The sequence below is a fragment of the Anolis carolinensis genome, unplaced genomic scaffold, assembly GCF_035594765.1.
Source record: "Anolis carolinensis isolate JA03-04 unplaced genomic scaffold, rAnoCar3.1.pri scaffold_10, whole genome shotgun sequence".
NCBI classification, from domain to species: Eukaryota; Metazoa; Chordata; class Lepidosauria; order Squamata; family Dactyloidae; genus Anolis; species Anolis carolinensis.
In genome coordinates, this window is record NW_026943821.1 from 24,280,086 (window position 1) to 24,520,493 (window position 240,408).

The 240,408-nt window shown below is 42.2% G+C and overlaps 2 protein-coding genes across 6 annotated transcripts; one reads left to right on the plus strand and one right to left on the minus strand.

Annotated features, from left to right (window-relative positions):
• Window positions 1-2,166: 2,166 nt before the first annotated feature.
• Window positions 2,167-25,197, minus strand: smim12 (small integral membrane protein 12). 4 transcript variants are annotated; one of them, XM_062962078.1, is made up of 3 exons: window positions 24,924-25,197; window positions 18,748-19,002; window positions 2,167-3,120 (listed from the first exon to the last, which is right to left on the minus strand). In XM_062962078.1, exons 1-3 carry the CDS (start codon window positions 24,973-24,975, stop codon window positions 2,825-2,827), a joined length of 603 nt encoding a protein of 200 aa, XP_062818148.1. In that variant the 5' UTR covers window positions 24,976-25,197; the 3' UTR covers window positions 2,167-2,824. The 4 variants fall into 4 exon arrangements, with proteins under 4 accessions (XP_062818148.1, XP_062818149.1, XP_062818150.1 ...); XM_062962079.1 differs by having other exon boundaries at window positions 25,053-25,193; XM_062962080.1 differs by having other exon boundaries at window positions 25,158-25,173.
• Window positions 25,198-28,870: 3,673 nt separating this feature from the next.
• Window positions 28,871-237,110, plus strand: dlgap3 (DLG associated protein 3). Of its 2 annotated transcripts, none has more exons than XM_062962085.1 (12): window positions 28,871-29,458; window positions 107,177-107,364; window positions 184,609-185,710; window positions 198,808-199,013; window positions 201,365-201,479; window positions 206,045-206,312; window positions 207,877-208,220; window positions 217,448-217,533; window positions 223,765-224,189; window positions 225,649-225,740; window positions 226,133-226,276; window positions 231,273-237,110. In XM_062962085.1, exons 3-12 carry the CDS (start codon window positions 184,679-184,681, stop codon window positions 231,489-231,491), a joined length of 2,931 nt encoding a protein of 976 aa, XP_062818155.1. In that variant the 5' UTR covers window positions 28,871-29,458; window positions 107,177-107,364; window positions 184,609-184,678; the 3' UTR covers window positions 231,492-237,110. The 2 variants fall into 2 exon arrangements, with proteins under 2 accessions (XP_062818155.1, XP_062818156.1); XM_062962086.1 differs by having other exon boundaries at window positions 201,413-201,479.
• The last annotated feature ends 3,298 nt before the right edge of the window (window positions 237,111-240,408 follow it).

Genomic DNA, 240,408 nt, shown 5'->3' on the forward strand with positions numbered 1-240,408 from the left:
TATTATTATTATTAACATTGAGGCTGGGAGGTCATCTGTCAGGGGTGCTTTGTTTGTGCTTTTGGTCCATAAAGGCAGAAATGAGTTGGGCTAATTATTATTATTATTATTATTATTATTATTATTATTATTATTATTATTATTATTATTATTGCTCAGTGGCCACCTGGCCAACTATAGTCCAGCCCTCCAATGGTCTGAGGGATCGTGAACTGGCCCCCAGTTTTAAAAGTTTGGGGACCCCTGGGATAAAGGCTTGAAACTTGTGGTGTGCATTTGTATGGAATCGCTGTTCGTTTTGTTCAGTTTCATTCATTCTGTATCCGTTTTGTATTTGTCCTCATTTCCGAAAACGGGGTGCCTATATGGATAGAATTTTCATCTCGCTTACAAAAAAAATGAATATTTGCAGACCATTGGCAGCAATGGGATGGCTTCTGAGGCTCATTCCCCCCCTCCCGCCACTCAGTTTTTAGACTAGAGAGGTGAAAATCACCACATACGGAGGGCATTTCGTCCCCTTTTAGCCAACCTACTTTTAAAACATCCAGGTCTTCCCCAGAGTACTATTGTTATTAATATTATTATTAGCACCCATTTGCACACATCTGTTGTCATAGGGAAGCAGACCTCTCTCAGACTCATCTTAGGGTCCCAGAATAACTATTGTTATTAATATTAATATTATTATTAAGACCCATTGGTACACATCAGATGTAATAGGGAGGCACTCCTCTCTCAGACTCAGCTTAGGATCCCACAATAACTATTGTTATTAATATTATTATTAAGACCCATTGGTACACATCAGATGTAATGGGGAGGTACTCATCTCTCAGACTCAACTTAGGGTCCCAGAGTAACTATTGTTATTAATATTAAGAGCCATTGGTACACATCAGATGTCATGGGGAGGCACTCCTCTCTCAGACTCGGCTTAGGATCCCAAATCACTATTGTTATTAATATTAATATTATTATTAACGCCCATTGGTACATATCAAATGTAATGGGGAGGCACTCCCCTCTCAGAATCAGCTTAGGATCCGAGAATAACTATTGTTATTAATATTAATATTATTATTAAGACCCATTGATACATATCAGATGTAATGGGGAGGCACTCCTCTCTCACACTCAGCTTAGGATCCAAGAATAACTATTTTTATTAATATGAATATTAAGACCCATTGGCACACATCAGATGTCATGGGGAAGCAGACCTCTCTCAGACTCAGCTTAGGATCCCAGAATAACTATTGTTATTAATATTATTATTAAGACCCATTGGTACACATCAGATGTCATGGGGAGGCACTCCTCTCTCAGACTCAGCTTAGGATCCCAGAATAACTATTGTTATTAATATTATTATTAAGACCCATTGGTACACATCAGATGTAATGGGGAGGCACTCCTCTCTCAGATTCAGCTTAGGATCCCAGAATAACTATTGTTATTAATATTATTATTAAGACCCATTGGTACACATCAGATGTAATGGGGAGGCACTCCTCTCTCAGATTCAGCTTAGGATCCCAGAATAACTATTGTTATTAATATTATTATTAAGACCCATTGGTACACATCAGATGTAATGGGGAGGCACTCCTCTCTCAGACTCAGCTTAGGATCCCAGAGTAACTATTGTTATTAATATTATTATGAAGACCCATTGGTACACATCAGATGTAATGGGGAGGCACTCCTCTCTCAGACTCAGCTTAGGATCCCAGAATGTTATTAATATTAATATTATTATGAAGACCCATTGGTACACATCAGATGTCATGGGGAGGCACTCCTCTCTCAGACTCAGCTTAGGATCCCAGAATAACTATTGTTATTAATATTAATATTATTATTAACACCCATTGGTATACATCAGCTGTAATGGGAAGTCAGTACCTGCTTATTGTTTCGCGGCCGAAACGAAAAGAAAATGTAAGCAAGCACGATGACTGTGCTGCTTTCATTTTCGTGTCACCTCTCGTTTCCTACGAAAATATCGTCATTCGTTTTGTGTTGACCAACAATCAACACGAAATGAATGCACGAAGGAAACATACCTACTGGAAACCCTCAGATTTACTATAGGTAACAGGAGGATATAAGCTAAGATTTCTTGTGCGCACACATACCTCACCAAAAAAAATACGAAGTACCTACATTTCCAAACTGTGTTTTAATATTGAATTTTACTGGTAGGTAAATCCACATGCAAAAAGGTCAGCCTTCCCACCTCTCCCACATATAAAATCCTGGGGGAAATGCATCCAGTTTTCCTGAGTAGCAGCAACACTGCACAAAAGCAGCAACCACCTGTTGTGTGGGTAGTGGTTTCGACCTCTCCTGGCACCCAGAAGTCCTCTAGAAGAAGCCAATCTTCAACGGCATGCGAATAAGAAATCTGGGATGTTTTAAAAGTCAAATTTGGCCAAGGTCAAGGAGAAAAGATGGAAAGGAAAGCAACCACGTTGCTCAGCTATAACTGGATCTTGAATGAAACTATTGGAGGAAATACACAATGAAGAAACAGTTTCAGTGTGTGTTGAATGAGTCTGGCGGAGGATAAATAGTTCCGTGGGATCCCATAGGTGCTGGGTCCTTTGCATCCCAATTTCCATGGATTATTTGGATTCTAGTTGTCTGCCATGGGTGCGAAATGAGGGTGAAGGCAACAGGAATCGCAGACTGTCATTGGTCAACCCCAGCAAGACAGAAGCACCAATAGGATTAGAAACACAAATGGAATCCAACCAGAATCCTTCTGCCAACCACGGGGCAAAACGTGGTTGGCCTCGAAGGCACACGAGCGGATCCTTCAGTTCTTCTCAGGCCGGTTCCGGTTGAGCACCGCTCGGGGGGCGAATTCCATCTTCTCTTTGAGGCTGACCACCTGGGTGAGGTCCTTCCCCGCACTTTCTTGAAGTGTGCGGTCCTCGCGCCGCTCCGAAATGCTCTTCTCGTCCTCGAGGGCTGGCGGAGGAGGCTGGCCACGGATAAACCACTCCAGGTGGTAGCCCACGGCCCCGACCACAAAGGCCACGGGGAAGGTGACATACGGGGCATAGGCCCGCACCGTCGCCCACAGGAGAGGCCACATGGCTCCGGCAAGCTCTACAGCAACACACAAAAAGACCAAATAAATCACAATTCAACTGCTCAAACCCAAGACTGACTCGAGCCTGGAGCTAAGCAAATATTGCAATGCCCTTTTCTTCTAGAATCTATTTTTTAATAGCGCAAGCTAAGCAGGCAAGAGAGATTATATTTGCTCGGTTTTATTGGATTCCAGAGGGGCAACCACTGTAGCACTTTAAAGGACTCACAATAACTCTGTGAGTCTTATAAGATGTCACAAGGTTTTTCATAGCTGTGGCTGGATTACAGCTTGAACTGCCATTACCCATCATGGGCTCGCTGACTGCAGAGAGCTGGAAGTCAACATTTCTTTATGTATTTAAGCAGCAAAATCTTCAGCACGGCAAGCTCTGGAGTCTAATGTGCTAATGCACACATGCTGCTTATACAACTTATTTAAGGAATCTTCATACCTTGCTTGCGGGCTGACTTGTTACTGGCCAACACCAATATAAATATAAATATACCATACTAGCTGTGCCCGGCCACGCATTACTGTGGCGAAGTATGGTGGTATGGGAAATAAAGTATTGAAGTATTGGTGGTAGTTACAGTAAAGGGTAAAGGTTTTCCCCTGACACAGCTTAGCCTTCTAACTAGCAGCAATTGAATAAAAACAATATTCCTCTCCCTCTAATTAGTACTTTATTTTTTTTCTTTTTGTTGTATGAACGTAGAGGCATGGATGAGGGGTTGTGCTGCCAAGTTTAGTGTTTCTGGGATGTGTAGTTTTGTTGTTTTGACCTAGGCCGAAATTTCATTACCCTTTTATATATATAGACTAGCTGTGCCCGGCCACGCGTTGCTGTGGTGAAGTATGGTGGTATGGGAAATAAAGTATTGAGGAATTGGTGGTAGTTAAGGTAAAGGGTAAAGGTTTTCTCCTGACATTAAGTCCAGTTGTGTCCGACTGCACACTGAAGTGGATTATATGGTAGCGTGGAGTCAAGATAATCCAGTTCAAAGCAGATAATATAAGATTCTAAATGGGTTATATAGCTGTGTGGAAGGGCCTTGAGTCTACACTGCCATATAATCCAGTTCAAATCTGATAATCTGTATTTTATAGGCAGTAGGGAAGAGGCCTAAGTGAGGCCTAACTCTGCCTGTCCCCTGGGTTGAGTGGGTTGCTAGGAGACCAAGTGGGCGAAGCTTCGCCTTTTAACTGGCAGCAATTGAATAAAAACAATTATTCCTCCCCCTCTAATTAGGACTTTTTTTCTTTTTGTTGTATGAACGTAGAGGCATGGATGAGGGGTTGTGCTGCCAAGTTTAGTGTTTCTGGGATGTGTAGTTTTGTTGTTTTGTCCTAGGCCGAAATTTCATAACCCTTTTATATATATAGATATACTCGAGTATAGGTTGACCCGAATATAAGCCGAGGCACCTAATTTTACCACAAAAAAACTGGGAAAACATTGACTCCAGTATAAGTCGAGATAACAATAAAATTACATTAATTGAGGCATCAGTAGTTTAAATGTTTTTGAATCTTTACATCAAACTGTAATTTAAGATATGATTGTTCAACTCTGATTAAATCATTATTTTCATCTTCTTCAATGTAAATGTGCTTTTGTATTTTTAATACTGTAATAATAGAGTGAAATAATAAATGTAATAATAATAAATGCAGTAAAATAATAAATGTATTATTAATAATAAAAATAGAGTAAAATAAATGTGAAAGTAACAACAGAGTAAAATAATAAATGTAATAATAAATACAGTAAAATAATAAATGTATTAACAATAATAAAAATAGAGTAAAATAAATCTAAAAGTAACAACAATAATAGAGTAAAATAATAAATGTAATAATAATAATAGAGTAAAATAATACATGTAACAATACTAATAGAGAAAAATAATAAATATACCATATATACTTGAGTATAAGCCGACCTGAATATAAGCCCACCAGGACCCTCACCCGAGTATAAGCCGAGGAGGTTTTTTGTCAGTACTAAAAAAGGACTGAAAAACTAGGCTTATACTCGAGTATATACAGTAGTTTCTTCCAAGAAAAAGATTCATGTATTAGCTTGTGAACAACGACATGATGATGAAAGCAAATGCAACATTTTATAAAACATATCAGACGTTTGACAGCACTCAGATTGAACTCAGCTAGAGGAATGTTTAAGGAAAAATTCAGGATTATCTAGTCAAATGAGAGACCAACCTGATCCGATCTACAGAGTAAAAGATCAGCTAGCAATGTTGTACCATTTGGGCCACAAAAAACTAAATGCATACTTTTGCAGTAAATAGATGGCTTAATAGCAGTATGTATAAAAAGGACCTTGGAATTAACATGGATCATAAACTGAACATAACCCAGCAGTGTGTTGCTGCGGCAGAGGAGGGAAATAATAGCAGAGCCTGCAATAAAGGAAATGTAATTTCCAAGACAAAGAAAAGAACAATTACACTCATACATTGATTCTGTTTCTGTAGTGTATGTCTGTCTAGAAATTATACCCCTCAAAACACCATTAACTTACTCACCAGGTCAACTTATACATTAGTATATATGGAAATTGAATATGTTTTGACACGAAATTAAGCACCAGAATTGTATTTTATTTTATTGCAAAATTTAATGCTGAACAGTTTCTGCATAACTGTGTATTATAAAAGTTTTTCTGCAGAACACTTTGCACCTCAAATTTCATGCTGGTGCTAAATAGCACAAGAAACAAAGCAATAGACTAAAGGATCAGGCAACATAACCAACGAAAAGTTGAGCCACAGTCCTTCAGCACCACCTTCTGGAATCACCCCACGGGCAGGAACAGAATCAAGGCAACACAGAATCAAGGCAATATGTCTTTACTAGGAATTCTCAAGGTCCTCCAGATAATTCTATCATATGCTTCTGCCAGAAGTTACTCAAGAGTTGCCCTGGAAGACAATACCTCGAGGATACCTCTCGAGGTATCCTCGATTTAATGTCAGGGGGAAAACCTTTACCGTTACACTACCAGCTGTTAGAAGTTGAAGGCCAAAGCATCAGGGGACCCACAGGCTGAGAACCACTGTAAAACTGTGTTGTTGGAAGGCTTTCGTGGCCGGAATCACAGGGTTGTTGTGTGTTTTCCAGGCTGTATGGCCATGTTCCAGAAGTATTCTCTCCTGACCTTTCGCCCACATCTATGGTGTCTATGATATCTCACAACCTCTGATGATGCCTGCCAAAGATGTGGGCGAAACGTCAGGAGAGAATACTTTGGGAACATGGCCATAGTAAAGGTAAAGGTTTTCCCCTGACGTTAAGTCCAGTCGTGTCCAACTCTGGGGGTTGGTGCTCATCTCCATTTCTAAGCCAAAGAGCCGGCGTTGTCCACAGACACCTCCAAGGTTATGTGGCTACTGGCATGACTGCATGGAGCGCCATTACCTTCCCGTCGGAGCAGTACTTATTGATCTACTCACATTTGCATGTTTTTGAACTGCTACCGTGTTTCCCCGAAAATAAGACAGTGTCTTATATTAATTTTTGCTCCCAAAGATGCTCTAGGTCTTATTTTCAGGGGATGTCTTATTTTTCCATGAAGAAGAATTCACATTTATTGTTGAACAAAAAAAGAACATTTATTGCATTGAATTGCATTGGTGGTTGTTTGATATTATTACTGTTGTATAAACATTTGTTTTAACTTCTGTTTTATCATCTTCTTGTGTTTTAAACTGTGTATATTGTTAATGTATTTGCGCTGTTACTTTTGTAACGTTGTGAGCCGCCCCGAGTCCCCACGGGGAGATGGTGGCGGGGTATAAATAAAGTATTATTATTATTATTATTATTATACTGTACAGTAGTTATGATAAACCAGCATAACCAGACAAACTGTGAATCCTATCAAGAATATCTTGTTACTACCAATATTTCCATGTACAACACTATGGTACGGACATTTACCGATCCTGCATGCTCTGGTGTTCTGTTCGGCGGGCATGCTTCCAAACAAAAACTTTGCTAGGTCTTACTTTCAGGGGAGGCCTTATATTTAGCAATTCAGCAAAACCTCTACTAGGTCTTATTTTCTGGGGATGTCTTATTTTAGGGGAAACAGGGTAGGTTCAAAAATAAAGTTTATTATTATTATTATTATTAGGTTGGCAGGAGCTGGGGCTAACAGCGGGTGCTAATTCTGCTCCCGGGATTTGAACCTGGCACCTTTTGGTCCGCAAGTTCAGCAGCTCAGCGCTTTAATGCTCTGTGCCACCAGACACCCTTGAACATGGCCATACAACCCGGAAAACACACAACAACCCTTTGTAAAACTACTGCTCCCAGGAGTCACTGTAACACTGTAATGTTGTCAAAGATTTCTCCTTTAACAACAGCCAATGTGCCTGTCTCTAGCAGCTGGCTGGATCCATAATCCTTCTGTAGAATGAATGCAATGTTGAGACCACTTTACCTGGCATGGCTCAATGCTACTGACTCCTGGAAGCTGTAGTTGGGGTAGGCCTCAGCAGGCTTGGGCAGAAAAGACCTTGTAATACTACAACTCCCAACATCCCACCGCATGGCAGTGGGAATGAAGTCTAGTTGGGTTGTTGTCGAAGGCTTTCATGGCCGGGATCACAGGGTTGTTGTATGTCTTTCGGGCTGTGTGGCCATGTTCCAGAAGCATTCTCTCCTGACGTTTCGCCCACATCTATGGCAGGCATCCTCAGAGGTTGTGAGGTATGGAGAAAACTAAGCAAGGAGGTTAATATATATCTGTGGAAAGTCTAGGGTGAGACTGACCTCTCTGACCTCTTCACACTGACCTCTCTCACCCTAGACTTTCCACAGATTAACCTCCTTGCTTAGTTTTCTTCATACCTCACAACCTCTGAGGATGCCTGCCATAGATGTGGGCGAAACGTCAGGAGAGAATGCTTCTGGAACATGGCCACACAGCCCGAAAGACATACAACAACCCTCTAGTTGGGTTCCTTCGCCAAAGCGAATGCGCCCTTGGCGAGGGGCGAGACTCTTAGGGCGCACGAGCGCGCCTTTGACGCATGAGGAAAAGGGGGCCGAGGAGGGGTCCCGGGGGGCTTCACTGCCCCATAACAGGGACCAGGGCCTTCCTCAGACTCCGGGCCCCCCATCCCGGGAGATCCCTGCACCCCTCTCACCTTCTCCCCCTCTTTCTCCGTCCTCCAAGCCGGGCCCCCTCCGGCCTCTCCAAACTCGGGCGCCTCCGCCTGGCCCTGCGCTCCTTCCTGCTCCTCGCCTCGGCCTCGCCCCTTCCTCCGCCTCCCGGGCCAATGAGCGTCCCTGCTCCTCGGCCACGAGGCTGGGAAAGAGGCCAGGCTTGCCGAGGAGGAAGGGCCACGGGAGGAAGCCCAGAAGCCAGACACTACGCAGCCGCAGCCGCACAACCCCGGCAGCGCAGTTGTGTCTCCATTGCAGAAGGAATGCGACTTGGCACCACTACACGGGCTGGCCTCGAACTCATGACCTTTTGGTCAGAGTGATTTATTGCAGCTGGCTGCTAACCAGCCTGCGCCACAGCCCAGCGTGTGGTGTTGTCAATTAGTTAAATTATCTTCCCTGCATAAAGCGGTACCTAAATTTACTACTTGATAGATGCAACTACAGTAGAGTCTCACTTATCCAAGCTAAACGGGCTGGCAGAACCTTGGATAAGCGAATAACTTGGATAATAAGGAGGGATTAAGGAAAAGCCTATTAAACATCAAATTAGGTTATGATTTTACAAATTAAGCACCAAAACATCATGTTATACAACAGATTGGACAGAAAAAGTAATTCAGTACGCAGTAATGTTATGTTGTAATTACTGTATTTACGAATTTAGCACCAAAATATCACAATATATTGAAAACATTGACTACAAAAATAATAATCCAGAACATTGGATAAGCGAGTGTTGGATAAGTGAGACTCTACTGTACATCAATTACAGTAGAGTCTCACTTATCCAAGCTAAACGGGCTGGCAGAACCTTGGATAAGCGAATAACTTGGATCATAAGGAGGGATTAAGGAAAAGCCTATTAAACATCAAATTAGGTTATGATTTTACAAATTAAGCACCAAAACATCATGTTATACAATAAATTTCACAGAAAAAGTAGTTCAATATACAGTAATGAAACATTACATTGAAAACATTTGACTACCAAAATGACTTGGATAATCCAGAAGCTTGGATAAGCGAGGCTTGGATAAGTGAGACTCTATTGTAGTTAAATTATCTTCCCTGTATAAAGCGGTACCTAAATTTCCTACTTGATAGATGCAACTATCTTCGGGTTGCTTAGGTTAACAATGAGCTAGGCCATTTATTGGTCAGGCGCTCAATCCAACCCAGGCTGGTGCAAATGACCTCTTGGTCAGTGGTGATTTATAGCAGCTGGCTGCTAACCAGCTGTGCCACAGCCCAGCCCTGGTTCAGGTTTTAGGCTGCCACTTTTGGACTCTTACTTGCTGAGGTGTTCCGGTATCTGCTTTGACTGGATTATATGAGCCCACACTGCCATATAATCCAGTTCAAAGCAGATAATGTGGATTTTATATGGCAGTACAGTATCTTTGGGTTGCTTAGGTTAACAATGAACTAGGCCATTTAATGGCCAGGTGCTCAATCCAACCCAGGCTGGCGCAAACTCATAAATCAGTGGTGATTTATTGCAGCTGGCTACTAACCAGCCGTGCCACAGCCCAGCCCTGGTTCCAGGTTTTAGCCTGCCACTCTTGGACTCTTACTTGCTGAGGTGTTCCAGTATCTGCTTTGACTGGATTATATGAGCCCACACTGCCATACAATCCAGTTCAAAGCAGATAATGTGGATTTTATATGGCAGTACAGTAGAGTCTCACTTATCCAAACTAAACAGGCCGGCAGAAGCTTGGATAAGCGAATATCTTGGATAATAAGGAGGGATTAAGGAAAAGCCTATTAAACATCAAATTAGGTTATGATTTTACAAGTTAAGCACCAAAACATCATGTTATACAACAAATTTGACAGAAAAAGTAGTTCAGTATGCAGTAATGTTATGTTGTAATTACTGTATTTATGAATTTAGCACCAAAATGACATGATATATTGAAAACATTGGCTACAAAAATGGCTTGGATAATCCAGAGGCTTGGATAAGTGAGGCTTGGATAAGTGAGACTCTACTGTATCTTTGGTTTGCTTAGGTTAACAATGAGCTAGGCCATTTAATGGTCAGGCGCTCAATCCAACTCAGGCTGGTGCAAACTCATGACCTCTTGCTCAGTGGTGATTTATTGCAGCTGGCTACTAACCAGCCGTGCCACTGCCCAGCCCTGGTTCCAGGTTTTAGCCTTCCACTTTTGGACTCTTACTTGCTGAGGTGTTCCAGTATCTGCTTTGACTGGATTATATGAGCCCACACTGCCATACAATCCAGTTCAAAGCAGATAATATGGCAGTATATCAGACAATTCTTATGGTAAAGGCATTCTTTCCATATGTTAAGTGGTTTCTCTTTTCATGCGGTTTGAACCCATTGCTTGATGTTCTTGGGTCCAGAGCATATTTATATATTTACTAGCTGTGCCCAGCCATGCATTGCTGTGGCGAAGTCTGGTGGTATGGGAAATAAAGTATTGAGGAGTTGGTGGTAGTTAAGGTAAAAGGTAAAGGTTTTTCCTGACATTAAGTTCAGTCGTGTCTGACTTTGGGGGTCTCCATTTCTAAGCCGAAGACCTGGTGTTGTCCGTAGACTCCTCCAAGGTCATGTGGCCGGCATGACTGCATGGAGAGCCGTTACCTTCCTGCCAGAGCAGTACCTATTCATGTACTCTCATTTGCATGTTTTTGAACTTTAGGGTTGGCAGAAGCTGCCTAAGTGAGGCCTAACTCTGCCTGTCCCCTGGGCTGAGTGGGTTGCTAGGAGACCAAGTGGGCAGAGCTTAGCCTTCTAACTGGCAGCAATTGGATAAAATCAATTATTCCTCCCCTTCTAATTAGAACTTTATTTTTCTTTTCATTTTGTTGTATCAATCTAGAGGCATGGATGATGGGTTGTGTTGTCAAATTTCGAGGTTGGGGGGCCTGTAGTTTTGTTGTTTTGTCGGTCGCTGGGATTCCTTCACTCTTATATATATATAGATATATATATATTTATATATTCCTATATTTAAAGATGGCTATCATGTCACCTTTCAGTTTCCTTGTCTCCAAGCAAAACCTTTACTTTTGCTGCCTCTTCTCTAGACATGTTCCCATTTGTTGATATCCTTCTTGAATTGTGATGCCCAGAGCACAATACTCATTTTCGCTCTATGCTTTTGAAACCTCAGAGACATTTGGCTTGTTGGACAAGACGGGCTTCGGTGTGGTTGGAGCAACACTGCTTCTGAGCACGTGCAGAATGCCTTTCCCTGATCTGAGAAATCGGAGTGCCTATGTGTTGTTTCCTTGTCTCTTGTAGTAACAAACGATCTCTAAACTTAGAGTTTCTTCTTCCCCCACAAAGAAGAACAGCCGTGGTAACTAAGGAGGATTTGGCGGTTACTAAGAAGGGGACCGACTGGGAAGACGTTGAGAGCTAACTAGATCATCCTTCTCTGCCATCTCAGCCCTCCGTTATCAGAGCTACATAAATTAGAATAAAAATTTAATTTGGCCTTTGAAAAATTCATAGGCCGTCCAAGTGGCAACGCCAGCCTGCTCCAGGTTTGAATGTTTCCTTTGCATCACGACAGGGTGAGCGGAGCCGATGTTATCGCTTGAAAACCCCATACAAACATACTCAGAAAGGGCTTTAAATATTAACCTTTTAATTTTTAATCTTGGCAAAAAGGTTAACCTCTTGGAAAAGCAGGAGAGATTAAGCAACTCCCATGGCTGGTTCTCTGCAATGCTCCATGGTGACTGAGGCCAACTCGCCCATTTGACATTAAATATATGGAGTCTGTAATCTGCCAAGGCAAAGGTAGCCCATCATCTACTTATGTTGTCCAGCTGGATGAGTAAATTACTGTATATACTCGAGTATAAGCCTAGTTTTTCAGCCCCTTTTTTTAAGACTGAAAAAGCCCCCCTCGGCTTATACTCGGGTGAGGGTCCTGGTTGGCTTATACTTGGGTCAGCTTATACTCGAGAATATATGGTACATGTATTATTTTTCTCTATTATTATTGATATTATTACATTTATTATTTTCTCTATTATTATTGGTATTATTACATTTATTATTTTTCTCTCATTATTTTTCTCATTATTTTTTAAGGGCAGGATATAAATGTGAGAAATAAATAAAATAAATAAATAGTTGTACCGACTCTGAGGGTTGGTGCTCATCTCCATTTCTAAGCTGAAGAGCCGGCGTTATCCACAGACACCTCCAAGGACATGTGGCCATTGGCATGACGGCATAGAGTACTGTTTCCTTCCCGCTAGAGCTGTACCTATTGATCTACTCACATTGGCATGTTTTTGAACTGCTGGGTTGGCAGAAGCTGGGGCTAACACCCCGCTCCCCGGATTCGAACTGCCAATGTTTCAGTCAGCAGCTCAGCGGTGTAACCCACTGCGCCACCATGGGCACCTTTAAATTCAAGTTAAACTGGGGACTGGGTTTCCTGTAGGTAAGTGAAACTACATAATAGTTTCAGCTTGTATAGATTCTGTGTTGGGTTTTGAGAGCCAGTGCTTGTGCCATTTTCTGTCTCAGGAGTCAAAGAAACTTGGCTGATCTTAGATGCATTGTGCCTGGTTATAAATCGTGCTGCAAATTGTCTTTGGCCAGCCTTGGCAGTAAGGATTATAAGTGGTCAATGCTTCCAGTAGTGCTCTGATATGCGACAACTTCTTAAGGAGCATGTCACAGGTAGGCTTTGCTTACTGCAAGCCAAGGCAAGTTCTATTTTGGCTTCCCCAATGGCCAAATAAGACATTATTTTGCACATAGAGTCCAGGAGATGAGGGACAAAATTAATGCAGTTTGGCAGCTCGAGCTTCAGGGACTTTGTTTCAGAGGCAGGCATGATCTAAGCTACACTTCCTCAGAGCTCAGAATCATTACATTAAAGAAACAACACACTGTAGGCCACTAATTCTTGCAAGAAACAGGCAACTCGTAATGTGAGAATATGAACATCACAATCACTTCCGACAAATGGCTACTGTTTTCTGAGGCTGAGAGTATTTGACTTTCCAGAGTCATAGCCAAGTGAGGATTGGTCTCTAGAATCATAGTCCAACGCTCCATCACTACACTATGTTGGTGTCAGGCATGTGTGTTAAGTACACTTCGACTACGCTAACTATGGTCACTATGTGGAAGGCAGAATTTATTTTTTGACGAGATAATGTTTAGAAGTCTCAATATTAGGTAAAGGTAAAGGTTTCCCCTGACGTTAAGTCTAGTCGTGTCCGACTCTGAGGGTTGGTGCTCATCTCCATTTCTAAGCCAAAGAGCCGGCGTTGTCCGTAGACACCTCCAAGGTCATGTGGCCACTGGCATGACTGCATGGAGCGCCGTTACCTTCCCGCCAGAGCGGTACCTATTGATCTACTCACATTGGCATGTTTTCGAATTTCTAGGTTGGCAGAAGCTGGAGCTAACAGCAGGTGCTCATTCCACTCCGGGGATTTGAACCTGGGACCTTTCGGTCTGCAAGTTCAGCAGCTCGGTGCTTTAACACACTTCGCCACCTGGGCTCCAGTGTCAATATTCGCCCTTACTATTTAGTCTGAATAAAAGTAAAGCACAGCATCATTATTTGCAATGTTTTACTTCAAAACTGGGGCCCCGGGTGGAGAAGTGTGTTAAAGCGCTGAGCTGCTGAACTTGCGGAGCAAAAGGTCCCAGGTTCAAATCCTGGGAGCGGAATGAGCGCCTGCTGTTAGCTCCAGCTCCTGCCAACCTAGCAGTTCGAAAACATGCAAATGTGAGTAGATCAATAGGTACTGCTCCGGCGGGAAGGTAACAGCACTCCATGCAGTCATGCTGGCCACATGACCTTGGAGGTGTCTATGGACAACGCCGGCTCTTCGGCTTGGAAATGGAGATGAGCACCAACCTCCAGAGTCGGTCACGACTGGAATTAATGTCGGGAAACTTTTACTTTTACCTACTTCCAAACTCTTACTGAAGATCATGGAACCCTAGGCTTGGAAGAGACCCAAATAGCCATCCAGTCCAACCCCCTACTCCCAGGCAGGAAGACACAACCAAAGCACTCCCAACAGATGGACATCCAGCCTCTATTTCAAAACCAGCAGAGAAGAAAACTCCCAGGTGGTAGCATATTTCACTGTCAAACAACTATTATCAGGAAGTTCTTCCTAATGTTTTGGTGGAATCTCTTCTCGTACAGTTTGAACCCATGGCTCATGTTCAAATATTTGAACATGGTTATCACATCCCTCCTAACCTTCCTTTCTCCAGACTAAACATACTTAGTCACTCCTGACTAAGTCTGATCAAAGCAGAATAGCATGCCTTTATGTAGAAATTTAAACCACACCAAACATTACAGTGGATGGCTCCAATGTCAGTGAACCCAGTCCATGTTTCAACCTGAATTTCAAGGCGCTCTCCAAGGTGCTAAACCTTATCCACCAAACACAGCTCAGCACTTAGTGTAGCTGTTTTAAAGTACACACTACAATCCAGAGAGGTTTCACCTTCCGACTGATACGGAAGCTACTAATCAGCCCTGTATTCCAGAAGGAGGTGTAAGAACAAGAACATCCTTCTTTTGTATCCAAACAAATAATCTGCAGAGCTCAAGACTTAGATGCCCCAAAGCTGGCTGGAAAATGTTGCACCAAGTAATCGTATGAAAGCCAGAAACAGGGATGCCAAGGGAACTAGGGAGGCTCAGCCCAGAAATGGTTTTGCAGCATTGGACTAAAATCATTAGATTAAAATACCCCGATGAAAGGAACCTAATAACATTCAGAATAGAATTATAATGAGGCTGGTCATCCAATAGCTATCTCTCCAAAGGCTGGTCATCCAATAGCTGTCTCTATTTATTATTACTTCTATTATTTTCCTGTATATATTATTATTATTATTACATGTATAATTTTACTCTATTATTATTAAAAGGATACATAAGCACATTTACATTGAAGAAGATGAGAATAATGATTTGATCAGAGTTGGACAGTCTTCCCTTAAATTAGAGCTTTTTGTAAATATTCAAAAAAAATTAACCTACTGATGCCTCAATGAATGTAATTTTATTGGTATCTATTTTTATTTCTGAAATTTACCACTCTCGGCTTATACTGGAGTCAATGTTTTCCCATTTTTTGGTGGTAAAATTAGGTGCCTCGGCTTATATTCGGGTCGGCTTATACTCAAGTATATACGGTAATTTTATTGGTATCTCGGCTTATACTGGAGTCAATGTTTTCCTGGGGTTTTTTTTGTGGTAAAATTAGGTGCCTCGGCTTATATTTGGGTCGGCTTATACTCAAGTATATACGGTAATTTTATTGGTATCTCGGCTTATACTGAAGTCAATGTTTTCCTGGGGGTTTTTTTGTGGTAAAATTAGGTGCCTCGGCTTATATTTGGGTCGGCTTATACTCAAGTATATACGGTAATTTTATTGGTATCTCGGCTTATACTGAAGTCAATGTTTTCCTGGGGGTTTTTTTGTGGTAAAATTAGGTGCCTCGGCTTATATTTGGGTCAGCTTATACTCGAGTATATATGGTAGTTTTATTGGTATCTCGGCTTATACTGAAGTCAATGTTTTCCCGGGGTTTTTTTTGTGGTAAAATTAGGTGCCTCGGCTTATATTTGGGTCAGCTTATACTCGAGTATATACGGTAGTTTTATTGGTATCTCGGCTTATACTGGAGTCAATGTTTTCCTGGGTTTTTTTTTTTGTGTGTGTGGTAAAATTAGGTGCCTCGGCTTATATTTGGGTCAGCTTATACTCAAGTATATATGGTAATTTTATTGGTATCTCGGCTTATACTGGAGTCAATGTTTTCCCAGGGTTTTTTTTTGTGTGGTAAAATTAGGTGCCTCGGCTTATATTTGGGTCAGCTTATACTCGAGTATATACGGTAGTTTTATTGGTATCTCGGCTTATACTGGAGTCAATGTTTTCCCAGGGGTTTTTTTTGTGTGGTAAAATTAGGTGCCTCGGCTTATATTCGGGTCGGCTTATATCCGAGTATATACAGTATATCCCAGCATCCTTCCACTATGGAATTCAAAATAGCACACCGGCCAAAATATTTCCCATCTAATCTCTGGCCTGGTCCAAGTCCTGCTTAGTTCCTGCAAGCCTCTTCTTTGGAAATTCTCGCCCTGTGCTTACAAGCAAATGTCTGCAAACAACACAAGATGGGCCGGTCCAAAATAATGATTAGCGGAGCGTGGGCAAAACACGCATGCCTGTGTTTTGCATTCCTTTCCTTTAATGCACAGTTAGGGTTTAAGGAGCTGATTGCCTCTTTGCACTTGGAGCCAGCGATCACCGTAATTATGATTATTAGCAAATTACACAGCCTATCAAGAGGGGAGGCTGGCGCTGTCGAAAGAAGAAAGCGGGACGGATGCAACGGGGAGTTTCGCACATGCTTTGGAGGCATGTTTCCCCTTCTTGTCACCCGGAGTGGCAACTAAAGGCAGAACAATACAGGATGCTGTGTCTTATTCCTCTTTTAAAATCTCTACCTCTTCCTTCCCTTCTTTTTCGCTCTTTCTCTCCCTATCCTACACAGATCACAACTTTGTGGCAAAGTATACAATTTTAGGGTGCCGGTGACACAGCGGGTTGAACCACTGAGCTGCTGAACTTGCAGACAGAAAGGTTGGCAGTTCGGATATGGAAAGCGGGGTGAGCTCCCGCTGTTAGGGGTGAGTAGATCAATAGGTACTGCTCCGGCAGGAAGGTAACAGTGCCCCATGCAGTCATGCCGGCCACATGAACCGAGACAGAGACAGACACAGAGGCAATTTAACCTTCTCCTGAGGGGATGTTTGATTCTGGCCACAGGGAGGAGCAGCTGCTTCATCATCCACTGTGACGGCACTTCCTCATTCCAACGTCGTAAATTAGTTAAATTTGCCTCCCCACTTTATAAGTGGTACCTTAATTTCCTACTTGATAGATTCAACTATCTTTCGAGTTGCTAGGTCAGCAACGAGCAGGGGCTATTTTTTATTTTTTAATTGACAGGTGCTCACCCCGCCATGGGCTGGCCTCAAACTCATGACCTCATGGTCAGAGTGATTTATTGCAGCAGGCTGCTCACCAGCCTGCGCCACAACCCGAAGAGCTGGCATTGTCCGTTGACACCTCCAAGGTCATGTGGCCGACATGACTGCATGGAACACCATTACCTTCCCGCCTGAGCGGTACCTATTGATCTACTCACCTTTGCATGTTTTCGAACTGCTAGGTTGGCAGAAGCTGGGGCTAACTGCGGGAGCTCACTCCGCTCCCCGGATTCGAACCTGCAACTCTTTGGTCCACAAGTTCAGCAGCTTAGAGCTTTAACACACTGCAATGATGGACCAAATCTCAACATTACAGAGTTCTTCCATTGTTTTTTTTTAAAGGCACAGCTGCAGGAAAGGGCAAGTATATATAGGAAGATGTGGTCAGTGAATTGATGCAGTAAGCTGATAGTGCAACCTTCCATCAATGTTCATAAGGCACTATTATGGGAACCATCAAAAGAAAGGACAATGCTGGTATGTAATAAATAATATTAATTATATATTATATTTTACATGTAATATTACTAATAATATTACAATATATTGATATACAGTAGAGTTTCACTTATCCAACATAAACGGGCTGGCAGAACGTTGTATAAGTGAATATGTTGGATAATAAGGAGGGATTAAGGAAAAGCCTATTAAACATCAAATTAGGTTATGATTTTACAAATTAAGCACCAAAACATCATGTTATACAACACATTTGACAGAAAAAGTAGTTCAATACGCAGTAATGCTATGTAGTAATTACTGTATTTACGAATTTAGCACCAAAATATCACGATGTTTTGAAAACATTGACTACAAAAATGCATTGGATAATCCAGAACGTTGGATAAGTGAGACTCTACTGTAGTACAATATAGTAATTTATTGCCAGTATTGTACTATGCTAATAATATAATATTGTATGTAAATTTAATTTGTAAGCTGCTCTGAGTCTCGTTCGGGGTGAGAAGGGCGGCATATAAATGTAGCAAATAAATAAAGAAATGTTCTTATTTTCATAGAAAATGAGATTGCGGTACTAATTCACCATGGCGCGATAAAGTCCCAACCATAAAGACAGAAACACAAACCATGCTATGCTGCCTTTCAATCTCATCCTACATAGTTTTGTTCGATGATAATGTTATGAGGAGTTGAGACATGTCCACTGCTTTGAGTCCATTCAAAGGAAGGGAAAAAAAAAAACAAATGTGACAAATCAGTATCTCCGAACTATTGTGCTATTGCCACAATCCAGACTTGGCTCTGCATTTCAGGTCACGGAGTCAGAGAACGAGGGATCTGAACTCTAGTCTCCCAACACTCAAACCGCCTCGCATTACTGATTTCTTTCTGTAGTTGAAAGACTCATGTTCCAATGTTGGAAAAACAAAATACTCACCCAATATTCTCCAATGGTCAGAAAATCTGACTGCTTGAGTCACACACAAACATGAAGCCTGCCGAAGCCAACCCTGCGCTAGTGCCAAATGCTGCAGATGCCAAATCCGGGCTTGAGATGCTGTTCGTTGGCTGCGTGGCATGAAAATGAGACTGGGATCACTTGGGTCAAGGCATTTTAAAGGAAAGACTGTGAGGTGTCCATTCTCCCATCGCAAAGGTCCAGGAGCAAAAGCATCTCCATTACACGATGATCCTGGCATTCAGTTTGGGTTGAAAGTGATTTGAAAGAAAGAAAGAAAGAAAGAAAGAAAGAAAGAAAGAAAGAAAGAAAGAAAGAAAGAAAGAGTCAATCTAGAACTATAGTAATAATCTATATCTATATATATAAAAGAGTGATGGCATCACGGTAGTGGACAAAACAACAAAAGTAAACACTCCACAACCTTGATAATTGACAGCACAACCCCTTATCCATGCCTCTAGGTTGATACAACAAAAAGAAAAGAAAAATAAAGTCCTAATTAGAGGGAGAGGAATAATTGTTTTTATCCAATTGCTGCCAGTTAGAAGGCTAAGCTCTGTTCACTTGGTCTCCTAGAAACCCACTCAGCCCAGGGGACCCTTTACCTTAACTACCAGCAATTCCTCAATATTTTATTTCCCATACCACCATACTTCGCCACAGCAACGCGTGGCCGGGCACAGCTAGTATATATATAAAAGGGTAATGAAATTTTGGCCTAGGACAAAACAACAAAACTACACATCCCAGAAACACTAAACTTGGCAACACAACCCCTCATCCATGCCTCTATGTTCATACAACAAAAAGCTCCAGCTACTCCAGAAAACGGCCAGGCTTTGAGACTGCAAGGCTATTCACTGCTATTCCACCTGGCTAACAAAGGATTCCCATAAGCCACAGCAACGCGTGGCCGGGCAAAGCTATTCTATATATATAAAAGGATTTAAAAAATTGGCCTAGGACAAAACAACAACACTACACATCCCAGAAACACTAAATTTGGCAACACAACCCCTCATCCATGCCTCTACGTTCATACAACAAAAAGAAAAGAAAAATAAAGTCCTAATTAGACGGAGAGGAATAATTGTTTTTATCCAATTGCTGCCAGTTAGAAGGCTAAGCTCTGCCCACTTGGTCTCCTAGCAACCTACTCAGCCCAGGGGACAGGCAGAGTTAGGCCTCAGGCCTCTTCCACACTGCCTATAAGATACAGATTATCAGATTTTAACTGGATTATATGGCAGTGTAGACTCAAGGCCCTTCCACACAACATATAAATACTGTACAATACTACACAGGGACTAGACCCCCTCTACCCTCACCACTTTCACAATACACAAACAACCAAATGCATACTAAACATAAAGACAACCATACAACAGACATTCAATACCACCACTACCTCAACAAGTTCTCACCAACACCACCAGACAACGCCACAGCAACACGTGGCCGGGCACAGCTAATAATAATAATAATAATAATAATAATAATAATAATAATAATAACAACAATTTATACCCCGCCTCCATCTCACCCTCGGGACTCAGAGCAGCTAACATGGGGCCAAGCCCAAATTTTGTCAAATAAACAAATTAAAAATACATTTACAATAAAAACATTAACATTTAACATTACGCAGGTCAAACCAACAATTTACAGCAATATAATGGTAAGCAGAACCGCCGAATAAGAACAAGATAATAAAAAGGCCGGGCAGTGGTGCAAAGTGCATGATTAAAATCTAATGAGGTAGATAAAGGTACTCTAAAATACATTTTTATAATTTTATAAATAAATTATAAAATACAAATACATTTACATACCTCAATATCATAACGATTTTTATAATTTGAAGCAACCAGGCTGCAAGGGTATTTAATGGTATTATAGTTGGATAACAATGGAGTCCCTTAGGTATGAAGGGGAGATTTCTTGCACATGCGCAGTGTTTTTTATTTTTGGGGATTTTTCTGGCCTTGTCTCTGTTTTCTTTCTGGATTTTTTTTTTGATGGTCACTCCTTGGAAAGTGATGAGTATTGTGGCCAAATTTGGTGTGATTTGGCCCAGTGGTTTTGTTGTTAACTCGGTCCTAATTACGCACATTACATTTATAGATAGACTATCTGTGCCCAGCCACGTGTTGCTGTGGCAAAGTGGTGGTGGTATTGGTTAAAAATTGTTGTGTAATTTTTATTTGACTTTATTCGCATTTTTTAAATTAATTTTATTGTAAGTTATATTTTTATTTATTATATTTTATTATTTTCTTGTATTATTTTTAGTTATTTTCTGTTATTATAGTATTTTATTGTATTAATTTTTAGTGTTTTTATTATTTTTATTGGGTTGCTAGGAGACCAAGATGGAGAAGCTTAGCCTTCTAACTGGCAGCAATTGGATAAAAGCAATTATTCCTCTCTCTCTAATTAGGACTTTATTTTTCTTTTCTTTTTGTTGTATCAACCTAGAGGCGTGGATGATGGGCTGTGTTCTTAAATTTCGAGGTTGGGGGGCCTGTAGTTTTCTTGTTTTGTGGGTTGCCGTGATGCCATCACTCTTTTATATATATAGATAGATAGAGGCATAATTTATAGTTCTCCTTCACTTTGCTTATAGCAGTGGCTAAGAAAGAACAAGCATAGCTTACTGAGTGAGTTCAATGTGGAACTTGAACCCAGACCTCCCAAATACCAGAATAATATTCCAAGCAGATCAGCTACCTTTTCATCAGAGGCACCACTGTCATCTTATTAATCTGGGTTGCTGAGAATTTTCCGGGCTGTTTGGCCATGTTCCAGAAGCATTCTCTCCTAGGAGAATGCTAAGGAAAGATGTTCCATATGTGGTATTTAACACCAAATAAGCTAGCCAGATACAGTAAAGGGAATATTAATGGAAATTGCTGGAAGTGTGGGAAACACTCAGGCACTTTCCTCCACATGTGGTGGGAGTGCAAGAAGATCAAGAAATTCTGATATGAAATTTATAAAAAAAAATAATAAAATTGTACAAAAAAAGTTTGAATTCAAGCCAGAATGTTTTTTACTAGGGATTACTGACCCAAAGATAGATAGAAATACAGATAGACTAATATTTTTTCTAACCACAGCGGCAAGAATAACTCTAGCACAGGTCTGGAAAACAAAGGAAGTGCCTAGTATGGAGAAATGGATTAATAAAGTAACGGACATGATGAATATGGATCTATTGACACAGAGGTTAGCACAAAACAGAAATCCCCAAAACAGCATGGATTGGAGACCCATGAAAGAGTACTTAGTAAAAGAAAAAAATAAATATTCACATAGAATTGATCTAAGGAAACTTCCTGGGGAAATATTAGGAATAAAAACAACATTAATAACAAATGTTGTTAAACCATTTCTTTAAAATATAAAAGTAAACTATATGATTATGGCGGAAAATAAAGAAGACCAATTCCAGAGCTCTGGAAGTCACAGAGACTTATAGCAACTGATAAATGATATGTATATATCTACTATTAATTTTTCCTTTTCTTTTTTTTCTTTTTTTTCTTTTTTTTCTTTTTTTTTTCTTTTTCTTTTCTTCTCCCCTCATCTTCTCTTCTTTTTCTTTGGTTTTTCATACACGTTATGTTGGTATTTGGGTTGTGGTATCTAAAAGATATTCTTTTTATTCTAAAGGGGAAAAAAGACTCCTGTTTACTGGTTGTATTAAGAAAGACACAAGTTGCTTGTAAAATGCACAATAAAAACAATGTTTTTTTAAAAAAAAAGAATCCTTCTGGAACATGGCCAAACAGCCCTGAAAACTCACAGCAACCCAGTGATTCTGGCCATGAAAACCTTCGACAACACACATCTTATTAATCACTTGCTCCAGGGATGAACCGAGCACTGATAAGAACTTCTGGAATGTAGCTGAAGGTTTAAAATGTGGTGTTTTGATTCAAAACGTATAAGAATGCATCAACTGTCCTGTCCTGTAAGTTAAAAGAGTGTTTATATTTTTATATTATTGCATTTGGCACCATCGATTTTATGGAATCCTGGAGTTTGTAGTCTGATGACCCACCAGCACATTTTGGCACAGAAAGCGAAATAGCTAGCAAAACTGCAATTCTCAAGATTCCATTATATTGAGGCACGGCAGCTCAAGTGGTGTCCAACTGTGTTAATTCTACAGTGTAGATGCACTTGAGGTCAGGTCCATTTATTGACAAGGAAAGTGTTATATCCGCCGCTAGAGGGTGTGTTCCAACCAGCTCATTCAGCAATTTGGGAAGAAAAGAGGCCACAATTGACTCCCATTGACAAAATACTTCAAATCGCAAGCTTTGGCATCGGAAATGAAATTAGGCCACTTGGAAACGTTCCTTTTGGGGGATTAAAAACGAGAACTTGAAAAAATCCACAACCAACCTGGTCAATGGTGATGCTAGTTGGGCAACTTGCGGAGTTGTCACCCCTAACAAAAAATAGCTTTGTCAAGTTTTGCCTATTGTTGATAACATGTCCTTTTGCATATTATTATTATTACAGTAGAGTCTCACTTATCCAAGCTAAACGGGCTGGCAGAAGCCTGGATAAGCGAATATCTTGGATAATAAGGAGGGATTAAGGAAAAGCCTATTAAACATCAAATTAGGTTATGATTTTACAAATTAAGCACCAAAACATCATGTTCCACAACAAATTTGACAGAAAAAGTCATTCAATATGCAGTAATGTTATGTTGTAATTACTGTATTTATGAATTTAGCAGCAAAATTTCATGATATATTGAAAACATTGACTACAAAAATGGCTTAGATTATCCATAGGCTTGGATAAGTGAGGCTTGGATAAGTGAGACTCTACTGTATATATTATTACATATTATTATATATTATTATAATTATTATATATTATTATTATATATTATTTTTGCATGAAATAATATACAGATTATTTCAGTAATTAACTAATAAAAATGCTATTTTTGTTCCAATGAAAGGTTTTTAAAAGAAGGGCTTTTAGCAGTGTGCCACGTCATTTTGTGTTGTTTATTTTAGCTGCTTCTGGAAATGTTAATAGTATGCTTCACATTGGTTTGTTTTGTGCAGTATTGTTTGAATGCTGGCATTTTGTATTTTTAAGCTATGTTGCCTTTGTTTTATTTTAGAGAACTAGGTGAGGCGTTAAAAAAGATACCAACAAAACAAGCACTGGCCTTACACGTGTCTATATGGCAATCTCTCATGTGGATTTAGTGTTGGCTCAATGATGCTTTTACTATGTTATTTGTGTGTTGTCTATCTGTTATCATGATGTTATTTTATGAATTTTATGCTTTATTTTAACTGTGTTGGTTGGGCTTGTCCTCATGAGAGCCGCCCTGAGTCCCTTAGGAGAGATGGAGGTGGAATACAAAAATAAAGTAGTAGTAGTAGTAGTAGTAGTAGTAGTAGTAGTAGCAGTTGTTGTTGTTGTTGATGTTGTTGTTGTTGTTGTTGTTGTTGTTGTTGTTATGACACAGCAAACAAGATAGATATGCTGGATTTTGTATCACAAAATCACAAGTCAAACACTTCCCAAGCGTTTAGGACTGTGATGTATTTTCGGATGATGCGCGCAGATCCCATTATTATTATTATTATTATTATTATTATTATTATTATTATTATTATTATTATTATTATTATTTGAACAGCAACTTCAAGAAAAAGACTTGGAGAAAGGAGATTCTGATTCTTCTCCCATTGAGCATCTGCTGTTTGGACACTTTTCAATCTATATAGAGATATCTAATACTACTAAAAGTGCATCTACATTGTAGAAATAATGCTATTTTAACACCACTTGGACTGTCATGGCTCAGTGCTATAGAATCCTTGGAGATGGAGGTGGGGTACACATAAACTTATTATTATTATTATTATTATTATTATTATTATTATTATTATTATTATTAAAGCTAGTAATGTGTTTGCAAAAAGCCCTTTGGTAGACTTTTCCTACACAATGGCACCTTTATTTTTCACATAACGTCCAGGTGAGGAGCACTCTGGGGATGCATCTACACTGCAGAATAAATGCAGTTTGACACCGCTTTCGCTGTTGTGGCTAAATGCTCTGAGGTTCTGAAATGGGAAAATTGCTGAAGCACCACCGTTCTTTACCAGAGAAGACTGAAAGCTTTGCAAAACGACAACTCCCACGAGTCCATAGCATTGAGCTGTGACCGTTAAAACTGATGTCAAACTGTATTAATCCGACGGTGTGGGTCCACCCTCGAAATGATGCTTGACCTCATTTCCCACGGTTCGAAATGCCCAGCGATCCCAATACGGCCTCATTGGAGGTCCAAGATGGAAGTCCCTAAGGAAGACGGATCACCACTTTGTCCTGTCCACCTTGATGATGCGGACGGGTCCCATGACCACGCTTTTCCAGCTCCCTGCTGCTACGGATGACTGTTGCTCGGCAACCACGGGCTACCTTGTTTGGGAAGCAGTTGCTAAGCAACCACCATGTCTTCTATTTTATCTGTGGATGCAAAAGGGATTTTTATCCTACTTTTCTTCTGCAAGAGGGCTCAAAGCGGCTAATAGTACCGAAAAGTATAAAACCAAGTACACCAATGTGGCCAACAGCAGACAGCCAACCATAGCGGCAGTCGGGAAATATTTCCACCGGTGCCAATGGATTTCCTTCTGTTGGCAAGCATCTATGGGCCTATACCAGTCTCCATAGAAGACACTGCCATACCTGAAAAGTCATTTATCTTAATGCTCGGTGGAGGCAAAAAAAATCAAAACTTTCCCTATCACTCACAAATCTAATTCGTGGCCCCTGTTTTTCAACAGATGGCTTTTTCTGAGCAATCCATGTTTTGGAATCACTTGCTCGGCCAATATAAATGTATAAAAACAAGCAAGTGATAATTTCACGAACATCACTGGCAAACTATGATAGATGTGTGTTTGTGTGTTTTTGTATTTGATATTATTGTATGTTGGTTTTATATCTGTAAGCCGCCCCGAGTCCCTCTGGGGAGATGGTGGCGGGTACAAAATTAAAATAATAATAATAATAATAATAATAATAATAATAATAATAATAATAATAATAATTATTATTATTATTATTATTATTATTATTATTATTATATTATGGGTTGCCTCCCATCTCCATAAATAGCCATGAACATATTCCCTGGTTCCAGGAATGTGGTGCTTCCTCCCAAGACCTTCCTCACCTGTTGATGAAACCATCTCCCTTTGGATCTGGATGGCACAGAGATCAAAGGGTTGGATGACAACACTGGAGAACAAGGTTCCCATCTCCACTTGGCCGTGAAATACATTGGGTGGCCTTGGGCAAGGCGCCTCAGAAAAGCTAAGGTTCACCTTAGGCTCAGAAATAAGGATTTGAAGGCACACAACAATGCCATAGTCCATACAAACATGGTCCTACTGGGTGAGAACCTCCAGCAGAAGATATTGGAGGACCTCTTGGGTCCCCTAAATTGGCTGCCACCTTGACTATGGTGGGAGACACCCTTGTATCTACAATTACTGGATGATGGCTCAGCAATAAGAAGGATTTAAAGGCACACAACAATGCCATGGTCCATGCAAACATGGTCCTACTGGGTGAGAACATCCAGTAGAAGATCTTGGAGGACCTCTTGGCTGCCACCTTGACTATGGTGGGAGACACTCCTATATCTACAATTACTGGATGATGGCTCAGCAATAAGAAGGATTTGAAGGCACACAACAATGCCATGGTCCATGCAAACATGGTCCTACTGGGTAAGCACCTCCAGCAGAAGATATTGGAGGACCTCTTGGCTGCCACCTTGACTATGGTGGGAGACACTCCTATATCTACAATTACTGGATGATGGCTCAGCAATAAGAAGGATTTGAAGGCACACAACAATGCCATAGCCCATACAAACATGGTCCTACTGGATGAGCACCTCCAGCAGAAGATATTGGAGGACCTCTTGGCTGCCACCTTGACTATGGTGGGAGACAACCCTGTATCATCAATTACTGGATGATGATGATGATGATGGTGGTGGTGGTGGTGGTGATGCCCATCTTTTCCCACCACGATTGAGTCTCTTGCCAATCCAATCAACTTGGCTGTGTTGACTGTGAAGACCACTTTGTCCTTTGCTTTGAGTTACGAAATGGGAAAAGAGGGGTGACGTCGTCGTCATCATCATCATCATCATCAACATCATCATCATACAGAAATTGATGATACAGGAATGTCTCCCACCACAGTCAAGGCGGCAAGCTAGTTTAGGGGACCCAAGAGGTCCTCCAATATCTTCTGCTGGAGGTGCTCACCCAGTAGGGCCATGTTTGCATGGACTATGGCATTGTTGTTCACCTTTTGTTTTGTATTTCCCAGTAAACAACTCCTTGTGCTTGAAAAGTTCAGTCATATAAACTTCATTGTCAACTGCCTCAAAGTTGGCAGCTCCATGAATGAGAGACAAAGTCTTCAGCCTCTTTTCACAAAAGTGATGCTTCAAACGCCAGAATTCCACAGCATTGCCTTATGGTAGCAAAAAGTGGTGTCAGACTGCATTGATTCTAAAGTGTAGAGCCGGCCTGGGAAACAGGCAACACCTGCTGAATTTCTCTCAGCTACATAACCCCTAAAGATGGGGGGGGGGGGGGGAAACCATCTCCATTCTGGGTTGTTGTATGTTTTCCGGGCTGTATGGCCATGTTCTAGAAGTATTCTCTCCTGATGTTTTGCCCACATCTATGGCAGGCATCTTCAGAGGTTGTGAGGTATGGAGAAACTCAGTAAGGAAGGTTTATATATATATATATATATATATATATATATATATATATATATATATATATCTCTGTGGGAATGTTGCAGTTAATCACCCTAATTTGCATTGAATGGCTTCATCTACTGGCTACTTTCTGCCTGGGGGCATCCTTTGTTAGCTGCCCCTAGTTCCCATGTCTCAGAGTGTTGCTTCTTATTTATTGTTTTGATTTTTGAGTTTTTTTAAATACTGGTAGCCAGATTTTGTTCCTTTTCATGGTTTCCTCCTTTCTGTTGAAGTTGTCCACATGCTTGTGGATTTCACTCTCCACTCTCTTCTCTTTAGCTCTGGAACCAAGTCAGATCCAGTGTCAGCGTCAACACCTTCGGCACCCTTTGCGAGCTGCCGTTTTGCATTTCCCACCACGATCTGAGTTGGCTGGAGGCCTTGTGGGGAAATGGAAGGTGGCATCTCACCAGCCACTCACATCCCCAGGGACGTTGTCAGAGTTAACGGTGCCCCAAAAGGTGCCATGAAGTGGAGAGAAGCTTTCCAGACTCCTTCGGCCTCCGGTCCCAAACTGGCTCCACTTTCCACTTGCCCAGAGGAAGCTGTGCCTTGGAGCAATTGAAGAAGGAGTAGGACAGGAAGACACGGCTCTCAATTGCAAGTGCCAGCCCCTCCGCCACAGAGAGCTTTGCCACCCAAAGGCCTTGCTGGCTCCTTGGAGTGCCTGCTTGGAGCATCATCCTTGCGCTCCCACCGCCTGTCCTTTCTCCTCTCATTCTTGCTCGCCTAGCCGAGCTGTCATGTTGTCCCCGACGCTTTGATCTTCATCTTGGCTCTTCCTTCAGAACACCACCCACCCATCTCCACCTCCCAAAAGGGCCTTGCTCCCTCCCTTCTCCCCCTTCCCCATTTCAACCCGCTGCTTTTGTAGCTGTGCAACAAAGCAGAAAAAAGCAGGCAATTTGTTCGAGTGCCTAAAAATAAGCAGCTGCTTCTCCCTTGAATGCAAATCTCTCGGCTTCTTCTCCTCCTCCTCCTCTCAATCCCTGTCTCTCTCTCCATTCATCCTCCTCACATCCCATCCCCTGAGCCATGCGCTTGAGATTTGCTCTCGGCATCTGTCCTTTGGACAGGAGGATTTGGACTCCCAAGGGTCTGCTCTGGAGCTGGGTTCCCATTGCAGAGAAGAGAAGACAGAGACCAGAACTAAAGCAGGGAGGGAGAGAAGTTCCTTTGGATGTGCAAGACAGACATAGTAGGGAGGAAAGGAGAAGCATTGGAGCAAAAGGAGGGATTTTTCCAGAGGCGCCAAGGGTCAAGCTTGTCACCTTCTCCAGCAAGTGAAAAGTAGTGCACCTGTCAATCAGAGGGAGAAATCCCCCCTTCCCCACTCTGCCCAATTCCTGGGAAATCCACCTCCGCATCTTCTCACTGTTCCCTCCCCCTTCCACCAGCCCTTCTCCCCTCCCTCCATCTCTCATTTTTTCTCTGTGGTTAGTAAGTAAAGGGACCTCAAGCCTCATCTTCTTCCAATTAACCCCTAAAATCTGCAGTGCAGGGCTGAGCAGAGGAAGAGGAGGGTCAAGAGGAAGGGGGGAGGAAGAGAAGAAGAACAGGGGAGCATCTTGGCAAGCGAGCCTCCACTCCTCCTCTCCCCCTTCTTCTTCTCATCCTCCCTGCCACATACCTCAGTCCAACTTGGAGCCCTGAAAATCCATTTCCCAGCTGGTGTGTCCCTGTGAGTGTGTCTCTCTGTGTGTGTGTGCCTTCCACGGTCTCCAAAGGACAGCAGAGAGAGAGAGAAAATCTTTCCAGAGGAAGAAGGGGATTTAAAAGGACAGTAGGATGTAGCCAGCTGCCAAGCGGAATCAGCAAGCCCAATTGCCGGCAAACAAGGTAAGTGGCATTTTCTTCTTCTTCTTTTTCCCAGTGAGGTCAGGAGATGTGGCTTTCTGGAGAGGATGCTCAAAGGGGTGGGGAGCATGGCTTTGTTTCAAGGCATCCAAACCACTCTCTGGTGGAAAGCGTTGGCTTGAATCAACAGTTAGCCACTCATGCCCATGCCGGTGGGCCATATAGGGTGGGTCGTGTTGGGGCAGGCCGTTTGTGGCCCCTCTGAGGGGCGTGTGTGTCTTCATGCATGCGTGTGCATGCCGAATTCTCCACACGTTGCACTACGGATCGCGGGCTCCACGCCTGTCGCTATAAATATGCCATGTGGCAAAGCGAAACATGACTTGCCAGCAGCGATTTGGTCTTAGTGCCGGAGAGCTTGCGCTTCCTCTCACCTACCCGTCTCTGCCAAAATATGAGCAGAACCTCCAAGGATAGGAGATGTGGATCAAACCTTTGGCCAGGTCCCACTGCGTTAGTGGTTTCCAGATTTTCTCTCTTACACATGTACTCAAGACAGAGACCAGAGCTTTACATGATCCACATATCTTGCTTTCCTTCTCTCAGTTTCAGCCTCTCTCCCTGGTATGGATGCTTCTGTCACACATATCCTGAGAAGCCGTTGTCAGTGAGATTCAGGTTGTGTGACTTTCTTTTTTTTATTAAGGAATCCTTGCTAGGGATGTCTCACATTGTCAAAACAGCATGAGAAGCTGTCACAGCTAAGAGATGGGGAGAAAGATGAACTCAAATGATTTATCCAATTGCTGTTATGCTTGCAGTCCGGGGTTCTTGTGGGTGCAATGAATGATCCTTCTTGTGTTTCTTAACAGTCTGTGGATATGTTTTATTTCGGAGGCATCTTTCTGCCAGGCATCTTTGCATGTGCCGGGTTAAAACTGTGCATGGAAATGGAAGGAAAGCGAAAGTTGCCCAGAGTGGTGACTACAGCTGGGCGGCAGCCGTTGCCTTTGCCACGAATGCTGCCAGCCAATGTGCCGCACACAGCCGGTGGGTGTGCATGGATGTGGGTGGATGGATGGGTTTATTTCCAGAAGCTTTATAGCTCTACCTTTGATCTTTGGAGGAGGGATGTGCTCTTTTCAAGATGTGTCTTCACATTGATTCCTTTCTGTGACATGTGATCATACATTCTGTGATCATACATTCTTCAGGGAAGAATGTATGATACTGTGTTGGGCCAAGTTGTGGTTGGTAGTTCCTTTGATACCAAGGCAATGAATTTTCTCCAGGTTTTAGTGTAGTTTTTGATGGAGCTGCCCAAGGTGCTGAATTCCAGTCTCAGAATTGGTTCAGCACTTTGGATAGCTCCTTGGATGTTGGCAGAAGAATGGGTTTATTTCCAAAATACTTATAGCTCTACCTTTGATCTTTGGAGAAGGGATGTGCTCTTTTCAAGATGTGTCTTCACATTGATTCCTTTCTGTGACATGCATCCGGCCCTTTTCCCAACACTAGGAATCCCGACATGATTAATGTACACACATTACAGAGAACAGGCAATCATATTAGAATGACAGCTGGATTTAAAACAATTATAGAACACATCAGGGATAGAAAAGGTATGATTTCCTCCATGTGGGCAATTCCTCCCTGTCTTGGGTTCAGCCCATGTAGACTTGGGTGCTCAAGAGAGCGTGTATCATACTGTGTTGGGCCAAGTAGTGGTTGGTAGTTCCTTTGATACCCAGGCAATGAATTTTCTCCAAGTTTTGGTGTAATTTTTGATGGAGCTGCCCAAGGTGCTGAATTCCAGTCTCAGAATTGGTTCAGCACTTTGGATAGCTCCTTGGATGTTGGCAGAAGAATGGGTTTATTTCCAGAATACTTATAGCTCTACCTTTGATCTTTGGAGAAGGGATGTGCTCTTTTCAAGATGTGTCTTCACATTGATTCCTTTCTGTGACATGCATCCGGCCCTTTTCCCAACGCTAGGCATCCTGACATGATTAATGTACACATGTTACAGAGAACATTAAAAGGCAGTGGAGCAGGCAATCGTATTAGAATGACAGCTGGATTTAAAATAATTATAGAACACATCAGGGATAGAAAAGGTATGATGTCCTCCATGCGGGCAATTCCTCCCTGTCTTGGGTTCAGCCCATGTAGATTTGGGTGCTCAGGGAAGCGTGTATCATATTGTGTTGGGCCAAGTAGTGGTTGGTAGTTCCTTTGATACCAAGGCAATGAATTTTCTCCAGGTTTTGGTGTAGTTTTTGATGGAGCTGCCCAAGGTGATGAATTCCAGTCTCAGAATTGGTTCAGCACTTTGGATAGCTCCTTGGATGTGGGCGGAAGAATGGGTTTATTTCCAGAATACTTAATAGCTCTACCTATGATCTTTGGAGGAGGGATGTGCTCTTTCAAGATGTGTCTTCATGTTGATTCCTTTCTGTGACATGCATCCAGCCTTTTTCCCCAATGCTAGGAATCCCAACATGATTAATGTACACACGTTACAGAGAACAGGAAATCGTACTAGAATGACAGCTAGATTTAAAACAATTATAGAACACGTCAGGGATAGAAAAGGTATCATTTCCTCCATGCGGACAATTCCTCTCTATTTTGGGTTCAGCCCATGTAGACTTGGGTGCTCAGGAAAGCGTGTATCATACTGTGTTGGGCCAAGTAGTGGTTGGTAGTTCCTTTGATGCCGAGGCAATGAATTTTCTCCAGGTTTTGGTGTAGTTTTTGAAGGAGCTGCCCAAGGTGCTGAATTCCAGTCTCACAATTGGTTCAGCACTTTGGATAGCTCCTTGGATGTTGGTGGGAGAATGGGTTTATTTCCAGAATACTTATAGCTCTACCTTTGATCTTTGGAGGAGGGATGTGCTCTTTTCAAGACGTGTCTTCACATTTATTCCTTTCTGTGACATGCAGCCGGCCCTTTTCCCAACACTAGGAATCCTGACATGATTAATGTACACACGTTACAGAGAACAGGCAATCGTATTAGAATGACAGCTGGATTTAAAACAATTATAGAACACGTCAGGGATAGAAAAGGTATGATGTCCTCCATGCGGGCAATTCTTCTCTGTCTTGGGTTCAGCCCATGTAGACTTGGGTGCTCAGGGAAGCGTGTATCATACTGTGTTGGGCCAAATAGTGGTTGGTAGTTCCTTTGATGCCGAGGCAATGAATTTTCTCCAGGTTTTGGTGTAGTTTTTGATGGAGCTGCCCAAGGTGCTGAATTCCAGTCTCAGAATTGGTTCAGCACTTTGGATAGCTCCTTGGATGTTGGCAGAAGAATGGGTTTATTTCCAGAATACTTATAGCTCTACCTTTGATCTTTGGAGAAGGGATGTGCTCTTTTCAAGATGTGTCTTCACATTGATTCGTTTCTGTGACATGCATCCGGCCCTTTTCCCAACGCTAGGCATCCTGACATGATTAATGTACACATGTTACAGAGAACATTAAAAGGCAGTGGAGCAGGCAATCGTATTAGAATGACAGCTGGATTTAAAATAATTATAGAACACATCAGGGATAGAAAAGGTATGATGTCCTCCATGCGGGCAATTCCTCCCTGTCTTGGGTTCAGCCCATGTAGATTTGGGTGCTCAGGGAAGCATGTATCATATTGTGTTGGGCCAAGTAGTGGTTGGTAGTTCCTTTGATACCAAGGCAATGAATTTTCTCCAGGTTTTGGTGTAGTTTTTGAAGAAGCTGCCCAAGGTGCTGAATTCCAGTCTCACAATTGGTTCAGCACTTTGGATAGCTCCTTGGATGTGGGCGGAAGAATGGGTTTATTTCCAGAATACTTATAGCTCTACCTATGATCTTTAAAGGAGGGATGTGCTCTTTCAAGATGTGTCTTCATGTTGATTCCTTTCTGTGACATGCATCCAGCCTTTTTCCCAATGCTAGGAATCCCAACATGATTAATGTACACACGTTACAGAGAACAGGAAATCGTATTAGAATGACAGCTAGATTTAAAACAATTATAGAACACGTCAGGGATAGAAAAGGTATGATTTCCTCCATGCGGACAATTCCTCTCTATTTTGGGTTCAGCCCATGTAGACTTGGGTGCTCAGGAAAGCGTGTAACATACTGTGTTGGGCCAAGTAGTGGTTGGTAGTTCCTTTGATGCCGAGGCAATGAATTTTCTCCAGGTTTTGGTGTAGTTTTTGAAGAAGCTGCCCAAGGTGCTGAATTCCAGTCTCACAATTGGTTCAGCACTTTGGATAGCTCCTTGGATGTTGGCAGAAGAATGGGTTTATTTCCAAAATACGTATAGCTCTACCTTTGATCTTTGGAGAAGGGATGTGCTCTTTCAAGATGTGTCCTCACATTGATTCCTTTCTGTGACATGCATCCGGCCCTTTTCTCAATGCTAGGAATCCTGACATGATTAATGTACACACGTTCCAGAGAACAGGCAATCGTATTAGAATGACAGCTTGATTTAAAACAATTATAAAACACATCAGAAATAGAAAAGGTATGATGTCCTCCATGTGGGCAATTATTCTCTGTCTTGGGTTTAGCCCATGTAGACTTGGGTGCACAGGAAAGCATGTATCATACTGTCTTGGGCCATGTAGTGATTGGTAGTTCCTTTGATGCTGAGGCAATGAATTTTCTCCAGGTTTTAGTGTAGTTTTTGATGGAGTTGCCCAAGGTGCTGAATCCCAGCCTCTGAATTGGTTCAGCACTCTGGATAGCTCCTTTGCAGCAATCCAATACCCAGAATGGATTCACCCAAGAAATGTACACCCAAGAAAGAATGTGATGGGGATGATGGATAGAGAGAGGAAGGTTGTGCTTCTATGTTGTCCATGGATGTCTTTGTTGGCTTTCCAACAAGACAATCCACCTGAGTCCTCAGATGTTCACACTGATAGAGAGAGCAATGGAGAGGCATGAAATCTCCAGTCCTAGATAGACTGCCTCCATTCATGGAAGTTGCATACATCGGACCTCATAATTAATTCCAAATGACAGACTTGTCCTCCTTGATTTCATCCTATTCCTCCTTTCTACGGCCCTTGAGCCAATAGGCATCGTTTCTACATCCTTTAATGATGCCTACTGGCTTAAGGGCCCTAGAAGGCAGAAATAAGATGAAACTGATGCTGTTTTCTGCTCGGAGATATGGCAGAGTTGTTGTCATTGCATGCCTTCCAGTCTCTCCTGACCTAAGGCGATGCTAAGGAGACCCTATCCCAAAGTTTTATTGGCAGGATTAGTACAGAAGAGGTTTCCTCTGAGGCTGAGAAAGTGTGATTTGCCCAAGGTCACCCAATGGGTTTCATGGCCAATTGATGATTTGGTCTCCAGAGGCATCATCCAGGGCTCTGTTCAACTTTATAAATGGTGTAGAGGAAAGTTGGCAATAGTTGTTTGTTTGATGGAAATGCCCGGATAAGATATTTTTATTTTATGGAATTCATTGACATAGGAGAAGAGTGTGGTGAAGTTCATTTGTCCAGCGACAAACCCCCACCGTATGGTGATAATGGCGGCATCTATACCATAGAACGAATGCAATTTGACATTTCATTGACTGCCAAAGATCAATGCTACAGCATCATAGGAGTTGTAGTTTTACAAGGTCTTTAGCCTTCTCTGCCCAAATTATGGATCTCAGGATTCCATAGCATTGAGCCATGGCTGCTAAAGGAATATCAAGCTGTGTCAATTATACAGTGTAGATCAGGCATGGGCAAACTTGGGTCGTCCGGGTGTTTTGGACTTCAACTCCCACAATTCCTAACAGCCAGGCAATTGGCCAGCTAGAGTATTTATTTATTTACAGGGTACTCACGGCGGATCACATTGTATACATATAAGGCAAACATTCAATGCCATATACACATAGAACAAAGACAGAGACAGATGCAGAGGCAATTTAACCTTCTCCTGAGGGGATGTTCGATTCCCGCCACAGGGGGAGCAACTGCTTCATCATCCACTGTGACGGCACTTCCTCATTCCAACAGCAGGTGGATGATTTTTATGGAGTCATAAATTAATTAAATTAGCCTCCCCACTTTATAAGTGGTACCTTAATTTCCTACTTGATAGATGCAACTATCTCTCGGGTTGCTAGGTCAGCAACAAGCAGGGGCTATTTTTTATTTTTAATTGTCAAGTACTCACCCCGCCACTGGCTGGCCTCGAACTCATGACCTCTTGGTCAGAGTGATTTATTGCAGCTGGCTGCTCACCAGCCTGTGCCACAGTAGCATTGAATGGCCTTGCAGCTCCAAAGCCTGGCTGCTTCCTGCCCGGGGAAATCCTTTGCTGGGATGTGTTAGCTGGTCCTGATTGTTTCCTGTTTGGAAACAATGCTCCCAGGCAGGAAACAGTCAGGCTTCGAAGCTGCAAAGCCATTCAGTGCTAATCCAGCTAGCCCATTGCAACATGCACACTTGCCTCAAGCAGACAAGAGTTCTTTCTTTCTCCCGTTGTGGACATCATTCCACAGATATATAAACCCCACTTGCCTAGTTTTCCAACAGACCCCACAACCTCTGAGGATGCCTGCCATAGATGTGGGTGAAACGTCAGGAGAGAATGCTTCTGGAACATGGCCAGACAGCCTGAAAAACTCACATCCATGAAAACCTTCGACAGCACAGTTCTCTAATTACTAGGGTAGTCTTTCCCAGAATGCCATTGGACCACAAATCCTATCACTTCCAACCATCATGGGAAGTCAGCTGTGTTGCTGGGAATTGTAGTCTATCCTTATCTTATGAAGCCAAGATTTTAAAGGTTTGCTAGTATTGAAGAAGCTGAAATGCTGCTTCCGAAGCTGGTTTCAACAGCAACAGGGCTGCAGTGAAGGCATGCTAACCATGGGGAATAATTTATATTCGTGTGTGTTACTGTGAGTTTGATAATTAAATTACTATTTTGATTAAGTTTTCCCCACCCCCTTCTGTCTATGAATTTTATAATTAAAAATAGGATTTTGATTAAGGTTCCTTCCACCCGCAGCCTCTCGATGTAAAGGGAAGGCGCTCTGGTTACAAGGCATGTCGACACTGGAGGAGCATGAAGCGGTTTCTGTTTGGCACTACAATTCCCAGAATCCCCAGGAGCCTTTTCAGTTGGGAAGGTCTGGGAATGGAATCCCCAAAAGTCACATTGCCTAATAATAATAATAATAATAATAATAATAATAATAATAATAATATACATCACACAGTCCTAGACACTTGGGAAGTGTTCAACTTGTGATTTTGTGATATGAAATCCAGCATGTCTATCTTGTTTGCTGTGTCATAATAAAATAATAATAATACTGTATATGCTCGAGTATAAGCCTAGTTTTTCAGCCCTTTTTTAAAGACTGAAAAAGCCCCCCTCAGCTTATACTCGGGTGAGGGTCCTGGTTGGCTTATATTTGGGTCAGCTTATACTTGAGAATATATGGTACATTTATTATTTTTCTCTATTGTTATTGGTATTATTACATTTATTATTTTTCTATATTATTTTATTATTATTAATACATTTATTATTTCACTCTGATCTTATTATTACAGTAGAGTCTCACTTATCCTAAATGGGCCAGCAGAAGCTTGGATAAGCGAATATGTTGGATAATAAGGAGAGATTAAGGAAAAGCCTATTAAACATCAAATTAGGTTATGATTTTACAAATTAAGCACCAAAACATCATGTTGTACAACACATTTGACAAAAAAGTAGTTCAATACGCAGTAATGTTATGTTGTAATTACTGTATTTATGAATTTAGCACCAAAATATCACAATATATTGAAACCATTGACTACAAAAATGGCTTGGATAATCCAGAAACTTGGATAGGTGAGGCTTGGATAAGTGAGACTCTACTGTATTATTATTATTGCATTTATTATTTTACTCTATTTATTATTACATGCATTATTTTCCTGTATTTATTACTATTATTATTATTACATGTATTATTTTACTCTATTATTAAAAGGATACATAAGCACATTTACATTTAAGAAGATGAGAATAATGATTTGATCAGAGTTGGGCAGTCTGATCCTAAATTTGAGCTTTATGTAAATATTCAAAAACATTTAACCTACTGATGCCTCAATTAATGTAATTTTATTGGTATCTATTTTAATTTCTGAAATTTACCACCCTCGGCTTATACTGGAGTCAATGTTTTCCCAGGTTTTTTGTGGTAAAATTAGGTGCCTCGGCTTATATTCAGGTCGGCTTATACTCGAGTATATACAGTAATAATTCTCCATCCATGCTTTCCTACTGGTAGAGAAAAGTATTTGTGATGTCAGGCTAGCCAAGTGCTGCAATACACCCATTTCTTTAAGGGTGCATCTGCACTATAGAATTAATGCACTTTGAAACCACTTTAACTGCCATGGCTCAATGCTATGGAATCATAGGAGTTGCAGTTTTACAAGGTCTTTATCCTTCTCTGCCAGATTGTTGGTGCCTCACCAAACTATAGACACTTTCAGAAGTGTGGACATACCAGTATATCTTTTCCTCCTTGGGGTGCATCTACTCTGTAGAATTAATGCAGTTTGACACCAATTTAACTGCCATTGCTCAAGATGATGGAATCCTGGGATTTGTAGTTTTGTGAGGCACTACCGTGTTCCCCTGAAAATAAGACAGTGTCTTATATTATTTTTTGCTCCCAAAGATGTGCTAGGTCTTATTTTCAGGGGATGTCTTATTTTTCCATGAAGAAGAATTCACATTTATTGTTGAACAAAAAAATAAACATTATATACTGTACAGTAGTTTTCATCACAAAGCAACATAACCAAACCAGACAAACTGTGACTCCTGTCAAGAATTTCTTTTTATTACCATCATTTCCATGTACAATTTGTATGTACATTTACCAATCCTGCATGCTCTGGTGTTTTGTTTGGCGGGCGCCGAGCATGCTTCCAAACAAAATCTTTGCTAGGTCTTACTTTCAGGGGAGGCCTTATATTTAGCAATTCAGCAAAACCTCTGCTAGGTCTTATTTTTTGGGGATGTCTTATTTTTGGGGAAACAGGGTAGCACTCTTTGGCAGAGAAGGCTAAACACCTTGTAAAACGACAACTCCCAGGATTCCATAGCTTTCACCCACAGCAGTTCAAGTTGCAGACCAAAAAGTTGCAGATTATTATATATAGTAATTTATTATTATTATTATTCTATTAATTAATATTATTGTTATTATTTATTAATTAATAGTATACTATTATTATTATTAATAATAATAATAATATTCATCAATTAATAATACCATTAGAACAGTGGTTCTCAACCTTCCTAATGCTGCGACTCTTTAAGACAGTTCCGCATGCTGTGCTGACCCCCAACTATAACATTACTTTTGAATGTAAAATGGTCTATTAATCTGTACAATCTGCGAAGGGTGCTTCCATGGGTTAGAATCCTTTTAAGCCATCTTATGGAGAACCTCAATGTTGCAAAACCACTAAATTATAAGCAAGCAAGTTCAGCAGGTCAGTGGTTTAACCCGCTGCACTATCGGGGGCTCCATACAGACGTCTAAAGGAATGATCTATTCTGATAAGAAAGCGAGTTCAGATGTGATGTTTCCCTTTTCCACTGATAAGGAAGGAAAGCTCCCTCTCAGAGGTTTCCCGTAATGCCCTATGGAAAACCCCACGGCAGACGCAGACCAAGCCACATCCAGAACTTCTAGGGAATGAAACAGATTTTGACCAAATTTTAAAATGGAAATTAGAAAAGGAAAAAGGCCTGATGGGTTTTATTTATAAGATATTAATTGAAAAACAATATAAATTGAAACAAACATTGGCCGAGATATGGAAAGAAGACATGAATATTAACGACTCTGATATCGAATACTGGATCAACTCAATTAAAAAAATCAAGCAGATAAGGATAAGAGAAACCCAAAGGAAAATACTGACTAAATGGTATAGAACCCCAATCCAATTGGCTTATATAACTAAAACAACCACAAAATTGTGTTGGCACGGATGTGGGATAACTGGCTCATATATTCATATGTGGTGGGAATGTGATAAAGTGCAAAAATTTTATAACAAGGTAAAGAAGGAAATGGAAGATTTAACAGGACATAAATTGATTTTGAAAAATAAAGAATTCTTCATCCAGAAATTAGATAAGAATAAAATTACTAAGGACTGGGGGGAAATCATAAAATACATGTTAGTTGCCGCTCAAGCAACAGTTGCCTTGGGTTGGAAAGAACAAACAAAATGGGAAGTTAAAAAATGGTATGAATACCTAGCTGATTTTATGCTTCAAGATTATATCCTTGAAAGGAGAACTAAATATATATCAGGCCGAATCAAAAAGAATTGGGATCTGAAATGGGGAAGATTGATAGATAGAGTCAAAGGACAAAGAAAATATAAAGAATTGAATCATTCTCTACTTACAATTGATCAATTAAAATAATATCTGAATGGAAGAAAGTACTGTTCCCAGAGGGAGGGGGAGGGGGGAGGGGTGAAAAACTACTGGACATAAGTGGGAGATAAAAGTGGAACTAACAAGTGTAATGTTACCGAGAATATGTAATTGGTGTGTATGTTGATGGATTTTGTTGTTGTTTCGCTGATATCTACAATAAAAACATATTTTTTAAAAAAAACTTTAAAAAAAAAGAAGGCGAGTTCAGATGTGATGTTTCCCTTTTCCACTGATAAGGAAGGAAAGCTCCCTCTCAGAGGTTTCCCGTAATGCCCTATGGAAAACCCCACGGCAGACGCAGACCAAGCCACATCCAGAACTTATAGGGAATGACAAGTCGACAACTGTGCTAGCTCTGGATATGGCATGTCTCATTTGTATATTTACCCACTTTACTGTTCCATTAGACCGCCCTATAACCTTCTCTGGGAGACGCAAGATACATTTTCAAAAATATAAAGCATGAACGGGAAAACAATGAAGCAATGACAAAGAGAGGCGGCAGGTCATAAAACCGAGATAAAGCTAGCAGCAAAGAGTAAGAGCCTTACAGCACATAAACCCCAAGTAAAACCAGCAGTTGTGAAGAACTAAAAGGTTTTTAAATATGGTTCTGAGCTGTTTCTCACCACATGATTGGGACTGGGTTTTTCGGAGGGATTATCCAGAAATAATAGGCAGGAAAGAAGAGTACTATTCTCATTACTGGCCATGCTGAGCTGGTAGGACATGTCGATGTGGGTTCTTCTGGTGTAGATGTTCCTCCCTGTTTGCGACAGTGCAATCATACATTATCTAAGTCAGGAGTCCCCAAACTAAGGCCCAGGGGCCGGATGCGGCCCTCCAAGACCATTTATCTGGCCCCTGTCCTAAACTTTAGACTTAGGGTTGCCCTAAGTCTACCTGGTCTTTGGAGATCTTTTTGCTTACCTATGTTCTTATCAGATTATCTAGGTAGCCTTTGAAAGTCTCTTTGCATAGCTATGGCCTTATGAGACCATCTAGATGGCCTTTGAAGGTCCCTTTCCTTACCTATGGTTTCATGAGACCGTCTAGATGGCCTTTGAGGGTCCCTTTCCTTATCTATGGTCTTCTGGTGGCCTGATGAGATCATCTAGATGGTCTTTGAGGGTCCCTTTCCTTATCGATGGTCTTCTGATGGCCTGATGAGATCATCTAGATGGCCTTTGAGGGTCCCTTTCCTTACCTATGGTCTTATAAGACCATCTAGATGGTCTTTGGAGGCCTTTTTGCTTACCTATGGTCTTATGAGATCGTCTAGATCAGGGGTCACCAAACTGAGGCCCATGGGCCGGATGCAGCCCTCTAGGATCATTGACCTGGCCTCTGTCCTAAACTTTAGACTTAGGGTTGACCTAAGTCTGAAATGACTTGAAGGCACACAACAACAACAATCCTAATTTTGGACTATTTCATCATAGCCTGGCTCCCTAACAGTCTGAGGGACTTAAAAAGTTTGAGGACCCCTGATCTAATGGGTATGAACCAAGCTATGAAGGGGTTAATTCAATACTTGTCATGTGAGTTGGATCAAAAGGGATTGTTAACTACCATTGAATAGAGTTTGGCTTCTGGTGACCCCATGAATGAGACATCTTCAAGTCATACCTATCCTTTATACTCAGCCCTGCTCAGGTCTTGCAGGGTCAAGACTGAAGTTTCTTTGATTGAGTCTATCCATCTGTATTGAGGTTTTCCTCTTGGTTTCTGCCTTACCAAATCCTACTGTCTTTTCTAGGGAGTCATATCTTCTCATGATATGTCCAAAGTATGATAGCCTCCACGGAGTCATCTTGGCTTCTAGGGAGAGCTCAGGCTTGATTTGCTCTTGTTGTGTGCCTTCAAATCCTTTCTAGTTTATCTTGACCTTAAGGCAATCTTTTCACAGGGATCTGTGGGGCTGAGAGTAGGGTCATCCAGTAGCTTTTCATGGTCAAGCAAGGATTGAAATTCTGGTCTCCAGAGATGCTCCAACCACTAATGCCAAATTGCTCTAAGGGTCCTTTATCTGTCACTGCAAATCAACCTTCCTGTGGGCAGAGAGGTACTAAAACTTCTGTAACCTTTGAAGGTCATGAATATAAAAGTTTTACTGTTTTTTGTTCCCAAGGGGCTGGCAGTTAAGACCTTGATATCCAAAGAAACAAGGACTATATATATGGTCGTATTTTGCTGAATGGTGAATCCAGCTCTGAGAAGGATGCTGCAGGTTTTACACTCAGAAACCTGATTTAATTCTTATTACGTAGAATGAAACTTTCTTAAACTCTCTGTTCAGCCCAAGAGTGCTTTTGGCTACTCAACACATACAAGTCATTTTGTGAATCCACGAAAACAATCCCATGGTAACTCTTGGTTCATCTCAATGGGGTTTGCTATTCTCCACAAGGAAAAGTTTGGAAGACTGTGCTTTCCTCTCATTCTTGCAGCCGCTTTTGGTCGCTTCCATATCAGGACCTCAACAAATCTAGTCCAGATTTTCATATAGTTTCAGCACTTTGGACAGCCCTGAAATTTGGATTCATAAACAAACTGAACACAGGACCCACTAGCTGCAACAGACAGTGGTTCAGTTTTGCCTCCATTGAGTACTCACCCTCTAAGGCAGGTAGATATGGGTTAGACGTCCTAGGCCAATGATGGGCAACCTCCTGCGCTTGGGGTGTCAAAATTCACCAAAAAAACCTAGCATGATTTGGGTGGTGTGTCACTTTGAGGAAAAAAACCCATAATTTTCAATATGTACAGTTTAAATAACCAAAATGTATAATTGTAATATATAACTGTATTTAATAAATCAAAAACTATTTACTACAATTATTTCCATGTACAACCATCTATGGTACCTCTTGCAGTTTCCATGCTGATTTCTCTCTATTGTAGTTTCAATGTAGTCATGAGCAATGAATAATATAATAATAATAATATAATAGTAATCTATATATCTATATATATAAAAGAGTGATGGCATCACGGCAGCGGACAAAACAACAAAAGTAAACACCCCACAACCTCGAAAATTGACAGCACAAGCCCTCATCAATGCCTCTAGGTTGATACAACAAAAAGAAAAGAAAAATAAAGTCCTAATTAGAGGGAGAGCAATAATTGTTTTTATCCAATTGCTGCCAGTTAGAAGGCTAAGCTCCGCTCACTTGGTCTCCTAGCAACCCACTCAGCCCAGGGGACCCTTTACCTTAACTACCACCAATTCATCAGTACTTTATTTCCCATACCACCATACTTCGCCACAGCAACGCGTGGCCGGGCACAGCTAGTATATATATAAAAGAGTGATGGCATCACGGCGACCCACAAAACAAGAAAACTACAGGCCCCCCAACCTCGAAATTTGACAACACAACCCCTCATCCACGCCTCTAGGTTGATACAACAAAAAGAAAAGAAAAATAAAGTCCTAATTAGAGAGAGAGGAATAATTGCTTTTATCCATTTGCTGCCAGTTAGAAGGCTAAGCTCCTCCAACTTGGTCTCCTAGCAACCCAATAAAAAAATAAAAAACACAAAAAAAATTTAAAACACTAAAAAAATAATACAATAACATACTATAATAACAGAAAATAACTAAAAATTATACAAGAAAATAATAAAATATAATAAATAAAAAGATAACTTACAATAAAATAATTAAAAAATACAAATAATGTCAAATAAAAATTACACAACAATTTTTAACCAATACCACCACCACTTTGCCACAGCAACGAGTGGCCGGGCACAGCTAGTAATAGAATAATATACTACAATAATAATAGAATAATAATAGAATGATATATATATATATATATATAAAAGAGTGATGGCATCAGGGCATCAGACAAAACAACAAAACTATAGGCCCCCCAACCTCGAAATTTGACAACACAACCCATCATTCAAGGCTCTAGGTTGATACAACAAAAAGAAAAGAAAAATAAAGTCCTAATTACAGGGAGAGGAATAATAGTTTTTATCCAATTGCTGCCAGTTTGAAGGCTAGGCTCCGCCCACTTGGTCTCCTAGCAACTTACTCAGCCCAGGGGACAGGCACAGTTAGGCCTCACTTAGGCCTCTTCCACAAATTATCAGATTTGAACTGGATTATATGGTAGTGTAGACTCAAGGCCCTTCCACACAGCTATATAACCCATTTAGAATCTTATATTATCTGCTTTGAACTGAATTATCTTGACTCTACACTGCCATATAATCCACTTCAGTGTGCATACTAAACATACAGACAACCATACAACAGAGATTCAATACCACCACTACCTCAACAATTTCTCACCAACACCACCAGAAAACGCCACAGCAGCGCGTGGCCGGGCACAGCTAGTATATATATGTGTGTGTGTGTGTGTGTGTGTGTGTGTGTGTAATGTGCATAATTCCCATGGAGTAAACAACAAAACCACTGGACCAAATTTGGCCACAAAAGACATAGTCATCCAATGAATCTGCATGCAGCAGCGTGTCAGCAAAAATGGCTAGGCGTGTCAGTGCTGACACGCGTGTCATAGGTTGGCCATCACAATCCTAGGCCTACCTCACCTCCAGCCTGACTAAGTCTTCTGCCTTTCTGTCGCTAACTCTACTTCTGACCAGTTCCACGCGTTCTCTGCTCGCTTCATGGCACATGTTTGCACAACCACCCAAGTCCCAAACGTCTCCATCGCAATGACCTCTCCATCGGAATTCTTTTGCTGATGAGGTCGTCTCCATTTCCCCGACTCAGCTGTTCGAGGCGGCTTCCATTGTTTTCTCCCGAGCGTGCGAGGATGTTATTAATTTCCCAGCACATTCAGAAAAGCATTTGCATGAGCCACAAGGAGCATTTCAAAGGGATAATGAGATCGGCTGGCTCCGAAGCTCGGGCAGCCATGAAACAAAGCACCTCTCCAGCCATCCCGGCTAAACGGGATGGAAAGATATGAATTGGAGGCTGATTAAAAATCACATCAGGAGCCGTTCTTCAGCTCAGCATTAGCCATTGCTTATGTGCATCCAGAAGGCTGGAAGGACGAGGAAAGTGGGGGAATGGGGAAGAGCAGAACGGAAATTGTGTGACTGATTTCATTAGGCACCATACAAGATTTGATAAGGGGGCAGTTTGCTAAAGAAGGGCGGAAGGAGGCCAGCAAATAGAGATCTTCCCACCCGTAACCTTCTCAGAGTCAGACTCATTATGGCTAAATCTGTAACTGGTCCAAATCGGTGCCTTTTGTTTCCACATTGCCATTCTCTGCCAGTTTTAGCACTCCTGGAAGTCTGAACCAACTTGCTTGGGCAAATAGTATGACCCAAAGATGGACCTCAGCCATGAATGTAACTATTGAGGGGGACAAAGTGTGGCCATTACTCTCCCAAATAATAATAAAATAATTATAAAAACTTTATTTATATAGGGTTGTTGTATGTCTTTCGGGCTGTATTTATTTATATAAATGGTTTACTCCCTAAAGTAAATGTACCCTTACTCCCCAGATCTCTAATATTAAAATAACTCAAACATTTCATTAAGTATCTTGAAACTTACCGCATATACTCGAGTATATGTAATAATACCAATAATAATAGAGAAAAATAATAAATGTACCATATATTCTCGAGTATAAGCTGTCCCAAATATAAGCCAACCAAAATCCTCACCCGAGTATAAGCCATGGGAAGCTTTTTTAGTCCTAAAAAATGGGCTGAAAAACTAGGCTTATACTCGAGCATATACAGTATGTAATATGGTGGTATCTACCATTCTCAAACAGTTTGCAGCGACTGCATTATGCTGAGGACTGGGAGGAGGACGGAGAAACCAGGACATTTTAAGAAGCAGTTCAAAAGTAGGAAGACAGAGAATTAATCAGACTTGTATCTTGCAAATTGAGACTGTTGGCAAGTCTATGAATACTCAAACAGTTTGCAGCGACTGAATTATGCTGAGGACTGGGAGGACTGAGAAACCAGGACATTTTAAGAAGCAGTTCAAAAGTAGGAAGACAGAGAATTAATCGGACCTGTATCTGGCAAACAGAGACTGTTAGCAAGTCTATGAATACTCACAGTTTAAAGCTGAGGACTGGGAGGACAGAGAAACCAGGACATTCTAAGAAGTAGTTCGAAAGTAGGAAGACAGAGAATTAATCAGACTTGTATCTAGCAAACTGAGACTGTTGGCAAGTCTATGAATACTCAAACAGTTTGCAGCGACTGAATTATGCTGAGGACTGGGAGGACTGAGAAACCAGGACATTTTAAGAAGCAGTTCAAAAGTAGGAAGACAGAGAATTAATCGGACCTGTATCTGGCAAATAGAGACGGTTGGCAAGTCTATGGATTTCCAAGCAATGGTTTTGCCCACACAAGCACTGCTTTTGGGAGACGTTAAAGGAAGGAGGCCCTCGTTTCTCCTCCCTGCCGCACTTACCATTCCAGTTTTCCCTTTAACCAAAGGGATGCTCAAGGGAGGCTTTAAACCCAGCAACTAAGGAGTTTTAAATTGATTCATCATCTTCCTTCTAACCGATTCGTGGGTCAATTCAGTTTTAATCAATGACCACATTAGCAAAACTACAAGATAAGCCTCCTTTTTTGGAGAGCCTGGGAAGAGTGGAGGGCAGGGAAGAGACTCTGAGATAACTTACAATCAAATAAACCGAGGCTGCGACTCTTTATTAGGAGGAAAGGACATCTTGCATGTTTCCTTTTCAATTCCCAATTACAGCAACACACACTGGAACCAAAATAGCCTCCAAACCGAATGCGTGCACAACTGCGCCCTGTTCATTTGCAGCCGCCCTGATTACAATTTGCTTTACCACTGATGAAAATTGGCTGTCGCTGATTAATCAACAAAGAATGTGGTCGAATGATCACACAAGGAGTGTCTATGGAGCGAGTCTGGCTCCAAACAATTTGCAGCCTGAAGCAAAGTGCAAACAAGTTCTCTTCACTCTCTCGTCTCTCCTCCAATCAGGATTGTTTGATGTCACAGCCTAACTCTCGGGGAGAGAGGAGGAATCTGAGGGTGAGAGCGCTGCCTTGAAAAAAGAATATTCTGTATATCTATATATATAAAGGAGTAATGGTGTCCGTTCCTCCCACTAAACAACAAAAGTACAAGCCCCAGAACCTCGAAATTTGGCAACACAACACACCATCCTTGCCCCTAGGTTCCGACAACAAAAAGAAAAGAAAAATAAAGTCCTAATTATATATTGTATATACATATAATATTGATAATAATAATATAATGGAATACAATATACTACTAATAATACAATATAATATTATTAATTATATATTATATATTAAATGTAATATTACTAATAATATTACCATATAATGATATAGTACAATATAGTAATTTAATGCTTATATTGTGCTATGCTAATACAGTAGAGTCTCACTTATCCAACACTCGCTTATCCAACGTTCGGGATTATCCAACACATTTTTGTAGTCAATGTTTTTAATACATCGTGATATTTTGGTGCTAAATTCGTAAATACAGTAATTACTACATAGCATTACTGCGTATTGAACTACTATTTCTATCAAATTTGTTGTCTAACATGATGTTTTGATGCTTCATTTGTAAAATCATAATCTAATTTGATGTTTAATAGGTTTTTCCTTAATCTCTCCTTATTATCCAACATATTCGCTTATCCAACATTCTGCTGGCCCGTTTATGTTGGATAAGCGAGACTCTACTGTACCTGTATATACTCGAGTATAAGCCTAGTTTTTCAGCCCTTTTTTAAGACTGAAAAAGCCACCCTCAGCTTATACTCGGTTGGCTTATATTTGGGTCAGCTTATACTCGAGAGTATATGGTACATTTATTATTTTTCTCTATTATTATTGGTATTATTACATTTATTATTTTTCTCTATTCTTATTGGTATTATTACATTTATTATTTTTCTCTATTCTTATTGGTATTATTACATTTATTATTTTTCTCTATTATTATTGGTATTATTACATTTATTATTTTTCTCTATTCTTATTGGTATTATTACATTTATTATTTTTCTCTATTATTGTTGCTACTACAGTAGAGTAGTTCATTTTGATACCGCTTTGACTATGATAGCTTCGTCTGATGAAATCCATCAAATGACATGCTTATTTTATTTATTTATTTATTTATTTATTTATTTATTTATTTGCAACATTTTTATCCTGCCTTTCTCACCCGAGGGGACTCAAGGCGGCTGGCAACAACTGGCAAAATTCAATGCCCAAATACAATCAATAAAAATCAACAACACATCTAAAACAATTAACCGTAATTACTAAAAACACATTATACATGCTTAAAATATATAGCTACTCAGTTCCATTCTTCCAAGAGCCTTTTACATAGACCTTAGTGGAGATCATGTCAAATGTAATGCAGGATAATAATTAAAAAAACTATCTAGTAATGTAATTGAATTATGTATTCCACATTTATCCCAATATGAGATTGAAGCTTACAGTAAAGGTTAAAACAAAACAAAGTTTAAACCCATATAGAGTTTTCTTAAAGTTTTCTCCTCAGTCTTGGACCAAGTCAAAGACAAAGCTTTGGAAATTTTGCCCAAAAGAAAACCTATGAGAAGGTCACCATATGTCAGAATCAACCACAAAGCACTTTATGACACATGTACTACTCCTTTCCCACCCACTTTCCATCTTAGTGCTTTATAAATAAGATACAAAATAGGAACAGTTGATTGAACTGCCAAAAACTCCAAAGCCATGCATTCATACAATTGTGTTTGTGTGTTTCAAAAAAACAGTTGGAACCAACATGGAGTTTTCCTACACTAACAATCAATATTGGCTCATCCGGCATGTGTTCAGCCAGTCTTGTGACTGTGTCAACATATGTCAAGATTGCAACACACCAGCTCTTCTCACATCACAAAATGCTTTCCCATTTGGTGAGCGATCGGAGTCGCACCAAGAGCCGCCAAGCTGTCAGTAGGATAGTTAAAGGGTGTGAAGTGGCCCCACCGTCAACTGGGAAACAGCTGGATTCTTTTTGCTCCGTCTCCTCCATCTGGGATGGAGACTGGCTCATGCTTTGACTAAAAAATATCCTGGATGGATTACACACTATAAACTACCCCAATCCATTGGAAGAGGACAGAGAAATGTGACTTCCCAACTTTGGGTCTCCAGGTGTCTTCTGCTTCTATTTCTATGAGGGTTGAATGAAAAGTAATGCCTCCACCTTCGTAACTCCTCAACAGATGGCAAACCTGGTCTGCAGCAGGTCCTGGCTTGTTCAGTAGACTCTCCTCTACACTTCCATTTGGCGGGAAGCCTTAGCATTGAATGGTTGTGTTGTTAAAGTGTGAAGTATGGAACCCTTCACAGACGGGGAAGCCTTAGCATTGAACGGTTGTGTTGTTAAAGTGTGAAGTATGGAACCCTGCGCAGACGGGGAAGCCTTAGCATTGGACGGTTGTGTTGTTAAAGTGCGAAGTATGGAACTCTGTAAACAGGGAAGCCTGAGTATTGAACGGTTGTGTTGTTAAAGTGCGAAGTATGGAACTCTGTGTAAACAGGGAAGCCTTATTATTGAACGGTTGTGTTGTTAAATTGTGAAGTACGGAACCCTGCGCAGATGGGGAAGCCTTAGTATTGAACTGTTGTGTTGTTAAAGTGCGAAGTATGGAACTCTGTGTAAACAGGGAAGCCTTAGTATTGAACGGTTGTGTTGTTAAAGTGCGAAGTATTGAACTCTGTAAATGGGGAAGCCTTGGCATTGAACGGTTGTGTTGTTAAAGTGCGAAGTATGTAACTCTGTGTAAAGGGGGAAGTCTTAGCATTGAACGGTTGTGTTGTTAAAGTGCGAAGTATGAAACCCTGCGCAAACGGGGATGTCATACTATGTCTTTGTCTCAATAATAATAATAATAATAATAATAATAATAATAATAATACATCACACAGTCCTAAACACTTGGGAAGTTGTTCGACTTGTGATTTTGTGATACGAAATCCAGCATATAGATCTCGTTTGCTGTGTCATACTATGTCTTTGTGTCAATAATAATAATAATAATAAAACACAGCCGCTATCAGAACCTCAAGATTGAACTTCAAAGACTCTGGCAGACACCAGTGCAGGTGGTCCCGGTGGTGATGGGTACACTGGGTGCTGTGCCAAAAGATCTCAGCCGGCATTTGGAAACAATAGACATTGACAAAATTACGATCTGCCAACTGCAAAAGGCCACCCTACTGGTACCTGCATGCATCATCCGAAAATACATCACACAGTCCTCGACACTTGGGAAGTGTTCGACTTGTGATTTTGTGAAATGAAATCCAGCATATCTATCTTGTTTGCTGTGTCATAATAAAATAATAATAATAAATAAATAAAACTTTATGTATATCCCACCATCATTTCCCAGAGGGACTCGGGGTGGCTCACAAAGCAAAGAGGCCAACAGGTAAACTTCAGGGCTGTGTTTGGTGAGGAAATATTCCGAAGAGCTGTCTTCCGTTCATTTTATATTTTTCCTGCCCCCAAAAGAGACATTGTAAAAAGAGGGCAAAGTGGTATGATTGGTTCACTGCTCAAGAAAAAAAAAAAAAAGGCCACCATCCATTGGATCCGCTACCTTTTGCAAGGAGCTGTCCTCCGGGAGCTTTCCTGGCGCCGTCATGGCAGATGAGAACCCCTGGATTTCTCCCCTAATAGCCCAGCATCTCCTCTCTAAAGGCCTGTTCCCTTCCAAAAGCAGAGCTTGAATTAGTGAAATGCCAGGAAGGTTCTCATTGGCGGAGGGACAGCCACACTAATCTTCTGGAACCGTAGCTGAATTGCTGAAGCTGGCACTTGTTTGGTGATTAAAGTACACAGGAGCCCACTTAGCTGGCTGGCGAAAAGGAACACAACGACACATACACACACACACACACATCAAGGCAGTTAAGAGAATAGCTCTTACGAAACCAGCCAGAGGAACTGAGCCAATGAATCCCATTCTGACAATGACTTTATTTTCTCCCGAGCTGCAATTCTTTGTCATATAAGAGACTGACCTTGTTCGTCAGTGAATTTGGAGAGGAAGTAAAAGAGAGAATTCCAAGAGAGACATAAAACAAGCCTTTTATTGTTAGCACAGGTATGATAAGGCAGAACCCACTTGAATGGGTCCATACTATGCAAATGGCCATCACAAAAGCATGTCGCAGCAAACAAAGAATATATACCTTGGCTTATCTAAAACTGACCAATGGCTGAGGGTCTTCCTCACCTTCCACACCCACTTGACATAAGGGATACCTGTGACCTGTAATGGGCCCATGCTATGCAAATGGCCATCACAAAAGCATGTCGCAGCAAACAAAGAATATATACCTTGGCTTATCTAAAACTGACCAATGGCTGAGGGTCTTCCTCACCTTCCACACCCACTTGACATAAGGGATACCTGTGACCTGTAATGGGCCCATGCTATGCAAATGGCCATCACAAAAGCATGTCGCAGCAAACAAAGAATATATACCTTTGGCTTATCTAAAATTGACCAATGGTTGAGGGTCTTCATCACCTTCCACACCCACTTGACATAAGGGATACCTGTGACCTGTAATGGGCCCATACTATGCAAATGGCTATCACAAAAGCATGTCGCAGCAAACAAAGAATATATACCTTTGGCTTATCTAAAATTGACCAATGGTTGAGGGTCTTCGTCACCTTCCACACCCACTTGACATAAGGGATACCTGTGACCTGTAATGGGCCCATACTATGCAAATGGCCATCACAAAAGCATGTTGCAGCAAACAAAGAACATATACCTTTGGCTTATCTAAAATTGACCAATGGCTGAGGGTCTTCCTCACCTTCCACACCCACTTGGCATAAGGGATACCTGTGACCTCACTGATTTCTAGCTAACTTTTGGCCTTGGAACTTTCTGGAGAAAGGCACCAGCTCACAGAAAGGGAGGGGCATATGCAGAGGCAAAGACACATAGGCAAAAGTTTACTATTTTCTGGCTTATGGTAAGTACCGTATATACTCAAGTATAAGCCAACCCGAATATAAGCCAAAGCACCTAATTTTACCACAAAAAACTGGGGAAACATTGACTCAAGTATAAGCCGAGGGTGGTAAATTTCAGAAATAAAAACAGATACCAATAAAATTAAATTACTTGAGGCATCAGTAGGTTAAATGTTTTTGAATATTTACATAAAGCTCTAATTTAAGATAAGATTGTCCAACTCTGATCAAATCATTATTCTCATCTTCTTCAATGTAAATGTGCTTATGTATCCTTTTAATAATAGAGTAAAATAATACTTATTATTATTATTATTATTATTATTATTATTATTATTATTATTATTACAGGAAAATAATAGATGTAGTAATAAATAGAGTAAAATAATAACTATAAGAAGAAGAAGAAGATCAGGGTGAAATAATATACCTCACAACCTCTGAGGATGCCTGCCATAGATGTGGGCGAAACGTCAGGAGAGAATGTTTTAAGTTTTTGTCAAATATATTGTGTTGTTGTTTCGGGCTTGTCCCTGTTGTGAGCCGACCCGAGTCCCTTCGGGGAGATGGGACTGGATATAAAAATAAAGTTTATTTATTATTATTATTACTTCTGGAACATGGCCATACAGCCCGGAAAACATACAACAACCCTGTGATCCCGGCCATGAAAGCCTTCGACAACATAATAAATGTATTAATAATAATAATAATAAATAGAGTAAAATAAATGTAATAGTAGCAACAATAATAGAGAAAAATAATAAATGTAATAATACCAATAATAATAGAGAAAAATAATAAATGTACCATATATTCTTGAGTATAAGCTGACCCAAATATAAGCCAACCAGGACCCTCACCTGAGTATAAGCCGAGGGAGGCTTTTTCAGTCTTAAAAAAAGGGCTGAAAAACTAGGCTTATGCTTGAGTATATACAGTAATAGTTCCATTTAACAGGTATAACTGTTAAATGGAAAATGCCAACCTCACAATGGCCTCAGAGGAAAAGCAAGTTGCACCCTGAAGACTTATCAATCAACACTTGCCTCCTTGCTGATTGAAATGCCCCTTTGCCATTGCACACTCTACCTGGAAATGTGTGAATTAATTGCCACGAAAGCCATTAAAATCCCCCAAGAGCAGCTGCAGTAAAACAACCATCAACAGCCATCGCAAAATCTGTTGATGGCTTTCGGCATCACTCCGTTCCGGTGATCGAGTATTATTCAAATCTGGTGGAGGGAGAGTAGAGGACTGTGCCATTTGTTTGTCTGGCCGGAAAATACTCAACTCTCGACTATTAGCAACAATGTGTATCCAGGGTTTCAGGTAAGATTCCTTACTAACCAATGAGAGAAAGAATAGTTGTAAATATTAGCAGACTTGGCTGCTTATAATAAAGCATAGACTGCATGAGATGGACGGGTGTGAAATTGTGTAACCGTGGTCTGACTCTTGTTTGTTTAAGGCAAGTATCAATGTTGTAATTCGCCACCTTGATTAGCTTTGAATAGCCTTGCAGCTTTGAAGCCTGGCTGCTTCCTGGCTGGGGGAATCCTTAGCTGGCCCTGATTCATTTCCTGTCTGGGATTCCCCTGTTTTCTGGGTGTTGATCTTTATTTACTGTCCTGATTTTAGAGTCGTCCGCCTGCTTATGGATTTTAATGGCTCAAAGCTAACACCTCCCGACAAAGGATTCCCCCAGGCAGGAAGCAGCCAGGCTTTGAAGCTTCAATGATAATCGAGGTGGCCAATTGCAACATTCACATTGGCCTCAAACAGACAAGAGTCCTTTCTCCCACCCTGGACATTCCACAGATACCGTACATACTCGAGTATAAGCCGACCCGAATATAAGCCGAGGAACCTAATTTTACCACAAAAACTGGGAAAACTTATTGACTCGAGTATAAGACGAGGGTGGGAAATGCAGCAGCTATGGGTCAAATTCAAAAATAAAAATAGATATTAATAAAATTGCATTATTTGAGGCATCAGTAGGTTAATTGTTTTTGAATATTTATATAAAACTATAATTTAAGATAATAATAAGACTTTAATAAGACTGTCCAAGTCTGAATACCTATATACTCAAGTATAAGCCGACCTGAATAGAAGCCGGCCAGGACCCTCACTCGAGTATAAGCCGAGGGAAGCTTTTTCAGCCCTAAAAAAGGGCTGAAAAACTATGCTTATACTCAAGTATATACAGTATATAAAACTCGCATGCTTAGTTTCCAACAGACCTCAAAACCTCTGAGGATGCCTGCCATAGATGTGGGCAAAATGTCAGGAGAGAATGCTTCTGGGACATTACCATACAGCCCGGAAAACTCACAGCAACCTAGTCATTCCGGTCTTGAAAGCTTTATAGTTTTGGGTCTTATTCTGCACAAGATTTCCACCCCAAAAAACCCCATCCAGTATTTCCATATCATATTTTTACACAAATACAGTAGAGTCTCACTTATCCAACATTTGCTTAACCAACATTCTGGATTATCCAACGCATTTTTGTAGTCAATGTTTTCAATACATCGTGATATTCTGGTGCTAAATTCATAAATACAGTAATTACTACGTAGCATTACTGCGTATTGAACTACTTTTTCTGTCAAATTTGTTGAATAACATGATGTTTTGGTGCTTAATTTGTAAAATCATAAACTAATTTGATGTTTAATAGACTTCTCCTTAATCTCTCCTTATTATCCAACATATTCGCTTATCCAACATTCTGCCGGCCCATTTATGTTGGATAAGTGAGACTCTACTGTATTTATGAAAGTATTCGCATGCCTTCTCTTAATCCTGGCACAATATTTGAAGCTGTGTATAACCAATAAAGTAAAGGTTTTCCCCTGACGTTAAGTCCAGTCATGTCTGACTCTGGGGGTTGGTGCTCATCTCCATTTCTAAGCTGAAGAACCGGTGTTGTCCATAGACATCTCCAAGGTCACGTGGCTGGCATGACTGCATGGAGCGCCATTACCTTCCTGCCAGATCAGTACCTATTTATCTACTCGCATTTGCATGTTTTCAAAGTGTTAGGTTGGCAGAAGCTGCTAGAAATGCTAGATTTTGGGATTCACCATGCTGAAAAAGAAGTACGATGCACCTTTGGTTTTAAGGCCAGGCTGTGGCACAGGCTGGTTAGCAGCCAGCTGCAACAAATCACTCTGAGGTCAGACCCATGCCTGCGTCTGTCTCTGTCTCTGTTCTATGTTATATGGCATTGAATGTTTGCCTTCATTATGTGTGCAATGTGAGTCCCTTTCGGGGTGAGAAAGAAGGGCGGAATATAAATACTGTAAATAAATAAATAAATAAAATAAACACCGGGCACTCACTCCGGCATGACTGCATGGAGCGCCGTTAACCAATACAGTAGAGTCTCACTTATCCAAGCTAAACGGGCCGGCAGAAGCTTGGATAAGCGAATATCTTGGATAATAAGGAGGGATTATGGAAAAGCCTATTAAACATCAAATTAGGTTATGATTTTACAAATTAAGCACCAAAACATCATGTTATACAACAAATTGGACAGAAAAAGTAGTTCAATACACAGTAATGTTATGTTGTAATTACTGTATTTACAAATTTAGCACCAAAATATCACGATATATTGAAAATATTGACTACAAAAATGGCTTGGATTATCCAGAGGCTTGGATAAGCGAGGCTTGGATAAGTGAGACTCTACTATATAACCAATAGTGGTGTGCATTTGTATGGAATCACTAACCGTTTCTATTAGGTCAAGCTGAGAAGAAGAGTGGCCCAAAGTGAGTTTCGTGGCCAAATGGGGATTCAAACCTGGATTTCCCAAGTTGTGATCTATCCCTGACTCTCTCGCCTTTTATTTGTAAGCACTGCTTACAAATAGGTGTACTGGGTAGACTAGCTTGTAGGAAAGGAAGAAGAGAAAACGAGATCATATATTTTCGGTATTGCTCTCCATCCCAGTGTGCATTCGGAGACAGCATTTTCCTTGTGCGGGGACGTGTGTGCCGGAGAAAGAAATTGGGATTATGGGTGTATCTATCACCGAGGTAGTATCTCTTTTTGCGTGGGTAGGCAGATCTGGCTGATAACTATCTCTCCGCAGGCGTAGGTCTCCTTATGTGTGTGAGAGAGAAAGAGAGTTGTCCTCGTTCGGAGGGTGGCCAGCCAGTCGGGTTGTGTGGGTGGAAATCTGCGGAGGAGTTGTTTGAGTGGAAGGGCTTGCGTCTGCTTCTCGCAGCATGTGTAGCTGGATGAGCCATTGTTTGTGGCTCTCTGGATGCTTGTAAAAAGGTTACTCGATGGGGAAGACCATCAAATCTGTAACTCTATGTGTCTATGTGTATTAGAAAGATAAGAAGGTGGGGTGAAGAAGGAAGAAAGGAAGGAAGGATTTTGTCCTTGTATGTTTCCAAGTGTGGTCAGCCCTCACCATTTGCACATTTGGGTTATGGGCACAGTATTGTGGATTCTTGATGATAAATGGAAGCTCTTACGTGTGCTGTCCTGGTTCTTCTCCTTCTCTTCTTGGCAGCAAACAGGCCTCAAAAATAGCAAGGCCTCTCTGTGTACACATAGGAGGATACAGTCCTGGTTCTTCTCCCTCTCTTCTTGGCAGCAAACAGGCCTCAAAAATAGCAAGGCCTCTCGAGTACACAGAGGAGGATACAGTCCTGGTTTTGCACCTTCTCTTCTAAGCAGCAATCAGGCCTCAAAAATATCAAGGCCTCTCTGAGTATGCAGAGAAGGATACAGTCCTGGTTCTTCTCCCTCTCTTCTCAGCAGCAAACAGGCCTCAAAAATAGCAAGGCCTCTCTGCGTACACAGAGGAGGATACAGTCCTGGTTCTTCTCCCTCTCTTCTCAGCAGCAAACAGGCCTCAAAAATAGCAAGGCCTCTCTGCGTACACAGAGGAGGATACAGTCCTGGTTCTTCTCCCTCTCTTCTCAGCAGCAAACAGGCCTCAGAAATAGCAAGACCTCTCTGAGTACACAGAGGATGATACAGTCCTGGTTCTTCTCCCTCTTTTCTCGGCAGCAAACAGGCCACAAAAATAGCAGGGCCTCTTTGAGTACACAGAGGAGGATACAGTCCTTGTTCTTCTCCCTCTCTTCTCGGCAGCAAACAGGCCTCAGAAATAGCAAGGCCTCTCGAGTACACAGAGGAGGATACAGTCCTGGTTCTGCACCTTCTCTTCTAAGCAGCAATCAGGCCTCAAAAATATCAAGGCCTCTCTGAGTATGCAGAGAAGGATACAGTCCTGGTTCTTCTCCCTCTCTTCTCAGCAGCAATCAGGCCTCAAAAATAGCAAGGCCTCTCTGAGTACACAGCCAGTCCCTTCAATGATACCATCCATCCATCTCACCCTTGGTCGACCCCTCTTCCTTTTTCCTTCCCTTTTCCCCAGCATCATTCTCTTCTCTGAGCTTTCCTGTCTTCTCATGATGTGTCCAAAGTCCTTCATCTTTGCCTCTAATATCCCTCCCTCCAGTGAGTAGCCGGGCATTATTTCCTGGCGTGTGGACTGGTTGGATCTCCTCAAGTCGGCAACTAACAATAGGATTGAGGCCAGTAGAAACAGTTTAATACCCTTCCCGATTGAAAGTGATAAAGGAAGGGTTGGAAGAGGCCAAAAACACATTAAGCAAATTAACAAGTTAGAACAGCTTAAAAGGTTCAAACAGTCAAAACCAAGGACATGGACATTTGAGAAGAAAATTAGGCCCCAACAGGCTTTAATAAAAAGCCGTGTTTTGACTTGGATCCAGAAGGAAACCGACATTGGCATCAAGTGGAACTCCAATTTAACCGTCAGCCCAAGTTGCTCCTGTATGTGTGTGCGGTAGAGGGTAGAAATACTGTTTTGACAGCCAACTTTCTTGGGCTGATGCTACTACTGTGGCTAATAGCCCTCATTCACCCTGAACTGTTTTGTCCTCCAGCCATATTCAGATGTGTTTTTGGTAGGGGGACGTTTTTTGTATTATTATTATTATTATTATTATTATTATTATTATTATTATTATTATTATTATTATGACACAGCAAACAAGATAGATATGCTGGATTTCGTATCACAAAATCACAAGTCGAACACTTCCCAAGTGTCTAGGACTGTGTGATGTATTTTCGGATGATGCGTGCATATCCCAGTAAGGTGGCCTTTTGCAGTTGGCAGATCGTGATTTTGTCAATGTCTATTGTTTCCAAATGCCGGCTGAGATCTTTTGGCATGGCGCCCAGTGTACCGATCACCACCGGGACCACCTGTACTGGTTTCTGCCAGAGTCTTTGAAGTTCAGTCTTGAGGTCCTGAGAGCGGCTGAGTTTTTCCTGTTGTTTTTCATCAATGCGTCTGTCACCTGGGATGGCGACATCAATGATCCAAACCTTGTTCTTTTCCACAACTGTGATGTCTGGTGTGTTGTGTTCCAGAACTTTGTCAGTCTGGATTCGGAAGTCCCACAGTATCTTTGTGTGCTCATTTTCCAATACTTTTGCAGGTTTGTGATCCCACCAGTTCTTTGCTGCTGGGAGGTGGTACTTGAGGCATAAGTTCCAATGAATCATTTGGGCCACATAGTTGTGCCTCTGTTTGTAGTCTGTCTGTGCGATTTTCTTACAGCAGCTGAGGATATGATCAATGGTTTCGTCAGCTTCCTTGCACAGCCTGAATTTTATTTATTTATTTATTTATTTATTTATTTATTTATTTATTTATTTTTGTATCCCACCACCATCGCCCCAAAGGGACTCGGGGCGGCTAACATGTGGCCAAGCCCAAAAGAAAACAAGATATAGACATAAATATAAATATAAACATATAAATATAAACATATAAATATAAATATAAATATAAACATATAAATATAAAACAAAACAAGAAAATAATAACAATATAGCAATCAAATACAACCGATTCAACTGATTATGTAGTTGTCTTTTTCTATTTTGTTCGCCGCTTTGAGTCCCATCCATGGGGCAAAAGCAGGAGAAAAGTAAATAAATAAATAGAACAATAAATAATAACAGATCTCTGTCTATGTACTGTTTGTCTTTGCTGTTTGTTGTATGATGGCATTGAATCTTTGACATGTATGTTTTTGTAATCCGCACTGAGTCAACTCGGGGATATAGAGTGGAATATAAATAAAGTATATTATTGTTGTTGTTGTTGTTGTTGTTGTTGTTGTTATATGGAACGCCCGGTGGCACAGTGGGTAAAACCACTGAGCTGCTGAATATGCTGACCAAAAGGTCAGCAGTTCGAATCCAGAGAGCGGGGTAATCTCCTGCTGAATCTGGGGAGTGGGGTGAGCTCCTGCCGTGAGCCCCAGCTTCTGCCAAGCTAGCAGTCCAAAAACATGCAAATGTGAGTTGATCAATAGGTTCCGCTCCAGACTCTTCCTCAGATTAATTCCCAAGATTATAGAAACCATTATTCAAACTAAGATTATAAGGAAGTTTATACTGGTTTATACAAGGAGTGGGGTGCGTTAACAGGGCATTTCTTCAGCCGAAGCCGTTGTGCTTTTAACATTCCATTTTGCGTCATTATCTTTGGTTATTATTTTCTTAAATCCAGATCACAAGAACGGCAGTATGTTGGACAGAGGCATTCAGAAGGAACATCCGTGCCCCTTGGATAATGAGGGTGTTGGGGGAGAAAATGATTCCCTTTGTTCTGTTTAATAGGAGCCCTTTAGACAATTATTCACAAGGAATAAAACAGAAAAGGAGGCTTGCTGTCAAGTTAAAATGTATAAAACCCACGCAGATGGAGCCGCCCACCTGTGGCATGACCACCCTGTGACGTGTCCGTGGCCCTTGAAATTCACCTTCGGTGCGGCCGTCTTGTGTTGTCTTTTATCTTTCACAGTCCGACGATGAAGGGCTGAAAATAATGGGCAAGGCTTCTCCTGATATTGTTGTTTATTTCCCTTCATGTTTTCTGCCCTTGCCACTTTTCTGCACTAATGATTTCAGCTCCAAATGCATATGCGCACATGCGGGCGCTGGTTGGTTCATCTCTCCTCCCATCTCTGGATCTAGCTCCACTTTCCTAACACTTTGATTTTCGTAAAGCCATCCAATCAAAATCAAACATTTCTAATCCTTTGATCAAGAGCTTTAGTGCTCCACTGTCAGCCTTCCTCATTTATGGGTTTGACCTGCACACCACTGGAGAAATTATACAGTTTAGCAGCCTGTAATGAAAGGACCAAGGCAGTGACATCTCCGGCCCATCCTCTGTTCGGATATCAGCCAACATACCAATGCCTTAAATCAAGAAATAGTTTTCTGAGATCTACAGAGATACTTGCAGGAACACCTCAGCAAGCAAGAGTCCAAAAGTGGCAGGCTAAAACCCGGAACCTCAATCAGTGGCAGACGCCAGATGAGAAACTCCCTCCTGGGGACAGAGAAGACTGAGTGACTTGGAAGGTGCTGAACAGACTGTGCTCAAGGCACCATGAGATGCAGACCCAACCTTAGGAAATTGGGCCACAAAGTGGACTCTGCTACATGTGAGTGTGGAGAAGAGCAAACCACAGACCACTTACTACAATGCAGCCTGAGCCCTGCCACATGCACAATGGAGAACCTTCTTATAGCATCACCAGAGGCACTCCAAGTGGCCAGCTACTGGTTAAAGGACATTTAGTATAATACCAAGTTTTTTAAAACTTTGCTTGTGTTTTCAAATACACTGCAACTTGTACCCTCGGTTCGCTTCTGAATCTCTAAATCCTCCAATGTAATTCTGTGTTCAATTTCCACTGAAAAATTGTCATAGGCTTGATTTACACTGCCATATAATGCCGGAATCTAATAAGTAGCCAAAGAAAAATGAGAGTGTCCTAATAGCACGATATGACTCTGTATCCATGAGGGATATGTTCCCAGATTTGGTGTAAATCAGGCACGGGCAAACTTGGGCCCTCCAGGTGTTTTGGACATGTCCAAAACACCTGGAAGGCCCAAATTTGCCCATGCATGGTGTAGATGCACAAAACCATGGATAATAGTGAACCCTATTGAAATGAAGAGTGTCTGACCCAAGAATACTAGAAAAACACACTGGGGGATCTAGAAAAGGCATAGAGAGGACATACTTTATCAGATATTGATGAACGAAATCATGGACACGAGTCCTGTAGATACTGGACCGTACTGTACTTTGTCATGGGTCTATCCAATGAAACATAAGCATTATAGCATTGAGATGTCAAGTGCTAAAGTTCAGAGGCATGTACCAAAGTGGAGTTTTTGTATATGTTTGGTTATATGGACTTCAGTTGCCATTAGTGCCTGAAGTTTGTGGATGTTGACATTAAAAAGAAGGAGAACCCTGCACTCAAGTTCTCTGTGTCCAAGGAAATAAGTAGGAGGAACCAGGTCTAGTTTTGGATGGACTCTCCATGGATGATGAGTATTTTCTTAGTATTTCATAATGTGTTACCTCTGAATCTTAACTTCTACCCATCTGTCTTTGGTGTTTCTCCTCTTCCATCTTGTCTCCCATGCGGCGACATTTCCACGTGCGATCCTCTTTTGCTTTCCTTATTTTTCCATCTTTTAAAAAGAAGAAGAACGTTGGGACGGCGTTAGGTAATTATCTAAGCCCGGCCACCGAAATAATCAGCTCAATTAGGAGTCTCAGGTGATGTCTTCTTCTATCTGATACCGAGTCAGGAAATTAATTAACCCGTCAGCCTGACATTTGTAGGTCACCGCTGCCTCCCCGAATGTAAAGGGCAGAATTGAGATGTCTTTAGCCGGAGTCGCTTCAGCCGAGGGAACCTTCTGGGGGGCATGTTCGCCGCTGGGCACGGAGCCAGGGTGAGGGAGTCACTTGACATTTTGTTTGTTACAGATGACGGAGAATGAGCTTCAGATGCACTGCCTTTAAATAGCGGGGGAGATGTCGATTGTAACGCTGCACTGAATGGGGAGTCTCTTCGGGAGGTTAGACCACCAGACATACTCAGGGCCGGCCCAAGGTAATTTTCAAGTGTAGGCGAACAGAATTTTGGCACTCCCCCCCCCCCCCAACCAATCGGGCATCAAATCATTGCCAGTTGTGAGGCCACCCTGAGTCCTCTTCGGGGTGAGAAGGGCAGGACACAATTATGGGAAATAAATAAATAAAATCAGGACAGTAAAAAAAAGAACACTCAAAAACTGGGGAATTCCAGACATGAAACAATCAGGGCCAGCTAACACCTCCCAACAAAGGATCACCCCAGGCAGGAAGCAGCCAGGCTTTGAAGCTGCAAGGCCATTCAAGGCTAATCAAGGTGGCCAACTGCGACATCCACACTTGCCTCAGACAGACAAAAGTTCTTTGAGTTCTTTCTCCCAACCTTTACATTCCATAGATATACAAACCCCACTTACTTAGTTTCCAACAGACTTCGTGCCTAGTTTCCAATGGTCCTCAATGATGGCGGCAGCGGAAGGAAGAGTGGAGCCGCCAGAACAAAACGGTGCTGGTGGGAGCATGGGTCCGGCCTAGGTAGGCCGCTCCACACCATTGCCGTGGAGACGGAAGGCCCGCCATTCCAGCACCACCCCGGCCACCAGCGCCAGCACCGTTTTTGCCGGAACAAAACGGTGCTGGCACTGGCAGCCGGGTAGTGCAGGAATGGTAGGCCTATGTGACTGGGCCCAGGCCGAAGTCAAGCCCAGGTCAAAGGCCCGAAGGAGGAGAGACGGGGGGGGGGGGGCTCAACTGCGCCCCCAAGGTTATGGCGCCACAGGCAAGTGCCTAAATGGCCTCACGGTTGAACCGCCCCTGGACATACTCCGTAGAGACTCCCATAGAAGTGGGACTGCGAAACCGCTCAAGAGTTCATCTACACTGTGGAATTGATGTTGTTTGATACTACTTTAATTGCCATGACTCAGTGCTATGGAGTTGTTGGAGCTGTCATTTCCAACCTTTCTCTGCCAACGTTTGGTGGTGCCACACCAAACTATGAATCCCAGGAGTCCATAGAATTGAGCTGTAACAATTCAGCGTGGTATCCAGCTACATTGATTCCACAGTGTCCTGGCACCCACAGACTGAGATGGTTGCCACTAGTTGCCATTGGACATACCCTCTGTGAATTTATATAATCCCCAGGGAAAAAAAATCTGTGTGTTTTTCACATCTTGCGGCAATTAATTCCACAAGCTGTAAAGCATTGTGTGAAAGCGCACTTCCTTTTAATGAGTGGGATGTTTTAGCATGTGTTCCTGGTCTGGTCTAGTTGTGTTAGTTGCTTTCAAATAGTTTGTGACAGATATTATATAACGAAGCCATGTTTCTACAGCAATCTGTCCTGAATTAAAGGAGGAGATTGGTTTGCCATCCTAGATTTCATCCCCACCTGGTAGACAGTAAGACCTCTGTTTCAGTGGGGCTATGTGGTCTCTGTCAGAGTAATAGCAGCGCAGCAGTAGTTGGATGGAATTAGTGGAAAGGAGAACGAAGAGACATCAGAGACATTGGTAAAACTATATACAAAGTTTTACTGTACAAGACAAACAGACTTGCAGACAATAGACGAACACAGGACTTGACTCAAATCAGTGTAGAACAGAACTGATGCAATCAGTAATGCATACACACTTGTGTCTGGACACTCCCCAGTTCCAGCCACACATCAAGGTCAACACAGCTTCTCAGCAATTAACTCTTTCCAGACTATAGTACACTCTGGATGATGCAATCAGTATGCAATACTGGCAAGACACAAATTTCATTTAAACACTATCTATACACAAATCCCACATTAACAATTTCCCCTCTTTAAATGTAATTTGGTCTTCTTAAATATATACATCACCTAAGCACATATGAATCAACTTATTGTACATTCATTACATCTCATGGTTTTTCATACTGAATGTCTTATAACACTTTTCTTTAAACTAGGCAATCACATACAATCTTTATACAATTGTCTCTTACACACCATATACACAGGGAACATCTCATGACTTTTAAACCTTGTTTCTCCGCCTTGCCTGGCATGCACATTGGTGTCTGCTTTTCCAAAATTCTGCTTGGATAAAATTGTGGGGGCATAAATTCTGCAGGGTGACCGAGTTTCGGCTTTGATGATTGCTTTGAAAGTGTGACATTGAGATGCAAAAGGAATGCAATTTTGCCCCGTCTCCGGCATATGTGTGTGCGTGTGGCCTAGATTTAACTTGGAAGCTGTGATCAATGGGTTGCATTCTATGAGCACCTGTCAAGTTAGCGCAATGCACGACGCACCAGCTCCCTAAAAGACTGCGCTCGTAACACTTTCTATCGCTCGTCTTTGCATCCAAAGGAAAACTTCCTCTTCTGAGACGCAGCCCAGATTTTCCAGATGGGCCAGAATTGGCCAAGACTGAAAATCATTGCAAGATGATGAGGTTTATTACTTAGTAGCTCAATCTGTTTGTCTCTACTGTTTCAAAATTAAGAGATACATGTATTTGACAACAGTCTATCCTATATGACAGGCATTTGTGTATAATTTGCGGTGTTGTCCTCTCCGTTGTAAGCATACTTGTGTTTGATTAACTCCAAATGTGCCATTTCCCTATTAATCTATTTTAATTGATTAAAATATCTATTAATATAGCATGGCTGTGGGAATATAATGATTCTCTCTCAAATGTATGCTTTTAATGTGCAGTGATTCTGGCACATTCTTCCATGACAAGGAGCCTGTCAATCGAACCGCTGGCATGTTTTTCAGGACGCCTGTTTTTCAAAGCGGTACCTATTTATCTACTCACATTTGCATGTTTTCGAACTGCTAGGTTGGCAGGGAAGCTAGGGCTGAACAGATAGGAGCTCACCCCATCTTGCGGATTCGAACTGCCGACCTTCAAGTCAGCAGTCCAGCCAGCACAAGGGTTTAACCCATTGCATCATGGCAAGGAAATGTGTGTGGGGTATCTGCAGTTTTATTATCAGTAAATATTTGATATACAGTATGTAAATCTAGAAGGATTGCCTCAAACAGGATTAATATGTAAAAGAAAATAATCCTCGTGGTGGTGATGGGAATTGTAAATGTTGTGTATGTCTATGTATGTCCTAAAATTATATGTACAGTAGAGTCTCACTTATCCAACACTCGCTTATCCAACGTTCTGGATTATCCAACACATTTTTGTAGTCAATGTTTTCAACACATCGTGATATTTTGGTGCTAAATTTGTAAATACAGTAATTGCAACATAACATTACTGCATATTGAACTGCTTTTCCTGCCAAATTTGTTGTAAAACATGATGTTTTGGTGCTTAATTTGTAAAATCATAACATAATTTGATGTTTAATAGGCTTTTCCTTAATGCCTCCTTATTATCCAACATATTTGCTTATCCAACATTCTGCCGGCCCGTTTATGTTGGATAAGTGAGACTCTACTGTATGTGTGTGTGTGTGTGTGTGTGTGTAAATATTTGATTTATATGCCTGTTATAGCCCCCGATGGCACAGCGGATTAAACCACTGAGCCGCTGAACTTGCTGACCAAAAGGTCGGTAGTTCGAATGTGGTGTGCAGGGTGAGCTCTCACTGGTAGCCCCAGCTTCTGCCAACCTAGCAGTTCAAAAACATGCAAATGTGAGTAGATCAATAGATACTGCTCCGGCAGGAAAGTAACAGCACTCCATACCAGCCATATGACCTAGGAGATGTCTAAGGACAACGCCGGCTCTTTGGGTTAGAAATGGAGACGAGCACCAACACCCAGAGTTGGACACAACTAGATTTAATGTCAGGGTAAAATCTTTACTTTTACTATACCGGTTTTATATACTTATATATATATATGGAGCCAAATAAAAATTTCTCAGACAGAAAGTGGTTGCAAGCCTTGATCTAACTAAAATAATTTGATACTCTGGCTATAAAAAAATCCATGTTCCTTGATAGTCTCGATAAGACAACTTGCACAAACAACCTACCACTTCTCTTCTCTCTTTACCTCTCTCTCACACACACAGAGAATATATTAAGAAGAAGAAAAAGAATGATTTGTAGTATCTTTGGACTGGATATTCAGCTAAGAGGTGAAAATCCAGAAACTCCCGGAGAGCTTTCATAAGCCTTCTTAGTTCTCATCAGTGAAATGTTGTGTGAAAGAAGGTAAAAATGCACTCCCCGAGAGTCGATAAGATCATCTGCATGAGAAACCATCCACTTCTCTCTCTTTCCCTTATCCGTCCAATCTTTCAATCTTTCTATCTCACGCATACAGACACAGCGAATGTGTCTGGATGCAATATGCGCACAAAAGATGCTCTATGAATACCCATGGCCCCTTCTGGATATGCGCCTTGTAGGAATTCTGGGGGGGGGGGGGAGGAGACGGCGGGGATATATCAAGCGACGGTGTTTATATGACATCTATTACCATAGAAACTGAGTGCCTCACGTCCCAAGACTTATTTATCCTCGCATCACCCCAAGGGCTGCCAATTGCACATTACAGGAACAGTAAGTCTAATCGCTCTCTGCTTTACACAGATGTTGGGGATGAATAAGGCTCACTGCAAAAACATGGTCGAGAGGCTACAATGAGGAGATGGTGCACAATGTCACAAATGAACGGTGGTGTTGTGCATCTGAATGAGGAACCCCAGTTCCATGGGCATTGAGGGGCGCAATGCAATTTCATCTCTGCCAGATGTTCTGCATTGGACAAAATGTCCAACCACTTCCATAGGGGAATTTATTGATGTGTACGATTCCATAGGTATATCTCTTTTGCTGCATCTCTCCATACTATGGATGAGAGTGGAGCACTTGCTTTGAATGCAAACAGGGCCAAGTTCAGTCCTGAGCATCTGCAGCTCAGAGAACTGGGCAGCAAGTAACAAGGAATAATAATAATAATAATAATAATAATAATAATAATAATAATAATAATAGGAAAATGAGCACGCAAAGATACTGTGAGACTTCCGAATCCAGACTGACAAAGTTCTGGAACACAACACACCAGACATCACAGTTGTGGAAAAGAAAAAGGTTTGGATCATTGATGTTGCCATCCCAGGTGAACAGACGCATTGACGAAAAACAACAGGAAAAACTCAGCCGCTCTCAGGACCTCAAGATTGAACTTCAGAGACTCTGGCAGAAACCAGTGCAGGTGGTCCCGGTGGTGATGGGCACATTGGGTGCCGTGCCAAAAGATCTCAGCCGGCATTTGGAAACAATAGACATTGACAAAATTACGATCTGCCAACTGCAAAAGGCCATCCTGCTGGGATCTGCCGCATCATCCGAAAATGCATCACACAGTCCTAGACACTTGGGAAGTGTTCGACTTGTGATTTTGTGATATGAAATTCAGCATGTCTATCTTGCTTGCTGTGTCATAATAAAATAATAATAATAATAATAATAATAATAATAATAATAATAATAATAATAATAGGCTGGTGAGCAGCCTGCTGCAATAAATCACTCTGACCATGAGGTCATGAGTTCGAGGCCAGTCCATGTCAGGGTGAGCACCCGTCAATTAAAAATAAAATAAAAAATAGCCCCTGCTTGTTGCTGACCTAGCAACCTGAAAGACAGTTCTGAGCTGCTGAATGATCCAAAGCCGGGGGGGCAGGGTGAGCTCCCACTGTTAGCCCCAGCTTCTGCCAACCTAATGATTCAAAAACATGCAAATATGAGTAGATCAATAGGTACCGCTCTGGCGATTGAAATATTCCCATCATGAAATGTAAAATAAGGATATCTTCTGCCTAGTGTCCTCTGAAGGTCTAACTCAGTAATGTCATTGGTCTGAGGGTACATCTACACTGCAGAATTAATACAGTTTGACACCGTTTTAATTACTATGGCTCAATACTATGCAATCATGAGTCGCGGTGGCACAATGGGTTAGAATCTTGTGCCAGCTGGACTGCTGACCTGAAGGTTGGGTTGCTGACAAAGGGAGGAGGGAGCAAGCTTGTTTTCTGCTGCCCTGCAGACTAGGACACGGAACAATGGCTTCAAACTACAGGAAAGGAGATTCCACTTGAACATCAGGAAGAACTTCCTCACTGTGAGAAGGGCTGTTCGACAGTGGAACTCTCTCCCCGGGGCCGTGGTGGAGGCTCCTTCTTTGGAGGCTTTTAAGCAGAGGCTGGATGGCCATCTGTCGGGGTGCTTTGAATGCGATTTCCTGCTTCTTAGCAGGGGGTTGGACTAGATGGCTCATGTGGTCTCTTCCAACTCTACTATTCTATGATTCTATGATTCTATGACCTGAAGGTTACCAGTTCAAATCAGCGAGATGGGGTGAGCTCCCATCTGTCAGCTCTAGCTTGCAGGGACATGAGAGAAGCCTCCCAGCAACACATCCAGGCGTCCACTGGGAAACGTCTCTGTAGACAGCCAATTCTTTCACACAGTATGTTCTCAAGTCGCTTCCGACAAGATTAAAAAAAATGGCAAATGTGCAAATGATCAAATCTGCAAACGTTAAATCTGCGAAAGTCAGGGGCCAACTGTACTAGGTGCAAGGATAGTGCAAAAAGTTTTGCTCTAGGATGGAGCAACTTCTAGGTTTTCCACGCAGACAGACCCCTGGTTGAGCGTTGCGTTCCCATCTTCGTGCCAGAGCCGAGCTCCCTTGTTGAAGCCAGCGCACAGGTGGGAAACCTAATCAGGAGAAGCCGGGCTGAGAAAAGGAATTGGGTGACTCAATGTGTGTTTTGACTGCAGGGAGGCTGACTCCCATACAAGCCGCCAGAGACATCGGAGCGGAATAAAGCTCAGGATGGGCCCGTGCCAGCTGGAGAGTGTGTCTGTGTGTAAGCAGGCAAGGGAAATAGAAAATCCCATCGCTTCCCTTTCCCTCTGTTATAGGGAGGATGCATTCCCATTCACTCTGCAGGAGAAATTGAGACTCCATGCAACACAGTGTTCTGACATAGGCCTGTGTATTCACCCATCCTTAGGTGCTCCATCATAGTGTCCACTATGTTGCCAAAGACCAGTATTTTCTGTTGGTCATGGACATTCTGTGTGGGAAGTGTAACCCAATTCTATCATTGGTGGGGTTCAAGGGGCTCTTTGATTGTAGGTGAACTATAGATTCCGGGCATGGCCCCATGTAAGCCGCCCCGAGTCCCCATTGGGGAGATGGTGGCGGGGTATAAATGAAGTTATTATTATTATTATTATTATTATTATTATTATTATTATTATTGACACAACGACGTTGTATGACACAGCAAACAAGATAGATATGTTGGATTTGATAACACAAAATCACAAGTCAAACACTTCCCAAGCGTCTAGGACTCTGTGATGTATTTTCAGATGATGCGTGCAGATCCAAGTAGGGTGGCCTTTTGCAGTTGACAGATCATGATTTTGTCAAATGTCTATTGTTTCCAAATGCCGGCTGAGATCTTTTGGCACGGCACCCAGTGTGCCCATCACCACCGGGACCACCTGCACTGGTTTCTGCCAGAGTCTTTGAAGTTCAATCTTGAGGTCCTGATAGCGGCTGAGTTTTTCCTGTAGTTTTTCATCAATGCGACTGTCACCTGGGATGGCAACATCAATTATCCAAACCTTGTTCTTTTCTACAACTGTGATGTCTGGTGTGTTGTGTTCCAGAACTTTGTCAGAACTAAGAGCGCCGAACCCATTAGCATTATGGAGAATCAAACCCAAACGAAGTCTATACTGGCTCGGTCGTCGCCCAGGATAAAAAGGACCGCGGTGGATGCTGCTGATTCTGGACATCCATCGACAAGTGGGCTACGGAATCATCAAAACCCAAATGAACAGTCACAGAAGCGGCAGAAATATACAATGCCAGAAAACCGCACAATTATTATTATTATTATTATTATTATTATTATTATTATTATTATTATTATTATTATAGATCCCAAATGTCAAGGCCTATTTTTTCCAAACTCCACCAGTGTTCACATTTGGCCATATTGAGTATTCGTGCCAAGTTTGGTCCAGATCCATCATTGTTTGAGTCCACAATGCTCTCTGGATGTAGGTTACCTACAACTCCCAAACTCAAGATCAATGCCCACCAAACCCTTCCAGTATTTTCCATTGGACATGGGAGTTCTGTGCACCAAGTTTGGTTCAATTACATCGTTGGTGGAGTTCTGAATGCTCTTTGATTGTAGGTGAACTGTAAATCCCAGGACCCTCTGGTGGCTCAGTGTGTTAAAGCGCTGAGCTGCTGAACTTGCAGACCGAAAGGTCCCAGGTTCAAACCCGGGGAGAGGAGTGAGTGCCCGCTGTTAGCCCCAGCTTCTGCCAACCTAGCAATGTGAAAACATGCCAATGTGAGTAGATCAATAGGTACCGCTCCGGCAGGAAGGTAACGGCATTCCATGCAGTCATGCTGGCCACATGACCTTGGAGGTGTCTACGGACAACGCTGGCTCTTTGGCTTAGAAATGGAGATGAGCACCAACCCCCAGAGTCAGACACGACTGGACTTAATGTCAGGGAAAACCTTTACCTTTTACCTATAAATCCCAGCAGCTACAACTCCCAAATGTCAAGGTCTATTTTTCTCAAACTCCACCAGTGTTCACATTTGGGCATATTGAGTATTCGTGCCAAATTTGGTCCTTATCCATCATTGTTTGAGTCCACAATGCTCTCTGGATGTAGGTGAACTACAACTCCAGAACTCAGGGTCAATGTCCATGTTGGTGATGGGAGTTCTGTCAGCCAAGTTTGGTTCAGTTCCATCGTTGGTGGAATTCAGAATGTTCTTTGATTGTAGGTGAATGATAAATCCTGCGCCAGGGGCCGGGCTGTGGCGCAGGCTGGTGAGCAGCCTGCTGCAATAAATCACTCTGACCAAGAAGTCATGAGTTCGAGGCCAGCCCGTGGCAGGGTGAGCACCCGTTGATTAAAAAATAAAAAATAGCCCCTACTCGTTGCTGACCTAGCAACCCGAAAGATAGTTGCATCTATCAAGTAGGAAATTAAGGTACCACTTATAAAAAGTGGGGAGGCAAACTTAACTAATTTATGACGTTGGAATGAGGAAGTGCCATCACAGTGGATGATGAAGCAGCTGCTCCCCGCTCTGGCCAGAATCAAACATCCCGGGCTGTGGCGCAGGCGGGAGAGCAAGCCAGCTGCAACCAGCTGCAATGAATCACTCTGACCAGGAGGTCATGAGTTCGAGGCCCTCTCAGAACCTATGTTTGTCTTGTCTTTGTTCTATGTTAAAAGGCATTGAATGTTTGCCTATATGTGTAATGTGATCCGCCCTGAGTCCCCTTCAGGGTGAGAAGGGCGGAATATAAATGCTGTAAATAAATAAATAATAATAAATAAATCCCCTCAGGAGAAGGTTAAATTGCCTCTGTGTCTGTCTCTGTCTCGGTTCTATGTGTATATGGGCATTGAATTTTTGCCCTATATGTATATAATGTGATCCGCCCTGAGTCCCCTTCGGGGTGAGAAAGAAGGGCGGAATATAAATACCGTAAATGAATAAATAAATAACTACAACTCCCAAATGACAAAATCATTCCCACCCAACCCCACCAGTATTCAAATTTGGGTGTATTGAGTATTTGTGCCAAATTTGGTCCAATGGATCGAAATACATCCTGCAGTTTACGATTCATAACAGTAGCAAAACGATAGTTATGAAGTAGCAACGAAAATAATGTTATGGTTGGGGGGTCACCACAACAAGAGGAACTGTATTAAGGTGTCGCGGCATTGGGAAGGTTGAGAATCACTGCTCTACCATGAATGCAACCCTCACTGAAGCAGGCCACATGTCTCCAAATCTGGCATCATGCCGCCCTCCTTCTCCCTCCCTGGGCTTGGGCATGTGCTCTCCCATGATGCCAGGCACGTGCCAACCAAGGCTGACTTTGCCTCCTTCTTTCCTTGGAAGACGGGCGGGAGAGAAGGGGAGGAAAGAGGCGAGGGAACCCTTTTATCTGCGGCGGTGCAAGTCGGCCAGGCTCCCTTTCTTTCTTTCTCTCGGCTGTGCTGAGCCTGTTGAGTTTTAATGAGGCAAAGCAGAGATAAAACTGCCTTTGCCCTATATGCCTATCACAGCATGAAATATGCCGCAGACAAAAAAAAAATAATGCGATTATGTGTGTTTTTAAGTGAACGGAAAAGCAACTAAAGAGTTAACGGGTGTGTCCATCGGCTGATGCAAAATGCCAAGAAAGGTGCATGAATAGGGATGCTATCTGATATCATTGGGTAAAAGGTAAAGGTAAAGACGTTAAGTCCAGTCGTGTCCGACTCTGGGGGTTGGTGCTCATCTCCATTTCTAAGCCGGAGAGCCGGCATTGTTCGTAGACACCTCCAAGGTCATATAGCAGGCATGACCATGGAGCGTCGTTATTTATTTATTTATTTATTTATTTACAGTATTTATATTTCACCCTTCTTTCTCACCCCGAAGGGGCCTCAGGGCGGATTACAATGAACACATATATGGCAAACATTCAATGCCAACAGACAAACAACATACATTAGACAGACTCAGAGGCATTTTTAACATTTTTCCAGCTTCACAATTCCGGCCACAGGGGGAGCTGTTGCTTCACCATCCAGTCGTGGCTGTACTTCCTCATTCCTTTCCTCGTGTCCATCGGCTGATGCAAAATGCCAAGAAAGGTGCATGAATAGGGATGCTATCTGATATCATTGGGTAAAAGGTAAAGGTAAAGATTTTCCGCTGACGTTAAGTCCAGTCGTGTCCGACTCTGGGGGTTGGTGCTCATCTCCATTTCTAAGCCGGAGAGCCGGCATTGTTCGTAGACACCTCCAAGGTCATATAGCAGGCATGACCATGGAGCGTCGTTATTTATTTATTTATTTATTTATTTACAGTATTTATATCCCGCCCTTCTTTCTCACCCCGAAGGGGCCTCAGGGCGGATTACAATGAACACATATATGGCAAACATTCAATGCCAACAGACAAACAACATACACTAGACAGACTCAGAGGCATTTTTAACATTTTTCCAGCTTCACGATTCCGGCCACAGGGGGAGCTGTTGCTTCACCGTCCAGTCGTGGCTGTACTTCCTCATTCCTTTCCTCATGTTTTGCTGGCAGTTTTATGGTGTTGTAAATTAGCCTCCCGCATAAAGCGTCCCTAAATTTCCCTAAATGACAGGTGCAACTGTCTTTCGGGGCTGCATAAGTCAACATCAAGCCGGGGCTATTAATGGTCGGAGGCTTAACCCGACCCGGGCTTCGAACTCATGACCTCTCGGTCAGTAGTGATTTATAGCAGCTGGTTACTAGCCAGCTGCGCCACAGCCCGGCCCTCCAGAGCGGTACCTATTGATCTACTCACATTGGCATGTTTTCGAACTACTAAGTTGGCAGAAGCTGGGGCTAACAGCTGGTGCTCATTCTACTCCCCGGCTTCAAACCTACAAGTTCAGCAGCTCAGCACTTTAACATGCTGCATCACCGGGGTATGGTTGGGTACCAACTCACAGTTGTGACTCCAAAACACACAATTATACAACCATTGCCTCTTGAAGATGGCTGTTCCGTTATTAGTGGTTGACAAGAATCTGCCTATATTCCCATCACCAAATGTAAAATAAGGATATCTTCTGCCTAGTGTCCTCTGAAGGTCTAAGTCACTGATACCGTTGGTCTACACTGCATAATTAATACAGTTTGACACCATTTTAATTGCTATGGCTCAATACTATGCAATCATGAGCCATGGTGGTGCAATAGGTTGAACCCTTGTGCCGGCTAGACTGTTGACCTAAAGGTTGGGTTGCTGACCTGAAAGCTGCTGGTTCGAATCAGCGAGATGGGGTGAGCTTCCATCTGTCAGCTCTAGCTTGCTGAGACATGAGAGAAGCCTCCCAAAAACACATCCACGCATCCCCTGGGTAACGTCTCTATAGAAGGCCAACATGTTTATAACATTTTTTTATATATTATAAATTAAATGTACCTATGTTGATGTATTTTATTGTATATTAAATACATCAACATAGCCCGCCCTTGGTTTTGTTGTTCTTTTGATCTTGTTTAATGTAGTGTATATTTTCTTTTATTGTGTTGTTTAATGTGCTATGATTTGTTGTTCTATTATATTTTGTTATATTGTATTGTTCTGGGCATGGCCCCATGTAAGCCGCCCCAAGTTGGGGAGATGGTGGCGGGGTATAAATAAAGATTATTATTATTATTATTATTATTATTATTATTATTATTATTATTATTATTATTGGGCTCGGTCCACCCCGAGTCCCTTTGGGGAGATGGGGTGGGATACAATAATAAAGTTGTTGTTATTATTATTATTATTATTATTATTATTAATAATAATAATAATAATTCTCTCACACCAGAAGCAACTTGCAGTATGTTCTCAAGTCGCTTCTGACATGATAAAAATAAAATAGGACTTGTAGTTTGCTGAGGCACGAGCACAACTCCCAACATTCAACAGCATTGAGCCATTGTACTTAAAACAGTGCCAAACTGCATTAATTCTATAGTGTAGATGCATCAGAGTAATGCTAAGATGTCCTAACTGGCTCTCATGCCAAGGATGCTTTCCAAGTGCTACCGATGTATAGATAAGGACATGTTACCGACAAATGGCAAAAGATATTTTCAAATTATTTCCAGAACTGCCAAAGTGCTGGTGCCTCTTTTATCCCGTTCTCCATACATATTAGGGCCACATAATTCATGGGTGGGCATTGGCTGGCCCTCCTAGTTCCTCTCAAATGCAATTCCCAGTTTTCCTGACCATTGCTGATGCTGATGGCATGCTGACAGCTCATGGGTAATATCATTCTCGACCTGGTATATAAACACACATGCCAGTATCCTCTTTTCTTTTTCTTTTTCTGGGTTGCTTGAAATGGAAGCCAACACCTGACGAATTCATGGAAATCAGGGTCAGGAAAAGAGCAAGCTGAGCTTTTAGCAACGGCGGGGCGAGGGCAGGGATAAATGGAGGAGTGCTTTGCAATCATCGCCTTCCGTTTTAACATCACCTTATCATGCTCCCGTCTCATTAAATTAGGTAAATTGGAGCAGCTGATATTTTTATAGAGACTAAGGAATGCATCCGGACTCTATAATAACCCGGCCTAGATGTATTTATAACATCGTGTTCCAAGTGACGAAGGGTGGGAGGGGATAACAAGTTTTGATCAAAGGGTTGGAAAGGGATGTTTGCAAAATCTCCAGCCGTCTGTCCTCATCTACTTTTTTCCCATTTTCTTTCTCAAAGTCTGTCATCTTTCGATGTGTGTTTTGGTGACATTCTTAGTACAGTAGAGTCTCACTTATCCAAGCTAAATATATGGTACATTTATTATTTTTCTCTATTATTATTGGTACAGTAGAGTCTCACTTATCCAAGCTAAGTATATGGTACATTTATTATTTTTCTCTATTATTATTGGTACAGTAGAGTCTCACTTATCCAAGCTAAGTATATGGTACATTTATTATTTTTCTCTATTATTATTGGTACAGTAGAGTCTCACTTATCCAAGCTAAGTATATGGTACATTTATTATTTTTCTCTATTATTATTGGTACAGTAGAGTCTCACTTATCCAAGCTAAGTATATGGTGCATTTATTATTTTTCTCTATTATTATTGGTACAGTAGAGTCTCACTTATCCAAGCTAAGTATATGGTACATTTATTATTTTTCTCTATTATTATTGGTACAGTAGAGTCTCACTTATCCAAGCTAAATATATGGTACATTTATTATTTTTCTCTATTATTATTGGTACAGTAGAGTCTCACTTATCCAAGCTAAGTATATGGTACATTTATTATTTTTCTCTATTATTATTGGTACAGTAGAGTCTCACTTATCCAAGCTAAGTATATGGTACATTTATTATTTTTCTCTATTATTATTGGTACAGTAGAGTCTCACTTATCCAAGCTAAGTATATGGTACATTTATTATTTTTCTCTATTATTATTGGTATTATAACATTTATTATTTTTCTCTATTATTGTTGCTACTACAGTAATGTCTCACTTATCCAAACTGAACGGGCTGACAGAACCTTGGATAAGTGAATATCTTGGATAATAAGGAGGGATTAAGGAAAAGCCTATTAAACATCAAATTAGGTTATGATTTTACAAATTAAGCAAAACATCATGTTATACAACACATTTGACAGAAAAGCAGTTCAATACGCAGGAATGTTATGTTGTAATTACTGTATTTACTAATTTAGCACCAAAATATCACGATGTATTGAAAACATTGACTACAAAAATGCCTTGGATAATCCAGAATCTTGGATAAGTGAGTCTTGGATAAGTGAGACTCTACTGTATTATCAGTTGGAGATCATCACCCCAGAGGTATCTAATAGCAAACTATATGTACCATAAGGGCCTCTGATAAGGGCGCAGCATGTTTTTTGGATACACTTTTGACTTATACATGAGTATATACAGTACTTCTCCAAATTATAATTCCAAAGATTCTGCAGAACAAAGCTCTGTCGGTTGGAGTGGGACCAAAGTGCTATAAATAAGTAATGCAGAGCTACTCTAAAACATGGTAGCTTTTAGAATGTTAAATAGGGATCTAAAAAAAGATCTGTCTACAACAGGAGTAGGGAAAGTGCAGCTACTGAAACTCCAGGGCTGTTTCAGGGGGTCATAGTGCTATAAAAGATTTCTAGTGGATGGTATTTCCACCATATTTGAAGGAACCTCGCCATCTCCTCTAAGATGCTACAAGATCCCTTTGCAGACTGGATTCCTTTTTGGTTCCTCACAGCACCCAATGGTTGAGAAGGTCCATGCACTCAATGGTTGCACGATAAGTCAACATACAAGAAACTTCATTGAGTTTGGTTCCTCACAGCACTCAATGGTTGAGAAGATCCATGCACTCAATGGTTGCACGATAAGTCAACATACAAGAAACTCCATTGAGTTTGGTTCCTCACAGCACTCAATGGTTGAGAAGATCCATGCACTCAATGGTTGCACGATAAGTCAACATACAAGAAACTCCATTGAGTTTGGTTCCTCACAGCACTCAATGGTTGAGAAGATCCATGCACTCAATGGTTGCACGATAAGTCAACATACAAGAAACTCCATTGAGTTTGGTTCCTCACAGCACTCAATGGTTGAGAAGATCCATGCACTCAATGGTTGCACGATAAGTCAACATACAAGAAACTCCATTGAGTTTGGTTCCTCACAGCACCCAATGGTTGAGAAGGTCCATGCACTCAATGGTTGAGCAATCGGTCAACATACAAGAAACTCCATTGAGTTTGGTTCCTCACAGCACTCAATGGTTGAGAAGATCCATGCACTCAATGGTTGCACGATAAGTCAACATACAAGAAACTTCATTGAGTTTGGTTCCTCACAGCACCCAATGGTTGAGAAGGTCCATGCACTCAATGGTTGAGCAATCGGTCAACATACAAGAAACTCCATTGAGTTTGGTTCCTCACAGCACTCAATAGTTGAAAAGATCCATGCACTCAATGGTTGAGCAGTAGGTCAACATACAAGAAACTCCATTGAGTTTGGTTCCTCACAGCACTCAATAGTTGAAAAGATCCATGCACTCAATGGTTGAGCAGTAGGTCAACATACAAGAAACTCCATTGAGTTTGGTATGCCCTACCCAGACTTACAACTGGGATTTATTCTTTTCTTTTCCTAAGCCAGGATCCCTGACACATTTAGAAGCCACCATAGAAGGCCAACAAGGTTGCCCAGCAAAATCATTGCACTAGTGACGGTCCTATGTACTGTTCGCACCCATTTCCAGAGTTACTAAAAGGACAGTGGGAAGAAAAAATGTTACAATTCTTCATTGCTTCCTTGATGAAGAAATTTAGCAAGCAACTAGCTGTGCCCGGCCATGCGTTGCTGTGGCGAAGTCTGGTGGTCTGGGAAATAAAGTATTGAGGAATTGGTGGTAGTTAAGGTCAAGGGTAAACGTTTTCCCCAGACATTAAGTCCAGTCGTGTCTGACTCTGGAGGTTGGTGCTCATCTCCAGTTCTAAGCCGAAGAGCCGGCGTTGTCCGTAGACTCCTCCAAGGTCATGTGGGATGACTACATGGAGCACCGTTACCTTCCCGCCAGAGCAGTACCTATTGATGCACTCACATTTGCATGTTTTCGAACTTCTGGGTTGGCAGAAGCTGGGGCTAACAGTGGGGGCTCTCTCCGCTCCCCCAATTCAAACCTGTGGCCTTTCGGTCCAGAAGTTCAGCAGTTCAGCGCTTTAACACGCTGCACCATCAGGGGATATTATTTCCTAAAGGTTGTGAATATACAATATTTCTGATTGGTTTCTGATATTTCTGAGACCCCTAGATCTCCTTCCAGGGTAGGATAAGCTTGGTTGTTCCTTGAGAAGGAGATGAAAGTCTTTGTGCCATCTGGGAGGAGGCACCAAAGGTATTCTGCCCGTGGTACCCGTGTAATGTCATCGTCGCCTCAAGTCATCTTAGCTGGCTTTGTGTGGCCACAATGCCGGCATTGTCCTCTATCCTATAATGTAATCCATACGCGTGACTCAGCAGCGCAAGGCGCACAATGCCTTGAGAACATTGAGCTTCTGTGATGCGTTTGCCATGCCGCAGGGAAGCTGCTCTTCCTGGTCACATTAACAGCCTTCTCGCCTCCGTTAAATCCATAAGAAAGAGAAAGAAAGAGAGAGAGAGCGTGAATAAGTAGTCAAAGGGAACTCTGCAGGCAGGCCACTGTTTGGAGATTCTCCAACCTCATTGATTTCAAGACAAATGGCAGCTCTTTAAAACCCACCGGGTGTTGCAGGCCAGAAAATAACCTATATATGTTGATGAACACCTTCAAGATTTCTCTCCTGTCAGGATGTGTGCGTTTAGGAATCTTGAAGTTGGTGGCTGCATCAATTTCAAGGTATCCTCTGTCCCAATGTTTCTCAACCGGGGGGTCGGGACCCCTGGGGGGGTCATGAGGGGGTGTCACAAGGGTCACCAAAGACTATGAGAAAACACATATTTCTAATGGTCTTAGGAACCCCTTTGGTAGAGAAGGCTGAAGATCTCTCCTTCTGTCTTTTTGGAAACTGATGGCGAACCCTCCCAACAAAAGCCCAATTTGCCCAATTCTATCGTTGGTAGGGTTCAAGGGACTCTTTGATTGTAGGTGAACTATAAATCCCAGCAACTAGGTTGGCAGAAGCTGGAGCTAACAGCGGGCGCTCACTCCGCTCCCCGGATTTGAACCTGAAACCTTTTGGTCTGCAAGTTCAGCAGCTCAGTGCTTTAACACACTGTGCCACCAGAGGCCCCGTGGACTGGATACATGATGATGATAATAATAATAATAATAATAATAATAATAATCAAGCCATCAGAACAAATACAATTAAGGCCAAGATCGAAAAATCAGCTGATGACCCAAAATGCAGACTGTGCAAAGAAACCGACGAAATCATTGATCATATCCTCAGCTGCTGTAAGAAAATCGCACAGACAGACTACAAACAGCGGCACAACTATGTGGCCCAAATGATTCATTGGAACTTATGCCTCAAGTACCACCTTCCAGCAGCAAAGAACTGGTGGGATCACAAACCTGCAAAAGTATTGGAGAATGAGCACGCAAAGATACTGTGGGACTTCCGAATCCAGACTGACAAAGTTCTGGAACACAACACACCAGACATCACAGTTGTGGAAAAGAAAAAGGTTTGGATTATTGATGTCACCATCCCAGGTGACAGTCGCATTGACGAAAAACAACAGGAAAAACTCAGCCGCTATCAGGACCTCAAGATTGAACTTCAAAGACTCTGGCAGAAACCAGTACAGGTGGTCCCGGTGGTGATGGGCACACTGGGTGCCGTGCCAAAAGATCTCAGCCGGCATTTGGAAACAATAGACATTGACAAAATTACGATCTGCCAACTGCAAAAGGCCACCCTACTGGGATCTGCACGCATCATCCGAAAATACATCACACAGTCCTAGACACTTGGGAAGTGTTCGACTTGTGATTTTGTGATACGAAATCCAGCATGTCTATCTTGTTTGCTGTGTCATAATAAAATAATAATAATAATAATAATAACAACAACAACAACAACTTTCTTTTTGTATCCCGCCTCCATCTCCTTGAAGGGACTCAGGGCGGCTCACATGGGGACAAGCCAGAACAACATAAATAAAAACATAGATCAGTAAAATTAAAACATTATAGCCACCTAAAACATCAACAGTGATTTAGCACCTGCACAGTGATAATTACTGGAAATTCAGAGGGTAGGAATTTGTGCATGTTGACACGTTTATATTCCATATTCCAAAAAATGGAACTGAGCTGCTGAACTTACGGACCAAAAGGTCGCAGGTTCAAATCCTGGGAGCAGAATGAGCGCCCGCTGTTAGCTCCAGCTCCTGCCAACCTAGCAGTTCGAAAACATGCAAATGTGAGTAGATCAATAGGTACCGCACCGGCGGGAAGGGAACGGAGCTCCATACAGTCATGCCGGTCACATGACCTTGGAGGTGTCTATGGACAACGCCGGTTCTTCGGCTTAGAAATGGAGATGAGCACCAACAACCAGAGTCGGTCACAACTGGACTTAACGTCAGGGGAAAACCTTTACCTAAAACATAACAGTGATTTAGCACCTGCATAGTGATAATTGCTGGAAATTCAGAGGGTAGGAATTTGTGCATGTTGACATGTTTATATTCCACTAGCTGTGCCCGGCCACGCGTTGCTGTGGCGAAGTATGGCGGTATGGGAAATAAAATATTGAGGAATTGGTGGTAGTTAAGGTAAAGGGTAAAGGTTTTCCCCTGACATTAAGTCCACTATAAATGGGTTATATAACTGTGTGGAAGGGCCTTGAGTCTACACTGCCATATAATCCAGTTAAAATCAGATAATCTGTATTTTATAGGCAGTGTGGAAGAGGCCTAAGTGAGGCCTAAGTCTGCCTGTCCCCTGGGCTGAGTGGGTTGCTAGGAGACCAAGTGGGCGGAGCTTAGCCTTCTAACTGGCAGCAATTGGATGAAAACAATTATTCCTCTCCCTTTAATTAGGACTTTATTTTTCTTCTCTTTTTGTTGTATGAACGTAGAGGCATGGATGAGGGGTTGTGCTGCCAAGTTTAGTGTTTCTGGGATGTGTAGTTTTGTTGTTTTGTCCTAGGCCGAAATGTCATTACCCTTTTATATATATAGATATTCCAAAAATGGGGACATTCCTGTTCCCTAACGTGCCTCTAATCTTCCGAAACGCTGGGGTGGGACCTTGATTCTGCCTCAATGACCCACCCAGACTTTGATTTGTCACTAGGGCAGAAATTGGCCATTGGCGAAACACGCCTAGATGGGGATTGACTCTCATCCAACACACACAGCTTTTGTGGAACCAAAGCCGTGAGCACCTTCACCTTTCCTCGTTCTTAATCTGCCTTTTGAAAGACGCTTGTTCGCTCCCTCCCTCCTGCTAATCCGCTCAGCCTTTATCCCCATCACTCCTATTCACAAGGCACGAGACTGGGGCGTTCTTTACAGGGCACGCATCGCACACGCCGAATTACCGATTGTCAGCTTAGTGGGGGAAATGACTGCCCAATAAGTGCTCCAGGGCCTATGTGCACTTGCAGATGCAGATGTTGTCTGGCATCCTCTTGGTGACATTCATTGTAAATATTCCTTTTTGGAAAGGCACAGGGGACTGTTCACTTGGGCTGGCATCCCACCCAAAAACCTCCCTGTCTCCAAAAGTTATTAAAAACCCGGAGGCTCCTAGTTTTGCTTCTTGCACTAGTAGAGGTGAGAAAGTTCAGAACATGAAGATATGTCCTGCATTTATTACGGTCTTACCTTTTATGTGTTTTTAATGTAATTTTTTTATCCTGTATTGTTGTTTTAATTGATATATTGCATTACTGTTTTATCTGTTTTATTTTGTGATTGTATTATGTTGCTTATATTTTGTCCTTACGTTGTTTGGGCCTCTGCCCCATGTAAGTCGCCCCGAGTCCCCATGGGGAGAGGGTGGCGGGGTATAAATAAATTATTATTATTATTATTATTATTATTATTATTATTATTATTATTATTATTATTATGTCCTCTCTAGGCTCCTATGGGAAGAAAAACAAAGGTGAAATGCATCCATACCACTCCCAAATGTCAAGGTCTATTTTCCCCAAACTCCACCAGTGTTCACATTTGAGCATATTGAGTATTCGTGCCAAGTTTGGTCCAGATCCATCATTGTTTGAGCCCACAGTGCTCTCAGGAGTTAGGTGAACTACAACTCCCAAACTAAAGATCAATGTGCACCAAAACCTTCCAGTATTTTCTGTTAGGAATTCTGTGAGCCAAGTTTGGTTCAATTCCATTGTTGTGGACTTCTAAATGCTCTTTGATTGTTGGTGAACTATAAATCCCAGCAACTACAACTCCCAAATGTCAAGGTCTATTTTCCCCAAACTCCACCAGTGTTCACATTTCAGCATATTGAGTATTCGTGCCAAGTTTGGTCTAAACCCATCATTGTTTGAGTCCGCAGTCCTCTCAGGATATAGGTGATCTACAACTCCCAAACTCAAGATCAATCCCACCAAACCCTCTCAGTATTTTCTGTTAGGAGTTCTGTGAACCAAGTTTGGTTCAGTTCCATTGTTGTGGACTTCTAAATGCTCTTTGGTTGTAGGTGAACTGTAAATCCCAGCAACTACAACTCCCAAATGTCAAGGTCTATTTTCCCCAAACTCCACCAGTGTTCAAATTTGGACATATTGAGTATTCGTGCCAAGTTTGGTCTAAATCCATCATTGTTTGAGTCTGCAGTCTTCTCAGGGTATAGGTGAACTACAACTCCCAAACTCAAGGTCAATGCCCACCAAACCCTCCCAGTATTTTCTGTTAGGAGTTCTGTGAGCCAAGTTTGGTTCAATTCCATCGTTGGTGAAGTTCTGAATGCTCTTTGACTGTAGGTGAACTATAAATCCCAGCAACTATAACTCCCAAATGATAAAATCATCCCCCTCCCCAACCCTACCAGTATTCAAATTTGCGTGTATCGGGTATTTGTGCCAAATTTGATCCAGTGAATGAAAATATCAGATATTTACATTATGATTCATAACAGTAGCAAAATTACAATTATGAAGTAGCAACAAAAATAAAGTTATGGTTGGGGGTCACCACAACATGAGAAATTGTATTAAGGGGGGTTGAGAACCACTGACTTATGGGATCACCTTTTCCCATATAATACACTCAGGACCTTTGACCGATGTCAACTTCAGTCAGACAAAACTAAACTGACTGTCACCCAGAGAACATTTTCCTTACTATCCACAGACTATGCTATCCAAATTATATTTAATTTATGATTTGTGATGGTTTTCTATCCTCTTTAGTCCAATATGTTTATGTCTTGGTGTTCTCACCTTGATCCACTGGGAAAGCTTGGTAAGAAATTGGCTTTGGGAAAGAAGGGTAAGAAATTTTTTTGAAAAGCATTGTTATTATTATTCGAAAATGGAAAGAGACTTGGAGCATAACTTTGGGGATTGGTACAAGGTATTCTCCTGTGGAATCATAGAATCATAGAATCATAGAATAGTAGAGTTGGAAGAGACCTCAAGGGCCATCTAGTCCAACCCCCCGCTAAGAAGCAGGAAATCGCATTCAAAGCACCCCCGACAGATGGCCATCCAGCCTCTGCCGGGGGTGCTTTGAATGCGATTTCCTGTGGAAAAGCACGCAGGTTCAGGAGAGAAAGCCAGGATTCGGGGAGTAATTGAGACCGTCGGAGCAAAATCAGGACAAAATTGCGTCTGTGCACTTCGTTGACCCCCAAAATTGCAAAGATAGTGGAGGAACAGCTCAGGGAAATTGTAAGTTACAGGAAAATCAGCCTCTTCCCAAAGCATGATATCTTTGCTCCTGTTTCTGTCTCAGTTTGGGGCAGTCCAGAAGCCAAGCAAAGAATTCCGAATGTGATTTCGGTGGAAAGCGAGCATGGCCTCAGCAAACGCCAGGATTTCCCTTTGAAAGTGAAGCCACCTTCCTTTGCCCGGTGAATGAAATCTCCTGTGGGAATGGAGCCAATTCCAGTCGGCTGCACAGAGTGAGACATCACAAAGTGACCCCTGCTCTTCGGGGAATAAGAAGCGGAGCAGGTCATTAGCTGCTTGTTGGAGCATCTCGTATTAATGGGAACGGAGAGAATGGGAGACTCGAGGGATCATAGGCTGAGATCCTGTCGGTGTTGGTGGTAGCATTGGTGGCGGATTGGTGGTGTAGCAGCCAGGCAGGAAGAAAGAACCAGGAAAAATGGGCAGGTTGGGCCAATAATAACAATAATAGTATTTTCATCCGAAAATACATCACAAAGTCCTAGACACTTGGGAAGTGTTCGACTTGTGATTTTGTGATATGAAATCCAGCATATCTATCCTGTTTGCTGTGTCATAATAAAATAATAATAATAATAATAATAATAATAATAATAATAATTGAAACTCCTCAAAGAACAGCAGACAAAAAATCAGTACAAGAAAACCGCACTACAAACTAGAGCTGACAGCTGGCACAGCAAAACATTGCATGGAAAGTTCCTTGACAAAATTGAAGGGAAAGCTGACAAGGAGAAGACCTGGCTCTGGCTCACGAATGGGACCCTGAAGAAGGAGACAGAAGGCCTGATCCTTACAGCCCAGGAGGAAGCCATCAGGACAAAGGCAATTCAGGCCAAGATCGAAAAATCAGCTGATGACCCAAAATCAAAGAAACCAATGAAACCATTGATCATATCCTCAGCTGCTGTAAGAAAATCGCACAGACAGACTACAAACAGAGGCACAACTATGTGGCCCAAAGGATTCATTGGAACTTATGCCTCAAGTACCACCTCCCAGTAGTAGAGAACTGGTGGGATCACAAACCTGCAAAAGTATTGGAAAATGAGCACGCAAAGGTACTGTTGGACTTCCGAATCCAGACCGACAAAGTTCTGGAACACAACACACCAGACATCACAGTTGTGGAAAAGAAAAAGGTTTGGATCATTGATGTTGCCATCCCAGGTGACAGTCGCATTGACGAAAAACAACAGGAAAAACTCAGCTGCTATCAGGACCTCAAGATTGAACTTCATAGACTCTGGCAGAAACCAGTACAGATGGTCCCGGTGGTGATGGGCACACTGGGTGCCGTGTCAAAAGATCTCAGCCAGCATTTGGAAACAATGGACATTGACAAAATCACAATCTGCCAACTGCAAAAGGCCACCCTACTGGGATCTGCGCGCATCATCCGAAAATACATCACACAGTCCTAGACACTTGGGAAGTGTTCGACTTGTGGTTTTGTGATACGAAATCCAGCATGTCTATCTTGTTTGCTGTGACATAATAATAATAATAATAATAATAATAATAATAATAATAATAATAATAATAATAATAATCTTTATTTATATACCACCCTATCTCCTCAAGGGACTCAGGGTGGTTTCCAACATAGCAAGGAAACCATACAACAACTTAAAACAACTGAGCGGGGAAAGGAAGGTGGGAGTTGCAGTCCAAATCCCCTGGAAGGACCAAGTTTGCCCATGCCTTGTGTAGAAATATCCTATTATAATATTAGTACAGTCTGTTCATGAATCTATACAATCTATTCTATCTATGCGCTCAAAGTCTTACCTCTGTTGCTCTGGCAAATAATAGAGTCCTTTTTAAAAACTATTTTAATCTTGCTTTGACTTTGTGTGTGTGTTTTTTTTACAATCTTAACCATGTCAGATCCTGGTCTGTTTAGAATTCCTTTTATGCATCTTGTGCCTTTGATCTTATCTTCAGAACCCGTGTCAAAACTTCGGGACAAGACAGCTTGATAACATAACTAGCTTTGCAATATCTCCATTTGACTTTAAATCTGGGAATAACAGAACATAAGATACACGGAAACGTTGCTTTGAAAAAACCTGGGTATAATAAAAGCTGATGGCTTCCATGGTTGGGGGGTGAATTCATTCTAAGGGTGTATCTTAGAATGAGACAATTTTACACCACTCAGTACTTTGCAATCCTGGGAATTGTAGTTTTGCAAAGTTTTGCAAAGCCTGGGGCCCAACTGTACTACAAATCTTGCTATGCCATGGCATTTAAAATGATATCAAACAGTGTTCATTCTACACTATAGATCAGGCATGGGCAAACCTTGGCCCTCCAGGAGTTTTGGACTTCAACTCCCACAATTCCTAACAGCCTACCGGTATAGTAGTTTCAGCATTCGACACTGGGGACCAGGATTGAAACTACTCAGCCATGTAAACTCACTGTATGACCTTAGACATGTCACACTCTCACAGCCTCGGAGAGCTGCAATAGCAAGCCCACTTTGCACAAATCGTGCCTAGGAAACTCTGATAAATTTGCCTTCGGATTGCCTTAGGTCAGAAAAAAAATGTGAAGGCACAGAAGAATAAAAAAGCAATCTATAACTTGGCAGCAATGTAACAATTCTCAGAGGCAGAGGCCCTCCTGGTCAGTCGCTCGTCGGATCGGGGTATTGGGTGGCAACCTGTGCTGGACGGGGTCGTACTCCCCCTGAAATCACAGGTCCATTGCAGTTTGGGGGTCCTCCTGGACTCAGCGTTGACGCTTGAGGCTCAGGTGTCGGCGGTGGCCGGGAGGGCCTTCGCACAACTCAAACTTGTGCGCCAACTGCGACCATACCTCGTGAAGTCTGACTTGACCACGGTGGTCCATGCCTTAGTTACCTCTAGACTGGACTACTGTAATGCGCTCTACGTGGGGCTTCCCTTGAAGACGGCCCGGAAGTTACAATTGGTCCAACGCTCGGCCGCCAGACTAATAACGGGGGCGAGTTACAGGGAGAGATCTACTCCCCTGTTTAAGGAGCTCCACTGGCTGCCGTTCATCTTCCCGTCCCAATTCAAGGTGCAGACCATCATTTATAAAGCCCTAAACGGTTTGGGACCCGCCTACCTTCGTGACCGTATCTCCTACCATAAACCTGCCCGATCTCTCCGATCATCAGGGGAGGCCCTCCTGTCGCCACTACCTATATCTCAGGCCCGCCTTGTAGGAACAAGGGAGAGGGCCTTTTCTGCGGTGGCCCCCCGCTTGTGGAACTCGCTGCCCATTGAAATCAGGCAAGCCCCCACCCTTTTAGCCTTCAGGAAAGATTTAAAAACATGGCTCTTCCGGTGTGCTTTCGGAGAGTAAATGTTCTTTGCTACTCCCCCCAATATTTATCCTCTAGACTGGTTCACTATCTGACGTCCCTGTCCCTCGAGGTTTTTATTCTGATCCCTTTCTCACCCAGAGTTTTTAATTTTTAATCTAGTTTTTTAATTTTAGTGTTCATGCGGCCCGCCCTTGTTATACTGCTGTTTTGATCTTATGTTGTACTGTTTATTTTATGTATTGTATTATTTAATTGCATTATGATATGGTTATATTGTATTGTCCTGGGCATGGCCCCACCATCGGGGAGATGGTGGCGGGGTATAAATAAAGTTTTATTATTATTATTATTATTATTATTCTCCCAACCTAGTTGTAAAATATAATAGGACGTAGAGCAGCTGTATCTACACCAAGATGCACATTTGGAGACAGGGAGTATTGCTAGGAGGAAAAAAGGGTGCAAATAATGGGGTTGTTGTATGTTTTCCGGGCTGTATGGCCATGTTCCAGAAGTATTCTCTCCTGACGTTTTGCCCACATCTATGGCAGGCATCCTCAGAGGTTGTGAGGCATGGAGAAACTAAGCAAGGAAGGTTTATATATATATATCTGTGGAAAGTCCAGGGTGAGAGAAAAACTCTTTGTCAGTTGGAGGTCAGTGTGAATGTTGTAGTTAATCACCTTGATTAGCATTGACTAGCTTCATCTCTTGGCTTCTTCCTGCCCGGGGGCATCCTTTGTTCAGAGTCATTAGCTGCCCCTGATTGATCCATGTCTGGAACTCCTCTGTTTTCAGAGTGTTGCTTCTTATTTACTGTTCTGATGTTTGAGGTTTTTTTTAATACTGGTAGCCAGATTTTGTTCATTTTCATGGTTTCCTCCTTTCTGTTGAAGTTGTCCACATGCTTGTGGATTTCAATGGCTTCTCTGTGTAGTCTGACACGATAGTTGTTGGAGTGGTCGAGCATTTCTGTGTTCTCAAATAATATACTGTGAACAGTTTGTTTCATCAAGTGCTCTACTATGGCTGATTTCTTTGGTTGAGTTAGTCTGCAGTGTCTCTCATGTTCTTTGCTGCTGTGTTTGGTGGTCCCTACGTAAACTTGTCCACAGCTGCATGGTGTAAGATAGACTCCTGCAGAGGTGAGAGGATCCCTCTTGTCCTTCATTGACCGTAGCATTTGTTGGATTTTCTTTGTGGGTCTGTAGATAGTTTGTAGGTTGTGCTTCTTCATCAGTTTGCCTATGCGGTCAGTGGTTCCCTTGATGTATGGTAAGAACACCTTTCCTCTGGGTGGATCTTTGTCTTGACTCTCACGGCTTGTTCTTGGCCTTGCAGCTCTTCTGATGTCTGTGGTGGAGTCTCCATTGGCCTGGAGAGCCCAGTTTAGGTTCACAGATTCTTTGTGCATGGTCTGTCAGGGCCCAAGTATACATAGGGACCACCAAACACAATGCACAAACACGAGTCAAAGAACATGAAAGGCATTGCAGACTAATCTGGCTACCAGTATTAAAAAACTCAAAAATCAGAACAGTAAATAAGTAGCAACACTCTGAGACATGGGAACTAGGGGCAGTTAACAAAGAATGCCCCCAGGCAGAAAGTAGCCAGTAGATGAAGCCATTCAATGCAAATTAGGGTGATTAACTGGAACATTTACGCTGGTTCCTCACCATGGACTTCCCACAGATATATATAAACATTCCTTGCTTAGTTTTTCCATACATCACAACCTCTGAGGATGCCTGCCATAGATGTGGGCGAAACGTCAGGAGAGAATACTTCTGGAACATGGCCACACAGCCCCAAAGACATACAACAACCCTGTCAGGGCTTTGATTGTGCTTCTTTTTTGACTTCTGCGAATAATGTTTGCAGGTGCTCAGCACGGCTTTCCGCTTTGCCTCCTTGTAGGAAGGGATCTTGGTTTGACAGGCAGAAGACCGGTTTGGAGAAAACCTTCCCTTCCCTTCGCAAAAGGCTGATGTGACATGCAAGCCAAGGCGGCGGATGGCAGACTCAAATGGGAAGATTTATTTCCATTATTGAGTCTTCTAATTCAATTTTTAACCGGCTTCAAATATTCATGAGGGATGCTGACTTTGTTAAGTTTGATTAGTTCCGTTCCTAACAAAGCAGATGAATGGGTTTGATTAGGTCGGTGATTTTGATCAGTGGGCCCATGAAAATCAGAGGCGGTTAAGATTCATGCTGTGCGCGAGGAAAGCGACGGATGGGGTGGCAGGAGGAAGATGCCTGGTGCGCATGGAAAGACCAAATAGGAGACTGTGCAACTACTGGTTGCAATGTCAGAGGGGTGCCGAATTTATTTAACCTGGGTAGAGCAGAGAATGGCAATGGGAGGACCAGTCGGTGACCAAGAAAAGATATACACAGGAATACATTGAGTGTATGCTTGAGTATGTCACCAATGGGATGCCAGCAACTATCTTCCTGCATATACTGTATATACTCGAGTATAAGCCTAGTTTTTCAGCCCTTTTTTTAAGACTGAAAAAGCCCCCCTCGGCTTATACTCAGGTGAGGGTCTGGTTGGCTTATATTTGGGTCAGCTTATACTCGAGAATATATGGTACATTTATTATTTTTCTCTATTATTATTGGTATTATTACATTTATTTTTCTCTATTATTGTTGCTACTATTACATTTATTTTACTCTATTATTATTTTATTATAACACAGAAAACAAGATAGATATGCTGGATTTCGTATCACAAAATCACAAGTCGAACACTTCCCAAGTGTCTAGGACTGTGTGATGTATTTTCAGATGATGTACACAGATCCCAGTCGGGTAGCCTTTTGCAGTTGGTGGATTGTGATTTTGTCAATGTCTGTTGTTTCCAAATGCCGGCTGAGATCTTTTGGCACGGCACGCAGTGTGCCCATCACCACTGGGACCACCTGCACTGGTTTCTGCCAGAGTCTTTGAAGTTCAATCTTGAGGTCCTGACAGCAGCTGAGTTTTTCCTGTTGCTTTTCGTCAATGCGACTGTCACCTGGGATGGTGACATCAATGATCCAAACCTTTTTCTTTTCCACAACTGTGATGTCTGGTGTGTTGTGTTCCTGAACTTTGTCAGTCTGGATTCGGAAGTCCCACAGTAACTTTGCATGCTCATTTTCCAATACTTTTGCAGGTTTGTGATCCCACCAATAATTATTATTAATACGGTTGGTGGGGACGAGGGAGAGGGCCTTCTCCGCCGTGGCCCCCCGGCTGTGGAACTCGCTCCCCAGGGAGATTAGGCAGGCCCCTACCCTACTTTCTTTCAGGAAGAGCCTGAAAACTTGGCTATTCCAGAAGGCCTTCGTTGACTGATCCTTGTGGGATCATGTTATTTACCTATTAAGCAGTAGACCCTCTGGATTGTTTTTAGGATTCATTCAGCACTTTAAGTATTACACCTGCTGTATAATTATCCCTCCCTGATAACTTGATATTGCTTTGCACCTTGGCCTGGATCTTTTGACCCAAATCGGGATTTTAATATTATTGTGTATATTGACTTTTATGACTGTTTTTAATCATGTTGAAGTTTTACTGCTCGGTTTAATGTTTTATCTGATTTGTGCTGTCGTGTCTGGGCATGGCCCCATGTAAGCCGCCCCGAGTCCCTCCGGGGAGATGGGGCGGGATATAAGAATAAAATTATTATTATTATTATTATATTTATTATTTCACTCTGATCTTATTATTATTGCATTTATTATTTTACTCTATTTATTATTACATGTATTATTTTCCTGTATTTATTATTATTATTATTATTATTATTATTATTATTATTATTATTATTACATATTACATTACTCTGTTATTATTAAAAGGATACACAAGCACATTTACATTGAAGAAGATGAGAATAATGATTTGATCAGAGTTGGACAGTCTTATCTTATGTAAATATTCAAAAACATTTAACCTACGGATGCCTCAATTAATGTAATCTTATTGGTATCTATTTTTATTTCTGAAATTTACCACCCTCGGCTTATACTGGAGTCAATGTTTTCCCAGTTTTCTTGTGATAAAATTAGGTGCCTCAGCTTATATTCAGGTCGGCTTATACTCGAGTATATACGATAATTTTATTGGTATCTCGGCTTATACTGGAGTCAATGTTTTCCCAGTTTTTTTGTAGTAAAATTAGATGCCTCGGCTTATATTCAGGTCAGCTTACACTCAAGGATATACGGTAATTTTATTGGTATCTCGGCTTATACTGGAGTCAGTGTTTTCCCAGGTTTTTTTGTGGTAAAATTAGGTGCTTCGGCTTATATTCGGGTCGGCTTATATTCAAGTATATACGGTAATTTTATTGATATCTCGGCTTATACTGGAGTCAATGTTTTCCCAGTTTTTTTGTGGTAAAATTAGGTGCCTCGGCTTATATTCGGGTCGGCTTATACTCGAGTATATACGGTATTTCATGCATGTTGCTGAAAGCATACTCGAGAAGCCAAAGCATTGATTGTAAATATGGTGATTGCTGATTTTTGCATTCTCTGGAAGTTTTCATAGTGAAAATCTCTCGCTGTGCCACAATTCAGCCGAGTGTCAGGAACGATGTCTCTTTCAGGGTTGCCATATAGAGTGCAATCTGCACATTGAGCTGACACATTGCCTTTCCAGAGATGCTTTTGTCTCCGAGTGTCCATTTGCTTGCTTTTCACTCCGTTTGGCCATGTCCTCGTCTCCCGTGGCCTCGGGGATGACAAATATCTTCATGCTGGGTGACTGGGAGAATTTTTGCCGCTGTCCAGGGTGCTGAAAAGGTCATCTTGGTTTGGCCCCAAAGTGACACACAGTGATAGAATTCCCAGTCAATCCCATGTCTTTGTTTTTAATTTTAAGCAAGCCAAGGTGAAAATGACACATTTTGAACCAGGAAATCGCAGCAGGAGGACCAGCAATTTAATTTTCCTCCACGTCATTTTTCAAACCAAATTGCTCCCTAAACCACCTTGCAAAAGAAACACGATCTGTATTATGCTTAGTTCTCTTTCTCTCTCTCAAACACATACACACAAAATAAGCCCTGATATTTTTTATAACCTCTTTCCTCCCCAAAACAGCATAAGGAAATCCCTTCTTCATCAATACTACTGCACCGAACCAAAGGTTGCATTTCTATATATATATATATATAAGGGTAATGAAATTTTGACCTAGGACAAAACAACAAAACTACACACCCCAGAAACACTAAACTTGGCAGCACAACCCCTCATCCATGCCTCTATGTTCATATAACAAAAAGAAAAGAAAAATAAAGTCCTAATTAGAGGGAGAGGAATAATTGTTTTTATCCAATTGCTGCCAGTTAGAAGGCTAAGCTCCACCCACTTGGTCTCCTAGCAACCCACTCAGCCCAGGGGACAGGCAGAGTTAGACCTCACTTAGGCCTCTTCCACACTGCCTATAAGATACAGATTATCTTATTTTAACTGGATTATATGGCAGTGTAGACTCAAGGCGCTTCCACACAGCTATATTACCCATTTATAATCTTATTTTATCTGCTTTGAACTGGATTATCGTGACTATTTCCCATACCACCATACTTCGCCACAGCAACGCATGGCTGGGCACAGCTAGTATATTATAGAACTAGCTGTGCCCGGCCACGCGTTGCTGTGGCGAAGTATAGTGGTATGGGAAATAAAGTATTGTGGAATTGGTGGTAGTTAAGGTAAAGGGTAAAGGTGTGGAGTCCAGATAATCCAGTTAAAGCAGATAATATAAGATAATATAAGATGTTATATTATATAGCTTATATATAGGGTTATATAGCTGTGTGGAAGGGCCTTGAGTCTACACTGCCATCTAATCCAGTTAAAATCTGATAATCTGTATTTTATAGGCAGTGTGAAAGAGGCCTAAGTGAGGCCTAACTCTGCCTGTCCCCGGGGTGAGTGGGTTGCTAGGAGACCAAGTGGGCGGAGCTTAGCCTTCTAACTGGCAGCAATTGGATAAAAACAATTATTCCTCTCCCTCTAATTAGGACTTTATTTTTCTTTTATTTTTGTTGTATCAACCTAGAGGCGTGGATGATGGGTTGTGCTGTCAATTCTCGAGGTTGTGGAGTGTTTAGTTTTGTTGTTTTGGCGGTCGCCAGGATTCCATCACTCTTTTATATATATAGATGAATGCCATATATGTGTGTGTGCATTCTTTAGATTGTGTTCTGAAATTCTTACCAGGATTTAGCATTATTATTTTGTATTTTTGGGATGCTGTCAGGGTTGAGCAGGAGGTGAGTGGTCCAAGGGTCAGGTCCCAGAGTCCATTAGCCAAGCACAGTCCTTTGCCAGTCCGAGAAGACGGGAGGTGACTCCGTCTGTCCGCGGAGGCACAGGCCACGTTCCAGAGCTGGCAGTCAAAGGGCAAAGCTAATACAGATCATCTTCAACAGATTGAGAGGCAGAAGCCTAGTTCAAAATGTATAAATTGTGAGGTTCAAGAGAGCAAAACTAGAGGTCCCACAGCCTCAAATGACAACTCTCAGGATTCCATAGTATTGAGCTATGGCAGTTAAATAAGTGTCAAACTGCATTAATTCTACATCGTACATGCACCCAAAGCTAGGGATAGACAGCTATGACAGTGCTGGTTTAGTCCACATCCTTTTTATTACTAAATACACTAGAGCAGGGGTCCCCAAACTAAGACTTCGCGTCGCCCAAAGTCTGAAACGACTTGAAGGCACACAATACCAACAATCCTACTTAACTTGACTATTTCATTGGCCAGAAGCAGGACCATACTTCCCATTGAAATCCTGATAGGTTTATGTTGGTTAAAATTGTTTTTATTTTTAAATATTGTATTCTTTCATTTACTAATATTGTGCTATGGTAATAATTGAATATATTGTGTATACATATAATATTGATACTAATATTATAATGCAATACAATACTAATAATTGTACAATATAATAATATTAATTATACATTGTATATTAAATGTAATATTACTAATAATATTATGGTAGTGGTATAGGACAATATAGTAATATATAATGCTAATATTGTGCTATGCCAATAATATAATATATTGTATGTACATACAACTTGTAAGCCACTCTGAGTCCCCTTCGGGGTGAGAGAGGGTGGGGTATAAATGTAGTAAATAAATAGTTGTTGTTGGTTTTGTTTTGTTTTTTGCACTACAAATAAGACATGTGCAGTGTGTATAGGAATTTGTTCATATTTTTTTTTTCAAAACATAATTCGGCCCCTCAACAACTTGAGGGACCATGAACCAGCCCTCCACTTAAAAAGTTTGAGGACCCCTGCACTAGAGTCTCACTTATCTAACCTTCGCTTATCCAATGTTCTGTATTATCCAATGCAGTCTGCCTTTCAGTAGACAATGTTTTTATAGTCAATAAAATAGATTGAATAGATTGCGATGTTTTGGTGCTAAAGTCATAAATACAGCAATTACTACATAACGTTACTGTGTATTGAACTGCTTTTTTCTACCAATTTGTTGTAAAACATGACATTTTGGTTCTTAAATTTGTAAAATCATAATTTAATTCGATGTTTAATAGGCTTTTCCTTAATCCCTCCTTATTATCCAACATGTTCGCTTATCCAACGTTCTGCCGGCCCGTTTTGTTGGATAAGTGAGACTCTACTGTATTCAGATTGTTGTCATACAGTTCCATTTGCTTACATTCAGCAGTTTGAATCCCGGGAGCGGGGTGAGCTCCCCTCCGTCAGCTCCAGCTTCCTGTGCAGAATGGTAAAACATCCAGGCATCCCTTGAGCAACGTCCTTGCAGACAGACAGCCAATTCTCTCACACCAGAAACGACTTGCAGTTTCTCGAGTCGCTCCTGGCATGAAAGGAAAGCTTGCAAATACAGTAGAGTCTCACTTATCCAACGTTCTGGATTATCCAACGCATTTTTGTAGTCAATGTTTTCAATACATCGTGATATTTTGGTGCTAAATTAAATAGTAATTACTACATAGCATTACTGTGTATTGAACTACTTTTTCTGTCAAATTTGTTGTATAACATGATGTTTTGGTGCTTAATTTGTAAAATCATAACCTAATTTGATGTTTAATAGGCTTTTCCTGCTGAAAGCTTCAAAGCTTATACTTGAGTATATAAGGTAAAGGTAAAGTTTTCCCCTGACGTTAAGTCCAGTTGTGTCCGACTCTGGGGGTTGGTGCTCATCTCAATTTCTAAGCCGAAGATCCGACGTTGTCCGTAGACACCTCCAAGGTCATGTTTCCACCGGCATGACTGCATGGAACGCCGTTACCTTCCTGTCGGAGCAGTACCTATTGATCTACTCACATTTGCATGTTTTCAAATTGCTAGGTTGGCAGGAGCTGGAACTAACAACGGGCGCTCAAGCTGCTCCTGGGATTTGAACCTGGGACCTTTCGGTCTGCAAGTTCAGCAGCTCAGTGCTTTAACACACTGTGCCACCGGAGGCTCCTCCACTTGAGTATATACAGTATTTAATATTTTGTGGGTGGGAAAAATATTAAATACAGTAGAGTCTCACTTATCCAACACTCGCTTATCCAACGTTCTGGATTATCCAACGCATTTTTATAGTCAATGTTTTCAATACATCATGATATTTTGGTGCTAAATTCGTAAATACAGTAATTACTACATAGCATTACTGCGTATTGAACTACTTTTTCTGTCAAATTTGTTGTATAACATGATGTTTTGGTGCTTAATTTGTAAAATCATAACTTAATTTGATGTTTAATAGGTTTTTCCTTAATCTCTCCTTATTTGCTTATCCAACATTCTGCCAGCCCGTTTACGTTGGATAAGCGAGACTCTACTGTACCACTTGAGTATATACGGTATTTAATATTTTTCCCACCCTCGATCAGCAGAATATAGGCCGGGCCAAGCATTCGCCTCAGCCTTTTATCCCAGATGCCTGTTGTTCATCGCACACCTTGGGGAACCCGAACAGCAAACTTCATGTACCAAGGTTTCTTTCTGCTTGATTTCATGCGCTGGCAGAAAGCCCGACAGCTTCCCAACAGGACCATCTCAACAAGCAACGGGGGACGTTGGGATTGCAGGGGTTTTGCGCATCCAGCTTCTCCATTTCCTAGAAAGAGGAGGCTCCGAAATCAGAGAGCACAAAAAGCGGAGGCTGCCAGAGGTGTGGCTCACCGCAGAGCCCAAGGTGTCCAGCCACCCGCTCAGCATGAAAGCCTCTTCATTCGATCACCAGGAAGACGTGAGCCGCAGCCGAGAGCAAGTTGCAGGAGGCGGCAAGAGAGAGAGGTGTTATTCAATGCGCTGCCCATTGATCATCCAGGGAGCCCTCCGGGAGCAGAGGCAAGCATAGAATTAAAAATAATTCTTGGCACAAAGGCTGCAGGAGCACTTTAAGCCGTTGGCTTCCTCAGCAGAAGGATTGTTGCGCTGGCTGGCCAGAGCGTTTAGCTTTTTCCTGCGTAATTTCAGGCACAAGGGGGAAGGGAAGCAGGTTAGGAACAGCTGAGCAAAAAAATATGATGTGCCGTCACCTCCATTCATTGCCTAGTGGAGCTGTAGACAGATCTTGAGCTGGCGCCAACAGCAGAAAGCCAGGAGTCATAGGGCAGGTGTGTGGAAAATGTTCGCGTGTAAGCATGGCCCTTGCTGGATCGACCTAATGTTCAGTTCACACAGCAGTCAACTGGTTGCACACAGGAAGCTTGAAAAGGCTCACCTACAATTGGTACACCAAGATTTGCCGGTCTTGGATATCTTGGAGATGCCATGTGGCCACCAAATTGCAAGACTAATCTGATCTCTTTTTTTGATAAAGTTACAAGCTGGGTAGATGCGCGGAACGCCATGGATGTAGCGTATCTGGATTTCAGTAAGGCCATTGACAAAGTCCCCCATGACCTTCTGGCAAACAAACTAGTAAAATGTGGGCTAGACAAAACTACGGTTAGGTGGATCTGTAATTGGTTAAGCGAACGAACCCGAAGGGTGATTCTCACCAATGCGTCGTCTTCATCTTGGAAAGAAGTCACGAGTGGAGTGCCACAAGCAGGGTTCTGTCCCGGGTCCGGTTCTGTTCAACATCTTTATTAACGACTTAGACAAAGGGTCAGAAGGCACGATCATCAAGTTTGCAGACGACACCAAACTGGAAGGGAGAGCCAACACTCCAGAAGACAGGAGCAGAATTCAAAACGATCTTGACAGACTAGAGAGATGGGCCAAAACTCACAAAATGAAGTTCAACAGGGACAAATGCAAGATACTCCACTTCAGCAGAAAAAATGGAAATCAAAGATACAGAATGGGGGACGATGCCTGGCTAGAAGGGGAACAGGAGCCAAAAATGTGATGCAGCAGCTAAAAAAGCCAATGGGATTCTGGCCTGCATCAATAGGGGAATAGCGTCTAGATCCAGGGAAGTCATGCTCCCCCTTATTCTATTCTGCCTTGGTCAGGCCACACCTGGAATCACACTGCGTCCAATTTTGGGCACCGCAGTTGAAGGGAGATGTTGAAAAGCTGGAAAGCGTCCAGAGGAGGGCGACTAAAATGATCAAAGGTCTGGAGAACAAGCCCTATGAGGAGCGGCTTAAAGAGCTGGGCATGTTTAGCCTGCAGAAGAGAAGGCTAAGAGGAGACATGATAGCCATGTACAAATACGTGAAGGGAAGTCATAGGGAGGAGGGAGCAAGCTTGTTTTCTGCTGCCCTGCAGACTAGGACACAAGGGAACAATGGCTTCAAACTACAGGAAAGGAGATTCCACCTGAACATCAGGAAGAACTTCCTCGCTGTGAGAAGGGCTGTTCGGCAGTGGAACTCTCTGCCTCGGACAGTGGTAGAGGCTCCTTCTTTGGAGGCTTTTAAGCAGAGGCTGGATGGCCATCTGTCAGGGGTGCTTTGAATGTGATTTCCTGCTTCTTGGCAGGGGGTTGGACTGGATGGCCCATGAGGTCTCTTCCAACTCTACAATTCTATGATTCTATGAATTATAGAGTTGGAAGAAGCCCCAAGGGCCATTCCTGCAGAGGTTCTCAACCTTTGATCCTCCAGGTGGTTTGGACTTCAATTCTCAGAATTCCCTGCCAGTTTACCAGCTGTTGGGAATTATGGAAACTGAAGTCCAAAATACCTGAATGACAAAGGTTGAGACCCAATGGTCTAGAGATGGATTTGGGACACACAGAGGCCAACAAATTCCTTTTTCTGATCTCTGTTAAGAATACAGGACCCTTGTCCTCTTTTTGAGGACCACTCTACAATGGGATAGTAAAAAGGTAAAGGTAAAGGTTTCCCCTGACATTAAGTCCAGTCATGTCTGACTCTGGGGGTTGGTGCTCATCTCCATTTCTAAGCCAAAGAGCCGGCGTTGTCCATAGACACCTCCAAGGTCATGTGGCCGGCATGACTGCATGGAGCGCCGTTACCTTCCCGCCGGAGCGGCACCTATTGATCTACTCACATTTGCATGTTATTTGCAATGATAAACTTCCCATACTAGTCTCAGGGTTCACCCCCCTTTTTAAGGTTTCTCCCCCATGATCTTATAGCACTTTAACTTCCACCATGTTTACAAGTCTTATTTAGTGCACTTTTGCCCAGTCCATTTTTATGACTCTATTGCTGTATTTTAACCTGTGTTTTATTATTGTCATTTTATTTATGTCTTTTTAAATTTTCATTTGCGTTGTTGTTCAGTTCCTGATGTTATTGTACTTTTGTTCTGCATTTCTAAGCCGCCCCGAGTCCCCACGGAAGATGGAGGTGGGGTACAAGAATAAAATTATTATTATTATTATTATTATTATTTTCGAACTGCTAGGTTGACAGAAGCTGGAGCTAACAGCAGGCGCTCATTCCGCTCCCGGGGTTTGAACCTGGGACCTTTTGGTCTGCAAATTCAGCAGCTCAGTGCTTTAACAACTTCGCCACCGGGGCTCCTTATAATGGGATAGTATCCTCTCCAATATCTCTTGGCAGCAGGGGAACTGGATAGCCAATGAAAGGCACGTGTCTCAATCTGCCAATGAAAGGTAATGGCTAAGGGGCTCAAAAGACTCCCAGTGCTGTCTACCCCCCTCCCTGGCCCAGCATTTGCCTCCACTCCCCTCACCGTAGTGTCCGGTCCTCTTCCCAACTCTGACTCAGTTGCTATGGAGTTATGGAACAACTTAATAGAAGTTCCAGCAAAGGGGATCAAAAAGTACGGGATGCACATATGCAATTTACTCCCATTGCTGGATGACTGTAAACCCTTCTCTATCTGAACTCCGATCTTTGGCAAAGACACCAAGGCAAACAGCTGAGCCGGTTGGAAGTCCGGCCAGCTGGCAAGGCACCCAGAGCCAGCTATGGAGACAGCTGTCTCTCTTCCAAGGATGAGTTCTCCCCCATTACTCATGCATTAACCTCTTCAGTGCTTTGGCTCCAGCTCGGGCAACTGTCAGCTCGGCTTCCTGACGTGAGCAGATGAGCTGGGCACTCAGAGGAGAATTGTTATTGGAGGACCTAGCAAATTCCTAGGAAGGATACCGCTCTAGAAATCTCTAGGTCCTCCAGTGCAACTGTATGGTATACTGGGAGGGGTATAATTTAATTTAATGACACATATGCCGTCACACCCAGGCACCTTTTAGAGCTTTAAGATGTGCTTCTTTCTTTGCCCGGGTGAACTGCGGGGGCCTTACTTTGAAACTCAGGAATCCCAGTAACCAAAGTCACTTCAAGTTGAACAATCAAACAAGATTTTATTTTCTCAAAGTCCTTGGCAGACTTGGCACAAATTGTTGAGGTTACAAATACAAATAGTCAGCTTATAAAACCTTGCAGACGTTCCTTTCTTGCTTTTCCCCTTAGTTGCTGGGTTAACTTCTTCCAAAGGCGAAGAGATCCTGAGATCCTCTCTACCCTAGCCCTGAGCTGCTATGTCAGAAAGAGCAGGTCTTTCACTATCTAAGCTCAAAGCTAGCTTGGAGACAACGTAATTGGAGCTTCTTCCAATGGCAGAGAAATCCTGGGATATTCTCTGCCCCAGTGCTGAGTTGCTATATTAGAAAGAGCAGGTCTTTCCCTATTTACGCTCAGTACCAGTTTCAAAGGCAGGAGGTCAGTACTTATGATGGCTTGTCTGAGCTGGCCTACCTTGACCACAAGCACATCTGAGATCCTTTCTCTTCTGCAAAAAGGCAAAAAGGCTTTTCAAAATGGAGGTTTCATCCCTAGGAAAAGGGGCGGTTTCAAAAACAAGAGGATACTTTGCAAGCTTTCAGCAGCAAAAGCTTTGCAGATGGTTACAAATCTCTGCTAATGGTTAACTGTCAGGGTGCTGTTGTGTCTGCAGCAACCCTGGAAAAAATGCAAAAAAGGGTGCTATTTCCTACAACTATGGAAAAATGCAAATCAAACCCCTGGGAGACGGAACAACACATAATAGTATCTGTGATTTCAAGTATCCATGGTGTAATTGGTTCCATTGCTGACGATGCCTTCGAATGATGAAACAAAGTCTACTCTGCTGTAACTCAAAACTATGAGACCTGTTTGTATCCTCTGGGGCAGCAAATAGCAAACTGGATATTATTATTTATTATTTATTTATAGTATTTATATTCCACCTACACCTGCACATACATAGGTAAAGGTAAAGGTTTCCCCTGACGTTAAGTCCAGTCGTGGCCGACTCTGGGGGTTGGTGCTCATCTCCATTTCCAGGCTGAAGAGCCGGCGTTGTCCACAGACACCTCCAAGGTCATGTGACAATGGGCATGACTGCATGGAGCGCCGTTACTTTCCCGCCGGAGCGGTACCTATTGATCTACTCACATTTGCATGTTTTCGAACTGCTAGGTTGGCAGAAGCTGGGGCTAACAGCGGGTGCTCATTCCGCTCCTGGGATTTGAACCTGGGACCTTTTGGTCCGCAAGTTCAGAAGCTCCGCGCTTTAACACACTGTGCCACCAGGGCCCCATACATACATACATACATACATACATACACATGCATACATACATTGGATTCCTTAGTCTTACACGGAGAATTAAGAGGCATTGACTTTACAAAAGACCCACTGCTGGGATCTTTTGTAACTTGGATCGAGCCAACTGCCCGTCCTTTTTGGACCCTCCTTGGAGAGGGAGGGGGTGTGCCTATGGCAACGGTCAGGAGGCGCGCTTGCACTCGGAGAGGTAACACTCTGCCACTGCCTACACTTCCAGTCTGTTGCATCTAGAACACAACACCCACCAGGCAACACGAACACAGGCGCATGAGATCTTCTCACGTAACCTGCGCCTGGCAACAGAGCTATTAAGATGCACGGATGACAGGCAGGTCTTCCTCAAAAAGGAGCCTTATTTGCAAGACTGACTTGGAACTGAAGGTGGAGTGGGACAGGGAGGTTTCCTCCTTTATCTCTGCCACAAATCCATGAAGGAGACATGGCATTGGTCATGTTGCTTCGATGTACTATTGCTTTCCATTAGCTGGGATGTCATCTCTTGTTCACCCTTTTGGACTTCAGCTCCCAGAATTCCTGACCACTGGACAAGCTGGCCAGGGCTTCTGGGAGTTGGAGTCACAAACACCTGGAGAGCCAAAGACTGTGCAGGCCTGATCTAGACACAGAATGAGTCAACGACAACAACTCTTTATTGATTAGTCAATTTTGACCATATCAAAACATGTGAAACATACAAAACGTACACACTTACCCATACATACAGTAAAACCATGTATAGATACAAAGCATCCCGGCCTACTAGCCTACCAACCCACTCCTAGGTAGATGTGCAAATATAGAATAAAAAGATTAAAATTAAAATTACAGTAGAGTCTCACTTATCCAAGCCTCGCTTATCCAAGCTTCTGGATTATCCAAGCCACTTTTGTAGTCAATGTTTTCAATATATCGTGATATTTTGGTGCTAAATTCGTAAATACAGTAATTACTACATAACATTACTGCGTATTGAACTACTTTTTCTGTCAAATTTGTTGTAGAACACCATGTTTTCGTGCTTAATTTGTAAAATCATAACCTAATTTGATGTTTAATAGGCTTTTCCTTAATCCCTCCTTATTATGCAAGATATTCGCTTATCCAAGCTTCTGCTGGCCCATTTAGCTTGGATAAGTGAAACTCTACTGTAATTATTCCCTTAAGGTAAGGTTTAGGTGGGGGCAAGGGTACGTAAAACTAGTGGCTTGTCCATAGTAAATTTTAAATTTGGATTTTGTTGTTTGAATGAGTCATTGAGCTGGCCCTGATTGTTTCCTGTCTCGGCTTTGAACCCAACAAAGGATTCCCCCACTCAGGAAGCAGCCAGGCTTTGAAGCTGCAAGGCTATTCAATGCTAATGGGGCCGGGCTGTGGCGCAGGCAAGTGGGGTTTATATATCTGTGGAATGATGTCCATGGCGGGAAAAAGAAAGAACTCTTGTCTGCTTGAGGCAAGTGTGAATGTTGCAATGGGCTAGCTGGATTAGCACTGAATGGCTTTGCAGCTTCATAGCCTGACGTTTCCTGCCTGGGAGCATTGTTTCCAAGCAGGAAACAATCAGGACCAGCTAACAGCTACCAGCAAAGGATTTCCCCGGGCAGGAAGTAGCCAGGCTTTGAAGCTGAAAAGCCATTCAATGCTACTGTGGCGCAGGCTGGTGAGCAGCCAGCTGCAATAAATCACTCTGACCAAGAGGTCATGAGTTCGAGGCCAGCCTATAGCGGGGTGAGCTCTTGCTTTCTCTGAAATGTCCCCCACATTGATATGTGCATTTCAACAGTTGGAAAATATTCACATCATTTCCCGAGCTTTTGATTTCTCAGAAATAGCCTGCAAGCACCGCAAGCACGAGAGTACTCGAAGCTGAAGTGCGCATTGTTTCACAACAGGTCTCAAGATGCATAAAATGCTATTTCCATCAAGATTGTCACATCCCACAAAAACGCCTTTCTGTTCCTGAGTTACATCCAACGTTGATTGCTCTTATTTTAATACCAAAGGGAAATGCCCTTTCGTGTCAACATTACAATAAATATGAAGCAAGCATTCATTTTCAGGAGAGGGTAAATGGAAAGGGATACTTTTGGGGAGCTCTGCGTTTTATGCTCATTTGTGGTTGGTTCGAATCCGGGGAGTGGCATGAGCTCCCGCTGTTAGCCCCAGCTTCTGCCAACCCAGCAGTTTGAAAACATGGCAATAAGAAGCTCTGTTCTTATTTTCTTATGACCCCTTTATAGCACTGTCAGTATTTAGCTGGCAAGCTTTTTATGGAGAAACTAAAGGTTTGAGGTCCCTTCCACACTGCCATATAATCTAGATTATCAAAGTAGATAATCCACATTACTGGATTATATGAGTCTACACTGCCATATAGTCTAGTTTAAAGCAGATAATCTGGATTTTATATGTAGAAGGAACCTAAGTGAGACCATGCAACAGCTTCCTAGGTTGCACAACGGAGTCTATTTCTTAGATTTTCAACATCCTCTTGGAGCCTCCAGTGGCCTAGGGGATAAAAGCCTCGTGACTTGAAGGTTGGGTTGCTGACCTGAAGGCTGCCAGGTTTGAATCCCACCCGGGGAGAGCACGGATGAGCTCCCTCTGTCAGCTCCAGCTCCATGCGGGGACATGAGAGAAGCCTCCCACAAGGATGGTAAAACATCAAAAAAAAATAACATCCAGGCATCCCCTGGGCAACGTCCTTGCAGACAGCCAATTCTCTCACTCCAGAAGCAACTCCGGTTGCTCCTGACACAAAAAAAAATCCTCTTATCTCGAATCATTGATCCAAGATAAGAGCAGGAAAAGGTGGTGGCTCCCCAAAGTCATTCATCTTGAAGGTCTGTCTAGGCTTTAAAGACAAGAAGGGACCTTGAAGATGCCCGTCTTGTTGACTTGGGAAGCGGAACGGATGGCAAGTACGGATGAGATCACTCTACCACCGTCTTCTACATCAGGCCGAGAGGAACAGCATTTCCATTTTTCAGCCATTGTCCCCAAATTTGCATGCAGACAACTACAGACGATCACATGCAAAGGTCACACCACTATGCATTATCCTTTTGTCCTTGTTGTGGTCCTGCATGGAACGGCCACCATGTCTCCATCTGCAAGAAAAGGAGAAGAAAGAGGATGAATTATGCAGTCCTCTGGATGTTATTTGCCTATAATTCCGTGTTCAGTTCTAGCCAGAGTAATCGAAGGTGAGGAATGCAAGGAGTTGGAATCCGATGAAATCTGGATGGCCACCCCACCCCTAGTTTTCAACGTTAAACCTGTCGTTGTAATGTAAAAATGAATGACTTGTTCTATAGGCTACAAAAATTACCATATACCATATATACCTGAGGCACCTAATTTTACCACAAAAAAAGAGGGAAAACATTGACTCCAGTATAAGTCGAGAGCAGTAAATTTCAGAAATAAAAATAGATACCAATAAAATTACACTAACTGGGGAATTTAAGATAATAATAATAATAATAATAATAATAATAATAATTGATCATATCCTCAGCTGCTGTAAGAAAATCGCACAGACAGACTACAAACAGAGGCACAACCATGTGGCCCAAATGATCCATTGGAACTTATGCCTCAAGTACCACCTCCCTGCAGTAAAGAACTGGTGGGATCACAAACCTGCAAAAGTATTGGAAAATGAGCACGCAAAGATACTGTGGGACTTCTGAATCCAGACTGATAAAGTTCTGGAACACAACACACCAGACATCACAGTTGTGGAAAAGAAATAGGTTTGGATTATTGATATTGCCATCCCAGGTGACAGTTGCATTGACGAAAAACAACAGCAAAAACTCAGCCGCTACCAGGACCTCAAGATTGAACTGTAAAGACTGGCAGAAACCAGTGCAGATGGTCCCAGTGGTGATCGGCACACTGGATGCCGTGCCAAAAGATCTCAGCCAGCATTTGGAAACAATAGACATTGACAAAATTACAATCTGCCAACTGCAAAAGGCCACCCGACTGGGATCTGCACGCATCATCCGAAAATACATCACACAGTCCTAGACACTTGGGAAGTGTTCGACTTGTGATTTTGTGATACGAAATCCAGCATATCTATCTTGTTTGCTGTGTTATAATAAAATAAAATAATAATAATAATTCTTATATCCTGCCCCATCTCCCCAAGGAGACTCGGGGCAGCTTACAAAGGGACCATGCCCAAACAATATAAAAATACAACAGTAAAAACAAATCCAAACACAGCAATAAATACATCAAGAAAAAGCATACAACAACAATTTAAAAACAATTAAAACATGTTCAATGCCCTGGAGCGTTATAGTTGGTACTTTAATTTTCAGACTAAGGGCGAGGAATAAGGTTAACAAGGTGCAGTGCATTATAACTTCTGGTGGAATAGTATAGTGATAAGGTGCAAAGTGTTGGAATAAAAAGGCTTTCCAACTCTGATTAAATCATCATTCTCATCTTCTTCAATGTAAATGTGCTTATGTATCCTTTTAATAATAATAGAGTAAAATAATAAAAAATGTAATAAGACTGATAAATACAGTCAAATAATAAATGTAATAATAAACAGAGTAAAATAATAAATGTAATCACAATAATAAAAATAGAGTAAAATAAATGTAGTAGTTACAATAAAAACGGGCTGTGGCGCAGGCGGGAGAGCAAGGCAGTGCAATTAACTGCAATGAATCACTCTGACCAGGAGGTCATGAGTTCGAGCCCCACTCAGAGCCTATGTTTGTCTTGTCTTTGTTCTATATTAAAAGGCATTGAATGTTTGCCTATGTGTGTAATGTGATCCACCTTGAGTCCCCTTCGGGGTGAGAAAGAAGGGCGGAGTATAAATGCTGTAAATAAATAAATAAATAAATAAATAAAATGCAATAACAATAATTAATAGAGTAAAATTATAAATGTAATAATACCAATAATAATAAATGTACCATATAATAATAATAATAATAATAATAATAATAATAATAATAATAATAACAACAACTATATTTATATACCGCCCTATCTCCCGGATGGGACTCAGGGCGGTTTACAGTCATAAAAGCAACACAACATTACATAACGACATAACACACATTATTAAACAAGGTAAAATAGTACAATTATAACGATAAATCACACTTACATGACCAGATCAAGGGGACGGGAACCATAAACCCAATATATTAAAAAGTATCATTTTAGGATATACAGTAGAGTCTCACTTATCCAACGCTCGCTTATCCAACGTTCTGGATTATCCAACACATTTTTGTAGTCAATGTTTTCAATATATCGTGATATTTTCGTGCTAAATTCATAAATACAGTAATTACTACATAGCATTACTGCGTATTGAACTACTTTTTCTGCCAAATTTGTTGTCTAACATGATGTTTTGGTGCTTCATTTGTAAAATCATAACCTAATTTGATGTTTAATAGGCTTTTCCTTAATGCCTCCTTATTATCCAACATATTCGCTTATCCAACATTCTGCCGGCCCGTTTATGTTGGATAAGTGAGACTCTACTGTACTCGAGTATAAGCCAATGCGAATATAAGTGAACCAGGACCCTCACTCGAGTATAAGCCAAGCGGGGGCTTTTCAGTCCTAAAACAGGGCTGAAAAACTTGGCTTATACTCGAGTATATATGGTATACCAGGCATGGGCAAACTTTAGCCCTCCAGGTGTTTTGGACCTCAACTCCCACAATTCCTAATAGCCTGTAGGCCCAATATATCACCCAATGCATCACCCAACGCATCGCCCAATGAAGGCCAACTTGCTCCCAGATCTTGGCCAAGGCCTTGCTTTTCTGACTTATCTCTCTTCCCCACTTATGGCCTCACTTCAGCTGTTCTCCCCTCCTTCTTGATCCCCTTTCCTTCCATGCCAACTGTACAAACACAGGTTTTTTTATTCTTCTTTTTCTTCTCCACCTTCTTCCTGCAGATGAAGCTCCTCCTGGGCTGGGAAAGGCGAGAGGCGAGCAAAGCGGAGGAAGTATAATATTTGCACACATCTCATTAGTCGGATTCTCATCCCCGAGACTTAGCCAGAGTGAGATCGGGAGCGTCCCCGGCAAATAATGAGCAGGAGGCCTTCGCAGAGAAAGGCGAGCGCAAAGACCTCCAGTCACGGTAATTACCCATCCGTTGTTTTTCATAAGCCGAGACAGAGCAGGATGTGCGGGAGCAAAAGCCACTGCAAAGGACACTCTGCTGCGGGGCGGAGGCAGCATTCGGAGAGACTTAATGGGAAGACGAAGCAATGAGAGGGTTAGCGGATTAGCCAGATTGGCTGAAGTTGTACAGAAGCCGTTCTCATTTTGCTATTCTGGTTTTAATTTTTTAAAATAATGGTATACATAATTAACTGTGAGCCAGCGTTGGCTAATAGGCCTAAATACCCTGAAGGCAGCAAATCCTATCTGAACTTGGAAGTTAAACAGGGTCAGGACTTGGATATGACAGGAGACCACCAAGGAAGACTGGATACTATATGCCATACTATATGCCCCAGATGTTTTGACCTTCAAGAAATCCTAACAGCTGGTAAACTGGCTGGGATTTCTGTGAGTTTTAGGCCAAAAACATCTGTGGACACACAGGTTGAGAACCACTGACCTAAGTTATACTGCAGTGGTTCTCAACCTGTGGATCCCCGGACGTTTTGGCCTTCAAGAAATCCTAACAGCTGGTAAACTGGCTGGGATTTCTGGGAGTTGTAGGCCAAAAACATCTGTGGACACACAGGTTGAGAACCACTGACCTAAGTTCTACTGCAGTGGTTCTCAACCTGTGGATCCCCAGACGTTTTGGCCTTCAAGAAATCCTAACAGCTGGTAAACTGGCTGGGATTTCTGGGAGATGTAGGCCAAAAACATCTGTGGACACACAGGTTGAGAACCACTGACCTAAGTTCTACTGCAGTGGTTCTCAACCTATGGGTCCCCAGATGTTTTGGCCTTCAAGAAATCCTAACAGCTGGTAAACTGGCTGGGATTTCTGGGAGTTGTAGGCCAAAACACCTGGGGACAGACAGGTTGAGAACCACTACTAGATGCTATATTCAAAGGAATGGAGAGATAAACCACCTCCAAGTACTCCTTGTAGAAGAAAACCGTAGAAGTCACTATAAGTTAGTGGTTGACTTGAGGGCACACCAAAGGTTCTTCACTTCAACAGAGTTCACAGTTGTCCAGTTTCTCATAGGAATGAAATACCCCACAGATATGGGGGATGTACTGTGATTCCTTCTGAATGTACTGCCAGTCTTGGATGGTCTAGCTTTGGCCTTCTCTAACTTGATAGCCTCCCCAAAGGCTTCACGTGTGTTGTGGGACTACATTATCCATCAACCCTAGCCAGCATGGTTCTTGCCCATGTTGGTTTGGGTTCCTGTGCGTTGTGATCCATAACCTTTGGAGTCAGTGGAAAATTCTATTTAAAGAATGAAGACTAGAATCCTATTGGTGACTTACGTTGTCATAAGTGGACTTACGTGTGTGAGAAATACAACTCCGGATGACCTTGAGCAAGTCATGATAGGTTTGCTTTGGAATCTCCATCAGTTGGAAAAGAACTTGTCGAAGGCTTTCATGGCCGGGATCACAGGGTTGTTGTATGTTTTCCGGGTTGTATGGCCATGTTCCAGAAGTATTCTCTCCTGACGTTTCACCCACATCTATGGTGGGATGCCTGCCATAGATGTGGGCGAAACGTCAGGAGAGAATACTTCTGGAACATGGCCATACAGCCCGGAAAAAATACAACAAACTTGTAGACAGACCACATCAACACATTTTGACTCACTACTCAACAGCTAGGACTAACCAATGGGATCTTAGATACTATAACAAATTTCTAAATCCCAAACACTTCTGGTCTCAAGCATTTCGGATAAGGGAGATGCAACCTGTACTCCTGCTGTTTGCCTCCAGTTCACCGGGGTTCTCCCGCTGATCTACTCCAAGCAGCACCTGCGTTGTAACTAAAATTAAATATCAATTTGTACGGCGACCCTTGGAAATCCTCTTTGATCTTTAAGCCTGGGCAGCGAGAGCTGCTCACTCATGTAATCGCTGCTGTGAGCTTTGTTTCCTTTCGCAAGTCTGAGGCCTTCCTCTGCGAACAGGCATGTACCTAAAACCATAGCATAATTCCAAAGCAGCGAGAAAGAAGTATGCTTTCAGGCTTCAATGCAGGACCTCGTTCTCCAACATTGTGGGACTTGTGGAGCCTTCTAAAGGTTGATGGACTACAACTCCCAGCATTCCTCACCATGGGTTGCGCTGGTGCGGGTTGCTAGGATTTGCAATCCAGCCACATCTTAAGGACAATCCATAACTTGAGGCATTGTATTCAAGGTTGCTTATTCTTCGTTGCTCATTGTTGGGGTCCTGAAAGAGTTGGTAATGGTAGAAGTTTCCTGAATGCCACCTAGTGGCTGTTTTAGATATTTACGCCAAGGTCAACTGCAGAAGATGCTTCAGCTATACTTCATAAAAGGAAAAATTTAGCCTGTTTTAGCAAGCCATGCAAATACTGGTTTGTTATCAGTAAACATTTGGTGTTTATTTGCAATCCAGCCACATCTTAAGGACAATCCATAACTTGAGGCATTGTATTCAAGGTTGCTTATTCTTCCTTGCTCATTGTTGGGGTCCTGAAAGAGTTGGTAACTGTAGAAGTTTTCTGAATGCCACCAAGTGGCTGTTTTAGATATTTACGCCAAGCTCGACTGCAGAAGATGCTTCAGCTGTAGTTCATAAAATGAAAAATTAGCCTGTTTTAGCAAGCCGTGCAAATACTGGTTTGTTATCAGTAAACATTTGGTGTTTATTTGCAATCCAGCCACATCTTAAGGACAATCCATAACTTGAGGCATTGTATTCAAGGTTGCTTATTCTTCTTTGCTCATTGTTGGGGTCCTGAAAGAGTTGGTAACAGTAGAAATTTTCTGAATGCCACCTAGTGGCTGTTTTAGATATTTACGCCAAGCTCGACTGCAGAAGATGCTTCAGCTGTACTTCATAAAATGAAAAATTAGCCTGTTTTCTCAAGCCTTGGAAATGCTGGTTTGTTATCAGTAAATGTTTGGTGTTTATAGCTATTTTATATACCTGAAGATCACGTAAATATTTCTTGAACCAAAAGGAGTTGCGAGTGGGAAAGTTTAAGAAGCCCAACGCTAGAGGTTTTTTGAGAGAACATTTTCCTAGGCATGTGTGCATCCTCCAATATTGCATAGAGAGGTCTTTCAGGTTTAAAAAATAATGTTTTTATTTGCTCCCCCCCCCCCCCCCACTTTAGTAAGAGTCCTTCGCTCCTAACCTTTGCAAATGTGTAGGGCTGACTGTCCTTGCTCCCCATCCGATTTATTGGGAGCTTGGTATAAGAATCGTGTTGCATCTGCGTATTGGAATCTGTTGTGCCCTTCGCCCGAACAGCCCTGCCTTCATCAGGGTGAGAATATGTGAAGCCATGCGCAGGCAAGACATCTCCCCGTGCACCGCTTTGGGAGAGGAACAGCCGGAACACGGCGGCAGATGCTCCGCTATGTCATGTCAAAAGGGTCAGCCAGGCAAACGAAGCACACGTCTTGCCATGCTCCCGGGACCGACATTGCCGTTCATGCACCTCCGCATTTGCATTAGAGCATACTAATGTTTCTCATGAGCACCACATCTGCACATTTAAGGGGGCTTCCCTCCCAGCCCACCCCTCAAGCCAAGCGAGAAAACAGAACAGATGAGCTGCCCCCAGGTTTAATACATTCTCTGCCATGCCCACCTATGCGCTAGGTTTCTTTTTTCATCTCAAATATTTTAACCTAAATTATTTGCCAAGAAACAGATGAGGATGGCATGGATGATATGACAAAACTGGGAGTAGTGTGACTATTGTTTTCAGTGGCAGACACATCAAAGACTATGGATGCACCTGCACTGTAGAATCTCAAATACAAGAGTTATCCAGAAAGTAGATTACATTTTGAAATTAAAAATGAACAAATTATAGGAGAAAATATTTACCATATGCAGTTGAAAGCCACACCCAAATACCACTTCTCAACATAGTCGCCGTTCAAATCTAGGCACTTATCATAGCGATGAATGAGCTTGGCAACTCCTTCCCAACAAAACTCTGCTGCTTGCGTCCTCAAAAAGTATAGGAGAAAATATTTACCATATGCAGTTGAAAGCCACACCCAAATACCACTTCTCAACATAGTTGCCATTCAAATCTAGGCACTTATCACAGCGATAAATGAGTTTGGCAACTCCTTCCCCACAAAACTCTGCCGCTTGCGTCCTCAACCAGCGGATCACCCCTTCCCACAGCTGCGCATCGTCGCTAAAATGCTGCGTTGAGGACGCAAGCGGCAGAGCTTTGTGGGGAAGGAGTTGCCAAGCTCATTCATCGCTATGACAAGTGCCTAGATTTGAATGGCAACTATGTTGAGAAGTGGTATTTGGGTGAGGCTTTCAAATGCATATGGTAAATGTTTTCTCCTATACTTTGTTCATTTTTAATTCCAAAACGTAACCTACTTTCTGGATAACCCTCGTACTTTCACTCAAATTCGCATCAGGACCAATCAGAGTGAGAAAACCTGGGATGTCCTGCTCCTGTGTCTTTAAAAGCACCAGGAAACTGGAGGACTACTTTTTAGCCTAGTGATGTTGGATACAACTAAAATGAGTTCCTCTTTACAACAATCCCTGGAAAGAGAAAAATACCCTGAGCTGGAGTAAAGGATGTGCCTTCAAGTCACCTGTTGCCTCTGAAATGGTCCAAACTAGGTCCACCCATTCAGGTCTTTTTGGAGTAAAACATCCTTAAGGTAAAGGTAAAGGTTTTCTCCTGACGTTAAGTCCAGTCATGTCTGACTCTGTGGGTTGGTGCTCATCTCCATTTCTAAGCCAAAGAGCCGGCGTTGTTCATAGACACCTCCAAGGTCATGTGGCCACTGGCATGACTGCATGGAGTGCCGTTACCTTTCCGCCGGAGCAGTACCTATTGATCTACTCACATTGGCATGTTTTCAAACTGCTAGGTTGGCAGAAGCTGGAGCAACAGCAAGCACTCACTCCGCTCCCAGGATTTGAACCTGGGACCTTTCGGTCTGCAAGTTCAGCAGCTCAGTGCTTTAACACACTTCGCCACCGGGGCTCCTCTAAACATCCATATGGAATCTCAAAGCCTTTTGTAAGCTCCCTCAGTACAACACAACCCTATATTCACCGCAGTGACAGATGTGCCCAAAACCGGATGCTACTTCCTATCCCCCGTGAGTGGAGGAAGCTGTGTAAACAGCCAGCTGCCTGTCCACACGCCAAAAAAACAAGGCGACAGAAGAGGACGCTGATTTGCATCACATTTGCACATGCTAATTGAGATGTACGGATGCACATTGAGAAATAATTGCCACAATCTGCATAGAAAGACAATACATCTCAGCATTGCAAGGCAGAGGCTAGTCGGGCTTTCTGCTCCTTTTTTTCACAATCTTAACTCCAGAGTAGAAATGTTGTCAGAGCTCCAGCAGTCCTTGGGTTCGAATGGGGGGAATCAGCATTGCTAGGAAGGCTTTCTGGAGCCTGTGGCAGATGTGGCCTGTGAATCCGGGGGCGCACTGACTCACAGCCCCCCGCGCTTCCCTGCTCAGTGACATCAGTGCATTGTTGAGGACAGGCAGGATGCCCGCAAGGGTTGGTTGCCACATCGCTGCCCATTTGAGCAAAATAAAACCAAATAAAACAAGGCCACGTGGAGGAGCTTTGAGGAGAACGTCTCTCCGACAGCCCTGGACGTGGGATTGAGTCATCCGATTTCGGCAGGCAGCCCCAGCCAGGGAGAGGCAGGTTAATCGCTGCCTTCCCGCTTAGCTCGCTTTGCTTTGCCTTGTGGCCGCCGGCTTGGAAGGCTGGATGCCGTCCCTGGGACCATATGGGCTGCATTACCTAGAGACGGCAGGGAAGCCAGGAAACAGATTTCAAGAACTGGCTCAGCTTGAGCTGGAATTGGAGGCCTGAGCTTGATATCGCTCACCTTAAAGGAAAGTCTGACCTGGATTCGGGCCTAGCAGCCGCTGCTTCTTGTCCTGCTTCTCTTTGCAAGCCCTGGTTATTCAGCGCTAGCAGAAATGGGGCCACAAAAGAGGGGTCACGAATGGGCAGCGACCCTCAAGAGCAGTGGTTCTCAACCTTTCTTATGCCACGACCCCTTAATACCCCTTAGTTCCTGTCGCACCTCAGGTTAGCTTCACCTTGCTAAAGACACCAGGCTGCACACAGATCATAGTCTTTTGCAGTTTATTAGGAAATAAGGAAAAGATAGTTCATGAAAGGCAGAAGTTCAGTTCCAAAATATAGTTACAAAAACAAGGTTGTAAGAACAAATCCATGGAGACCTTAGGCATAAAGCAAGGTCCTTAAAACAAAGTCAAAGTCCCAGAAATGAAGATACATCCAAGCAGGAAAGCAGACTTAGTTCTTGATTCAAGCAAGGAATTGCTTTGATGAAGATTTCCCTCTCAACATACTGTTTTAATAGCATAACATGAAGGCATTTCTTTGCCCTTTGACCTCCCTCTTATTAGCTATTCTGAGGCTTCTACACAACCCCAGAAATTCCAAACTACTGGCCCGATCTAGAGACACGGCCTCATCGCTTTCACTTTCAAGGCCACAGGACTCGTTAGTGTTATCAGGATGGGAGCTACCTCCCTTTCTGCTTCTTGCACCTGAAAACCATCATCAGTAACAACATCATTTCTTCCCGTGGGAAAGCCTATCTGCTCACAGCAGGGACATCCTGGACCTGAATCCCATAATTCCCGTCAGAGTCATCTTGAAACTCATCCTGAACCTGAATCCCATCATCTTGAAACGGCATCCCTGAATCCTCATCGGAGTCACACAAAGGCTGAGTCACAACAGTTCCTCATGTTGTGGCGACCCCCAACCATTACATTATTTTCGTTGCTACTTCCTAAATGTCATTTTGCTACTGTTGTGAATCATAATATAAATATCTGATATGCAGGATGTATTTTCATTCAGATTTGGCACAAATAACCAAAATGCCCAAATTTGAATACTGGTGGAGTTGGGAGAGAGGTTGATTTTGTCATTTGGGAGTTGTAGTTGCTGGGATTTATAGTTCACCTACAATCAAAGAGCATTCTGAACTCCACCAACGATGGGAATAAACCAAACTTGGCACACAGAACTCCCGTGACCAACAAGACATACTGAAAGGGTTTGTTGGGCATTGACCTTGAGTTTGGGAGTTGTAGCTCACCTACATCCAGAGAGCACTGTGGACTCCAAACAATGATGGATCTGGAACAAACTTGGCACAAATAACCAAAATGCCCAAATGTGAACACTGGTTGAGTTTGGGGAAAATAGACCTTGACATTTGGGAGTTGTAGTTGCTGGGATTTATAATTCACCTACAATCAAAGAGCATTCTGAACTCCACCAACAATGGAATTAAACCAAACTTGGCACACAGAACTCCCATGACAAACAGGAAATACTGGAAGGCTTTGATGGACATTGACCTTGAGTTTGGGAGTTGTAGTTCACCTACATCTATTATTATTATTATTATAATATAATGCCGGCCACATGACCTTGGAGGTGTCTATGGACAACGGCGGCTCTTCGGCTTAGAAATGGAAATGAGCACCAACCCACAGTCGGACACGACTAGGCTTAATGTCAGGGGAAAATCTTTACCTTTACCTAACATGTATCATTAAAAACATATGAAATGAAAATAGTACAGGTTAAGCATCCCGTATCCAGAATTCCAAATCTGAAATAGTTCAAAAATGTCCACATGAGTGACTGAGAAAGGGAAAGGGCCACCTTTGTTTTCTGATGATTCAGTATGCAAAAACTTTGCTTCGGGCACAAAATTATTTAAAATATTGCGTACAAAATAACCCTCAGGCTGTGGATATAAGGTGTATATGAAACAGAAATTAAGTTTGCGTTCTTTCATGGCCCAGAGCACTAAAGGTTGAGTCTACCGTGTCCAAAATGCCTGGGACTAAAAGTGCTTGGAAGTTTTTGGAATACCTGTATTTTTGCATATATGTGCACAATGAAGTATCTTCGATATGGAACCCAGGTCTAAACATGAAATTTGTTTATGTTTCATATTCGCCTCCTATGCACATGCTCTCAATTTTGTGCACAATATTTTAAATAATGTATGCACAAAACAATGCTTGTGCACATCGAACCATCTGAAAGCAAAGGTGTCTCTATTGCAGCCATCCATATGGACAATTTCAGAAGATTTTGAAATTTCGGATGAGGGATGCTCTACCTATATAGGGCTTCATAGCTCAAAATCAGGACTTTGTCCCTGGAAACAGGTTGGAAGTTGGTGGAAAAATCACAACAAGGGAGTTTCCCTCGTCAACTCCTTCCTTCCCAAATCCTGGATTTACTCTCACCCCTTTTTAGCCGAGCCGTGTGTATGCACAGGTATGTCCACGTGGCGACTGCTGCTTGTTCTCTTTTCACCCATCTCTGTGCCAACTACTACACCCATCACCCCTCCAACCTCTTTGCTTCTCCATCGAAAGGGCTTGGCAAAAAGGCTGTGCAGTTGCTTGGCAACTACTCCGCTCTCCTCTCCTCCTTGGAAGTTGCAAAAGGCCCAGCTGGGAGCCTTAATCCCGGCTCTGAATTTAATTTTTTTAAAGCTTCTCTCTCATTTCCCTTGCAAAAGGGCCTGTTTTGTGCCGTGCTCCAGTGGATTTGCCGGCAAGTGTGTCTTAATGACTCCTTGTACTGGCAAACGGGGAAAACGCTTCCGAGAGAGGCCAATCTGTTCTCAGGAGGAGCTCCACTCAGGCTTGGAATGGAAGAATGTTTCTGATCTGTACGGACAGGAATCGTGACAATCACATGGCCCAAGATTCAGGCTGCATCCTGCAACAATCTCAATTCCCAGCAGAAAGCTTCACCATCTCTTCCGTGTGTCTCGTATGCTAGAGTTCCCAATAATGCCCATGAAGTCTGTGTGAGGCCCCAGTTACATTGACCATTTCCCTTTATTGCAGCCCAGTCGCCTACTTGATGTCACACCTCAGGTTAGCTTCACCTTGCTAAAGACACCAAGCCACACACAGGAAGTAGTCTTTTGTAGTTTATTTAGACAATAGGCAAAAGATAGTTCATAAAAGGGAAAAAGTTCAGTTCCAAAAGATAGGTACAAAACCAAGGCTGGAAGCAATAAGTCCATAGAAACATAGAGCATAAAACAAGGTCCTTTTCATGGAAACCAAAAGTCCCAGCAAACAGAATATATCCACAAGATATTACAGGAAAGCAAACTTGGCACAGGAAAGCAGACTTGCTTCTAGATCAAGCGATGGAGTTGCATTGACAGAGAGCTCTCTGTGAGCAGAGACATGGAATGTAAACAGGAAAATAAGATACAGATCCAAGACAGAACTCTTAACTCGGAGCTCCCAAGACAAGCATCTTGACACATGAAAATCCAACGTTGATCTCTCCACTGAACCTTGACTCAAAATCCTTAAGAATACTTGGTCTTACCAATGACATCACCCTTTCTCACACCTGGGTTCCCTTTGTCTATCTTTCAATCTCAGGGAACACTGAGTTTGTCTCTGTTTCACACTATCCCGTCAGATCTGTAAACACTAAGTTATCTGTAACCCTCCTGTCTCCTCCACATTCCTTTCAGAGTCGATCCCTGGCTGATTCTCATGAGAACCATTGCCAGTAGGTTCTCAAGTCAGGTGAGCTCCCGTCAGTCAGCTCTAGCTTGCAGGGACATGAGAGAAGCCTCCCAGCAGTATGGTAACACATCCGGACATCCCTTGGGCAACGTCTTTGTAGAAGGCCAATTCTTTCACACCAGGAGCGACTTGCGGTAGGTTCTCAAGACAGGTGAGCTCCCGTCAGTCAGCAATAGTTTATGGGACATGAGAGGAGCCTCCCAGCAGTATGGTAACACATCCGGACATCCCTTGGGCAACGTCTTTGTAGAAGGCCAATTCTCTCACACCAGAAGCAACTTGCGGTAGGTTCTCAAGACAGGTGAGCTCCTGTCCATCAACTCTAGCTTGCAGGGACATGAGAGGAGCATCCCAGCAGTATGGTAATACATCCGGGCATCCCTTGGACAACGTCTCTGTAGACGGCCAATTCTCTCATACCTGAAACAACTTGCGGTAGGTTCTCAAAACAGGTGAGCTCCTGTCTGTCAGCTCTAGCTTGCGGGGACATGAGAGGAGCATCCCAGTAGTATGGTAACACATCTGGACATCCCTTGGGCAACGTCTCTGTAGACAGCCAATCCTCTCACACCAGAAGCAACTTGCAGTATGTTCTTAAAGTCTGCAGCACATGTTGCTAGCCTTCCATCCACATGACGTGCCTTTGCCAAACAGCCAAATATTTGCCTTCCGTGCCATTTTGCCCTTGCTGGAGATCATCATCCTTTTCCTTCCTTCCTCTCTTCCTTCCCTCCTTCCTCCCTCCCACCTTTTTATTGGGTGAGTGCAAAGAGCTGTAATTATGTATTTAAATATTTAGCTCTTCATCAGCTTTGCAAATTAAAGCCATCAATTCAGAGAAACCTTCACCCTTGGCGGTTTCTTTGGCAACTCAGTAATAATTTTGGAGAGGAGGGGAGGGGGGAACGGAGGTAGGGAGCCCAACTTCTTTGTCAAGTCCTGGATCTTCTTCCCTGTCACCTGTTTCCTTTTGTGCCGGGAAAGGATACCACAAACGATAAAACATCTCCGGGATTCAGCGTGCTTTCCTGTTAATTATACCACTTTCGCCTTTAATAAAACATAACGCAATCTCTTCTCGAGGAGCTGAAGTGAGCAAGGAACTGGCAGGGAAGCCGGAAGGAATCTATTAGCCAGTTTAGACCTGGAATGCATCCGCACCGGAGAATTAATGCAGTTTGGCGCCACTTTGAGTGCCATGTTTCAATGCTGTGGAACAATGGGAGCTGTAATTGGTGAAGCAACCAGTGCTCTTTGGCATTCAGAGTGAAAAACCTTATAGAACTACAACTCCAAAGAGTCCATTATAAATATATTATATTGTATATACTTACAATATTGATAATAATATTATAATGTAATATAATATTATACTAATAATAATATAATATAATAATATTAATTATATACTATATATTAAATGTAATATTACTAATAATATTACCATATACAGTAGAGTCTCACTTATCCAACACTCGCTTATCCAACATTCTGGATGATCCAACACATTTTTGTAGTCAATGTTTTCAATACATCGTGATATTTTGGTGCTAAATTCGTAAATACAGTAATTACTGCATAGTATTACTGCATATTGAACTACATTTTCTGTCAAATTTGTTGTATAACATGCTGTTTTGGTGCTTAATTTGTAAAATCATAACCTAATTTGATGTTTAATAGGCTTTTTCTTAATCCCTCCTTATTATCCAACATATTCGCTTATCCAACATTCTGCCGGCCTGTTTATGTTGGATAAGTGAGACTCTACTGTAATGATATAGTACAATATAGTAATTGAATGCTTATATTGTGCTGTGCTAATAATATATTGTATGTATATTTGATTTGTAAGCCGCTCTGAGTCCCCTCCGGGGTGAGAAAAGCGGGGTATAAATGTAGTAAATAAATAAATAGCATTGAGCCAAACTGCATCAATTCAACAGTGTAAAGAAAATCGACATTGGGTGCATCCACACAGTAGAATTAATGCAGTTTGACACTATTTCAACTGTCATGGCCTCCTTGGATTTGTAGTTTGCTGAGGCACTAACACTCTTTGGCATTCAGAGCTCAGGACCTTGTAGAACTACAACTCTTAAGAGTTCATAGCATTGAGCCAAACTGCATTAATTCAACAGTGTAAAGGAAATCAACATTGAGTGCATCTATACAGAAGAATTAATGCAGTTTGACACTACTTCAACCGCCATGGCATCCTGGGATTTGTAGTTTGCTGAGGCACCAACACTCTTTGGCATTCAGAGCTGAAGACCTTGTAGAATTACAATTCCCATGATCCCGTAGCATTGAGCCATGGCAATTAAAGTGATGCCAAACTGCATTAATTCAACAGTGTAAAGAAAATCGACATTGGGTGCATCCACACAGTAGAATTAATGCAGTTTGACACTACTTCAACCACCATGGCGTCCTGGGATTTGTAGTTTGCTGAGGCACTAACACTCTTTGGCATTCAGAGCTGAAAACCTTGTAGAATTACAACTCCTATGATCCTGTAACATTGAGCCATAGCAATTAAAGTGATGCCAAACTGCCTTAATTCAACAGTGTAAAGGAAAATCGACATTGGGTGCATCTACATAGTAGAATGAATGCAGTTTGACACTACTTCAGCTGCCATGGCCTCCTGGGATCTGTAGTTTGCTGAGGCACTAACACTCTTTGGCATTCAGAGCTCAAGACCTTGTAGAATTATTTATTTATTTATTTACAGCATTTATATTCCGCCCTTCTCACCCCGAAGGGGACTCAGGGCGGATCACATTACACATATAGGCAAACATTCAATGCTTTTTAACATAGAACAAAGACAAGACAAACATAGGCTCCGAGCGGGCCTCGAACTCATGACCTCCTGGTCAGAGTGATTCATTGCAGCTGGTTGCAGCTGGCTTGCTCTCCAGCCTGCGCCACAGCCCGGGCTGTGAGAGAACTACAACTCTCAAGATCCCGTAGCATTGAGCCATAGCAATTAAAGTGATGCCAAACTGCGTTAATTCAACAGTGTAAAGGAAATCAACATTGGGTGCATCTACACAGTAGAATGAATGCAGTTTTATGTAAATATTCAAAAATGTCATTTTATTATTATCTATTTCTATGTCTGAGATTTACCGCTCTTGGCTTATACTGGAGTCAATGTTTTCCCAGTTTTTTGTGGTAAAATTAGGTGCCGCGGCTTATAGTCAGGTCGGCTTATACTTAAGTATATACAGTAGAGTCTCACTTATCCAACACTCGCTTATCCAACGTTCTGGATTATCCAACGCATTTTTGTAGTCAATGTTTTCAATACATCATGATATTTTGGTGCTAAATTCGTAAATACAATAATTACTACATAGCATTACTGTGTATTGCTACTGGCCCGGGGCTGTGGCGCAGACGGGAGAGCAAGCCAGTGCAATTAACTGCTATGAATCACTGACCAGGAGGTCATAAGTTCGAGGCCCGCTCGGAGCTATGTTGTTGTTTGTCTTTGTCCTATGTTAAAAGGCATTGAATGTTTGCCGAATATGTGAAATGTGATCCGCCCTGAGTCCCCTTCGGGGTGAGAAGGGCGGAATATAAATGCTATAAATAAATAAATAAATAATAAATATTGAACTACTTTTTCTGTCAAATTTGTTGTATAACATAATGTTTTGGTGCTTAATTTATAAAATCATAACCTATTTTGATGTTTAATAGGCTTTTCCTTAATCCCTCCTTATTATCCAACATATTCGCTTATCCAATGTTCTGCCAGCCCGTTTACGTTGGATAAGCGAGACTCTACTGTATTCCCAAAGGCAACTGACCTAACTGAAATTTGGATTTCCTTCCTCTTCAGAATCCTTTTGCAGGTCCAAGGTTTTCCATTTGGCTGAATCAGCACAAAAATGCTGCCAATCACCATCCGGTGCTAAGCCGGATGGGAGGGCATGCCCATCATCCCCGCCCAAGCACACTCTCCGGATGGCAGCTCTATACCAAACGTCACAAGAGAAAAGCTCACAAGAGGCACTTTTGAACAATGCCAGGCTTAAGGCCGTTTGCCTTGTGGAGGGGGAAGATAGCAGCCTCTTTAAGTCCATGTCAGCATTACATTTCCCTGCCTCTTTTCTTATAAGTTACATGGAGACATTGAGCCGCACATCCTGAAAAGGAAAACATGAAAGCTGACCTGGGGATCATTGGGTGAGGAGGCGGAGGAGCCACGGCTATAATACAGCTTCCGTTAAATAATAATATTTTATTTTTCTGTCCCACCTCCATCACCCCAAAGGGACTCGGGGCGCTAACATGGAAACAGAACCAAAATATGACAAGTTAAAACCAGTATAAATAACTAAAACAAACAGTATCAACACAGCAATCAAATAAAATAAACAATTAAAACACAGAATACAGTAGAGTCTCACTTATCCACCATAAACGGGCCAGCAGAATGTTGGATAAGCGAATATGTTGGATAATTAGGAGGGATTAAGGAAAAGCCTATTAAACATCAAATTAGGTTATGATTTTACAAATTAAGCACCAAAACATCATGTTTTACAACAAATTTGACAGAAAAAGTAGTTCAGTAGGCAGTAATGCTTTGTAGTACAGTAGAGTCTCACTTATCCAACACTCGCTTATCCAACGTTCTGGATTATCCAACGCATTTTTGTAGTCAATGTTTTCAATACATTATGATATTTTGGTGCTAAATTCGTAAATACAGTAATTACTACATAGCATTACTGTGTATTGAACTACTTTTCTGTCAAATTTGTTGTATAACATGATTTTTTTGGTGCTTAATTTGTAAAATCATAACCTAATTTGATGCTTTTCCTTAATCCCTCCTTATTATCCAACATATTCACTTATCCAACGTTCTGCCGGCCCGTTTATGTTGGATAAGTGAGACTCTACTGTAATTACTGTATTTATGAAATTAGCACCAAAATATCACGATGTTTTGAAAACATTGACTACAAAAATGCGTTGGATAATCCAGAACGTTGGATAAGCAAGTGTTGGATAAGTGAGACTCTACTGTACAATGTAACACCATAGTGTTAAAATGAAAGGAAGTGGTGTGGAAGGTTTTATGTCATTTAGAGAAGGATGGACCTGTGAAAATTTCTGAAGCAAATCAGTCCGTGATATAGCAATAGGAACAGGAAAGATCGTAGAAAAATATAGCATTGGTGATGTGATGCACAGAATATTCTGAACATTCCTGCTTCCGATTTCCACTTACAACGGCATTGGGTATGATTATCCACACTGTAGAATTAATGCAGTTTGACACCACTTTAGTGCTATGGAAGACTAGGTGGTGTAGCACTTCGGCCATGAAAGCCTTCGACAACACATTGAAGGTTAAAGACTTTGCATAACTTAACTCCAACTCACAGTATTGTATAGCATTGAACCATGGAGTTAAAATGGCATCAAACTACATTAATGCTACCATGTAGATACACCCTTAGTTTATGAAAATATGTGCTACAAACATAAGATCCCTTTGCAGACTGATACTTTACTTACTGTATATACCCGAGTAAAAGCCTAGTTTTTCAGCCCTTTTTTTAGGGCTGAAAAAGCTCCCCTCGGCTTATACTCGAGTGAGGATCTTGGCTGGCTTATGTTCAGGTCAGCTTATACTCAAGTACAGTAGAGTCTCACTTATCCAAGCTAAACGGGCCGGCAGAAGCTTGGATAAGCGAATATCTTGGATAATAAGGAGGGATTAAGGAAAAGCCCATTAAACATCAAATAAGGTTATGATTTTACAAATTAAGCACCAAAACATCATGTTATACAACAAATTTGATAGAAAAAGAAGTTCAATACGTAATAATGTTATGTTGTAATTACTGTATTTATGAATTTGGCACCAAAATATCATGATATGTTGAAAACATTGACTACAAAAATGGCTTGGATTATCCAGAAGCTTGGATAAGCGAGGCTTGGATGAGTGAGACTCTACTGTATATAGGTAATCAGACTTAGACAGTCTTATCTTATTAAAGTCTTATTATTATTATCATAAATTAAGTTTTATGTAAACATTCAAAAACATTTAACCTATTGAGCCTCAAATAATGTAATTTTATTAGTATCTATATTTATTTTTATTTTTGAAATTTGCCAGTAGCTGCGGTATTTCCCACCCTTGTCCTATACTCGAGTCAATAGGTTTTCCCAGTTTTGTGATAAAATTAGGTGCCTCGGCATATATTCGGGTCGGCTTATACTCGAGTATATAGGGTACTCACTTAGTTTAATTTATCCGCATCCAACAAAATATGTCCTCTGCAAGCATTTTCTATGTCCTCCAGACAACTCTGTGATATTTTTGGTCCACAAGGCCTTCATTCCACTATTATCCACAATTTTGAGTATCCACGCAAAGCCCAGGAGCGGTATTTTATTTTCGATATTACTGTCCAACACACATTCTGTTGCCTTCAACGTTAGCCCTGTTCCTGTGTATATTTGACCTGCTGATTCCAAAAATGGCACCAGTTTTAGTTTTCGAGATACCGAACATATGCCATATGCAACTCACCATCTGTTCACCCACCGAAAATCATGATAAGCATATCTGAGACTCTAGAGCGGATGCGGTCTATCCAAATTTAATTTTACGAATCAGCGCCCCAAAGAACCCCAGGAACAGGCCTAACAAGCAAGGCACAAAGCAAAAGTGTTTTTGTTGTGGTTGGGATGTGTGATTTACTCCTTTATATCCCAACTAGCTGTGCCCGGCCACGCGTTGCTGTGGCGAATTATGGTGGTATGAGGAATAAAGTATTGAGGAATTGGTGGTAGTTAAGGTAAAGGGTAAATGTTTTCCCCTGACATTAAGTTCAGTGGGTTATATAGCTGTGTGGAACTGCCATATAATCCAGTTAAAATCAGATCATCTGTATTTTATAGGCAGTGTGGAAGAGGCCTAAGTGAGGCCTAACTCTGCCTGTCCCCTGGGCTGAGTGGGTTGCTAGGAGACCCAGTGGGCGGAGCTTAGCCTTCTTACTGGCAGCAATTGGATAAAAACAATTATTGCTCTCCCTCTAATTAGGACTTTATTTTTCTTTTTGTTGTATGAACGTAGGGGCATGGATGAAGGGTTGTGCTGCCAAGTTTAGTGTTTCTGGGATGTGTAGTTTTGTTGTTTTGTCCTAGGCCGAAATTTCATTACCCTTTTAAATATACAGTAGAGTCTCACTTATCCAACACTCGCTTATCCAACGTTCTGGATTATCCAACGCATTTTTGTAGTCAATGTTGTCAATACATCATGATATTTTGGTGCTAAATTCGTAAATACGGTAATTACTACATAGCATCACTGCATATTGAACTACTTTTTCTGTCAAATTTATTGTTAGAAATGATGTTCTGGTGCTTAATTTGTAAAATCATGACCTAATTTAATGTTTAATAGGCTTCTCCTTAATCTCTCCTTATTATCCAACATATTCGCTTATCCAACGTTCTGCCGGCTGGTTTATGTTGGATAAGTGAGACTCTACTGTATAGATAAAGCATTTAAAACATCTGCATTGCCGTGTCCAATAGCACCACATGCAGGGGCGGTTCAACCGCGAGGCAAATTAAGCAGTTGCTGAAGGTGCCATCCTCAATGGGGCGCAATTGGGGCGCTCCCACGTGTACACGCACCCCCCGCCTCCTCCTCCCAGGGTTGCTCGTGAGTAGCGAATCGATCTTCTGCTGCATCCTGAAGATGCCATTGCTGCTTCGGCTTCCTCCCCCTCTCCTCTCCTCCTAATTTGCCTCGCGGTTGAACCGCCCCTGACCACATGAATATACACACACAACTCTGCTCCTGTCACATGCAACCACATACAAAAGGCCAGCATTGAGCCATTTCTGTAGGGGAGATTATGCCTTTGTCGAGCATTGATAGCTCAAGGTGTTCATTATTATGGGAAGGAGGGAAGGCAGAATAAAGAGAGATGGAGCCTTCTGCAAGAGATGCTCTGGGCACATTGAATGGGAAGCAGAGCTTCCTTGCAGCGATGGTTCCAAGCCATCCTTTCTGCTCAGCTGGGCTTCCTTCCTCACCGTGGGAGGGCATGTCAGCGCTTGATGCAGAAACCAGCCTTGCCAGGCCCAAAGGGCTCTCCGGCCCATGTCCGTCCTCCCACCATCTTCAACCAGCCAGTGGAGCGTGATCCTACCAGGGGCTTCGTTTCAAGGAAGCGTGTGCAAGATGCACGTGAACCTCATAGGAGATTGGCCACCCTTCCCAACACAGGATCCTTCCTGCAAAAGAGAGACAGACAGACATTCCTCGGGGTTCTTCTATGTTTTCCGGGCTGTATGGCCATGTTCCAGAATTATTCTCTCGTGATGTTTCGCCCACATCTATGGCAGGCATCCTCAGAGGTTGTGAGGTAGGGAGAAACTAAGCAAGGAAGGTTTATATATATCTGTGGAAAGTCCAGGGTGAGAGAAGAACTCTTGTCTATTGGAGGCCAGTGTGAATGTTGCAATTAATCGCCGTTGTTAGTGATGAGGAACTGAAAAATATGGATTTTTAGACATATATTGTATGCACATTAGAAGCAGTGAAATATAGAAAAATCTGATTCTCTCTATGTTAGATTTTAGGGATGCCCAATCTGACAGGACAGGGGGGAGAAGGGGGACCTGTTATCTATACATTCCAGTGTGAATTGGTTCCTAGCACAGCTTAATGGAAGGAGAGCTGACTTCTCCCCCTCCTTTTTGACAAGGGGCCATGATTAATCTACTATAGCTGAGCCGTGGTGTCTGTGACTTGCTATACGCTTTTGAGAGTACTTTGGTCAGAGTCGTTAGCTGCCCCTGATTGATTCATGTCTGGTGTTTTCAGAGTGCTGCTCCTTATTTACTGTTCTGATTTTAGAGTTTTTTTTAATACTGGGAGCCAGATTTTTTGTTCATTTTCATGGTTTCCTCCTTTCTGTTGAAGTTGTCCGCATGCTTGTGGATTTCAATGGCTTCTCTGTGTACTGTGTTGTTGGAGTGGTCAAGCATTTCTGTGTTCTCCAATGATATGCTTTGTCCAGGTTGGTTCATCAAGTGCTCTGCTATGGATGATTTCTCTGGCTGAGTTAGCCTGCAGTGCTTTTCATGTTCGTGGACTTGTGTTTGGGCAAAGCTGAGTTTGGTGGTCCCTTTGTAGACTTGTCCACAGCTGCATCATTTACGGTAGACTCCTGCAGAGGTGAGAGGATCCCTCTTGTCCTTCCTCAATCGAGGACCTCAAATTGATTCTATGGTCAGTTGACTACAGAGTCACCCTCGAGGCCTAGAGATTCCTAGAGCATTGTTTTCTCGCTTTAATATATATTATTTGTATCTGGAGTTATTGCACCCCAAGCCCTACAAAATTGGATGGCCAGTTGTAAAATGCATAGACCTTTGCTCCTCGAGAGACTTGGCAAGTTGCAAGAAGCAATGAATTAAGGCTTACACATTGCACTAAGCTGGTGCTGCTCTCCTAGCTGGAGATTTGTCCACAGACTCTTGCCAAACTGCAAAAGGTGTATAATAATAATAATATAACAATAACTTTTTTTTGTACCCCGCCTCCATCTCCCCACAGGGACTCGGGGCAGCTAATATGAGGCCAAGCCCAAATTTCCACAATAAACAAGATAAAATACATTCACAATAAAACAATGCCTCTTTTCCACCTGGATTATGACCCATAGATGTTGGAGACTGGCCCGGAGGGGAAGTAAAGGAGAGAATTCCAAGAAAGCAATAAAACAAGCCTTTTCTTGTTATCACAGCTAACGATAAGGCAAACAGCCATAGCCACCCACTCTAATGGGTCCGTACCATGCAAATGGCCGTCGCAACAAAGAATATATACCTTTGGCTTATCTAAAATTGACCCATGGCTGAGGGTCTTCCTCACCTTCCACACCTACTTGGCATAAATGATACCTGTGACCTCACTTGTTTACTCTGAGCTTTCTTCTCTCTTTAGAACTTCCTGGAGAAAGGCACCAGCTCACAGGAAGGGAGAGGCAAAGCAACATAGGCAAAAGTTTACTATTTTCTGGTTTATGGTCCCTTCATAGACACTGGAAACTCAGGCCCTAAGATTTGGCAACACTGGCAAGGATGCATGTTGACGTTTCGTAGGTGCTGTTCCACCTGCATCGTCATGACCCGAATCTTGTTTCCAAAGCTGTGCATCAAAATTGGAGATTCAAGCATCCACTCCTCCCCCAAATTCAGTTAGCAGGTTGGCTCACTTCTCCGGCGTTGTTCCTAGCCTGGTCCTGCCTTGCCAACACCTTCCTATGGCAGCCAGCCAGGCAGCCTTGTATTGTGTTCTGCCAACAAGGCCCTTAATAGTCATAATGAACAAGTGAGTCAAAGGGCAGAAGGAGGCGCATTGAAAGGACTTCGCTTGGGTTTGCAAAACAAGGGAGCTGAGCCGCCATCCAGCTGCGATGTGCCTAGGTTGCGCATGGCTTCACTTTCCAACAGTCCACTGTTGCCCAGATACTATGGAGTTGTAGTTTTTAAAAGTCTTTAGCCTTCACTGCCAAAGAACGCTGGTGCCTCGCCAAACTATAACTCCCAGGCTTCCATTGAGTCTTGGCATCAAACTATATAAATTCTACAGTGTAGAGGCATCTCGTGTTGGACTCCTGATCCTCATTCTAGACCAGTGCTTCTCAACCTTCCTGATGCCGTGACCCCTTAATACAGTTCCTCATGTTGTGGTGACCCCCAACCATAAAATTATTTTTGTTGCTACTTCACAACTGTTATGAATCATAATGCAAATATCTGATATGCAGGGTGTATTTTCATTCACTGGAACAAATTTGGCACAAATATCCAATACTCTCAAATTTGAATACTGGTGGGGGGTTTTTTTGGTGGGGGTGGGGTGATTCTGTCATTTGGGAGTTGTAATGCTGAGATTTATATTTCACCTACAATCAAAGACCATCTTGAACTCCACCAACGATGGAACTAAACCAAACTTGGCACACAGAACTTCCATGACCAATAGAAAATACTGGAAGAGTTTGGTGGACATAGACCTTGAGTTTTGGAGTTGTAGCTCACCTTTATCTGTATTAAGGGTTCGCGGCATTAGGATGGTTGAGAAACACTGCTGTAGAGTAATATGCAAACTGGAAATTACGGAGCATAGAGATTTGATTTACTGTATATACTGGAGTGTAAGCCTAGTTTTTCAGCCCTTTTTTAAGACTGAAAAAGCTCCCCTCGGCTTATACTCGGGTGAGGATCCTGGTTGGCTTATATTTGGGTCAGCTTATACTCAAGAATATATGGTACATTTATTATTTTTCTCTATTATTGTTGCTACTATTACATTTATTTTACTCTATTATTATTATTATTATTATTATTAATAATAATAATAATAATAATAATACAGTTATTATTTCACTCTGATCTTATTATTATTATTGCATTTATTATTTACTCTATTTATTATTACATGTATTGTTTTCCTATATTTATTATTATTACATGTATTATTTTCCTCTCTTATTATTAAAAGGATACATAAGCACATTTACATTGAAGAAGATGAGAATAATGATTTGATTAGAGTTGGACAGTCTTATCTTAAATGTGAGCTTTATGTAAGTATTCAAAAACATTTAACCTACTGATGCCTCAATGAATGTAATTTTATTGGTACCTATTTTTATTTCTGAAATTTACCACTCTCGGCTTATACGTGAGTCAATGTTTTCCCAGTTTTTTTGTGGTAAAATTAGGTGCCTCGGCTTATATTTGGGTCGGGCTTATGCTCGAGTATATGCAGTACTTTCATCTGACAAAATAGATCCTCTCTAGGAGATTTCTAGCTCCTCCATCCGATCATATGGTGTGCTTCCTTTTGGTGGCCCAACGAGTCATGCTGGAGGACCCAGCATTTCCTAGGTCTTCCAGCATAAGTCTAGAAGTCATCAGCTCAGTGGGATTTGCTATTACCCGTAATTTGGTAACTCTGTGCAAGGTTTTAGAAAGCATAACTTGGAGATACATGGGGCCTTGCTATACTGGCATGCAAGTGTGGCCAATTTTTAATTCTGTTGCCATATTGTGTTGTCGAAGGCTTTCATGGCCGGGATCACAGGGTTGTTGTATGTATTCCGGGCTGTATGGCCATGTTCTAGAAGTATTCTCTCCTGACGTTTCGCCCACATCTATGGCAGGCATCCTTACAGGTTGTGAGGCATGGAGAAACTAGGCAAGGAAGGTTAATATATATCTGTGGAGAGTCCAGGGTGTGAGAAGAGTTCTTTGTCAGTTGGAAGTCAGCGTGAATTGTTGAAATCCACAAGCATGTGGACAACTTCAATAGAAAGGAGGAAACCATGAAAATGAACAAAATCTGGCTACCAGTATTTAAAAACTCAAAAATCAGAACAGTAGATGGGAAGCAACACTGTGAGGGCAGAGGAGCTCCAGGGATGGCTAATGACTCTGAACAAAGGATGCCCCCCAGGCAAGAGACAAACCTTTCCAATGCTAATTAAGGTGATTAACTGCAACATTCACGCTGACTTCCAACTGACAAAGAACTCTTCTCACACCCTGGACTCTCCACAGATATATATTAACCTTTCTTGCCTAGTTTCTCCATGCCTCACAACCTCTGAGGATGCCTGCCATAGATGTGGGCGAAACGTCAGGAGAGAATAATTCTAGAACATGGCCAGACAGCCCGGAATACATACAACAACCCTGTTGCCATATTATCAGATGGCAAATTAGACCCCAAGTTTATGCTTCTGGAATTGGTCATTAGGGGGTGAGCTTTGCCTCTCCTCCTGTCTCTTTCCCTGATTGACAGGCATCTGAAGCTCAGCAGTGGCCCCCTGCGCAGTGGCTAATGCATCTTTTTCCGTCTCCTCCAGAAACCCAAACTCCCGGTGTGTTGCCTTTTGTCTGCTTGCTTCTTTGCCCCCTAAGTCCCCTTTCTCGGGTTCGGCTAAACTGTGAACCGGGCTTCCTCCCCTCCTCCTGTGAACCTAATGGAAGGGAAATGAGCATCCCCCAGCGCCAAGCTTTGCGTGGATCTCTCTGGACACATCTCTTGGTTGAGTTTGTCTTTTTCCAAATTGCTCTCGCTCAGCGGTCACTCTTGTTCTTGGCAGAGAGAGGTGTAGGACAAGGAGGGCAATGGCGGCGGTTCAAGCAGGGAAACCAAGAGGCGTTTGAGCATCGATACAGGGAAGAAAGAGAATCTGCAAGTCTGTTCAGTTTGCTCGGATGCTGCTGAATTGTACTTGATGGTCACATTGCTCTCACAGGCTTCACACACAGACAGTGTTTTGGTTTTGCCGGGATGATCTCCCAAATCATGCTTTTTCTCAGCCCTCACATTGCTTGGGTGGAAAATAGATTTTCCCACCAGCAATATCTTCTTGTGAAGCCAGTGGCTCCCTAACTTTGGCCCTCCAGATGCTGTGGACTTCAGTTTCTGGAATCCCTGACTTTGGGCCAATCTGGTTAGGGCTTCTGAGAGCTGAAGTCCCAAACACCTAGAAAACCAAAGTTGGGACATATTTACTTAGGCAATCCCTCGTTGTCCGAATATGATGGCCCTTCGGTGTCTGGGCAATGAATATGTAGGTGACTGTGGAGACTTATCTGTAACTATTATTATTTCAAAAGCTGGATGGCCCTATGTTGGGATGCTTTAATTTGTGCTTTTACTGCATGGCAGAAACAGGTTGGACTGAGTGGCCCCTGGGGTTGCTATTATTATTATGATTATTATTATGTTATTAATTATTACTATTGTGAAGACATGCATGTATGAATCAAGTTATCTTGGTTTATAAAATGCCTGTTTTCACATGTTCTTCTACCGTGAGGACATCGGTTTCCAGGTGGAAGACATTGACTTGAGGCACCTTCCTCTTGGCACATTTCTCCCTTTCACCCTCCATTCATGCCTCTTTAAATTCCACAGCACTGCTGGTCACAGCAGACCTCCAGTTACAGTGCTCAAGGGCCAGGGCTTCCCAGTTTTCAGTGTCTACGCAACAGTTTTAAGGTTTCTTGAAAGACACCTGTGTGTGCGTTTTTTTTAATGTGTGGAGGTCGGTGCACAGCCGATCAACACACAGTCTTCACAGAGTGACCTGCACATCCAGTGGCATGGTTAACATGAAGACGGTGGCTTTCCAATCTGTTGCAGTCTTCTTCCACTTTCACAGACATTGTAACATGCACCATGTTATCTTCTGCCTGCTCCACCATTGAGGTCTTTGGATCTTCGGATTGTTCTTAGTCTCTTTCAGGAACATAGGCAAACACAGGAATCTTGAATCATGAACTCAAGAGCTGAAACAAAGACCTGAATCATTTGGCAATGTTGTCTGCTCTGAGAGGCACCAAGAAACATCACTTGATTTAAGCCCAGGCCCAACCAAGAAGCCATGAGATCATGCCTCATACACCTGGTTTTCAAGGACTTCCTACAGAGTCTCCCTGACCGCCTAGTTAATCTATCCTTTACTCCCTCCATGTGGAGACCTAATCTGACATCACGGGAAAACTCCCCATCAGCTGAAGGCCGATTCCCAAGAGAAATTGCTAAGGAATGAACATTGGAATCCAAAACATCCTCTGTCTCCACTTCTCTCTGATCTATGGCCTTCAATTCTCCCTGATCACTCACACAGACTCCTCAGTTTGCCCCGTTCAAACTCATCATCCCCTTTGTCCTCTAAGAAATCACCACCATCTTGCTGAGCCCCAACAAAGTCAAGTCTAACCATAGACTGGATCTATTGACATATCAACCTGACTTGGAAACCATCTACTGCATAATTGCCAGACATGCAAAGGACTACCTAATAATAATAATAATAATAATAATAATAATAATAATAATAACATCATCATAATAATAACATAATAATAATAATAATAATAATAATAATAATAATAATAATAATAATAATAATAATAATAATAATAATATAACAGCAACAGGAAAAACTCAGCCGCTATCAGGACCTCAAGATTGAACTTCAAAGACTCTGGCAGAAACCAGTGCAGGTGGTCCCGGTGGTGATGGGCACACTGGGTGCTGTGCCAAAAGATCTCAGCTGGCATTTGGAAACAATAGACATTGACAAAATTACGATCTGCCAACTGCAAAAGGCCACCCTGCTGGGATCTGCACGCATCATCCGAAAATACATCACACAGTCCTAGACACTTGGGAAGTGTTCGACTTGTAGTTTTGTGAAACGAAATCCAGCATGACTATCTTGTTTGCTGTGTCATACAACGTCGTTGTGTCAATAATAATAATAATAATAATAATAATAATAATAATAATAAGTTTATTTGTATCCCACCTCCATCTCCCCTGAAGGGGACTCGGGGTGGCTCACAGAAATATCAGATACAAGAGCAATTAAAATATACAATACATCAACAAACAATAATATGCACCAGTAATAGCATTTACATATTAACCAGAAAATTAAAAAACACTTATTAAAAACATAGAATTAAAAACAGTGAGTTGTATGTTTTCCGGGCTGTATGGCCATGTTCCAGAAGTATTGTCTCCTGACGTTTCACCCACATCTATGGCAGGCATCCTCAGAGGAACCTCACAACCTCTGAGGATGCCTGCCATAGATGTGGAAGAAATGTCAGGAGAGAATACTTCTGGAACATGGCCATACAGCCCGAAAAACATACAATAACCCTGTGATCCCAGCCATGAAATCCTTAGACTACCCATTGACTTCAACTCCCATGTCAACAAGGAGCACAATTGCTAGGTAACGTAGCAAGAAGGACAGAAAAGGAAATCTCCTATGTAAATGAATAAAAGAAAGAGTGAAACACAGATTCTCTCAGAGATTGGAGCGGGCACCAGGTGGTGGTAATGCCCATATCAGTAGAGTATCGAATCCAGTACAGATTTTGGATTGTTTCACAAGAGCTCTCCAAGGTACTTGTATCTAAAATGGGTTCGGCACATTGGCGAGCTCTTTCAAAGCTTTCCAAAAACCCACAGCAATTCATTTTTCTGCTAGTGTATTGATAAGAGCTACACAAGGTGTATCTAAAACAGGTTCAGGAGCTTGAAGTTGTCTTTCAGAGCTCTCCACCAACCCAAAGTGACTCACTTCTCTCCTAACGTATTGTGAGCAGCCACTCGAGGTGCCCCATCTTGGCTCAGCACTTGGAGTCGCTCCTTTCAAGCTGTCCCAAACCCAAAAGCGATTCATTACCCTGCTAACATGGGAGACACCAGCCACCACTGGCAGCAGGGCGGCAAGACCGCTCCAGCCAGACAAAGGCAGAGCTGGCTGCCGCCTGGCATTTTCTTCACGGCTGCCAGAGTCAATGAGAGGAAAGTCACGGCCCAGAGAGTGCGCTTGGCTGTAAGGGAGATGACTCTGTATTTCACACTGCCAGCTGGAGCTCCGCTTCCTGTCCGCCGTTTTATTGCGCTCATGAATTCTCAGTGTAGCAATGACTGTCTGGCAATGATAGAGGCCTATCGATTTCCTCGTAGGCACACAAACCTGGATCGGCTTCTCTTCCTTCTCGTTTTTTCAATTTCTTTTGGTTACCTAAGTAATAACCGAGCTTAACCGCACGTGTTCTTTGAACGCGAGGAGTGCCGTTTGCGGAAGATGGAGATGTAGCCCTATGGATGACAATGTCACAGAGATCGGGTGTCCAGAAATAGAGCTGACGGTGAGGCAAACTTCCCAAGCAAACATGGATCAACAATTGGGCAAAGCCAAGGAAATGCCATTCCCTCCATCTGACCAAGGCGTGTAAGAAGAGATTCCCCGGCTTCGATTCAAATTTGCTGAGATGTGATTGCTTGAATGCAATGCAAGCTGAAGGTGGGCTTGACTAATAATAATAATAATAATAATAATAATAATAATTTTATTTTTATACCCCGCCCCATCTCCCCGAAGGGACTCAGGGCGGCTTACATGGGGCCAAGCCCGGATATCAACAATATAAAAACAAAGCAATAAAACAGATCAATCAACCATAAAAACAAGTCATAAAAAATCACATACAAAAAAAATATAACGATAAATCTTGGATGGGATCCAAAGGAACTTGCGATAAAGTATCCCGGTTACAATACGCTCAAATAAAAGAACAATTTAGAAAGGACAAATTGATAGGATTTAATGAAAAATTGGGATGAAAAATGATAAAAAAAAAGAAAAAGAAATCACCAGGATTTATAAAAAAAATTATTAGAGTGGTCAACGGAGCCAGAAACTGTTACAAATTGTGCTATTAAATGGGCAAAAAACCTGAGACGGCAAATTTTGATGTCGGAATGGGAAATAATCTGGAATAAGAAACTAAAGTATATGTATGGCTCAGATCTACAGGAAAATTGACTAGAGCAATGACATCCTTCTGGGAATGGACTGGATGAGGTGGTCTCCTAAATAGCACTGAGATGACAACTAACAACACTTTCTTTAAAAAAAGAAAAGAAATTGCTTGGTTTTGATACTTTATTGAACACGTTTGCTTTAAAAGAGTTTTCTTTTACGTAGTGGCCACATGGGCATGACTGCATGGAGCGCTGTTACCTTCCCAGTGGAGATGTACCTATTGATCTACTCACATTTACATGTTTTTGAACTGCTAGATTGGCAGAAGCTGGGGCTAACAGCAGGAGCTCACCCCACTCCCCGGATTCAAACCGCCAACCTTTCAGTCAATAAGTTCAGCAGCTCAGTGGTTTAATCCGCTGCGCCACAAGGTGCTCCTCGCCATAACCCATTCTCTCTCTCTCTCTCTCTCTCTCTCTATATATATATATATATATATATATATATATACACAGTAGAGTCTCACTTATCCAAACTAAACGGGCCGGCAGAACCTTGGATAAGCAAATATCTTGGATAATAAGGAGAGATTGAGGAAAAGCCTATTAAACATCAAATTAGGTTATGATTTTACAAATTAAGCACCAAAACATCATGTTATACAACAAATTTGACAGAAAAAGTAGTTCAATACGCAGTAATGCTATGTAGTAATTACTATATTTACGAATTTAGCAACAAAATATCACGATATATTGAAAACACTGACTGCAAAAATGGCTTGGATACCCAAAACCTTGGATAAGCGTGTCTTGGATAAGTGAGACTCTACTGCGTGTGTGTGTGTGTGTGTGTGTGTGTGTGTGTGTGTGTGTGTGTGTGTGTGTATATATATATATTACAATAGATTTGAAAAAGTATGGAGTCAATAGAACACGCAAGCTCAGTTCAAAACCCGACTCAGCCATTAGGTTTGTTGGGTGATTTGGAGCCAGTTGCTCCTTGGAAGCAGGAAGAAAGATACCATATATACTCGAGTATAAGCCGACCAGAATATTAGCCAAGGCACCTAATTTTACCACAAAAAAACTGGGAAAACATCGACTCCAGTATAAGCCGAGAGTGGTAAATTTCAGAAATAAAAATAGATACCAATAAAATTACATTAATTGAGGCATCCGTAGGTTTAATGTTTTTGAATATTTACATAAAGCTCAAATTTAAGATAAGACTGTCCAACTCTGATTAAATCATTATTCTCATCTTCTTCAATGTAAGTGTGCTTATGTATCCTTTTAATAATAATAGAGTAAAATAATACATGTAATAATAATAATAATAATAATAATAATAATAAATAATACAGGAAAATAATACATGTAATAATAAATAGAGTAAAATAATACATGTAATAATAATAATAATAATAATAATAATAATAATAATAATAATACAGGAAAATAATACATGTAATAATAAATAGAGTAAAATAATAAATGTACATGAGAAACATGGTGGATGGGCGGGGAAGTCAATCCCATCCCTCCAAAAGAGACAAAATTAATCTGCTTCTCCTGAAAACAGGTGCTTTTTGAGCAGAAATGTGCCATCTCCAGCTTTACCCCGCCCCACCGTAAAGGGGTTTGATGCTTTGGAATTGCTTAATAGGCATTTCTGGGTCACTAAAGACTGCTGTGTTTGAACTGAGATGAAAGTGAGATATTGAACTGAAAGAGAGGAGGGCGAGTCTGTGAAGCATGGAACTCATCAATGTTCACATCTCCCCTCCCCATAGCTGTGCGAACACACACACACACACATCTAGAAGTCAGGACAGTAGATAAAGAGCAATGCTAAAGAAAAAAAACAGAGGACTTCCAGACAGGAAACAATCAGGGCTAGCTAACACATCCCAACAAAAGATTCCCCCAGGCAGGAAGCAGCCAAGCTTCGAAGCTGCAAGGCTATTCAAGGTGGCCAATGGCAACATTCACGCTTGCCTCAAACATTCAATTTCCCCTCTAAGCAATCTCATTTCCATTGATAATTTGTCATTTCAAGCTACGTTCCATACCTCCCCATGCCATAATTCCAGCATGAGATTGGCTACTATCTTCCAATTCCTTACAATTATAAGCCTCGCCATTGTAAATAGAATAATCACCAATTATGTGTTGTCGAAGGCTTTCATGGCCGGGATCACAGGGTTGTTGTATGTATTCCGGGCTGTATGGCCATGTTCTAGAAGTATTCTCTCCTGACGTTTCGCCTACATCTATGGCAGGCATCCTCAGAGGTTGTGAGGCATGTAGAAACTAGGCAAGGAAGGTTAATATATATATCTGTGGAGAGTCCAGGGTGTGAGAAGAGTTCTTTGTCAGTTGGAAGCCAGCATGAATGTTGCAGTTAATCACCTTATGGTAGCCATCTGGAGGAAACCATGAAAATGAACAAAATCTGTGATTTAAGTTAACATAAGTTCCAATGAATCATTTGGGCCACATAGTTGTGCCTCTGTTTGTAGTCTGTCTGTGCGATTTTCTTACAGCAGCTGAGGAGATGATGAATGGTTTCGTCAGCTTCCTTGCACAGTCTGCATTTTGGGTCATCGCCTGATTTTTCGATCTTGGCCTGGATTGCCTTTGTTCTGATGTCTTGCTCCTGGGCTGCAAGGATCAGGCCTTCTGTCTCCTTCTTCAGGGTCCCATTTGTGAGCCAGAGCCAGGTCTTCTCTTTATCAGCTTTTCCTTCAATTCTGTCAAGGAACTTTCCATGCAATGTTTTCTTGTGCCAGCTGTCAGCTCTAGTTTGTAGTGCGGTTTTCTTTATATTATTATTATTATTATTATTATTATTATTATTATTATTATTATTATTATTATGACACAGCAAACAAGATAGATTTGCTGGATTTCGTTTCACAAAATCACAAGTCAAACACTTCCCAAGTGTCTAGGACTATGTGATGTATTATTATTATTATTATTATTATTATTATTATTATTATTATTCAGTCTCAAGCTATGTATAAACTCCACCTAAATATTGGAAAGACTGTCCTGACTACAATAGTTCTATATTATTTTGGGTACGTTGCAAAAGCAGGTATGAGTCATTGAGTGAATATGGTGCAGGTAATAAATAGCATCTATTATTTTTAAGCTCTTCAGCTTAGAAATGGAGATGAGCACCAACCCCCAGAGTCAGACATGACTGGACTTAACATCAGGGGAAACCTTTACCTTTACCTTTACCTATTATTATTATTATTATTATTATTATTATTATTATTATTTTATTATGTCACAGCAAACAAGATAGACATGCTGGACTTCATATCACAAAATCACAAGTCAAACACTTCCCAAGCGTCTAGGACTGTGTGATGTATTTTCGGATGATGCGTGCAGATCCCAGTAGGGTGGCCTTTTGCAGTTGGCTGATCCTAATTTTGTCAATGTCTATTGTTTCCAAATGCCGGCTGAGATCTTTTGGCACGGCACCCAATGTGCCCATCACCACCGGGATTATTATTATTATTATTATTATTATTATTATTATTATTATTCAGACTCAAGCTGTGTATAAACTCCACCTGAATATTGGAAAGACTGTCCCGACTACAATAGTTCTGTATTATTTTGGATACATTGCAAAAGCAGCTATGGGTCATTGAGTGAATATGGTGCATTTGGTTGTGCAGTATCATGATTCCCTAACATAATAGTGCAACTGGGAACATATAGTTACGAGGATGCCTCGACTGCTGGCAATATATTGAGCTCCACTATCTGTCCCATTTTTGCTGAAGCCCTTTGCAGGCCTTGGAAGCAGCATGAATGTGCAGGGCTTCCCCAAATGCAGGAGAGGGAAGAAGAGAGGGATGCCTCCTGCTCCTGGCATGATGGATGGCACCTGGCAGGGGAGAGAAGTTTGTCAACACCGGCGGCTGGAGGTGACACCTCCGAGGTTTATTACAAAGGCCGGGCAGGAAGAAGCATCTCCAGAAAGATGGATACGAGGCTGTCTCTCTCTGCTGGGTTGTGATGAGGGGAAAGCCAGGGAGGCCAGGCAGTTCACAGCTCTCAGCGGCACAAAGCAAATCACACAGACGGCGAGGGAGGCGGGCAGACAGTCGGATGGAACGGGTGCCACCATTTGCAGCTGGTGGCTTTCTTGTTGGCCAGATGATCCACTCCGAGTTTCAGTCTGAACTTTGAGGTGGAGGATCTTTTTCCCCCCAGATAATTTGGAGGATTCTTAAGGTAAAGGTAAATATTTTCCCCTGACGTTAAGTCTAGTCGTGTCCGACTCTAGGGGTTGGTGCTCATCTCCATTTTTGAGCCGAAGAGCCGGCATTGTCCGTAGACACCTCCAAGGTCATGTGGCCATAGCATGACTGCGTGGAATGCTGTTACCTTCCCAGCGGAGTGGAACCTATTGATCTACTCACGTTTTGAATTGCTAACAGCAGAAGCTGGGGCTAACAGCGGGAGCTCACCCGGCTACCCGGATTCGAACCACCGACCTTTCGGTCCGTGGTCATGTGGCCATGAACATGACTGCATGGAGTGCTGTTACCTTCCCACTGGAGTGGAACCTATTGATCTACTCACATTTCGAACTGCTAACAGCAGAAGCTGGGGCTAACAGCGGGTGCTCACTCCACTCCCCAGATTCAAACCACCGACCTTTCAGTCCGTGGTCATGTGGCCATTAGCATGACTGCATGGAGTGCTGTTACCTTCCCACCGGAGCGGTACCTATTGATCTACTCACATTTCGAACTGCTAACAGCAGAAGCTGGGGCTAACAGCGGGAGCTCAACCCACTCCCCAGATTCGAACCACCGACCTTTCAGTCAGCAAGCTTAGCAGCTCAGCAGTTTAACCCGCTGCACCACCGGAGGCTCCTAGAGGGCCTTAAAGTTCAGACTAAAACCTAGGATGAACACAGCGCCTGACATGAAAGCTATCACTTAGAATAATAATAAAATAATAATAATAATAATGATCAGAGTCAGACATGACTGGACTTAACATCAGGGGAAACCTTTACCTTTACCTATCTGAGTCCACACTCAGCTAAAGTGGGATTTTTCTGCCTTGATATTCTGAGATTTAGGGCTGTGTGGGAGGGCCCAATATGCTTGGATTCCAGACTTTTCACCATTGTTGTTGCCTTATTCCAAGCAGTCGGTGTGTTCAATATTGCTATCCAGGTGCTAACTGAAATAAATCGTAGTGCTCGCCAAAATGGGCAATGGGATGAGGACCAGGAATGTGAGCGTTGGCAATTGCCAGTTTCCGTTGTTTTTCCCTTTTTCCCTTTTTGTCCTTCTCTGCTTGAAACTTTGTTCCCTTCCCTGATCTCTGTGCAAGTACATTCACTCTCGGCTCCTTTCTGACTCTGCTCTTGGCTGCTGCATTGATCGGACCCGCTGTGCCGTATTTACCTCTGCGCATGGGGCCAATCTCGGCTGTACCATCTCTGCTGCAGAACCTCTGGCAGGGTTTTCTCTCTCTCGCTCGCCTTTCTTCCTTTCCTGCAGTGATTGTTTGGAAAGCGAAGTTGGCGGCAGAGGCGGCGGTTTTTCTTCTGTGCCGAACGAAGCCACAAAATGACCGAGGCATCCTCCCTTCTGATCCCTCTCGCTCTATTGTCTTGAAGGATTTATTTTTCTTTGATGAACATCCATTCTATTCTACTAAGTCTCTGGGTGACCTTGGGTGAAGTGTACACTCTCAACCCCAGAAAATCCCACGAGAGGGTTTGCCTTGGAGTCTCCAAAAGTCAGAATTGACCCGAAGGCGCACGACAACAAAGGGCAGAACGTGCAAACAAATGTGAAATGCGTGACCATTTTATGTACTCATCTTACGTCACCTCAACATCTGCCTGCCTGCTTTTTCATTGCTGTGGGCCTGTGGGAAACACATGACCTTCATTTGCTCAAACCAGATACTTTAAGTCCCAAAGCCTTGATGATTTGTGTGTGCATGTGCCATCAAGTTGAGCGTTGCCTTGTGCGTGCATACATTCTGTTACTCGTGTCATTATACTTTCATTGTGAGAGGATTCCCCCTGGTTTACAGCGGTCCAAAATGCCCATGGCGTTTCAGCCTTATCACAAATGGGCCTTCTTTGGGGAATATGCCATCTTCAGAAATGTCTGGCATCACAATCTGCACTCTCTCTATGCAAGGGGAGCATTGGGTATTGGACGTAAACTGTTGCTGTTGGCCATGGCCAGAGGCGGTCCACCGGTGAGGCCATTTGTTGGGAATGGACGAGCCGTTAAGCTCTAATCACCCTCTTTATGAGGTAAATTCCCATTAAAATAACAGAGTAAAAATTGCAGCGGTGAGACTTACGCGGTGTGAGTTTGGAAGGCCTCTGTGTCTTCAGGAAGGCAAAGGGATGCAAAGTTAGCTTTAAAGTTCAAAAGCATTTATTGAAGTAAAAAGAAATCCATTGATGGATAGAAAAGGTTTGGAGCTAACTATCTAATCTATCCTGTTCTAATATACATAGACGGATTGAAATAACAAAAGTATAGATAACTACAACTTGACTAATAGAGGACAGAGGTGCGTCCTCTCTGGAACAAAGCAGGAAGCTGGAATGACGACCAAGCCTCGTGGGTTGCTTCTTCTCTAGGGCCATAAACATTCCAAAAGCCAAATTGGGGGAAATTACGTCAAAGCCCTAAGAGAGATCACATTTCTAGAAACATCAAAGGGTGGGCTGACCTAAATAGGACAGGAAGCAGGAAACAATGGTGAATCCTATCTAGGATCTAACTCTATCATTTATCTGACTACATTTAGACTTGAGTAGTCCAGGATGATTCCCAACACCATTTAGGCAGTCGCCTGTGGCGCAATCATTCCAGGGGTGCAGTTGAGACCCCCGGGAGGATGGCACCACCCCCCGACTCCTTCTTCAGGTCTTCTTCGGGCCTTCTTTGGGCCGCCTGGCCCACCGAAAGCCTGACGCAGGCTCCGGAAGGCCCAGCGCAGGCTCCAGAAGCCCGCATCGGGTCTTTTAGTGGGCCAGGCGGGCCTTCTGGAGCCCGCGCTGGGCCTTCTGGGGCCCGCGTCGGACACTCTGGAGCCCGCTGCCGTCTGTTAGAAGCAAGGCAATTGGGGTTTATTTGTCTGTGGAATAATGTCCAGGGTGGGAGAAAGAGCTCTTGTCTGTTGGGTTGTAATTAATCACCTTGATTAGCATTTAATGGTCCTGTGGCTTCAAGGCCTGGCTTCCTCTTGCCTGGTAGAATCTTTTTTGGTACCGTGTTTCCCCGAAAATAAGACAGTGTCTTATATTAATTTTTGCTCCCAAAGATGTGCTAGGTCTTATTTTCAGGGGATGCCTTATTTTTCCATGAAGAAGAATTCACATTTATTGTTGAACAAAAAAATTAACATTTATTATATACTGTACAGTAGTTGTCATCACAAACCAGCATAACCAGACAAACTGTGAATCCTATCAAGAATTTCTTCTTACTACCATTATTTCCATATATAACTGGTATGTACATTTACCAATCCTGCATGCTCTGGTGTTCTGTTTGGCAGGCGCCAGGCATGCTTCCAAACAAAAACTTTGCTAGGTCTTACTTTCAGGGGAGGCCTTATATTTAGCAATTCAGCAAAACTTCTGCTAGGTCTTATTTTTCGGGGATGTCTTATTTTCAGGGAAACAGGGTAGGTGTTAGCTGTCCCTGATTGCTTCCTGTCTGGATTTCCCCGGTTTTCAGAGTGTTGTTCTTTATTTAGGCTTTTCCTTAATCCCTCCTTATTATCCAACATTTTCACTTATCCAATGCTTTTATTTTTCAGAGATTGGTTTTTTTGGAGGGGCGCCAAAATTTCTGTTCGCCTATACTTGAAAATTACCTTGGGCTGGCCAAGGCTTTATGGCAACTCCCATCTCCCCCAGAATGTTAATGAGCCCAGAAGACAAATGGGTCGTTAAGAAATAATGCTGTATCGTAGGATTTTCTCACCCTCGTCCCCTTCCTTTCCCCCACACCAACACTCTGCCACCTCCGGCACTGCCTGCTCCCCCGGCTGCTGCCTCAGCACAGGTAACAACCTTCTTCGCGCTTTCTCAATCAGCCCAACAGCTGCTGCCAAATTTAATCAGGGACTTAATTAACGATATACCTTGCGCATCAAACCTGCCCTTCCCGACGTCAGAGGAGCCAATGGCTCGGATCTCATTACCGGGGAAGGAAGGCACCACCAGGTGAGCGGCAATCACTCTGGAGCCGGTTATTGTGCCGCAGGGTCTGTTTATGCTGAGGCTCCGAGCTGTTAGACCCATTGAGTAGGGCTCACAAAGGTTCCTCTTCTATTTTTGGACTACATCTCCCAGAATCTGGGTGAATTTTGGGACTTACGGTCCCAAACTCCAGCTGAACAGGACCTGAAAGGCCTTCTAGTCCAAACCCTCACCCAACAAGGTGGTTGGTGGTGCCAATAGGACAGGTTCACGGTATCTTCTGTGTGCCAAAGAGAAGACGCGCTGCTGAGCTGTCAACCAATCCAGCTGTATATAGCACCAAAATATCACAATATATTGAAAACATTGACTACAAAAACATTAACTACTAACAGGCTGACTGTGTTGGATAATACAGAACATTGCATAAGTGGAGGTTGGATAAGCGAGACTCTACTGTATTTATAAGTCAATGTATGTATGTATACATGTTTGTGCCACAGAGGCTGTTGTTAGGTAGAGTGGCCCTCTGTGAGGTCACTGAATTGCTGCTGCTAGGTGAAGTGGCCCTCTGTTATGTCACCGAGTAGGTTGTTGCTAGCTGGAGTAGCCCTCTATTGTGTCACTGAATTGGCTGCTGCTAGGTGAAGTGGCCCTCTGCTGTGTCACTGAATTGACTGCTGCTAAGTGAAGTGGCCCTTTGTTATGTCACTGAGTTGGCTGCTGCTAGGTAAAGTGGCCCTCTGTTGTGTCACTGAGTAGGCTGTTGCTAGGTGAAGTGGCCCTTTGTTGTGTCACTGAGTTGGCTGTTGCTAGATGTAGTAGCCCTCTATTGTGTCACTGAATTAGCTGCTGCTAGGTGAAGTGGCCCTTTGTTGTGTCACTGGATTGGCTGTTGCTAGGTGAAGTGGCTCTGTTATGTCACTGAGTAGGCTGTTGCTAGGTGAAGTGGCCCTTTGTTGTGTCACTGAGTTGGCTTTTGCTAGGTGTAGTAGCCCTCTATTGTGTCACTGAATTGGCTGCTGCTAGGTGAAGTGGCCCTTTGTTATGTCACTGAGTTGGCTGCTGCTAGGTAAAGTGGCCCTCTGTTGTGTCACTGAGTAGGCTGTTGCTAGGTGAAGTGGCCCTCTGTTGTGTCACTGAATTGGCTGTTGCTAGGTAAAGTGGCCCTCTGTTGTGTCCCTGAATTGGCTGCTGCTAGGTAAAGTGGCCCTTTGTTGTGTCACTTAGTTGGCTGTTGCTAGGTGAAGTGGCCCTCTGTGATGTCACTGGGAAAGAAAAGTGACGTGTACGAGGGGAAACATTGCCATAGTGTTGCCACTAAGACTTAATGAGACTTAATGAGGTTGAGCTACGGATTTCAGCCTTTCCGCCCTTCTTCGATGTCTGCGGTTTCTTCCCACACTTCCTCTTCCTTCCGCACGAGCCATGTTGGCTTCCTGCCGTTATCTGGAAAATGCTGAGGAAAGCATCGTTAATGCTAATGAAGCCAGTCCGCTCTCATTGCGGCGTAATGACCTTGCTGTCTCGGCCGCATTCTGCCGTCTAAAGCAAGGCACGTTTGTCAACAGTCGATCAAGCGGGATGAAGAATGATGGGCCGAGGAAGGAGCAGAGCCATCAAAAGCCAAGAATGATGGGTCCATGTGGTGGAGGATTTCAATCACTCAAGGGTCCTCGATTCATCAGATGCCAGCTACAGCACTTGAAACCATCCAAAATAAAGACTGGAGTAGTTTGATTGCTGGACCGCCGGAGCGGTACCTATTGATCTACTCACATTTGCATGTTTTTGAATGGCTTGGTTGGCAGAAGCTGGGGCTAACAGCAGGAGCTCACCGCACTCCCCGGTTTCAAACCTCCGATCTTTCAGTCAACAAGTTCAGCAGCTCAGTGGTTTAACCCACTGCACCACCCATGTTACGTGGAAGTGAATCCATTCGTGGTGCTAATCCGAACATGAAGCCAGTTGTCTAGCCAACGGGAAAGCAAATGAGATCATCTCCCAGCTAAATAAAAATCCCACCACCCTCCTCCAATGAATGATTCCTTCATTCCCTGAATGTTTAACACAGAAGAAAGAGAGACAATGGAAATCATTCCCATTCAGAACTTTTCTATTCAGTCCTTTTGCATTTGCTTAGACTCTTTTCTTTGGGTGTTTCGATGGCATTTCTAAAGTCTGAAGTTGCTGCAATGCCGGGAAATCGGAGACTAAAAAAACAACGCAATCGGAGAACAGAGCTTCCGATTTGGGTGCAATGCTCCCCTTTCTCCTTTCCACCAAAAAAGGAATCTCTACCCATGATGGGATCAACCCTATGAACCATGTTCCATACTGACAGTGATGTATTGCAACTCCCATCATTCCTGACAATTGGCCGTACTCATTTATTTTCTTTTTTTAATCATTTTTATTAGGAATAAAATAATAAAAAAGAAGATAAAAAAGAAAAAAATACACAAAAGAAGAAGAAGAAGAAGAAGTAGTAGTAGTAGTAGTAGTAGTAGTAGTAGTGCTGGTTTTTAATCATTTTTATTAGGGATAAAATAATTGAGAAGATGATAAAAAAGAAAAATACACAAATAATAATAACAATAATAACAACAACAACAACAAGTGCTGGTTTTTCTTTTACATCGAAAGTGGTGGAACAATTCAATTTCAGAATGCAGAAGAGTCTCACGTATCCAACATTTGCTTATCAAACGTTCTGGATTATCCAACACAGTCTGCCTTTTATTAGTCAATGTTTCTGTAGTCAATGTTTTCAATATATCATGATATTTTGGTGCTAAATTCGTAAATATAGTAATTACTACATAGCATTACTACGTATTGAACTACTTTTTCTGTCAAATTTGTTGTATAACATGATGTTTTGATGCTTAATTTGTAAAATCATAATCTAATTTGATGTTTAATAGGCTTTTCCTTAATCCCTCCTTATTATCCAACATATTCGCTTATCCAACATTCTGCCAGCCCTTTTATGTTGGATAAGTGAGACTCTACTGTAGTAGAAATAAAAGCATAAAGAAAAGAAAGCGAGAAAGGGGGAAAGTGAAGACAAAAAAGAAAGAAAAAACATGAGGAATCACACAAACAAGTATTTGTTGACTTCCGATCTCTTCTTCTTGGGATGTGTCCTTGATGTTCTCCTTCTTTAATCAATCTTTCTTCTCAAGTTGTGATTGTCAAATGAATGATTTACTATTCTCTGAATTTATATAGTCCATGTCCATTTTTTTGATTGGGTGAGCTCGATCGTTTTGTAGGTGGAATGTTAAAATATCCATATTCATAATATCTGTAACTTTTATAATCTAGTCTTCCATGTTTGGTATCTCTTTAATTTTCCATTTTTTCGCATACTCTAATTGTTGTGGTAATCTCTGAGCGGTTAGACTCAATTTAACCCTCTCTGGGGGAGATTCCACCAAAATGTAGCAGAGTAGCAAAAGCAAAAGCTTTCAAATGCAACAGTTACTTACACTGGGTGAGCAAAGAGAAGCCCTTCAGCTTAGAATGGCAATCGATTGCAGAGTCTCAGTAAAAGTTCAAAAAGTATTTATTCAGGTAAAAAGGCTAGTAGATAGAAAGGCTTGGGAGCTGTCTAGTCTACTCTAGACTGGTTTCTAAGGAAAAATAAGAAAGAAAGAAATAACAAACATCTAAATAGTTACATCTTGCAAGAAGGAATGGCAAGACGTGTTGTTAGCTAGAAGAACAAAGGGAGAAGAGAGAACCAAAATGGTTCCAACCTCATGGTCCAGTTTATTGGGGCCATAAAAGACATTCTGACCAATGGGAAGTTAGTGTCCCTAAAGATTCACATTTCTACTAACTTCAAAGTAAGGGATGTGACGTAAACAGGGTAGAGGGAAACACAGTAAACCCTCAATCTAACTCTATCATCTATGTAACTACATTTAGACTTGAGTAGTCCAGGGTGATTCCCAACACTAATCGGACTGTGCTCATTTCTAGAAAATAGAGTCCCATTTTGCAGACCCCGCCATAGGTTTGCAAGAGGGTCCAACTTTATCAACAACCGAAAGCAACCTCTGGCTTGGTGAGTAAGGAGGCAATGTTCTGCTCACCAAGGGTTTGCTGGGGACATTCCTCCCGAATAAGACGAATTGCCTTCAAGGAGCCGTGTCTTCCCTGGGCAGTCGGTTCCTATTGTCACTTATGTAATCCGGTCGGGAGAGTTATTAATAGCGTGCCCTGACTTAGAGGTCACAGCTGTGTGATCAAGAGCAGCCGTAAGGTGGCCGGAGGAGGAGGAGGAGGAGAGCGGGGGATTTATCACAATCCGGATTGGAAAGAGTCTCTTATCAGCCCTTATAGGTGAAATGGGTGACGTACGGTCCATTGGCCACGGATTACCCGAGGCTCCTTTCGTGGCCTGCAGACTTCTCCAGCTTCCCCCTTCCGATGATACTTATAAAAACGAAATTGGCAGGGAAAGCATCATTTGCTCTCAGAGGCTTCCAGGAGCATCGTGGAAGACTCGTGAATTGTAAAAATTTCTATTTTACTGCACTTTATATTCCTTCCAGTGCAATGCTATGGTCAACCTCTGCTGGAAATTTATCACAGAGTTATACTGGAGCAACTCGAGATGTCCAGAGAGAGCATATCAGTCCAGGGTTTTGTATGTTTTCCGGGCTGTATGGCCATGTTCCAGAAGTATTCTCTCCTGATGTTTCACCCACATTTATAGCAGGCAACCTATGGGGATGGCTGGATGTTGGTGAACTACAACTCCAAAACCCAAAGTCAATGTCTCTCTGGATGTTGGTGAACTACAACTCCAAAACCCAAAGTCAATGTCTCTCTGGATGTAGGTGAACTACAACTCCAAAACCCAAGGTCAATGTATCTCTGGATGTAGGTAAATTAGAACTCCAAAACCCAAAGTCAATGTCTCTCTGGATGTATGTAAACTACAACTCCCAAACTCAAGGTCAATGCCCACCAAACCCATCCAGTATTTTCTGTTGGAGTTCTGAGTGCCAGGTTTGGTTCAGTTCCATTGTTGGTGGAGTTCAGAATGCCCTTTGATTGTAGGTGAACTATAAATCCCAGCAACTACAACTCCCAAATGTCAAGGTCTATTTTCCCCAAACTCCACCAGTGTTCACACTTGGGCATATTGAGTATTTGTGCCCAGTTTGGTCCGGATCCATCATTGTTTGAGTCCACAGTGCTCTCTGGATGTTGGTGAACTACAACTCCAAAACCCAAGGTCAATGTCTCTCTGGATGTAGGTAATCTACAACTCCCAAACTCAAGGTCAATGCCCACCAAACCCTTCCAGTATTTTCTGTTGGAGTTCTGTGCCAGGTTTGGTTCAGTTCCCTCGTTGGTGGAGTTCAGAATGCTCTTTGATTGTAGGTGAACTATAAATCCCAGGTCTCACCTTAAGCCATGTCCCTCAATCCGCCTTCATCACCCTCCCACCAATCCTTGGAGCCTTCTAAATCTTTAATTTCCATTTCCTATTTATAGTGGCAGGCGCTCTCCCTTTGCCTGAGTCATCTTCTGGATGGGCTGCGATGAAGCTTGTCCATTTTAGCCAGTTCGATGAGCAATCGTTGGCTCTCGGTGCCGAACCAGCCAAACGCTCAACAGATGGTGGGATTGCGCCTGGAGAACGTGGCCATGAAAGCAGGCTGGAGTCGAGAGGGTGGGTGAGTGGGCATGGCACCAAACCCAACAGACTTTCCTGTGTTGGTTTCCTTCCCTTGTACCACCAACACTCCTGATCCAGTCTGAATTTTTAGAAGTTGAGTCTGGTAAATAATCAGATGGGAGCATGGCAACAAACCCTAGGCATCTCCAAGTGGGGTTTGCAGAAAATATTCCTGAAAGCTCATTTACCAAAGTTGAAATTATTGAGCCGAATCGAGCAAGGATCTGATTCCTTTCCAAAGTGATTACCGATGTAAGCACGAGGGTTGAATGAAAAGTAATGCCTCCACCTTCGTTACTTGAATTTGGATGGGAAAATTTTAATAAATCAAACGCAGAAATGATCCTTAGAATGTGCTCTTTAACTACCACTATTCTCTTACCACATAATCACCAGACAATTAGATACATTTCTGCCAACGATGAACAAGTTTTCTTAAGCCGTCACAGAAGAAGTCGACACTCTGTTTCCGCAACCAGCATCTCACAAGACCCATCGTGCACTTCCGATAGCCAAGCAAAGCAATAATGTGACCCACACGTTCTTGTGAAATGCCGATTATGCTTGAAATTTCTCTCTGAGTGAATCAATTTGTCAAACTTTTGCTTGTGAAACTTGGTGGTTGCTATCACAGGACATCAAACACTTTGTTTGTCACACAAGTCAGATGTTCCCACCTCAATATCTTTAAACAATGCACAGTGTTCACATCAACACAATCCCCATAAACAGCTTGCATTCTCTGAGGAATCTCCTTTGGAGTGACACTTTCCACTCTCAAGAATTCCATGACTGAACGTTGCTTAAGTCGTATTGACCGACCGTCCTTGCAGGGTTCCATACTTCTCACTTTAACAACACAACCGTTCAATGCTCAGGCTTCCCACCAAATGGAACTGTAGAGGAGAGTCTACTGAACAAGCCAGAACATTCCACAGACCAGGACTGCCATCTGTTGAGGAGTTACGAAGGTGGAGGCATTACTTTTCATTCAACCCTCGTATGATGGGCTTTGGAATCCATATAGCAGCAATTCACTGGTGTGAATTCAAATGGCCTGCATTATGAGTGTCTGAGTCTTCATTGAAATCCTCACACTCTCAAAGGAAAGCCATGGCAAACTCCTTCCAAAAACTCTTGCCAAGAAGACCCTGCAATGAGGCATAATAGTAATGATAACAACAGCAACATGATACTCAAAAAGGCAGAATATATAGAAGTACAACACCCTTGCATATAGTTAAAAACATACAAATCGAACATTAAAACAGAACTACATATTGCGAAGAGTGTTTTACAGAACTCTGTATATTTAGTCTGAAGAAGAGAAGGTTAAGAGGGGACATGTGTGGTTTCCAGATGGAAGGCGGTCTCGGTCAGGGTTGGCTTGATGTGCCTTCCTCTTGGCACCTCCATTCGTGCCTCTTCAAATTCCTCAGCACTGCTGGTCACAGCTGACCTCCAGTTAGAGCACTTCCCAGTTCTCAGTGTCTCTGCCACAGTTTTTAAGGTTGGTTTTAAGCCCATCTTTCAATCTCTTTTTCTGTCCACCAACATTACATTTCCCATTCAAAGCAAATAATGTGGGATTTAATGTGTTTTCGTAGGCTTTCATGGCCGGGATCACAGGGTTGTTGCATGTTTTCCAGGCTGTCTGGCCATGTTCTAGAAGTATTATCTCCTGACATTTCGCCCACATCTATGGCAGGCATCCTCAGAGGTTGTTATTGTCGCAGCTATTAAACTGAGGTTCCAAACATTCAACCCCTTCTGCGGAAGCTGCACCCTTCGTCCAAGGAGAAAACCCCAAAACAAACTGTCTTTTAGTAAAGAAAGATTTATATAAAAATATATACAAACATAACAGTCCTTGGCTTTTATCAGCAGCTTTCAACCAGCGAAACAAATGTTATCTTCAAGCTTTCTTCAGCTCCACTCCAACAGCTTTCCAATAGCAACACCATCACCTTCACAATAACATTCACATTCACATTCACTAACTCAAGATTTACTCAGTCTCTATTAATAGCACTCAGTCTTTAGCAGGTGTCTTGATTGCTGCTGGTCAAACATGGATAGGGCATGATTCTTACAAACACATATCCATTTTCACATAAGAAATGACCTAAGTAATATAAAACTCTGACAGTTATACCTCACAACCTCTGAGGATGCCTGCCATAGATGTGGGCGAAACGTCAGGAGAGAATACTTCTAGAACATGGCCAGACAGCCTGGAAAACATACAACAACAATGTGGGATTTTAAAGGGCCTTACTCCCCAATAACTACTCCATTGTCATATGGTTTCCCAGTAACCAAGGTGACTGGTTGATTCTAGGAGTTGTAGTTCCCCAAAAGTAACTCTCCAAAAACTCTGTTGAAAAGTCAGCCGGCTTTTCGGGTCTTTCTTAGCAAACTGGTAACTAAAGACATGATTCTGGAGTGCTTGAAAGATACTCAACTTAGGCTTTTCTCCTATTCGTTTGGTTTCTGGTGACACTGATGGGAAGAGAATATCCTTCTCTGTGATGATATGAATAGCAGGGTCACACTGAGAGAGAAAACCGGGACAATGAATACAGCAAGAAAGAATACGGATGGTCATTTGAGCCTTGAGCTCTGCCTTGTTGGCTTTGGGAAAAGTCCAACATCGGCTTCGGTTTCCTGCCCGTCTCCTTCAAATCTTGCAACCCATCTCCAGATCTTGCCCATTGTATGATCTGTAGTTTGCAAGGCCCAGCAACATATCTGCCAGGCAAGGGATGGAAGCGGGAGGGAGCAAACGCTGCACAGCGCAAGCAGGAAGAAGGAAAATTCGTGCCGGAGCTGCTATGTAGGTCAGCGTAGCAAGCAGCGAGATAACAATATGTGTGTTTTAAAGCCTGCGCGGGGTAGCACTAAGCAAATTTCCAGACCACTTTATCCTGCTGTCAGTAGGCTCATAGTAAAAGATTTTACATTCAGCTCCTGCAAAAAAAGAAAAGAAAAGTATTCCAGATTAGATACCAAGCAGCCAAGACTGATCACGGTTTCCTTCTCCTTGGGCGTTGCAGTTTTTGGGCTTTTTCTTGCAGAGCATCAAGACCTAATACATCTCTTTGGAGTATTATCTCCTAAATCTTGTTCTGTCTCTCACACTCAGGCCTTTGGAAGGCTATCTCTGAGCATGTGCAAATTGTGAAATAAGAAATTATAGTATGTTATTTTGGTTGAGCACTGGCAATAAAAGAAACAATAGGGGAAAGCTGAAACACAAAGTGAGGCATTACAATATATTGATTTTTAAGACATGATCAAGAAACATTCCCAATATTACAGCTTTAGGGGTCTTGCTGGATTGGATAACTGAAAATCTTACCCCAATTTGCAGCCAACCTAAAGATGAAATAGAAAGAAGTATAGTGAAGACTCGCTTATCCAAGGTTCTAGATTATCCAAGCCATTTTTGTAGTCAATGTTTTCAATACATCGTGATATTTTGGTGCTAAATTTGTAAATACAATACAGTAGAGTCTCACTTATCCAAGCCTCGCTTATCCAAGCTTTTGGATTATCCAAGCCATTTTTGTAGTCAATGTTTTCAATATATCGTGATATTTTGGTGCTAAATTTGTAAATACAGTAATTACAACATAACATTACTGCATATTGTACTACATTTTCTGTCAAATTTGTTGTAAAACATGATGTTTTGGTGCTTAATTTGTAAAATCATAACCTAATTTGATGTTTAATAGGTTTTTCCTTAATCCCTCCTTATTATCCAAGATATTCGCTTATCCAAGCTTCTGCCGGCCCGTTTAGCTTGGATAAGTGAGACTCTACTGTAATTACAACATAACATTACTGCGTATTGAACTACTTTTTCTGTCAAATTTGTTGTATAACATGATTTTTGGTGCTTCATTTGTAAAATCATAACCTAATTTGATGTTTAATAGGCTTTTCCTTATTCCCTCCTTATTATCCAGGATATTCGCTTATCCAAGGTTCTGCCGGACCGTTTGGCTTGGATAAGTGAGACTCTACTGTAAATCTGAAAATGGGTAGTTGTGTGTTTTCCAGGTTGTATGGCCATGTTCCAGAAGCATTCTCTCCTGACGTTTCGCCTGCATCTATGGCAGGCATTCTCAGAGTTTGTGAGGTCTGTTGGAAACTAGGGAAATGAGGTTTACTGGTATATATCTGTGCAATGTCCGGGCTGGGAGGAGAAGGGGTAGTTGGTCTACTTGTCACATGATGATGATGATGATGATGATGATGATGATGATGATGATGAGTATATTGTATGACACAGCAAACAAGATAGATATGCTGGATTTCATATCACAAAATCACAAGTCGAACACTTCCCAAGTGTCTAGGACTGTGTGATGTATTTTCGGATGATGCGTGCAGATCCCAGTAGGGTGGCCTTTTGCAGTTAGCAGATCGTAATTTTGTCAATGTCTATTATTATTATTATTATTATTATTATTATTATTATTATTATTATTTGATGATGATGATGACAGTGGGGCCCCAGTGACATAGTGGGTAAAACCACTGAGCTGCTGAACTTGCTGACCGAAATCTGCAGAGTGAGGTGAGCTCCTGCTGTTAGCCCCAGCTTCTACCAACCTAGCACTTTCTCCTGAACCTGACCACAATGGGAGAGCTTGACTCATATCATGACTGGCAAAAAAAAAAAATACTGCCAACCTAGCAGTTCGAAAACATGCAAAATGTAAGTAGATCAATAGGTACCGCTCCGGTGGGAAGGTAACGGCGCTTCATGCAGTCATGCCGGCCACATGATCTTGGAGACATCTGTGGACAATGCCGACTCTTTGGCTAAAAAATGGAGATGAACACCAACCCCTAGAATCGGATACGACTGGAAAAACCTTAACCAATAGTAATAGTAGTAATAATAGTGTTCACATAAACTACCTCCTAACCCAAGGGAGAAATTGACTCTTCTTGGCAAGGAAAAAAAAAAACAGCAAGAATTTAATATACTTTGCAAATGGAAGAACTAAATAAGATGTAATATCCCTCCATCCCCATTCGTTTGCACCATGTTGTTAAATGGGAGAGGAAAGAATAATGGAAGCACACACCTTATTACATTACTAATTATGCTGTTGTCTTATTATGCCGCTCCAAGTACAAAAACATATTCTGTTGAAAAAGGAAATTGGAAGAATGGAGTTCGGTGTTGAATCAGCTAATTCGGTACATAATTTTGTCATAAGTAATTGTTTGCCTAAAACTGGAATTAGCGGAAACAGGGTGGAATCTCATTCTCTCTCTTTCTTATTTTCTCTCTCCGTTCTTTGTCTCTTTCTCTCCGTCTGGTGGCTCAGGTCCCGAGAAAAGTGAGAATGTAATTTATCACTTACTGTATCAACTCGTTAAGTAAATATTACGCAATCCAGGTGTAAAAGGGATTACTGTATATACTCATGTATAAGCCTAGTTTTTCAGCCCTTTTTTAAGACTGAAAAAGCCCTGCTTGGCTTATACTCGGGTGAGGGTTTTGGTTGGCTTATATTTGGGTCAGCTTATACTCGAGAATATATGGTACATTTATTATTTTTCTCTATTATTATTGGTATTATTACATGTATTATTTTTCTCTATTATTGTTGCTACTATTACATCAATTTTTTATTATTATTAATACATTTATTATTTCATTCTTATCTTATTATTATTATTGCATTTATTATTTTCCTGTATTTATTATTACATGTATAATTTTCCTGTATTTATTATTATTATTATTATTATTATTATTATTACAAGTATTATTTTACTCTATTATTATTAAAAGGAAACATAAGCACATTTACATTGAAGAAGACGAGAATAATGATTTGATCAGAGTTGGACAGTCTTATCTTACATTTGAGCTTTATGTAAATATTCAAAAACATTTAATCTACTGATGCCTCAATTAATGTAATTTTATTGGTATTTATTTTAATTTCTGAAATTTCCCACCCTCGGCTTATACTGGAGTCAATGTTTTCCCAGTTTTTTTTGTGGTAAAATTAGGTGCCTCGGCTTAATTTCGAGTCGGCTTATACTTGAGTATATATGGTATATGACATTTGGTGATTTAGTATCTGGCAGGGCTTGGAAGTCCATTACGGTCATATCTTCGTTTATGGCGATTCATTTCAAAGCGTTTCACTAATATAGCACTTTGCTATGTTACCATATAGTACTATTTTATGCTCAGTTTCTTTACCACATTTGTGTACTTTGTGTCTCAGTAGCATGTTCTAGCATTGGGTTGCTGTGAGTTTTCCGGGCTGTATAGCTATGTTCCAGAAGCATTCTCTCCTGACGTTTCACCCACATCTATGGCAGGCATCCTCAGAGGTTGCGAGGTCTGTTGGAAACTAGGCAAGTGAGTTCTATACATCTGTGGAATAATGTCCAGGGTGGGAAAAAGAAAGAACTCTTGTTTGTTGGACACCTTGATTAGCATTGAATGGCCTTGCAGCTTCAAAGCCTGGCTGCTTCCTGCCTGGGGGGATCCTTTGTTGGGAGGTGTTAGCTGGTCCTGATTGTTTGGAATTCCCCTGTTTTTTTTTTAGTGTTCCGTTTATTCATTGTCCAGGCTAATAATAATTTATTGTCCTGGCCATTTATACTTTGCACTTTATTGACTATTTTAGCTATGAATTTACCTCTCCTATTGGAAGTTTGCTGCACTTTGGCCCAGATCTGTGTCTTAGCCCCCTGTTTTTAACATTTTATCCAATATGTTGATTTTTATGACTGTTTTACTGATGTTGATGTTTTATTGAAGTGGAACTGTTTTACCGTTTTATCGCTGTTACTGTATTTTTATGTCGGGCATGGCCCCATGTAAGCCGCTCCGAGTCCCTCTGGGGAGATGGGGTGGGGTATAAAAATAAAGTTATTATTATTATTATTATTATTATTATTATTATTATTATTATTATTATTATAAGACGAGGGGCCTAAGTCTCATCTTGATATAGATATTAGCCTGTTCTAGACTCAGACACCCCAAATCACCATAGATATCTCTGCAACTTTTCCAAAGGACTTCTTATACCAACCGAACTATTTTCCTAGAAAACTATCTGCCTCAAACATCTTCTCCAACTGTACTTAAGATGGATTCCCCTTGTGCTTTCGAGTCTCCAACCCTGACAAATCATTGCCTCTGTTTTATCTCTGTTTCCTGAGTTTGGGGAGCATTGAGAATGGAAGTGTTTGTGGTGGAATTCTCATTCTTCAGGAAATGTGTTCAGAGGCTGGAAATATGTGTCTGCCGGGATTAGACTTTGAATCATTTTTCTCTAACTTTCAAATGGCTTAGCTGGTGCCTTCCCTGTCCTTTCCCAGCTCTTTGAAATGATTTTGGCTAAAACGTGAATTCATTCCAGGTTTTAGATCAATGGCCCAGAAATCCTGACCATTTGACAAGCTGGCCAGGGATTCTGGGTGTTGGAGTCCAAGTACCTGGAGGACCAAAGGTTGAACACCACTGTTTTGTCAGGGGTTAATCAGCTTCAAACTACCCTGATTTATTGGTGGGTTAGGCCTCTCACCAATCCATCCTCCATCAGACTGCTTAAGCATCCAGTTAAGCAGCACAGTCGTAATTCAGCTGTTCACAGCAGTTCCAAGACTTTATTATATACAAACTATTTACAACTACAAAGTCCATCGTTCATAGGACCCATGCTTCCCTAGCAAGGCAAAGCATGTCTTCTCTCTTTGCCAATCATTTGCAAAGCTTTTCTGCCGGCAACTCCCATGTTCCATAGCAGAATGACAAATGTCCTGTCTGCCCTTCTGAGACCAGAAGGCTTGACCTATTGGCCAGGCAGGCTATCATTCAAGCTGGCCTGCCATTAACCCGTGTGCTGCTGGAAAGCATGCCAGAATACACAGTTGCAAAAACCCAACAGCAAAACACTTGATTTCAACATTCCACTAAAATACACCAACATGTTTTAGGTCACCCGTCAATAGAGTTGTCCAAGGTGCTGAACTTGATCTTCAAAGCTTTGTAATTCACCCTTCTAACATGAAAGCCATCATTCCCAGCAGAAGAGCTATGCTGTTTGGGTATGATATGATATGATATGATACGATATGATATGATATGATCTTCTGAGTGTTACCCTTACAGCAACCCTGTGAGGTAGGCCCAGTTGAGAGAAGATGATCATTTCGGTGTAATTTAGCGAGTGTTATGGGCTCATAAAGGACTCCCACTTGCATGCCCTTTAACCACTGTTCCTCGTTGTCTCTCCAAGAAAATACTGCAGACCGGCCCCTTCTCTTCTCGCTGAAAGATCTGAAGGTCATCAACCCACTTCTGCCTCTGTAAGAGTGACGGAATCTGCAATAGCTTTAATTCTGAGATGCGAAAGCTCCTTCCGTGGCTCTGCAGCTATTTGGGAGAAACATCCAGCTACCCAAAATCTGTAGGATAATTATCGGAGGTCAGAGATTTCCAGGGTTCTGGAAAATAACTCCAATTTAGACATGTACACATTTTGAATTAAACATCAACTGTATTTTTAAGGCTTATTTTGTTTTTTATCAAATCCCTGTGCCTAAATGCAGTGCAGCAGGGGTTTATGATCTAGTTAGACCCAGGAGCACAAGCCATTTTCATTGTTTGCAGCTGGCTTAGAGGGAGGGGGACCTAGAAGCCATCCGCGGTCTCTTTTTTGCTCATTTCCAGCATCCACCTCCTGCTGCTCTGAAAGTCATTTCCCTCCTAATTGCGACAAATAACTTCCTTTTGCAAGAAATGAGGGGAAAGGGGGAGGCAGGAGCGTTTTTGGCCCAATACATCCAAATTCTGTTGATGCTTCACGGAGGGGGCTTTGGAAACGCCGCAGCTGCGAGACGGGCCCCTTCTTCTGCAAAATTCATTCGGGATGCTTGAGCCACAGCTGCGCCTGTGTTACCGGCGGAGATTGTACACTCCGCTCAAGTCAAGCCAGGCCTGGTGCCACGTGCGAAACAGCTGCCCGAGGCGAGGAACAAGATGCCATCTTCGTCTCAGCCATAATTTATCAGAGATCTTCAAAACAAAAAAAATTAAAAATGAATTTGGAACATTTCCCCCTCTTATTTTCCTTAAGGCAAGACATTGATAAGCTGGAATCTATCCAGAGATACAGAGAAGAGCTGTTCGTCTTGGAGTGTGTCGGAGTCTCCTTCTCTGGAGGTTTTTAATAATAATAATAATAATAATAATAATAATAATAATAATAATAATAACAACAACAACAACAACAACAACAACATGCCCTGGCAGAATATGTAAAGCAAAGTGAAGAACCTGCTTTGATTGAAGTCAAAAATCAGAAACTCCTCAAAGCACAGCAGACAAAAAAATCAGTACAAGAAAACCGCACTACAAACTAGAGCTGACGACTGGCAGAACAAAACATTGCATGGAAAGTTCCTTGACAAAATTGAAGGGAAAGCTGACAAGGAGACGACCTGGCTCTGGCTCATGAATGGGACCCTGAAGAAGGAGACAGAAGGCCTGATCCTTGCTGCCCAGGAGCAAGCCATTAGAACAAAGGCGATTAAGGCCAAGATCGAAATTACCCAAAATGCAGACTGTGCAAGGAAACTGACGAAATCTTTGAACCTCAGCTGCTGTAAGAAAATCGCACAGACAGACTACAAACAGAGGCACAACTATGTGGCCCAAATGATTCATTGGAACTTATGCCTCAAATACCACCTCCCAACAGTAAAGAACTGGTGGGATCACAAACCTGCAAAAGTATTGGAAAATGAGCACGCAAAGATACTGAGGGACTTCCGAATCCAGACTGACAAAGTTCTGGAACACAACACACCAGACATCACAGTTGTGGAAAAGAAAAAGGTTTGGATCATTGATGTCGCCATCCCAGGTGACAGTCGCATTGACGAAAAACAACAGGAAAAACTCAGCCGCTATCAGGACCTCAAGATTGAACTTCAAAGACTCTGGCAGAAACCAGTGCAGGTGGTTCCAGTGGTGATGGGCACACTGGATGCCGTGCCAAAAGATCTCAGCCGGCATTTGGAAACAATAGACATTGTCAAAATTACGATCTGCCAACTGCAAAAGGCCACCCTATTGGGATCTGCGCGCATCATCCGAAAATACATCACACAGTCCTAGACACTTGGGAAGTGTTCGACTCGTGGTTTTGTGATACGAAATCCAGCATATCTATCTTGCTTGCTGTGTCATAATAAAATAATAATAAACTATAGATCCCAGCAACTACAATTCCCAAATGACAAAATCAATCCCCCTCCCAACCCCACCAGTATTTAAATTTGGAATATTGGGTATTTGTGCCAAATTTGGTCCAGTGAATTTGGTCACTGGACCAAATTTGGTCGAAACCCAACTGGAATTCTAGACCTTCTATCCTGCTGTTGGACAAAACCTATTGGCAGGATGTTCTTCCTAATGTTTAGGTGGAATCTCTTTTCCTACGGTTTGAATCCATGGCTCTGTGTCCTAAACTCTGGAGCAACAGAGCACAAGCTGCTCCATCCTCGATGCGATATCCCTTCAAATATTTCAACTTGTCTATCGTGCCCCCTCTTAACCTTCTTTTCTCCAAGATAAATATATCTGTCTCCCTAAGCTGTTCCTTAGAAGGATTCATGGTTTCCAAACCTTTGACCATTTCGGTCAAAGTTTGGAAGCAGTCAAAGCAAGAAATAATGTGCTGCCTTAGGACTGCCTGCTTCGGGAGCAGAAATAGATTATATACCGTATATACTCGAGTATAAGCCAACCCGAATGTAAGCCGAGGCACCTAATTTTACCCCCAAAAAACTAGGAAAACATTGACTCCAGTATAAGACGAGAGTGGTAAATTTCAGAAATAAAAACAGATACCAATAAAATTACATTAATTGAGGCGTTGGTAGGTTCAACATTTTTGAATATTACATAAAACTGTAATTAAATATAAGACTGTCCAACTCTGATTAAATCATTATTCTCATTATTCTATGATTCATCTTCTTCAATGTAAATGTGCTTATATGCTTAAAAATAGAGTAAAATAATAAATGTAATAATAAACAGAGTACAAACATAAATTTAACAACAATAATCATAATATCGGAGCGAAATAATAAACGTATGAATAATAATAAAAATAGAGGAAAATAAATGTAATAGTAACAATAATAATAGAGTAACATAATAAATGTAATAGTAACAATAATAATAGAGTAACATAATAAATGTAATAGCAATAAGTCTTAGAGTAAAATAATAAATGTAATAATACCAATAATAATAGAGAAAATTACGAAATGTACCATATATACTTGAGTATAAGCCGACCTGAATATAAGCCAACCAGGACCCTCACTCTTAAAAAAAGGCTGAAAAACTTGGCTTATACTCGAGTATATATGATATATATATTCACATGTATTCTTTTCCTGACCAGACAATAGGGTTTCCGAACGCTCAGGAACTCAGACAAAATCAATAACACAGAGGTACTATGAATTGTATATAGTTTCATTTAATATTTGCACAATCCGGGAGTCATTCCGCACAGAAAAATATAAGGGAAATGTCTCCAGTTCGGGGAAGTCTGTGCAAAACCCACGATTTTGTTTGCATTTTCACTATTAATAATATTACACAAGGTAAAATTACAGGGTAAGGCTCTCAGCTACATATTTTGACACTCAAACATGATAGCAATAGGGAACAGGCAAAGAAAAGGCATTACTCATACATTTCAGCAAAAGAAGACCAGATAGCTAAATATAAGTCTATTTGGAAATGACAGCAATCTATCACTCTTTCAGGCGATGCAAGTGGAGTGAAAGTGGGGATGTGTATTTTTCAAGGAATGTATGAAAGTTTGAGATTTTCATGCAAAAACTCTGTATTTTTTTTCATCAAATCATATTTTAACCACTTTGGGGTTTTTTTTTTAAATCGTGTCAGAAGCGACTTGAGAACATACTGCAAGTTGCTTCTGGTGTAAGAGAATTGGCAGTCTACACAAAAGTTGTCCCTGCAAGCTAGAGCTGACAGATGGGAGCTCACCCTGTCTTGCCCAGAGTACACCCAAATGTGTTAGCCGTGCCCCGTTGTGAGCAGGCTTCTCTCATGTCCCTGCAAGCTAGAGCTGACAGATGGGAGCTCACCGTGTCTTGCCCAGAGTACACCCAAATGTGTTAGCCATGCTCTGTTGTGAGCAGGCTTCCCTCATGTCCCTGCAAGCTAGAGCTGACAGATGAGAGCTCACCCTGTCTTGCCCAGAGTACACCCAAATGTGTTACCCGTGCCCCGTTGTGAGCAGGCTTCTCTCATGTCCCTGCAAGCTAGAGCTGACAGATGGGAGCTCACCCTGTCTTGCCCAGAGTACACCCAAATGTGTTACCCGTGCCCCGTTGTGAGCAGGCTTCCCTCATGTCCCTGCAAGCTAGAGCTGACAGATGGGAGCTCACCCTGTCTTGCCTAGAGTACGCCTAAATGTGTTAGCCATGCCCCATTGTGAGCAGGCTTCTCTCATGTCCCTGCAAGCTAGAGCTGACAGATGGGAGCTCACCCTGTCTTGCCCAGAGTATGCCCGAATGTGTTAGCCATGCCCCATTGTGAGCAGGCTTCTCTCATGTCCCTGCAAGCTAGAGCTGACAGATGGGAGCTCACCCTGTCTTGCCCAGAGTACACCCGAATGTGTTAGCTGTGCCCCGTTGTGAGCAGGCTTCTCTCACGTTCCCGCAAGCTAGAGCTGACAGACGGGAGCTCACCCTGTCTTGCCCAGAGTACGCCCGAATGTGTTAGCCATGCCCCATTGTGAGCAGGCTTCTCTCATGTCCCTGCAAGCTAGAGCTGACAGATAGGAGCTCACCCCCATCTCAAGGGTTCGAACTGGCAACCTTCAGGTTAGCAACCCAGCCTTCAGGTCAGCAGTTCAGCCAACATAAGAGATAGTGGAAAGAAGCTGAGAGGCAACTGGTTTGGCTCCCTTCACCAGAATGACGCTGGTAGCAAAAACTTAAGAATCTTGTCTCGTGCGTAATGTCTTTAGAAAAAAGGTCTCGTATCCTCGTTTCGAAGGAGAATGCTTTATTGGATTTAAATATGGGACTTTAATGAGATAGTAACTTGGTGATCATTTGGATTCTATAGCTTGCGACTGAGTGGCTGTGTTTTATTGTTGGAAATATCCTCAGGGCTTCTTTTTTAAAAGGAGGCGGGAGGCCACTGCTAAACTGCAACTAATAATCCTTCTTTCCGCCATAGAATTAATGCGGTTCGGCACGACTTTTAACTACCATGGCTCGATGCTAGGAAATATTGGGAGTTGTAGTTTGGTGAGGCATCAGCAAGTCCAGTCGTGTCCGACTCTGGGGGTTGGTGCTCATCTCCCTTTCTAAGCCGAAGAGCCAGCATTGTCCATAGACACCTCCAAGATCATGTAGCTGGCATGACTGCATGGAGCGCCGTTACCTTCTCGCCAGAGCGGTACCTATTGATCCACTCACATTTACATGTTTTCGAACTGCTATGTTGGCAGGAGCTGGGGCTAACAGCGGGAGCTCACCCTGCTCCCCTGATTTGAACTGCCAACCTTTCGGTCAGCAAGTTCAGCAGCTCAGCTGGTAGGCTGTTAGGAATTGTGGGAGTTGAAGTCCAAAACACCTGGAGGGCTGAAGTTTGTCCATGCGGAAGCCATCATAGGTTTTCCTTGGCAAGATTTGTTCAAAGGAGTGTTGCCGTTGCCTTTTTCTGAGGCTGAGAGAGTGTGCCTTGCCGAATGGGTTCACCTTAGGGTTGACCTAAGTCTACCTGGTCTTTGGAGGTCTCTTTACTTACCTATGGTCTTATGAGACAATCTAGATGTTCTTTGGAGGTCTCTTTGCTTACCTATGGTCTTATGAAACCATCTAGATGTTCTTTGGAGGTCTCTTTCCTTACCTATGGTCTTATGAGATCATCTAGATGTTCTTAGAGGTCTCTTTCCTTACCTATGACCTTATGAGACCATCTAGATGTTCTTTGGAGGTCTCTTTGCTTACCTATGGTCTTATGAGAGCATCTAGATGTTCTTTGGAGGTCTCTTTGCTTACCTATGGTCTTATGAGACCATCTAGATGTTCTTTGGAGGTCTCTTTACTTACCTATGGTCTTATGAGACAATCTAGATGTTCTTTGGAGGTCTCTTTCCTTACCTATGGTCTTATGAGACCATCTAGATATTCTTTGGAGGTCTCTTTCCTTACCTATGGTCTTATGAGATCATCTAGATGTTCTTAGAGGTCTCTTTCCTTACCTATGACCTTATGAGACCATCTAGATGTTCTTTGGAGGTCTCTTTGCTTACCTATGGTCTTATGAGAGCATCTAGATGTTCTTTGGAGGTCTCTTTGCTTACCTATGGTCTTATGAGACCATCTAGATGTTCTTTGGAGGCCTCTTTGCTTACCTATGGTCTTATGAGACCATCTAGATGTTGTTTGGAGGCCTCTTTGCTTACCTATGGTCTTATGAGACCATCTAGATGTTGTTTGGAGGCCTCTTTGCTTACCTATGGTCTTATGAGATTGTCTAGATGTTCTTTGGAGGTCTCTTTGCTTACCTATAGTCTTATGAGACCATCTAGATGTTCTTTGGAGGTCTCTTTCCTTACCTATGATCTTATGAGACCATCTAGATGTTCTTTGGAGGTCTCTTTCCTTACCTATGGTCTTATGAGATCGTCTAGATCATGAGTCACCAAACTAAGGCCCAAGATCATTCACCTGGCTTCTGTCCTAAACTTTAAACTTTGTTTTTGTTTATTCATTCAGTCGTTTCCGACTCTTTGTGACCTTAGGGTTGACCTAAGTCTGACATGACTTGAAGGCACACAACAACAACAACAACAACAACAACAACAACAACAACAACAATCCTAATTTTGGACTATTTCATCATAGTTGGGCCCCTAAACAGTCTGAGGGACTATGAATCAGCCCGCCACTTAAAAAGTTTGAGGACCTCTGCCTTAGAGTCTCCATAAGCCAGAAATGACTTGAAGGCACACAACAAAATCCAAATATTCCCTCACAGGTTTCTATTATCGATTTGAACCCTGATCCATTCCAACAGTAAAACGACTCTCCGTTTTTTGGATCCTGGCTCACGAAACTAGGACACTATGCCACTCCGGCTCTTGAATGAGTTCGACTTCTTTTTCCAAGAAAGTTAGGGGATGCGTCGTCCCGATAAATAGAGCAGCGCTTTGATCCTTCTCGTTCGTGTAGCACAGTTTCCCCAACACCTGTCAAGGATCTTTCCGCAGCCGTTTCATATCACCTTCAGAACCGAGAGCGCTTCATTAACATCTTCCTGGAAGCTTTGGAATCAAAGGCTTTGAAGAAGAATTAAACACCTCGCCACGTTGTCGAGTCAAAGCTCGAGGCTGACAAACGAGCAGCGTTGGAGTTAACTGTGCAACGCCCAAGTGCAGTGAGTGGGCTGAGCACCAATGGCGAAGTTATTGGGGGGTTTCAGTGGGTGGGTGGGTGCACTTCTGGGCCCAAATTTGGACAGACCTTCAACACAATGAATGAGGTGGGAGAAAGAACCCCTTGATGCACATTGGCGTTCACTAGCTAGCATGTGAGAAAATTGGCTGTCTGCAAGGACATTACCCAGGGGACGCCCGGGTGTTTGATGTGTTACCATCCTTGTGGGAGGCTTCTTTCGTGTCTCCACATAGCGAGCTGGAGCTGACAGAGGGAGCTCATCCACGCTCTCCCCGGATGATAGGTACCGCTCCGGCGGGAAGGTAACGGCGCTCCATGCAGTCATGCCAGTGGCCACATGACCTTGGAGGCGTCTACGGACAACGCCGGCTCTTCAGCGTAGAAATGGAGATGAACACCAACCCGCAGAGTCGGACACGACTACACTTAACACTTTACCTTTACCTATAATCCCATTCAAAGCAGGTAGTAGTAGATTTCATATGGCAGTGTTGAAGGTAATAATAATAATAATAATAATAATAATAATAATAATAATAAGAAGAAGAAGAAGAAGAAGAAGAAGAAGAAGAAAGAAGGCCTGATCCTTGCAGCCCAGGAGCAAGCCATCACAACAAATACAATTAAAGCCAAGATCGAAAAATCTGCTGATGACCCAAAATTCAGACTCTGCAAGGAAACTGACGAAACCATTGATCATCTCCTCAGCTGCTGTAAGAAAATTGCACAGACAGACTACAAACAGAGGCACAACTATGTGGCCCAAAGGATCCATTGGAACTTATGCCTCAAGTACCACCTCCCAGCAGCAAAGAACTGGTGGGATCACAAACCTGCAAAAGTATTGGAAAATGAGCACGCAAAGATACTGTGGGACTTCCGAATCCAGACTGACAAAGTTCTGGAACACAACACACCAGACATCACAGTTGTGGAAAAGAAAAAGGTTTGGATCATTGATGTCGCCATCCCAGGTGACAGTCGCACTGATGAAAAACAACAGGAAAAACTCAGGACCTCAAGATTGAACTTCAAAGACTCTGGCAGAAACCAGTGCAGGTGGTCCCAGTGGTGATCGGCACACTGGATAGCATGCCAAAAGATCTCAGCTGGCATTTGGAAACAATAGACATTGACAAAATTATGATCTGCCAACTGCAAAAGGCCACCCTACTGGGATTTGCACGCATCATCCGAAAATACATCACACAGTCCTAGACACTTGGGAAGTGTTTGACTTGTGATCTTGTGAAACGAAATCCAGCATATCTATCTTGTTTGCTGTGTCATACAACGTCGTTGTGTCAATAATAATAATAATAATAATAATAATAATAATAATAATAATAATAATAATAATAATGGTGTAATAGACTGAGTGTTGGACGATGACTCTGGAGACCAGGATTCAAATCCACACTTAGCTATGAAAGCTATTGGGTGACCTTGCGCAAGTTGCACTTTCTCAGCTTCAGAGGAAGGCAATGGCAAACAAATCTTCTGAGTTCACCTTGACAAGAAAGACTCTGGGTTGCCCTGAAGCAACTTGAAGGCACACAACAACAACATCACAAACAGGATGCCATCTTGAGATCCTCTTTATGCTCCAAACAGCGCCTAGTTTGCAAATCTTAAGCCATTTCTCTTGTCCTTTCAGAGCCATCTCCTTTTATTTTGCATTTAGTGCTCCAGTTTGCTCCTTCTGTTCTTCACCTTCACGGCAAGAGAGGCTCTGGTCCCTCCTGCGAAAGGCAGACTTGTCAGGTGATTCCGGGGCTGAGGAAGGACAGGGGACGCCAGGTAGATTAATAAACCTGTCCTGACGGTTGAACAGTCCCCAACACTCCGCCTACATGGAGAGTTCCCTCTGGAAAAACACGATCGAATTGGAGGTCATCTTGGACACACCACTTCATTTCTCATGCGCTCCTTGTCTAAGGGACTCCATCTGTCTCTTACCTTTTCAAGCCGGCTGACCTAGATCAGCTCCACGACAAATCTAGAGGACAAATCTAAAGGGTCAAAAATACTTGGGTTTGTCTACATAGAGAGCCAGTGTGCTGGAGTAGAACCTGGGAGACCCTTTCACATGGCATGATTACAACACTGTGATTCCATTTCAGCTCCCTGATGGTGTATTTTGGTGTAAGGGTGAAATGTTGAATCAAGTGTTTTGCTGTGGAGTTTTTGCAACTGTGTATGCTTTCCAACAGCACACGGGTTAATGGCAGGCCAGCTTGAGTGATAGCCTGCCTAGCCAATAGATCAAGCCTTCCGGTCTCAGAAGGGCAGACAGGCCAATAGGTCAAGCCTTCCGGTCTCAGAAGGGTGGGCAGGACGTTCATCACTGCTATGGAATGTGGGAGTTGCCACCGGCAGAAAAGCTTCGCCGACGATGGGCAAAGAGAGTGGACATACTTTGCTTTGCTGAGGGAAGCATGTGTCCTATGAGCAATGGACTTTGTAATGGTAACACTCAGAAGATCATATCATACCCAAGCAGCATAGCTCTTCTGCTGGGGATGAGGGCTTTCATGTTAGAAGGGTGAATTACAAAGCTTTGAAGATCAAGTTCAGCACCTTGGATGACTCTATTGACGGGTGACCTAAAACATGTTGGTGTATTTTGGTGTAAGGGTGAAATGTTGAATCAAGTGTTTTGCTGTTGGGTTTTTGCAACTGTGTATTCTGGCATGCTTTCCAGCAGCACACGGGTTAATGGCAGGCCAGCTTGAGTGATAGCCTGCCTAGCCAATAGGTCAAGCCTTCTGGTCTCAGAAGGGCAGATAGGCCAATAGGTCAAGCCTTCCAGTCTCAGAAGGGTGGGCAGGACGTTCATCACTGCTATGGAATGTGGGAGTTGCCACCGGCAGAAAAGCTTCGCTGACGATGGGCAAAGAGAGAGGACATGCTTTGCTTTGCTGAGGGAAGCATGTGTCCTATGAGCAATGGACTTTGTAATGGTAACACTCAGAAGATCATATCATACCCAAGCAGCATAGCTCTTCTGCTGGGGATGATGGCTTTCATGTTAGAAGGGTGAATTACAAAGCTTTGAAGATCAAGTTCAGCACCTTGGATAACTCTATTGACTGGTGACCTAAAACATGTTGGTGTATTTTGGTGTAAGGGTGAAATGTTGAATCAAGTGTTTTGCTGTTGGGTTTTTGCAACTGTGTATTCCGGCATGCTTTCCAGCAGCACACAGGTTAATGGTAGGCCAGCTTGAGTGATAGCCTGCCTAGCCAATAGGTCAAGCCTTCCGGGTCTCAGAAGGGCGGACAGGACGTTCATCACTGCTATGGAATGTGGGAGTTGCCGCCAGCAGAAGAGCTTCGCTGACGATGGGCAAAGAGAGAGGACATGCTTTGCTTTGCAGAGGGAAGCATGTGTCCTATGAGCGATGGACTTTGTAGTTGTATATAGTTTGTATATATAATAACGCCTTGGAACCGCTGTGATCAGCTGAATTACGACTGTGGTGTCATTTGTCAGTCCTGCTTAGCTGGATGCTTAAGCAGTCTGACGGAGGATGGATTGGTGAGAGGCCTGACTCACCAATAAATCAGGCTAATTCGGAGTCAATTTAACCCCCCGTCACTCCCATGGTTGTATCATCTGGGTTTGTAATTTGGTGAGGCAGTAGCGCCTCCTAGAACTGATGAAAGTCCTCTCCAGTTTTTCTAGGTCGGGACCCCTGGGGGGGGATTGTAGGTGAACTATAAATCCCAGCAACTACAACTCCCAAATGACAAAACCAGCCTTCCCCCCAATCCCACCAATATTCAAATATTGGCATATTGAATATTTGTGCCAAATTTGGTCCAGTGAATGAAAATACATCCTGCATATCGGATATTTACATTATAATTCATAACAGTAGCAAAATGACAGTAACAAAGTAACAACAAAAATAATGTTATGGTTGGGGGTCATCACAGCATGAGGAACTGTATTAAGGGGCCACAGCATTATTATTATTATTATTATTATTATTATTATTATTATTATTATTATTATTAAACTTATATACCGCTACTCCCAGTTTGGCTCGGAGCGGTTTACAAAAATAGATTAAAACAATACACTTGGCTTTAAAATAACAATAAAAACAATAAAAGAAACAATAAAAGCAACAATAAAAAAAATGAGGAAGGTTGAGAACCACTGCTCTAGGAGAAAGCAGCAGCACATTTTCCGTGATAGATTTTTTTTTCCTAGCCAAGGGAGAATGTAGGTTATGCAAATGCTCACCTTTTAGAAAAACACTTCTCACGTGCCACATTTCATCTCTTGCCTTTTTTCTTCTTAGCAGAATTATGTGACTGATCCTTCTAAATCATGCAAGATCTAGGATAAATGCTACACAGGCAATCAAAGTTCAGTGGCGGATGACGTCACGGGCGGCAACAGACACAAATAGGCAAGGCTTATTTTTGCAGGCAGCCAAAATGTGGAGGAAACAGGGCCAGTGCCAAAAATGTTCACACAGATGACAGTTGTGTATAGCTTAGCTCTAGTACAGTCAGCCCTCCACATTGCCTGGGGTTAGGGGCCCCTCCTGAAATGCAAATTCAAAAATGCAAACTAAAACAACCAACAACTGACATGGCTTAATGCAATGGAATCCTGGGAGCTGTAGTTTTTCAAAAGGCCTTTAGTCTCTTATGCCGAAGAGTGCTGGTGTCTCACCCAAGTACAAATCCCATGATTCCAGAGCATTGAACTATAGCAGTTGAAATTGTCAGAGTAATGCGCACAGCGTAGCAGCAGATAAATGACGTCAGTTGAGCGCAGAACGAAGGAACGTCAGAGACGATGTTAAAAAGTATTTACAAAGTTTACTTGACAAGACAAACAGACTTGCAGACAATGGTCATAAGACTTTCACTCTAGTCCAGGGGTCCTCAAACTTTTAAAGCCGAGGGCCGGTCCACTATCCTTCAGACTGTTGAGGGGCCGAATTATCATTTTTTTAAAAATACAAACAAATTCCTATGCATACTGCACGTGTCTTATTTGTAGTACAACAACAACAACAACAACAACAACAACAACGAAAGAACAATACAATATTTAAAAATGAAAACAATTTTAACCAACATAAACCTATCAGGATTTCAATGGAAAGTGTGGGCCTGCTACTGGCCAATGAGATAGTCAAGTTAATTAGGATTGTTGTTGTGTGCCTTCAAGTCATTTCAGACTTTGGCCGAGCCTAAGTCTAAAATTAATTATTTATTTACTGCATTTATTTACTACATTTATATCCCACCCTTCTCACCCCGAAGGGGACTCAGAGCAGCTGTATGTACATCAGAGGATGGGCAGTCTTATCTTAAATTTGAGCTTGATGTAAATACAGTAGAGTCTCACTTGTCCAAGCTAAACGGGCCGGCAGAAGCTTGGATAAGCGAATATCTTGGATAATAAGGAGGGATTAAGGAAAAGCCTATTAAACATCAAATTAGGTTATGATTTTACAAATTAAGCACCAAAACATCATGTTATACAACAAATTTGATAGAAAAAGTAGTTCAATACACAGTAATGTTATGTTGTAATTACTGTATTTACTAATTTAGCACCAAAATATCACGATATATTGAAAACATTGACTACAAAAATGGCTTGGATTATCCAGAGGCTTGGATAAGCGAGTGTTGGATAAGTGAGGCTCTACTGTACCTGTAATAATAAATAGAGTAGAATAATAAATGTAATAATAATAATAAGATCAGAGTGAAATAATAAATGTATTATTAATAGTAATAAAAATAGAGTAAAATAAATGTGATAGTAGCAACAATAATAGAGTACAATAATAAATGTAATAATAATAATAATAGAGTAAAATAATAAGTGTAATAATACCAATAATAATAGAGAAAAATAATAAATGTACCATATATTCTCGAGTATAAGCTGACTCAAATATTTATTTATTTACAGTATTTATATTCCGCCCTTCTCACCCCGAAGGGGACACAGGGTGGATCACATTGCACACATAAAGGCAAACATTCAATGCCATATAACATAGAACAGAGACAGAGACAAGACACAGGCACGGGCTGGCCTCGAACTCATGACCTCTCGGTCAGAGTGATTTGTTGCAGCTGGCTTGCTTTCCAGCCTGTGCCACAGCCCGGCCCAAATATAAGCCAACCAGGACCGTCACCCGAGTATAAGCTGAGGTGGGCTTTTTTAGTCCTAAAAAAGGGCTGAAAAACTAGGCTTATACTCGAGTATATACAGTATTTAGAATTCTTGCCTAGATTTTAAGAAAGGAACCCTTTAATGATGCTGTCTCTTTGTCCCTGCTTTGAACACCGAAGCAAACAGAAGAGATCTGTGTGACTCACAAGCTTGCTCCAGACACTTCCAACACAAGTTCATTAAAACAAAGGGAGCTGGACTCATTTGTTATGTGCGTCTTGTTTGGTGGCACGTCGTGATGCCGCTACCGAGGCTCCGGGGAAATAAAGAAAGCAATAGCCAGCCTGGACGCATGCCATTCTCCTGCCCTGCCAGGACCAACATTGGGAACAGCTGTTTCCAAAGAAGACAAGACAAGGCAATATGAGAATATCCCTCTCTCTCCGTATCTGCCTCACCATAGCCCGGGCCCTGCGGCTCCTCATATTTCAAGATAATTAAAGCTTAGTATCCAGAGTCCCCAGGCAGGACAGCGTTGGACGGATCCAGACACAAATAATTCTGTATCCAGAGTGTACTTGCGTGCGGTGTGTGTGTGTATACAGCAACAGCAGTGAGTGGAATCGAGTTAATGGTTTTGGGCAAAGAGAGCAGGGAAGGATGTCTTCCCAAATGGGTCTTGCGAAGCGCAAAGACCCAACACAACAGCGGGCTCATCAAGTCTTAATATTGCTCTGCCACGCGTGCAGGAGTAATTACCACTGCTGGGAATGGAAGGCCCACGTAATGAAAGGCCCAGGATAACACGGTGGAGGATAATTACTGTCACAAATAACAACCCCACCCTCCCCCAGTCCATTGTGATCTCTGCTTTTGTAGAAAGGAACTCACGGCCACGTCTCCACATTTGAGGACCTTGAAGGAGGGTAGAGGCATACTTGGCTTAGTGGGGGGTGGCCATGATCTCGCAAGCTAAGCAGGGTCTAAGTAAATGGTACCAATATATGGTGGAGCAAATGGAATTTGAAATTATGAATGTGAAACTAAATGTTGTAAAAACTAATGAAAATAGAACAAGAGAAATGGGAGAAAGATGGACAAGGGTGAAGAACTATATCATGAATCAATCTGGAGATCAAGCCATAAGAAATAAGATACAAATGTTATTTAGTACAGTAGAGTCTCACTTATCCAAGCTAAACGGGCCGGCAGAAGCTAGGATAAGCGAATATCTTGGATAATAAGGAGGCATTAAGGAAAAGCCTATTAAACATCAAATTAGGTTATGATTTTACAAATTAAGCACCAAAACATCATGTTAATTTAACCAATAATTTAACCATGACATCGTGGGGTCCATTTTTTTAATCTCTTCATATGATTTGAGATAGGAGTCATACTTCTCTTCACCAATGGCCAACAAGGCCTAATTTCCCAGGGAAATGCTAAGACATGGCAGCAGGGAGTGTTTTGCTCACTTATGGGCATAGGGACACAGTCACATGCTTTTTCAATCCGCCACTCTCTCTCCAAGAGCAACACAATCCTTAGTGTGCTATCACAACGCAACAATAAGTTCTGGAGTGATGTGAGTAGGGAGCAATTGGAGACCTCCGCGCACACAATCGTACACTCTGAAAGGGAATCCAGGTGAAAGTCAAAGGTAGAACTAAGCTACAACAAGTCTTTCCTAGCAGTTGATTACCTAGCGGAAGATTGAATGGCAGACACGGATTGATTGACGGCTCTTTCTTTCCAGCTTTCAAAACTCAACGCCTTTCCTAAAAGGCTTACATTAATAAAACAGCGCAAATGCCATTGAAAACGATAAACAATGAAACATGCATTCAGACTCAACATTTTCAGTTTAACGCTTTTTATTAAGACCTAGCCATGCTAGTCTGGATTGGTACGCACAGGTATATCGTAGAGTCTCACTTATCCAACCTTCACTTATCCAACATTCTGTATTATCCAACGCAGTCTGCCTTTTAGTAGTCAATGTTTTCGTAGTCAATGTTTTCAATATACAGTAGAGTCTCACTTATCCAACGTAAACGGGCCGGCAGAATGGATAAGCGAATATGTGGGATAATAAGGAGGCATTAAGGAAAAGCCTATTAAACATCAAATTAGGTTATGATTTTACAAATGAAGCACCAAAACATCATGTTAGACAACAAATTTGGCAGAAAACGTAGTTCAATACGCACTAATGCTATGTAGTAATTACTGTATTTATGAATTTAGCACCAAAATATCACGATATGTTGAAAACATTGACTACAAAAATGTGTTGGATAATCCAGATCGTTGGATAAGTGAGACTCTACTGTATTGCCATGTTTTGGTGCTAAATTCGTAAATACAGTAATTACTATATAACGTTACGGTGTATTAAACTAATTTTATCTGTCAATTTTTTGTAAAACATGATGTTTTGGTATTTAATTTGTAAAATCATTACCTAATTTGATCTGTAATAGGCTTTTCCTTAATCCCTCCTTATTATCCAACATATTCGCTTATCCAACGTTCTGCCGGCCCGTTTATGTTGGATAAGTGAGACTCTACTGTATATCTGTATCTATCTATATACATTAATTTTATATATGAATTTTCCCCTCATATGTTTGCAGGTCCTTGCAAATCCTATATACAGATAGATCCATGTACCTGTGTATCAGTATCCATATATATATACACGATTTAACCTATTGATGTCTCGATTAATGTAATTTTATTGGTATCTATTTTTATTTTTAAATTTACCAGTAGCTTCTTCATTTCCCACCCTCGGCTTATACTCGGGCCAATAAGTTATCCCAGTTTTTTGTAGTAAAATTGCTGTATATACTCAAGTATAAGCTTAGTTTTTCAGCCCTTTTTTTAAGACTGAAAAAGCCCCCCTCGGCTTATACTCGGGTGAGAGTCCTGGTTGGCTTATATTTGGGTCAGCTTATACTCGAGAATATATGGTACATTTATTATTTTTCTCTATTATTATTGGTATTATTACATTTATTATTTGTCTCTATTATTGTTGCTACTATTACATAGTTTTTACTCTTTTTATTATTATTAATAATAATACATTTATTATTTCACTCTGATATTATTATTATTGTTAATGCATTTATTATTTTACTCTAATTATTATTACATGTATTATTTTACTCTATTATTATTAAAAGGATACATAAGCACATTTAGATTGAAGAATATGAGAATAATGATTTGATCAGAGTTGGACAGTCTTATCTTAAATTTGAGCTTGATGTAAATATTCAAAAACATTTAACCTACTGATGCCTCAATTAATGTAATTTTATTGGTATCTATTTTTATTTCTGAAATTTACCACCCTCGGCTTATACAGGAGTCAATGTTGTCCCAGTTTTTTGGGGGTAAAATTAGGTGCCTCGGCTTATATTCGGGTCAGCTTATACTCGAGTATATACGGTAGGTGCCTCAGCTTATATTCGGGTCGGCTTATACTCAAGTATATACGCTAGGTGCCTTGGCTTATATTTGGGTCGGCTTATACTCGAGTATATACAGTAGGTGCCTTGGCTTATATTCGGGTCGGCTTATACTCGAGTATATACGGTAGGTACCTTGGCTTATATTCGGGTCGGCTTATACTCGAGTATATACGATAGGTGCCTTGGCTTATATTCGGGTTGGCTTATTCTCGAGTATACACGGTAGGTGCCTCGGCTTATACTTGGGTGAGGATTTTGGTTGGCTTATATTTGGGTCAGCTTATACTCGAGAATATATGGTACATTTATTATTTTTCTCTATTATTATTGGTATTATTACATTTATTATTTTTCTCTATTATTGTTGCTACTATTACATTTATTTTACTCTATTACATTTTACTCTATTACATTTATTACTACTATTACATTTTATTTTACTCTATTTTTATTATTATTAATAATAATACATTTATTATTTCACTCTGATATTATTATTGTTGTTGTTGCATTTATTATTTTACTCTATTATTATTAAAAGGATACATAAGCACATTTACATTGAAGAAGATGAGAATAATGGATTTGATCAGAGTTGGACAGTCTTATCTTAAATTTGAGCTTGATGTAAATATTCAAAAACATTTAACCTACCGATGCCTCAATTAATGTAATTTTATTGGTATCTATTTTTATTTCTGAAATTTACCACCCTCGGCTTATACAGGAGTCAATGTTGTCCCAGTTTTTGGGGGGCAAAATTAGGTGCCTCGGCTTATATTCGGGTCGGCTTATACTCGAGTATATACGCTAGGTGCCTCGGCTTATATTCGGGTCGGCTTATACTCGAGTATATACGCTAGGTGCCTTGGCTTATATTTGGGTCGGCTTATACTCGAGTATATACGGTAGGTGCCTCGGCTTATATTCGGGTCGGCTTATACTCGAGTATATACGGTAGGTGCTTCGGCTTATATTCGGGTCGGCTTATACTCGAGTATATACGCTAGGTGCCTCGGCTTATATTCGGGTCGGCTTATACTCGAGTATATACGGTAGGTGCTTCGGCTTATATTCGGGTCGGCTTATACTCGAGTATATACGGTTGGTGCCTCGGCTTATATTCAGGTCGGCTTATACTCGAGTATATACGGTAGGTGCCTCGGCTTATATTCGGGTCGGCTTATACTCGAGTATATACGGTAGGTGCTTCGGCTTATATTCGGGTCGGCTTATACTCGAGTATATACGGTAGGTGCCTCGGCTTATATTCGGGTCGGCTTATACTCGAGTATATACGGTTGGTGCCTCGGCTTATATTCGGGTCGGCTTATACTCGAGTATATACGGTAGGTGCCTCGGCTTATATTCGGGTCGGCTTATACTCGAGTATATACGGTAGGTGCTTCGGCTTATATTCGGGTCGGCTTATACTCGAGTATATACGCTAGGTGCCTCGGCTTATATTCGGGTCGGCTTATACTCGAGTATATACGGTAGGTGCTTCGGCTTATATTCGGGTCGGCTTATACTCGAGTATATACGGTTGGTGCCTCGGCTTATATTCGGGTCGGCTTATACTCGAGTATATACGGTAGGTGCCTCGGCTTATATTCGGGTCAGCTTATACTCGAGTATATACGGTAGGTGCTTCGGCTTATATTCGGGTCGGCTTATACTCGAGTATATACGGTAGGTGCCTCGGCTTATATTCGGGTCGGCTTATACTCGAGTATATACGGTAGGTGCCTCGGCTTATATTCGGGTCGGCTTATACTCAAGTATATACGGTATATTATGAAACTGCATTATATGGCAGTACAGATGGGGCTGAAGGCTTGTTGTTGTCTTTCCCGTTCTCCCCAGTTGATCCAAGTTTTGCCAGCGCCACTGAGGAGTGGAATGAATCATTTGGGAATACAGAGGATTTCTCTTACGCCGGAATGTGTCACAGCGGAAGCAAAGTGGAGCGACAATCCACTAAGCCAACCCTGGGCTGCAAAACCCCCGGGAATGGAAAACGGGTTCACTTCTTGCTTGTAACGTTCAATCCATCCCGACTTTGAGGAGGCGAAGAATGTGCCTCAGGCTGAAATGGAAGTATCTTTCCTGTTTAAAAATATATACATTCTAAAGATCTTCGACGGAGATGCACCCAATCACGAGCACTGAGACGAGCCAAAATTGCTTTTTATCTTTTTAATTGCTGCTGAACATTTTAGGTGTTTCTTTACATTGTTATAAGAGTGTGACTGCCCTAGTCAGACGTTCCCTTCATCTAGACCAGTGATGACACGTGTGTCAGCACTGACACGCCTAGCCATTTTTGCTGACACGCTGCCGCATGCAGATTGATTGGATGACTATGTCTTTTGTGGCCAAATTCAGTGTGATTTGGTCCAGTGGGAATTATGCACATTACATATATATACACAGGTCTAGATGAAGGGAAAGTCTGACTAGTGGAGTCAAACTCATATATATATATATATATATAATAGCTGTGCCCGGCCACGCGTTGCTGTGGCGAAGTCTGGTGGTATGGGAAATAAAGTATTGAGGAATTGGTGGTAGTTAAGGTAAAAGGTAAAGGTTTTCCCCTGACATTAAATCCATTATAAATGGGTTCTATAGCTGTGTGGAAGGGCCTTGAGTCTACACTGCCATATAATCCAGTTAAAATCAGATAATCAGTATTTTATAGGCAGTGGGGAAGAGGCCTAAGTGAGGTCTAACTCTGCCTGTCCCCTGGGCTGAGTGGGTCGCTAGGAGACCAAGTGAGTGGAGCTTAGCCTTCTAACTGGCAGCAATTGGATAAAACCAATTATTCCTCTCCCTCTAATTAGGACTTTACTTTTCTTTTCTTTTTGTTGTATCAACCTAGAGGCGTGGATGATGGGTTGTGTTGTCAAATTTCAAGGTTGGGGGGCCTGTAGTTTTGTTGTTTTGTTGGTCGCCGTGATGCCATCACTCATTTATATATATATAGATATATGTGTGTGTGTGTGTGTAATCATTATATCATTCTATTATTATTCTATTATTATTGTAGCATATTATCATATTATTACTATTAAGTAAAGGTAAAGGTTTTCCCCTGACTTTAAGTCCAGTCGTGTCCGACTCTGGGGGTTGTTGCTCATCTCTATTTCTAAGCCGAAGAGCCGGCGTTGTCTATAGACACCTCCAAGGTCATGTGGCCATAGGCATGACTGCATGGAATGCTGTTACCTTCTTGCTGGAGCTGTACCTATTGATCTACTCACATTGGCATGTTTTCGAAGTGCTAGGTTGGCAGGAGCTGGAGCTAACAGCGGCCGCTCCCGCCGCTCCCGGGGTTTGAACCTTTCGGTCTCCAGCTCAATGCTTTAACGCACTTCGCCATTGGGGCTCCTTATTATTACTACATTATTACATCTCCCTTCAACTGCGATGCCCAGAATGGGACACAGTGTGTGATTCCAGGTGTGGTCTGACCAAGGCAGAATAGAATAAGGGGAGCATGAAACTACACAGGCCTTCCACAGAGAGCAAGGGATCCTAACACCCTTTGCCTGAACACGTTCTTTATAACCCAAATAGGTGTGTCCTCCAAAAGTGCAAATCTGTTGGAAGGAATAATAAATCTCCCCTCCCTGGGCTTGACTTTTGTTTGTTCTGTCTAATTTGCCGGCGCAGCGCCAAGCTCCCTATATAATGACAGGCTTAGGGAGCTGTTATGACTTTTTAAGTTAAAAACACAAAACGACTGGAGCAGCTGCGGCGAACGGCAAGATTTAGAGCTATTACATTAGTGAGCGGGGTGCGCATGATTTCGCGTTAGTGTGTTGTGTTTTATTTCACATCAATCATCTATTATTATTGGTATTATTACATTTATTATTTTTCTCTATTATTGTTGCTACTATTACATTTATTTTACTCTATTTGTATTATTATTAATAATACATTTAATATTTCACTCTGATCTTATTATTATTATTATTATTATTATTATTGCATTTATTATTTTACTCTATTTATTATTACAAGTACAGTAGAGTCTCACTTATCCAAGCTTCTGGATTATCCAAGCCATTTTTGTAGTCAATGTTTTCAATATATTGTGATATTTTGGTGCTAAATTCATAAATACAGTAATTACAACATAACATTACCACGGATTGACCTGCTTTTTCTGTCAAATTTGTTGTAAAATGTGATGTTTTGGTGCTTAATTTGTAAAATCATAACCTAATTTGATGTTTAATAGGCTTTTCCTTAATCCCTCCTTGTTATCCAAAATATTCGCTTAGCCAAGCTTCTGCTGGCCCGTTTAGCTTGGATAAGTGAGACTCTACTGTATTACTTTTCTGTATTTATCATTATTATTATTACATGTATTATTTTACTCTATTATTATTAAAAGGATACATAAGCACATTTACATTGAAGAAGATGAGAATAATGATTTGATCAGAGTTGGACAATCTTATCTTAAATTTGAGCTTTATATAAATATTCAAAAACATTTAACCTACGGATGCCTCGACTGATGTAGTTTTATTGGTATCTATTTTTATTTCTGAAATTTACCACGCTCGGCTTATACTGGAGTCAATGTTTTCCCAGGTTTTTTGTGGTAAAATTAGGTGCCTCGGCTTATATTCGGGTCAGCTTATACTCGAGTATATACAGTAATTTTATTGGTATCTTGGCTTATACTGGAGTCAATGTTTTCCCAGTTTTTTGTGGTAAAATTAGGTGCCTTGGCTTATATTCGGGTCGGCTTATACTCGAGTATATACAGTAATTTTATTGGTATCTTGGCTTATACTGGAGTCAATGTTTTCCCAGTTTTTTGTGGTAAAATTAGGTGCCTTGGCTTATATTCGGGTCGGCTTATATTCGAGTATATACAGTAATTTTATTGGTATCTTGGCTTATACTGGAGTCAATGTTTTCCCAGTTTTTTGTGGTAAAATTAGGTGCCTTGGCTTATATTCGGGTCGGCTTATACTCGAGTATATACAGTAATTTTATTGGTATCTTGGTTTATACTGGAGTCAATGTTTTCCCAGTTTTTTGTGGTAAAATTAGGTGCCTTGGCTTATATTCGGGTCGGCTTATACTCGAGTATATACAGTAATTTTATTGGTATCTTGGCTTATACTGGAGTCAATGTTTTCCCAGTTTTTTGTGGTAAAATTAGGTGCCTTGGCTTATATTCGGGTCGGCTTATATTCGAGTATATACAGTAATTTTATTGGTATCTTGGCTTATACTGGAGTCAATGTTTTCCCAGTTTTTTGTGGTAAAATTAGGTGCCTTGGCTTATATTCGGGTCGGCTTATACTCGAGTATATACAGTAATTTTATTGGTATCTTGGTTTATACTGGAGTCAATGTTTTCCCAGTTTTTTGTGGTAAAATTAGGTGCCTTGGCTTATATTCGGGTTGGCTTATACGAGTATATACGGCATATATAATTTTTTTCAACCTGGGAGAACACCTTTCTAGGTCTTTCTAGGTCCTCCAGCATGACTACAATCAACTCCCGCTGGACACTGACCATTGGATCACACTGGAGGACTTAGAGCTTCTTGAATATCTGATTCCTGATCAAATTTGTCAGCAATCAAATCTGCCAAAGGCCAAACTGCAAATGCAGAGAGCTGACTCTAGCTTTATTCTGGCCTTCTCAGACCTTCCTCCTTGCTATCCCTCAAGGCTAAGGTTCACTCAGCCTTTTTGCTCCTTCATCCTATTCAGATCGAAACCCTGCTTTGGTCTGAAGCCGAGGAAGGATTCTGCAGGAACCTGCTTTTGCTTTTCTTCCCCTGCTACGTTTTACCTTTCTGGATTCCTACGGCGCCCTCGCTTAAAATATGCTAACAAGATTGCTAACGACGCCTGTTAATTAGTCAAGCTACACGGGAGAATCAGTTATTTCCTCGCTGGAAGATGGCTTTTTGAAGGGTCCTAATGAGGTTAAAATAAATCCCTTGCACAACAGCTGTTGCACATATTCCGTGGATCTGGAGAGGCGGCAAGGGGACTGGCTCCAACACTGGGGAAGCCTGGGTTGTATGGAAGCAAAGAAAAACACTCCCAGGACTCACCCAGACTCAGGATTTGGTGGAGATGTACCTGGTGTGGTCATTGGTGTGGTTGTTGCATGTCTTCAACTCATTTCCGACTTACGGCAACCCAGTAAACAAACGTTTTCCAATGTTTTCCTCTGCAGGTGCATCTACACTGTTTGGCAGGAAGCAGGCAGGCTTTGAAGCTGCAAGGCCATTCAATGCTAATCAAGGTGGCCAATTGCAACATTCACACTTGCCTCCGACAGATGAGAGTTCTTTCTCCCATCCTGGACATCCCACAGATATATAAACACCAATTTTTATATATATATAAATTTGTATATACAGTAGAGTCTCACTTATCCAATATAAATGGGCTGGCAGAACGTTGGATAAGCGAATATGTTGGATAGCAAGGAGAAGTTAAGGAAAAGCCTATTAAACACCAAATTAAGTTATGATTTTATAAATTAAGCACCAAAACATCATGTTATACAACAAATTTGACAGAAAAAGTAGTTCAATACGCAGTAATGCTATGTTGTAATTACTGTATTTATGAATTTAGCACCAAAATATCACGATGTTTTGAAAACATTGACTACAAAAATGTGTTGGATAATCCAGAATGTTGGATAAGTGAGTATTGGATAAGTGAGACTCTACTGTATTTATATATCGTATCCAACAGACCTCACAACGTGTTGTCGAAGGCTTTCATGGCCAGAATCACTTTGGGGCTGTATGGTCATGTTCCAGAAGCATTCTCTCCTGACGTTTCGCCCACATCTGTGGCAGGTATCCTCAGAGGTTGTGAGATAACCTCTGAGGATGGCTACCCTAGATGTGGGTGTAACGACAGGAGAGAATGCTTCTGGAACATGGCCAGACAGCCCGAAAGACTCACAGCAACCCAGACCTCACAACCTCTGAGGATGCCTGCTATAGATGTGGGTAAAACGTCAGGAGAGAATGCTTCTGGAACATGGCCATATCGCCCAAAGGACTCACAGCAACCCAGACCTCACAACCTCTGAGGATGCCTGCTATAGATGTGGGTGAAACGTCAGGAGAGAATGCTTCTGGAACATGGCCATACAGCCCGAAAGACTCTCAGCAACCCAGGCCTCACAACCCCTGAAGATGCCTGCTATAGATGTGACTGAAACGTCAGGAGATAATGCTTCTGGAACATGGCCATACAGCCCAGAAAACTCACGGCAACCTAGTAACATACATTTTCAGAAATAGAAATAATACGAGGGTTATCCAGAAAGTAGATTACGTTTTGGAATTTAAAATGAACAAAGTATAGGAGAAAACATTTACCATATGCAGTTGAAAGCCACACCCAAATACCACTTCTCAACATAGTCGCCATTCAAACCTAGGCACTTATCATAGCGATGAATGTGCTTGGCAACTCCTTCCCCACAAAACTCTGCTGCTTGCATCCTCAACGCTGTGTTTTGGCGATGATGCGCAGCTGCGGGGAGGAGTGACCGGCTGGTTGAGGACGCAAGCGGCAGAGTTTTGTGGGGAAGGAGTTGCCAAGCTCATTCATCGCTATGATAAGTGCCTAGGTTTGAATGGCGACTATGTTGAGAAGTGGTATTTGGGTGTGGCTTTCAACTGCATATGGTAAATGTTTTCTCCTATACTTTGTTCATTTTTAATTCCAAAACGTAATCTACTTTCTGGATAACCCTCGTAATTTCAAGATAGTGCTCTTGCCCTGAGATTCTTCCCATCACCGATTTGGAAAATGGGATTCAGAGATGGGGACCACAGGTAGAAAAGAGTGAGCCCCATCTATGTTTACATATTAATATAGCTGCAATGTTTTTCGGTCATGACATGGATTATTCACGATTACCTGGATTAGTATGTACACCTGGAGCCCGTCTTGGTTCAACTGACAAGGCCATTCCCTTGCCGATGTCAGGACGGCCACCACCGCTGCCTGCTGTCGCTTCCCCTCCTATTTTTAACGCCACAGTTTTATATTTATGAATAATTGAAGTGTGATTTGCGATTTGTAAGAGCCTGGACGTGTGAAGCCCACATCAATCCACTCTGAGAATGGAGTGACCTTGTGGCTGTTCTTCGAGGCCGGCAAGTCTTCCCCGCTCCTTCTTTTCCTCTGCTCTCTTCATTCATCTTTTCCTTCTTGCATTTTTTATGAGTGGCTAAAAATGAATCCATCCACCTCCCCACGCACGTACCCTTTTGAGGGAAAGAATGAAATGATAACACGGAAACGGTGCGCTGGGGCTCGGCAGCGATTGAGTTTCTGCTAGGATTGGATCAGGGAGGGAAATGGCACAGATCTCTGATTCAAGCCTGGCACGGCCCAGGTCCAAACTCAAACATAATGGCTGGAATTCACTTAGGACATTCACTCATGTACGTCATACATGTGGGGCCAAAGAGTCACCATTGCGCATAAAAGGAGTTGCATAGATACAGCATGCTCCTCTGTATTCGGCCTTTGCACGTTGTGCTCTGTGCATTATGGTTGTACTTTCCCTATTGCTTGTGTGTCCTATATTTGCATTGTGATTACACACTGCAGTTCTAATAATAATAATAATAGTAATAATAATAATAATAATAATAATAATAATAATAATAATAATTTTATCGTAATTACGATCTGCCAACTGCAAAAGGCCACCCTACTGGGATCTGCACGCATCATCCGAAAATACATCACACAGTCCTAGACACTTGGGAAGTGTTCGACTTGTGATTTTGTGATACAAAATCCAGGATATCTATCTTGTTTGCTGTGTCATAATAAAATAATAATAATAATAACCCCCCACATAAACAATTATTCCTCTCCCTCTAATTAGGACTTTATTTTTATTTTATTTTTGTTGTATCAACCTAGAGGCATGGATGAGGGGTTGTGCTGTCAATTTTCGAGGTTGTGGGGTGTTTACTTTTGTTGTTTTGTCCGGTGCCGTGATGCCATCACTCTTTTATATATAGAGATGTATAGATCACCATAAATGAAGAGGCGAGTTGAATGCATGCACATGGAAACACTCTGGAAGAAGTTTTCAAATTGCTTCTAGATGTTCAGAATGTTTTTGTCTCCTTATACAAGGACTGCCTGACAGTCGATTTCTTTCTGCCTGTGAATATTGTTAGTTTCAGCTGAAAAGTTTGCCGAAATAAGTTGAACTGCTCTTCCTTTTTGTGCCGTTAGAACCTATCCATATCCGTTCCATGTTATTTCTTCTTCTGGGACCAAGTGTTCTGCCCAGAAGCACATCTTCTTAGATAATGGATTTATACCTGCATGCTGTATATTGGAAATACAAATGCCCGCTTTTCTATTACTCCGCGGACAGAGGGACTCATAAATGTTTCAGGGTTTGAGCATATGGCATATAGGCCAGCAATCTTGTCTATGACACACATAGATCGTAGATGTGCTAGATATCCAGCGGATGGAAGCAGAGCGGAATTCTGCATTTACAGACCCTGTGACTGTGCATTAATCTTGCACCCTCATTTCAGAGCCATTGCGCAATGCTGTGTCAGCCATGCGTATTGACCGCTGCTCCACATACGTTGCACTACATTGATATTCAGCATAGGGAGAGCATAATGCAAGGGGAATGTAACTCCGCCGGCAGTTATTTATGCTTCCCGACAGCAGTGCTGGAACCCAGCCATAGAAATCAGCTTCCCATGGGCACCTATCGAGATGCTCGGTTACCTTTCCTAGAAGTGTATGCGTAGTTTCTCCTTGCTGCATTTTCAATTTATTATCTGCTAGCTTGTTCTTTTGAATACATTGGGGTTTGACTTTGATTTTTCCACTGTTTCCTTTTGTACAATAATTAAGTGAACACGGACCAGAGGCTCGTAGCGTTCTGATTTTAAAACACACACACAGAGAGAAGATAAATAGGAAGAAGGGGAAAGGAATCTATCGGGGCCTTTGAGACTAAATTATTTATATTTTAGCATGAACTTTTGGGGATAAGCTACTGAACTTGTTGACCAAAAGGTCGCCGGTTCTAATCCGGGGAGTGGAGTGAGCCCCCACTGTTAGCCCCAGCTTCTGCCAGCCTAGCAGTTCGAAAACATGCAAATGTGAGTAGATCAATAAGTACCACTCCGGCGGGAAGGTAATGGTGCTCCATGCAGTCATGACCTTGGAGGTGTCTACAGACAACGCCGGCTCTTCAGCTTGGAAATGGAGATGGGCACCAACCCCTTTGACTCAATGTCAAGGGGAAACCTTTACCTTTATGACTTACCTTTGGGGATATCAAGCCACTTCCTCAGATGTCATGATAGGATGATATGCAGCCTTGGGTTATTATGCATATCTATATTGTTGTGGTATATAATGTCATAGGATCCAGGGGCGGTACATCCGCCAGGCAAATTAGGCATTTGCCTGTGGAGTCATCTTGTTGGGGGTGCCGTTCAGGCAAATCCTGGCTCCGCCAAGAAGGCATTCCTCGGCGCTCTGCAGAGCAGAGAAGCGGTGCCCGCTTGTCTGGTTTGCAAAGCAATGAGGAACGGCTTCCTTCTCGGCAGGAAGTCATTCTCGGAACTTTGCAGAGCAGAGAAGCGGTACTCGCTTGTCTGGTCTGCAAAGTGCCAAGGAACGGCTTCCTTCTTGGCAGGAAGGCATTTCTCAGACCTTTGCAGGCCAGAGAAGCGGCACCCACTTGTCTGGTCTGCAAAGCGCCGAGGAATGGCTTCCTTCTCATTCCTCGGTGCTTTGCAGACCCCTCCCCTCCCCTCCCTGCTGCTCAAAATTCAGGGGGGGCGCCAAAATTCAGGGGGGTGCCAAAATTCTGATTGCCTACTCTAAAAAATTACCTAAGGACGGCTCTGTGTACTTCGAGAAAAACTCAACAGACACTCAATGTGCGACTAGCCCTCTTTCCCTTCATCCATCAATCACTGTATATATGCAAATACAGGTATTCCAAAATCTATAATAATAATAATAATAATAATAGTCTCCCTTGTGGTAACGTCATCTGCTGATATCTTTTCACAGGTGCTGTGTGTTCTTCTGCAACTGCTACTCCCACCACCCCTGGACGACAAGATGAGCAGGTTATGACACCATGAGGAGCTACCATGGCGAGCGCAGCCAGTCACGCGAACACCCTTGCCGCTGCGTCCCGGAGGCCTGTGACCAGCCGATGGAATACGTCCACCATAGCCAGGAATCGCGCCAGCCATACCTCCTTAGCCCCAGCGAGCCTTGTTCCCTGGACCACTACTGCCCATCCCGGAGTTCTGCCGAGGCCCCCCTCAGCCTAACGGAGCCCCCCTCGGCCGCCAGCAGCAGCAGCAGCACCTTCCCTAGGATGCACCACGCCCCCCAGCCGTACGACTCCTGCGACGAGTGCATGGCGGCCGCTCACCCGTCCAGCAAGATCAACCGTCTGCCCCCGACTCTCCTCGACCAGTTCGAGAAGCAGCAGCTGCCCCTGCACCACGACGGCTTCCACACCTTGCAGTACCAGCGTGCCAGCAGCACGGAGCAGCCCCGCAGCGAGAGCCCCAGCCGCATCCGACACCTCGTCCACTCGGTCCAGAAGCTCTTCGCCAAGTCCCACTCCTTGGAAGCCCCTTCCAAGCGGGAGTTCAACGGCACCAAGATGGAAGGCCGGGGCGGCGAGTCCGGGTTCCACCATCCGCACCATTCCCACCACCACCATCGCCAGTCGCGCCACGGCAAGCGCAGCAAAAGCAAAGACCGCAAGATGGATTCCTCCTCCTCCTCTCGCCACCGGAACAAGATGATGGGTTGGTGGAGCTCGGACGATAACTTGGACAGCGACAGCAGCTACATGGTGTCCGGGAGGCAACACGCCGTGGACCAGGCCACCCAGTTCTGCGTTGATGCTCCCGAAAGTGCCTTCAGAGACTTGACCCTGAAGAGTTTGAAGAGCGGAGGGGGAGAAGGGAAGTGTTTGGCCTGCGCCGGGATGTCCATGTCCCTGGATGGCCAGACAGTCAAGCGGAGCTCCTGGCACACCATGACGGTCAGCCAAGCGCGGGAGGCCTACCCCAGCTCAGGAGGCGGCCCAGAGAAACCCTTGATGCTCCAAGAGGCGAAAGCCAAGGAACGATCCTATCATTATCTTCAGGTAAGGAGGTGGGTAGAGGCCTCCTCGCTTTAAGGCCCTTTTGCACAATATACTTAATGATCTACAGTTCCATTTTAACTGTCATGGTTACCTCTAATGGAATCCTAGGATGAAGATTTAGACAGCAAGTAGAAACTGGTTAGAGCAGAGATTCCCAAAGTGGGCACTACCGCCCCCTGGTGGGCGCTGGAGTGATCCAGGGGGGCGGTGATGGCATCTATTAGGACACGGGGGCAGGACCAGAGGAGGGGAGGGGCCTCTTCCCAAGTGTCAGAGACAGGGCTGAGCATCTATACCTCTCCTGAGGCTCTTGTTGGGACACAGAGGGGGGAGCTAGGAAAGGGGGCGGGGCCTCCTTCCAAGAGCCTGAGACAGGGCTGAGCCTCTATGTTTCTCCTGAGAGGCCTTTTAGGAATAAAGTGTGGGGCTAGGGGTGGGGGCGGGGCCTCTTCCCAAAAGCGTGAGACAGGGCTGAGCCTCTATATCTCTCCTGAGAGGCCTTTTAGGACTAAAGTGTGGGGCTAGGGATGGGGGCGAGGCCTCTTCCCAAGAGCCTGAGACAGGGCTGAGCCTCTATACCTCTCCTGAGAGGCCTTTTAGGACTAAAGTGTGGGGCTAGGGGTGGGGGCAGGGCCTCTTGCCAAAAGCGTGAGACAGGGCTGAGCCTCTATACTTCTCCTGAGAGGCCTTTTAGGACTAAAGTGAGGGGCTAGGGGTGGGGGCGGGGCCTCTTCCCAAAAGCCTGAGACAGGACTGAGCCTCTATAGCTCTTCTGAGAGGCCTTTTAGGACTAAAGGATGGGGGTTGGGGGCCCGAGACAGGGCTGAGCCTCTGTATACCTCCCCTGAGGCGCTTGTTAGAACACGGGGGCGGGGTATAGAGGTCCAGCCCCATCAGGCTTTTGGGAAGAGGCCCCGCCCCCTCCTCTAGCCCCACTTCCTGTGTCAGGCAAGCACCGCAGGACAGGGATAGAAGCTCAGCCCTGCCTCAGAGCTCGTAACTCCGCCCATCCCAGTCCTGGCCACCCATTGGTAGCCCCGCCCACCTTCCCCTCCCAGGTCTTCATCTTGGACTAGGGGAGAGGCTCAGCCCCGCCCTCTTCAGCGGGAGCCACGCCCACCCCTCTAAGCCACGCCCCCCTTTCCAGGGGGAGCTGAGTCATATTTTTTCTGGAAAGTGGGCGGCAGGCCAAATAGGTTTGGGAACCACTGCTGAAAAAGAAACCAATATGATTAAGCAAGAATTCAAACCCTGTTTTCTAGTGTTCTGGGGTGCATCTACATTGCAGAATTAATGCAGTTTGACATCACTAAATGCTATGGAATCTTGGGAGTTGCAACAGCACCATTTGAGAGTCTAAAGACCTTGTAAAACAGCAACTTCCATGATTGCATTGACCCATGTAGTTAAAGTGGTGCCAAACTGCATTAATTCTACATTGCAGATGCCCCCCTAGTCCAACATTGAGACCACCATACCACTATGGTTTTTTCCTCCCCCTTTCCAAATTGCACTGAGCTGCCTCTCCCATAAACCCCATGCCTTCTTACATGAAAAGAAAGGGAGAAAAGGATAAAAGCAGCTCTTGCAATGCACATATTAATGTGACCCTGTTTCCAACACCAATGCAAAAGAGGCTCTTGCCAAGTGTATGAATACTGCATGCAGCGAGCAGGAAAAACAGCCTCTGGAAAATGCGTCGGGTTTGGTACTGAGAGATCAGGCAAAGGTTCCCGGCATGAGGAGAACGAGGGTGTTACGTAAGCGTGCCAGAGCGAACCCACAAATAATTCAGGAGGAAATCTGCCACTTTCCATCCTTTCCACATTAGTTGGCCCTCTCCTGTAAACGCTCTCCTTCGCTCGTTGAGGTTTCGTAAGTTATTTCCTTTGTATTACATCACACAGAATCCCCAAAAGGCCAAGTTGTTTCTGAGAGCTGTGGCCCAAAAGGATAGCTTTTCCAGGCCTAACTGCTCCAACCCAACCCATTATTTGCCTCAAGGTGCGTCCACACTGAAGAATTAATGCAATGTGACGTTACTTTAGCTGGCATGACTCAATGCTATGGAATCAAAGGAGTTGTAGCTTTCACAAAGTCTTTTACCTTCTCTGCTCAAGAGTGCTGGTATCTCACCAAACTACAAGAGGAGCCACAGATTTTCTGGATCTTCTTGGGTGCATCTATTATTATTATTATTATTATTATTATTATTATTATTATTATATCAATGCAGCTTGGGACCACTTTAACTGCCATGGCTCCATGATAAGGAATCCTGGGATTTGGAGTTTGGTAAGGCACCAACACTCTTTGGCAAAGGAGGCTGGATACCTTCTCCAATTACAACTCCCATGATTCCAAAGCGTCGAGCCATGACCAACTATGACTTCCCAATGCCTAGAATCGCATTGGCTTTCTTAGCTGACGCATCACACTGTCGACTCCTATTCAACTTGTGGTCTACGAAGACTCCTAGATCCCTCCATTTACTTATTTACAGTATCTATATTCCGCTGTTCTCACCCCGAAGGGGACTCAGGGCGGATCACAATGCACATATACATGGCAAACATTCAATGCCATTAAACATACGACATATAGACAGACACAGTGGCAATGTAACATTTTCCATCTTCTGGCGTCATGAGGGTATGCTCGATTCCAGCCACAGGGGGAGCTGCCGCTTCAATGTCCACTTGTGACACCCAAGTCCTTGATGGAGTACTTCCTCATTCCTTTCTGCATGCTGCTGGAAGGTTTAATGGTGTTGTAAATTACTGTATATACTCGAGTATAAGCCTAGTTTTTCAGCCCTTTTTTAGGGCTGAAAAAGCTCCCCTCGGCTTATACTCGAGTGAGGGTCCTGGCTGGCTTGTATTTGGGTCGGCTTATACTAAAATATATAAGTAATCAGAGTTGGACAGTCTTATTATTATAATAAATTACAATTTTATGTAAACATTCAAAAACATTTAACCTATTAATGCCTCAAATAATGTAATTTTATTAGTATCTATATTTATTTTTATCTTTGAAATTTGCCAGTAGCTGCTGCATTTCCCACCCTCATCTTATACTCAAGTCAATAGTTTTCCCAGTTTTTGTGGTAAAATTAGGTGCCTCGGCTTATATTTGGGTTGGCTTATACTCGACTATATAAGGTAAAGGTAAAGGTTTCCCCTGATGTTAAGTCCAGTCGTGACCGACTCTGGGGGTTGGTACTCATCTCCATTTCTAAGCCGAAGAGTCGGTGTTGTCCATAGACATCTCCAGGTCATGTGGCCAGCATGACTGCATGGAGCACCGTTACCTTCCCGCCAGAGCGGTACCTATTGATCTACTCACATTGGCATGTTTTCAAACTGCTAGGTTGGCAGGAGCTGGGGCTAACAGCAGGCGCTCATTCCACTCCCGGAATTTGAACCTGGGACCTTTTGGTCCACAAGTTCAGCAGCTCAGTGCTTTAACACACTTGCCACCGAGGCTCCTGTAGATTAGTTAAATTAGCTAAATTAGCCTCCCCGCATAAAGTGGTACCTAAATTTCCTACTCGAGAGATGCAACTGTCTTTCAGGCTGCATAGATCAACAGCAAGCTAGACTATTAATGGTCGAGACCTGGGCTGGCTTTGAACTCATGACTTCCCGGACGGTCAGTAGTGATTTATTGCAGTTTTCAAGCTATCCTATAGCTATGCATTTCGTTTTTATTTGCACATTCTCTCCAGCCACTTGTGCCCTCTATTAAGGCTGGAACGCAAAGACTGGGTTTCCCGTTGCCTCTCCATCATGCAGATCTTGTTCACAGATCGTAGTAGTACTTTCTCTCAAGTGGCCGGGCTCCTTTTCCTCTGTCCTTGGCCTCCGTATTCGAGGCTTCCTCTTTAGCATGCACCTCACAGCCTTTTACAGAGATCCCTGGCCTGCCTTTGCTATGGCTACATGGCCAGGGCATCCCCCTCACCTGGAAAGCTGAGCCTTGGCTGGCCTTCCCTGGCTGGCCTTCCCGTGCTTTGCTTCATTTCGAATCATTAAAGGCATGTGTTGTTGCTTTGCAAACAAATACACCTGGAAAACAGAGGAAGGAAGGAAAATGCTTTCATCAGCATCTTCTCCCCACGGGAAGGAGCTGGGAGGCATCATCCCGGCTGTCGCTTGATGAGCTGTGATTGAAAAATAAGCCTTGCGGAGCCAAGCGATACCTGAGCCGCCTGTCAAGCGGGGATCCCAGTTGGATACACACCATTTAGCACAAATATGAGCCGGGTGGAAGGGAGCCGGTGGGTCTCTCCGGTGATCAAAGATCAGGACTTGGAGATATCCCAGAATCAGGAAACATAGTACGGCCAGCTTATACTCGAGAATATATGGTACATTTATTATTTTTCTCTATTATTGGTATTATTACATTTATTATTGTACTCTATTATTGTTGCTACTATTACATTTATTTTACTCTATTTTTATTATTATTATTATTACATACATTATTTATTATTTTACTTTATTACTACATGTATTATTTTTCTGTATTTATTATTATTACTGTCTTATTATTATTATTTTATTATGACACAGCAAACAAGATAGATCTGCTGTGTTTCGTATCACAAAATCACAAGTCGAACACTTCCCAAGTGTCTAGGACTGTGTGATGTATTTTTGGATGATGCGCACAGATCCCAGTCGGGTGGCCTTTTGCAGTTGGCAGATCGTAATTTTGTCAATGTCTATTGTTTCCAAATGCCGGCTGAGATCTTTTGGCACGGCACCCAATGTGCCCATCACCACTGGGACCACCTGCACTGGTTTCTGCCAGAGTCTTTGAAGTTCAATCTTGAGGTCCTGATAGCAGCTGAGTTTTTCCTGTTGTTTTTCGTCAATGCGACTGTCACCTGGGATGGCGACATCAATGATCCAAACCTTTTTTTCCCACAACTGTGATGTCTGGTATGTTGTGTTCCAGAACTTTGTCGGTCTGGATTTGGAAGTCCCACAGTATCTTTGTGTGCTCATTTTCCAATACTTTGCAGGTTTGTGATCCCACCAGTTCTTTGCTGCTAGGAGGTGGTACTTGAGGCATTATTATTATTATTATTATTATTATTATTATTATTATTATTATTAATAATAATAATAATACATTCATCATTATCATTATTATTATTATTAATACATTCATTATTTCACTCTGATAAATTATTATATTTATTATTTAACTTTATTACTACATGTATTATTATTCTGTATTTATTGTTATTATTATTATTATTACATGTATCATTTTACTCTATTATTATTAAAAAGATACACAAGCACATTTACATTGAAGAAGAGAGTAATGATTTAATCAGAGTTGGACAATTGTATCTTAAATTAGAGCTTTATGTAAATAGAGTAGAGTCCCACTTATCCAAGCTAAACGGGCCGGCAGAAGCTTGGATAAGCGAATATCTTGGATAATAAGGAGGGATCAAAGAAAAGCGTATTAAACATCAAATTAGGTTATGATTTTACAAATTAAGCACCAAAACATCATGTTATGCAACAAATTTGACAGAAGAGGCAGTTCAATATGCAGTAATGTTATGTTGTAATTACTGTATTTACGAATTTAGCACCAAAATATCACGATATAGTGAAAACATTGACTACAAAAATGCCTTGGATAATCCAGAACCTTGGATAAGCGAGGCTTGGATAAGTGAGACTCTACTGTATTCAAAAACATTTAACCTACTGATGCCTCAATTAATGTAATTTTATTGGTATTTGTTTTTATTTCTGAAATTTACCACTCTCGGCTTATACTGGAGTCAATGTTTTCCCAGTTTTTTGTGGTAAAATTAGGTGCCTTGGCTTATATTCAGGTCAGCTTATACTCGAGTATATACGGTATGTGCCGAAACACCCCAAAAGACCACAGAAAGCCCTTACCCCCATTTTAATAGGAGACTGATCTAGTTTCCGTGCTCCATTTCCCACCACAACACTCATCAATACATCCCGCTCCATCATCCCTCGAGCCTTCAATTTAAGGGTCCAGTCAACTGGAGGATGTGTGCACCAACCTTGGGGCGACACCGATTGGACGTGGTTCCCTCCGTGGCACGTCCCACCATCCTTCAACCAGGATGTGTTTGAGACATATCCCATCCAGCCATGAATATCGCTCCACTAGCATCCGAATGCACCCTACCCTTGTGCCCCAGATCTGATCTGTAGACACTTAACCCTTGAAGGCCTCCTCTCGCTCGTGAGCTTCACGCTGGGGTCGTCCATTTCCAATTATAAGCTAATTAACTCTTCTCGCGCTTGGTCTCAATCTCTGTTCTCACCCCCTAAGGGAAGGAGAGATTGACTGACATGTGGCTTGATTGTCCATTGAGAGTGGGAGACAGGAGGGGGTGCCACCAATCCCGTCTCCGTTTAAGGCTCTCCCCATCTCAGTCCCACCACGGCCAGGACACAACATTGACCAACCCCCTTTGGTGCTTCCTTTGGAAAGAGGAGCAGAGAACAGAAGCGGCCGCTGTGTCTGTCCCGTCCGGATATTATTTCGCTCTCCTCCTCATCGCCCAAGGGATGCCAGCCCATCACCGGAACCCGGTAAGGGCGTCATCAGGGGCATACGGATGTCACCCCGTCATGGGTGGGATGTGGACGGGACTCGATTGCCGAGGGAGCTGCAAGGTGGGGATTCTGAGATGTTGTGATGGATGTTTTGGGACCTAAAGAGGGTGGGAGGAAGCAAGCAGAACATCTAGAGAACCTCAGAGCTGAAGGAATGGGGGCAGGACTGATGCTTCCAGGTTGTGATGGATGGTCCTGTTTTGGGATGTAGAGAGAGTGGAGGAGGCAAGGAGAACATCTAGAGAACCTCTGAGCTGAAGGAATGGGGGCAGGACTGATGCTTCCAGGTTGTGATGGATGGTCCTGTTTTGGGATGTAGAGAGAGTGGAGGAGGCAAGGATAACATCTAGAGAACCTCTGAGCTGAAGGAATGGGGGCAGGACTGATGCTTCCAGATGGTGATGGATGGTCTTGTTTTGGGATGTAGAGAGGGTGGGAGGAGGCAAGAAGAACATCTAGAGAACTTCAGAGCTGAAGGGATGGGAGCAGGACTGATGCTTCCACTTCCAGGTTGTGATGGATGGTCCTGTTTTGGGATGTACAGAGGGTGGGAGGAGGCAAGGAGAACATCTAGAGAACTTCGGAACTGAAAGGATGGGGGTAGGACTGACGCTTCCGCTAGAAGCCAACCACTTCCAGGTCAGCTTGGTTCAGTTTGCGGGTGGAATGCCGGAGCTTTCCAGCTTTCTGAAGTCCAGCTTTCATTGCATCTTCTTCCCAAGAACTTTATGTTCAGCTGAAGATCATGGTAAATGGAGTAATTTGAGATATATATGGAACTAGTTTGAGAATGTTTTATTACAGTCCCTAAACTAGTGACGGAATCGGGATTTTCATCCATGAAGGAGCAATGGGAGCTTTCCATATCGTAAATGCACTCAATCTGGTGCGGGGTTGTTATGTGTTTTCCAGGCTGTATGGCCATGTTCCAGAAGTATTCTCTCTTGATGTTTTGCCCACATCTATGGCAGGCATCCTCAGAGGTTGTGAGGTCTATAGTGCACTCAATGCCAAATCCAAATGCTTAATGAATTCGAACTCAATAACTGGGGAGAGGAGTCTTTCCTATTTATCATTCGTTCTATGTATCATTGAAGACCCATTAATTAATTTAGGGAAGGATACAATTAATACAACTAATGTACAACATGTAGCAAATCACATATAACATAGAGAATATTACAAACAGCATATAACATGAGTCTCTATCTTATGAAATTTTTGGAACTGCCAAATCTAAATGCTTAACAAATTGGAACTCAATAAACCGGGGGGGGGGGGGGGAGTCAATCCTATATATCATTCATCCTATATATCATTTGAGATGCATTAATTAATTTAGGGAAGGATACAATGGATACAAATAAGATACAACACATAAAGAAGTCACATATAGCATGTAGAATATTACAAACAGCATATAGCATTAGGTAAGCAGTTACCCGGATGTTTTTGATGCTTTTACCATCCTTGTGGTAGACTTCTCTCATGTCCCTGCATGGAGCTGGAGCTTCTAGAGGGAGCTTATCTGTGCTCTCCCTGGGGTGGATTTGAACCACCAACCTTCAAGTCAGCAGTCCTGCCGGTGTAGAGTTTATTTTAGACTTTAGATGAGCTAACCAAGGTTCTCAACCTATTTTATGGAGCTAAGTTTCAGTACCTGAGATAGCGCCTTGAATTCCAGAAGATTGAAGCCACACGTTAGCATCTGGATCCATGGGATAGAAAACAATTGTGACCATAACACTATGTGTTTTACACCTGTAATTTTCAGTATCTTCCAATGCTTATTATAATATTGGTGTTTATCTGTTAATCCACAATTTCATTTGGTCATTTGGTGGTTTGAATTTGCGGTTGCTTTTATGCACATGGCTGAGACATTATGTCCACGTAATGTCAAATAAGTCTTCTTTTATTTCTCCTTTCATTATAGTTATATACCGCGTATACTCAAGTACAGTAGAGTCTCACTTATCCAACATAAACTGGCCGGCAGAACGTTGGATAAGCGAATATGTTGGATAATAAGGAGAGATTAAGGAAAAGCCTATTAAACATCAAATTAGGTTATGATTTTACAAATTAAGCACCAAAACATCATGTTATACAACAAATTTGATAGAAAAAGTAGTTCAATACACAGTAATGCTATGTAGTAATTACTGTATTTACGAATTTAGCACCAAAATATCACGATATATTGAAAACATTGACTACAAAAATGTGTTGGATAATCCAGAACGTTGGATAAGAGAGTGTTGGATAAGTGAGACTCTACTGTAGTTCAATATGCAGTAATGCTATGTAGTAATTACTGTATTTACGAATTTGGCACCAAAATATCACGATGTATTGAAAACATTGACTACAAAAATGCGTTGCATAATCCAGAACGTTGGATAAGTGAGTGTTGGATAAGTGAGACTCTACTGTATAAGCCGACCCGAATATAAGCCGAGGCACCTAATTTTACCACAAAAAAACGGTAAAAACATTGACTCCAGTATAAGCCGAGATACCAATAAAATTACATTAATTGAGGCATCGGCAGTTTTAATGTTTTTGAATCTTTACATCAAACTTTAATTTAAGATATGACTGTTCAGCTCTGATTAAATCATGATTCTCATCTTCTTCAATGTCAATGTGCTTATGTATCCTTTTAATAATCATCGAGTGAAATAATAAATGTAATAATAATAATAATAAATGCAGCAAAATAATACATGTAATAATAAATAGAGTAAAATAATAAATGTAATAATAATAATTAATAGAGTAAAATAATAAATGTAACAATACCAATAATAATAGAGAAACATAATAAATATACCATATATACTTGAGTATAAGCCGACCTGAATATAAGCCCACCAGGACCATCACCTGAGTATAAGCCGAGGGAGGCTTTTTCAGTCTTAAAAAAAGGGCTGAAAACTAGGCTTATACTCGAGTATATACAGTAACTTTCCTGTTTAAAAATATATATTCTAAAGATCTTCAACGAAGATGCACCCATTCAAGAGCACAGAGATGAGCCAAAATTGCTTTTTATCTTTTTAATTGCTGCTGAACCTTGTATTGGTTCATGCATAGATATATAGTATACTGTATATACTTGAGTATAAGCCGACCTGAATATAAGCCCACCAGGACCCTCACCCGAGTATAAGCCGAGGAGGTTTTTTTTTCAGTCCTAAAAAAGGGCTGAAAAACTAGGCTTATACTCGAGTATATACAGTAGTTTGCTATATGTTGTTTCACCCATTATTTATTGATGAATTATCTAATTTCTTCCACATTTTGGCAATGACTAGCCTAGCTGCATACATGATAAGAGGTAGGAAGTCTTTGCCTCCTGGACAATGCTCTTGGTTTTAATCTGGCAATAATAAATAACTTTAACCCTGCAAACTCTCTTCTAAATCAGAGTTATTTTTTCAGACTACAGCTCCCATCATCCCCTAGAATCTTTCTCAGATTCATTTCCATTCCACTCAATTTCTCACCCTTCCAGCTCTTATTTGCACTGCAGCCCATCTCCGTATCCTGTTGCATTTTTCATCTAAAAGAAATAATATGCATCTGCATACCTTATTTACATATGCCTCCTGAGATATTATTGTTGCTATGCAATTTTGCCTAATGCATACATTCTTGCTCTCCGTGTTCCCCCAACAGAAAGCATTTCTCTCTGTTAATTCCAATAATGTGAGCAATTTTCTACAGGGCAAAGACCTGTCTTTTTGGTAATGAAATATTACGTAGGATGCGTTGAATGTTGATGGCTTTCTATAAATGAATAGAATAATGACACTTCTTAAAAATTTCTTGAAGTTGTATTTTGTGCCTTGGAGTCATTTCCAACTTTTGGCAAACCTATCCCAAAGATTGGAGCCACTGGTGGCGCAGCGGGTTAAACCACCGAGCTGCTGAACTTGCTGGCCAAAAGGTTGATGGTTCAAATCCAGGGAGCTGGGTGAGCTCCCGCTGTTAGCCCCAGCTCCTGCCAACCTAACAGTTCGAAAACATGCAAATGTGAGTAGATCAATAGGTACTGCTTCTGTGGGAAGGTTACGGCGCTCCTTGCAATCATGCCAGCCATATGACCTAGGAGGTGTCTACAGACAATGCCAGCTCTTAGGCTTAGAAATGGAGATATTCCTGAATAATAATAATAATAAGAAGAAGAAGAAGAAGAAGAAGAAGATGATGATGATGATGATAGTGACGATGATGGTGGCGATGGTGATTTAAAGTACTATTTCTAGAATAATCCTATCACATCCTAAACATTGAAAAACACCAATACAGTAGGGTCTCACTAATCCAAGCCTCGCTTATCCAACGTTCTGGATTATCCAACGCATTTTTGTAGTCAATGTTTTCAATACATCATGATATTTTGGTGCTAAATTCGTAAATACAGTAATTATTACATAACATTGCTGTGTATTGAACTTCTTTTTCTGTCGATTTGTTGTATAACATGATGTTTTGGTCTTAATTTGTAAAATCATAACCTAATTTGATGTTTAATAGGCTTTTCCTTAATCCCTCCTTATTATCCAAGACATTCGCTTATCCAAGCTTCTGCCGGCCCGTTTAGCTTGGATAAGCGAGTGTTGGATAAGTGAGACTCTACTGTATATATATATGTATATAATTTATAATAATTTATAAATATATAATATATTGTATATACATATAATACTGATAATAATATTATAATGGAATACAATATTATACTACTAATAATACAATATAATAATATTAATTATATATTACATATTAAATGTAATATTACTAATAATATTACCATATAATGATATAGTACAATATAGTAATTTAATGCTTATATTGTGCTATGCTAATAATATATTGTATGTTCATTTAATTTGTAAGCCGATCTGAGTCCCATTCGGGGTGAGAAGAGCGGGATATAAATGTAATAAATAATAAATAAATAAATGATGATGATGGTGATAATCGTGATGGTGATGAAGATAAATTTCTTACACACCTCTCGCTGTGGCTCAAGGTAGGATACAGCATTAGTAAAATAAGAGATAAAACACTATTAAAAGACATACAGTGAGATCCACAATTAAAATACAAGCTATAATCCACTGTTAAAATGCAGATTAAAATTCACATCTTTGCTGGAGGAACACAATACAGTAGAGTCTCACTTATCCAACATAAACGGGCCGGCAGAACGTTGGATAAGCGAATATGTTGGATAATAAGGAGAGATTTTAAGGAGAAGCCTATTAAGCATCAAATTAGGTTATGATTTTACAAATTAAGCACCAAAACATCATGCTATACAACAAATTTGATAGAAAAAGTAGTTCAATATGCAGTAATGCTACATAGTAATTACAGTACAGTAGAGTCTCACTTATCCAACACTCGCTTATCCAACATTCTGGATTATCCAATGCATTTTTGTAGTCAATGTTTTCAATACATCATGATATTTTGGTGCTAAATTCGTAAATACAGTAATTACTACATAGTAAATACAGTAATTACTACATAGTATTAGCCCGGGCTGTGGCGCAGGCGGGAGAGCAAGCCAGCTACAATTACCTGCAATGAATCATTATGACCAGGAGGTCATGAGTTCGAGGCCCGCTCGGAACTATGTTTGTTTGTCTTTGTCCTATGTTAAAAGGCATTGAATGTTTGCCTATATGTGTAATGTGATCCGCCCTGAGTCCCCTTCGCGGTGAGAAGGGCGGAATATAAATGCTGTAAATAAATAATAAATAAATATTACTGCATATTGAACTACTTTTTCTGTCAAATTTGTTGTATAACATGATGTTTTGGTGCTTAATTTGTAAAATCATAACCTAATTTGATATTTAATAGGCTTCTCCTTAATCTCTCCTTATTATCCAACATATTCACTTATCCAGAGTTCTGCCGGCCCTTTTATGTTGGATAAGTGAGACTACTGTATTTACGAATTTGGCACCAAAATATCACGATGTATTGAAAATATTGACTACAAAAATGCGTTGGATAATCCAGAACGTTGGATAAGCGAATGTTGGATAAGTGAGACTCTACTGTATTCACGAATTTGGCACCAAAATATCACGATGTATTGAAAACATTGACTGCAAAAATGCGTTGGTTAATCCAAAATGTTGGATAAGCGAATGTTGGATAAGTGAGACTCTACTGTATTTACGAATTTGGCACCAAAATATCACGATGTATTGAAAACATTGACTACAAAAATGCGTTGGATAATCCAAAATGTTGGATAAGCGAATGTTGGATAAGTGAGACTCTACTGTAAATGAGCTAACAACATTAAATGCATGGTAGAAGAGAATGGACTAGATGGCCCTTGGGGTGCTTTCTGCCCTGAAGAGTTTCTAATCCTACATTTGACCTGACATTTCTTCTCCTTCCTTTTCTCCTTGCTTGGATTTTCTCCAGGTGCCCCAAGATGACTGGGGAGGGTACCCGGCCTCCGGGAAGGATGGGGAGATCCCGTGCCGGCGGATGCGGAGCGGCAGCTACATCAAGGCCATGGGGGACGACGACAGCGGGGATTCCGATGCCAGCACCAAGGTGTCTTCCAAGGGGGTGACCCGGCGCGATGGGTACCGCCGCTCCTCCAGTGTCGATCAGGCCAGAACCAAGTAAGGAAACCATATGAGAGACCACGTGTCCCCTGTCATGTCGTAGGAAAACTCTCAGAGCACGTGATACAAATAAGTCTGTAGGATGAGTGTCCTGGTGGACGCATATGGCATGAATTGCAAAAGATTCTGCATAATTCCAACACCCAGAATCCACCCCAGCTAGCTCACCCATCATTCCATGGGACATAAGAGAGTTTGAAACTGATAACTACAAAACCAAGAATCCCCTAGCCGGCTCTGTCAAGTGCTGGGTGCACCTTGATTGATGTGAGGCGGATATATTGAGACACTTACGTCCGGCTGTCTCAATTCTCCCCTCCGTTCAGCAACTCAGCATCTGCTTAGTAGCATGAGCAAATAAGACTGCATATCTGTCTGCCGATCCCAGCGGTAATTAGTCTTTGTTTACAGGTATATACACAAATAGCAGCCGAAGCTGCTAGGGCACATGTTGCTCTCACAGAAAGATTGATGGCGACTACAAGTACTCTTATGAGTAAAGAATAGCACCTCCCAAATTGCATTGTCTATGACACATTTCCTTCTATGCAAAAGCGGAAGTCACATTCCTTTACCTTCTAGGCAGTAAATCATTGCTCTATGCAAATAACTACAGTAGAGTCTCACTTATCCAACATAAACGGGCCGGCATAACGTTGGATAAGCGAATATCTTGGATAATACGGAGAGATTAAGGAAAAGCCTATTAAACATCAAATTAGGTTATGATTTTACAAATTAAGCACCAAAACATCATGTTATACAACAAATTTGACAGAAAAAGTAGTTCAATACGCAGTCATGTTATGTTGTAATTACTGTATTTACGAATTTAGCACCAAAATATCACGATATATTGAAAACATTGACTATAAAAATGCGTTGGATAATCCAGAGCATTGGATAAGCGAGTGTTGGATAAGTGAGACTCTACTGTATATACACAAATAGCAACCGAAGCTGCTCGGGCACATGTTGCTCTCACAGAAAGATTGATGGCGACTATAAGAACTCTTATCAATAAAGAATAGCACCTCCCAAATTCCATTGTCTATGACACATTTTCACGGAAATCACATTCCTTTACCCTCTAGGCCAGGGGTCCTCAAACTTTTAAAGCAGCGGGCCGACCCACAATCCTTTGGACTGTGGAGGGGCCGAATTATCATTTGGGGAAAAAAAATGAACAAATTTTTATGCACACTGCACATGCCTTATTTGTAGTGCAAAAAACAACAACAATGAAAGAACAATACAATATTTGAATATAAGAACAATTTTAACCAACATAAATCTATCAGGATTTCAATGGAAAGTGTGGACCTGCTTCTGGCCAATGAGATAGTCAAGTTGTTGTTGTTGTTGTTGTTGTTGTTGTTGTTGTTTACCTTCAAGTCATGTCAGACTTTGGGTGAGCCCGAGTCTAAAATTATTCATTTATTTATTTACTACATTTTACTACATTTATATCCCACCCTTCTCACCCCAAAGGGGACTCAGAGCAGCTGTATGTACATACAATATATTATATTACAGTAGAGTCTCACTTATCCAACATGAATGGGCTGGCAGAACGTTGGATAAGCGAATATGTTGGATAATAAGGAGGGATTAAGGAAAAGCCTATTAAACATCAAATTAGGTTATGATTTTACAAATTAAGCACCAAAACATCATGTTATACAACAAATTTGGCAGAAAAAGTAGTTCAATACGCAGTAGTGCTATGTAGTAATTACTGAATTTAGCACCAAAATATCACGATGTATTGGAAACGTTTACTACAAAAATGCGTTGGATAATCCAGAACGTTGGATAAGTGAGTCTTGGATAAGTGAGACTCTACTGTATTAGCATAGCACAATATTAGCATTATATATTACTATATATTGAACTATACCACTGTACTGTAATGTTATATGTAATATAACATATAATTTAATATTATTATATGGTATTATTAGTATTATATTGTATTATATTTTTATCAATATTATATGTATATATAATATATTATTAAAACTGATATTAAAATATTATATTATAAAACTGAGGGTGGGGGCCAGGTAAATGACCTTGGAGGGCCGCATCCGGCCCCCGGGCCTTAGTTTGGGGACCCCTGCTCTAGGCAGTCAATCATTGCTCGATGTGATTAACTACTTCCAATATTCATGTAGCTGACCATTGCCCAAGAAAGAGAACATTATGCTAGATAGATCTTTGCTCTGCTCCAGCCAGGCTTTTCTGGCGATGCTAGAGGCCATGCCCAGAGTCATTTCCGTTTGTTCTGCTCATGTCATGCTTTCAGGCTCAGTTCAGAAACCTTTCTTCCCCGTGTCTTTCATTAGGTTTGCAAGTAGACACTATTCTGACTCATATATCTGTAACTGTCCCAGCTGCTGCACGTCACCCCGAATCCGGCCACGGGGACAAGGGTATGGACGTTCCTTCACCACCGGGCAGGTGAGGTGCTTCGGTCGTTCGCTCTTGGGGTGTCGATGGGAAGCCGGGTCACAAAAAAGGGGAGCAAGAAAGGGAAACAATATCAGGACAATATAACCCTCAATGTGAACACTTTCGCCATGGAAACATGACTGGAAAGTGGAACATAATCCCTACTTAAAGATATGTTTGTTTGTTTTTCTATAATGGGATGGAGAAAGAAAGGCTTTTTGTAGGGATCAAATGGGAAGCCAAAAAGATTGGGGAACTGATTCAATTCCGTGACCTTTTACTTGCATATCTTGATCCCAAAAGCATTTTATTTATGCAAAGCCTGGAAAGGGTTTGTGCTGTTCTGGACGGTCTCCCAGAATCCTTCAACCAGCACGGTCAGAAGCCATTCTGGCTAAGGGATTTGGAGATTTAATGTCCCCAAATGGACTTTGCAATTGTGGAGAGCTTGCTGTTTTCCCTTCCATTTCCTTTGGGTGCTGCTCAACAAAGAATTCCCTTTGACCAAAAAGAACGCTTTTCTCCTCCTTTGAGGAGTTTGGAGTGGCAGATACTGCAGCTAAGTGCTACCATAGAGCTAACAAAGACGTGTAAAGTGGCATGCAGCCCTACGTCTGCTACCGAAAAAGGCATATTTAGACTGCAAGGCGAGAACTTGCTTTTTTCCATTCAGTGCTTTGGTGCATGCCCTGTATGCCTTGCTTTGGCCACTGCTCCAAACATTTGCGTGCATTCAGATCACAGAAGTGTCCATCATACTGCATTTGGCACAGGAGCTTCTTGACTGTGACTCTCGGTCCTGGTGCATGGCAAGCTCATGAAACCATATATGGGTTATGCTTGCCTTGCCTATATCTCGCTTTTGCTGGGAACCTATGATCATTCCTGTTTGTCTGTTTACTGTATTTATTGGATATATAGTCAAACTTTCTCTCCAAACCAACCCACAGCGATTAAAAAATTATACACCAAGAAGCACGATACATTCTTCTTTGAAAACACAATCTATATATATAAAAGGGTAATGAAATTTCGGCCTAGGACAAAACAACAAAACTACACATCCCAGAAACACTAAACTTGGCAGCACAACCCCTCATCCATGCCTCTACGTTCATACAACAAAAAGAAAAGAAAAATAAAGTCCTAATTAGAGGGAGAGCAATAATTGTTTTTATCCAATTGCTGCCAGTTAGAAGGCTAATCTCTGCCCACTTGGTCTCCTAGCAACCCACTCAGCCCAGGGGACAGGCAGAGTTAGGCCTCACTTAGGCCTCTTCCACACTGCCTATAAAATACAGATTATCAGATTTGAACTGGATTATATGGCAGTGTAGACTCAAGGCCCTTCCACACAGCTATATTACCCATTTATAATCTTATATTATCTGCTTTGAACTGGATTATCTTGAGTCCACACTGCCATATAATCTACTTCAGTGTGCAGTCGGACACAACTGGACTTAATGTCAGGAGAAAACCTTTACCCTTTACCTTAACTACCACCAATTCCTCAATACTTTATTTCCCATACCACTTGCCACAGCAACGCGTGGCCGGGCACAGCTAGTATATATATATAATGTAATGTGCATTTTTTCCCATGGAGTAAACAACAAAACCACTGAACCAAATCACATCAAATTTGGCCACAAAAGACATAGCCACCCAATCTATGTCTTTCAATTAAAAAAAACCATAGAAAAATAAAGTCCAAATTACAGAGGAAGAGCCGTTCTCCCCCTGGCTGCCAGTCAGAAAGATAGGCCCCGCCCCCTTTAGGCCTCGCTCAATTTGTGTCCTAGTAACCCCCTCAGCCACACTGGCTGGGGGTTCACTTAGGCCTTTTCCACACTGCCTATAAAATACAGATTGTCTGATCTAAACTGGATTATATGGCAGTGTAGACTCTGAAATATATTTTTATTAGGGGTTTTAATCACAAGCAAGCAACTGGGGAGGGTATGTGAAACATTGGGAGGCAGTGTAGACTCAAGGCCCTTCCACACAGCTATATTACCCAGAATGCCAAGGCAGATAATCCACAGTATCTGCTTTGAGCTGGATTATCTTGAGTCCACACTGCCATATAATCCAGTTCAGTGGGGATTTTATACAGTTGTGTAGAAGGGGCCTCCTATAATCCAGTTCAAAGCAGATAATACAAATATATAATTTATAAAAATTACTGTGTTATAATAAAACAGAACAAGGAAATAACATATACTAACTACCACTAATTCCTCAATACTTTATTTCCCATACCAACACACTTCGCCACAGCAACGCGTGGCCGGGCATAGCTAGTTATGATATCATGTTGTTAGTGCCAGATTGGTGCCAACTCTGCTTTTGTTCTGCTGATGAATCAAAACATGTCTCTTTATGAACATTGGGTCATGTAACATTGCAATGCCGCTCTTCCACAATCGAGGTGTGGCTGCGAGAAACAAATTGCACCATGTCTCTTTAATGCAGGATCTCAACTATTATTATTAAGAGCTGAAGTAGTAGAGCACTTACCTATTAAATTCACAAAAGCCCTTCCGATCTGAAAGTCAGGGCTCTGGATGCTATTGGTAGCCCCAACTAGAATAGCCCATTGAACCAAGTGTTGTATAGTTCTTAAAATTAACACCTTGGTAAATCCCACTGCGTTAGAATGGTCTGCTTAAGTCAAGACTAGCAATAAGAGCTTTCGTTTTCCCGCTGAGCCCGTCTCCTTTGTAATAAAAGGTTATAATGACTCACCACCAAACTATTATCGTTTCCACCTTCTTGTATACACAGCAGACAACCTCTTTAGACTAGCGAGTGCTGGAATATCTGAAAACACAGTGCAAATTCAGCATTTCTCAGGGTCTGGCCACCTTTCTTGCTTTTATATCAGTGAGATGGGCTATTCAGGTTTGTGAGTCAATGTTGAAGGAGCTATTCAAGCTCCTGACACTACTTGGAGGAATAGGCTTGGCACCTGGGAGAGAGACAATCCAAGGTGCTGAAGCTGTTTGGAAGAAAAGGCTCAGCACCTTGGAGAGGTCCTTCAAAGTCAAGATTAAACCCCTGAGAGAATGAATCCATGACTTCTTGTTGACACGGAAGAGAAAACGTGTTGCTACAAGAGAGCAAGAAAGAGCAAGGTGAGGTCATCAGACTAACCCTGAATCAACAGGACCTGCTTTGTGAGCTGTTCGTTCTCTTACTCTACATAAGACCTATTCCATAAAAAAGATGTGGTATATATAGTACTAGCTGTGCCCTGCCACGCGTTGCTGTGGCAAAGTGGTGGTGGTATTGGTTAAAAATTATTGTGGAATTTTTATTTGATGTTATTTGTATTTTTTAATTAATTTTGTTTTAACTTATCTTTTTTATTTATTATATTTTATTATTTTGTTGTATTATTTTAGTTATTTTGTTATTATAGTATTTTATTGTATTAATTTTTAAGTGTTTATTATTATTTTTTATTGTATTATTTGTATTTATTTTATTTTTTATTCTTTTATTAACACTGGGCTGAGTGGGTTGCTAGGAGACCAAGTGGGCAGAGATTAGCCTTCTAACTGGCAGCAACTGGATAAAAACAATTATTCCTCTCCCTCTAATTAGGACTTTATTTTTCTTTTCTTTTTGTTGTATGAACGTAGAGGCATGGATGAGGGGTTGTGCTGCCAAGTTTAGTGTTTCTGGGATGTGTAGTTTTGTTGTTTTGTCCTAGGCCGAAATTTCATAACCCTTTTATATATATAGATTTTTGTTGGATGTCATCCTGGACTACACAAGTTTCGTCTATTAGTTATGTAGTGGACAGATTAAACTGAGAGAAACCTCTCTATAATCCCATGCATGCCCAGATAGGTTTTGCTGATTTCCCTCTGTTCCAATTCTATTTACATCCACCCCTTCACCTTGTAGTTTTAGCAATGTGATCTCTTTAGGGATGAGGTAACTTCCTCTATCTAGACTGGAATGTTAATTGCCCCAAAGAAGGCTCGGATCTCTCTTCTTTGTCTTCTAAGGACACATTTTGCCACTCTTCTAGGCAAAATGTAGCTATTTAGATATCGTTGTTATTTTTACCTGCTTACCTTCCTTAGTGCTAGCTTAGACAGCTAGTTAGCTCCAAAACCTTTTCTATCTACAATGGATTTCTTTTTACCTCAATAAATACTTTTTGAACTTTCAAGGAGACTTTTGCAATCCTTTGCCATCCTAGAGAACAAAGGCGTCTCCATCCTCACCACACGTAAGCTTTTGCTGCTCATGAATCGTGGTTCTGCCACTCTGCTATATTTTTGAGGAATCACCCCCGAAAGAGGGTTATTTTTTGAGCCTAACAGCTCATAGATTCCCAACAAAGGGTTATTAAGGCCCTTCATTCTTGGTGGCAAAGGATGGTAGATATGGCTTCAAGAGGGTTACAGAAGACAACAGACCTCTTGATTGAGGGCTTGTAAAAATGAAAAAGACCGAGTTTGTTGTCATGTACCACCTGAAACAATGTCCAGGTCAAGACTCTTATCCCTCACTGTCCATATCCATCACTCTATTTCCTTCTCATTTCCCCCCAGATTAATGACGAGTTGAACCACCAGTTTGAGGCCGTGTGTGAGTCCGTGTTTGGAGAGGTGGAATCCCAGGCTGTGGAGGCCCTGGACCTGCCGGGTTGCTTCCGCATGCGCAGCCATAGCTACCTGAGGGCCATCCAGGCTGGGTGCTCCCAGGACGATGACTGCCTCTCTCTCTTCACCATGGCCACCGCCACCCACCAGCCTGGCCACGGCCACGGCCACAGCCACGGCCAGCCCCTCACCAGCAGCATCCTCAAGCCAAGCACCTGTAAGTATCTCAGTGGCTGTTCCTTAGCTCTAAAGCTCCCTCCTTGGGGACTCAAGATTGGACCCAACCTTGGTGTCCTTCTGTTGAAAGAATATCCATTGCCATGAAGGTGGGAAAGGGTGGTATGAGAGCTCTCTCGATCAGAATCCTAGGAGAAGTTTTGAAAACCAAAATGGAGCAGGGATTCAAACCCTGAGGGCCGGGCTGTGGCGCAGACTGGTGAGCAGCCTGCTGCAATAAATCGCTCTGACCAAGAGGTCATGAGTTCGAGGCCAGCCCGTGGCAGAGTGAGCACCCATCAATTAAAAAATAAAAAATAGCCCCTGCTCGTTGCTGACCTAGCAACTCGAAAGATAGTTGCATCTATCAAGTAGGAAATAAGGTACCACTTATAAAGTGGGGAGGCAAATTTAACTAATTTATGACGTTGGAATGAGGAAGTGCCATCACAGTGGATGATGAAGCAGCTGCTCCCCCCTGTGGCCAGAATCGAACATCCCCTCAGGAGAAGGTTAAATTGCCTCTGCGTCTGTCTGTCTCTGTCTCGGTTCTATGTGTATATGGGCATTGAATGTTTGCCCTATATGTATATAATGTGGTCCACCCTGAGTCCCTTCGGGGTGAGAAAGAAGGGCGGAATATAAATACTGTAAATAAATAATTAATAAATAAGAATGGTCCTACATAAGCCAGGAGAACAATTGTGAAACTTGAAGTGGATCCTCAGCTTCCATAGCAATCAACTTAGTACCAATCCTGGTTGGCCAGCAAATGCTTGAATTTTTCTAGTGACATACATAGAGCTACTGGTCCATCTAGCCCAGTATTGCCAACATTGGCTGGCAACAGCTGTCTAGATCGCAGTATTCCCCAACTAAACTATTTGGATCTGGATCTTATTTTCCTCTGACCTACCACCCTAGCTCACTCTGGTTTACAGCAACCCATTCCATTGAGGATGTAACCACTTGTTTCTTTTGCATTTTTAAAACTTTTCCTATCCCAACTTTGCGTGAGCATTATACTTACGACTTCATCACACGGGCAAACAAACCCATCGCAGGATGCTTCCTAGACGGAGCTCACCAGATCCCATCAAATGATGCACAGCTATTGTGGCAGGGCTCCATCCATGAACTGTGCTGGAAGCATCGTACAATGGAGCAAGGAGAACACAACCCTATGTTGTCATAAGGAAGAAGGAAGAAAGTGTGGGGGGAAACCAGGAGGATGAGGAAGGGGGTGATGTGGCCAATGCGGGGTGTGAGGCAACAAGTTCTCTCCAACTCAGAAAAAGTCAGTGGCAAATTTCTACTGAATTAACTTGCCCAAACAAACCTGTTCTCCATGTAAAATATTTCCAAAACTAGGCACCCACTAGAACACTCAGTTTGGAAAAGTTACTTTCTGAACACTCAGAGTCCAAGTATGATTCAAGGCGTGATGGTCCAACTTGTTCATAACGCTGGGTGTAGTGGGTCCAATAGGTCCTTGCCTGTCTTCATGTTTTTGACAATTATTTTTTCATTCCTTCCATTCCTTTTCCTTCTCCCGCTCCGCACAGCCTTTTCTTACAGGAAAGCTCCGCCAGCCCTCCCTTCAGGAATCAAAGCCAAGCCCCTCATCGCCGTGACCACGCAAAGCAGCAGCGAGTCCGCCCACGACAGCTTCCTGCCCCGAGAGGTCAGCCGGAGCCCCTCGTCGTGGTCCAAAGAGGCCGCCAAGCGCTGCAACTCCACGGAGAGCTTGGAAAGCACCAAGATCACTGCCATGTCCCTGGACTTGCCTTCCCTCCAAGCCAGGACTGCCCCCAAACCATCCACCCTGATCATCCGGACCATCCCTGGGAGGGAAGAGCTGCGGAGCCTGGCTCGCCAGAGGAAGTGGCGCCCATCCATCGGAGTCCAGGTAGGCCCAAGCAAGACTTGGAATTGTGTAGAAATTGTATCCTGTGCTGGTCAGAGCAATTCAGCAGTTGGATAGCATCCCGAGGAGCTTTCCAAATGGTATGTCGCAACACATTTGTGCAGGGGTCCCCAAACTTTTAAAACTGGGGGCCAGTTCACGATCCCTCAGACTATTGGAGGGCTGGACTATAGCTGGCCAAGTGACCACCTAATAATAATAATAATAATAATAATAATAATAATAATAATAATAATAATAATAAATCAGAAACTCCTCAAAACACAGCAGACAAAGAATCAGTACAAGAAAACTGCACTACAAACTAGAGCTGACAGCTGGCACAATAAAACATTGCATGGAAAGTTCCTTGACAAAATTGAAGGAAAAGTTGATAAGGAGAAGACCTGGCTATGGCTCACGAATGGGACCCTGAAGAAGGAGACAGAAGGCCCGATCCTTGCAGCCCAGGAGCAAGACATCAGGACAAAGGCCATTAAGGCCAAGATCGAAAAATCAGCTGATGATCCAAAATACAGACTGTGCAAGGAAACCGACAAAACCATTGATCATATCCTCAGCTGCTGTAAGAAAATTGCACAGACAGACTACAAACAGAGGCACAACTATGTGGCCCAAATGATTCATTGGAACTTATGCCTCAAGCACCACCTGCCAGCAGTAAAGAACTTCTGGGATCACAAACCTGCAAAAGTATTGGAAAATGAGCATGCAAAGATACTGTGGGACTTTCGAATCCAGACTGACAAAGTTCTGGGACACAGCACACCAGACATCACAGTTGTGGAAAAGAAAAAGGTTTGGATTATTGATGTTGCCATCCCAGGTGACAGTCGCATTGACGAAAAACAACAGGAAAAACTCAGCTGCTATCAGGACCTCAAGATTGAACTTCAAAGACTCTGGCAGAAATCAGTGCAGGTGGTCCCAGTGGTGATGGGCACACTGGGTGCCGTTCCAAAAGATCTCAGCCGGCATTTGGAAACAATAGACATTGACAAAATTACGATCTGCCAACTGCAAAAGGCCACCCTACTGAGATCTGCGCGCATCATCCGAAAATACATCACACAGTCCTAGACACTTGGGAAGTGTTCGACTTGTGATTTTGTGATACAAAATCCAGCATATCTATTTTGTTTGCTGTGTCATGTAACAATAATCATCATCATCATCATCATCATCATAAAGAGGGTAGGAAGAGACCCCTTGGGCCATTTAGCCCAACCCCCTTCAGCCTTTGTGCCGTGGGGGCCAGATAAATGGCTTCAATGGGCCACATGTGGCCCGCGGGCCATAGTTGGGGGACCCCTGCATTAGTGTGAGAATGTGTGAAGTGAATGTAATGAGAAATGACAAAAAAAAAGTGGGAATGTATGCTATTGTCTTACAAATCATATATTAAAAAAAACCATAAATACAAGATGTCGGCCGCTATGGGTTCTGCCTGCCAGAAAGCCTCACTGCCTCCTAAAAACAGATGCAATGGAGATGAGCACCAACCCCCAGAGTCGGACACGACTGGACTTAACATCAGGGGAAAACCTTTACCTTTACTTGTCCAATCTGGGTGGATCCATTCTGCCGGCCCGTTTATGTTGGATAAGTGAGACTCTACTGTATCTGGTGTTGGTGAATGGGAAAAAAATGCACGTAAACACAAATAAGGGAAAGGGAAAAACTGCATATTTCTGCCCTCCCATTTTTGGCTGTGTGTGAACACGGAGAGGGAAATCCGCAAAGAAATTCTGTTGCTCCTTTAGTGAGGTTTTAATCATCCTGGAAATGAACGAAAACAAATATCCTTTCCATCTGTACCAAGAAAGCAAACAAGGGTGGTTGAAAAAGACAGCCAAGCGAAGCGTTTCCTTTCTCGCCAACTGCATGGGAAGCACTCGGAAATGTTTAATTGGTTTTCATTTCTTTCCATCCTGCCTTTCATTTCAGTGTCCATTTCTTTTATTTTCATACTACCTCTATGGTAAAGGTTTTTCCCTGACATTAAGTCCAGTCGCGTCCAACTCTGGGGGTTGGTGCTCATCTCCATTTCTAAGCCGAAGAGCCGGCATTGTCCATAGACACCTCCAAGGTCATGTAACCACTGGCATGACTGCATTGAGTACCGTTACCTTCTCGCCAGAGCGGTACCTATTAATCTACTCACATTTGTATTGTATGTACATATAATATTGATAATAATATTATAATGGAATACAATATTATACTACCAATAACACAATATAATAATATTAATTATGTATTATATATTAAATGTAATATTACTAATAATATTTCCATATAATGATATAGTACAATATAGTAATTTAATGCTTATATTGTGCTGTGCTAATAATATATTGTATGTTCATTTGATTTGTAAGCCGCTCTGAGTCCCCTTCGGGGTGAGAGGAACAGGATATAAATGTAATAAATAAATAAATAAATAGATAAATATATTTGCATGTTTTTTAACTGCTTGGTTGGCAGAAGCTGGGGCTAACAGCAGGAGCTCACCCCGTTCCCCAGATTCAAACCGGTGACCTTTCAGTCAGCAAGTTCAGCAGCTCAGTGGTTTAACCCGCTGCACCACTGAAGGCTCATATACAGCAGAGTCTCACTTATCCAAGCTAAACGGATCGGGAGAACGTTGGATAAGCAAATATCTTGGATAATAAGGAGGGATTAAGGAAAAGCCTATTAAACATCAAATTAGGTTATGATCTTACAAATTAAGCATCAAAACATCATGTTTGACAGAAAAAGTAGTTCAATACGCAGTAATGTTATGTAGTAATTACTGTATTTACGAATTTAGCACCAAAATATCACGATATATTGAAAACATTGACTACAAAAATGCATTGGATAATCCAGAACCTTGGATAAGCGAGTCTTAGATAAGTGAGACTCTATTGTATATATATTTGTGTGTGTGTGTTCAAACTGTCCTATTGAGCAGTGTAAATCCAGCCCAAAAAGGAGGCTCCTGTGTGCACCCAATGTGCATGCATTATGCATCTTTACAATTCAGTAACTAAGCTTCTTAGCTCTTAGTTAAGAGGCAAACAAATTAACGTTGCATGAAAGGACATGCAGGCTTCCAGCCCATGAGCTTCATTTACCTTCGGAGGACGGTACCTCACAGTTAAATTTACATTTAATAAAACAGATGAGCATTTAAATGTAAGTTAAATGCCTGAACTAAAACCCTTCCAGCATGAAGCTGGAAAGTGCCATCCGTGATTATTACAGATGTATTACTTTATTACTGCTTCGTGCACGGTTGCGGGCTTCAAGGTGGACCCAAATGCAAAGAACCCACCTCTTCCATCCTGCTCCTACTAATCATAGATACTGTATATACTCGAGTATAAGCCTAGTTTTTCAGCCCTTTTTTTTAAGACTGAAAAAGCCCCCCTCAGCTTATACTCAGGTGAGGGTCCTGGTTGGCTTATATTTGGGTCAGCTTATACTCAAGAATATGTGGTACATTTATTATTTTTCTCTATTATTATTGGTATTATTGCATTTATTATTTTTATCTATTATTATTGGTATTATTGCATTTATTATTTTTCTCTATTATTGTTTCTACTATTACATTTATTTTACTCTATTTTTATTATTATTAAATAATAATAATAATAATACATTTATTATTTGACTCTGATATTATTATTATTATTATTATTATTATTATTATTATTATTATTATTGCATTATTTTTCTGTATTTATTATTGTTGTTACATGTATTATTTTACTCTATTATTATAAAAAGGATACATAAGCACATTTACATTGAAGAAGATGAGAATAATGATTTGATCAGAGTTGGACATTCATATCTTAAATTTGAGCTTTATGTAAATATTCAAAAACATTTAACTTACTGATGCCTCAATTAATGTAATTTTATTGGTATCTAATTTTATTTCTGAAATTTACTGCCCTCGGCTTATACCGGAGTCTATGTTTTCCCAGTTTTTTTGTGGTAAAATTAGGTACCTCGGCTTATATTCAGGTTGGCTTATACTCGAGTATATACGGTATATGAAACTTTAAATATTGGACTTAACAGAGCTATTCTAAATATATGTTGCCTCTCTAGGGTTCTCTCTCGATTCTTTAATAAGTGATTTAATTGATAACTTAATTCTGGCATGAGTTAATGCTGAAATTACACCAATTTTGTTTAAAAAGCACCAGCCTCCGGCATTGGATACTTACATATTTGTATCCAAGTGTGATTCCGTTTTTGGAGAAGTTATTATTATTATTTGATACACAACAAGATTAGTTTGCATACATTTTGGAAAGTGCCCTGAGTCCTCTCGAGGTGATAAAGTGGTATATAAATAAAGATTATTATTATTATTATTATTATTATTATTATTATTATTTACACAACGACACAGTATGACACAGCAAACAAGATAGACATGCTGGATTTCGTATTACAAAATCACAAGTCGAACATTTCCCAAGTGTTTAGGACTGTGTGATGTATATTATTATTATTATTATTATTATTATTATTATTATTATTATTATTATTACAGTAGAGTCTCACTTATCCAACACTCGCTTATCCAACGTTCTGGATTATCCAACACATTTTTGTAGTCAATGTTTTCAATACATCGTGATATTTTGGTGCTAAATTCGTAAATACAGTAATTACTACATAGCATTACTACGTATTGAACTACTCTTGCTGTCAAATTTGTTGTACAACATGATGTTTTGGTGCTTAATTTGTAAAATCATAACCTAATTTGATGTTTAATAGTCTTTTCCTTAATCTCTCCTTATTATCCAACATATTCGCTTATCCAACATTCTGCCGGCCCGTTTACGTTGGATAAGCAAGACTCTACTGTATTATTGTGCAGATCCAAGTAGGGTGGCCTTTTACAGATGAAAGATTCTATTTTGTCAGCACCAATTGTTTTAAAATACAGGCCAAGGTCTTTAACCACTGCACCCCGTGTGCCGATCACCACTGGGACCACCATTACTGACTTGTGCCAGAATCTTTGCAGTTCGATCTTTAAATCCTCACATTGTGTCAGCTTTTCCAGTTGCTTCTCATCCCTTCTGCTGTCACTTGGGATTGCAACATTGATGATCCATACTTTGTTTTTTTCCACAATCGCGAGGTCAGGAGTATTGTGCTTCAAAACTTATGTCAGTCTGAATTCGGCAATCCCAAAGTGTTCTTTTTGTGTAACTTTCTCAGCCTTGTGATCCCACCAGTTTTTTGTCACAGACAGATGGTATTTGTGGCATAAGTTGTTGTTGTTGTTGTTGTTGTTATTATTATTATTATTATTATTATTATTATTATTATTATTATCTGGTTTACTGTCCCAGCCGTAACTCGTGGCATCTTCGACTCTTGCAGCTCTGTTTTGCTTGTGTCCTGCTTCTGCGACAGTTTGTTGTCCCCACCCTAGGAATAAATAGCCATTTTTTAAAATAGCACATGCAAATGAGGTGTGTTTATGCAAAGGAAGCAAAGATGCCTGCTGCGTGTTGAAGGGTGACATTGCTTTTTGATGCCTGCGCTTCTGTTTCCGCAGCACCAAATGTGCCGTGGAGGGAGAAGCTAGGAAAGAGAAAACGGCTACGATGGCACCATGTATATATTATATGTGCATATAATGTGTTATAAAGGTGGGAGATGTTGTATTTTGATACAGCTGAAAAACATTGGGTTAGGTCTCGGGGTTGGCAGCATTGGCATGCTGAGGATAATGGGACTTGTGAGCCAAGAGGGTATTCAATTGAGGAAAGGCTGTACGGATGGAAAGTGCCGGGCTTATCACAGCACAGAAAAATCCTGTCAATTGAAAGGTTGGGAGTTCGAGCCCGGGTTGGAGTGAGCACCCGCTGTTAGCCCCAGTTCACTTGCCCAACTAGCAGAAATGTGGGTAGATAAATAGGTACTGCTTTTAGCGGGGAAGTAATAAAGGTGCCCTTAAGGACATTGATCTGGAGAAAGCTCCTTGGCATGGAAAATGGGGCTAAACTACTGTGCTGCAGAAAAATCCTACCAATCGAAAGGTCGGGAGTTCTAGCCCAGGTTGGGGTGAGCACCCGCTGTTAGTCCCAGCTCACTTGCCCAACTAGCAGAAATGTGAGTAGATAAATAGGTACCACTTTTAGCGGGGAGGTAATAAAGGCCCCCTGGAGAAATCTCCTTCACATGAAAAATGGGGCTAAACTACTGTGCTGCAGAAAAATCCTGCCAATCGAAAGGTCAGGAGTTCGAGCCCAGGTCGGAGTGAGCACCCGCTGTTAGCCCCAGTTCACTTGCCCAACAAGCAGGTCGAAAGCAGAAATGTGAGTAGATAAATAGGTACGGCTTTTAGCAGGGAGGTAATAAAGGTGCCCTTAAGGACATTGATCTGGATAAAGTTCCTCAACATGGAAGATGGAGCAACATCACCTTCCATGGTTGGAGTCGAGCCAGAAATGAGATTGGAAAAACTGCCTTTACCTCTGTCTGTGTTGTCTGACCTTGTTAATTGTATAATCAGCACTGAATGTTTGCTGTATATGAGTTCTGTAAGCCGCTCTGAGTCCCCTTCGGGCCGTTTCCTGGACAACGTCTCTGTAGACAGCCAATTATCTCACACCAGGACCGACTTGCAGTATGTTCTCAAGTCTTTCTGATATGATTAAAAACACTTCTCACAACAGCCCTGCGAGGAAAGTTAGACAGTGACGCAGCTCAGGCTTCATCTAGTGAGCTTGAGCCATTTACTCTGGCTTTCTGCTACTGCTGTTTTCCCGGGAGTTCTCCACTGTTTTGCAAGCCTTTGCGACCGGCTTCCTCTATCCTTCCAACCAGCTTGCCAAAAAGCCTGGCCAACGAGGCCTTTGAACTTGGCTTGGCATCCCATGGGGCAAGGGACTAAAAGAAACATCTGGCCGGCCCATAGCTCTTGATCCCCACTCTCCGCTCTTCTAGTTTATCTGGATTTCCTTTTGCATCTGGTGCTGGGAATTTAAAAGGCTCTCTCTTTCTCTCCTCTTCGGAGAGAGAGACCTCCGCCTCTTCTGAATCTTCCTCTGCTCTTTCTTCTCCTTGAATATCATTTTTTCCCTGACCTTTCTGCTTTTCTTCTTTTCCCTTTCCTCCCCCTTTCTTCTAATCACCAGTCTCTTCTCCCTCCTCTTGTGTTATTCTCTTCCATTAAACAGACTTTCTTTCATGTTGTCGAAGGCTTTCATGGATTGCTGTGAGTTTTCTGGGCTGTACAGCCATGTTGAAGAAGCATTCTCTTCTGACGTGTCACCCACATTGATAGCAGGCATCCTCAGAGGCGTGAGTTCTGAGGATGCCTGCCGTAGATGTGGGTGAAACATCAGGAGATAATGCTTCTTCAACATCACCATACAGCTCGGAAAACTCACAGCAATGCAGTAATTCCGAACCCAGAAGTTGAGAGATCTTGGCACACAGACCCAACATGGCCAACATGGTTGATTGATATTACAGTAGAATCTCACTCATCCAAGCTTCTGGATTATCCAAACCATTTTTGTAGTCAATGTTTTCAATATATCGTGATATTTTGGTGCTAAATTCGTAAATACAGTAATTGCAAGATAACATTACTGCATATTAATTTACTTTATCTGTCAAATTTATTGTAAAACATGATGTTTTGGTGCTCAATTTGTAAAATCATAACCTAATTTGATGTTTAATAGGCTTTTCCTTAATCGCTCCTTATTATCCAAGATATTTTCTTATCCAAGCTTCTGCTGACCCGTTTAGCTTGGATTATTTCTGTATTAACTATTATAATATCTCCGTTTTATATTGTATATAGTTTTTATTTTGTTATATTATGAATTGTATGTAAGTTGTTTTTATCTGATTACGTTGTTCGGGCTCTGCCCCATGTAAGCCGCCCGAGTCACCTTTGGGAGATGGTGACGAGGTATAAATAAATTATTATTATTATTATTATTATTATTATTATTATTATTATTAAAACCTTTGACAACACAGGGCAGAGTTGCATTTCTGGAAATGTAGCTACAGATCCAAAAAGTTGCAAAACACAGTGCATGGTGTAAGAACAGCAATTATGATCAATTACCGTATATACTCGAGTATAAGCCGACCCAAATATAAACCGAGGCACCTAATTTTACCACAAAAAAACTGGGAAAACATTGACTCCAGTATAAGCCGAGGGTGGTAAATTTCAGAAATAAAAACAGATACCAATAAAATTACATTAATTGAGGCATCAGTAGGTTAAATGTTTTTGAATATTTACGTAAAGCTCAAATTTAAGATAAGACTTTCCAACTCTGATCATATCATTATTCTCATCTTCTTCAATGTAAATGTGCTTATGTATCCTTTGAATAATAATAGAGTAAAATAATACATGTAGTAATAAATACAGGAAAATAATAAATATAATAATAATAAGATCAGAGTGAAATAATAAATGTATTAATAATAATTATAAAAATAGAGTAAAATAAATGTAATAGTAGCAACAACAACAACAATAATAATAATAATAATAATAATAATAATAATAATAATAATAGAGGAAAATAATAAATGTAATAATACCAATAATAATAGAGAAAAATAATAAATGTACCATATATTCTCAAGTATAAACTGACCCAAATATAAGCCAACCAGGACCCTCACCTGAGTATAAGCCGAGCGGGGCTTTTTCAATCTTAAAAAAAGGGATGAAAAACTAGGCTTATACTAGAGTATATACAGTATATTCATGTGTATCTTGCTTTTCCCCAATATTGGGACTCAGGACAGCTTAGGGAATACTACAGGTTGGGCTTCCTTTTTCTGGAATTCCAAAATCTAAAATTGTCCACATGGTGGGTGAGATAGTGAACCTTTTGCTTGCTGATGGCTCATTGTATACAAACTTGGTTTAATCCACAACGTTATTTAAAAGTATTATTTGCAAAATTACCTGGCTATATGTATCAAGTATATGAGTCAATGGACTGATTGACTGGTATATATGAAATATGGTGAATAAATTTCATGTTTAGATTTGAGTTCCAAAATTCAAAGTGCTTCTAGTCCCAAGTGTTTTTGATAATACTTGGATCCTTCTTTACTTTTCTTCCTTTCTGCCTTCCTTTTGGACTTATCAGCTTTCTTTGTTTTTTCTTTTTCCTTCTCCTCTCAAAAAGGTGGAAACCATCTCCGACTCTGACACAGAAAGTAGAAGCCACAGAGAGGTCCACTCCATCGGGGTCCAAGTGGAAGAAGATAAAAGGTATGGCTGGTTAAACATCCGTCTTGGTGCTTGGCTGTCACCTGCCATCAGCCCTCCTGAACTTGCATCTTAGCACGTTGTTGCATCCGCTCAGTTGCCATTGCACAAAAGCTTCCTCCGGTGCCCTTTCCTCCCCAGATCAATATTCCCAGCACAAGCCGACAAAGATTCGCTAAAGAAAGAGAGATTCATACAGCCACTGTTGTTGGCTACGAACAGCAGCTGGGTTGTCCCTGGCGTCTTGAAGATAAGGCTGCAAGCACCGTGCCTTGTTCATGGTCCAGAAAATGTCATCTTCCCCTATAACCTACCTGTAGTTTCTAATAGATTTTTTTTTCTTTGCAATCTCCTTCTTCCCCAAAGAAACTCTATTAAGGAGTATAAGATGGAATAGTTACACAAAGGCACAGTCGCAGTTACAAATCTCTAACCTAAAGTGACATGCTTGTGGACAGTTCTTATTTTTGATCCCTATGTATCCAACAGTGTAAGAAAACGTGAGGATCACAAAAGTCTACCTGTCCAAACGAATAGCGCCGCAGCCACTGCAAGCAACGGGAGTCTGTTCTCCAGTCAATAGACTATTGTTTCCATCCCCGATTTCTAACGCAAGGGGAAAATTAAAACAGGAATTCTGCTTCTGATAGTCATACTAAATATTGCTCATGGAAAGAGGATGCAAACATAAGTCTGCTGTATCCTGATTGACAGGAGAACAGAGCCCTATTGCTTGCAGCAGCAGCTGTCTGGTAAATATGGACTGGAGAGGGGACTGGGCCATGATACAATGCTTAGCTAGGTATCTACTGCAAGCAATGGGAGTCTGTTCTCCAGTCAATAGACTATTGTTTCCATCACCAATTTCTAATGCAAGGGGGAAATTAAAACAAGAATTCTGCTTCTGATAGTCAAACTAAATATTGCTCATGGAAAGAGGATGCAAACATAGGTCTGCTGTATACTGATTGACAGGAGAACAGAGCCCTATTGCTTGCAGCAGCAGCTGTCTGGTAAATATGGCCTGGAGAGGGGACTGGGCCATGATACAATGCTTAGCTAGGTATCTACTGCAAGCAATGGGAGTCTGTTCTCCAGTCAATAGACTATTGTTTCCATCACCAATTTCTAATGCAAGGGGGAAATTAAAACAAGAATTCTGCTTCTGATAGTCAAACTAAATATTGCTCATGGAAAGAGGATGCAAACATAGGTCTGCTGTATCCTGATTGACAGGAGAACAGAGCCCTATTGCTTGCAGCAGCAGCTGTCTGGTAAATATGGCCTGGAGAGGGGACTGGGCCATGATACAATGCTTAGCTAGGTATCTACTGCAAGCAATGGGAGTCTGTTCTTCAGTCAATAGACTGTTGTTTCCATCCCCAATTTCTAATGCAAGGGAAAATTAAAATAGGAATTCTGCTTCTGATAGTCATACTAAATATTGTTCATGGAAAGAGGATGCAAACATAGGTCTGCTGTATTCTGATTGACAGGAGAAGAGGGCCCTATTGCTTGCAGCAGCTGTCTAGTAAATATGGACTGGAGAGGGGATTGGGTCATGATACACTGCTAGGTATCTAAGGTAGTTAGATCATTAAATAGATCAGTGGTTCCCAACTTGTGGTCCATGGATCACCAATGGTCCCCATGAACTAAAATATTGTTTGTGGCCTCACGGTTACGACATCGTTGCAATGAGAGCGACTAGTCTTGAGACACCCTAATGTTGAGGCAGTGGGGATGTGAGGAGGGGAGAGACTGACTATCCACAAAAGGCATGACAACAAGCCTCCTGACTGCTGCTTCTCCTCCTCCTCCATCCCCCTGAGCAGAGCCATTTCATGTGATGCCTTGGTGTCTTCATTTTTAGGCCTGTTCCTGGGGTTATTTGGGGTGCTGATTCAGAAAATTGCATTGGATAGACCACATCAGCTCTAGATGATTAAAAATAGTTTTCTGTGTGCGAGCAGATGGCAATTACCGGATGACATATGTGCTGTATCAGAAGCTAGAGCTGATGTGGTCTATCCAATGCAATTTTCTAAATCAGTGCCCCAAATAACTAAACCAAATCTAAAGTTGACCAAAAACTGATTCATAACCCTTTTAGTACTAATGTTGGTGAGTGGTCCCTAGTCAAAGTGGACCCTGGTCAAAGAGGTCCCTAGTGAAGCGGACCCTGGTCAAAAAAAAAGTTTTGGAGCCACTGAAATAGATGAACTAGAGTCTTGGCCAATGTCTTTTGACCAAAAGCATTTGGAGGCAACCTCACTGGGTCATAGAACAAAGGAAATGTCTATTCTTTGCTAGAATAGATATCTAAGCAATAACAGAATCATGAAGTTGGAAAATCCCTCAAGCACTATCTAGTTTCACTCCCTGCCAGCGCTAGAATTCACTAATAATTCACTCCTGGGAGGTGCTGATCTAAGTTTCAAATCCTCCAACGAAGCAGAGCTTGCCACCCTCAGGCTGTTTGCTGAGGGAACTATATGGGAACTCCATGTTCCCAACTAAAACCAAAGTGAATTTTAAGTATGAAGTGCTACCTCGTTCTTAGCACACAGTGCAAGCAATAATTCTCCACAAGTGGAAGAAAATAGCTGGAGAAGTCAGCTTCCTCAGTCTCTCCACACTCGTGTTAGAGGGCACTGTGTTGCTACTCAGGTTAGCGTCACCTTGCTAAAGACACCAGGCTGCACACAGATCGTAGTCTTTTGTAGTTTATTAGGAAATAAGGAAAAGATAGTTAGTTAATAAAAGGTAACAGTTCAGTTCCAAAAGATAGTGACAAAAACAAGGCTGTAAGAACAAATCCATAGAAACATTAGGCATGAAGCAAGGTCCTTAAAACAAAACCCAAAGTCCCAAAAACGAGGATACATCCAGGCTATAAGATAATACAGGAAAGCAGACTTGGTTCTTGATTCAAGCTTTGACGAAGATTTCCCTCTCAGCAGACTGTTTTAATAGCATGACATGAAGGCATTTCTTTGCCCTTTGACCTCCCTCTTATTTGCTATTCTGAGACTTCTGCGCAACCCCCGAAATTCCAAACGACTAGCCCGATATAGAGAAGCAACCTCATCGCTTTCAAGGCCACAGGGCTCGTTAGTGTTATCAGGCTGAGGCTGGGAGCTACTCTCCCTTTCTGCTTCTTGCACCTGAAAACCTTCATCATTAACAACATCATTTCTTCCTGTGGGAAAGCCTCCCTGCTCCTCATCTCCCACAGCAGGAACACTCTGCACCTGAATCCCATAATTCCCATCTGAGTCATCTTGAAACTCATCCTGCACCTGAATCCCATCATCTTGAAACTGCATCCCAGAATCCTCATCAGAGTCACACAAAGGCTGAGTCACAACACACTGGAAGTTTGTTCCAGTAGTTAAAGTAGCGTTTCTCAACCTGGGGGTCGGGATTTCAGAGAGTTCGCCAAGGACCATCAGAAAACACATAATGAGTACCTTGTCAACCGACAATATCCACAAACCCATTGCATTGAACCATGGCCATTAAAGTGAGGCCAAACTGCATTCATTCCATAGTGTAGATGCACTCTTAGAAAGCGGGTGTAAGAGCTTTGAGGTTGCGCATCAATACATAGTGACACAGATGATTTGGTCACAGCCTTTTCCAACAGAGTGAAAGACATGGTATTGCTATTTAAATCACAGCAATTATTTCTCTAGCAAGAGTGTCCCCCAGGCTATATTTGCAGTCATCAGCTCCTTCTTATTCATCTAATTCTGACATGATTTTTTTTAAGAAGGCAAATTGGCTTTCCTGGGAACTTACTATTCAGCTTTAAAAATATACCTGTCCTTCAAAACCTGTACTGGACTTACAACTTTGAGGGTTTGGGGCATTTCAGAGGTCCATTCTGCTCCAGGGATTCCCAGAAGTTGCCCAAGTCAAAATGTAGATGAGTTTCTTCTCTTTTTCATATAGTGGGAAGGGGCCATATTTCAGTGTTATGGTCCAGACTTTCATATATCTGAACCAGATGGAACAAAAATCTGGGTCAGGATCAAACAACCTCCTGGGGTTATTTATGAAAGCCTTGTTGTTGTTGTTGTTGTTGTTGTTGTTGTTGTTGTTGTTGTTGTTGTATGACAACTTAAGGCAGCCCTAAGGAAAAGCTATGTTGGATGAACTTTTCTGGGGCTGAGAGTGTATGACTTGTCCAAAGTCACCCAATGGGTTTCCATGACCAAGACGGGACTCAAACCCTAGTCTCCAGTCATAGCCCAACCTTCAAACCACTACATCACATTGGAAAGCCTACCTTTTTGTGTTTGTGTGTGTGTGTTAAGCTTATGGTATGGGCACCCCTCTCCAAATTTCTTTGAGAGATCCCCAGCAAGTAAAATCAAACTTCATTCTCCTGCAGATATGTAGAGGACATGATGGGATCCCACCACCCTGAAGGTCCCAAGTCTTCATTGACGTCATGGAGGGTCCTCTTGTGTGTGTGTTAGATTTATGGGATGGACACTCCTCTCCAAATTTGATTGAGAGATCCCCAGCAAGTAAAATCAAATTTCATTCTCCTGCAGATACGTAGAGGACATGATGGGATGCCACCACCCTGAAGGTCCAAAGTCTTCATTGAAGTCATGGAGGGTCCTCTTGTGTGTGTGTTAGACTTATGGGATGGGCACCTATCTCCAAATTTCCTTGAGAGGTCCCCAGCAAGTAAAATCAAACTTCATTCTCCTGCAGATACATAGAGGACATGATGGGATCCCACCACCCTGAAGGTCCCAAGTCTTCATTGAAGTCATGGAGGGCCCTCTTGTGTGTGTGTTAGGCTTATGGGATGGACACTCCTCTCCAAATTTGATTGAGAGATCCCCAGCAAGTAAAATCAAACTTGATTCTCCTGCAGATACGTAGAGGACATGATGGGATCCCACCACCTTGAAGGTCCCAAGCCTTCATTGAAGTCATGGAGGGCCCTCTTGTCGTTTCCTTTGGATGACTCTCTCCTCTCTTGATCTCTCCTTCTCTTTCCCCTCCTTCCTTCCTCTCTCTTTGGTCCTTCAGCATCCATCCGCTGCTGGTTGCCATAGAAACAGAGCCGGGAAGAGGAGGGAGGGAAGGAAGGAGCAGGCTGCGAATTCAGGGATGCCTTGGCTTGTCTGACTTTTTCCGTGCACTCTCTTACACACAGAGACGTTCTCTCATCCCTAGGGATCCAGAGAGAGATGCTGGCTCTCTGGCATCCCTGGAGCGAGCTTCCCGCACGTGCAAAGACTCCTGCCGCTGGCTCTTGTGCGTGCGGAACGTGTGTCCTTAGACCTCTGATGTGGTCAGACTGTAACTCCCATCCATCTCAGACAGGAGCTTCAATTACAGTTGTGGGACCACATCCATTGCCTGTTGTAGGACAGTCGTTCAATCCCCCAGCCTCCTTAGTTTCCATGTTTTGGAGAAAGGCACAGTATATAATTGATTATAATGAGGAGGAGTTTTATGTAAATGAGGACTTCGGCATGGATGGAGGAAAGGTCTAGCGTTGGCTTCCTCCACAGACAAAGTCCGCAAACCAACAGCCCTCCAGCATTGCGGAAATATCTGCATGCAGAGTGCTACACAACCCGCATGCAGAATACCAACATTGCACGACACATGTCAAGGACCAGGTGCCATCGCTCAGTGCACACAATACACACATATAATGCAAGCCCATGCAGTGCACATTTGGCACAACTGCAATGTCAGTATAGGACCAACGACCTCAACATGCAATTCACAACAGTGCAAAGGATGTCGAACTGCAATGTGCAGTGCACTACCACAAAGCGCAATATAGGATGTGCAACCATGGCATGCAATGTGCAATGCCTAACTGGCAAAGATGAGGCACACACATGTTGCAAACACAACTCCACTTCCATCAAGAACGCAGCCATTGCGTAATAGTGATTTTTTGGCAGGGCCGGCCCAAGGTAATTTTCAAGGCGAACAGAATTTTGGCACCCTCCCCCCAAACCAATCACTGAAAAATAAAAGTGTTGGATAAGCGAAAATGTTGGATAATAAGGAGGGATTAAGGAAAAGCCTAAATAAAGAACAACACTCTGAAAACAGGGGAAATCCAGACAGGAAACAATCAGGGCCAGCACTCAAACCACTATGCCACATTAATGAAATGTGTGTAGGTCTCCATCCTTATGTAAAGTCAAAGGCACCCTAAAGGTCTCTCCTCCTTCCTTGCCCCAGGCGTGCTCGGTTCAAGCGGTCCAACAGTGTGACAGCTGGCGTGCAGGCTGACCTGGAGCTGGAAGGCCTGGCGGGGCTGGCCGTGGCCACCGAAGACAAGGCCCTGCAGTTTGGACGCTCCTTCCAGCGCCATTCCTCGGAGCCCGAGTCCACACGGCAATACTCGGTCTACAAGACGGTGCACACGCAAGGCCAGTGGGCCTACCGGGAAGACTACCAGATGCAGTACGACACCATGGAGGTGCCCCGCCAGGATTCCTGGATGGATCGGGGCTCGCGCAGCCTGCCGGATTCTGGCCGAGCGTCACCTTGCCACCGGGACGGGGAGTGGTTCATCAAGCTCCTGCAGGCAGAAGTTGAGAAGATGGAAGGCTGGTGCCAGCAGATGGAACTGGAGGCTGAAGACTATGACTTGCCAGAAGAAAGTGAGTCTCTCTCCCTCCCTCTCCCTCTCTTATTCTTTCTACACGTTTCATACCATTTTGTCATTGCTCGAGACTATGCTAGTTTGGTGAGTCATCAGAACTCTTTGAGAGAGAAAGCTAAAGAACTTGTAGAGCTACAGCTTCCATGATTCCATAGCATTGAGCCATGATAATTAAACTGCATTATTTCTATAGTGAGGTTGCACATTCAGTCTCTCTATTCCTCTCGTATTCTTAATCACACTATGTGGTTATAATGCTATGCTCCGCTTTAACACAAATGGCAACATCCTATGGAATTCTTGAATTTGTTGTTTAATGAGAAGCTCTGGCGGAGCAACCTAACTGATTCCCAAAATGGGCACTACCGCCCCCTGGTGGACGCTGCAGCGATCCAGGGGGCGGTAATGGCACCTATTAGGACATGGGGCGGGGCCAGAGGAGGGGCGGGGCCTCTTCCCAAGTGCCGGAGACAGGGCTGAGCACCTGAGGCGCCTGTTAGGACACAGGGGGCGGAGCTAGAGGAGTGGGTGTGGCTTCTTTCCAAGAGCCTGAGACAGGGCTGAGCCTCTATACCTCTCCTGAAAGGCCTTTTAGGACTAAAGGGTGGTGCTGGGGCAGGGGCGGGGCCTCCTTCCAAGAGCCTGAGACAGGGCTGAGCCTCTATAGCTCTCCTGAGAGGCCTTTTAGGACTAAATGGTGGGGCTAGGGGCATGGGCGTGGCCTCTTCTCAAAAGCGCAAGACAGGGCTGAGCCTCTATATACCTCCCCTGAGGCGCTTGTTAGAACACGGGGGCGGGATATAGAGGTCCAGCCCCATCAGGCACTTGGGAAGAGGCCCCGCCCCCTCTTCTAGCCCCACCCCCTGTGTCCTGGCAGGGATAGAAGCTCAGCCCTGTCTCAGGGCTCGTAACTCCGCCCATCCCACTCCTGGCCGCCCATTTGTAGGCCAACTAAGTTTGGGAACCACTGCTTTAAACTACAAATCCCAGGTTCCTATAGGATGTTGCCCTGGCAGTAAATTTGGAATATATCAGAACAAGAGTGTAGTTTGATAGCGAACTCTCTCTGTCTCTCTGTGTGTCTCTCACCTGGAAAAGTGTTGGGTTGGTGGGATCTCACCTGCCATCTTTCCTCTCAACACCAGCATGGGCAGTCCCACTTGTTGCTTCTGTGTCAGTGGAGTGTGAATCCACTTGGGCTTTAGTCCAAACTAAAGACGCATTTGGAGAATAAATTTTGTCTACTCCTCTCCTAGGGCCTGAGATTTTACCTCCTAGTTGCAAATCTCCATTCCTGAGCAAGGTGACCGAGGTGTTCCTCAAACTCCAGAATCATAGAATTTGAAGAGACCTCAAGACCATCCAGTGCAAAGCATATTCCTAGATGATGTTCCTAGATAATGATCCAAAAAAGACAATTCCATGACTGATCTAACTTCTTCTGTCTATCCCTTCAGTCCTTGAGAAGATCCGAAGCGCAGTGGGCAGTGCCCAGCTCTTGATGAACCAGAAATTCCAGCAGTTCTACCGCCTCTGCCAGCAGAATATGGTAAGATCTCTTGTGCATACCTAGACTGGCATCCTATTAATATCACCTAAGTGGTGTTGTGTGTAGTCAAGTCATTTCCAATTTATGGCAACGTTAAGGCGTAACATTCAGAGTGCATCCTGAGGCTCAAGGTGTTTCTGACTCACCCAAGGTGGGTCTCCATAACCACGTTGGGAATCAAACCCTGGTCTCCAGAGTTAAAGTCCAACCATCAAACCACTTGTTACATCTCTGCATGTCCTTTTTGAGGTGCTGTAGAGGTTAATATTTCCTTCCATCGTCTACATCCAGCATTTGCTTGTTTATCGTCATCCAGGTAAGTCCAGTTGCACCTATTTGTGACTCCCAATGGAGGTGCTGCCTGACATCCCATTCCTTTTCTTACTTGCCAGGACCCCAACGCTTTCCCCATGCCCACTTTCCAGGACCTGGCTGGATTTTGGGACCTCCTCCAGCTCTCCATTGAGGACGTTAGCATTAAGTTCGCCGAACTTCACCAGCTCAAAGCCAACGGGTGGAAACCCATCGAGCCCAAGGTAACAAGAAAGAGGGCAGGCATAGGGGTGGGGTGGGAGAGAAGCTGGCTCTCTGGGGAAGAGCTGGGCTTCTGGGAAGTTTAATTGCATTCTGCAATCATGTCATGTAATGTAGAGAGATTGTAATGGCACACAGGTAACTCAGTTGTTAGACAGAAGAACCATGCCTTTAAACTGCCAAGGGCAAAGACATGCCACTACAAAAATATATTTGGCTAGTAGATGATGGTTGTTTCTTTAAAGTTAAATTTTTAGTTGTAATTGCATCTGTAAATGCCCAAAACATATACACTCCCTTTAAAAAACCTTTTAGTTTAAAGTATGCACTCAGAACTTAAAAAAACAAAGTCTTCTTTGAAGAATAACATATCTTGTTTACTCATAAACATATTGTATTAATTCACCAAACAGGCACATTTCTTCCCGAAGTTTAGTTACAGATAGGATGTAGTTTCTCTGTGTTGAGTACACAGGGTATCATTCTTAATCAATACTCTTTAAGTATAGTCCATAAGCATACTTCTTTATTGAAGTCCAAGCAGCAGCATACATGCATCCACCTCCACTGAGATCTGATGTAAAAGTGGATATAAAATGGAGTCCTGTGTCTGAACATGCTCAGTACAATTGCATGTCTATAGTCCCTCCCACACCAGTCAAACTGGCAAATCAACATATACATAGATTACAAGTTAGCAAATATATACATTAACAAATAAATAGTGAGGCTTGGGAGGTTGCTATTTCCAACCTGAAAAGTCTCTGAAGACTTTTCTGTGGCTTCCATGACTCAAAGCGATGAAAATCCTGGGGATTATAGTTTGCTGGGGCACTTCTTCTCTTTGTAAAAGTACAACTTCAATTATTGTATAGCAGGCATGGGCAAACTTGGGCTCTCCGGTGTTTTGGTCTTCAACTCAGGAAGGGGCCGGAGGCTGTTAGGAACAGTGGGAGTTGAACTCCAAAGCTGTCAGAAATATTGAAAATTAACTAGGTTTTTTAAATTACAAACTAGGTATTTTTAATTGCTTCCTTCTTTCACCTCCACGCTGAGCTCCTTTCTCATGAAGATAATCAGCTTCGCTCTCACAGAGCTTCCTCTCACAATGAACTTACCCAGGAGCTGAAGTCAAAAACTGTCAGAAATATTGAAAATTAACTAGGTATTTTTAATTACAAACCAGGTATTTTTAATTGCTTCCTTCTTTTGCCTCCACGCTGGGCTCCTTTCTCATGAAGATAATCAGCTTTGCTCTCACACAGCCTCCTCTCACAGTGAACTTGCACAGGAGCTGAAGTCCAAAATTGTCAGAAATATTGAAAATTAACTGGGTATTTTTAATTACAAACCAGGTATTTTTAATCGCTTCCTTCTTTTGCCTCCACGCTGGGCTCCTTTCTCATGAAGATAATCAGCTTCGCTCTCACAGAGCCTCCTCTCACAATGAACTTACACAGAAGCTGAAGTCCAAAACTGTCAGAAATATTGAAAATTAACTAGGTATTTTTAATTACAAACCAGGAATTTTAATTGCTTCCTTCTTTCGCCTCCACGCTGGGCTCCTTTCTCATGAAGATAATCAGCTTCGCTCTCACAGAGCCTCCTCTCACAATGAACTTATACAGGAGCTGAAGTCCAAAACACCTGGAGGGCCGAAGCTTGCCCATGCTTATTCTATAGCATTGAGTCATGGCAGTTAAAGTAGCATTAAACTGCATAATGTAGTTGCACCAACATCAACCACCAGCATCCCCAACGTCAACAGGATGCTGTATCTTGAAATAACTCTCACAATGCTTCAGGAAAAGACTAGGTCAGGGGCATTTCAGGAAACCGAAAGGACAACATAATCCGGCTATCCATCCCCAGCAGCAACCCAAGCAGTGCCAATGGAGCCGTTAACACATACAGCTGAATTTGCTGCACGGTTTTCTATCGCTCAGGTGCAAGATGCGAGGATGCAAAAGGGAGATAAGGGGATTCGGAAAGAACAAGGAACAAGCCCAGCTGTTCTCCTCTTTCTCTTTGCCTCCTTCCGCACTGCTCCGGAGCTGCGTTGCAAGCCAAGGCAAAATAATTGGGCATTTTTTAACAAATCTTTGTTCTTTTTCATAGAGGTTTGTTTTGTTTTGTTGGTTTTTTTTAGCCAGAACAGCAAAGCTCTTTCAGGGAGCAGCTGTGATCCTGGCTGAAAAAGCTATTTCCGTTAGGGCTTTCTTTTCTTCTTCTTCTTCTTCTTTTTTGGCATCTTGTTTGCGTTGCAACGCTTCTGGTTTCTCTCTGTAGGGATGTGCCCACATACAGGCTTTTAAACTGGTATTGTCTTCTGGACTACTGTGGTTGGTGCTTCTGTTTGGTGCTCATCTCCATTTCTAAGCCGAAGAGCCGCCATTGTCCATAGACGTCTCCAAGATCACATGGCCGGCATGATTGCATGGGGCGGCATTACCTTGGCAGAAGCTGAGGCTAATAATGGAAGCTCACCCTGCTCCTTGAATTTGAACCGCCGACCTTTTGGTCAGCAAGTTCAGCACCTCAGCGGTTTAACCCGCTGCACCACCAGGGGCTCTGTCTGCCAACCTAGCAGTTCAAAAACATACAAATGTGAGTTGATGAATAGGTACTGCTTTGACGGGAAGGTAGCAGAGCTCCATGCAGTCATACCGACCACATTTATTTATTTCCAGCATTTATACCCCACCCTTCTCACCCGGGGGGACTCAGGGCGGCTTACAACAGTTGGCAACATTTAATGCCAAGTGGTGTGGTAATCTCTGAGCGGTTAGACTCAATTTAACCCTCTCTGTGGGAGATTCCACCAAAAATCAGCAGAGTAGCAAAAATAAAGCTTTCAAATGCAACAGTTACTTACACGGGGTGAGCAAGAGAAGCCTTTGACCATTTAGGATTGCAATGGACTGCAGAGTCTCAATAAAAGTTCAAAAAGTATTTATTCAGGTAAAAAGAACTCCATTGTAGATAGAAAGGCTTGGGAGCTGTCTAGTCTACTCTAGAGTGGTTTCTAAGGAAAAATAAGAAAGGAAAAATAACAACATCTAAATAGTTACATCTTGCCAGGAGAGATGGCGAGATGCTTCTTGTTAGCTAGAAGAACAAAGGGAGAAGAGAGAACCAAAATGGTTCCAACCTCATGGTCCAGTTTATTGGGGCCATAAAAGACATTCTGACCAATGAGAAGTTAGTGTCCCTGAAGATTCACATTTCTACTAACTTCAAAGTAAACAGGGTAGAGTGAAACTGTTGGCGTGGGAGGTCAGGGTGCATGCTGGGTGGGTTTCTCCAAACTCCATCCATCATCTTCTCCAGCACCCTGATGAATTGGTTGCAATCATCTGCCACACCAATTCCTCTGTTCAATGTCAGACTCAAACACATCCGTAGTCTGAAATCCAAACATTTATTCCATATCTATAACACATATTTACAAAGCACAGCAAAAGCCATCACTCTGAGCTGGCATTCTTCTATAGCCTCTTGCCTCGGCAAGCACCAGCTCAACACACAGAGATAAGAAGACACATTCCTCAGTCTGCAGGAAGTCCCCAACCGTCAAGGCCAGAAATCATGCCTGATAGGTCATAGCAGGCTGTCAGTCAAAACTAGCATGCTGTTAACTGTTTCATTACAGAAACACACACTCTTGCAAAACAGCAGTAAACACTTGATTTACATTTCATACACATACAACCATAATCCAACAGAAACACAGTAAAGCCTGTCTGGGCATGCTTTGGAAACAGGGAAAGAATTCCCTCAATCTAACTCTATCATCTATCTAACTACATCTAGACTTGAGTAGTCCAGGATGATTCCCAACACCAAGAACATCATAATAAAACAAAAACAGTACATGCCACTTTGTCATGGAGACTAGGACACGGTTCAATGGCTTCAAACTACAGGAAAGGAGATTCCACCTGAACATTAGGAAGAACTTCATGGTGAGAGAGAGCTGTTCAGCAGTGGAACTCTCTCTGCCCCAGAGTGTGGTGGAGGCTCCTTCTTTGGAGGCTTTTAAGTAGAGCCGGCCCTAGGTAATTTTCAAGTGTAGGCGAACAGAATTTTGACGCCCCTCCAAACCAATCACTGAAAAATAAAAGCGTTGGATAAGCGAAAATGTTGGATAATAAGGAGGGATTAAGGGAAAGCCTATTAAACATCAAATTACATTAAGATTTTGCAAACTAAGCACCAAAACATCATGTTTTACAAGAAATCAACAGAAAAAGCAGTCTCCGTATGTTTTGCGCCACAGGCAACTGCCTAATTTGCCTCATTGTTGGACCACCTCTGCCCCCAACCAAAAACTTTTTTCGTTGCTGACATTGGTAATACTCTAACAAAGAACTGCCAAAAACTGTTAAAGTTAAACTAAACAATCATTGTTGTTCCAGTACAACAGTTGGAAAATAAAATAATAATAATAATAATAATAATAATAATAATAATAATAATAATAGTAGTAGTAGTAATACTATTAGTCAGGATTTCCATGCAGTATGTCATCATTTGGTTAACAGAGAGATATAGAAGAATAATTTAATGTGCATTTATGATAAGTCTATATTTCATTAAGGCTAGTAATAAATCATGTTCTTACTGCTAGAATAGTACAGTAGAGTCTCACTTATCCAACATAAATGGGCCGGCAGAATGTTGGATAAGCGAATATGTTGGATAATAAGGAGGCATTAAGGAAAAGCCTATTAAACATCAAATTATATTAAGATTTTACAAACTAAGCACCAAAACATCATGTTTTAAAACAAATCAACAGAAAAAGCAGTCTCCGTATGTTTTGCGCCACAGGCAACTGCCTAATTCGCCTCACTGTTGGACCACCTCTGCTTTTAAGCCATCTCTCAAGGGTACTTTGAATGCAATTTTCCTGCTTCTTGGCAGAATGAGGTTGGACTGGATGGCTCTTAAGTTCTCTTCCAACTCTATGATGCTATGATTCTTTCCTTTCCCCAGGAGGATAAGAAGGTGCCTCCGCCAATACCAAAGAAGCCGCCACGCTCCCGGTTGCACCCGGTGAAGGATCGGTCCCTGGACTCCGTCGACCGGCAAAGGCAGGAGGCCCGCAAGAGGCTCTTGGCGGCCAAGCGTGCCGCCTCCTTCCGCCAGAGCTCGGCCACCGAGAGCGCGGACAGCATTGAGATCTACATCCCGGAAGCCCAGACCAGACTGTGAAGGGGCCGGGGTGGCGCGGCTTTTCAAACAGACCGAATACGCAGCACACACCACGATCCGTGGCCTACGTGTTCCGGCGCCTCTCCGGGAAGCCTTGCCGCAGTCTCTTTAGCAAGGAAAATGATCAGAATTATCTTCTTTTTTTAAGGAAACAAAACAAACCCCCTCTTGCAATCCACGGACCTGATGCCAGACAGACATGACAAAAGGACATTCTGGTTCCCTCTTGCAGGATTCGGAGGTGACGGGCCTTTGCCAAATCGCTCCTCCTCTTCCTCGCCTTCCCTTTGACTCTCTTCTTATAACCTTTGGCCCCAGCTCGGTTGGTGAGCATTCTCCCCTCGACCCAAGCCTTTTTCCATGAGCTTTTCTCACTGTCCTGCAGGCTCGGGGCCCCTCCATCGACAGCTCCCCCCCCCCCCCCCGCCCCATGCATCCATGGGTTCTAGGCCCATCAGTATTTATATATAAACATATTATGTATATGTACTTCTATAAATATAACCGAAAAAAAAGGGCAGACACTGCCCAAGACCACAGCTGTGTTTCTGATGGCGAGAGCCTTCTCGTCTCCTCAGGAGACCCCCTCCCCTTCCCAGGTCAGCAGGCCAGCTCCCCACGCCCCTTGACGCACAACACACACCAAGACCACCACACACAGACTCACAAGGAGACACGTCAATGGGTCAGACGGGGAGGCGGGCAGCTAGCATTGTGCCTCTCCATTCCAGAAGGCTAGCAAGCCAAGGGTTGCCGGTTGACACCTATGGCCAACTCTTACGTGGCTTCTTTGGGTGGATTTGGACCCTTTGAGGGAAGTTTTCTGAGGCGGGTAGAGTGACATCTGATGCTTTTCCAGCCAGGAATGCTGAATCCAGTCTTGGTTTTCGCCCAGACTTTGAAAGGTGCTGAACCTTCAAGAGTCAGTACCTTGGGTGCTCCTTAACTTTTTGGAGTAAAGCCCAGAGGAGATTGTGTTGTCGAAGGCTTTCATGGCCGGGATCACAGTGTTGTTGTATGTTTTCCGGGCTGTATGGCCATGTTCCAGAAGCATTCTCTCCTGACGTTTCGCCCACATCTATGGCAGGCATCCTCAGAGGTTGTGAGGTATGGAGAAACTAAGCAAGGAATAATAATAATAATAATAATAATAATAATAATAATAATAATACTTTATTTATACCCCGCCACCATCTCCCCATGGGGACTCGGGGCGGCTCACAATGTTACAAAAGTAACAGCGCCAATACACCAACAATATACACAGAAGATAATAAAACAGAAGTTAAAACAAAGGTTTATACAACAGTAATATCAAACAACCACCAATGCCATTCAGTCAACTTCAAAGGTGGGGGGGGGGGGGGCTATAGCAACAATATAAGATAAAATCATTAGATTAAAATACCCCAATGAAAGGAACCTAATAGCATTCAGAATAGAATTATAATGAGGCTGGTCATCCAATGTCTTATATATCTGTGGAAAGTCCAGAGTGAGAGAAGAACTCTTGTCAGTTGGAGGCCAGTATGAATGTTGTAATTAATCACCTTAATTAGCATTGAATAGCTTCATCTCCTGGCTTCTTCCTGCCTGGGGGCATCCTTTGTTCAGAGTCGTTAGCTGCCCCTGATTGATTCATGTCACGGCACAAATGCAACGCCCAAACACGAATCAAAGAACATGAGAGGTACTGCAGACTAACTCAACCAGATAAATCAGCCATAGCAGAGCACTTGATGAACCAACCAAGGTATTCTCTCCTGACCTTTCGCCCACATCTATGACAGGCATCCTCAGAGGTTGGGAGGTATGGAGAAACTAAGCAAGGAAGGTTTATATATATCTGTGGAAAGTCCAAGGTGAGAGAAGAACTCTTGTCAGTGGAGGCCAGTGTGAATGTTGTAGTTAATCACCGTGATTAGCATTGAATAGCTTCATCTCCTTGACCACTCCAACAACTATCATGTCAGACTACACAGAGAAGCCACTGAAATCCACAAGCATGTAGACAACTTCAACAGAAAGGAGGAAACCATGAAAATGAACAAAATCTGGCTACCAGTATTAAAAAACTCAAAAATCAGAACAGTAAATAAGAAGCAACACTCTGAAAACAGAAGAGTTCCAGGCATGAATCATCCAAGGGCAGCTAACGACTCTCAACAAAGGATGCCCCCAGGCAGAAGATGAAGCTATTCAATGCTAATCAAGGTGATTAACTACAACATTCACACTTATATATATCTGTGGAAAGTCCAAGGTGAGAGAAGAACTCTTGTCCACTGACAAGAGTTCTTCTCTCACCTTGGACTTTCCACAGATATATATAAACCTTCCTTGCTTAGTTTCTCCATACCTCACAACCTCTGAGGATGCCTGCATAGATGTGGGCGAAACGTCAGGAGAGAATACTTCTGGAACATGGCCATACAGCCCGGAAAACATACAACACCAGAGGAGATTCACAGACCCGAAGGAACATGGAATCCATCAGTTGCCACTCAACGTCAACAGTATATGGAGAACTTCTTCAGCCTTGGAGGTCATGCTCATGTGGGAAGAATCCAAGAAGGCCTCTTGAGTCAAGGGTTTGATGGTGTGTTGGGTTGAACCATTAGCTGATGACCTTCTACCAACAAGAGTAAAACATCCAAGGCTCTGGAAGTCACTGTTGTGCTCTGTTTGGCAGTTTGCTCCACGTTGGAGTTCTAGCTCAACGTGGAGCAAGATGGGAAGGAAGCTCCAGAAACTCAGAACAGTAGAGCACTGATGGTAAAGGATCTAGGTGACAACGTTGTCAAGGCGAAAGTGAAGGAGATGGCCTGAAATATTTAGCCCTGCAGATTCCAAGGGAGCCTGGTCCAAAGTGGGCTTTTACCCACACACGTCACTATTAATGGACCATATTCCCGAAATCAGCTTCTCTTTCCAAGTTGGTTCTCTTCAAGATCTGTTGGGCTACAACCCATCTGGAGAGTTCCAGTTTAAGAGATGGTGGAGAAACTGACCTAGAGCAAGGCCAAGTTTTCATTCAGGGAAGCTCATCTGCCTTTACTGATCTTCTCAATGAGTTGATCCAAAGCCACCAAGTAGGGACACAGTCTGGAAAGCCCTCGGGCCTACTGAAAGAGGGTTTGAAAAGAACAGCTATATATTTATTACATTTCGTTAATCTGCATGAAGAAAAAAAGGTACACATTTCACCCTTCCCCCCTTGAGAAATGGATTATAATGGACTTAGGTGCATAAGATCTCAAGAGATGGAGATGGAGCTAAGAAACTCTGGAATTGAGAAGGTTGAGGAGAACTTTGTAGCATGAGGAGTGGAACAACACGGTGGGTTGGAGCTCCTCATTGGAGGTGACTGGCCATGTTGCTCCATCACATTGACGTTCTGGTGGTCCAGAAACCATATGGAAGGGTAGGGTGGCATGGCATGGGAAATGTCAACAAACATGGGGACAGATTGAGAGAGGTGACATTGGCGTGGCAGACGATGGTTGACTGGTAGAGAAGAACACTCTTCTGGCATTGCCAGTGGTTTGACTGGATGATGGCTTCTTCTTGCCCTTTATAGAAGGTCCACCTTGCAACAGGGAGTTGTCCACCTGCCTTTACATACCCAGGGGAGTAGTAAAAACAGAAGGTTGTCAGTACATTTGACGAGGGAGATGACACCCTGGAAACTACATTTTTCATATCTGGCACAAGGAGGTCCAGGTCACCTCCTTCTACAACATTCCTTAAGGGTGTGATGGGATTTCACCAGCATTAGCCCCAACAGGATTCTGTCTGTAAGGCTATTCCATTTTATCCAATCTTGGGATGTGGATATTGACCACTCTAATCTCGTTTGATTCCAAGTAGGGATAGGACCTAGTAAGGAGACCTAGTAAGGTCTTCCAAATGAGACCAGAAAGAGGTCTCCCTAAGGAAAGAGCTGCCCATAGAGTTGACAATAGAGTCGGGCTTCCACATTTGTTAAGGTTAGGGAGACAAGACCCCCACAAATGGCTTTTTTTAACCTGCAAGAACACCTCTCCAGGAATTTCTAGGTCCTCCAACACAATTCAATGGTCAACCTTTTCTGGAAGCCAACCAACGAATGTATTGGAGGAGCTACAGATTTCTAAAGTGGTCTTCTCTCCAGTAGTATCTAGGTCCTCCAGCATGACAAGAAGAGGTTGAACATAGTGTCACACTGGATGACCTAGAGCAGGGGTCCCCAAACTAAGGCCCATGGGCCAGATGCGGCCCTCCAAGGTCATTCATCTGGCCTCTGACCTAAACATTAGGGTTGACCTAAGTCTCTTTGGTCTTTGGAGGTCTCTTTGCTTACCTATGGTCTAATGAAATCATCTAGATGGTCTTTGAAAGTCTCTTTGCTGAGCTATGGCCTTATGAGATCATCTAGATGGCTTTTGGAGGTCACTTTCCTTACCTATGATCTTATGAGATCATCTAGATGATCTTTGAAAGTCTCTTTGCTTAGCTATGGCCTTATGAGTCAATCTAGATGGTTTTTGGAGGTCACTTTCCTTACCTATGGTTCTATGAGATCGACTAGATGGCCTTTGAGGGTCCCTTTCTTTATCTATGGTCTTCTGATGGCCTGATGAGATCATCTAGATGGCTTTTCAGGGTCTTTTTCCTTACTTATGGTCTTATGAGACCATCTAGATGGTCTTTGGAGGTCTCTTTCCTTACCTATGGTCTTATGAGATCGTCTAGATCAGGGGTCCCCAAACTATGGCCCTCCAGGGTCATTGACCTGGCCCTGTCCTAAACTTTAGACTTAGGGTTGACCTAAGTCTGACATGACTTGAAGGCACACAACAACAATTCTAATTTTGGACTATTTCTTCATATTCCGGCTCCCCAACAGTCTGAGGGACTGTGAATCGGCCCTCCACTTAAAAAGTTTGAGGACCCCTGACCTAGAGGTTCCTACAGGGAATATTTTAATCACATCCACGAATATTCAAATCCGCAAAAGGCCAATCCTCTTAAATGGGGATGGCCAACTAGGAAGGCTCCACCAGTGGTCTTCTGCAGTGTAAGGTTGATTCTGCTTCCCTATGAACTGCTTCCCAGTTGGACCTGGCTAAAATTCCTGAGTTCCTGATAGTCATCTACTGAAGTTAATGGCTGAGCAAGGCTATGGATTTGGGGTTCCTGTGTCTTAGCCCACTATTCTTTCATAGATCACATGCACATCCCATAGCTCTGAGTTGTGTGCACATATCTTTCAACAATTAAACCCGTTTATATTGAACAATTAGGTTAGATCAGCCTTCGTCAACCCCAACTCTCTGCAGTCTTGACCCCCGACTTGAACATCCCAAAGTGTAGTTTCAAGAAACATATGGGGAGAGGGTTTTCTACAAAAAAAATATAGATAGAAAACAGGCTCCCGGTGCAGGAAGGAGTCTTTTCTGTGAAATCGTGTTTTTCCCTGCAGAATATTTTTTTCTGCAACGGTTCAGGATGTTCGAACACAAGACGAGAGCAGTGCAAAATTCTTACCGAGATGTTATTCTTCCCAGCTGGGCCTCTCAACTGTCAGGAAATTCATGTTTGGATCTAGTAAAAAGAATCATTATGAGTCTCTTTCCATTCCTGATCTGTGTGTGGTTTGTTCCAAGGTAGGACACAGGGGTGTTGTTTAACACCGGTTGAGATTGAGACAGCGATAAGCAAGGAAAAGGAGGGTTTGAGGAGACATAGCAAGGAAGGCTGGGTCAAGGAGGAAATAATTAGGAAATCAATGGTCTGAATAAGATAAATTTTCCCCATAAAGTAATTCTTCAGTGCCCCAATTTCGTGAAATGCAGACGACAAAACACTGAAACCAACGGAGACATTGTATTGTCGAAAGCTTTCATGGCCAGAATCACTGGGTTGGTGTGAGTCCTTTGGGCTGTCTGGCCATGTTCCAGAAGCTTTCTCTCCTCTCTCCACAGGGCCAACAAGTGATGGATTCCCCCAGGCAGGAAGCAGCCAAGCTTTGAAGCTGCAAGGCCATTCAGTGCTAATCAAGGTGACCGATTGCAACATCCACACCTGCCTCCAGCAGACAATAATAATAATAATAATAATAATAATAATAATAATAATAATAACGATCTGCCTGCTGCAAAAGGCCACCCTGCTGGGATCTGCGCGCATCATCCGAAATACATCACACAGTCCTAGACACTTGGGAAGTGTTCGACTTGTGATTTTGTGATATGAAATCCAGCATATCTATCTTGTTTGCTGTGTCATAATAACATCATAATAATAATAATAATAATAATAATAATAATAATAATAATAATAATAATAATAATAAAAAAGATCTCAGCCGGCATTTGGAAACAATAGACATTGACAAAATCACCATCTGCCAACTGCAAAAGGCCACCCTACTGGGATCTGCACACATCATCCGAAAATACATCACACAGTCCTAGACACTTGGGAAGTGTTCGACTTGTGGTTTTGCCAAACAAAATCCAGCATATCTATCTTGTTTGCTGTGCCATACAACGTCGTTGTGTTGATAATAATAATAATAATAATAATAATAATAATAATAATAATAATTACGATCTTCCAGCTGCAAAAGGCCACCCTGCTGGGATCTGCGCGCATCATCCAAAAATACATCACACAGTCCTAGACACTTGGGAAGTGTTCGACTTGTGATTTTGTGATATGAAATCCAGCATATCTATCTTGTTTGCTGTGTCATAATAAAATAATAATAATAATAATTTTATTTTTGTACCCCGCCACCATCTCCCCAGAGGGACTCGGGGCGGCTTACAGATATAAAACCAGCATACAGTATACAATTTTACAAAAACACACAAGTAAATTTAAAAGGCGTTAAAAATCACGATCATTATAAAACACATGAAAAACACAGCAATAAAAACATAAAATGAGCTGGGCAAAGTGCACTGAGTGGAACTTGTAAACAAGAAGGAAGATTAAGGTGCTACAACGTCATGGGAAGAGCCTTAAACTGGGGTGAACTCTGAGGAGTTAACCAACAACAACAACTGGTCAGAAGAACCCACTAGTTCTTTCTCCCAGCCTGGACCTTACACAGATATATCCACCCCACTTGCCTAGCTTCCAACATACCTCACAACCTCTGAGGATGCCTGCCACAGATGTGAGCGAAATGTCAGGAGAGAAAGCTTCTGGAACATGCCCATACAGCCCGAAAGACTCACAGCAACCCAATGGACACATTGCTCCTTCCAAATAAGAGTTCTGGTGCTCCATGAAATTTTCATTAAGTCCCAATTTCTCCTTCTATATCAGGTGTGGGATGCCTAGTTTTTGCACAGAGCTCAAAGAGCACCTTCAATTGGCCCAGTCCAGTCCGAGAGATTTACCTGCTTTGTATGGTTGATATTATTATTATTATTATTATTATTATTATTATTATTATTATTATTATTATTATTATTTTGTGACACAGCAAACAAGATAGATATGCTGGATTTCGTATCATAAAATCACAAGTCGAACACTTCCCAAGTGTCTAGGACTGTGTGATGTATTTTCGGATGATGCGTGCAGTTATTATTATTATTATTATTATTATTATTATTATTATTATTATTATTATATTATGACACAGCAAACAAGATAGATATGCTGGATTTCGTATCACAAAATCACAAGTCGAACACTTCCCAAGTGTCTAGGACTGTGTGATGTATTTTCGGATGATGCGTGCAGATCCCAGTAGGGTGGCCTTTTGCAGTTGGCAGATCGTAATTTTGTCAATGTCTATTGTAATTATTATTATTATTATTATTATTATTATTATTATTATTATTATTATTATTTCATTGTATGACACAGCAAACAAGATAGATATGCTGGATTTCGTTTCACAAAATCACAAGTCGAACACTTCCCAAGTGTCTAGGACTGTGTGATGTATTTTCGGATGATGCGTGCAGTTCCCAGTAGGGTGGCCTTTTGCAGTTGGCAGATCGTAATTTTGTCAATGTCTATTGTAATTATTATTATTATTATTATTATTATTATTATTATTATTATTTATACCAACCATCTGGTGGCTCAAGATTGTGTATACAAAAAGAAATTATTTATTTATTTATTATTTATTAGCGACATTTATATCCCGCCCTTTTCACCCCGAAGGGGACTCAGGGCAGTTTACAAGTATATATACATACAATATATTATATTATATGACTATATTGCAATATTATTAGTAATATTGCATGTAATATAAATATACAATTATAATAGTGAATTATAATTATTATTACATTGTGTTACATCATAATATTATTATTAATATTACATGTATATACAATATATTATAATATTAGTATAGTAATAGAAATAGCATATAAAATTATTAAATATTAAAATAGAATAAAAGCCCAGGTGTTTTGGACTCCAACTCCCACAATTCCTAACAGACTCAGGCTTTATCCTTTTAAGATAAAGAAAGGGGTGTCAATGCCCCCTAAATCCCAAAAAATTAGCAACAACAGCATCCATAAGCTCCCCCATTTCGGCTTCTCGAACAAAGATATCTTGTTGCAGTTAGGAAGCTTATGTTGTTTATTTGTTGGACTCCAAATGAGATGGAAATTAGTCCACAGAAATACTTCCCCCCCCCCCAAAATTGAGTCACGAACCCAAATCCACAATTAAAACAGGATTCAGTGAAAACATTTACAGCCAAATTGATTGTGTTCATCTTAAAATTGCATTAAAATTAAAGTAAGGCTGCAATTACATTTAAATGGAAGTAATTGCAATCTTGGGGTTCTTGGAAGAAACCGGCAGAACCTGGAAAGGTGAAGGCTTCCCGTCCCCATCCAAGAGTTTATCTGCTCTGTAGAATTAATGCAGTTTGATAACACTTTGA

Excerpts from the sequence above, each read along its gene's own strand:
- smim12 (XM_062962078.1), bottom strand. The coding sequence starts at position 24,975 with ATGCTATGGACTCGTGGGAGTTGTCGTTTTGCAAAGCTTTCAGTCTTC. Across the intron at positions 19,003-24,923 it reads AAAGCTTTCAGTCTTCTCTG|GATCATCGTGTAATGGAGAT; the intron begins GTAAAGAACGGT and ends ACTGAATGCCAG. Across the intron at positions 3,121-18,747 it reads TGACCATTGGAGAATATTGG|AGCTTGCCGGAGCCATGTGG; the intron begins GTGAGTATTTTG and ends GTGTTGCTGTAG.
- dlgap3 (XM_062962085.1), top strand. The coding sequence starts at position 184,679 with ATGAGGAGCTACCATGGCGAGCGCAGCCAGTCACGCGAACACCCTTGC. Across the intron at positions 199,014-201,364 it reads GTCGATCAGGCCAGAACCAA|GTTTGCAAGTAGACACTATT; the intron begins GTAAGGAAACCA and ends GTCTTTCATTAG. Across the intron at positions 217,534-223,764 it reads CAAGTGGAAGAAGATAAAAG|GCGTGCTCGGTTCAAGCGGT; the intron begins GTATGGCTGGTT and ends TCCTTGCCCCAG.